This window comes from Natator depressus, chromosome 2 (genome assembly GCF_965152275.1).
Source record: "Natator depressus isolate rNatDep1 chromosome 2, rNatDep2.hap1, whole genome shotgun sequence".
NCBI classification, from domain to species: domain Eukaryota; kingdom Metazoa; phylum Chordata; order Testudines; family Cheloniidae; genus Natator; species Natator depressus.
The window spans coordinates 261,622,673-261,896,766 of NC_134235.1; the positions used below are offsets into that span (position 1 = coordinate 261,622,673).

The window sequence follows — 274,094 nt, forward strand, 5'->3', positions numbered from 1 at the left end:
TGGTTACTCAGAAGTCCCAACAACACAGTTCCCTTAAAGTGATCCAGCCTCAGGCCTCCTTCCAGGTATCTAAGTCAAATTTTCCAGGTATCTAAGTCAAATGTGATGAAGATTCCTGAAAATCTTACATCATCTTACTTCATCATATAAAAGGATCAGACACATTACCTCCCAGGTTATTGAATATTCCAGATCTTACCCAAATACACGAGACAGCCAATTCTTATAGACTAAACTAAAATGTATTAAAAAACAAAAGAGAGAGAGAGAGTATGGTTAAAAGACCAATATACATACAGACATGAGTTCAAACCATTGAGGTTCAGATTCATAGCAGAGATGACAGGTTTCAGAGTAACAGCCATGTTAGTCTGTATTCGCAAAAAGAAAAGGAGGACTTGTGGCACCTTAGAGACTAAATAAATTGATTAGTCTCTAAGGTGCCACAAGTACTCCTTTTCTTATAGCAGAGATGGAGAGCTTTGTAGTTGCAAAGAGTTCTTTCAGAGATAGTTCATAGGTTATAGTCCAATGTCCAAATCTCATACTCAGGGCATAACTGGGACCTCAGTCTTGCGACTTAAACTTCCCCTGATGAAGCCTAAGCAGATCTGAGATGACAGAATCAGGACCCAAGGATCTTTTATATAATTTCATGTCTTTTGACAAGTTGGGAATTAGGATGACTTTGAAGGAGGTCCATCACCAGCACTTAGCTATATGAATTAACATAAGGCCATTTACTCGTTCCTGCCCCATTCACAGTACATTTCAAAGAGAGATGAATACCGAGATATCCTGTGTTTACAATTCATTTACATGATAGGATGTTCTTTTCATTTCTGAATTATCAGAATTCAGCATAGACAGGGACTGCTGATTACATTGTTCACCCTACTCATACATATGTAAATACACAAAAACACAAACATTATCTCCCCACATGTCTTTTGAGGTTTATTTATTTTTCAGGATGTTTAACCCTTTCTGGCAATGCGTCACAGTCCCTCACACCGAGCAAGTGTGTTTAAGATTATCCTTCTCTGGATGGGTCCTCCGGGGAAAGAGGGAAAAAGAAAGGAGCATAAATGGAGGTTGCAGCGGCCAAGAATCAAAGGGAACTCTCCTGAATTTAACAAACATGACCACAGTTCCTGGGATGTCTGTAGTTAATGGGAAGCTGGGGCAAAGTGAAGAGAGAGGGGGAAAGCTTAGCATGCGAGCAGACCCACCAATGAGACTGGAGTAGCCTCAGTGTGAGAGTCATTTGCTGGCCCTAGTCACCTGACTGGGTCAGGGTTATAAAAGTTACACCTGTCAGATGAGAAGGTCTGTGTGCATTGACTTCTGTGCTAGTTGTTACCTCTTCCTAAACTTTAGAAAAATCAAATGCAACTAAAACATGTTATTGACCAAACGAATGCAGCCAGTTACTAAACCCATACATGGAGATATGGGAGATTACCTGGACGCCCGAGCCATCCCAAACAATTCTTCTCCACCCTTGGAGCGTCAGCCCTTCAGATGCTAGTAGGTAGCTATCATCTTTCAGGTGCGAGGAAGGAGGTTTGCAGCTAATACACCGGATGGGGACTCAGGGGATCTGGGGCCAGTGCCAGTTCTGCCACAGATTTCCCATGTGACTTAGGGTCAGATTCTGGACCGCTTTATGATGCTCCAGTGGTGTAGAGAGGGCAGGGCGCTCCTAGGGGAGAGTAGGGCAGGCATTCATTGGCCCCTCTCCCATCCCCCTCTGTGCTCTGCCAGTTCTCGGCTGTGGAGCAGCACATTGGCAGCAGTTGGGAAGCTGCTGTAAGTGAGAGTAGGCCCTAAATTAATTGGGGGCCACCCCCACCAACACCCCTTCAACCCAGAGCAGCCCAGAATCTAGGAAGGAACAAAGGTGGCATAGAGACATCCTTGTCCACCCCCATCACGCTGCACCTTCTGTTCTGCACAGTGCAGAATCTGGCCTTTCAAGGCCCTGTGCCTCAGTTTCCCCATCTGTAAAAATTGGCCTAATAAAGGTCCCCTATACCACAGAGGTTTTGAGAGGATACGGTCATCAGTGTTTGTGAGTTTCTCAGACTCTATCGTGATGGGTTAACGTGGGAGAGGTGACAGTGCTGGTGACAGACTGAACTGAGGCAGGGTAACAGAAGATGTATAACTCTCTCCGTCCAGTGGTTACTGTCACTCTCAGGATTAAGGAAAAGGTGGAAAATTAAAATAGCCTCCATTCGGCAGAATCCCACAACAAATTATATATCAGGGAATCACTTTATTACTAAAATGCAGTCACCTCTGGGGTGGAGCATGGCAGACAGCTGATGTGTGATGTCACCTCACTGCCAAGTAGGGGCAGGGAAATTCTTCTGATTCCCCAGCTATTACAATATGCATTATTAATGGCAAAAACCGTTGTGAACGCAGAGTTAAGGTGGCCTGGTGACAGCTCCGGCCCTTCCAGAATGTGGAGTTCAGTGAAACTCAACTTCTGAAAAGCTGGCAGTACAGAGTTCAGGTAAATGCCCATACAGCCTTGAAACTGGGTGACTTCTGGGTCAGTGCCAGGAGCGAGGTGGGACAGGAGAGCAGTCTGTGGATTCAGCAATGCGGAGGGGATAGTACAGGGTTAGGTGGTATCCTGTGTACAGGTATGACAGGGCTGTAAAAGGGTCCGACGGGGTAGTTAAATCTCCCAAATGTGGCCTTCTGTGGGGGAAGCAGAGTCACTGTCTGAGCACACAGCAAATGCAGGCAGGGCCCTGTCCAGCACAGGGAAAAGGCAGAGTGGGACAGTCCGCGTTATGGGCAGCGCTAAAAGAGGGCAGAGTTAAGGTTATGTTGGCGTGTACCTTACCACAGCGTGTTCTGGTTTGCAGACATTTGCGGTTTGCCGAGCTCAGCGTTCTCGAAGGGCGCAAGCTGTAAAATCACAGAATGGGGCGGGGCGGGGCTGGAAGGGATGTGGGAGGGAGGAGGGTCACCACGTCCAGCCCCCCCTGTGCTGAGGCAGGACTGAGTAAACCTAGCCCAACCCTGACGGGGGTTTGTGCAGCCTGTTCTTAAACACCTCCAGTGACATGCACCCAGGGCCCCCCTCGGAAGCCTTAAGGACCCTGCGATTTAGTGGTTTCCCTAACATGATCTCCCCGACTCCCCCTCGCTTAACGAAGCGCCAGCGTGCCAGGGACGCTGCTCTCCCTATTTTAAAGAAGGGGAAACTGAGGCAGCGGGTTCCGGCAGCAGCGCTGGGATTGAATCCGGACTCCCAGGCGGCCCCGCCAAGCGGCGCAGAGCGGACCCGCGGAGCTGCGAGGAGACGCCGGCCCTGGGCCGAGAGCCGGGCTGGGCACGGGCGCTGCTCCGTCGCGGGAGCCGCAGGCGTCTCGCAGGCAAGCCGGCCGGGACCAGGGGGAGGAGGCAGCCTGGGCCAAGCGGCTGCCGCTGCCTTCAGCTGGGACCGGCCGCCCGCGGGCCCCTCCGCTGCGCCCCGGGCGGAGCCCGCTGGCCATGGCTGCGGCTCGGGTAGGGGCTGGAATGCGCCGGGGCCCTGGCTAGTGGGCTGGCCCCGCCGGGGGGCTGCGACTGCTGGGGGGGCCCGGCACGCGATGGCCCAGGCCGAGCCCCCTGGGGGGGCAGCCCCCCTGCAGCCCGGGGGGGGGGAGAGGGGGCTGCAGCCCCGGCTGGGTGAGCCCCGTGGTGTCAGCACAGCTGCGCGCACCTCCCCGCCGGGGGCTGGCCGCGGCCGGGGCTCCCCACCCCGGGGAGGAGGTTCACAGCCACCGCGGGCCGGGCAGGCTGGCTCCGCAGGGGAGAGGCGCTTTGGCAGGGGCGCCTGCAGCGGGGGAGATCCCCGAGCTTTAGACCTCATCAAAACCAAAATGCAGCTGTCCGGCTCTCGCCCTCTGTGCGCTCCCCAGGGCTGCCCCTGCCCAAGGGGCCCCAGGGCTGGCCCCGCGGGCTCTTTAAGCACCGGTATAACCCTAATAATAATAGGAGCGGTTTGGCCTTGGCACAGAATCACCCTGGAGGAAGGCTAGACATTAGGGCTGGAACAGCCTCCCCCCCCCCCCATTCTTGGGGGTGTTTTAAACAGAAGGAATGGGAGAGGGAGCATGGCCCAGGCCTGAGCACAGTCGTGGGAGTCAGGAATGCCCCCTTCTAACCTTGTCTCTGGGCCCTCTTGAGTACTTCACCTCTTTGTGCACTGCGTCTGCTTTCCCCACTGGCGACTGTGGGGTGGTGGCACTGATGGGATCACCCCGGGGGTTGGGAGGGAGAGCTGGTGGTCCTAGCGCAGTGTGAAGCGTTCTGAGGTGTGCACGTTACTCTTCCTTTGCAGCGTGCGAAAACACTTGGTTTCCATGCACACAATTATGTTCATCCTTGCCAGAGCCAGGACTGGAATTGCTGGGGGTTGGGAGCGTGCTGAGCTGGGGCCTTTTGCTTCCTAAGGGTAACCCCGCGAGCTGGCAGGGGCCAGCTGTAGGCATCTACTAGCCTGCAGGCATATCACAACCCCCTGCTGCCCATCTATCCCTCGGAAGAGTTGTTAGGGGGACTAGAAGGAGTTCTGTGCTGTGGGGGAGGAGAGACAGGCCTCAGTTGTACTGAGTGTAAAGGAGATTCCCTACAGAGGCTGCTGGATGCAGACAGACCCTGTAGTTCCCTAGCTCCCCTGCTCCGTAAACACAACCTCTGCTGCTTCGAGAACTTGCCTGTGAGCCTTGAGGTGCTGGGAACAGCCAGAGTGCTGGGTACTCTGCCCGTGCCTCCGATCTGCCTCTGAACTGGGAGCAGGGCAGGCCTAGAGCCCCTACACCTACACTGGCTGGTGCGGGACAGTCTCAGGGGCTGTCTCCTCCGCTTTCAGGCACCTCCGTGCTGCCAGAGGGGCGTAAAGAGGCCTCGGTGTAACTGAGAACCCGGCTCTCAGTTGCGTAGCTCTGGGAGACATGAAGGAGGAGTTGAACCAGCCTGTAGCTGCCCGGGCCACGGAAACAGAAATGGACGGTGACCTCCCCCACTGTGGGCAAACCAAAGGGGCTTGGTTCAGATGTGTGGTACGGGAACGAGGCACAGCTTGGGCAGTGATTTCAGGGCTGTCCAAGTTTTCCGACTCAGAGAGTTGAAATGACCCCATCCCTGTGCTATTAGTTTTTGACCTGGCTTTGCCACATGCTGCCAGAGTGATCTTGGACAAGTCCCTTAACCTCTCTCTGCCTTGGTTTCCCCGCTTGCAGAATGGGGATAACTCTCTTTTCCCACTTGACAGGAGGGCGGTGAGACTGACCGGGTGCTCTGGGTTCCCCAGATGGAAGATGCCATAAAAATGCAAAAAGAAAAGGAGGACTTATGGCACCTTAGAGACTAACCAATTTATTTGAGCATAAGCTTTCGTGAGCTACAGCTCACTTCATCGGATGCTGTAGCTCACGAAAGCTTATGCTCAAATAAATTGGTTAGTCTCTAAGGTGCCACAAGTCCTCCTGTTCTTTTTGCGAATACAGACTAACACGGCTGTTACTCTGAAATCTGTCATAAAAATGCAGAGAACTGTATCCAAAATATTTGTATCCATGTAGCCCTAAGAGCTGTGGAGCCCCTCCTGTAAATGGGCTTCTGCCCTGCTCTTCTGACCCTCAGCCTGAAATTCCTGCCTGGAGGCGGTACCATGAAAAGAACCATCACCTCTACCCCCAGGATGGCACAGAGTCTAGCTCCAGGGACTGCAGTGATCAGATTCCCTGTGTATCGGAAGGCTCTGGCTGTATATTACTTTAGCACCAGTCAGGATCAGGCCCCATTGCATGAGGTGCTGTACACACACACGCAGACACAGTAAATGATTGGCCCTTCCCTGCAGAGATTAGGGTAGGACGTGTCCTCGGAAACTCAGGAAGGAAAACTCGCCAGTCTTGTCAGAGTTGGCAGGCCATGGTAGCAGACAGGGCTGAGTAACTGCTTGTGATTTCAGGTGCAACTGACCTTTGAAGATGTCTTTTTCTCCCAAGAGGAGTGGGAGGTTTTATCAGAGTGGCAGAAGGAGCTGTATCGAGAGGTGATGAAGGAGAATTACGCCAGTCTGATCTCACTGGGTAAAGATCGGTGGGTTTTTTTTGGCATGGAGCTGTGGGATCTTTGGAGGGTTTTTTTAAAGGCTTTGGATTCAGGGCTAATCTCCAGACTCATGGATTCCTGATGGAGCCCAGCTATGCCCACTCTGAACAAGAGTGGAGCAATCTCGCTTACTTCCGTTCATCCACGTGGAATGGGGCACGTTGGAATCCCAGAGCACAAACAGACGGAAATAGGATTTACATTTCTGTTCTGGTTTAATATTAATATTTCTTTGCAACTGACATTTCGGGGTCTGATCCTGCTAGGTGCTGAGCATCCTCAACTCCTGCAGGTGGTGAACAAGAGCTTGTGGGACTGGGCCAGCTTCTACCGGTGGCTCCGTAATCCCTTTGTCTGTGTTCACAGGGTATTAATTTGGGAGACCTGCCATTTTATCGCAGATTGGCCCAGAGGAAGAGCCGGGCCTCTCGGATCAGCTGGAACTGAAAGGAAAAGAATCACCTGCACGTGAGTGGCAACATTTGAATGGTCAGTAGGCCTGCGTCTGCATTCCTTGTGCATTCAGACACCCAGGGGCAGATCTGCTCCCGGCGTGGGGGGAAGCTGATGGAGTGTACATTGAAGTTGATGGAGCTATGGCAATTCCCACAAGCTGTGGATCCACCTTGCAGTGAAGTGTGGGGGACTCGGGCACATCAGGAATGCAGAATCAGGCGGTATGTTTGATCAGATATTCCCCCAAAGGGCTGGCCCTTTGCACCGTGTTGAATTGCACCAGCTAAGTGCTGCTCCAATTCAAATTGCAGTGGGGGAGGTTTAGGTTGGATATTAGGAAAAACTATTTCACTAGGAGGGTGGTGAAACACTGGAATGCGTTACCTAGGGAGGTGGTGGAATCTCCTTCCTTAGAGGTTTTTAAGGTCAGGCTTGACAAAGCCCTGGCTGGGATGATTTAGTTGGGGATTGGGCCTGCTTTGAGCAGGGGGTTGGACTAGATGACCTCCTGAGGTCCCTTCCAACCCTGATCTTCTATGATTCCAGTGCTTGGTGCTATGACCACCTTTCTCGCCAGGGAAGAATGCTCAGTGTCAGGCCACTGGAGCAGATGTGAGGGGGTTTGTATCGCCGCAGAAAACAGCAAATATGTTTTATTCTTGGCACCAGAGTGTGACGCTTTTCAGAACTAACCTAGATGCGCGGGGTGAATCACTATCACCTGCTAACGGCATGAGGGAGTCTTGTCTGCGCCCACCAGGGGAAATTCTCCTGAAGCTACCGGCTGCTGGCTACACACATTCCACACCAGGCTACCCCAAGCCCTGCTCTTTCCCACTGCAGGTTAGCAGTTTAGTGCATCCGAGCGCCTCGTCCCCTGTCTTCAGGACACCCACAACGCGCGCTGGTCTGTTGCCTCCCTGGAAGCAGCGTGCTCCGGTTTACTGGCCTCAGTTCAGCATTCTCTTTGGCACAAGGCGCTGAGATGTGTCTACAGTAAAACCAAATGGAAGTTTATTCAGCAAAGCTTGAGTAAAAGTTTCAAATAAAAGTAAGTGAAAGGATTTGGAAACATAAGGATACAGGTAAAATGCAAACTAAAGCCTGTACTATTTAGACTGGAAAGGCACCTGTTAATAAGGTATTTCTCACGCGATGGTCAGTCAGTCCGGCCAGCCAGCGCTTGTCCAGCCCAGAGAGCTGGGATTCCTTCTCATGAGACACTCCCACTGCCAGAGCGGCACCTCTGGATGGATAACATCCTGTGCCCTTTCTTCAGCCCTTATACAGTCCCAGACATTTTATCTGGTTTCATAATTGGGGCATCGCATTCACTTCAGCTCAGCCCTCAGGGCCCCCTATTCAGAGTTGTCTCTTGGGGGTCTGTCAAGGTTCCTTCCCCACTCTGAACGCTAGGGTACAGATGTGGGGACCTGCATGAAAACCTCCTAAGCTTATCTTTACCAGCTTAGGTCAAAAACTTCCCCAAGGTACAAAATATTCCACCCTTTGTCCTTGGATTGGCCGCTACCACCACCAAACAAATACTGGTTACTGGGGAAGAGCTGTTTGGAAACGTCTTTCCCCCCAAATACTTCCCAAAACCTTGCACCCCGCTTCCTGGACAAGGTTTGGTAAAAAGCCTCACCAATTTGCCTAGGTGACTACAGACCCAGACCCTTGGATCTTAAGAACAATGAACAATCCTCCCAACACTTGCACCCCCCCCCCTTTCCTAGGAAATGTTGGATAAAAAGCCTCACCAATTTGCATAGGTGACCACAGACCCAAACTCTTGGATCTAAGAACAATGAAAAAGCATTCAGTTTTCTTACAAGAAGACTTTTAATAGAAATAGAAGTAAATAGAAGTAAAGAAATCCCCTCTGTAAAATCAGGATGGTAGACACCTTACAGGGTAATTAGATTCAAAACATAGAGAATCCCTCTAGGCAAAACCTTAAGTTACAAAAAAGATACACCGACAGAAATAGTTATTCTATTCAGCACAATTCTTTTCTCAGCCATTTAAAGAAATCATAATCTAACACATACCTAGCTAGATTACTTACTAAAAGTTCTAAGACTTCATTCCTGGTCTATCCCCGACAAAAGCAGCATACAGACAGACAGAGACCCTTTGTTTCTCTCCTTCCTCCCAGCTTTTGAAAGTATCTTGTCTCCTCATTGGTCATTTTGGTCAGGTGCCAGCGAGGTTACCTTTAGCTTCTTAACCCTTTACAGGTGAGAGGAGTTTTCCTCTGGCCAGGAGGGATTTTAAAGGGGTTTACCCTTCCCTTTTTATTTATGACAGGGTCCCTTTGTCTTTGTCAGTGCTCAGGCCTGCAGGTGGTCAGACGATGGGCTGGGATGCGTTCCCACTCTTGATTGAGTTAGTTCTGAGCCCCGCCCCCCACCTCCAACAAGTAACATCCTACACTTTCCATAGCTCTTAAAATATTTCCCGTACAAACCTCTCATATTATCCCTGATGATCAGCGAGTTCTGAGCTTTCGGCAGAGACCACACACTATCCCGCCCTTAGGTGAAGTATCAAGAGGGTGATTGGACATGCAGGAGATCTAATGCCTGCCTGGGTTGGTCTGGGCATGCCTACATCACAGCCCCTCTTGGATCATACCAATGTTCCCTTGCTTTTTTTTTCCTTCTTGTCTCCCTTTATCAATGGGAAGTTTACAGTGGGTTGTGTGGTGTCTGGCCGGGTAGGGATTCCCTTCCTGTGCTCCATGCTGCTCAGAAAAGGTGTCTACAGTGATCTCTGTTAATATGGAATTCCTGCCCTGTATTTTGGGCAACTCGGTGCAGTTTTTGCACGTATATTCCTCCAGCCAGTAACAGGGAAGGGGGTTCAGCTGCATTGGAATGACCAACCTTGCAACCCCCAGTAATGGTAGGAGTCAGGGCAATTAGAAATGTAACCAGTTCTCTCCCTCTGCCAAAACCAAAATCCTGCTGGTCTGTTGTTCCTGATGAAATGGCTTCTGCTCTACCCGCACTTAGCAGGGAAAGTGATGTGGGTCAGATCCAGGCCCAAAACCTCAGGGGGAGTTGTATTCATTTCACTGTGGAATTCACATCTTGGTATAGATGGTGGTGGGGGATCTTTTTTACAATTCAGGTCTAGAGCACAGTGTCTGGATAACAAATTATCTGCCAAAACATGCCGGTGGGTTTGCAGAGTCAATTTTGTCCAGCTTAGGCCATGTCTACACAGCTGTGCCACTGTAAGATCTCTGTGTAGACGCTCTGTGCCAGCGGGAGAGAACTAAACCACCGCCAACGAGCGGAGGGAGCTATGTCAGCAGGAGGTCTCCCACCGACATAGAACTGTGCACACCAGCACCTTTGTTGGTGAAGCAAAGCCTGAGAAGAGCCCTTGTGTTCTGGTCTAAGAGCCTGAGGCTACACGTTGCAGAGTTCCTCTTGCCAAGTGGATTTGTGAGTCCCGAGCTGGCCCCCTTGCAGGGCCATACTAAGTTTCTAAAAGGCTCTGTGTCTTGGAATCCCCCCCGTGAAACAAAATCTATTGTCATGTCAGGGTGCTTTGTCGCTGACCATTGTCCAGCCATTGATTCTAATCCTGCAGATGCTCTCAGGGTCCAGCTCAAGGTGGAGAGGCATGACGAAGCGTATGATGTAAACCTGCGACAAGTCAGTCTATTACCCCCGGGACTCTAGGGAGCATGCCTTGCAGGCTTCCGTCAAGGAAGAAGCCTGCCCGAGTGAGAGCAACGTCTCCAAGCAGAACTGGAGGCTGCCCGTGACGTTAGATCTGTCCGGCCTGAGCGACAAGCGGTCAGCTACAATCCCAGATCCCTTGGAGCAGGACAAGAAGAAAAGGAGCCCATGTGAGAAGCACTTCTCAAATCATGCAGCTCTGGACCGTCACCAGTTCGCTCGTGCAGAGAGGACCCACGTGTGTGCTGAATATGGGAAATGCTTTGCTCAAAAGCGAGACCCGGCAATGCGCCTGAGAGTCCACGCAGGGGAGAAGCGGTTTAAATGCACCAGGTGTGAGAAGTGCTTCATTCAGAAGCGACAGCTGCTCAGGCACCAGGAGACCCACATAACCAAGCCACCTGCCTGTGCAGAGAGTGCGGGAGATGTTTTCAAGCCATTCATGATCTTCGGTGTCACCAGGTCACTCATGCAAGAGAAACGCCGGTCTTGGTGATCACGGTTCCAAAGTTCACTTTTCCTGTTGTGCGTTACAATAAAACAAGCCATGGGGCTTAATCCACTGGGCCGCAAGTTGCACAGAAAGAACAAAAATGCGACATCTTGTTGCACGTGGGGAAAACTTGCCCTGACAAATGGAAACACATTATGTGCCCAAGGTAGGAACAGCATCCAAAAAGTGTAAGAAATATTCCCCCACCCATCTGATGGGATGGACACTTTAAAGCTCATTGTTCAATTCACCCTTAATAAAACCACCGTATATCAGCACATAGGACTTGAGTGGAACTATTTAAAGGGTGGTTTTACTCTGAAAAGTAAAAATGGCACGTTCTTGCTCAACACGTCTGCTGGCTGTGTGTTTTCTATGTTCAGTAGTTTTGCCCCTGTGAAAATGTCTTGAACTTAAACAATTCTGTTGATTCCTAGATTCCAAGGCCAGAAGGGACCATTGCAACCATCTAGTCTGACCTCCTGGGTAACACAGGCCAGAGGAAATCCCCACAATAATTCCCACTGATGTCCAAGAAGGTTCGGAATCCAGCTCTCTTCCCCCTTAGCTGGTCTAGCTCTGGAGAACTACAAGGAGTCCAAGTAGTAGACAGCTTTATCGTTAAAGTCACGCACACGCAGATCTGTCACTTAGGAAAGTCTCCAGGAATTGCTTTGTGACCTTTAGGGCGGCTCAGTGCTTCAGCTGTTTTCTGGTAGGTGTGAGGTCACATAACGTGCTGAGGTGTTAGAGCTCATGGTGCCACCAGACTTTGCAGGATCTACACAGGCGATTTTTAGAAAAGTCGAGAACTGAATAGCAATTCCTAATGAGAGGGAGAGCTTTCTACTGCTGGGTTACCAGTTTAAATCTCACTGGGGTTGATATTGATGGAAAGTGGCCCATGGGAAATGAGTATGCCGGGTCTCAGCCATTTTACCAGTGGACAGATGTCCATGTACCCTTCCCAAATTAGCCCCCTTCGTGGTGTTCCCAGCAGAGTGGCTGAGGTTTGAATGAGTTGTGCCGAATTAACGGTCCTGCCTGCCAGAACTGGACTTCCCCAGATCAAGAGCATGGTTTGGGTTGCTTGCGCCACGCTGTCTGTGTACATGCTCTGGGGGTAGAGGAAGCCTGTCTCCTGGGCTGTCACCTTTCTCCAGCACCACGCTGACACACACAAAAATTTGGACGCTTTTTAAAAAAATCTAGTGTGAAGTTTGTGTGCCCGGTGCTTCTCTGAGCCAGGCTAGGGCTTGATCTTGCTGTCTTTGCACCTCCTCCTCTGTGGGAGCTTGGAAGGCACAAGAACGGCTGGCATCAGCGGAGGCATTGGGCGCGTGCTGCAGACGTCACTCGGAACACACAGTAATTGTTCGCTGCTGTGAGTAGCAATGGCAGAAACCAACGTCTCTCTCGAGGGGTGAGAGAAGGGGTTTATTGCAGTGTTGTCGCGTGTGGTAGAACCGTGCAGCAGTTAGGGATGTCAAATGTTACATGGTTAACCGATCAGTGTTAGTCTTACCAGTAATATATTCCAGTTAACGTTTAAAACAAGTTGGTAAAATAATTTGTGACACTGTAATACCTAATGCGCACATCAAAAATGTCACAGCAATACCTGGAGAGCGCGGGAGCTTGCAACGCTTTCGTGCCCAGCAGAGAGGGCACCGTTGGGGGCAGCCCCCCCAGCTCTGCTTCTCTTGCAACTGGCTGCAGCGGTGGATCTGGCTGGGAACCACTGGATCTGCTGGAACGCTTGGCTCTGCCCTGGCACCGCTGCTCACCCGGCAGCAATCTGCCGAACTAGCCGCACTAGGCAGTGGCTAGAAACTGGGAGAGCGAGGGGTGGCAGTGCCCAGCCATGCACACGCAAATGATCCCCCAGCCCACTGCACTCCAGAGACAGCAGGGTGGGTAGCCCCACGCCAGGGGTAGATGGTTAACGATTAAACAGTTAACAATATAATTTTAATAGTTTAAACGGGTACTTCTTTAAACGATAGTTACATCCCTAACAGCAATACCTGTGAATCCTGTGTAATCTCATGTACTGTGTGCAGGGGTTTGGAGCAATAAAAATAGTTCATTACAAACAGAGGTCTTTCTGCAGATCTAGTTAACTCGAGGGCACGACCACCCCCTTCCCGGCTCTGACACTGCGGAGCCTTTACCCCGCGTCCCCCTTCCCGGCTCCGATGCCACAGAGCCTTTACCCCGTGTCCCCATTCCCCTTTAGCAGGCATAATTATACCTGCAATGCATGCCCTTACAATTTATGGTCGTGTCCCATTTTGGGGGGCCGTGAGTCTGGGGTCTTCGTCCCACCTCTATTGTACCCCATGGGAGGGGTAAGGAGCGAGGTTGTGCTATGGTCAGGACAGGCATTTCTTTGGCCTTTTCATGTTTTATACCTTCCCCCAATCCTCCTTGCCCCTCCCGATTGGTTGCTTGACCTTGCCTTGAGATAGGAGCTGAGGCAATCTTCACGTGTGTGCTTGTCTGTTACACGCCCGCCTGCCATGCCCAGTAACACTGTAACTGCTCTTATCTGTTCCCGTTACACCAACAAACCCACCTGGCCAGGCAGAAGCCACATTTTTGCCCTTTGTTTACACATTTCAGTAAGGATCCCTTTGTTCACACATATTCGTAAGAATATAAGTGTATCAAGAATCAAACAGGCAAACGGCCCAAAATTCTGTCTCAGGCGGAAATACAGGCCTGAATCCTACATTTTGACTAGCACTCCTAACCCCGCTGAGCGCAGAGCTCTCGGATTCGCTGCTCCCAAAGGAGCAGAACACGCCCGCTCAGGGTCCCCGCTCTGCGTCACGGGGCAGCTCCGGTAGACATAGAGCGACAAGGAGGAGACGTTTATAATCAGAGAACTGAGATTCAAGCGAGGGGCAGAAAGAATGTTGGAAACATAGAATATCAGGGTTGGAAGGGACCTCAGGAGGTCATCTAGTCCAACCCCCTGCTCAAAGCAGGACCAATCCCCAATTTTTGCCCCAGATCCCCAATGGCCCCCTCAAGGATTGAACTCACAAGCCTGGGTTTAGCAGGCCAATGCTCAAATCACTGAGCTATCCCTCCCCCCAAACACATGGTTACGTATGAGACAAAATCAGAACACGCTCCCTAGCCCCTAAACAGGACTCCCAAGGCCTGGCCCTGGCTCCTGCGAGGAGCTGACTCCCCCCACCCCCCTCGTCCTTTCCCCAGCCTTTTGAACCGGTTTGGCTGAGACCCCTTCCCACAAGATCAAACCCGCTGGTGGTTTGTTCACATAGATGGAAGGAGAACTGGGGGTTTATCTGCACCCCAGATCTAGTCTCAAGAGTTCATTGTCTTACTGTAAACAGGAGAACCCCGGCTGTTCTTGTTTTGTCCAGCAACCTCCACAACCTAGTGACTAGCATTTTGCTCAGACCGTAAATGGCTGTCCATTGTGAGTCGTACAGTACTTAACTTGCACGTGACCAGCCAGAGTGAGATAAATGTCTCTTCCCCCCGCTTGACAGGAGTTTGTGGATCACCCGTCAGTCACTTGCCTTAACTCACCGCCCTAGAGAGCAGAGTTTTTAGCATAAAACACAACTCTTCACCTATTTTCCCTACATCTCGCAATGATTTTGATAACCCGTGTGACACAGGCTTTCATTGGAGACCCTACATACCATTAATGGGCAGGCTACCACAAACAAACCAGACCCAGAGGATACTTGCAACCCATATGTACCCCTGTGCCAAGAGGGCCTTGGGTCACGGAGCTGGCTGTTCCTTCATGAAGCAGTTCTCCTGGAGTTCTCCTACAGTCGGATGCAGGCGGAAGAAGTGAGAAGGGATCAATCATTCCAGAGACTCCAGTGAAATTTTGCTCTTGCTTTGACACCACTATAAATCCGGAGTGACTCCCCTGGGAGCCGAGCAGAATATAGGCAGCGCCGCACGTTACACACGAGGTATCAGAGTTTTGTGCCATGTTAACAAAGTCCAGGGCTGAAAAAGCTCTTCGCCCGTCCTGATTAGCATCATCACCGTACACAAGGGAAACTGCCGCCGCTGACCGACCCCCAAACCAGCTCTGCGGGAAAGGAAGCGCTGACGCTTCCAGTGGCCACCTCCACCCCTCGCCCCGGGCTGGGGCAAGCCGCTCACGGGAGGAACCAGCCCCCGGCCCCTCACATGCTTTAGGCGCGGGTGGTTTTTGGACCCAGAACCAACTCTTATTAATGGCTCCGTACCCCCGGCCGGCCCAAGCCCGGGCCCGAACCCCGCCCGCTCGAGGGGGCCTGAAAGCGGCGGCTGCAGGTAGGGGCGGGCTCTCCCGGCGCAGCCGGCCGGTGGTGACACACACGGGGCGCTAGGGGGTGCCCGCGAGCCCCGCAGGCGGCATCGCCCCGGCGAAGCGGGAGCGTGCGGGGAGCCCGGGGCTCCCAGGAGCCGGGCTCGGGAGCGGGGCGCCCGCTCGGCTGCAGCAGCGCCCGGGCGATGGCTGACGGGGCCCGCCCTCGGGTAGGAGCCGGGGGATGCTGCGGGTGCGTCCCAGCAGGGCGAGGGAGGGTCCCGGGGAAAGGGGCTGGGCCGGCAGCTGCCCGAGGCAGGTCCCCCCCGCGGTTCATCGGGATCGGGGCGGAGTTTGCACGGCCCCGGCGGCCTCCTCTGGGGCTGGGGGGGGGAGCAGCTTCCCCGGCTGCCGGGAACACGTGCCCCGCTGCCGCTCCCTCCTCTCCCTCGGGCGCTGGGGGGCGGCCCCCGGGCACGGGGCTGTGAACGGGGGATTCCGAGGGCTGCCCTCCGCTGGTCCCAGGCAGAGGCGCCCCCCCACCGCGGCAGGGCAGGGGGTGGGTTCCCCCGGCCCCACTCCCGCAGGCTCTGAACGCCCCGCGCCGCCCGGATCCTGCAATCAGGGGGGCCTCGCCCAGCACAGGGGCCCGCCCACGGGGCAGGATCGGGGCCCGAGATCGGAGCCAAGAGCCCGCCTAGGGCGCTCGTTCCATGCAGCGTGTCCCCGGGCCCCTGCAGGGGTAACGCTCAAACCTTCTGCGCTTCCCCCTCTGTTGTCTCTCTGGCCAGACAAGGTGGGTGAGGGCGTCTCCCCTACTGCAGCCGCTGGGCTCTCTCTCCAACAGAAGCGGCTCCAGTTAAAGATCTGACCTACCCCACCTTGTCTCCCTAATCTTCTGGCACCGACAGGGCAGACATGCCAAACCCGTGAAAAAAACACAGATATTTGTTTTTGGCTTAATTGGCTTGTGAGTTGCGTGTTGGCTAGTTTTTTGCTTGTTTGGCTTGTAGCTAGTTGCGTCATTGTTTTGGATCGTTCCCGGCAAGCGGGGAGAGAGTCAGGGGCGCGCAGCGGGCCCAGCACGGACCCAGACTGCAGGCCGGGGGGATCCAGTCACATAGCGTGTTGGGGTTCTTAGGGATTGGCTTGTTCTGGCCTTGTTCTGAAGTGGGATTAGCTTGATTTTTTTGGCTTATTGTGAAAGTCGGGGTGCTTATTTACCGCGTGAAAATTGGCAACTGTGCAACGGGGCTACAGCACTTCATAGCCTGCAGCCGGCTGCTCGTGTTCTAAAATGCAGGGACGCTGGTGCTGTAAACACTGGGCCTCCCTCATCCACCCCTTAAAAGACAAAAATAAACGTCAGTATCACCCCAACATGTTCCAGAAAAAGGATCGAGTTCAGGGCTGCGAAGAGCAGGGAAAAGATGCAAGGGTCTCGGGCTGCATTGAAAGCCCACTGGAGTCCTAGAAAGACTTGCATTGACTTCAGTAGGCTTTGGACCAGCCCGCTGTGAGACAGAACATGCAGACGTGTTTCAGCGAGAAGCCGTAATCTCCGATTAGGTGTGGAGATTCTATATGTGCAGTTTATAGAGGAGATGGATTCAATGCACTGTAAGGAGTAACCCGCTAATTGGGGCTCCGAAGGGCTGGGTGCAGAACTATCTACTCAACAGACAAAACCTCTGGATAGTAAAGTGCCTCCAACCAATCAGGACTTTACTTTTCTCTCATGCAAGCTCCTATGTCGCTGACCGGACGTTGCTCTGGAGGTTCTGATTGGTCAGAAGGGGCCTGTAGCAAGTGATTGGCCAATGTACTGTGTGAGACTAAGAGCTCCAGATGTCCAGGAAGAGTGGAGGAGAGGCCTGTGTGTGTATAGATGGAGCAATGAGGAATCCATGGAGCAGCAGTAAAGTTCAGAGTACAACTTCTAAGCTCCTTTGGGGCTTTTTATCTCTTTGTTGAGGTGCTCAGATGCCACCGGATAAATTAGAGAGCACTGACTCTGTACAAAACCCAGTTCCTATTCCTGGGAGTTTACAAGTGTCCAGAAATGAGACTGCACGTATGAACCATCCAGAGCAGAATATGAACACGCTCTACAAACACTTCCCTCTGCCTGGCTGAGTCTCAGGGCATCAGCAGTAGGTGCTGAGCGTATGTTCCTCTAGATTTCAGGTGCCTGTGATATTTGAGGACGTCACTGTCTATTTGACCCTTGAGGAGTGGGAGGAATTGACAGAATGGCAGAAGGCGCTGTACAGGGAGATGATGAGGGAGAATTACGATCATCTGATTTCACTAGGTAAAGATCAGTTTTCATTGTTTTTGACTGCGTGTTGGAGCTTTGACATTCCTGGGTGGGATCAGAGATTGAGGCGAATATCCGAGCCCCAGCTTTCCCGGTACATAAAAAGCCATAGAGCTTTTGCAAATGAACATTGAAGTGCTGAGTCCTGGCCCCACTACGAGTGACACTGCTCAGATGCGGGTGTGGATTGCTAACGCTGTGGAGAGCCTCTTGCTCCAGGGGTGGGAAATGGGGGAGTAGAGCACAGGTTGGAAGGAGAACCTTGCAGACTGGTGTGTCATCCTGTCTTTGTGAACAGGGTATCCAGTTCCCAGATCTGCTCTTGTGTCCCTGAACAATCCGGAGGAAGGGCCATCGCTCTGGGAGCATCAGGATTTGGAAGAAATAGAATTACCTGTGAGGGAGTAGGAACTTTAATAGCTTCCCGGCCATAGAAACAGTGAACAGATTGCTACCACCGGAGACAACAGCAGCCATCAGAGAGGAGTGCTTGTGCTGGTCTACATTCGGAAAGTGATCCAGGCTGTTATCAATCCCAGGGGCCCAGGGGAGAGTTTACTGTCTAGTGACAAGAATGAATTTTTGTTTCGGGGAAATTAACTGGAGGATGAGATCCAATGGATTGTGGAGCTGGAGTAGAGGATTCAAGGAATTTTAGAGCAAATGCAGACTGGGCTGAGATCAGAGTATCCAGGAAAACTCACTGAGGGGTCCATGCTGTGAAACCTGTTATCTGAACAGGACTCACTCCTGCAAGTGTTCTCCTGAAGCCTGCTTCAGAGAAGCCCTCAGCTACATGGACCTTCAAACTTAATTCAATACCACACACTGTTTGGAAAATTGTTCGAACATACAGCCACATTTGTCACCCTATCTCACCTTACTCCAAAGATTGCTCCCCAGGAAGCCAGGCAGGACTTGGGGCAGTCTCCTTTCTGTGAGCAGCCTGTCTGCAGGACACACAGCTCACACAGCTTCCACCTTCCTGGGTCGGACCTCGGAGCATTCAGCATCCTCTGCCCCTCCGTGCGCTTCCCACAGCCAGTCCGCCCAGGCGGGGTCTTGGGGGGGCCAGAGGGTCCTGCCCCCCAACTCCGCAGTCAGACGTGACTCTCAGCCAGGCGGGAACACAGAAGGTTTATTAGACGACAGGAACATGGTCTAACACAGAGCTTGTAGGTGCAGAGAACAGGACCCCTCAGCTGGGTCCATTTTGGGGGGGCAGTGAGCCAGACAACCACGTCTGCACTTCACTCCATGTCCCCAGCCTGCCCCAAACTGAAACTCTCTCCAGCCCCCCCCTCCTCTGGGCTTTGTCCCTTTCCCGGGCCAGGAGGGGCACCTGATCCCTTTGTTCTCCAACCCTTTAGCTCTCACCTTGCAGGGGGGAAGGGCCCAGGCCATCAGTTGCCAGGAAACAGGGTGTCGGCCATTCTCTGTGTCCAGACCCCTGCACACCCCTGCCCTCTAGGGCTCTGCAACGATCATTCACCCTTATCCCACCACCTAGATACTTAAGAGCTGCCTAGGGGAAACTGAGGCACCCCCACAATATTCAGAGGAAACATTAAGAACAGTCCCGCTTCGTCACATCTCTCCCCCCTTCGAGACCGAACTGAGTGAGGTCACTTTAGCCAGTGACCTGGGGAAGTTCAAACCCACCAACGTTCCTATGGATGCCCCAGCATCTCTCCCATTCCTTGGTGGGAGTTACACCAGGCCCTTCCAGTTTTACGCCCTTCCAGTTTCATGCCCTCCCTTAGGTCGGGGGTGGTCAATAGCACTCGCATGCCGCATGTGGGAAGGTTTATGCGGCCCGTGCCCTTTTGCCACCCCAAAACCCCCGGGGGTCAAACTGGGATCGGGTCTTCTCCCAGCGCTCCAGTCTGGAGGGCTGCAATTTGGGCTCTCTGGGTTAAGAGCCCCCATCTTGACCTGGGCCACATAGTCCCACTGGTTTCAGTGGGAGTGCTTAATGCAAGAGTGGCAGAATCAGCCCCATAATTGGGCCAGGCTCACACTTGCTACCCACGGTATATTGAGCCGCAGGCGTAGGAGACCTGCGTGGCAAGGGCTGAAATGTCTTGGGAGCAAGTGTTAGGTGGTAACAAATTTGGTCTTTGCAACCAACACATGTGGATGCCCAGAATACTTTTTTCTTTTTCATTCCAGCAGCTGATTTCAGGCTCCTAAAGAAGGAGGACGAGGATGATAGGGAAAATGCTGAGAACCTGGGACAACGCGAGACACCACTCAGAGACTTTGAAAAGGAATATCATTCGCTTTTTTCTATCCAGGGAGTAAACCGCACTGGTCAGGGCAGCCTTGCTGTGGGGAGGAGAAACAAACTAGATCAAGCCCACCTGAAAGGAAAGCATTTTGAAACCGCAAATCCACAGCAGCTCAGCCCAGATGAGAAACCTCACAAATGTAGCGAATGTGGGAAAAGCTTCCAGAAGCGTGGGAATCTGAAACGCCACTTTCAGACGCACACCGGGGAGAGACCCTACCCCTGACCGGTGTGTGGAAAGAGCTTCCGCCAAAAGCACCATCTGGTAGCGCACCAGAGAACCCATTCAGGGGTGGCGCCGTATAACCGCCCCCAGTGTGGGAGGAGCTTCAGCTCGTCTGCCCGCTTTAAAACACACCAGAGCACCCACGATCATACTTTATACGTATCCCCAAAATTTTATATCTTTTTTCCTAAATTCCACAAACCTGCATGGCCCTCCTCACAGGGGCACCACTTCAGATTTTGCGGGGCGGGGGGGGGGGGGGGGTCTCACAACTTTAACCATGATTCCAAGGGCTACTTAGGCACCTGAAAACTGTAGGTTTTTTTGCAGATCATAATTAGAAATTAGCAGACAGGAGCCCTGCATCTAATTCCTATATAAAGAAAGAAAATATATATACAAACACCAATTAAAGCCACATTTTAAGTTTATATGTAAGTTTAAAACAATCAGGAGATAATAGAGCAAGATATTCCCAATCGCAAACCTTGAGGTATCAATTTTGGAGCCTTAACACAGGTCTCAGAAACACACGTTTGATACTTTGTACACTATCGATAGTAGAGATAAATAAAAATAAATAAAATTTGCTTAAAATCTGCTTACTTTCTCTAACAGACTCACTCTGTGTTACTGCCATTATCTCCTCTATTTTAGTCAATTGTTTCTCACTCCACTATAAACATATTTACATAATTTTAACATGTGGTTAAGTTTCTCTTTTATTAACAGGAATTTATTTTTTGGATAAATTCAGCATTTACATTTACCGAGCACAATCATGTACGTGACTCACTAACATTTGACTCTGTCCTTACTATTAGTAGCAGACTTGGTACTGCATTTATTTTCATACGTATTAAATTATTTTACAGATATAATTAAAAATACAGTTTGAAAATAAGTGACCTTCATCTGCCCAGTGTCTGAAATTCTGTGTTCAGCTTTTTTTTTAAACTGGCATTGCTAAGGTGAGTACAAGCTAAATTTACATTCTCAATGGATACTGTTATTTGACTGTACCACTTCAAATAATAAATGACAAAGCACAATATGTAACCATGATAATTACTCCAGCCAGGACAAGCTAGGCATTTTAGCACTCACTACTCAAAGAATTAAACTTAAGCATAAGAGAGAAATAAAATTAGGAAATGCACAGACCAGTCCAAAAACTAAAATAACAGCACTGTGATCCTTAACGAACTCTGAAAGATAGAAGGACAGAGAATATATGTGCCTTGCGCATTTCGACAGGAAGTACCAAGAAGTAACAACAATACAAGGGTGTGAGGGCGAGAGAAACTGTGTGTGTTGCAGGGAGTGTGTGTATGTGTGTGAGAGAGAGAGAGAGAGAGGGAGGGAGAAAGTGTGTGTGTTGGGGGAGTGCGTGAGGGAGACTGTCTGAGAGGGAGACTGTGTGTGGTGTGAGTGTGTCTTTAAATCAAGCCCTCAGGAGCCCGAGTGCTTGTTCAGTACAGAAGCAGCTGCAGCTCCCACTCCTGAGCCAGAGGCCCCCTTCAGCCCCCCCGGGCACGCCCACTTCTAGCATTGGGCAAGCTCCCCCAGTGCCACGCTAGCCATGGATCAGCTTCTCACAGAAGGGGAGACTGCCCTGGCAGCGGGAGCTGGGTGGCCAGAGATGGTGGCAGCTGCTGGCTGGGCGCCCAGCTCTGGGAGGGGTGGCTCTGGGAGGGCTAAGGCAAATTTTGGGTTGGCACTAGCCCCCCCAGCGCTGTCCCTGTATATAGAACAGAACTGCCTTGATGGCAGGGTTGTTGTAGCCGTGTTGGTCCCAGGAGATTAGAGAGACAAGGTGGGGAGGTAAGATCTTTTGTTGGACCAGCTGCTATTGGGCAGACAAGCTTTCCAGCCACGCACGGCTCTTCAATTCTTAGCTGTCTGGCAGGTGCTTTTGGAGGGTGGCGGGAGCTAATTTTGACCTACCAACTGCAGGCACATTTTGATCCTCAAAGGGAACTGCATTTCGAGGCTTTCCACTCAGCAACGTCAGGCTACAGCCTCGTGGTGGAACAAAACCAAACGCCCAGCAAAGAAAGCGAGAGAAGCTTAACAGTAGTAAATATTTAGCTCCTCTACAGCTGCCTGGTCCAAGTTCACGTTCATCCTCTTGCCTCCGGTTAGAACAGCTGCACTTGTTTCATTGTCAGAGCTCTTTAACGCTTGACCTCTTCCCGGGCATCGGACAAACTTTATCCCCCACAGAAGCCTCCGCGCTAAGTCAGCGCGAGAGTCCCTATTTCAGAGGTGAAACGGAGCGAGAAGGGAAATGACTTGCCCAGTCACAGAGGGACACAGCAGCAGAGCTGCAGAAACAGCCTTTTCCAGGCGAGCTTTATACCCGGACCTGGCTCCCCTTCATTGTGAGACACCCGGATATCAGTCATAGCATTGCTGTATCTAATGAGCAGCCACTGAGCAGATCAGTAGAACACACTGTAACCCTTGGAAACGAGGCTGGCACCAGGGAAATGGTTAATATTGGTGGATGAGTTGACAAAGTTGACCAAATGAAATTAATAGGCAGCAGGTTTAAAACAAATAAAAGGAAGTATTTCTTCACACAACCTGTGGAACTCCTTGCTAGAGGATGTTGTGATGTCCAAGACCATAAGAGGGTTCAAAAAAGAACTAGATAAATTCATGGAGGATAGGTCCATCAATGGCTAGGATGGGCAGGATGGTGTCGCTAGCTTCTGTTTCCAGAAACTGGAAATGGGTGATGGGATGGATCACTTGATGATTACCTGTTCTGTTCATTCCCTCTGGGGCACCTGGCACTGGCCGCCGTCAGAGACAGGATACTGGGCTAGATGGACCTTTGGTCTGACCCAGTATGGCCGTTCTTATGTTAAAGGCTGGGACTGCCATGCTGGAGCAGGGAGTGGGAGGATTCCTGGCTGCTGGGAAATGCGGGTGGGAGTCTCAGCAAAACCTCCCTCCCTAGTAGGATTCCACCCTCCTGCCTTGCCCTGTACCACCGCCCTGCCGCCCGATCCTGAGCGTGCCTTCAGGCTGGGACCCAGCAGGAGGTGGCTCCCTTGGGCCGGCCAGGAAGCAATTGGCTTTGCATGGAGAGATTCCGTGTAGGGAGATGGGGTCAGCAAGGTGTTTGGGTGCTAGGGGGAGTCGGGGTGATTTTTCTCAGCTGGGGAAGAGAGGCACCAAGTGTACTCATCTCCTGTGCCTCCCTGCAGAACACAGAGGAGCGGCCCCCACAGCCATAGGTAAGTTACACTGCTCAATACAAGAAGGGCCAAGTGTCTGCATCTTCAGGAGCTTGTGGGCATGGATGCCCCCAGCATCTCTACGATCTTTACTAGTCAACATGGTACCCTACAAAATAATAACACAATCCCTCTCACTCTGCAGGGTTTAAAAAAGAACTAGATAAATTCCTGGAGGATAGGTCCATCAATGGCTATTAGCCAGGATGGGCAGGGATGGTGTCCCTAGCCTCTGTTTGCCAGAAGCTGGGAATGGGCAACAAGGAATGGATCACTTGGTGATTATCTGTTCTGTTCATTCCCTCTGGGGCACCTGACACTGGCCACTGTCAGAAGACAGGATACTGGGCTAGATGGATACTTTCGTCTGACTCAGTGTGTCCGTTCTTATGCACATCGGTGGTCTGCTCTCACTTCCCCTGAGCTGTTGCTGGGAGCAACTCTTTGTCTCTGTAGCTCTCCCATTTCGCTCTAGGACATTTTGTTTTACAGCCAGAGACCAGAGCATCCCTAGGACCCCAGCCAGCTGAATATTACAGACCTAGCTGTTTTCCATGCAACTGCTTAGCACACAGCTTGTTCCGAGAGCAGGTTCTCAACAGCTGCAGTTGCCAACCCCGTTGTGCTCTGCGGTTTGATTTTTCCTCCCCACTCTCCGTTCCAGCTGCTGACACACTCAGTTACTGATATTCAGCATCCCCGGCTTCTACCTGCAATCTGGGGAGCTCCCTGGCCCGACGCTCTGACTTTGCATCCAGTGCAGTGTTAGGCCTTGATTCGGTAGCCCTGCTATATGAGGTTTGGCAGGTGGAAGCTGCCTGTCCCACCCACTGCAAGGCCTGGCACTGTGGCTGTTGCAGGGGTCTGTGTGCTACAGACAGTTACTCAGGGTTCTCCTCCTTCTGCACAAACCACACAGCTAAAGGTATAGTCGTGGATTTTAAGGCCACAAGGAACCCTTGTGATCATCTAGTCTGGCCTCCTGCACAGCCAGGCCACAGAATCCCACCCCGTAATTCCTGCACCAAGCCTGTATTTTGTGGTTGAACCAGAGCATGTTTATTACAAAGCAGCCATTTCTTGTGGGAATTTTCAGGGGCTGCGCAAGATTTGACTTCGGAGGGAAACTTTCCCCACCTGGTTCCATATGTATCTTTCCAAGCAATCCAAGTTACAGCACTCAGAAGAGCCAACATTTAAAGAGAAAGGACTTCTCCGCCTTAACTTTAGCAGAGCCACAGGAGGCCAGAGCTGGGGCACGGCTACCATACAGTTACCCCGCTAAACCAAACAAGGAGCCATGGCCCCCTTTAAAACAAAACACCTTTCCCTTACCCCAATCTGCGGTTCAGGGCTTTTCATTCCCCGATCTTTCTGGAATTAGGACAGTCCCCCTTGAGGTAGGGGATGTCCCACAGTCATTTCAAATCCCAAACATTTACATGCTCAGTTGCACCAGTTTAACAGAAGGTCTGATATTGATCCTCTTTAATTAAAAGGTCTAAAAAACCACGTGAACACTTTTCTCTCTCTTTAAACCAGGTTTACTTCATTTATGTTAAATTGGCCATGAACAGATTTAATCTATGCTCAAATAAACCGAAGTAAGAGTGTCCACACAGGGGTTTGTACTGACTTACCTAAATTGGTGCAAACTTGTGTGTAGACAACCCCTAAATCAAAAGTTCTATCTCTGTAAAATGAGCAAACCAAACCAAACGATAGATAAGCTGCCCCTTCTTCTCAGAGACCCCTCCTGGCTCCCTCTGAGTCTCTCCTGCATTTGAGGGAAGGTAGATTCTTATATACCCCAACCCAGCCCTTTCTCAACAGGCCTATTACAGTCCTGGCCTCTCTGGAGCCTACAATTCCTGGACTGCCTTGCTCTGTGGGTCTGGTGAAAGAAGGTTTTCCAGCCCTGCCTGCACCTTGGAATCCCGGCTCAGGCCCTGAACAGGGACAGCAGTAGGGAGATACTTCCCTGACCACACCCTGCCCTCGCAAGACCATTCCCTCTCCCTCCCATTCCTAACTCACAGATACGTCTCCTCGAGACACTCCTGGAATGGGGCAGTGCTGGGCCTGGAGGGCTGGTACGTGTCTGGTGTGGTGCTCTCCACACCCAGCTTCCATAAGTCCGAGGTTATGGCTTCATCCCCACATGGCTTTTCAGGTGCTTGGCCAGTTCGTTCTTCCGATGGTAGCGCCTCTGGCACTGGGGACACTGGTATGGCTTCTCTCCAGTGTGGACCCTCTGGTGCGTGGCGAGCTCCTTCTCACTCCGGAACCTTTTCCCACACTCGGCACATTCCGGTCGCTTTTTCGTGTGGATTCTCTGGTGTTTCCGGCGCTGCGAGACCCGGTTGAAGCTTTTCCCGCAGTGGCTGCAGTTGTAGGGTCTCTCCCCGGTGTGGGTCCTCTGATGATCGGTGAGTGTGCTCCTCGTGCTGAAGCTCTTCCCGCACTGCGCGCACGGGTAGGGTCGCTCCCCCGTGTGGATCCTCTGGTGCTTGACAAGCCCGTTCCGGCGGCGGAAGCTGCTCCCACACTTGGTGCATTTGTAAGGCCTCTCGCCGGTGTGGATGCCCTGGTGGGAGGCCAGAGCCGACTTGTGCCGGAAGCGTTTGTCACAGTCGCTGCACTGATAAGGCCTCTCTCCCGAATGGATCCGCTGATGATATTTCAGGCGGGAATTGGTGGCGAAACCTTTCCCGCACAGGGCGCAGGGGTACGGCCGCTCCCCGGTGTGGATTCTCTGGTGATACCTCAGTCCTGGCCGTGTGGTGAAGCATTTCCCACAGTCGGCACATAGGTACGGCCCTCCCTCCCCGGCATGACTTTTCAGGTGCGTCAGGAGCACCTTCCTCTGGATGAAACTCTTCCCGCACTCCATGCATTTATGCGGCTTCTCTCCCGTGTGGGTTTTCTGGTGCTGGGTCAGGTAGACTCTCTGGCTGAACCTTTTCCCACATTCCGTGCATTTAAAGGGCCTCTCCCCGGTGTGGATGGTCTGGTGCGTGAGAAGGTTGGACTTCTGGCTGAAGCTCTTCCCGCACTCGGTGCACTGGTATGGTCGCTCTCCTGTGTGGATTCGCTGGTGTGACACGAGGTGTTGCATGCGGCTGAACCTCTTCCCACATTCGCTGCACTCGTAAGGTCTCTCTCCAGTGTGGATTCTCTTGTGCGTGCTCAGATTCTGCCTCCTGGTGAAGCTTTTCCCACACTCCGTACATTTCAGCAGCTTCTCTTTTGTGCCGCAGCTCTGGAGATCAGGGTCACCGGTGAGTTTGCTGGATCTTCTGGTTTGTTTGCACAAAACTTTCTCTTTGAACTTTTCTGATGAGGTCCCTTGAGCATCTGGATTTCCATGACATTCTTCCAGGTCCGATTGCCTTTTAGTTTTCTTCCTGGACCAATTTGCTGATGGAAAATTACAGAGAAATTCTGCACAGATGATAGGCTTCATATTAGAAATCTGTATCATGATGAGGTGGGAATTAACTGTCTAACCACTGTGAAAGGTCAAGTTACAGACACTCTCAAGGTAAAATTCATACATATTCCATGCAGAACAACTGCATTAAAGGAACGTTATTTAGGTGGCAAAGCCAAGCATCAGAATGTTGGAAAATTCAGATTGACAGATGTCCTGTGCACTGAATGAGGCCAGGGTCCTGTGCAAAACCAATATGTGATCATGTAATTAAAGATCTTAATGATACAAAAGGGGCTGAATTTAAGTTGCATGGGTAAACATAAATTTGGCATTTCCTAGCTTTGGAGTGTCTGACTCTGCAACCCAAATAATGCTATTTTAACATGGATTTTGTAATGAAATTTCCTAGTTATTTCTTAAATGGCAACAGGGAAAAAAACCAAAGATATTCTGTTCAACTGCAGCAACCCCACCCACTCTATTATGCATCTTCAGTCAGGTGTGAACCCCGAGCTGTTAGCACTGCTACCTAACGCCTCCCACCCGAGCTACTGGACGAACCACGTTAGCGGGCAGTAGGAAAAGACGGTTACCCCAGCCAGTCACCGTGGTGTTTAGGTACCAAGGTCCCACAAGGGGCAGAGGTTCATTTATAGAATGCTGCTTTTACTGCGCTAATCTGGATGAAAACTCCCAGTTTATAACGGGCTGCGCTCTGGATTCACTTCTCAGGTTCTGGTCTGTCTCAACGCAGGCAAACCTTGCATTAACTTCAACAGCCCAAATCCTGATACTGTAGCTCAGGGAATGTACCAGGCGGAGCTGGCAGAGCTGGGTCTAAGCAGTCATTGGGAATACTCACCCCTGGAAGCACTTGGAAGAATTTCTCTCCCCTCCGGGGCCTGCTGGTCCCCGACACACAGCTCTTCCCCTCGTTCAAACTTGGTTATCATCTCAGGTTTGGCATCTGCATGGCCTGTTTATTTAGAGAGAAAATCGCATTAGGTTTGGACAGAGCCAGTCCCTGGCACCTGCAGAGCTCACTTGTCTGCCTGATTTTAGGGCTCTAAATGTGAAGCTGGTTTTAACTTTCACTGAAGGGAAACATCAGTTTCTACTCTTGTACTGCAGAGACGGCTTCAAAAGTCTCACTGATCATCAGGGTTGGAAGTGCATCGCTGATTACTGATGGTGCCCCCTACAAAGGGTTAATGTACAGGGAGGGGAAAATCAGACTTGGGATCTGTGAAACATCTGTGGATCCCTGCATATTTGGAGGTCACCAAACCAATCGGCAGCAAAGTGAGCGCTAGCCAGGCTAGCTTGGTTGGGGCTAGGGCTCTCTCCTGGCTGCTGGCCAGCTCCCTGCAGCAGAACTGATTCCTGCATTGGCAAGCAGGGTGGCTGCTTGGCTAACACCTGAGTGAGTGTTACAAAGGGCACAGGTTATTTCAGGCCATCCCAGGATATTTCAAATGCTTATTGAAGGGATTCTGAATGCATCTGAAGCAGTGACCATGCCTCCAAAATCCCGTGTCCTCCAGCCCAAGTCACTTGTTACCTAGAAGAAACAGATTCTCATAGTTCTCCAGCATCACGGCCCGGTACAGCTCCTTCTGCCACTCTGCCAGCATCTCCCACTCCTCCCGGGAAAACCAGACGGCCACCTCCTCAAACATCACCCGGCCCTGCAGTGACAAGCATTCTACGCTCAGCCCCTGCTGCTTCCATCTCCTGCTGCCCCAGATTCAGCCCAGCAGGAGGGTCACACCTGTGGGCACCTGCCTGACAGCAGACACCTGTCCTGAGGGCAGCCCACCTCACATGGGTGTAACGTCAAGGTCCTGGAAGGGAACAGGAGGCACCCTTTGCTTTCTCAGGGCTCACTGGGCTGACGGACACTATCCGAGGCCTGATCAGAGCTCTCTCATGTCTCATTCGGATGGTGCATATGCTATCCTGGGCTATTAACAGGGAAGCCACGCCTGAGTCCAGCCTCCACTCAGACATGCTGCTCAGGCCCTGCACCCGGGGCTTTTATTATCTAATTCGTGCATTTCAGTAGTGCCCAGAGGCCCCAGTCAAGCTCAGAGCCCCACTGCACTGGGAGCTTCACACACACAGACTAGGGAACAGTCCCGGCCCCAAGGAGCTGACAACGTAAGCGGGCAAGACAAACATGAACAGGGAAAGGAGCGCACAATAAGAGAATCATAGCAGTGCAGGGCTGGATGCAACCTCGAGAAGTCATCAAGTCCAGCCCCCTGTACTGAGGCAGGACCAAATAAAGCTAGACCATCCCTGACAGGTGTTTGTAGCCACATCTCTCCTGAAGTGTGGTGCCCAGAACTGGACACAGTACTTCAGCTGAGGCCTCACCAGTGCTGAATGCAGCAAGACAGTGACCTCCTGCGTCTTACGTACGACACTCCTGTTAATACACCCAGAATGTTCTCAGCCTTTTTCACAACTCCATCCCATTGCTGACCCATATTCAGTGTGTGCCCCACTCTAACCCCCGGCTCCTTTTCAGCTGCCACCAAGCCAGTTACTTCCATGTACAAGCAGAGCAAACCATGAAAGTGTCAGGTACCTTCCACAATATTTTTTGTTTAGATCTGTAATTTGGGGATAGGGTTTTCTTACATTATTATTAGGGCCCTACCAAATTCAAGGTCCATTTTGGTCAATTTCACGGTCATAGGATTTTAAACATTGTAAATTTCATGATTTCAGCTATTTAAATCTGAAATTTCACGGTGTTGTTATTGTAGGCGTCCTGACCCAAAAAGGAGTTGGGCGGGGGGGGGGTGTTTCAGTACTGCGACGCTTACTTCTGCACTGCGGCTGGCGGCGGCTCTGCCTTCAGAGCTGGGCAGCTGGAGAGCAGCGGCTGCTGGCCGGAAGCCCAGCTCTGAAGGCAGAGCCACCGCCAGCCGCAGCGCAGAAGTAAGGGTGGCAATCCCGCAATACCTCTAAAATAACCTTGTGACCCCCCGCAACTCCCTTTTGGGTCAGGACCCCCAGTTTGAGAAGCGCTGGTCTCCCCCGTGAAATCTCTATAATATAGGGTAAAAGCACACAAAAGACCAGATTTCACAGGGGGAGACCAGATTTCACGGTCCGTGACGCGTTTCTCATGGCTGTGGTAATTTGGTAGGGCCCTAATTATTATACATCGTCACATACGACAGGGCAGGAGTGGGAGGGAAGGGAACACAGGAACTGATTAGCTCAAAGGAAGATGCAGGAGAGGAGGTCGGGGACTGAGAGAGGCAAGGGCAGGGAGAGGATGAGAGTGGGGGCAGCTGAAGTGAACAAATTGGAGGGGGGGGCGCAGGAGGTCTGGAGCAAGCAGCCAATCAGCAGAAAAGAAAGAACATTCTGAGTTTATAAGGGCTGGTTGGCAGCTGCCCCTCACGTTCCAGTGGGCGGGACAGCCTGCATATCACAGGTGGTGGGGTCTAATCTCAGTTGGAGACTAGCTGGAGCAGCCAGGAGGGCATTAAACTAACAATAAAGGGGGAGGGTGCTAAGGAGGCAAAGGCGATAGAAGGTCAGACTCCGTGTCTCACAAACAATCTGAATGAATGTGACAGAGAGGAAGGGAAGAAATGTTTCCATTGCTTCTATACCAATGTAGGAGTCTGGGTAACAAGCAGACGGAACTGGAAGTTCACACTGATGAGAAGGGATGTGATATAACGGGCATCACAGTTTTCAAGTATATAAAAGGTTGTTACACGGAGGAGGGAGAAAAATAGTTCTTCTTGACCTCTGAGGAGAGACAAGAAGCAATGGGCTTAAATTGCAGCAAGGACGGTTTAGGTTGGACGCTAGGAAAAACTTGCTAACTGTCAGGGTGGTTCGGCACTGGAATAAATTGCCTAGGGAGGTTGTGGAATCTCCGTCATTGGGGATTTTTAAGAGCAGGTTGGACAAACCCCCATCAGGGATGGTCTAGATAATACTTAGTCCTGCCTTGAGTACAGGGGACTGGACTAGATGACTTCTCAAGGTCCCTTCCAGCCCTACAATTCTATAATTACTAAAGCCTGGTGGGACAATTTGCAAGACTGGCATGTTAAAATGAATGATTATAACCTGTTTAGGATGAACATCGGGGCTAAAAGAACGGGGGGAGGGGGATTTCTACACCTGTTTTAGAGTTTTTGATAACTCAGAACCTCAGGATCTTGAACGCATATGGATCAATGTGCTAATTACAAAGCACAGGGAGAGGTCTGGTACATGCCACCTTATCAAGTCAAGGAAGAGAGGGAGTTTCTCCATAGGCACCTGAATGTAATGTGGGGAAAGAAAAATTGGGCAGGTCTGGGGGACTTCCGCTTGGAATGATGTGCTGGGGCCTCATGCAGCCAATAATAAAACACCACTAGGAGTTTCTAAAGATGCGGAACCATTTTTTTGTTCTGTGTTTGTACGACGAACGGCATCTGGTCTGACAAGCGCTTCTCGACACTACAGAAATGCCATTGTTACTTTTCTAACCCAAAAGGTATTGCCCCCAACACGAGGTAACTATTCTGGACCTCATTCTGGCTGGCAAAGGTCAATTAACCGCTAGCCTGGAAGCTGTGGTTGCCTCAGGACCAGTGATCGTGACCTGATTACATTCAATATAGGCAAACGGAGGACAGTCCCAACCAGTAATACATATACATGGTGCTTCAAAAGGGCTAATTTCCCAAAGCTGAGGAAAATTTTCAGTGAATTTGACTGGGAGGAAAAACACAGACAGAAAAATGTGTCTGAAAATGGGGAGTTCTTTAACAAGAGTTGATTAGAGGGCCAAAAAGCTGCAATTCCACAATGAAGAAAGAGAAATCCTACAAATGGACCCCCCACAACCCACCCCAGGGACCTTCTACATGCTTCCAAAGCCACACAAACAGGGGACTCCAGGCAGACCCATCATATCTGGCCACGGCACTCCTACTGAAGGAATATCAGGACTCACAGAAACCATCCTCAAACCGCACACCACACAAAGGACCAGCTTCTTCTAGGATGCTACGAGCTTCCTCCACAAACGCCGCAACATTAATAACCTCCCTAACACCAACGTCCCTCACAATGACAGTATCACTGCCTACCTCAAATATCTTCACGACAATGGACAACCCTCAGAGATCCACCCCAAACACATCGCCAAACTCATCTAATTCATCCTCACCCCTAACAACTTTACATTCAACAAACACTTAGTCCAAAGCATGGGAACAGCCCTGGGTGCTAGGATGGCTCCCCAATGTGCCACCCTATTTATACATAAAAGAATTTCTAGACAAGTGCACCCCAAAACCAATGATATATTTGAGAGACACCAATGATATTTTCATCCTCTGGACAGACGACTAACTCCCTCAGATTTCCACCACAACTTCTACAACCACCACCCGCCCACTAAACTCTCTCTGGAACCCTCCCACACCAGCTTCAACTTCCTGGTCACCTCGACCACCTTCAGCAATGGAACCCTACAGATAATTCCATACAAGAAACCCACGGATCACCACACCTATCCTGACAGATCCAGTCACCACCCAAAACACACCAAGAAATCTGTTGTCTACAGCTCAGCACTCAGATACCACAGACTACGCTTGGAGGTGAAAATCCAGAACTCACACCTTAACACACTCAAAACCGCCTTTACCACACACGGACACTCCACCAGAGAAGTAGATTGTATCCTGGAACGGGCCACCCACATACCCTGAGAGAGCCTGCTTCCATACAGAAATAAAGCCCCCTGACTATACACCCCTAGTTGTCACCTATCACCCCACACTGGAACCCATATGGGGAATCATCAAACAACCCATCCTCAATGGAGACCCCATCCTGAAAGAAATCTGTCCTGAACCCCCACTTCTGGCCACCAAACAGCCCCCCACAACTCCAGGCTCATCATCAGAAGCAAGCTCCCCACAGACCTGGTCACACCAACACAAAGCAGCACCAGATCCTGCCAAAACAGATGCAAAACCTGCAGACATATCTCCACTGCTACAATGCTCAACACCGCCGACAACACACCTTTCAAGATCCATGGATCCTACACGTGCCCATCACAACATGTGGTGTGCCTCATCCAGTGTATTAAATGCCCCGATAGCAACCATGTGGGTCACACCAGATGGTCACGACACTCTTGAATGACCTCGCACAGGCAAATGATAAAAGTCAAAAACACCCTATCAGCTATGGGTGGGTGAGCACGTCTCACAAAGCGATCACTCTACATCTGACCTCTCAGTCCGCGTCCTCAAAGGCAACCTGCACAACACTTTCAAAAGAGGAGCCTGGGAGATTAAATTCATAACCCTGCTAGGTACTAAAAATCATGGACCGAACAGAGACCCAACAACCTGTAAACCTTTTTGTCCTCTGACTGCAGATGTGTTAACGAGCCACTCCACCTTGAATGGTCCCAACTAATTACTCTAAACAATCTCTTCCACCTTGTATTTAGCTGCGAGGCTCCAGTACTTTTCCCAGACCTGAAGAAGAGCTCTGTACAGCTCCTCTCTCCCCCCACAGAAGCTGGTCCAGTCAAAGATAGGACCTCACCCCCCCTTGTATCGCTAATCAAGAGGGCAGCTTTGGCTAACAGCCCATTCCGGTTCAAAGGTGAAGGCAACAATTAGATGTAAAAATCAACAGAAAAGTGAAAAGAAGGGAAGCTAGACAGCAATCAACAGACATTAGCAGATAAGAAATGCAGAAAAAAGACAGGAGCCAACCTCCCGTCCCGCCCTGGGGGCAGGACCGCACACGCTCCCCACCCTAGGGCCTCCCACCAACCCACATAGACTGGGGGTAGGCAGGACTCGCCCTGCCCCCCTAAAATGGATAAAACAACCTAACAAATTCCACCACATAAAAGGAACCATGATCAGAAAACACCGGGACATGCTGGGGCTGGATCGGTCCCTGCTGGCCCAAGGCTCTGGGACGTTAATGGGGAGGGGTAATGAACCCCCGGGGGGCGGGCGGACTCTCCATCCCCGGCCAGGTTTCAGTCCAGCCGGGCTGGTTTCCGAAGAGCTCTGCGCTGGGGTCGCCTGCAGCCGGGTCTCCGGCCGGGGTGACCCAGGGGCCAGCCCCGCCCAGCCCATCACTGGGACTCCGCGGACACACCCGCAGCGCGCCCGGCCCTGGACCGGGCACGCGGGGCGGTGCGTCCCGCCGGCTGCCAGGCGGCTCGGCTCTCCCCAGCCCGGCGGGCTGGAGCTGCCGGCTGCCCCTTCCCCCGGCCGCGGGCTCCCCCCACGCCGCCCCCCGGAGCCAGGGGCTGGAGCGGGGAGGGGAAGGCGGCCGCCCCCCGGAGCCAGGGGCAGGAGCGGACGCGCCGCAGCCCGGCGCAGGCTCCAGGCCCCGCTGTGCCAGGGGCCGCTCCCCACTCGCACGCCCCGCAGCCGGGCCCTGAGCCCCGGCCTACCTGAGCCGGGGGCGCCCCGGCCCGCGGCCTCTTCCTCCCCATGGCGCTGGGCTGCCGGCCGCGCCCCGGGAGGACGGGAAGCGAGCTCCGGAGCAGGGAGCGGTGGGGCGGGCGAGACGGGCCAAGAGTCCTGCCACAGGGACGCCTGGCGGCCCCGCTCGGCATAGCCCCAGCCTGCCGGGAGCGGGTCCCTCCGCCCGCCCGCCAGTCTCCTCCCCTTCCCGGCGCGTCCTGCCCCGCGCCCCCGGGGCCGCGCCGCCCGCAGCGGGGCTTCGCGGTGTCCTGCAGCTCTGCGCCCCTTCCCCCGCCCTCCGCGGCTGTGGCTGCTGGCCAGTCCGCGGGGAGGCGCTAACCCGTGCCCAGCCTGGGCAGGGGAACCCTTAAAAACGGGGAGCCTGCGGACACTGGTACTGGCAACCCCCAACCCGGGCTCTGGTTAACGGCCTGACAAGCTGTGATAGTCTATTTCAAGAGGCCCGAGCCTGGGGTCTATGCCACATGAGAGCAGGAACACAGGAACTGCCCCACTGGGTCAGACCAGGATCTAGTACCGTCTCTGACAGTGGGCAGCTTCAGAGAAACCGCACAGTAGATGTGGGATAATCTGCCCCATGAGGAGTTTTATCCTCTTCTCCGATCATTAGAGATTGTTTTAAACCAGTGGCTCTCAACTACCGGACCCATTTCAGGAGTCGGATTTGTCTTGTGTACCCCAAGTTTCACCTCACTTAAAAACTACTTGCTTAAAAAATCAGACATAAAAATACAAAAGTGTCCCAGTGCATTATTACGGAAACAGTGCTGACTGTCTCATTTTGTCTGTATGAAATTTTAGTTTGCACTGCACTGACTTTGCTGGTGCTTTTTATGTAGCTGGTTGTAAAACTAGGCAAATCTCTAGATGAGTTGATGAACCCCAGGAAGACCTCTGCGTACCCCTGGTTGAGAACCAGTGCTTTAAACTATGAAGTACAAGGTTTAGCTCCCTTCCCTTTTGGTTAGCATTAACTATCGAAACTCTGACTGTCCTTGTTAGCCATATAAGCATCACATCCCTCTTTGAATTTCACTGCATTCGTGGACTTCATGTGGCAGTTCCACAGTTTAAGTGTGCATTGTGTGAAAAATATTTCCTGCTATCAATTTTAAATCTCCTCACCTCCCTTTCAGTTTCATTGATATAATGTACCTGCCCCAGGGCTGGGGCTTTGCAATGGGTATGTGTCTCCTTCCCCTTCTCCCATACAAGCTTCTGTATGGTGTTTGATCCCTGTCAAGGTTCCTCCCCCACTCTGAACGCTAGGGTACAGATGTGGGGACCTGCATGAAAACCTCCTAAGCTTATCTTTACCAGCTTAGGTCAAAAACTTCCCCAAGGTACAAAATATTCCACCCTTTGTCCTTGGATTGGCTGCTATCACCACCAAACAAATACTGGTTACTGGGAAAGAGCTGTTTGGAAACATCTTTCCCCCCAAAATACTTACCAAAACCTTGCACCCCACTTCCTGAACAAGGTTTGGTAAAAAGCCTCACCAATTTGCCTAGGTGACTACAGACCCAGACCCTTGGATCTTAAGAACACTGAACAATCCTCTCAACACTTGCACCCCCCCCCCTTTCCTGGGAAATGTTGGATAAAAAGCCTCACCAATTTGCATAGGTGACCACAGACCCAAACCCTTGGATCTGAGAACAATGAAAAAGCATTCGGTTTTCTTACAAGAAGACTTTTAATAGAAATAGGAGTAAATAGAAGTAAAGAAATCCCCTCTGTAAAATCAGGATGGTAGATAACCTTACAGGGTAATTAGATTCAAAACATAGAGAATCCCTCTAGGCAAAACCTTAAGTTACAAAAAAGATACACAGACAGAAATACAGGTTTCAGAGTAACAGCCGTGTTAGTCTGTATTCGCAAAAAGAAAAGGAGTACTTGTGGCACCTTAGAGACTAACCAATTTATTTGAGCATGAGCTTTCGTGAGCTACAGCTCACTTCATCGGATGCATACTGTGGAAATTGCAGAAGACATTATATACACACAGAGACCATGAAACAATACCCACCCCACTCTCCTGCTGGTAATAGCTTATCTAAAGTGATCATCAAGTTGGGCCATTTCCAGCACAAATCCAGGTTTTCTCACCCTCCGCCCCCCCCCCCACAAACTCACTCTCCTGCTGGTAATAGCCCATCCAAAGTGACCACTCTCTTCACAATGTGTATGATAATCAAGGTGGGCCATTTCCTGCACAAATCCAGGTTCTCTACAAGCCGTCAAGAACACTATCCCCGATAATGTCACGGCTAACCTGGTGGCTGAACTTTGTGACTTTGTCCTTACCCATAACTATTTTACATTTGGGGACAATGTATACCTTCAGATCAGCGGCACTGCTATGGGTACCCGCATGGCCCCACAGTATGCCAACATTTTTATGGCTGACTTAGAACAACGCTTCCTCAGCTCTCGTCCCCTAACGCCCCTACTCTACTTGCGCTATATTGATGACATCTTCATCATCCGGACCCATGGAAAAGAAGCCCTTGAGGAATTCCACCATGATTTCAACAATTTCCATCCCACCATCAACCTCAGCCTGGTCCAGTCCACACAAGAGATCCACTTTCTGGACACTACAGTGCTAATAAACGATGGTCACATAAACACCACCCTATACCGGAAACCTACTGACCGCTATTCCTACCTACATGCCTCCAGCTTTCACCCTGACCGCACCACACGATCCATCGTCTACAGCCAAGCTCTGCGATACAACCGCATTTGCTCCAACCCCTCAGATAGAGACAAACACCTACAAGATCTCTATCAAGCATTCTTACAACTACAATACCCACCTGCGGAAGTGAAGAAACAGATTGATAGAGCCAGAAGAGTTCCCAGAAGTCACCTACTACAGGACAGGCCTAACAAAGAAAATAACAGAACGCCACTAGCCGTCACCTTCAGCCCCCAACTAAAACCCCTCCAACGCATTATTAAGGATCTACAACCTATCCTGAAGGATGACCCAACACTCTCACAAATCTTGGGAGACAGGCCAGTCCTTGCCTACAGACAGCCCCCCAACCTGAAGCAAATACTCACCAACAACCACATACCACACAACAGAACCACTAACCCAGGAACCTATCCTTGCAACAAAGCCTGTTGCCAACTGTGCCCACATATCTATTCAGGGGACACCATCACAGGGCCTAATAACATCAGCCACACTATCAGAGGCTCGTTCACCTGCACATCCACCAATGTGATATATGCCATCATGTGCCAGCAATGCCCCTCTGCCATGTACATTGGTCAAACTGGACAGTCTCTACATAAAAGAATAAATGGACACAAATCAGATGTCAAGAATTATAACACTCATAAACCAGTCGGAGAACACTTCAATCTCTCTGGTCACGCAATCACAGACATGAAGGTCGCTATCTTACAACAAAAAAACTTCAAATCCAGACTCCAGCGAGAAACTGCTGAATTGGAATTCATTTGCAAATTGGATACTATTAATTTAGGCTTGAATAGAGACTGGGAGTGGCTAAGTCATTATGCAAGGTAGCCTATTTCCCCTTGTTTTTTCCTACCCCCCCCCCCGAGACGTTCTGGTTAAACTTGGATTTGTGCTGGAAATGGCCCACCTTGATTGTCATGCACATTGTGGGGAGAGTGGTTACTTTGGATGAGCTATTACCAGCAGGAGAGTGAGTTTGTGTGTGTATGGGGGTAGGGGGGGTGAGAAAACCTGGATTTGTGCTGGAAATGGCCCACCTTGATTATCATGCACATTGTAGGGAGAGTGGTCACTTTGGATAATCTATTACCAGCAGGAGAGTGAGTTTGTGTGTGTGTGTTTTTTGGAAAAAAAAAAAAAAGGGGGGGGGGTGACAAAACCTGTATTTGTGCTGGAAATGTCCCACCTTGATTTTCATGCACGTTGTAAGGAGAGTGGTCACTTTGGATAGGCTATTACCAGCAGGAGAGTGAGTTTGTGTGTGTGGTTTTTGGAGGGGGGTGAGGGGGTGAGAGAACCTGGATTTGTGCAGGAAATGGCCCACCTTGATTATCATACACATTGTGAAGAGAGTGGTCACTTTGGATGGGCTATTACCAACAGGAGAGTGAGTTTGGGGGGTGGGGGGGTGGAGGGTGAGAAAACCTGGATTTGTGCTGGAAATGGCCCAACTTGATGATCACTTTAGATAAGCTATTACCAGCAGGAGAGTGGGGTGGGAGGAGGTATTGTTTCATGGTCTCTGTGTGTATATAATGTCTTCTGCAGCTTCCACAGTATGCATCCGATGAAGTGAGCTGTAGCTCACGAAAGCTCATGCTCAAATAAATTGGTTAGTCTCTAAGGTGCCACAAGTACTCCTTTTCTTTTTACAGACAGAAATAGTTATTCTATTCAGCACAATTCTTTTCTCAACCATTTAAAGAAATCTAACACATACCTAGCTAGATTACTTACTAAAAGTTCTAAGACTCCATTCCTGGTCTATCCCCGGCAAAAGCAGTATATAGATAGACAGAGACCCTTTGTTTCTCTCCCTCCTCCCAGCTTTTGAAAGTATCTTGTCTCCTCATTGGTCATTTTGGTCAGGTGCCAGCAAGGTTACCTTTAGCTTCTTAACCCTTTACAGGTGAGAGGAGTTTTCCTCTGGCCAGGAGGGATTTTAAAGGGGTTTACCCTTCCCTTTATATTTATGACAATCCCAAATACAGTCAGGTTTATTTTTAGGCTCTCCTGGGGTGCTCAGCATAGAGGGAGCAGAGCAGTTCACAAACAGGAGTGATTTTATCCTTATAACAGCCCCCCATTGGGAATGTCGGTGCTAGTATCTCCATTCAAAAAAAGAACTAGCTAAGTTCATGGAGGATAGGACCATCAGTGGCTATTAGCCAGGCTGGGCAGGGATGGTGTCCCTAGCCTCTGTTGGCCAGAAGCTGGGAATGGGCGACGGGGGGGCGCTGATCTGTGGGGCTTGCTGGCAGGCGGGAGGTGCTGGGGGGTGGATGGGAGCTGATGGGGGGTTGCCGGTGCAGCCCCGGAGCACCCACGGAGTTGGTGCCTATGCCTCTGGGGCACCTGGCACTGGCCACTGTCGGATACTGGGCTGGAGATTAAACAATGATTAAGCAATGGACGCAAGGCCCCAGAGGAAATGTATGTGATAGTCGGTAACTAAAACCAGGTCTCCTGAATGCTGGCCCTGTGCCTTAATGACCAAACCACCCTTCCTCCCACGTGTCTTTTCATCTTGGGCTTTGTGATGGAGTCACAGGCCCTGTGCTCTGGAACTGCTCTGTATGAAGCCAGCCAGGACTCTGGGTAACGTGACTCCCCTCAGGGCACGCTGTTCAGGGCAAAAAGCCTCCTTAGCTATTGCCTTCCCAGTCTGACCTCAGAGCATTCAGACCCGCTGTTCACACCGCACACTTCCCCTTGGTGGGTCCACATGGACGGGACCCCTGAGGAAGCCAGAGGGCCCTGCACCCCAACTCTGCAGCCAGCCGTGACTCTCAGCCAGTGTATAACACAGAAGGTTTATTAGTCAAAAGGAACACCATGTAGAACAGAGCTTGTTAGCACAGAAATCAGTGAGTTTCAGCAAAGTCCATCTTGGAGAATCCTGGGCCAGACTCCAAGTCCCAAACAGGAGATTGCCCAGCTTCCAGCAACCTAACCTCCGACACACTCGTTGCCCCTTCTCTTGGTCTTTTTCTCGCTTCCAGGGCAAAGTGTCACCTGGTCGCATCCCCCTCCTGCTTACGGAAGGCATTGGCCATCGCCTATGTGCAGGCAGCTGGAGCTGCCTCACCTGCCCCCGAGGGTCTTGGCAAAAGTCACACACCCTTATCCCCACCACCCAGGCATTGGTGCAATACACAGGGAAACTGAGGCACACACAGTAATCGTGTAAAAGGGTAAGATTCACATAGGCTTGCATACAACATAATAAGGAGGAAAAATCCACTTGGTCACAGGCTTCGTAGTAGGTTTAATGCCCTGTGCTTACCTGAATTTTGATTCTTCTTGAACTTCATTGTGGCGGGAACTTTAAAGTGGCACCGTCTTGCTCCTTACTCCCTCTGCACAGGCAGCGTCTGAGCTGCTACGTTTTAGCGACACAAAGTTTTTACTGGTTTTTACTTCTGTCAGCCCTGCAGTGGCGGAGAGTGGGTGAGTGAGCTGGATTTTAGTCCACCTCAGGCATCACCAGCAGCATGTTAACCATGTTCTAATTGTGCAGTCTTCATGAGTGGTGGGTGACCCACCAGCTTGCGGAGACTAGCCCCTGGCCGGCCCTGCCCCTCTCACCAGAGCCCAGAGCCCCCACCCCCACAGTCGCCAGCCCCCCCACACCCCCCCCGGAGCACCTGGCAGGCAGCACACGGCCCCCCCCAGGCCTCAAGCAGGTGGGTGCCCCCTGAGTGCCAAGCAGGGCAGGCGGCATGCAGCCCCCCCAGGCGGGCAGCACGCAATCCCCCCTGAGCGCCAGGCAGCGCCCCCAGCACCCAGGGACTCCCCAGCGCTGGGAGGCCCCAGCCACCCCAAGTCCCCTAGCCCCAGCCCTAGCTCCAGCACACTTCCCTGAAGAGGGGCAGCCAGCCTGCCTGGGCTGGGGGGCTGAGGGGGAAGGGCAAGCAGCAGGGGGCCTTCCTGGCAGAGCATGGGCGGGGCCATGCTGGGCTATTTGGGGTGGCAGCCCATGGCAGTCTTTATTGCTGGTGATGTATGAGCACAGGCTCTGACTTGTACTTTTCCCGGTGGGTGCGCCATCCCCGCCCCGTCCCCAGGCCCCGCCCACGCTCCGCCTCTTCCTGCTCTCACTCCACTTCTTCCTGCCCCTGCTCAGCCCCTCCCCTGAGGCCCCGCCCTTGCTCCGCCTCTTCCCACTCACGGTATGCCCCCTCCCCCGAGCGCCTCCCGCCAGCCGCCAAACGTCAGCCTCGCTGGGCGGCTGTGGCTAGTGGGTGCTGAACATCCCCTATTTTTCCCCCATGGGTGCTTGAGCCCCGGTGCACCCATGGGGTGGGCACCTACGGTTCATGGGCCAGCACTGAGGCATCTTGGTATGGGGAAATATAGGCTGTTTTGACCCTCAAGCTTTGCACCTTTTTGCTCAGGATCCAGAGCTGTCAATCTGGCACGTTGCACCTGGTACAAAGGTGTTTCCGGGGCATGTTTCTGAAGGCTGGGAGGAGGGCATCTTCCATCCACCCAGGGAGGATGGGCAAGGTCGTGTGTGGTGACCAGAGTGACTCTGTAGATGGTGGATGAAGCAGATGGGGTTTCTTAGCTTGGAGGGGAATGGCAGGTATGGAGCACGTCAGTTCCATGCTTCAAAGGTCTGTGAGGTGCGTGAGTTTCAGTAGGATCTCATAAACACCGAGCAGGAAGAGGAATTGTTTAGGGTGTTATAAAGAGAGAACTAGCAGTAATGGGACGGATTAAGAAAGGGCAGATATATGATGAATATCCGGAAAGCTTACTGACAGCAAGTAATCTCCATCTGTCTATTTAGGTTCTTATCTTGGTGCCAATCACCGCAGTATCTGAGTGCCTTCATTATACTGAAGTATGAGGGTGTGGAAGAGTTTCCGAAGGGAAGTAGTGGGAAAAGACTGGAGAAGGGCTAGATATGACCTGACTAGATGTGAAACAGTGTGGTCTAAGGATTAGAATAGGGGACTGGATTCTGCCACACTGTGAGTGTAGTCACTTATCCTGCGTGATACTTACCCACCTTTGTAAAGTGCTGTGGATGGCAGGGCTCCGTCCTTTGGGAGTGTTTACTACTCGGTCTTGTCCATCTCCAACTTGTGTAGCTCAGTGACGAGGAGACCATCAGCTAGGAGTGCGCAGGGAAGAACCCATGCTGGTTCATGTTTGAGAAGGAAGTATTTGGGCAAGACATTAGGGGAAGACAACATCTTCCCTCCCCTCTGCACATGATGTGTGTAAACGTGATGAGTTAAAGGAATTATCCTGTAAATTAAGATCATATTACACAAGAGCTTGTCTAAAAAGACCTATGCTCGTCTTCACCTCTCCCTTGAAACTGCAAAGGTCAACAGGCTGTTAATGAAAATGACATCATAAAGAGAGGAAATATCCCCATTGGCTAATAAAGGATCTTGCTTCCCATTGGTTCATACCCAACGAATCAAAATGTAAGGTTGCCATCCTTCCTCCCTCCCTTCCCCCCACCGCCATAGTGTTGAATCCTCAATCCGAGCCTCTTTCGCTCCTGTTGCTGTTTACTGCAGGGAGTGCCACTGAGCCGCAGGAATTTGCAATCATGTCTGGGCTGGGGAAGACCAGGGAGGCACCTCAGGCAAACTCCAAGTCCCAGTCTTCTCGGGAGAAGTTTCAGTTCCCTGTGGACCATATAGAGAAGATGCTGCGTAAGGGACACTGCATCAAGCGGATCAAAGGAGGAGCACTGGTTTACCTGGCTGCCGTGATTGAGTACCTGACCACTGAGCTCTTGGCACAGGCTGGGAACGCCACCCGGGACGACCCGAGGAGATGTATCACGCCGCGGCACCTGCGGCTTGCCATCCGCCGTAACAAGGACCTCCACAAACTACTGCTGGGCAGCGATGCTGTCTTCCAGGGGGGGATCCTACCCAACAGCCAGGCCATGCTGCTGAAGACCAAGAGCAGCAAATCCTCCAGGAGCAAGAGTCTTCATCTGCCGGGGGAGAACACCCTCCAGGAGAAATAGGAGTGACTTGGCCCTTCCCTTTCACAGCCACCCACGTGCTCTATTAAAAGATACAAACCCAGCACTGCTTTTCATTGCCAGGGATGGATTAATAAACGTGTATATGGAGAAGAGAAAGGGGGCGCCGCGTGGGATGTATCTGAGCCCGGGAGGTGTGATGTCCTGAGTTTTCATCCCAGCTTTGCAGTTGGGCCTTGGGCAAGTCCCCTAATCTCTGTGTCTTTCAGCTTCCCTATCTGTAAAAGGAGGAAATCAATTTTTACCTACCGTGGACTAGTCAATATCTCCACAGTGCTTTGCACAGGAAGGGCCAGACCCCTGTCTCGTTGAAGCCAATGGGAATTTTGCCATTGGCTTCGACAGACCAGAATTTGGACCGTAAAGTCTTAGGTGCTGTATGGATAAGTGGCTTAAAGAACCATGGCTGTCGGCAGCACATTTTGCTCTCTGTCTTTTGTGATAGGCTGGAAGCCTGATCTTTCCTCCCATGAGAGCAGCTGAATTTGCACTAAGGTGCTGGAAGGTAAAAGGCAGGAAAACAAACTTATCCTGGGACATGAAAGGCCTGGCAGGGGAGGAGAGATGCAACAATATTAGATTTGTTGGTTTGAAACCCATCTTAAAATGTCGAATTAATCATGTAGGGCCAGATCCTCGGCTGCTGTTGATCAGCATAGCTCCAAGTCTTCAATGAATGAGCTCTGCTGATTGACACCAGCTGAGATTCTGGCCCTTAGTACTTTTCATGCTGCTGTGTTATTCGGTTGCTCTGCCAGGCCTCCACTCTCTATCTAACAGGCCTCCACTGCTTTCAAAACTTTCCTCAGAGCTTCACTTCTCCACGCTGGCTGTCTGTCCCAAATCTTCCCTGGTGGAGCCAACGGCATCAGCCCAGGGATGTTCTTTGGACCCCTAATCCTAGTCTTCCTGCAGGGGCGCCATTTTGAGGGGGCTCCTTCTCCCCCTCCCCCCGAGTTTTGAACCAGAGGTCTGCTCACAGCACATGCCCTAGCCCCAGACAGAGCTTGAGTGTGGAATGTGATGAGTTCTGTGCTGCTCTCAGCTTTCCCCTTGGGGCAGGGAGTTTGTTATAAACAGAGGCTGGTTGATTAAGATAACAAAGGGCTTGCATTAAATTAAATTAAGGATTATTAGATGATCCTGAAAGCACTGCCAGGCAGTCCAGTTAAAAGATAGGAAACAAAGGGTAGGAATAAATGGTCAGTATTTTGTAGGGGATTGAGGTAAATAGTGGCGTCCCCCAGGGGTCTGTACTAGGACCAGGGCTGTTCAACTTATTCATACATGATCTGGAAAAAGGGGATAACAGTGAGGTGGCAAAATTTGCAGATGATACAAAATTATTCAAGATAGTTAAGTCCAAAGCTGTCTGTGAAGAGTTACAAGGGATCTCACAAAACTGGGTGACTGGGCAACAAAATGGCCGATGAAATTTAGTGTTGATAAATACAAAGTAATGCACATGGCAAATATAATCCCAACTTTACATACAAAATGCTGGAGTCTAAATTAGCTGTTACTTGTCAAGAAAGAGATCTTGGACTCATTGTGGATAGTTCTCTGCAAACACCCACTCAAGGTGCAGCGGCAGTCAAAAAAGCAAACAGACTGTTGGGAATCATTAAGAAAGGGATAATAAGGGAGAGATAATAAGACAGAAAATATCATATTGCCTCTATATAAATCCATGGTTCGCCCACATCTTGAATACTGTGTGCAGATGTGGTCGCCCCCTCTCAAAAAAGATATACTGGAATTGGAAAAGGTTCAGAAAAGGGCAACAAAAATGATTAGGGGTATGGAACGGCTTCCGTATGAGGAGAGATTAATAAGACTGGGACTTTTCAGCTTGGAAAAGAGAGGAGTAAGAGAGGATATGATAGAGTCTATAAAATCCTGACTGGTGTGGAGAAAGTAAAGAAGGAAGTGTTATTTACTCCTTCACATAACACAAGAACTAGGGGCCACCAAATGACATTAATAGGCAGCAGATTTAAAACAAACAAAAGGAAGTATTTCTTCACAGTCCGACCCTTTGCCAGAGGATGTTGTGAAGGCCAAAACTAGAACAGGATTCAAAAAAGAACTAGATAAGTTCATGGAGGACAGGTCCATCAATGGCTATTAGCCAGGCTGGGCGGGGACGGTGTCCCTAGCCTCTGTTTGTCAGAAGCTGGGAATGGGCGACAGGGGATGGATCACTTGATGATTCCCTGTTCTGTTCATTCCCTCTGGGGCACCTGGCACTGGCCACTGTCAGAAGACAGGATACTGGGCTAGATAGACCAATGGTCTTATCCAGTATGGCCGTTCTGATGTTCTTATATAGAACCCAGATGTATCTGCCCTGTGCTGTAACCCACTAGACCCCACTCCCTTCCAGAGCTGGGCTAGGGCATGCACTGTGAGCAGATCTCTGGTTCAAAACTCGATGTGGGGACAGGAGCCCACCCATCTCCTCCTAAATGGCGCCCCTGCACTAGACCCCACTCCCCTCCCAGAGCTGGGGTAGAACCCAGGAGTCCTGATGGGGTCTCTCTCTCTCTGCAGAGTTAGTAACAAAGTAAGAATATACATTAACATTTTAAACCTAATTGGTGTCCCTTAAGTGACTTGCCACAACAAGAACATGTTATATTAGAGCTGAGTGGGTCTAATATTTATTTAAATGTTTTTTCTTTTATATAGGAATTAGATACATGGCTCCTGTCAGCTAATTGTTAAGTTATCTGCCTCCCTTAGAGTTTTCAGGTGCCTACGTAACCCCTGGAATCACAGTTAAAGTTGCCTCCCCCCCTTCACCAAAATCTGAAATGGTGCCCTTGATTTTCCTCCTCCTCTCCCCTGAATTCACCAGAGGAAGCTTGGAGTTCCCAGCTGGGAAGTGGCAAAGCAGCCAGCGTAATGGACACGCCGGGCTGAGCCAGGTCCTTCTCTCTCCTGGCCTAAGGGCCTTTGCAGAGACGGTGCCAGGAACTCAGGGGTGAGTGGAGAAGAGGAGCAGCGGGGCAGGCGGGATCTGGGGCTGGATGGTGGTGGGTAGGTCTGGAGGCAGAGATGTCGGGTTGTCTCTATGGGGGAGCGACGGGCAGAGGAGACCCTGCAGCTCTGCCCTCGGTGCACAGAGCCCCGTCCCTGCAGGGCCCACCCAGCGCCCCTGGCTGGGCACCTTGGGCAATAACAATAAGAGGACGCCAGCCTCCTTCAGCAGCCCCAGCTCGGTTAACTGGCATCTGCTGGACGTGAACCTGCCCGCTTGGTGCTTGCTGGCCAGGCTGCTATTTCTACCTCCCCTCCATTGGCTTGGGAGCGCTGCTCCCATAGGCACCCGGGCCAGGGAGGGGGTGAAAAGAAGAGGCAGAAATAAAAGGCACCCACAGCACTTCGGCCTGAGACGGGCCTTGGCTGCCAGCAGCACCTCCAGCTTCTGGGAGCGCGGGGCGAGCTGGCCCTGCTGGGGACAGGCCTCCGAGCGCTCGACTCAAAGGAGACGGAGGGGATGGAATAACCTGCGCCAGGCACGGGACCGGGGACCAAGGGGCGCTCCCTTCCCCCATCCCTCGATGCATTGCCAGCACAGCCAAGCACCACTGCCGTCCGTGTTCCCCATTCCTTGGCCTGCGGGACCCCACTTTTAGGGGCGCTGTGCAGGGGCCTCGCTCCGGGAAGGAGCCGTGGTGGTGATAGTGCCCAGCTCTGCAGGACCAGGAGTGGGAGAGGCTGGCAGAGGGACTCTCCCGGACTCACCAGCCCTTGAGGAAGCTGCGGGCACGCAGGCCATTCTGGGAGGTGAGATTCCTCCACCAGTTGCCCCACTGGACTGTATGCGAAGGGAGAGGCCTGGCGTCACAGGCTGGCTGGCCCGTTAGGGAGAGTTGGGTCCAGTCTGTGACAGATCACCTCCCCCAGCTGATCCCGATTGGCTAGGGAGCAGGCGGCCCTGGTCAGTTACTAAACCCGGCTGGGAAGGGGTCCTGCAATGCCAACAAAGGGCGAGCAAGCTGTTAGGGCAAGGCGCTGCGGAAGGGTGGAAGGCTCTGGAGACCGGCCCCGGAAGAGGGGAGGCTCCCGGAGGAAGCCCTGAGAGAGGAGCAGAAAGAACAGGGTGCTGAGTCCACGAGGGGCCAAGGCCCTTCTGTTCATGCTGCCCCTGGGACTGTTGTCTAAGGTTGTGTCCGGCACAGAGAGAGATCAGTGCCTGGGAGTCTCCCCGGAGGAAAGGCAGGCCTAAGGCAGGGAGCGCTGGTGAGGGGTAACTAGCTAAACCCGAGTAGAAGGATGGGGTCCCGCCCAAGGCTGGGACAGAGCATCTTCTGTTGATTTTGTTATATTTGTTTGGGAACATTGGTTTCCTGGGAGGGGAACTTTGGGTGAGGGATAAGTTGCCGCAGCATCAGACCACGTGGGAGGCAGCGGCCAACCACGGACTGAGGGAAACTGAGGCAGGGTGAGTAATATCCCAGTGGGCAACAAGAAGGTGCTGCAGAGGCTGACTCTGCCACATCTGGCCCGTGCATGTGTCTGGTTCCGGGAGGAGGAGCAGAGATGGAAGAGGCAGCTCCCTCTAGCTTTCGCTGTACAATGCATGGCTCTGCTGCAGCACGGTGTGTGTGAGAGAGAGAGTGGGCACGGGGCGGGGGAGGCCCGGGGCTGGAGAAACAATCATTGTCATGAGACTCTTGGCAAAATCATGAGAGTTGGCAACCCTGTGGGCACCTGGGACAGCACTGGGCAGGGAACCCAGCACGGAGTGCCAGTTAACAGTCCATGGATAGGATCAAGAGCAGCTCACACCTTTCAGAGCTAAAGGTTCAGGCTCTTTGTCTGCAGCTAGCAATGAATTGTGTCACATTAGGAAGGTTTTCTTCACAAGCAGAGGGTCAGAAGCTATTTTGTTTTAATGCTGCAGAGCAGGACACCAAGAGAGATGTAATCATAGAAATGTCGGGCTGGGAGGGACCTCGACAGGTCAACTAGTGCAGCCCCCTGTGCTGAGGCAGGACCAAGGAAACCCAGACCATCCCTGACAGCTGTTTCTCTAACCCAGGGATTGGCAACCTTTGGCACACGGCCCCCTGGCGGGCCGGGCCAGTTTGTTTACCTGCCGCGTCCGCAGGTTCGGCCGATCGCAGCTCCCACTGGCCGCGGTTCACCGTTTCAGGCCAATGGGGGCTGCGGGAAGCGGCGCGGGCTGAGGGATGTGCTGGCCGCCGCTTCCCGTAGCCCCATTGGCCTGGAGCGGCGAACCGCGGCCAGTGGGAGCTGCGATCGGCCGAACCTGCGGACATGGCAGGTAAACAAACCGGCCCGGCCCGCCAGGGGCCTTCCCCTGGCAGGCCGCAGGCCAAAGGTTGCCAATCCCTGCTCTAACCTGTTCTTAAAAACCTCCAGTGATGGGGTTCCCCAGCCTCCCTTGGAGCCTGTTCCAACTGATCACTGTCTTTTTTGAAGACTGTTACCCGGTCCCCCCTCAGTCTTCTTTTCTCAAGACTAAACTTGCCCAGTTTTTTAGAACTTCCCTTACAGGTCAGGTTTTCTCAACCTTTTATCACTTCTGCTGCTGTCCTCTGGACTCTCTCCTACTTGTCCACATTTTTCCTAAAGTGTGGTACCCGGAATTGCACACAGAACTCCAGCAGGGGCCTCACCAGTGCTGAGTAGAGTGGGACAATGACCTCCCGTGTTTTACAGAAACAGGAGGTGGGTCCCAGGAAGAAATAAACATCTTCTTCATCTGTTTAGAGTGGAGACTGCAGCTTAGTGCCGTCTTGTGGACACTGCCTGTATCCAGCAGGAGGTGCGAAGGCGAGAGGACACCGGCTAGGGTGACACAAGGAGATGCCAGACTTTGGAGTCGCTGAGTGAGCTATTTCATCCACTATGTTCTTGGTGTAATAACTGAATACAAGCAATTCACTTGGGACTTGCTGCTTCCTCATGAATAGCCGAGGGACCACCCACATACTGGATCCTGATGCAACAAAATACTGGACTGAATTCCAGTCCATCTACACCAGTGGTTCTCCATCTGGTTGGGCTCAGGACCCATTTGTAACCTTGACGGCCCGTCATGACCCAGTAAATAGCTTTAATGCAAAAAACATCTGGTTTACTACACATTTCGTATCCACAATATACACATTAATGTAACAAGTATTAACTAGGTACACCCTGCATACCATGGTGGTGTCTCCTGCGGTTCCTGTCCCATGGGGCTGGCTGGGCTCGGCTGGGTCCCCTCTCCCGGTGTTGTGACCTTCAGGGGGTGCAGTGCTGCTCAGGTTTGGCCCTTGCTGACGGGTGGCCAGCCAGGCCACATTTGCATGACTGGTGTTGTGACCCGGCGCATGGGTGACACTGCTGCGCCTTCAGATTTGGCCTGGCTGCACCCTGTCACCTGACAGAGGGGTAGCTGGGCCAAACCTGAGTGGCACCACAACCTTGTGCACCAGCTCAGAGCGCCCGGAGCAGGGGCCTGAGCCCAGCCAGCCCTACAGGAGCGGAGCTGCAGGAGCTGCCGCTGTGGGGTGGTGCAGGGCAGGTTCTGCATCCTCCCCCCGCCACGCCAGGGTCTCCCTGCCAAGAAGCAGGAGCTGACCCCCTCCCCAATACCCAGGCCTCCTACGTGACCCTTTGACACATTCTGGTGACACAATTTTAGGTCATGACCCACAGGTTGACCCCCTGAGCTAAATTACACCAAGGATGAATTTTCCGCATTGTTATTTACTTCTCTGAAAGGAAGAAGCAATGAGGTGTGAGAGGAGACAAGAATGAACGGCAGCCAATATATCTCTGCATATGCTCATTTAATTAGAATCTGAATATTACATAGTACTGGATATAGTTGTTTGATGTATTTAAGAATATAACATAAGAACGGCCATACTGGATTAAACCAATGGTCCCTCTAGCCCAGTGTCCTGTCTTCCGACAGTGGCTAATGCCAGGTGCCCCAGAGGGAATGAACAGAACAGGTCACCATCAAGTGATCCATCCCATTCCCAGCTTCTGGCAAACAGAGGGCTAGAGACACCATCCCTGCCCATCCTGGCTAATAGCCCTTGCTCGACCTGTCCTCCATTTGATTTGGAATCATGTAGGCAGCCATGTAGAAATAACAATACAGTGCACTACTACGACCCTGCCCCTCTGGGATCTCGATAAACACAGTGGGGATCTCGACACCACGTCTGAGCCAGCACATCTCATGGGTTTTAATAAAAACCCTAATTAGGAAAATAAAGAGTTCAGCCCTATGAAGGGCCAAATCTTTAGCGGTGTAAAGTCAGTGCAGTGACAGGATTTACACCAGCTGAGGATCTGGGCCCTGATATCTCAGGAAGCAGCCATGTTATTCTGCAAGCCCTCAGTACATGGAATGTCTCCCATTGACTAAGTAAGGGGCTGGCAAGATTGAGCTTTTAAAGAATGAAGCCCCCCCTGTGCAACGAATGCAATCCCCCATTGACACCTGAGGAACCTATAGCACAGAGAGGGGAAGTGTCTTGCTCAGGGGCAGAGAGAGGACCAGACCCCAGAAGACGTGACTCTCAGTCCTTAACCACTAGACTTTATGCCCTGCTGGGTGGCTGATGTGACACACGGAGCTGCCACTCCCCAGTTTAAAGCTCCCAGGAGTGAGTTAGGGCAGGTCTACACTACAGTTACATCGGCGCAGCTCCACCGCTGTAGCGCATCTGGTGAAGACGCTCTAAGCCGATGGGAGAGGCTGCAGCTATGCCGGCCCCAGAAGCTCTCCCACCAAGATAGCGCTGTCTACATGGGGGTGGGGGGGTGAAGATCGGCATAGATACATCACTCTGGGGTGTGGATTTTTCATGCCTCTGAGCGACATAGTTAGACTGAAGTAGGTACGTCGTGTAGATCAGGCCTCAGTCAATCGCAGAAGGGGAGACCAAATTACCGTATCTGCATGTTGCTCTTTAAATGTAATAAGTTAACCCTTTTCTAACCGAGCTGTTGAGATGTAATGAACCCCTGCCTCATAGGTCTTCAGCAGGGTTTCCATCCCAAACCTTCAGCTCTACTGAACCAACCTCTACCACTTGAGTTAAAGGAGTAACTTCAACAGCAACAGCAGTACTAGGCCGTTATCCTTATAGGGGCCAGCCAGTTGAGGGGGACATGACACATGCTTTGCCAGTGGATTGCATAGGCATCTCTACATGGCTGAAATTTTTATTTTCCAGCTTGGATCTACTGATGTTGCAAACGTTTTGGATTTTTTTCCCTTTACAGACATGGTTCAAGGATGAACTTATCTAGAAGCTCAGTGATGGAGCAGTCTGCTTAGACATTTAATAAAAGTATAACCCCAGTAAGAGTTGGAAGTTCAAACCAGACACGTTACCCATTAGGCTACACAGTCCTTTGGTACAACTGACCCATAGTTACAGGCCCGAAAGGGAAGGTGCCCTGAATGCAACAGAAACATATTGAGACAATTCCACATTGAAAAATCCAAACCAAAGAGCAGGGCTACAAAGTAATTTCCCTGGGTCACGCTGAGACCTATGTCCATGCACAAGCCCCTGCAAAGAAACCAGCCCTCACTGTGCGCTTTTGCTTCTGCAACACAAAAGCTTTTTTAAACATCTGCAATAAATAGGAAGGGCCAGGTCTTGGCACAGCAGCTGGGGCTCAGCTCTGAGCCAGGGGCTATGGGAGACCTAGGAATCTTCCACATGCCGCTCAAGCCCTAGGGCGTGGATTTCACCCGGCACAAGTGATACAGCAGAGCACTGAGGGATGCAAGAGTCCAAAGGGAAGAAATGTTCCTCTCAGGGCCTTTCTTCCCCCAGGCTATGCCCCCTTGGCTAGCGTGTCTGTAATGCCGAGGTATTAGTCTGCGATACAAACACAGGGCCTGAGCCTGCAATCCGTCCCAATGGGAGTGCTCCCTGCTCAAGATGGCTGTAAGCAGAGGTCTACACTGACCCTTCAGAGACCTGAGTTCTAGGCCCACCTCTGCCACTGACCTGCTGTGTGATCTCGGCCAAGTCGCTGCACCACTTTGTGCCTTTGTCGCCTTGCAGCCCTTCAGCTGTCTTGGCTAGACTGCCAGGTCTCTGGGCAGCAAATCTCTCTCACTGTGTGTTTGTGCAGCACTCGGTATGAGGGGCCTCCAGAGGCTAATATAATGCAAATAATAATAATGAAAAACGTCACCCCATTGACTTTAAGGGCCTGAATTCTGATCTGGCTCATGCAAGTGTCAGTCAGCAGGAGTATTTCCACCGGGATCAGGAGGGGCACTGGTTTCAGTGGGACAGCTGGCTTGAGCAAGGGTCATGGCAGCTGGATCAGGCTGCTTATTTTAAAAATCAAACCTAAAAAATAGTGCTTGATTCTTACAATGATCACCAGGGATCCTAGGAATCCACTTGCCGTGGAAAAATGCGGGATTTGCGTTGTTACAGAGAATCTTGTTTTTTACATTTTGTGAAAAAATTAAAACATATATTAACTATTAACTACATTTTACTGAAAGTATCAGTGTCACGTATTCAGTGCGCGCAGCCTCCCTCTCTTGTGGTTGATTTTTGAATGTGCTTTAAATGTACATAGCTAAACACACTCCAATAAACTGCTTCTGGTGTATAGAGCTTCATGTTTAAATGCATCTCAAATTTCACTTCAGCCTCCAGCCGTGACTAATTAAAGTTATGAAAAGAGGCCACAAACCTGAAAACCACCCCTAACCCCGTGTCCCTGAGTTTGGCAAGGACAAATGTCACGTGGATGGCACTGTGCTGTGTGGTACTGTACACAGCAAGGCTGTAGACTACGTGAGAAGGCAGACAGTTGTAGACACACGGAAAGCGCTAAACATAACCTGAATTTTAATCGTGGGAAAACACGGATTTTTTTTTATTGGAGAATTTTGGAGTTTGTTTATCACTGACAACTAGGATCCCTGATGATCACCAATGAAAGGCAAGCTGCTACCAACTTTGGCCTATCAGAGACATGCTTAGCATAGGAAATCACTGTGACATCATCTCTAGGGTGATGATAAATGTTGGCTGTATAATGGTGTAGTGGAGCGGTCACCCCGCTCCGGTTTGGAAGGGGTTAAAAACAGCCCTGGGAGAGGGCTGCCCCAGGGAGCCAATCATGAGCGGGTTGGAGGCAGCCAATCAGGGCCCGTCTGGGCCAGTATAAGAAGGGCTCCTGGGGAGAAGGAGGTGAAGGCCCTAGTTGCTGGGTAGAGACAGGGGTACCTTGGACAGAGCAGTGCTGGGGAAGGGCAGGCTGAGCTGGGGAGCTCTGGCCTGGCGACCTCCCAGTCTGAGGCCTTGCAGCAAAGGCCTGAGGACGTACTAGGGCTGCAGGAAGGCAGCCAGGGCAAGAAAAAGCAGCAGGTCCAACCACCCCCTTGCCAGTGATGAGTGGCCATTTCGGACTTCAGTGTGCCCCTGAGAGAAGGGGCTAGATGATGATTGGCAGTAGTCACTGAGATGAGGTGGGCTCAGGAGAGTGGGTTTCCCTAGGTGAGGGGCAGCACCCCAAGGTAAGGGGCACCGTGGTCCAGGATGGACATGGTGCCTACATATGGTGGAGATAAAGGGACTGCAGAGAGGCAGGTAAGGGCAGGGAAATCAGCCAGAAGAGGGCGCTCCTGAGCTGGATGAGCTAATTCCCGGACTGACCCGCAGGAGGCACTGCGTCGGTGAGTGCCCCGACCTGTTACAAATGGCAACCACTCTATGGAATACAGCACCTGCCAGTTTCAAAGTGTTTTATGGCCAATAACTAAACAATGCGTAGGAATAGATTTGCAAAGTCCTCTCTCCACCAGTCAGATCCTCAGCTGTTGAAGTCAGTAGAGCTAATCTGATGGACACCAGCAAGGATCTTCAGACCACGACCTGCATGCATGTAACATTTAATGTACAGTGTTGGTACTACATAAATAATACAATCAAATAACAATAATTAATAACCAAGCAAACCATCTATGATGTACTGTATGATTTGTTACTTCACTGAGAAACAAACTATTTAAAAAAGAAAAGGAGTACTTGTGGCACCTTAGAGACTCACCAATTTATTTGAGCATAAGCTTTCGTGAGCTATAGCTCACTTCATCGGATGCATACTGTGGAAAATACAGAAGATGTTTTTATACACCCAAACCATGAAAAAATGGTTGTTTATCACTACAAAAGGTTTTCTCTCCCCCCACCCCACTCTCCTGCTGGTAATAGCTTATGTAAAGTGATCACTCTCCTTACAATGTGTATGATAATCAAGGTGGGCCATTGCAGCACAAATTCAGGTTTTCTCCCCACGCCCCCCCACACACATACACACAAACCCACTCTCCTGTTGGTGTCCCCTGAATAGATATGTGGGCACAGTTGGCAACCATCACAGGGCCTAATCACATCAGCCACACTATCAGAGGCTCGTTCACCTGCACATCCACCAATGTGATATATGCCATCATGTGCCAGCAATGCCCCTCTGCCATGTACATTGGTCAAACTGGACAGTCTCTACGTAAAAGAATAAATGGACACAAATCAGATGTCAAGAATTATAACATTCATAAACCAGTCGGAGAACACTTCAATCTCTCTGGTCACGTGATTACAGACATAAAAGTTGCGATATTACAACAGAAAAACTTCAAAACCAGACTCCAGCGAGAGACTGCTGAATTGCAATTAATTTGCAAATTGGATACAATTAACTTAGGCTTGAATAGAGACTGGGAGTGGCTAAGTCATTATGCAAGGTAACCTATTTCCCCTTTTTTTTTCTTCTACTCCCCCCCCCCCCCCACTGTTCCTCAGACGTTCTTGTTAAACCCTGGATTTGTGCTGGAAGTGGCCCACCTTGGTTATCGTGCACATTGTAAGGATCCGATGAAGTGAGCTGTAGCTCACGAAAGCTTATGCTCAAATAAATTGGTTAGTCTCTAAGGTGCCACAAGTACTCCTTTTCTTTTTGCCAATTGTAAGGAGAGTGATCGCTTTGGATAAGCTATTACCAACAGGAGAGTGGGTTTCTGTGTGTGGGGGGGGGGAGGGGGGCGTGGGGAGAAAACCTGGATTTGTGCTGCAATGGCCCACCTTGATTATCATACACATTGTAAGGAGAGTGATCACTTTACATAAGCTATTACCAGCAGGAGAGTGGGGTGGGGGGAGAGAAAACCTTTTGTAGTGATAAACACCCATTTTTTCATGGTTTGGGTGTATAAAAACATCTTCTGTATTTTCCACAGTATGCATCCGATGAAGTGAGCTATAGCTCACGAAAGCTTATGCTCAAATAAATTGGTTAGTCTCTAAGGTGCCACAAGTACTCCTTTTCTTTTTGCAAATACAGACTAACACGGCTGTTACTTTGAAAACTATTTAAATACTTTCATTGAACAAAAAGCAAGACTCTGATCCCATAAATATTCACGAGCAGGAGGAGAACTGCCTACATGATAGAAAGCATCACTCCAGATACTAAGTGTTTGACGGATAAAGTCACATTTTTGGTTGATGATGATAATTAAGTAGTGAAAACATAACAGTTGATCTGATGCCAAGACAAGAAAGTATCCTCAAGTAACAGGATTTGAATTCACTACCTTTGCAAGCCCCGAAGTCTAGTCCCACTCTGGTGTGAGTGGTGGCAACTTCCAGCAATTTCAATGGGAGTTTTGTCTGCTTATGTCCAGGAAGAATTTGATCCAGAGACCTTGTCCACTCAGCTACACAGCCTGTTCTTGCCCTGTATCTGAACTGACATGGTGAAGTTAGCGACAAGGAGGCTTTGGCATTGTTCCCTGAATGCACTATTTGATTTCATTTATCCGTAGGTATTGCTGTCTCACTCATCGCCAGGGGCGGAGTGACTCAGGGTATTGAGCCTTCATTTTACATGTAGGAGGTAAAACTCTGAACCTTTCTCCCTTTAATCTGTTTTCTGACACTGGTAGCTGATGATGTGTGAGAACGGCGTCGTTACAACCTGGTTGCATGGGGAAATGCTAGTTTAAGCAGGTGTCTTCTTACAGCATCCTTTCGAGGTAGTGAGATGTGCGTATCGAGCTGATGTGCTGGGGAAGTGGTTGTCACAAGCCTGGGCTTTTCACCAAGAACCTTGTTCTTCTGCTGCCACAAGATGAAATCTGGGCTCTGTCACCCTCAGCATCCCCTCTGAGTGTAGGAAGGATAGCGGGGAATGGAGAAGACAGGTGGTCCCAGAGGTCTCTGGACTCTAGCCCATTCAGGGCAAGCACCTAGAAATGGACCCATTGTTTGACTGATGCCAGACAGTTTTGCTTAGAAGATGCAGCTCCTTGGTAAGCCCAGATAGAGAAGGTTGCAACACATTCTTGGGTCTCTGTTGCTGGGTCCACATCAGAAAGGAATGAGCATAATTGTTTGGCTAATGGGAAGTAGCAGCTGGCTTTTCTGATGGCCGCAGCTAGCTGAAACTCAAGAGCAGTGAGTAACCAAGCAGGATTCTGCTGTGAGTGGCAGGGTAAACGTACTCTCAGTGAAGGGCAAGGTCACCTTTGCAAACAGTTCCTCAAAACACTTCCCCTGTCCACTTGCATCACCTCTGTGCCTTGTCTGGATTGAGCGTTAGCCGGCTGCTCCTTGCCCAGCTCTCCATTCCGGCGTAATGGAAGTCACAGCATTCCCGTCAGATGAGAAGGTGACGTAGAGGTGGGAGCCATCCATGGCTAAGATGAATTGAAACACCAGGCCCCAGGCCCATGAGCATTCCAATCACAGAACTGTCTTCGGAGTCAACCAGACTCCTGGGCACGGAGCACTTACAGAATCATACCCAAATTATAACCCAACCCCTGGGCAATAAGGACGGCAGAGTTCAAACCAAGCCAGCTCCCTGCTCCACACCAAGGCCTCCGGGCAGGCAGCAAGGCATGCAAGTTACACTACAGGAAGCAAAACATAAAGCAGACCAAAAAAAGCCAATGAGTCAAAGACCAAGAAGAATTTTCCTACCTTTGAACTACACATTGTGCTTTAAAAAGGCACCTATTAACATGGGGAAGGCTTTTTCATATGGTACATAATGGAAAGAATTAGATCAGTGCATAAATAAAAAGGAAACAGCATTCATTAAAGAGGTGAGTCAGGTCACGTGTGAGGAGCGCGGAGAGGAATACCAGCCTGAGAGGCAGTTTTACAAGTTTGAGGCCACTGTGTTAAGTTTATCCAGACAGATCAGAAGAAAATATAACTTCCTCTTTGGGCTAAAGAAGACACCAATTTAAATCCAGTTGATACTGTTAATTTAAAACAATGGTTCTGAAAAGAGTCTCTCAGTTAATGGGTTACGTGTGGGGACCACACTGGAGCGAAGGCTATCAGAACACATGGTTTCATGATCTTAGCCATGTCATAGCATGTATATTTCCAAATAATCAGGGCAGTGTCCTCCTTTACTGATGTTTTTGAAAGAACGGGTTCATATATATGAAGTAGTTAGGATAAGTTTAATCAATTCAGCATCCAGAAAATAACTATTATTGGGATAGTTTTGACATTATTTCTTACTCACCACTGAAAGAGCATCAGGAATAATGGCTTTTGATCGCCCACGCACCAGGATGCGTTTAAACCTGCCACACAGAAATAGAACTGCCTCTGGGAGAAGAACAGGGAAAGGGCTCAGCATTACGCACTGGCCTTGGCTGTTATTGGTCAACAGCAAGGCTGGCCCACAATATTTTGGCACCTGAGGTGGGGAGCTCAAAATGACGCCCCCATGCCCCCTCGCTTGGGCCAAAACTTTGAAACTCTGGGTCCTAGTGGCGCCGCCCCGCCCCGAGTCTGGCACCTGAGGTGGCTGCTTCAGTTTGCCTCCTGGTATGGCCAGCCCTGGTCAACAGCCAGATTTACAAAAGCATTTCAGTGTCTAGAGATGCAGCTAAGCGCATACAAGAATTTTCAAAAGCTCCTAAGCAGGTTAGGCGCCTCCAGCCAGATCCTCCAAGTATAACTCCCACTGGGAGTTAGGTGCATAACTACCTTGGAGGACCTGGGCCAGAGATACCACTGAGAGTCAAGGGGAGTGGGGTGCCTGACTCACTAGGTGCTGTTGTCAATCTCACTAGCACCTATCAGCATCTTTACGCACCTAAACACCTTTGTGAACCTGGCCCCAAATAATTTCTTTGAGGAACAGTTTTCAACAGCTGAATGAATGGTTCAAAAAGTTACTTCTTTGATTCATTGCTCAACAAGAACCAGATCATATATTTGCTGAATATTATTTGACCAGCTGTTCTTCATACCCCATTAATCATTCTCCACCCCTTCCAGCCCTCCATGTTCCCATTGGCTAGTTGAGGGTACTGATGAGGGGTCTACCATTCCATACTCCCATCTTACAGTCTTCCTGAGGGTCAGTCAAGCTCAGAATGTTCATCATCAGACATTTGGAAAACCCAAGGTTTGAATCAGCCCTGCGTCTTCCAAATCTGCCCCCTCTTCTCCTGGGGGAACACTCTGCTATCAACATGGTTCCTGCTTTGCCAGATGTTTCCTGGACTTCTCAACAATTACATGGTGTTTCCCAATCTGCTGAGCCTTAGTGAGTCTGACATGGTCTCTGTGTTAACCGGAAGACAGCTTTGAAATATCCACCCTCTCCTAACAAGGGAGATTCAAGGAGCCATTTAAAATCTTTCTCGATGTGTTTGGAAATCTCAAGCTGTCCCCACTTGAAAGCCCCAATTCCTCCCTTGTTTGCTCCCTGGTAGGCAAGAAGATATTTACTGATGGATCCATACCCAGAGCCACGCACCACCCTTGATCTGCACGTCAGCCCCCCATTGGCATCAGCTGGAATGCCAGACAGAGCTGGATGGGAGGGCATCGCCCTGGGCACATTCACTCAGTCGCTGACCCATGTGGATCCTCTGATGAGCGATCAGACTCGTCTTCTGGCTGAAGCTCTTCCCGCAGTGGGTGCACTGGAATGGCCGCTCCCCAGTGTGGATCCGCTCGTGCGACACGAGCTCGCACTTTTGGCTGAAGCTCTTCCCGCAGTGGGCGCACTGGAATGGCCGCTCCCCGGTGTGGATCCGCTGGTGTTTCACCAGGTTGGCGCGTTGGCTGAAGCTCTTCCCGCACTGGGTGCAGGGGAAGGGACTCTCGCCGGTGTGGATGCGCTCGTGCTTCACGAGGTTTGACTTCTGGCTGAAGATCTTCCCGCATTGGGCACAGGTATAGGGGCTCTCCCCAGTGTGGGTGATCTGGTGAGCCACCAGCTCATACCTCTGGGAGAAGCTCCTCTCGCACTGGCCGCACTGGTAGGGCCGCTCCCCCGTGTGCGCGCGCTGGTGCTTCACCAGGTTAGATTTGCGCACAAAGCTCTTGTCACAGTCGGCGCACGGGTAGGGCCGCTCCCCTGTGTGCAGGCGCTGGTGGGAGACGAGCTCATAGGTGCGGGAGAACCGCTTGCCGCACTGGGAGCATTGGTGAGGCCGCTCGCCCGTGTGGGTGCTCTGGTGTGAGGCCACGCCGGACTTATGCCGGAACCTCTTCCCGCACTGGGCACACTGGTGGGGCCGCTCGCCCGTGTGGGTCTTCCGGTGCGAGAGCAGGCCCGACTTGTGGCCGAAGCGTTTCCCACACGCCTCGCACTGGTGCGGCCGCTCCCCTGTGTGGGTCCTGTGGTGCGACACCAGGCCGGACTTGTGCACGAAGCTCTTCCCACACTGGGCGCACTGGAAGGGCTTCTCGCCCGTGTGGATCTTCTGGTGCTTGGCCAGGTTGGATTTGCGGATGAAGTTTTTCCCGCACTCACTGCACTGGTACGGGCGCTCCCCAGTGTGGATTCTCTGATGGAGGGTCAGGTTGATATGCTGGGTAAAGCCCCTCCCACACTCACTGCACTGGTAGGGCCGCTCGCCGGTGTGGATACGCTGGTGGATGGTCAGGTTGACGTGCTGACTGAAGCCCTTCCCGCACTCAGCACACTTATACGGCCGCTCCCCAGTGTGAGTCCTGAGGTGCTGAACCAGCTCCGATCTCCAGGTGAAGCTTTTCCAGCACTCATCGCACTTGTGTGGTCTCGCCCTTTTCTTGGGTCCCTGATTCCCACTGGGCTGCATGCAGTGGCTGTTCCCTCTTCCACCTTCAACAAGCTGCCCCAGGCAGCCGCCTTCCTCGCTGCTTGGCTCTGGGACACGGGCGCTCCAAGTGCTGCAGATCTTTGCCTTCTCTGAGCCGTTGGCCAAGCCGATTCCAGTTGGAAGCTCAGGGGCTTCCAACTTTTCAGCACATTCCTCCTCATTTTTCTTCTTGCTTCTCTGCCTGGGCCAGTCCCCTGCTGGACGGAGAAAAGAGTCCAGGCATTATTTATGGATGGGATGGTGGTAACGAGTCATAGATTTTAAGGCCAGAAGGAACCATTCCGATCTTTCAGTCTGACCTCCTACAGAACACAAGCCAGAGAATTTCACCCAGTGATTTCTACATCCAGACCAAAACTTCTGGGCCAGCTAACGCATGCTTTTTAGCATGACATCCAGTCTTGATTTAAAGCCTTCAGGTGATGGTGAAGTGAGCACATCCCTAGGTCAGTTATTCCAATAGCTAATTACCCTGCCTGTTACAAAATGTGTGACCTATTTATAACCTGAATTTCCCTTGCTTCACCTACCATTCGGCCTTTGTCTGCTAGGTTAAAGAGGCATCTACTATCAAAAATCTCCTCTCCATGGAGGTACTCAGAGATTGTGATCTAGGCATCTCTTAACCGTCTCTTGGATAAACTGAAGGAAAATCCTAGACTCACATGTATCCTTGGAGTAGCTCCACTGACTTCCCTGAACATCAGGAATGAGTCTGGCCCACAATGTTTTGAGAGTAATAAGAACATAAGAACGGCCACACTGGGTCAGACCAAAGGCCCATCTAACCCAGTATCCTGTCTTCTGACAGTGGCCAATGCCAGGTGCCCCAGAGGGAATGCACAGAACAGGTAATCATCAAGTGATCCATCCCCTGTTGCTCATTCCCAGCTTCCGGCAAACAGAGGCCAGGGACACCATCCCCGTCCATCCTGGCTATTAGCCATTGATGGATCTGTCCTTCATGAACTTATCTAGTTCTTTTTTGAATCCTGTGGTAGTCTTGGCCTTCACAACATCCTCTAGCAATGAATTCCACAGACTGACTGTGCGTTGTGTGAAAAAATACTTCCTTTTGTTTGTTTCAAAACTGCTGCCTATGAATTTCATTTGGTGGCCCCTAGTTCTTGTGTTATGGGAAGGAGTAAATAACACTTCCTTATTTACTTTCTCCACACCAGTCAGGATTTTATAGAACTCTGTCATATCCCCCCTTAGTTGTCTCTTTTCCAAGCTGAAAAGTCCCAGTCTTATTACTCTCTCCTCATACGGAAGCCATTCCATACTCCTAATCATTTTTGTTGCCCTTTTCTGAACTTTTTCCAATTCCAATATAACTTTTTTGAGATGGGGCGACCACATCTGCATGCAGTATTCCAGATGTGGGCGTACCATGGATATATATAGAGGCAATATGATATTTTCTGTCTTATTAACTATCCCTTATTATCCCTTCCTAATGATTCCCAACATTCTGTTCACTTTGACTGCCGCTGCACATTGAGTGGATGTTTACAGAGAACTATCCACAATGACTCTAAGATCTCTTTCTTGAGTGGTAACAGCTAATTTAGACCCCATCATTTTATATGTAGAGTTGGGATTATGTTGTGCAATGTGCATTACTTTGCATTTATCAACATTGAATTTCATCTGCCATTTTGTTGCCCAGGCCCCCAGTTCTGAGAGATCGTTTTGTAGCTCTTTGCAGTCTACCTGGGACTTAACTATCTTGAGTAGTTTTGTATCATATGCAAATTTTTCCACCTCACTGTTTACCCCTTTTGCAAGATCATTTATGAATATGTTGAACAGGACTGGGCCTAGTACAGATCCCCGGGGGTGGGGGGGGCACCACTATTTACCTTTCTCAATTCTGAAAACTGACCATTTATTCCTACCCTTTGTTTCCTGTCTTTTAACCAGTTACCGATCCATGAGAGAACCTTCCCTCTTATCCCATGACTCCTTACTTTGCTTAAGAGCCTTTGTCAAAGAGGGACCTTGTCAAAGGCTTTCTGGAAATCTAAGTACATTGTATCCACTGGATCCCGCTTGTCCACGTGCTTGTTGACCCTCTCAAAGTCGTGCATAGTAACAGCAGAAGGTGGATTTTTTAGCAACAATCTTAAAGCGATTCCGAAATGGTGAAATTTACCCTGTGCAGGGGGCCAGCATGTGGCTGAGGCACAACATGAGTCCCACTCAAGCCAGCATACGCTTTCCCAAATCCTAGAGATGTCAGGCTGGAAGGGACCTCGAGAAGTCATCTAGTCCAGTCCCCACGCTGAGGCAGAACCAAGTAGACCCAGACTATCCCTGACAGATGTTTGTCCAACCTGATCTTAAAAACCTCCAATGATGGGGATTCTACAACCTCCCGAGGTCACCTGTTCCAGGGCTGAGCCATCCTCAGAAAGATTTTCCTAATATCTAATCTAAATCTCCCTGGCTACAAATGCAGCCTATTACCACTTGTCCTACCCTCAATGGACGAAGAGAACCACTGATCACGGTTCTCTTTATAACAACTTTTTACATACGTGAAGACTGTTATCAGGTCCATCCCCCTTTCCCTGCCCCCATCTTCTCAGGACTAAACACGTCAATTTTTTCAACCTTTCCCCGTAGGTCAGGTTTTCTAAACCTTTCATCATTTTGTCGCTCTCCTGGACCCACTCCAGTTTTCCCACATCTTTCTTAAATTGTGGTGCCCAAAACTGGACACAGAACTCCAGCTGGGGCCTCACCAGTGCTGAGCAAAGTGGGATGTGGTGTAGCCATGTTGGTCCCAGGATATTAGAGAGACAAGGTGGGTGAGATAATATCTTTTACTGGACCAACTTCTTGTCTCTGTCACCAACAGAAGTTAGTCCAATAAAATATATTACCTCACCCACCTTGTGTCTCTCATATTCTATTCAGTTTGATCCAGTACAACCTCCAGATCCTTTTCAGCAATACTACTGCCTAGCCAGTTATTCCCCGTGTTGTAGCTGTGCATTTGATTTTTCCTTCCTAAGTGTAGTACTTGGCACTTGTCTTTACTGAATTTCATCTTGTTGATTTCAGCCAATTCTCCGATTTGTCAAGGTTGTTTTGATTTCTAATCCTGTCCTCCAAAGTGCTTGCAACCCCTCCCAGCTTGGTGTCATCTGTACATTTCACACTCTACACTCCATTATCCAGTCATTAATGAAAATACTGACTAGTACCAGATCCAGGACGGACACGTGCAGGACCCCACTAGAGACACCCTCCCAGTTTGATAGCGAACCATTGATAACTACTCTGAGTACGGTCTTTCAACCAGTTGTGCACCCACCTTATAGTAATTTCATCTAGACCACATTTCCCTAGTTTGCTAATGAAAATGTCACATGGGATGTCCCAAAAGCCTTTATAAAGTCAAGATATATCACATCTACTGCTTCCCCCCATCTACTAAGCAGATTTCCCTATCAAAGAAGGAAATTAGATTGGTTTGGCATGATATGTTCTTGCCTAATCCATGTTGGCTATTATTTATCATCTTCACCACCTCTAGAGGCTTACAGATTGATGGTTTAATAATTTATTCCGGTATCTTTCCAGGTATCGAAATTAGTCTGACTGGTCTATAATTCCTTGGATCCTCCTTTTTCCCCATTTTAAATATCGGCTATATGTTCACCCTTCTCCCGTCCTCTAGGACCCCACCCGTCCTCCCTGAGTCCTCAAAAATAATCACCAATGGTTCAGAGATTGCTTCAGCTACTTTCTTAAGTACCCTGGGGTGAATTTCATCAAGCTCAGATGACTGGAATACATCTCACTTATCTAAATATTCTTTAACCTGTTCTTTCCCTCTTCCTGCTTGTGTTCCTGTCCCCTGTTGTTAATATTAATTGTGTTAAACATCTGGTCATTATTAACCTTTTCGGTGAAGACTGAAGCAAAACCTTCCCCATTAAGTACTGGACCCACACTCTCCTTTGTGTTCTGTGACTGCTGATGTATTTATAGAATGTCTTCCTAATGCCTTCATGTCCCTTGCTAGTTAGAACTCATTTTGTTCCTTAGCCTTTCTGGTTTTGTCCCTACATGCGGGTGCTGTCTTTTTAGAGTCATCCTCAGCAATTTGTCCATGTTTCCTCTTCCTGTGCAAGTCCTGTTTGATTTTCAGGTCATTAAAAATCTCCTGAGGCAGCTATATTGGACTCTGAGCACCGATTTGAGAACTTTGAAACATCCCATTCAAGTGATTTATGTGTCAGGATTATTACTGCTTTTCAAAAAACATTTAACGGAAAAACTGCTCACAGCCCTGACACAGCAAGCTGATACACCAAAGAGACTGAGTGCGCATATGTGACGTCACAGAACAGCACGACCCGGGAGTGTGATTCTTGGCCCTGACTTGGGCTGGTGTACTGCACCGGCTTCGGAGTGAGGGAAATAAACACGGATAGGAAAGAGAAACTCAAACAATTGAGCAATGAGCAATTTCCCAAAATGAGCAATTTCCCAAATAGGCTACTCTTAGTAAACTGACAAGAGATGTAGTGTTTTCCTGCAAACTCCCACAGTCTGTTTTTTTGCCCACCCCATCCCACCCGCAACGAAGTACGTTTTACCCCCTCCTTCTGTTATGGCAGGGTGTTCTGTGGCAGGCCTGGATTTAGGGGCAGGTGACCCAGGCGACAGCCTGGAGTGCTAGGCCTGGGCGGCGCTGGGCTCGGGGTGCTGTTTTTGTTGTTAGCCTCTTATATGACAGGGAGAAATCATGCGTACAAATCGTGCATCAAATCTAAAATGGCAGCCCCCTAGTTACTTCCTCCACTTTCAGAAACAAAAAGTTCTCCCCAGCACATTCCAAGCTGTTAGGAGAGTCTGTGCCCTGCCATATTGCCTTGCCAACAGCTGTCTGGGGAGTTAAAGTCCCCCGTTACCACTGGGATTTGTCCTTTGGATGCTTTTGCTATTTGTTCTAAAAATACCTCCTCCTCCTGATTTGCTGGTCTATAGCAGTCCACTCCCCTACCATGAGCGGGACACGTCTGGTGCTTTAGCCATGTGCTGGGCGAATTTCTCTCCCTCCATTCGGGGAAACTGAGAAATGACCTGCTTCTGCTTGTGACTCATTCCACTGATAACAGAGCAGCACTGAGGGCCGAATGCGCCTGTCTGCTTTCCAGTGTCCTGCTTTGCTGCGGAGCGGTTCCAAGAACGATGCTTCCTGTTTTACCAAGTGGGGCTCAGACAGGAAGCCTCTGTGGGGGTTGGGTAGGTGCCGGAGGCTCACATCAGTGACAGCAGCATTAGAAAGGCTTGTGCTTCCCACATGCAAGAGGTTAGAGGGTCAAGGCTGGAGCAGCATGGAGTGCAGCGTCACTCGGGGGTGGTCGTCTGTTACTGACCCTCAGGAGCACACTGTCTTTCCCCAGGGATGTCACGTCAGGGGTCGGAACCATAGCTGGGGTGAATCAGTATAGCTCTATTGACTTCAATGGAACTACGGACCTTTGCATCAGCTGATGATCTGGGCCATTGCATGCTTAGTAGGCAAGACTTATCCTAGGACTGGGAGCTCCCTGGAGCACGGACTAGCTTTTTAAAGCCAATGTGTACAGCACCTGGCACGGTGGGGCTCTGATCCTGGATTGGTTGCCCCTAGGGGTTACTGTAAAACAAATAATGAATAATAACAGACTAAAGACAGCCCAGGGATTTCAATGATCCTGCTGCACCCAGTAAAACAACGAAGGCTGATCCTTACCCAGAGAAATCAGATTTGCATAATTCTCCCTCATCACCTCCTGGTACAGCTCCTTCTGCCACTCTGCCAGCATCTCCCACTCCTCCCGGGAGAAATAGATGGCGACATCATCGAACGTCACCGGCACCTGCAATAACAAGCACCAAACGCTCAGCACCTGCTGCTTCAGTCACCACCTGTCCCGGGCAGTTGTGGAGTTCCAGCCCAGCCTACCGACCTCTCTAGGCCCCTTCATATCCTCCTCTGTCCTCCCTGGCGTTGAAAAGGCTTCCCCATTGCAGTGCCATTGGTGCATGCGATTTGTGGGCCTCTCCCCTCTTTTTCCAGATCATGAAACACACCGTAACTAAAACCCAGCCTAAAATCAAGCCCAGCAAAACCCTCCTGAGTATCTCTCTCCAGCTCCACCCGGCGTTGTTACTCAGTCCCCTTAATTTCCGTTTATAACCCCACCCCACTGCACCCCCTATTTCCAAGTCATACCTCCGTGGCCAAACCAGTTCCAATTAGCGGTAAACTTAAATTTTCGTGACACCCTGCACTTAGGCTCCCTTAGCGTCTAATTTCACTGCTGCCAGTGAGCTCCTGACAGCCGCTACTTTTGTGAATTCATCCAAATAAAAGCAATAACATTTGGCTGGCGTGACTGGTTCTTTATTAGCCCTCGCTGCCTATTGCTCATGGTTCCACCAGCCTCCAGTTGCTTACAGGGTTTTTAACCCTTAATATTCCTTCCATTGAGGAAAGGTAGTGTCATCCAGTGGAGAGAGAACTGGACTGAAACAAAGGAGATTTGGGGTCTATTCCTGGCAACACGCTGCGTGACCTTGGGCAAAACACCTCCTGTCTGTTTCCCCTCCCCAGCATTGTCTATTTAGACTGTAACCTCTGGTGCAGGGGACCATCTCTTACCACATGTCTTTACAGTGCCTAGCGTAATGGGGCTCAGATCTTGACGTCAGTCTCTAGGCTACCATCAATATCTATCCATATAGCAGTAGACATTGCTAGAGATTAAAGTGTGACAAACCACACAGCGATTGCTAGGCTTTCTCTCTTTTTCAATGCACCAAGATCTACCTTCTTCCTGTCTGCTCAGGCCTCTAGGGTCATTAGCGAATTCCTTTCAAGCCTTACAATGCATGTTATCTGGATGAGCTGCTTTGTATATATTCTGGTTCTCTGTATGTATCCCGTCTCCTGCTGTCCATCGACAGCTCCAGCCTCGGTGACCACACCTCCTCTTTGGTAATTTTCTGACTGATGGCCAGATTTAAGCACCACATTATTAGGCGAGCCATTGTGGAGCCCTCATTGATTTCATCCCCTGCATTCACGCCCGGCCTTACCTTTTCCGACAGCATTTTTTTGTTACCCCAAATCACCATAATTTTCAAAGTCCTTCTTCTTCCTCTGAGCTGCTGTGATGAGGTGTCCTACTCAGATGGGTCCAGGCCATTCCGAAGTGCAGGATGGCTTGGAAGTCCCCCCTCTGCTTGGCACGAGAGGTGCTGGGAGACAACTAGATGCAGGCAACATATTTTTGGCAAATAGTGAATTTTCTGGAAAAGGCATTTTTCCAGGGCACCGAAATGATTCGTGGATGTGGGTCGAATTCAATTAATAGTTTTGGGCAAAAACCCAAAACGAACAAACATTTCAGAAACGGCGGAACATTTTGAAGCGTTTGGCGAGTTCGTTCTGAAATGACTATTTCCAAACCAAATCTTGTTTCCAATCGACATTTGAAATCTTTAGTTGGACCCAGATGAAATTTTTGTGTTTTTCATTTTGCTGAGAAATTTTTTTTAAAATTCAGCTTTGGTGTGAAGCCCACGAGATTTTTTTCTGGCTGTTTCGGTTTGGGCACCGACCCAAAAACCCAGTTATTAACTCAGCTCCAGAGAAAAACCCCAGGCAGCTGCCGCAAGGTCATCCTTTCTCCTGCCCTTATCTTTTGATTTCACAGACGGATTATTCCTATCTGGTCCCTTTTCTGTTTCCAGTCTTTTCGGTTCACATGGACCCAGTGAACTGTGATTCTCCCAGGTGCAATGCACACTTACTGTCCACTCCCTCCCCAGTGTCTCGCAAATTCTTCTGATATTCTCTCTTGCACTGAGTATGCACCAATCTTCTGCCTCGGTGCACTGTGCCCCCCCCCGATGCAAAACTCATACCACATCCTAATGCAATATGCTTACGAAGTGTGGTGCCCTCCTGCCAGTGGCTGATTTGCATAGAGGATAATAGCCTTCCACCGCGACCATGGAATAGTGCTGCCCCTTCCACTCAAGTGGTGGCCTCTCCTATTTTGGTTCTGAAGCACCTAGGTTCAAATCCTGCTGGTAGCTTTACAACTGTTCCATTATTGGTCCCTTAAGGAGTTTTTCACATAAACAAACATATCCCCCCCCGCCCCCCCCCCAATTAAATAAATCGAGTTCTTTCCCCCCCTATAGGCTAGGGAGGAAGACATTGTTCCTGTTACTTGTTTGGTTAAAACCCTTGGGAGAGGGCTCAGATGCCGTGGACAGGAGCCCTATCTGTAGCTAGCCGGCCAGTCTGCGTGTGCCTCAGGGTCCGACGCTCCGGGCACTCCGGACCTGTCCGCACGCATCCCTGGTGCACCTGGTGCAGAGGGGAACGGCCCCGGCTGCCAGTAAGCGCTGCGCATCGCCCCCCACCCGCCTCCGCGGCCACACCGGGGAAGTTGATTGTAAAATGCCCTACCTGAGCCGAGGCCCCTCCGGGCATTGTCCTGGTGCCCCGCGGGCGGGCCGCGGGCGGCGAAAGGCTTGGCTGGCAGACGGCAAAGCGGCCAGGGCTGCTCAGCCGCAGACAGCCGCGCACCGGCTCCAGCGGGGGGTTTCCACCTTCCTCCGCCCCGCTCGGCGGCTCCGCTCCCCAGGGCAGCCGCAGCCGGGCTCAGGCGCGCACCGGCTGGAACTGGAGCAGGGGGCGGGGGCGAGAGGCGGGTGCGGACGGAGACAAAGGCTGGCGAGCGGGGAGAGGACGGAGCCGGAGCCGGAGCCGGGCGATGTGCGGAGCGCGGAACCCGGGATGTCTCCGGATCTGCCCGCACCAGCCGCGCACAGGTCTGGACACAAAGCGGCGCGGCGGGGCGAGCTCCGGGCATGCGGCCATGGCACAGAGCCCGGGTCACTGCAATGCCTCGGCCGGGGGGGGGGGGCGCCGGATCATCGAGCCCAAGAGCGCCAGGCGGCCCCAGCCTGCTAAACCGGATCGCCAGGCGGCCCCAGCCGTGCTAAACCGGATCCTCGGGGATCCGGATCTTCCGTGATAAACCCCTCAAATTCACCCCTAAAAATCCGTGTTTTTCCAGGTTTAAAGTGAACGTGAGTTTCCCTAGCCACAGATGTCCATATCCAGGTATCCCTGCTGGACACAATGTGTTCCTGATGCCCAGGAGAACCCCACTGATGGGAGCCTCCGGTATCCGGCTCCTGTATGACCCGAACCACCGGCCTCCTTGGGCTGACAGCGACTGGGCCGGAGCGGTCAGAATCTGAGGACAAAGGATGGAAAGCTCTCTGCCGGTTCTCCCGGTTCTCCCGGGTTTTGGTTATCCATCCGGGCCCAGGTCCAGCAGATAAACGGGGCTCCGCTGTACATTCAAAGCACCTTCAAAAATCGACCCCAGGAGGGGGAGGTTGCACTCACAAGGGGACACTGGTGCTGTCAGTAAAAAATAGTGACTCGTTAACACGGGCTTTTATTTTTTCACACAATGTAAAAACTCAAGATTCTCTGTAAAAATGCAAATTCCACCTTTTTCCCCATGGCAAACGGATTTCTAGGCTCCCCGATGAGCACCCTGTTTACCCTCTTCTGGGGTAGCCTGGATCTTCGGCCTGCCGCACCAGGACAGCGATGAAGCTGGGCTCCTGCCAACAGACTTCTGGGCCCCACACTACTCTCAGGTAAACCCCAAAGCGTTCCCAGGCCCTGGCACCCCTCCATTAAGCCAAGCCAGGCCTCTCTCTCCTGGTAGGACTGAGGGCTGGGGCTCTCAAGCTCAGTAGGAGGCATGAGCCCCAAAGCCCTGTGTGCATGCAATGGGAACGTCAGGCCTCCCCAGCTGCAGCAGAAAGCAGCCCCTGGGCCCCAAAATGGTCTGTGTGTGTCAGTAGCTGGAGTTCAGTGTCATGTCGTTGGGGTGTCCGTCAGAGAGAGGTGTGTCCTGAGCATGGGGCTAGGAGCTAAGCCAGCTCCTGGTCCTGGCTCTGCAACACAATGCTCTGCGGCCTTGGGCACATCACTTAAGCTCTGTGTGCCTCACTTCCTCCCCCTGAGAAACGGAACTAATTCCGCCTGCCTCTCAGCTCAGGGGGATGCCAGGAGGGTTAACTATGGCTTGTGAAGCCCAGTATAAGGCTGTGTAGGGGAGTATCTTGGGGGGCATAGAGCCACCATAATATTTCTTACATGCCCCCATCTTAGCAGAGAACATAGCCAAGAAAACAGGGGGTGGCACAGGCATCCCTATGTTATGCTGATCCCTGGCTACTGGAAAGGCCCCTTGGGGCCATGGCTAGCTGATATAAAACAGCCCCAGGAGCAAGCGTCCAAAGCACAGCTCAGGATCCGGGTCATTAATATTTATTTATAGGCATATCCATGGCATTCATCTCTGTAGTATCTGAGCGGTTACTGTTGGCAAAACACTTTGAGAATAAAGTGCTAAATATTATATCAGTGACATCAGCTTATATGGACTGTACAACATCAGCTTATATGGACCATGTGGCATCAGTTTGGACGAACTGTGTGATAAGCATTGGCGAAGCTGTGTTTCTCTCCCCAGGAAATAGCAAGCCGGGCTTCATTCGTCACAAGATGGGAACCACAAGATGATTTTAAAGACCTCACACGCTTATTTGTGATTGGAGAGGAAGCCTGGTCCAGTGGTTAGTGCTCTGCCATGGGTTCAGTGCCCTACACTGCCATGGACAGCCTGCACATCTTGAACAAGTTATTTGGGGTCTGCCCCAAAGCCCTTTAAAGTTAATCAGAAGATTCCCACTGACTTCACTGGGCTTTGGATACGGCCCTGGCCCGCTTGTCGACATAGGATTGGGAGGAGTTAAACCGGTTTGAAAATACTTGCGTACACACGATGCAATTCATTATAGTCCACTAACTCTGGATTTATCAAGGACACAGGAGCCCTCTTTCAAAGAGAACTACGTTTGCTGCAAATTGAGTTAGTTTAGGCAATTGCTCACGTGCATGCAATGTTGCAGCGTATTACTTTGGCAGTCCTCCAACTACTATCCCACACTGCTTTGCAGGCAACCATTAATGACCTGTCTGTTTACCTGTGTGCCCTCCGCTGCTCTGGGGTCACATTGACCAGATGTCCTGTCCCCCATTTAAAATCTGGCGTGGGGCCAGACTTTGCCCCCTTGGTCCTGGGTTTGAGTATATCCGCCTTGCTGTGATGTTACTCCAGAAGCCTCTACAGCATGCCTTGAGCAGCTGCTTGGAACCATGCTGAGACCCTGAATCTCATCACATCTGTGGAGAGGCGTCGGTACAGGAAGCTCTTTTTGTGGCCATTGCTAAGCAGATGACTGTGAGGGGCCAGAACCAGGACACCAATCAGTGCCGGATAAAAAGCAAACAGTTCATTCGGACTTACATTAAAACCAGGGGTGCTGGTCGTAGTAATGTGACCTGTCCATTTTTTGAGGAGCTGGAGAAGATTTTCATAGAATCATAGAAATGCTGGGCTGGAAGGGACCTTGAGAAGTCATCAAGTCCAGCCCCTTGTGCAGAGGCAGAACCAAATAAACCCCTAGACCATCCCTGACAGGTGTTTGTCCAACCTGTTCTTAAAAACCTCCTGTGATGGGGATTCCACAACCTCCCTTGGAGCCAAGATCTCTTTGGGACTCAGGACCCTGACACCGGCCACAGAGAAGGTGAGCCCGATTCCTGCCATGAGACTGATTCCTGCCAGCAACTAAGCCCCGTTCCTGGACAGAAACCCAACCCCTGCAGGCAGGCCTGAGTTCCTCATCTGTACAATTCTAATAGCCCGTCCTGACCTTCCCAGGGGCTGTGAGGATAAATACATTACAGAGCTTGAGGTGTTCAGGTGTTGGGGCCAGGTGAGTACCCGGAGAGAGCATGTGATTCAGAAGTGTCGGCCGCAGAGCCCTCAGCAGTGGGAGAGGCTAGTGAGATTGTCCAGCAACAGAAGAACACAGTGTGCGGTCTTCAGACACAACGTCTGTCTGAAGGGGCCAGGGAGGAGGGTGTTGGTGGTGAAATCCAAAGCTGGGAATCAGGAGAGCTTGGCTTCATTCCTAGCTCTGTAATTGACTCACTGTCTGACCTTGGGCAGATGAGCTAGGCCAAACCTTTCAAACCTGGGTGCTGAATGGTATGGAACTGGATTATATTTTATTGATTTCAGGGGGAGTTGCTGGGTACTCGGCCTGTCTGCAAATGAGGCTACTTATTTAAGTGCTTTAATATGGATACAGGGGTCTACTTTAGCTACCCAAGTCAGAATATTTTGGCCTTAGTTGCTTGGTGCCTCAGTTTCCCTTTCTGTAAAATGGTATGCTACTTCCTCTACTATATCATACCTCTTCCTCTACTTGAGCCAGCATGCTAACAAGAGCCATGTGTCTACTACTGCATAGGCGGCAGCTCAGACTAGCCACTGGTGTCCGAGACCCCCGGGGTCCGAGCCTGGGTGGCCGCCATCCATGCCGCCAAGTCCACACTGCTCTTTTCAGCACACTACACTGAGCAGAGCCCCCATGAGTCTGTCTCTCCAGGCCGGGAGGCACGCTCCCAGCTGCAGTATAGACATACCCAGTCTGAGCGGGTGCGACTAGAGGGGCCCTCTGATGCTTTCATGGACACCTGGGCCTTTTACAAGGACTGAGAGGGCTCAGGCTAGGAGAGGAATCACAGGAAGGGGGCTGGCTGCCCGACCCCTCCTGTAGAAGGCCTGGAGCCAGCGTCCGCAGACAGGATACCAGTGGAGCTAGCCTGGGGGCTGAGCGCTCTATACTGGGGCAGGGAGAAGACTCAAAGGTAGCCCAGAAAGGGATTAAGAACAGGGCCCAGAGGGCAGACTGAAGAAAAGCCCATGAAGGGCAGAAGAACCCTTTGTGTGCTGGGACTTTTCAGTTGGACGTGTTTGTTTGTGGCTTGGCCAGAAGGCTAAGCCACATCTCCAGCACTGACCCCGTGTGTGGAGTTTGAGGGCCTGAGGAAGATGGCAACTGAGGCACGGTGCCCCAGAGCGGCCAGTGGCCACAAGGGGGTGCACAGGAGGCGGCCCCAACCTGTTACAGAGCAGGAGACATTCCAAGCAGTTTGTTTCCCAGGCCAACATAATTTCCCCATGACACTTGTGTCCTCGTGCCATAATAAAGCACGGCACGATGTCCCGCTGGGATGGAGAAATGCAAAGGGGCAACTGCCCTGCGACCTCAGGGGACCAACCAACACGTTTTAAGGTGGATGGTAACGTGCATTTTGCCCGAACAAAGGCTGTGGTAGCAAGGATCTCCCTTAAATGCAGAGCGCCGAGGGACCCAGTTAGCTAATGGCGGGGTTTTGTGATGTGGAGATTTGGTAACTGGACTGCAGCTTAACTCACATAGGCCACTGCTCCCCTGAGGGCGCCTCTCCGCCTATCCCTCCTCGCCTCGGACAGGTACAGAGCAGTAGGGGATGCGCTTCGCAGCAGGGTGAGCAGCTCCCCCACCACAAAGCACCTCCCTTTTCCCGTTGGGGGGCTGAGATGGGCCTTAAGTTAGCCCCACCCCCTCGCCACAGAGCCCTGCCCCCTGCTCCTCCTCTTCTCCCCAAGGCCCCACCCCCTGGCCAGGGTGCTCAAGAGCAGCCCCTGGCCCATGTTCCTATCCCTCCTGGCATGCCGTCCAGGGCAGATGGAGAGTCCAGGGCTCCCCACAGCAGTCCAGGGCTCCTTACCATGGCCCGGCTCCGGCTTCCAGCCTAGCCAGGGGGAGGATCCTTGGGGAGAAGAAGAGGAGCAGAGAGCCTGGCAACAGTTCCGGCACTGGTGCCCCCACTCTTCTACACAGGTTCCAAAGCTCCCGCAGTTAATCTGCCACCGCCTCCTACAACTTCCTCCATTGTCAGGACGCCCGGCCATGATGTTTAAATGTTACCCCATGGACTCCAAACCTGCCTTGTCCTCTGGGGGTGCAAGGTCCTGGGGCTAGAATGACCCTTGAGGATCAGAGAATTGGCAGTGCAGACATCCTGGGGGAATTAAAAACTTGGGGCACTGCTCCAGTACTGACTGATACAAGAGGGGCACCCCTGCCTCAGGAATACCGTTCTCTGCAGTATCTGGCTTCTCCCTGGGGGTCTCCCAGCCAAGCGCTGACCTAACCTAGATGGCAAAATCACACCAGGTCACAGTTCACGCTGGTGTGGTTTAATGAAACGTTCCAGCTGCCCGGTTTACCGCAATCCCCGTGCCTTCCCACAGCAGTTTGTTAACAGGGAGCCACATTGCAGCCACAGAACTGATCAGGCCCCAAGGGAAGGCAGGGGTTGCTTGCTGTCTTGGTGGTGAAGCACCTGGACCTCTATGATGTGGCTGTTACACTGAGAAACCCCATCATATTTCTCAGACATCCCTAAAATTGCTTTTAAGCATGAAACGCCTCTCCTCCGGCTAAATTAAATAGAGCTGTCAATATATTGTTTCAGAAGGGTGGAGGATGTACCCCGGGGGGCACTATTTTAGATTTGATTCTGACTCACAGGGAGGAACCAGTTGGGAATCTGAAGGCGGAAGGCAGCTTGGGTGAAAGTGGCCACGAAATAACAGAGTTCGTTATTCTAATGGCAGGAAGGGAGTGAGAACAGCAGAACAAAGGCACTGGGCTTCAGAAAAGCGGACTTCAGTAAACTCAGGGAATTGGTAGGTAAGGAGGTCCCATAGGAAGAAAATCTAAGGGGAAAAGGAGTTCAGGAGAGCTGGCAGTTTGTAAAAGAGACAATATTAAAGGCACAATGGCAAACTATCCTGATGTGAAGGAAAGACAGGAAGAATAATACGAGACCAATATGGCTACCACAGGAGATCTTTAATAACCTGAAAATCAAACAGGAATTGTACAAAAAGAGGAAACATGGACAAATTGCTAAGAATGACTACAAACAGACAGCACACGCATGCTGGGACAAAATCAGAACAGATAAGGCACAAAATGAGTTACAACTAGCAAGGGACATAAAAGGCAGGACAAAGAGGTTCTATAAATAGATTAGAAGTAAGACAAGGACAAAGGAACGTACAAGTCCATTACTTAATGGGGAAGAAGAGCTAATGACACAGAAGGAGAGTTTATCAGATGGCACAGAAGGCTGAAGGGTTTAATACCTTTTTGCTTCGGTCTTCACTAAAAAGGGTAATTGTGACCAGATGTTTAACACGATTAATATTAATAATCGGGGGAAGGAAAATAGGCCAGAATAGGAAAAAACAGGTTAAAGAATATTTAAATAAGTGCGATTTATTCAAGTTGGCAGAGCTTGATTCAATGCACCCTAGGGTACTTAAGGAACTAGGTGAAGCCATCTCTGAACCATTGGTGATTGTCTCTAAGAACTCCTGGGGGATGGGTGAGGTTCAGAGGACTGGAGAAGGGCAAACAGAGTACCTATGTTTAAAGAGGGGGAAAAGGAGGATCGGGGAATTATAGACAGTCAGCCTTACTTTGATCTCTGGCAAGATACTGGAACAAACGATTAAACAATTTGTAAGCACCTAGAGGAAAATAAGGTGAGATCCAATCTAATTTTTTCTTGGTTCATCTTCCTTTCATCAGTTAAAGGTTCTCCTCCCTAACCCTTTCCTGTGCTTCCTTAATATGGATGCATGGGCCAGATCCTCAACTGGTGTAAATTGTCAGAGTCCTATTGACTACAATGGAGCTACACTGGTTTTCAGCAGCTGAGGATCTGCCCCCAGATATTGGTGGATGATTATCATGTCCCCCTTTGTCATCCCCTAGATTTAGTTCTTGAGGGCATTTGTTCCCTCCCATCTACTTTGGAGTGTGGACCAGGCCTTAGCCTCATGAAATCTATCACTTTGTGAGCACCTTCACCCAAGTTGCCTTCCACCTTCAGATTTGCAAGCAGTTCCTTCCTGCTAGTCAGCATCAAGTTTAAAATGGCTGCCCCACCACCACCTCCGGTTACTGTCTCCACCGTCTGAAAGAAGAAGTTGTTCCCAACACATTCCAAGAACTTACTGGAGATATTGTGTTTTGCTGTTTTGCCTTTCCAACAGACGTCTGGGTAGTTAAAGTCCCCCATCACTCCAAGGTCTTTCTTGTGTTTTGGGTATTTCTGTTATTAGTTCTGGAAATCCACCTCCTCCTCTTGATTTGGTGATCAGTAGTAGACCCCTACCAGGCCACTGCCCCTGTTAACATTTTCCCTTTTAATTGTGATGCGAAAGCAGCCACTCAAAATGTTTCTGAATACCCCCTGCTAGATGGTAGATATTTCTGAGAGTGACTAAAGCCACACTAAAAAGGGAATGCTACTATCCTGCCCACAAAGAAATCCGACCTGGACAAAACACGCTGCTGGAGTTGTTGGGACAAAGCTATTGCAGCACCAGAGTCCACAATTTAATCAGATGCAGTGGATAACTGTCTGAACTACGTTCTCCATGGTCCAGTGAGCCTACTGAGAGAGTCACAGTGGAGATTCCAGCACAAACCTTCCCTCTGCTCTTGTATCCCCACTCAGTACTTCTGAAAATTCAGGCCTGTAGTTTCTCTGAGACTCACTTTTCCCATATGTAAAATGATTTTTACCCATTCGTGTGCTAAGACTCTACAGGGCTAGAAACAACTGGTTCCCGAGCAACTGCTGCAGACATGCCACCACCAACAGCTCTGCTATGACAGAGGAATATTTGCTCCTTTGCCTTCCTGGCTTCTGGCTCTGACCCGTGGCTCTGGTTCCTGGCTTCTGATTCCAGCTCTGACCCTTGACTCTGGCCCTAACCACTGGGCCTGACTGTGGCTCCATCCCCTAGGCCTGACTGCCCACTCCCTGGCCTAATGCAGACCTGCTGCTGTTACAAAGAGCTACATGCCATCCTCGACAGAGACCCCAGCACCATCCCCAAGAGCACCGTGGATACTTCAGAGGAGCCTGAGTCACAGGCCCCTGCCTCGAACAGTGAGGAGGAGAAGGTGGGAGCAAGAAGAGGAGTATGGGGGACAGGCAACTGGGGGATCCAGCTCTGCAGCAAGCCAGGACCTGTTTTTTACTCCACCGCAGTCCACCCAGTCCCATCAGTCGAGCACAGGCAAACCTGATGCAGGGGAAGGAACCTTGGGTACATGTGCACTTTACTTTGAAATTACAAGGCTGGCCCCCCAGAGTAGCAGCACTCATATTTTGATTTATTCATTTTTACTCTAGAGTTAGTGGGGGCCATGCGGAGCAGTTTGTGTATGTGCACTAAGATGTCCCATGAACCCTCTGTAGAGATCTAAGTGACTCTTCCATGGAGGTACTCTGCAATCCTCTGCAGAAGGTTTCTGGGGAGGGCTGCCTTATTTCTTCTGCTGCAGCAGGACACTGTCCCATACCACTCAGCGATTATTCCAGCAGGCAATATTGCAGCACTCAGACTAGCAGTATATGGGCCCAGGCGGCATGGGGATGCCAGCAGCCACTGAGCTCTGTCTGCCTCTTACCCTCAGGAGTGAGATATCAGCTAAAATTACTGTGGAAAACAGTGCCAGTATTCAGTGCTGCTGCCCTATACAACTAGAACCATGCAACCAAGCTGTTCCCACCTCATTTCCCCAACCCCGACAGACCATATTCACCATGGTTGTGACTGGTGCTGTGCACAAGCAATCCCAAGCAGAAGTGAGAATGTGCTTACAACTTTTGGAGAGCAAGGGGAATGAGTTCCGCCTCTTAAGTTTTGATTTCCATTGTGAATATAATGACCACGGTATCTCTGTGTGTTTTCTCTACAGCTGCTACCACTGCAGCCTTCAGGGTCTCTTCCTACTCACCCATGAATGTCTACGCCAGATAAGGAGGAGAAAGAAGAGGGCTCAGGATGACAAGTTGCAAGAGATCCAGCAAGCCAGTGCTGCATAAGAGAACAAACACAGGGCCTGGAGGGTCACTCTTGCAGACAGCCTGGAGAAGGATAGAGGGGAGAGGGAAAAAGTGCAGGAGAAGGAGAGGGACGTGCAGTAGGACATGCCTGCGTTTCTCAGACAGCAAACAGAGATGCTGCAGACTCTCGTGGACTTGCAGGTTCAACAATCCCACCTTCCTCTGCAGCTCACCTTCCTCTGCAGCCCACAGAGAATTCAATATCGGGACCTCCCTTGGCCTGCCCCTGAACATTCCACATGGCATCAGGGGTCAGTGCTTAGACAAGACAATCACAGCTTCACATACACTGACCTGCGAAAGCCACAGTTGGTGTATGTGTACCTGAAATGGAAATGACTGTTCTTTCCCCTTCATAAGTTCTGTTTGCTAAATTTATTAAGGTTTATAAAATTTGAAATGGTTTTCTTTTGAATGTTACAGAATAACATTTTATATTTTTGAACATAATTGATCTTTATTGGTTCACAACATATGCTGGCTGATACAGATCAGTTCTGAAAGTGACCAATTCCCAGTTACTGCACTGTGTCACACAACTCATAACATCATTCACAAACAAAATTAATAGGTTCATTGATAATGCAATATTCCTACATATACAGCAATCAGCACAAGATTCAGACTAGGCTGCAAAAGAGCAAGGCCAGGTAAAGCACACTGCAGCAACACACATTACTCTGGCTTGCTATTAAAATGGTCTTTCAAAGCCTCCCTGAGATGTATAGCTCCACGTTGAGCTCTTCTAATAGCCCTTGTATCTGATTGTTCAAATTCAGCAGACAGCCGCTCCACCTTTACCATCCACCTGGTGGAAACTTTCCCCCCTTTGCTTCACACATATTATGCAGGACACCGTGGGCAGCTATAACCATTGGGATATTTTTCTCCCTGAGGTCCAATCTGGTAAATAAACTACTCCAGCGACCCTTCAAATGACCAAAGGCTCATTCTACTGTCATTCCACCAAAGCCATCAAGCATTGCAAAATCTTTCAAAAAGACCCTGTGCTGGATGGTGGCGAGTTCTCCAGTGAGATACCTACCCATGGTGCACTTCACTCTGCATCAGTACAAGTGCTCTTGGTGACTGCAAGCACCGCCAGCGCTGGCCTTAGGCATGGGTGAATGGGGTGCAAGCCCGGGCACTGTTACAAATGGGGCGCCTCCGGAGCAGGGGTGCCCCTCCCCCTGCTGGCATCTGCAACCCCATGGCTCCTGCCCCCTGTCTTGGAGCTGCCCGTGGCCAGCTGCTCCCAGGAGCTTCCTGTCTGCTGTAAAGGGGCGGGGAGGGGCTCTGATGTCAGGCTGCCTCCGCCCCCCCCAACCCATGTACTCTGTCTCCACAGAGCGGGGGCGGGTGTGTGTGTGAGGACAGGGCTCACCAAGAGGGGGACGGAGCTGCTGGGGACTATTGCTGTACCTGAAGGAGCTTTCCTTCAGACTCCTGAGTGCAGCTCTCTTCAAGGGGCAGCACGCGGTCTCTCACACACTCCCCCAGCTCACACATGCCGGCAGCTCACAAACACTGTCTCTTTCACACTCATCGCCCCCCAACACATACTTATATTGTTGTTGGTACTTGTTGGTACTTCCTGCAATACACATGTAGTCTCTACAATTTTATTCTTTCAAAGTGCTGTTATTTTAGTTTTTTGACTGGTCTGTGCATTTCATAATTTTATTTCTCTCTTATGCTTGCATTGAATTCTTTGAGTAGTGAGTTCTAAAATGCCTAACCTGTCCTCGTTGGAGTAATTATAATTATTACTGTTATTATCATTTTGTGCTTTGTCATTCATTATTTAAAGTGGTACAAGCAAATAATAGTATCCTCCTAGAATGCACCTTTAGCTTGTACTCATTTAGTAATGCCAGTTTAAAAAACATTAGCTAAACACATAACTTTAGACACTGGGCAGATGAAGGTGGCTTATGTTCAAATTATATTTTTAGTTATATCTGTAAAATAACTTAAAATTTGCATGAAAATAAATGCAGTTCCAGCTCTGATACCAATAGCAATGATGGAGTCCAATGTTAGTGAGTCACATACATGATTGTGATCAGTAAACATAGATGCCGAAATAATTAGAAAAATTAATTCCCTTTCTTAATAAAAGAGAAAAAAACCCTTACTGACACATGTTGAAATTATGTTTTAAGTGAACAACAATTGACTAGAACAGAGGAGATAATGGCAGTAACACAGTGTTTCTGTTAGAGAAGGTAAGCAGATTTTATTTATTTTTATTTATCTCCACTAAAGATAGTGAACTGACACCTCAAGGCTTGGGATGGGGAATATCTTGCTGTATTATCTCCTGATTGTTCTAAATTTACATATAAACTTTAAACGTGGCTTTAATTGGCATTTGTACTGTATATATTTTTTCTTTCTTTATATAACAATTAGAGAAAGTGCTCCTGTCAGCTAATCCCTAAATTATTATCTGAAAAAACCCTAGAGTTTTCAGGTGCCTAAGTAGTCCCTGGAATCATGAATAAAGATTCCTCCCACCCCCCAAAATCTGAACCAGTGCCCTGGGTGAGCCAGGAGTGGCCAGAGGGCTGCAGGAGGACCGTGGGCTCTGACAAGATGCAGTCACCGTGCGACAGTGCGAAGCCTGCCTTGAGCCACATGCCCGATCATCAGGCACCACAAGCCAAGGTGCAGAAGGGTGGCAATACACCATGTGCCAGGCCACCCTTACTTCTGCACTGCTGCTGGCAGTGGAGTTGCCTTCAGAGCTGGGTGCCCGGCCAGCACCCGCCAGTATCAGGCCGCCCTGCCAGTGCTTAATTTGAGCCACGGCTCAGCTCTGGCATCTCTTTCAATACAAATTAAACAATGCGGGAGGCAGCAGGGCCCAGTGATGGGGGGGAGGGAAGCCCAGGGAGCCCGTGGGGGCCAGGAGTGATGGGGGGATGCCAATATACAAGTTTGCCCAGGGTGCCATTTTCCCTAAGGCCGGCCCTGAGCACTGCCAACACAAGCAGCCAGGTATGCACACGCACAAGCGATGTACTAACTGCTGTGGCCATATGCCGACGTAACATAGGGCGACGTAACTCTAGGGTAGACATGTCCGAAGTGGCTGAAGGGTCAATGATCAGAGGCAAGAACTAGATTATGGAAAACAGCTTCTGCACAGTGATGTGTCAAAGCCCGTCAGAGGGTGGCTCAAGGGGTGGCTAGAGTGGGGAAAGGGAACATGCGTCACTTCAGAGAACACAGCATTGCGACCAAAGCAACTGATTGCACCTGCTAATGAAATGCCACTGTTAGATAAGCCTAATGTTCTGACATAAACCAAGCTGAAGCAATGGCCTTCCTAGTCTGTCCCCTCTGGGCCCCAGATGGGAGGTGGGCTGACTCTTGCCAAATACTCTTTACACGCTATTGTTCTTTTGGGCTATACTCATCTTGAGAGAAGGAGCAGGTGCATCCAAGTGAGTGTCTGAGTTTTTTAATAAAGAGCATAAGGAAACTGTGAGGATTTAGATGAAACCGATTAGACTCTGAAGTTCTTACAAAGCAGAAGAAGGGGAGGAGCTGCATCACCATTGCTCTAGTTTTTTGGCAAGAGACAGATGTCTGAAAGGAACAGGTGCATGTGACTGATACGGAGGCAGCTTCATAACAGAGGCAGCTTTCTCTAGTGGTCATAGGAAATGACTGTGAGTCGGGGACCTGGGTTCTAGTCCCAGTTCTGTCACTGGCTCCCTGTGGAAGGCAGGGAGTTAGTGGGGGAGCCAGGAGTATGTCCAAGAGTACCTGACCCCTTGGTCTGTTCCAACCACTTGACACCTCTCATGGGTGGCCTTACTCTGAAGGAATCTCTGTCCCTGTTGTTCTCCCTTGTGCCCTGAGATGCAGTTGTGTGCTAATTCTCGATCTCCTAGGTAAGTGATTTACCAAAAACTTAACCTTTTACATTTGCTTTAAAGACTCTTAACTACCATCAATTTCAGACTCTTGATGTAGTTAACAGATTAGACTCACTTTAGCCAGCATATTCATAAGATTATGCTAGCTCCCGTGCTGGAGGTCAACCAACTCTATGGCTATTATTACTGAGTATAATTAGGCCTTCCTCATAAGAGACTTTGGAAATAGATCCTCGCTTTATTCCAGCAGATGGGGAAACCATGATCAAAGCTGAGAAGCAGCCTAAAAGCCTACCACCACCAGGGGGACGCTCAGAAGAGGAGTGTGATCCACATCCTATATTCTTCATCGAGCTATTGTTATGATATGAATATGGCATAACTAAGGTATGTTTTATGCAAGATGAGTCATGTGAGGTATCATTGGAAAGGTTATGATGTACTGACTATGATTATCCTATTTGTAGACATGTATCATTTCTGTATCTGAAGTTAGGAATATTGACAAAGTAACAATTACAACTGTGTTTACACCTGGGCAATGCCCACCAGACAGTATGCAATCAGCTTGAATGGGCCATTAGAGAGAACAATAGGACTTTGAAGATGCTAATCTCCTACCTTCCTGAGTAGCCTCCTGGGATGCTGCTTTGACACTGCAGGGTCATGTGATCATGTCACCTGCTACTGGACACCATCTTGGGCTGCTAGTATTTTGCCACTACTAGGGGGTGGGGTTCAAACTGGGAAACAAAGGATTCCTGCCATATGTAAATCCTATTTAAGGCTGGGGTGTGAGTTAATCAGAGTTGGTTCTTCATTGAATCCCGGCCCAAGATGACTGCTAAAAACACCTAAAACTGAACACCAGGAGACCCACGTGGCAAAGGAACCATGTAGCTGTGTGGAAAGCTCTAGCTAAGAGCAGGGTCTCGGAAGGCCTGGAGGGAGTCCGTATCAGTGCTCTAAGTGCCTGAAAAGTGTTAGATTTAGATCGTATCTCCCCATTCACAAATGGACCCACCCGGGGAGAGGCCCGTCTGCTGCACTCTGTGTGGGAAAGGCTTCATTGAGAAACACCTGCTCACCGGACGCTCCAAAACCCACGCAGACAGACTGTACCGCTGCCCATGGCAAGAGAGGAGCTTCGCTGAGAACACACCAGCCTTCACACAGCAGAGAGGCCGTGCCACTGCACTCACAGAAAGAAGGATTTCAGGGCTAAGCGCTTTCTCACCAAACACTCCATAGTCAGTGATCGAGAATCCACTACAACCCTTTTGGTTAATTAGTCTCACCATTAAAAAAATTACGCCTTATTTCCAATCTGAATTTGTCTAGCTTCAACTTCCAGCCATTGGCTCATGTTATACCTTTGTCTGCTAGATTGATGAGCCCATTATTAAATATTTGTTCCCCGTGTAGCTACTTATAGACTGTGATCAAGTCGCCCCTTAACCTTCTCTTTGTTGAGTTAAATAGATAGACTCAAAGAGCTCAATCACTAGAAGGCAGGTTTTCTAATCCTTTAATTATTGTCATGGCTCTTCTCTGAATCCTCTCCAATTTACCAGCACTCTTCTTGAATTGTGGGCACCAGAAATGGACCCAGGATTCCAGCAGCAGTCACACCAGAGCCAGATACAGAGATACAGATACAGAGATACGACCTCTCTGCTGCTGCTCAAGAGTCCTGTGTTTACACATCCCAGGACTGCATTAGTCCTTTTGGCCACAGCAGGGCACTGGGAGCTCAGCTGATTATCCACCAGGACCACCAAATCTTTTCCAGAGTCACTGATCTCCAGGATAGAGTCTCCCATCCCGTAAGTATGGCTGACATTCTTTGTTCCTAGATGTACATGTTGACACTGAGTCATATTAAAATACATATTTGTTTGCACCCAGTTTACCATGAGATCCAGAACGCTCTGAATCAGTGACCTGCTCTCTTCATAATTTACCACTCCCCCAATTTCTGGGTCATCTACAAACTTTATCAGTGACAATTTTATGTTTTCTTCCAGGAAATTGATAAAAATGTTAAATAGTGTAGGGCCAAGAACTAATCCCTGCAGGATCCTACTGGAAACACTCCCGCTTGATGACAATTCCCCATTTACAATTATGTTTTGAGACTTGACAGTTAGCCAGTTTTGAATCCATTTAATGTGTGACATGTTAATTTTATATCATTCTAGTCTTTTAGTCAAATTGTTGTGCAGTACCAAGTCAAATGCCTTACAGAAGTCTAAGTATATTATGCCATTGCTACTACTGTTATCAACCAAACTTGTAACCTCATAAAAAAAATCAAGTTTGTTTGACAGGATCTGTTTTCCATAAACCCATGGTGATTTGCATTAGTTACATTATCCTCCTTTAATTCTTTAGTAATCAGGTCCTGTATCAGCCACTACATTATCTTGCCCCAGACTGATGTCAGGCCTATAAATATCCTTTTAAAAAATTGGCACATGAGATTTCTTCCAGTCTTCTAGAACTTCCCCAGTGTTCCAAGACTTATTGAAAATCAACATTAATGGTCCAGCCGGCTCCTGGGCACTGTGCTTACAACCTAAATAAAGACAAACGGTCGGAGGGGAAACAGGCATGGAGTGGCGACTCGTGCAAGAGATCTCCCAGCAGGTTGGTGGCAGATAGAGACTAGAATCATGGTGTCCTGATTGCTTTTTCCATAGATTTAGCAGAATTTGATTTTTTTAAAAATAATTTTATAATATCAATGTTCATTTTAAAGCCCCCCTCCCAATACTTATTGATTTTAATGTTTCACAGTTGTGAAAAGTTACGAGTAGTATCAGAGGGGTAGCCGCGTTAGTCTGGATCTGTAAAAGCAGCAAAGAGTCCCGTGGCACCTTATAGACTAACAGACCTATTGGAGCATAAGCTTTCGTGGGTGAATACCCACGTCGTCAGATGCATGTAGTGGAAATTTCCAGAGGCAGGTAGTAAGTGTTTTCAAATCAATGTAAATGTTCACAGTTGCGGGATATTGGGAAGGGGGAGGTCAGCCAATAATGATTCTACAACAGTCTAATTTGGGAGTCAAAAAGATAATGCTTTATCACCGTTAAAACACCAACTGTCAACAAGTCCAAATATACGAATACGAACACCCCTTCATTCAAAACCAAACTCGAATAAGTTCTCCGGCAGCATTTGTCTCCTTTTGCCTGTCCGTGCACGTCCAGTCCTGTAGATCGGAACATGGCCCGGAGGTTTCTGTGTACGGTGAACTTGACCTGTCCCAACAAACATCGAACCCTTCCAAGCCGAAGAAGGGTCGCACTGGGCCAGGGCAATGGTCCACCCACCCCAGTGGCCTGCCCTCGGCCAGGGGCCCGGGCCAGGGGCTTCAAAGGGAACGAACACAACAGGCGACCAGCCGTCCCGCCACCCAGCCGCCCGCCTGCCCCGGCTCGGCAGCCAGCGGCGGAGGGCCACCCCGGGGTGCGGCTCAGCACCGCGGCTAACAGGCCGCAGCAGCAGGTCCCCGGTCCCCGGGCGAGGCCGGCTGCGAGACGCCGGAACCCCCGAGTCCCAGCGCCGCCGCCCCCCGCCGGGCTCCGGTCACACCCCACCCGCCGCCAGGGGCCGCTGCCGCCCCGCCGCTCCCGGCCCCTCCCGGCAGCCAGGCCGCGGCTCCCTCCCTCCCTGCGGGCCGCGCTCGCTCTGCTCCGCCCGGCAGCGGGGCCGGCCCGTGGCGAGGCGGCGCCGGGACTCTGCCCAGCCCGCAGCGGGAGCAGGGCTCGGCCGGGCCGGGCCCGCGGGAGCAGCCCCGCCCGGGGGGGCCATGGCCGAGCGGGCCGCTGCCCAGGTAAGGGCCCGGCGGGCGGGGGAGCCTCGGGCCCCGGGAGCGTCTCCCCGCCCGTCCCGGGCTGCCCGGGAGCGCGGTGCTGGCCGGGGCTGAGCCCCGGGGCGGCGAGCAGGGACCCGCCCCCGCTCCCACCAGCCCCGCTGGCTCGGGGCCCCCACGAGACATTGGCCGCTGGAGGGCTCGGGTTTGCCCAGGCTCTGGTCGGCCTGGGTCTTTGTCCCGCCCCGGGGAAGCCGGGAAGCGGCTGGGAGCCGAGCTGGAGCCGAAGGATTCAGGCTGCCGGGGGATGAGGGATCGGAGGCCCCGTCTACACTACAACCACCCCAGTGGTTTTGTCCCCGTTTGTGACCCGGGTCTGAGCCAGCTGCGGCAAACACCCCTCAGCCGTGTCTCTGCCGCCCCTTTTCCACCCCACGGCCGTTGTCCATCCTCCCTAGGGAGCTTGTTTCCCTGCCGTCCGGGCTCCCCCAGGCACCTCCTCGGGTGGCCGCGGGCTGTCGTGTCCCCAAAAACCCACAGCCGCAGAGCAGCGCGTGGGGGCCGTGCGCTCTGGGGCGTCCTGGCAGCAGCAGCGTCAACCTGGTTGTGCAGGCCTGGCTGCCCGGTGTCGTGCCAGGGCTGTGGTGCTGGCCCATGCCACCCTCACCCCTGCTCACAGAGTCTCTCGCCCTCAGCAGGGACCGAGCAGGGTTTTCTCACGGGGGGCTGCTGCTGCAGCCCCAGCACTGAGCGCTCGGACGGGGCCTGTCTCTTCCTGCTCTCAGTTTTTCCCTAGCTCGGCTGGCGTGTGCTTGTCAGGAGCAGGGAAGAGGAGTAGGAGGAGATAGATATTGGCAGCACCAGAGCCTCCAGGCTTATGTTACCCCCTGACTGGCCTTCCCCAGGCTCTACCACTCCTTCTACTTGAACAAAGGCTGGCCTGGGCCCTCTCCAGTACACCCATCTCGCTGGTTTTTCCAGGCTCCCTTCCACTCTGCTCCTCCCTCCCCTGCGCACCTGTCATACTGCTCACGGTCAGGCTGTGCGGGAGATCATAGAATCATAGAATATCAGAGTTGGAAGGGACCTCAGGAGGTCATCTAGTCCAACCCCCTGCTCAAAGCAGGACCGATCCCCAATTAAATCATCCCAGCCAGGGCTTTGTCAAGCCTGACCTTAAAAACTTCTAAGGAAGGAGATTCTACCACCTCCCTAGGTAACGCATGGTTGGCTCTTTCCAGCGGTGAAAAATGTCACGCATGGAGCGCCACTCAGCTGAGTGGTAAGAGTCTCTGGTGTGGGATAGGCCTGGCATGTGTTCCCCAAGAACCTTCTCCACGTCTGTTTTGAAATGGCAGCGGAATTAGGTCACCTGGTGGAAGAAGCGTTCAGATCAGCGGGTGTAGCGAGTACGTCGGTGACGAGCCTGAGACGTTTATATCGTTAGAGTCCCAAACCCACCAACGTGAGGCTGACAGAGAAGGGTCTGTTGTCATTTTTGTTGTTGCATCTGGAAGGCAGCCGTAAAAGACTAACTCTCGGGCCCAGAGAGCATGGAACAGCCTGGAACACGTGAGCGGGCCTTACGCCCTTTCTCTTTGTGGCCGATCTCTTCTTTTCTCCTTGCAAGCAGGCTCCACAATGGGATGTCACAGCCGAGCAGCCAGTGCCTTTAACCCCCCCGACTGCCCCTGAGCATACTTCTGAGGCAGGAATGCAGCTGCCGCTGGAACAGACTGCCATGTGGCCAGAGGTGACTGTGGAGACGACCGTGGAGTCGCATGCCACGCGACTGTTGACGCTAGAGGGAAGAATGGGGATGGCGGAGAACAAACTAGTTGGCTGCGAGAGGACAGTGGTGGAGTTTGGGAACCAGCTGGAGAGTAAGTGGGCCGTGCTGGGAACTCTGATCCAGGAGTATGGGCTGCTGCAGAGGAGGCTGGAGAACATGGAGAACATGCTGAAGAAAAAAGATGTCTGGATCCTAAAACTTCCCCCAGGCACCCAGGGAGAAGTCCCCAAGGTAACAATATCCCAGCTAGCACTGAGGGGCAGAAGTAAAGCTGTCCCCTCTATTAGATGTCCACGGGGTGTGTAGCCCAGTGATATTCAGGTCTGTTACAAAATTGCTTGGATAGATTGGGTGTACTGGTGCATAACGAAGCACTGATTGGGGCTCCTTAGCTCCGTTCTCCTCCTCCCCATCTACAGACCCATCTAAAAGGGGGAGAACTACAAGACACTCTGTCTTAAGCTAAGATGCTGTGACAGGCTCTCAGATCCGGAGAGAGTACAGGGAGCCATGGAATGAGAACAGGAAATTAGCAAATGTAGTCTAGAGCTATCAATTTTAACGGTGGTCATCAAGTCTTAAGCTGCAGGTTCAGTACTACAGGTTTTCGTAGTATGCAACTGGTCAATGATCAGCTGAAGTGTCAGTCTTTGGTTTTATTACATCAATCGAACTATTGCAGGCTAAGGCATGAAGAGGGGGGTAAAGTCATGCTCAATCAGCAGTGGAAGGCTAGATGAAAGTAGTGGGTCCTGAGAAGGCAGGAGGGAGAATGCTTGGCATATGCACTGCTGGAAGCTTTCTAGATGTAAGGGCAGCATGAGAAGAGGCATAAAGGCAGAACCTGGAGAAGCTGACAGAGTGTTAAGAGGGAACTGGGCAGAGTACGGCCATGGGAGGGAGCGTTGGGGGCGCTGTGAGAGGCAGGGGTGAGCTGCGTCACGCTCTGAAGGTGATGATGATGGAGGTTTGTGAGACGCTGTGCTGGGGAGGTGCTGAATACTCTCCCCAGTGGGGGCAGGAGGTGCTGAGGCTGTGACGCTTCTGATTTCAGGTCCCTGTGAAGTTCGATGAGGTCTCGGGCTGTTTCTCCAGGCAGGAGTGGGGGGTTTTAGAGCAACGGCGGGAGGAGCTTCACAAGAACACAATGAGGAACAACTATGAGACATTGATCTCGCTGGGTAAAGATGAGTTGAAAATTCCTTTAGTATCAGTCAGATCTCGGAAGTGCCAGATGCTGCTCAGTATATTGCTCAGGCTGTAGGCACCTGCTAGCCCTGCCTCTGGAAGACTCTGGTCTTACCCACAAGGAGGTAGGGAACCCCTCTTCCTGATCTCTCTCCCCATGCATGATGGGGGGTACCTAAAGCGTCTCCTGCAGGGCCCGTTTTGCTCCGCACTACTTGGCTGATCAGATTCGGGGAGCACTCCTGTGATCTGCTTACTGTTCCTGAGCCCAGACAAAGCGAGCCAGTCCCACGTCAGACCTGTCGTTAAGAAAAGAGCAGCCACTCTATCATTTACTTCCAGTGGTGCTGCCCATGGCCTCTGGTGATGGAAGGGGGTGGGTTTAAACTAGTTAAAGATTCTGTGGATTTGTAGTTGTGAACTCAGTGAAATATTAACCAAACCCTAATCCCCTTAATATCCTTTTCTGTGGACAGACAATGCTGCTTCCATGCCTGATGCTCAGGCCCGGATTGAACCCGGGGTAGAGCCTCGTGTCCAGGAACAGCAGGAATGTCAAAAAAGAGAAACCCCGCCGGATCCCAGCACAGGTGAGGAGGAACTGACCAGAGCAACTTGGAAGCAGCAAGAAGTCGTCGAGGGCAGGAAATTAACATGATTTTCCTGTGCTCTTGTAGTTGTTATATCTCTTCTGATGAGTTCGATCAACATGTTCCTTCTCTGTGGGAGTTTTCGCCTTTCACACCTAGTGCTGGCGCCAGTCAGATGTTGCCATCTGCCCTGAAATCCTCCCTAAAGGGTTCAGCGGGTGTGAGAGAAACCTAATGTCATTCTCCTTCCCGTGAACAGGATCTCCCATTTCTACTCCCAGCGATAGCTCATGGATTAAACAAGAGGAAACGCCATGTGCTGAGAGTCAGGGGGGCTTGGTGGAGAGAGAAATCCCTACAGATCCCATCAAGGGTGAGTTTACGTACACAGGAAATGCTTTGCCCGCAGAGGCAGAGAAGAGGGATGTTACTGGGCAGTGGAAGTAGATCACAGACTGGAGGAAAAGAATGGGGGGGTGGGAAGGTGATAAATATGTAAGGACAAGGTAGCTATGGTGAAGCAGAAGGGGGGGGGGGTATGATTATTTATTTGTATGGCTCCAGCAGTGTGCTAGGCACTCTGCAGACAGGCACCCTCTCCGCTCTCAACTTCCTGGGTTTTCCTGGTGAATGAGGGACGTCCTGGGATGAGGTTGCTGTTAAATCCTCTCTGGATTCCCTTTTATATTCCAGCAGATGAGTGGTGTCTTGAGGACAGTGCTGCCATCCCGGAACTTCCCAGGGGGGCGCAAGGAAGCTCAGAGGAGGATTTCCAGACACCTGCTGAGAGATGGAGCCACGGAAGTCAGTGCAGCTCACTGACACAGCAGGGAAACCCTGCAGGAAGCAGCCTGGGCCAGCCCACTCCGTGTGGAGGAGACTTCAGCGGCCTTGCACCAGCCACTGATCAGGAGGAAAGTCACCCAGGAGAGGGACCGTATATATGCAATGAATGTGGGGAAAGCTTTGTCTGTAAGCAATTGTTCGCAGTGCACCAGGGAGTCCACACACCAGGGGAAGTCTCCATTTCTCCAGCATGTGGAGAAGGCCTCACTCAGAAATCCAATCTCCTACATCCCCAGAGAAGCCAGGTCCTGGCAGGTGCAAAGCCCTACAAATGCTCTGAGGGCGAGATAAACTTTAGCCTCAAATCCAGCCTTCTCAAGCACCAGGTCAGTCACATGGGGTACACGTGCGCTAAGTGCAGGAAGAGCTTCAGGCTGAAGATAAGCCTCCTCGTCCACCAGCGACTCCACGCCGGGAAGGGTGAGGGCTCACTGCTCTGTACGGACTGCGGGAAGAACTTCAGCCACCCCTCGCAGCTGGTCCGGCACCAGCGGATCCACACTGGGGAGCGGCCCTACCAGTGCACCGACTGCGAGAAGAGCTTCACGGAGAAGTCCAAGCTGACCAACCACTACCGCACACACACCGGCGAGCGGCCCTACGCCTGCGCCCAGTGCGGGAAGCGCTTCATCCGCAAGCACCACCTGCTGAAACACCAGCGCGTGCACACGGGCGAGCGGCCCTACCAGTGCCCCGAGTGCGAGAAGAGCTTCACCCAGAAGTACTACCTGGTCGATCACCGGCGGCTGCACACGGGCGAGCGGCCCTTCCAGTGCCCCACCTGCCAGAAGAGCTTCACCGAGAAGTCCAAGCTCACCAGCCACTTCCGCATCCACACGGGAGAGCGGCCCTACCACTGCGGGGAGTGCGGGAAGCGCTTCACAGAGAAATCCCAGCTCACCAACCACTTCCGCATCCACACCGGGGAGCGGCCCTACGCGTGCGCCCAGTGCGACAAGTGCTTCATCCGCAAGCACCACTTGCTGAAACACCAGCGCGTGCACACGGGCGAGAGACTCCACCGCTGCCCCCAGTGCGAGAAGAGCTTCCGCTACAAACAGTCGCTGAACTGCCACCTGAAAATCCACCTGGGGAACCACTGCCCCGTGGGCAGCGCCCTGGCCCCCGAGCAACAAACCCCGGCTAGACCTCGTTGTTTATGAGAGAGACGGGGCAGGAGTCCCCGGGCTGGGAGCGCCTTGCAGGTTCTGACGTCATGTGACGTACAGGGAGGCTGGGATTCCCAATTCGACCTACAGGAGTGTGCAGTGTTGTCACAGCTGTGTTGGTCCCAGGATATGAGGGAGACAAGGTGGGTGAGGGAATCTCCTTTTATTGGACCAACTTCTCTTGGTGAAGGAGACAAGCTTTCGTGCCCCACAGAGTTCTTCTTCAGATCAAGCTGGAAAGCTTGTCTCTTTCACCAAGAGGAGTTGGTCCGATAAGATATTTCCTCATCCACCGTGTCTCCCTACAGGAGTTAGACATCCCACTCCGGGGCATCACGTTCCCTGAGGCTGCTTGGAAAATCGCAGCCTAAAACAACCCACTAAATTCCTTAAACATCCAGCCTACAGCCGGCGCTGGATAACTGTTTTATAACTGCTGGCAGTTTCATGCCGCCATCCTGTAAGGGGTTTTTAATAAAACTACCTAGTTCTCACCTAGCACTTTTCATCAGTAGAGCCCAAAGTGCTTTCCAAATTTAAAATTATTTTAACACGTTCTAAATTTTGGGAGCCCAGCTGGAGAAGCCTTAAAGGAGCCTGATTTTCAGAAGGTGTCTGCTTGGCACTTGCTTAAAATCAGACCTCTTGAAGGCCCAATTGAAAACTGAGGGGGCCCCCCCAAATCATTTGTCACTGCTGAAGGACACAGGCCATGATGTGCAACTGACTCCTGTTTAAAGTCTCTTTGGTAATAGATATGAACTTTTTCCCGGGGGGGGGGGGGGGGGCTCTCAGGTTGGGAGGTGTTGCCAGCTATTCATTGGCTTGTGGATATTTGGAAGGGGTACAGGTTCCTCTGTCACTGTTGTTCCATCTCCTTTTGCTGCCGCTCTGAGCCAGGAGAGTGAAGCACTAGACTAAAAACCCCAGTGGTGTTGAAACACAGTGATCAGCACTCCTACCTACGGGCCAGGGGTGGAACGGGGACTTCCTCCCCTCCCTGTTTGGAAGGGAAGGATTTTGCTGGGTGGAATGAAGCAGGCAGATGCACAGTCTAAGCCTGATGTGACAAGGTACTGAATGGTCTCCGGTCCTGTTGACTGCAATGGGAGTTGGTGGCGCAGCTCAGCACTTTGTAGGATTAGGCCCACAGAGTGGAGAGCTTAAAAGTGAGAGGGACCAAGGGCCTGCATCGAGCAGCTGGATGGAGTAAAGAAAGCATGGAAGGGGCAGCCCTGTGGGCGGGGGGGATGGGGAGGAAGGTGGCAGTGAGTAGGAGAATGGAGCAAAGGGGACAGGGAGGAGGGATGGTGGGGGTGGGGGGAGAAAAGAGAGGTGATCCTCCCAGGAAGAGGGCAAAGCTAAAGAGCAGAGTCCCACAGCTCTTAGCTCAGTCTCTGATGAGGTAGAGCTTGATAGCAGCAGGCTCAGGCTTGTTTGGTTTGGGGCCAGTGGAAAGGTGGCCACAATCCATTCGGATTCATAAATGAAGGGAGTGTCACTCTGGGTTGGTCAAGTAGATCATGGGTTCTGAGTACACTTCCCAGTAAACATCCTAAAGAGCTGCTGGGTTGGTGACGGTAAAACCTGGCAGGGTGTCTCCTGAATGATCCAAGCCATGCGGACAAGGAGGGTTTTCAAATGCTTTTGTAAATATCAGTTTAATGAACATGGTGCCTCTAACTAAACGTCTTTCCCTTGGTTTCAAGTCAGGTGCAAGTCTGTGTTTTGTACCATATCCCTTTCTGCTGAGCTTCCCAGTGTTTCCATTTGGCCACCTGTGTAACTTGCTTAATGAGCGCCACTAACCCAGCCCACCTCCGGTTTTTCCACTGGTCTATCTTCCACTCCCCCTGGCTGCCGCCACTCTAACCTCCTCCTGCTACAAGCTGAGTTTCACTAGCACTTTCCCAATGCTTGTCAGGTGAAAGACCCATTTTCAGGGTCAGGCCTATTAATTAACACACCCAGCATTGTGAGGTCAGTAAATACGCCCACTGGACAGATGGGGAAACTGAGGCAGTGAGCGCTGAAGGTACTAGTCCAGGGCTGTCGTTATCAGTACTCCTCTTAGAGGTTTCAGAGGAGCAGCCGTGTTAGTCTGTATCCGCAAAAAGAAAAGGAGGACTTGTGGCACCTTAGATAAATAACCAATTTATTTGAGCATAAGCTTTCGTGAGCTACAGCTCACTTCATCGGATACATTCAGAGTGTATGAAATGCTAAGTGAATCTTGTGCGTTAACCTGAAGTTTAAGACTTAGTGTGCATGGAACCACCAGTGTGTGCTCCTGAAAAGCTTGTGGTTCTGTATGGCCACTGTGCTGGCTGCCCCCTGCCAGGTTTGTGCCCAGGTTGGCCTGCACGCCCTGTTCTCCCTCTGTTCCAGTCTAGGGGGCCCATCTCCTAGGAATGGCCGAGGGGTGCTAGGTGGCCGGTCCCAGTCCCCGCATCTGGTTCTGGGGAGGTGTCTGGTGTTGGGCTGCTGTGGCCGAGCCCTGAAAGATCTTCCAGGGCGGAGGGTAGGACGCAGCCTGCCCCCCCCCCCCCGGCCTGGGGCTGAGGGACTAGCAAACAGCCCTGGCCTCTCGCTGTCAGCACTGAGACGGGGTGAGATCTCAGTGGCTGGCACCAGGGGAGGGTGACAGCAGGGAACCCCCCCATTGCCCAGCGCCCGCTTGCCAGGGGTCCGGGACATCAGGGCCCTGCTCTCCTGGGGGCGCGTTTGTAACGGGGTGGGGAGGTCTAGCCAGACCCTTCAGGGACGGCGAGGGGCGCCCCCTGCCCTACCCCATAGCTAAGGCGGGGGGGGGGGTGTCCCGCAGGGTCTGTGACCTGCGCCCTCTCCTGGGCGGCTGTTCCACCCGGGGGCGGGGCCGCGCGGGGCGGGGCGGGGCCGGGCTGCAGCCCCTCCCCCCGGACCTTTCCCCACGGCACGCAGAGACCGGCTCCGGCTGGCGCCCCCTGCAGTTCCTCCGTCGAGCCGCCGGGGGCGCTGCCGCACGGCGTTCACCTCGCGGCGGGCGGCGATGTCCTGCCGGGGTCGCTGAGTTGCCGGGGGGGGGGGGTGCGGGGGCGGGGAAGCGAGGGCCGGGCCGCCGCCGGTCTGGAACCCCCTTCTCCGCTCCCGGGATCCCGCCCTCCCTCCCGCCTGCTCCCCTCAGTGCTCCCCTGCCCCGATCCCCCGCTGCCCCAGGGACCCCCCCTAGGCTGCTCCCCTGCCCCAGGGAGCCCCGCCCGCTGCCCCGATCCCCCGCTGCCCCAGGGACCCCCCCCCAGGCTGCTCCCCTGCCCCAGGGACCCCCGCCCGCTGCCCCGATCCCCCCTGCTCCAGGGACCCCCCCCCAGGCTGCTCCCCTGCCCCAGGGAGCCCCGCCCGCTGCCCCGATCCCCCGCTGCCCCAGGGACCCCCCCTAGGCTGCTCCCCTGCCCCAGGGAGCCCCGCCCGCTGCCCCGATCCCCCGCTGCCCCAGGGACCCCCCCTAGGCTGCTCCCCTGCCCCAGGGAGCCCCGCCCGCTGCCCCGATCCCCCGCTGCCCCAGGGACCCCCCCCCCAGGCTGCTCCCCTGCCCCAGGGACCCCCGCCCGCTGCCCCGATCCCCCCTGCTCCAGGGACCCCCCCCCAGGCTGCTCCCCTGCCCCAGGGAGCCCCGCCCGCTGCCCCGATCCCCCGCTGCCCCAGGGACCCCCCCTAGGCTGCTCCCCTGCCCCAGGGAGCCCCGCCCGCTGCCCCGATCCCCCGCTGCCCCAGGGACCCCCCCTAGGCTGCTCCCCTGCCCCAGGGAGCCCCGCCCGCTGCCCCGATCCCCCGCTGCCCCAGGGACCCCCCCCCCAGGCTGCTCCCCTGCCCCAGGGACCCCCGCCCGCTGCCCCGATCCCCCCTGCTCCAGGGACCCCCCCCCAGGCTGCTCCCCTGCCCCAGGGACCCCCCCAGGCTGCTCCCCTGCCCCGATCCCCCGCTGCTCCAGGGACCCCCCCTAGGCTGTTCCCCTGCCCCAGGGACCCCCGCCCGCTGCCCCGATCCCCCGCTGCCCCAGGGACCCCCCCCCACCAGGCTGCTCCCCTGCCCCAGGGACCCGCGCCCGCTGCCCCGATCCCCCGCTGTTCCAGGGACCCCCCCTAGGCTGCTCCCCTGCCCCAGGGACCCCCGCCCGCTGCCCCGATCCCCCACTGCTCCAGGGACCCCCCCTAGGCTGCTCCCCTGCCCCAGGGACCCCTGCCCGCTGCCCCGATCCCCCGCTACCCCAGGGACCCCCCCCGGCTGTTCCCCTGCCCCAGGGACCCCCGCCCGCTGCCCCGATCCCCCGCTGTTCCAGGGACCCCCCCTAGGCTGCTCCCCTGCCCCAGGGACCCCCGCCCGCTGCCCCGATCCCCCGCTGTTCCAGGGACCCCCCCCAGGCTGCTCCCCTGCCCCAGGGACCCCCGCCCGCTGCCCCGATCCCCCGCTGCCCCAGGGACCCCCCCCAGGCTGCTCCCCTGCCCCAGGGACCCCCGCCCGCTGCCCCGATCCCCCCTGCTCCAGGGACCCCCCCCAGGCTGCTCCCCTGCCCCAGGGACCCCCCCAGGCTGCTCCCCTGCCCCGATCCCCCGCTGCTCCAGGGACCCCCCCTAGGCTGTTCCCCTGCCCCAGGGACCCCCGCCCGCTGCCCCGATCCCCCGCTGCTCCAGGGACCCCCCCTAGGCTGTTCCCCTGCCCCAGGACCCCCGCCCGCTGCCCCGATCCCCCGCTGCTCCAGGGACCCCCCCTAGGCTGCTCCCCTGCCCCAGGGACCCCCCCAGGCTGCTCCCCTGCCCCGATCCCCCGCTGCTCCAGGGACCCCCCCTAGGCTGTTCCCCTGCCCCAGGGACCCCCGCCCGCTGCCCTGATCCCCCGCTGCTCCAGGGACCCCCCCCAGGCTGTTCCCCTGCCCCAGGGACCCCTGCCCGCTGCCCCGATCCCCCGCTGTTCCAGGGACCCCCCTCAGGCTGTTCCCCTGCCCCAGGGACCCCCGCCCGCTGCCCCGATCCCCCACTGCTCCAGGGACCCCCCCCCAGGCTGCTCCCCTGCCCCAGGGACCCCCGCCCACTGCCCCGATCCCCCGCTGCTCCAGGGACCCCCCCCAGGCTGTTCCCCTGCCCCAGGGACCCCCGCCCACTGCCCCAATCCCCCCTGCTCCAGGGACCCCCCCCCAGGCTGCTCCCTTGACCCAGGAACCTCCGCCCAGTGCCCTGATCCCCCGCTGCTCCAGGGACCCCCCCCCCAGGCTGCTCCCCTGCCCCTGATACTCCTTTGCCCGCTGCTCTAGGGAAACTGCAGCTTGCTCCCCCATTGACCCCCGTACCCCTTCCTCCCAGCCAGTTCCACCCACCGCTCCCTGGTGCCCACTATCCCCCCAGGGATACTTTCCCTCTCTCCCTGCCAGCCAGTTTATAGATTCATAGACTTTAAGGTCAGAAGGGACCATTATGATCGTCTAGTCTGACCTCCTGCACAACACAGGCCACGGAATCTCACCCAACCATTCCTGTAACAAACCCCTGACCTATGTCTGAGCTGTTGAAGTCCTCAACTCGTGGTTTAAAGACTTCAAGGTGCAGAGAATCCTCCAGCAAGTGACCCGTGCCCCATGCTACAGAAGAAGGTGAAAAAGCCCTGGGGCCTCTGCCAATCTGCCCTGGAGGAAGATTCCCTCCTGACCCCAAATATGGCAATCAGCTAAACCCAGAGCATGTGGGCAAGACTCACCAGCCAGACACCCAGGAAAGAATTCTCTATAGTAAGTCAAATCCCACCCCATCTAACGTCCCATCACAGGCCATTGGGCATATTTACAGCTAATAGTCAAAGATCAATTAATTGCCAAAATTAGGCTATCCCATCATACCATCCCCTCCATAAACTTATCAAGCTTAGTCTTGAAGCCAGATATGTCTTTTTCCCCCACTGCTCCCCTTGGAAGGCTGTCCCAGAACTTCACTCTGATCGTTAGAAACCTTAATCTAATTTCAAGTCTAAACTTCCCATTGGCCAGTTTATATCCATTTGTTCTTGTGTCCACATTGATACTGAGCTTAAATAATTCCTCTCCCTCCCTGGTATTTATCCCTCTGATATATTTATAGAGAGTAATCATATCTCCCCTCAGCCTTTTGGTTAGGTTAAACAAGCCAAGTTCCTTGAGTCTCCTTCATAAGACAGGTTTTCCATTCCTCAGCTTATCCTAGTAGCCCTTCTCTGTACCTGTTCCAGTTTGAATTCATCCTTCTTAAACATGGCATCCCTCCAAGCTAGCTCCTGCCCCCCAGCAGTTGCCCAAGAAACACCCCCTGGGGTGCCCCTCACTCCTCCCAGGTAGCTATCCTTTCACCCGAACTGCTCCAGGTATCCCAGACTTCAATCATGCAGCACCCCCATCTACCGACCTGCACCTCATTTCCAGCTGCCCCAGGCACCCCCAACCTTGAACTCCCAGGTACCCCCTGGCGCCTGCCAGCCCCCAGCCATCAGCTTCCCCAGTTGAACACCTCTCACTATTAAGACCGTCTGGAGCCCCTATCCTTCCCCCACTGCCAAACTCCCACCCACCAGCTGCTTCACACTCTTCCACCCTCAGCAATAGTGTGGCAGGCTGGGCTCTTTCACCACACCCCTGACTTTCTCTCCTCTGAGAAATGTCACACACCAAGCTAGGCAAATGTGGCCGTGATGTGTGTCCAAAAACCAGTCCCCCGCCACTGGCCTGAAAGGAGACTCCCCGTTAGCTGTTCGCAGTACTGAGTCAATGACACACAGCTGAACGGACGGATGCCATCCTTGGGCAGACACCAGCCAGCGTGTTAAATACTGACGCTGCCGTAGCACGACGCTAAGGTTGCAAGGATGCAACTGTTTCGGAGCTGGGCAACGCAAAAGTTAATGCAAATGCAATCGACGGGGGCACCCTGCCGATGCCACAGTGCACCCCCCGCTGCTAAGCGCCTGCCGGCCGCAGCCAGGCTGTGCACGGGGCCAGCACCCACAGAGGTGACGCGACCCCGGGTTTCTATGTGGGCTTGACACCCTCCCTCCCAGCAGGAGAGTGGGGGCTTTGCAAACCCTAGGTGCCGTTTGCCCCTCCCCCCTGCAGGGGGCGCTGCTGGCGCTCGGGCCCCGCGGCCGGCGAGCCGGACTCCCAGAATGCACTGCTCCCCCAGCATGGCCGCCGTGCCCAGCCCCTATTGAGGAGGTGCTGGGACTCTGCCCAGCCCAGAGCCGTCGCTGCGCTCGGCCCCGCTCCCCGGCAGGCTCCGGCTCGACGCTCCCAACCCAGGGCCATGGCTGAGTGGGCGCCCGAGCAGGTAAGGGACCGGCGGGGGCCGGCACCGCCCTGGGGGGCGGCATCCTCCCCCTGGGCCCGGGGAGCCGGGAGCCGGCCCCAGGGGAGCCCTGGGTTTCCCTGCCCAGGCCCAGGGGGCTGCGGGGGGGGGGGTCCCTGGTTCAGGGAGCGGGGAATGGAGCTTTGCCGCTTCTCAAGCTGCAAGAGCCGGTCCCCCCCCCCCCCCCCCGGTGTGTTTCTATGGCAGCAAATGCTGTGACTAGAGCTGCTCCCACCGCCTCTGTAGCCCAGAGAGACTTGCTGTGGCGGAGAAACCTCTAGGCAGAAGGCTCCAAAGGGCTCCATCAACGGAAAGAGCCATCTGCCTGAAAAGCTCTTACCGGCTGTTGTTACATGTGATGCCAAATGTTCTTACAAGTCACTGATTAGAGAAGGGGAAATTGGGTGGTGGGTTTTTTTTTTTCCCCAGTTATTTGCCTTGTGCATTTGACAGCCCTTTGTGTATACTCAGTTTCGCTGTTTTCTCTGGGTGGGTGGTCTGTTTCCCCTATTGCTGGGGATGGGGAGGCTTTCACACAGCACCAGGGAGGGGAGAGAGAGAAAATCAAAAATACAACTGGAAAAACACAAACATTGGTGGGGTTGCAGGGACAGAGAGAGGAGCTGAAATTACTCGTAATGCATGCTTGGTTGGATTTCAAGTTTCACATTCTCATTGTGACCCTGTAGTAGTAAAGATCCAGACTCGGGAAGCTCTCAGCTGGCTGTGGCATGTGGCTCTTTTGTTGTTTCTCTCTTTGACTGACTCTGCTATGTGAGAATGTGACCCCTCCTTTCCAATATCTGTCATTGCAAACAGGCTCTTGAATGGGACATGGAGTCCCAGGACCTGTCACTTGAACAGCCTCTTGCTGTCCCCGAAACAACTTCTATGGAAGAAACAGATCTTCAGACGGCAGAGATTTCCCTTACCGTCGTGGCTGAAATCCAAGCTGTGGACAGGAAGGTTGAGGTTCAGGCAGCACAACTGATGAATCTGGAGGGAAGAATGAGGATGGCAGAAACGAAACTGGTCGGTTGTGAGAAGACAGCAGTGGAGTTCGGGAATCAGCTGGAGAGTAAGTGGACTGCGCTGGGAACTCTGATCCAGGAGTATGGGCAACTGCAGAGGAGGCTGGAGAACATGGAGAACCTGCTGAAGAACAGGAACTTCTGGATCCTGCGACTCCCCCCTGGTGCTAATGGAGAAGTCCCCAAGGTAACAAAGTCCCAGCTAGTGCTGAGGGGATGTAAAGCCAGACCCTCTACCAGACACTGAAGGGGCTTTTCATACACTCAGAATGTTCTGCACAAGTAGATTTGTTTTAAAGGGAGTCGTACTATGGGTGTTCCCATCCCCATTCTTGCTGCTCGCCTGCTCTGCAGCTTCCCTTTGTCCCATTGTTTCCAAGGTATATGGATTCTGCTTCTAACATTGCTTCCTTTGGAAATTTGACCCCTTAGCTCAGGCTAAGGTGAAGGGGGGAGGCTTTCACTAATCGCGTGACAAACAATTTGAGAAAGGGAACAGGCTAACTAACCAACCACTGAGATAAAATCAGCAGTGTTTCTTCTGTGCCCATCTCACTCATATATTTAGTTGTTTGGAGAATTCTAATGTAAATGTAACGGTGTGGCTGGCAATGGCAGAGCTGTGTTTAATGGGAGATTTAAATGCAGGGTGTGACATCCCCAGAGAAGCCAACTCAGCCAATTGGAACAGGGTTTTGCAACTAAACCATCTTTTTTTGGATATTGATTGGTCAAAGTGCCCAAGGCAGCTCAGCCTACATAGTGTTTGGTGTACGCGGGGCATTTGATAACGCATAGGTAAGGCGTGCTGCTGCTCTGAGCGACTTACAGTCTGAGTCACCGATCCTGCAGTCAGAGACGTGTGGGCTGACCGTTTGCTCCTGCAGAGTCTCGTGCAGTTTGTGGGGCTCTGCATGAGTACCAGGGTCTGCTCATGTCCCTCCCTTTGCAGGATCAAGGGTCAATTGCAGTAGACACAACTAAAGGATGAAGCATGCAGCAGGCTGTCCAAAGGGTCTGCGATGGAAATCATACAGAAGGCTTTGGCTGTAGGAAAAGGCAAGGACTAGATGAGGTGAAATCCTGGCCCCAGTGAAGTCAATGGGAGTTTTGTCACAGACTTCAGCGGGGAATGGATTTCAGCTGTGTACAGCTGATGGGAGCCAAGCCCAATCTTGGGGAGCAGCAGGTGGGAATGGGGAGGAACAACAAAATCCAGAAGAGAATACGGTGACAGAGGGAGCACTGGGAGGGAGAAGACAGGGCAGAATGGGGTGTTGTAGGAAACAAGGGGTGGTATGTAGACAGGGAGCAGAAGGTGCTGAGTGTATCATCCTTATAATTGCAGGTCCCAGTGACTTTCAACAACAACTCGTTTAATTTCTCTGAGCAGGAGTGGAAGAGCTTGGACGAATGGCAGAAGGAGCTTTACAGGCACATCATGAAGGGCAACTACGAGGCTGTGATCTCGCTGGGTAAAGACTGGCTGGGCTTTTGTTCCTCTCTTCGAAGCTGTGTGGTCTCTGAAGTGCCAGATTTCCCCAGGGTCTGACTTATGCAAGCTCCATTGCACCCTGGTGGATCAGGGGTCTGGATGTCTTGGAGGGGGTCTGATAATGGGATATGGAGACTTTGACGCAATAGCGGGGTGTTCAGTTAATTATCTAGGCTGCACTATCAGTACCTATTGATAGTCAGTGGATGGGTGTGTCCATCACAAGAGAACCCACACAATTAGCGCACCTTGCTCAGGGCTTGTGTACACGACAAAATTAGGTCCACTTAAGTTAGGTCGATTTACAGCCACCGCAGTAATGAAATCAGCTGTTGCTGTCCACACTGCCCTCCTTCTACTGGTGGTGCGTGTCCTCGCCAGGAACGTTGCACTGACTGAAGTGGTGCATTGTGGGGCACTGACAGCCATGCAGGGCTCATAGCTAGAGCTCCCCCACCCAGGCCTGACACTGGGCTCAGTTTCATAGCAGGGAGCCTACCAGCAGTGAAATTGATATTCATGTCAGTTTCACAGCTGCTGCTGTGTCACATTTCCTCTCTGGCTCAGGCTGTCAGCCCACAGCAGGACTCACAGCTAGAGACCCCCAGCTCTGGGGCTGACAGCCAGAGCCCGGACAAAATGTGAAATAATAGCGGCCATGAAACTGACAAGAATGTCAATTTCATGCTGGTAGGCTCCCACCTGTGAGATGGAGCCCACTGCTGGGCTCCCAGCTCAGACTTTCAGCCCCAGGGTGGGGTGGGGCTCCCACTTTGAGCCCCGTTGCCAGGACTGACAGCCAGGAACCCTGCTGCCGCCTCCCAGTGAGGGATTGGGTTGTGGGCGAGGAGAGCCCAATCCCAGCCACCTCCCAGTCAGGGATTGGGGGGGGGGGGGTGGAGGAGAGCCTGAGCCTGGGTGGCAGCTGGGTACAGGCTGTCTTCCCCTCGCCCCCCCCCAATCCCTCCCCGGGAGGTAGCAGGGAGACTCTGGGCTGTCAACCAACAGGCGATGTAAGTAACACAGACACTGTGTCGCCTGAACTACGTTGACCTAAGTGCTACGCCTCTCGCAGAGGTGGAGTTTTTAGGTGGATGTCGTGGGCGACTTACATTGGTGGGAGCACCATTCTAGTGTAGACACTTATATAGTTAGGTTGACGTAAGGTAGCTTACATCAACCTAACTCTGTAGTGTAGACCAGGCCTCAGCTTGACAGGCAGTCCAGAACTTGGTGTGAACCCTGGATACTGGAGTGGAGACGGACAACAGTTATCACAGAGCTGGGGCACAGGTAGAAGAGGGGTGCGCCGAATGGAGAGAGGGGAATTTACCTGTCTTCGTGCTAAGGTCCAAATCCATTAAAATGGGTACTTCAGTCTGCTTGCCTCTTGGAGTCAGAACTAGCCTGTCAGTCACTGGCAATAATTCTCTGTAGGTCCCTCCAGTTTTCTGCCTCCCCAGCAGCCTGGCATCCCCCAGCCGTCCCTGCTGGACAGCATTGCTGAGGGAACTCCAGACTTCATTTCAAATGTTCAGCCTCACAGCTGGGCTCCGTATTTTGTCTGCTTCCCAGGGCAGCATTGGATTTTGAAGGAGTTGGTTCCCTCAGCTCTGCTTCCCATTTGGAGGCATTTGCAGTGGCTGCTGTCCCTCCAGGCTTCAGGGACGGAGCTAGGCTGGGAACAGCCAGAGGCAAAAGGAAAGGTCTGTCTCCTGCTTCACTCCATTACTGAGCGTCTTGCTGGGTGCTTGGCTGGTGCTGTGTGCGGAGTGCAGTTTGCTCACAGCCCAGTCTGGGTGGGGTCACCTTGGGCCTAGCTTCCGCAGACAGGAGAGGTGGCAGGTAGGATTGGAAAGAGCTGGCCCTTGGGCAAGCAGGCACCCCATTTATGTGAAGAGGATGGAGCTAGAAGGGCAGTGAACCAGCATGGAGATCATGTCGCCATCATCCCCACAACCTGCACCAGCAGCCATGCCTCTGGTTGCGCCATCTCCCGCTCCACTTCCTCACGGGTTGTGCATGGAGGGAACTGACACAGCACAGATGCTGCCAACGCCAGAGAGTGCAGGAAAGGGGCTCCCGGCCCAGCTTTCCCCCTGTTGTCATCTCTATAAAGCCCCTCCTCCTCCCCCGCCTGGAGCCTTACTTATATCCCAGGCTGACATTTCCAAAGTAAACCGAGACCTAACTTGCCCTTGTGGATCCCATGCTACAGAGAGCAGTAGAACTTCTGGGAAGCCCATCCTTGAGCCCCAGGCCAGTACCTTCCTTGAGAGACTCAAGAGACATGTGGGGAAGGGGAGATAAAGAAGACCAGCCTCTGTGGACAGGGAGATCACCGGTCACTGGCAATATTTTCAGAGCAATCTGAGCCCAGTTGTATGCCTCCCTCTGAAGCGGCCCTATGGGGACCTATTTCCGAAGGGGAAAATGAATAAATAAAATGAGCGCTGTTTTCCACACTCACCTTCCCAGCATGCAGCAGGGCACAGCGATGCAGAAACCATCAGGCTGTGGAAATATACTGTTTCCTCTAGGTGCAGTGCGCACATGCTCCCCTACAAAGGGAATTCTCCCTGCTTAGGAGAGGAAGGCCAGCAGCCTAAAGCAGAGGAAAGAATCAGATAGTAAAAAACAAAACCGGATAGACTCTTCCTGGCCGGACTGAATGGAGTATTGTGGAGTTTTGCAGACTGGGTCTGCAGCTTCCCCAGACAAACTATAGCTGTATATAGCCTAATGCACCTTGGGAAGGTGTAATGGAGGACAGGGATTTCCTGCCTCTCCTGAAAGACTGAGAAAGCATTGGGCTGTCGTCCCCAACTGCTGCTGACATCTTGGGTATTGTTTCCAGCTTGTGTTGCTGGTCCCATGCTTCACCACCTCCCTGCTGCTCCCCAGAAGATGGTTATGGAGTGAGGAGAGGGACAGCAGCCCGGTTGTGGAAGAATCAGGAGGCAGGAACGTGCCTCTTGGCCCATCATTTCTTGGTTTCTACCTTCCCTCAGCCTCCATTTTCTAAGGCCATAAGTTTCCTTATTGTGCACAAGTCAATTTCTCCTGGTATCGCTACGAGGACAAGTGTGGTTATTTCCCCTGGTGGTAGGCGATGCAGTGTTTCTCACCAGGGGAGATTTTTACCTGGAAGAATGGACTTCTCACTCTCCAGGCCCTTTCCAGGCAGCCAAGATAAGGCAGGGGTCATTTCAGCCCCTGCTTGGGCATGAAAGCTCTCAGGTGACATCAGCCAACCAAAATAAACAAATATGAACTGCCATCTGACGCTCAAAGTGCCCCCCATGCTTTCACAAGCAGTGCTGACGTGGGTGAACAGTATTGCAAGTATGGTCCTTTTCAGTTTACACATTACATGGCCTAAGGACTCCCCCCTGGGTGGGGAATAGTGACAGTCACATCTTTCACGTAGGTTTCCTGGGATGCATAAGCTGGGGAATCTTGAGTTATTTCCTTCTTGGTTTGGCACTGGTGCAATGCTGCTGGAATCCTGGGTCCAGTTCTGATGTCCGCTGTTCAAGAGGGATGTTGATAAATTGGAGAGGGGTCAGAGAAGAGCCACGAGAACAATTAAAGGATTAGAAAACCTGCCTGAGAGTGGTAGACTCAAGGAACTCATATCTATTTAGCTTAAGAAAGAAAAGGATAAGGGGTGACTTGGTTACAGTCTAAGTATCTACATGGGGAAAAAATTATCTACATGGGGGACAATATTTAATAATGGACAAATTATTAAATATTGTTGTTAATTAATCACTGGAACAATTTACCAAGGGTCATGGTGGATTCTCCATCACTGGCAATTTTTAAATTGGGTTTGGATATTTTCTAAAAGCTCTGCTCTCGGGATTATTTAGGGGAAGCTCTCTGGCCTGTGTTATCCAGGGGGGTCAGACTGGATGATCAATGTGGTCCTTTCTGGCCTTGAAAGGAAACTCATAGATTGAGCGATTCTTTGAGTAATGAGGTCCACAGATCCTCCCCCACCCCCGGAGACAAATGCATCCTCCAGAATAGAGCTGGAAATTGACCTCCAGGGATTCGCGTTTGTTGTTAGGTGGAATTTACCATGTTCTGCAGTAGGAGAAATCATTGTGCCTTTTCCCCAAAGTATAATTAACACAGTCTGTAATTTAGGAAAATAGAATGAAATTATCCTGGCTGTGGAAGTTACCTCAACTGGAGAGAATTTCATGGTGCAGGGCGTTCTCCTGCCGTCAGTGTCTGACCAGGCTGGTTCTGCCCCCAAGCTGCAAGCAGGCTCTAGTACTTGTTGTAATGAATCTGGTAACCTTGTTACTCTAAGAAAGGAAATGTTCAGATAAGCACAGATAAAATCTTCCTACTCTCCTCCCCATGCTGCAGGGCGTGTTCCTTGGGAGCGCTCCTGGGAACACTCCTGGTGCCTGAGCCAGGCAGAGCGAGCCGTGTGCAGTTGAGTGTGATTGCTCAGACTGTGGGTGTGAGAGCATCTTCTTTAGCCTCTGTTCCCGTCACCCGTAGCAGTGAAATGGGGGTAGCCGGCAGTGATTTTAAGGGTCTGTGTGTATTCTGACCTGCACTGCGTGAGTATGAATAAAAGTTTCTGCCCCCAATATCCATTTCCACATACAGATGCTGCCATTTCCAAACCCGACCTTTTGTCCCGGATTGAACGAGGGGAGGAACCCAGTGTGGGAGATCAGAGTGACTCTGAGGAAAGACAAATCCCTGCAGATCCTGGCCTGGGTGAGTAATAGATTAAAACTCTTCATAAACCGTATGAGAGAGATGCTGAAACCTGGGGCAGTCTGCCTGAGTCTTTCATGCATATCTCTGCTGCTGAGTTTTGTCAGTGTTTTTCTTATCATAGAATATCAGGGTTGGAAGGGACCTCAGGAGGTCATCTAGTCCAACCCCCTGCTCAAAGGGGGACCAATCCCCAACTAAATTATCCAATTTCCCCTATCCCATCTCATCCCTAAATGGCCCCCTCAAGGATTGAACTCACAACCCTGGGTTTAGCAGGCCAATGCTCAAACCACTGAGCTATCCCTCCCCCCTATCAAGCCTTTTCTAGCTACCTCTGGTTCTAATCTGATGTTGACCTCTCTCCTGAAATCATCTCTGTAGCATCTAATGGATGTTAGTAAAACAACACGTAATTCTCTCTCCTGTGAACAGGATCTCCCGTTTCTGCTCCCAGTGAGAGCTTGTGGACTAAATATGAGGAGCCGCCTGTCACGAATCAGGGAGTCTCTGAAGAGGGAGGGATCCCTACGGACCTTGGCACATGTGAGTTTTAGACACAGAGCATCACAGAGCTCTACGTAGTCAGAGGTGGAACAGAGATGGTGCTCTGTAGATCTAGGCTCTGAGTCTGCACCCAGACAAAGAAGGAAAGTGGGGAAGCTGAGAGTGGTTGATTGCAGTTAGGGAGGGGGCAATAACAGAGAGGCCATGGGCTCTGAGCTTTGGACGGATCATAGCCTCCGTGGAAAAGAGATGGGCAAGAGAGAGGGAAAGGGGAGGAGTTTCACGTGGATGGAGTCGGCACACGGAGTGATAGGCAGACACAAGGTCAGAGTGTTAGGGAAGAAAGAGTCTGCTGAGGGATCCGAGGAAATGTAGGAAACCAGCGAATGAGGGGGCGGGGTGATACTAGAACTGCAAGAGTTGCTTGGTTTAAAGGCTGCCTGATCCCTGAAGTTTGGGGAGTAGAGATTTAGAAGAGTAGAGTAGCACTGCAGGGTAAAAGATAAGCAGTGAGGCTCCTAGCCTTGAGAAGAAAGCTATGGAGAGCCGTAATGGAACTGGGGAGAGGGGACTTCAGCCTATGGTAGTGTGTAGTGGGTGTAGCCAGGACTACAAGCAGGAACAGTGTATGTCTTCTCTGATGTGTGAGGGTGGAGAATCCAGCCTAGAGAGACAAGGACACATAAAATAGTATTTAAAAGTATCTAGAGTCCAGCTGAGCACTACCTTGTGTCATACTTGGGTTCTGCTGATGGGATCCCAGGGAAGTGAAGGAGGGTGGAATTCACACTTTTGCGGGGGTTTCCTGCAAAGCCTGTTTAAAGGGACGTTGGACCTGTAATGGGACGCACACAAACCGTGTTAGAAGTACATTAAGGTTGCAAGTGAAGCACTCATGGGTTAGGAAGCGCTAGGGTTATGGTTGCTTGTGCACTGCTCAGTCGCGCTATGGGGATGGCGCTTGCACAGTCCAGCACACACAAGCTAGGAGGGTCTGGAGCATGCGGAGCACGGACAGATTCCTTGACTAACTGACCAGTGAAGCTGTGAGAAATCTAGTGAGCATGTGCAAATGTAGAATTTTCAGAGGGTTCTAACTTGGCCAGATTTGGGTGATTTTCACAGGAACATCAAAAAGCACATCCCTGGCTCAAAGGACCCACCTCTTGCTGCCAAATTTCCAGTCCCTGCCCCAAAGCACAGGAGTGCCAGAGCTTCTCAAAAAGAGAGGTTGCTAGGATTTTAACACTGAAAACCAAAATATTTTCCCCAGCCTTGTTCTCATAAATGGCTGTACTGTTTTGACTGAAAATTTACCCACACACAAAATTCAGCCTGAGGCAGATACGCAGCATGGAACATTTCAGCTAGAACCATTAAGATTTGGCAAAGTTCTAAACAACTGAAAAGAGGGTGTTCTACTGGAAAGGGTTGGGCAACTTTAATAATAGGTGATGCTGGCAGCCCAGCCCCACCTGTGGCTACTTTTAAAATCAAAGCTTAAATTCTGCAGAAATCAGGGATGTGTTCAGCTCTCACCTAAAATGGCTGAGTCTGCAATAGTCCTGTCTCTATGTTTCTTTCCAGTGTCTTTGATAACTGCCAAACATTGAAGCGGAGCAGGACCCCATTGTGCTAGGTGCTGTTCTAACATAGAACAAAGATGGGGCCTTGCCCCAAGAATATTTTGTATCTTTTCCAGTGTAAACGCCATGTTCTCCGAGATTTATTGTGCTTCATCTCCTGAGAAACCCGCCATCTCCATCTAGCTGGGCCTCGTCGCCATAGATTCAGGCTTCGGTTGTGAATCAGAAATGTTTTGGTCTATTTGCATGCCAGTAAGGTCTGTAGGCCCCAGCTGGGGGTCATGGCCCCATTGTGCTAGGCACGTGCACACACCTAACAGGACAGTCTGTGCCCCAGCGAGTTTACAGTGCATATAATGAGGCTTTTGTTAGGCCACTGGATGAAGTGAATGTCTCTGTTCTCTCTGTTCTGGCAGACGAGCAGCAGTGTGGTGAGGAAGGTCCTGCAAACCTAGATCTTCCTAGCCTGTTACCAGGAGACTGGGAAGAGCTTTTCTGCAGTCCTGAGGAGGAATTGACGAAGGAGAGCCAGTCCAGCTCAGCGATGCTGCAGAGGAGCCCTCCTGGGACTGGGCTGAGGCGATCTGCTCGCCGTGGAAGAGATTTAATGAAAAATGTTTCTGAGGAAGCACACGGAGCAGAGGGGCCGTACATATGCTGCGAGTGTGGGGAAAGCTTCCTAGACAAACAGCTTTTTGCCACACATCAGAGAATCCATGCATCAGGGGGAGCCTGCACTTCTCTGGAGCATGGAGAAAACATTAGACAGAAACCCAAAATCACAACTCCTCCAAAAACCCAGGCACCCGTCCGTTCAAAACCCCCTAAGCGCCCTGAGCCAGAGAAAAGCTCCAATCTCAAATACGGCTTCGTAAAACACCAGGCAAACCACATGGTGGAGAGGCCCTATACGTGCACTCAGTGCAGGGAGAGCTTTAGTCTGGAGGTGAGTCTTATCTTACACCAGAAGCTTCACACGGGGAAGGGCGATGGGCCCCTGACGTGTACGTATTGCGGCAAGGACTTCCGGGACCTCTCCAAAGCGATCCGACATCAGCGGATCCACACGGGAGAGCGACCATATCAGTGCACGGAGTGTGGGAAAAGCTTCATCCGCAGGGATCATCTCCTGAAGCACTGGCGGGTCCACACGGGGGAGACGCCGTACCAATGCCCCGTCTGTGGGAAGAACTTCCGCTACAAGGAGTCGCTGAACTGCCACCAGAAAATTCACACGCGGAACCCCCAGCCCCTGGAGGGCTCACAGCAGCTGGAGACGGGAACCCAGACCACCCTCCTCGGTGTGAAAAAAGAAAATAAACAGTAGCTCCACCCTGGGTGGGGACTGAGGGGCTGTTGCATTTAAAATGAAAGAAAGCATGGGAGGTGCATCACAACGGCGAATGAACGGAAGCCACGGCCCGTCCTTGTAGCCATGCTACAAAGCTTTGCTTCACTGACGTTTAAATGGAGTTCCTCTTCCTAACTACTGGGGTGAAATCCACCCCATGCAGGGGGCCAGCATGAGGCCTGTGCACCACTTAAACCCTGTGTGGGTTGCATGGGACTTAATAGGCCTTGTGGACTTCACCCCTGGAGAATAAATGAGCTATTCCCCGGGTTGCCAGCAGGAGGCAGCATTTCGTAGGTGTTTCCCCACCTACCCTGTTTCTGGTGCATATTTATAGGAGTGATACCAATTTTCATGGTCATTGTTTTCCACCGGCTTTCATTGCAATGCTGGAAGCATGGAGGGGGCACCATTCCCGCCAGCGGGCCAGTCAATCTAGCGGAAGAGAAGAACTTGGCTGGGGAGGTGATGCAGGGGTGGGGAAAGGGACAGAAAAACCCCAAGCTGGAAGAAGTGGACGCAGGAATGGTCCTGGAATGGGAAGATAGAGGGGATTGGAGCAGAGGGGACCGGGAGGGAGGCAGATGAACATGGATGAAGGCTGTTGGGTGGGAGAGTAACTCCAGGGGAGGATGTGACTGTGGAGATACTCTTCTCATTCCACCCCTGAGAGGGTGAAATTATGCACCAAACGGGCTCTAGACTCTCTTTTGGACTTGCCCCAATGGAAAGGTGCCTATGATTCGTTCATATGAACTGCCACTGAAGGTGATTTTACTGGTCACAAGGGTAAGTGACACAGGTGAGAGCAACTTATGCTAAATCCTGGGAGGGGTGGTTTTAGTTAATGCTATATCAGAACTAGGATATTATTCTAAGATACAATAAAACATGTGGCACTATATTTCACAGTTGATCTAAGCTATTTAAATGTATGAAATAACTGACCCAAGGTTTTCAGACTTTTGTAAATATTGGTTGAATTACATAAGAAATAAGTGGTGTTAAGGAGTGACTGTAACTAGATGTCTCTTTCTCTGTGGAATGTCAGCTGCTGGTCCTGGTTGTGTTTTTGTAATACCTTGTTTGCAAAATCTGTCAATACAGTGTTTCCATTCTGAAGCCCTTGTCCGGCGAATCAGTGGCTGGAGCTCTGTCCTACCTCCCCGCCAGTCTCATCCTCTCCCTGCTGTATAGTTTGTTCTCCCTTTTCCCCTGCTCCCCTGGCTGAAGCACGCTTGGCTGTACCTGTTAAGAGTTGCAAGTTTTCCTAGCACTTTCCTAGCAACCTAATTAGTTTGTCAATTGCATGGTCTGAACTAGCTCCCCCTTGTAGTCAATGAAAACAATATTGTCAATGGCCAAGCATTGAAAAATCATGTCATGCCCCCCACCTCCCCCAAATCATGAGGTTGGTTTCAGCCTCACGAGGTGTTAAAAGTAATAAATGATGGAGATGTGTGTGTGTGTTTTCTCAAAGCTCTTCCTGACAATTAGAACCTTTCCTTTACTAGTAAGTGAAAGTGGTGACTGTCAGGTCAGCCCAGGCCTCAGAAAGTGGGTGTTAAGGAAAACACCAGCAATTGTGAGATGACGGCCACAAGAAGCGTCCACTGCTGCTAGTCAGTGTCCCCTGAAGGTGAAGCTGAGACAATCCCATGTCATCTAGAGTCGCAGGCCAGTAAGAAAGGGAACCCCCCTGTGATTCCCATGGCAATGGTGCTGGGGCGGCTCTGGGATCTCCCCCTGCATGCAGCACTGCACCCATCTGGCTCTGTGTGGCGTTAAGGGGAGGCTCGGGCCAGTGCTGTGTAGGGGGTGCTCCCCGCAGGGTGAGGGGTTGACAGCCGCTCCTGGCCCGGGGGGAGGCTGGTAGCTCTGAAGGGCTGGGAGACATTTGACTGGGAGCCTGAGCGGCCCTGGGTGTCAGGCAGGAGCCGGGATTGGCATCCAAGCGAACCTGCCGGCCCGGGGAGCGAACTCCGCGAGGGGCCCGTCGGCTGGGGCCCCCGCCCCGGCTTTCCACCCCCTCTGGGGGCTACTCCGCCCCGCGGCCCGGCCTTGCACCATAGGGAGCTGACGGCGGGAGCGGCCTTGCAGCGGGCCCGGGGCGCTGCAGGGACCCGCCCCAGCCCGAGCTCCAGGCGGCTGAACCGGGTGCGGCCCGAGCGCCGCGTTTCCGTGGGGACTGGACCGACCCGAGCCCGCAGAGCGTCCGACAAGGCCCCGGGGCGCCCGGCGCCGCGATCCCCCCGCCGCCAGGGGCCGCTGCCGCCCCGCTCCCCGCCGGCCCCGCCCCGCCGCTCCCGGCCCCTCCCGGTAGGCAGGCCGCGGCTCCCTCCCTCCGTGCGGGCCGCGCTCGCTCTGCTCCGCCCGGCAGCGGGGCCGGCCCGTGGCGAGGCGGCGCCGGGACTCTGCCCAGCCCGCAGCGGGAGCGGGGCTCGGGCTCGGATCCGGATCCAGCCGCCCGGCTCGTTCCCTGCGGAGCAGCCTCGCCCGGTGCCCCCAGCCCGGCCAGCGGGAGCTCCCGGGGCCGCCCCCGGGCCGCGGTGAGGGGCGCGCCCGGGCCGGGACAAAGGGCCATGGCTGAGCGGGCCGCTGCCCAGGTAAGGGCCCGGGGGAGCAGGAAACCCCCTGTCGGGGGGGACCCCCGGGAGCTTCTCCCGGGCCCGCGGGGAGCCGGGACCGGGGCTTTGCTGCCCGGCAGCCGCGGTGTTGGTCTCGGCTGAGCTTCGGGCGATGTGGGCAGGGCCCCGCACCCGGTTCCTGCCGCCGGGACTCGGCTCCGCCCGGGGCCGCAAGCTCTGGGGAGGGCCCCGGGGCCGGGTGGTGCCTGCCGGGCTCGGGCGCACGTCGGGGCGGGGAGCAGCGGGCAGGCGGGCGGCCAGTGACACCGAGACCGGGCCCGGTGGCAAGTTAACCTGGGGCATCTGCTCCGCCTGCCCGCCCAGGGGCTTTGCTCTTTGTCCCTGCGGGGAGCCTGCGGGGCGGTTTTCCTGGAGCCCCCCCCGGGGGAAGGGGATAGTTCTGATCCTGGGCGCCCAGACCGCGGGTTTCTAACGGCACGGGAACAAGGGCAGCGCTTCCTGCACCCTTGGGGCTGGGCTGGGCTCTGGGACATAGACAGGATTTTCAGACCCTTCAAAACACAAACCTCCCCTTATGCCCTCACACGTGTGTGGGGATAGGACTCGATACCGCCCGCCCCCCGGCTGCCCAAGGAGGCGTCGCTGCAGCTCAGGGGGGGCTTTGCTACCCCGTCCCCCCAATGCTTTTATAAAAGGCAGCCTGACCAGAGATTCTCCTTTGCTTCTCTGAGCAACTTATTTATTTGTATTTGGCCCGCTGACGAATTCTGATTGGTTACAGCTGGCTGAAAACTTCCCAGATCCTCCAGGGCTGCCCCAATGGTTGGCTCTGAATAGAAAAGCCCTGGAACGATGCTGGATCTGCTGGGCCTCGAGAGCACGGAAATGTTCCAGTTCTTACTTTGCTGGGTCTGTCGGGTGGTTACAGATACGCAGCTGGTCTCTCAAGTAGGCGGCAGGGGCACTTTAGACAGGGGGTCTGAAACTTTTCCATGGTGTAGCCCACATCTTTAATAACGTGTGTGTCTTGCGGACACCCCCGTCCTCCCACTGGCTGTCACCCAGCCCAGTGCCCGCTGGTTTGCACAACTTCCCTGCGGCAACAACAGGTTTCAAAGCAGAAATGTGCCTGATAGTTGATCTTTCAGCCTTAGCTTCTGGAATCTCGTACTTTTGAGTGCTTAATTTCTCCACCTGACCTCTGCATAACATCATGCTAATTCTCCAGGAGGTTTTATGTGTGCATTCAATAAAAATAAAAATGGGGTCTGAGAAAGCATCCAGCAGCTTGTAGCATGCGAGCGGCTGTTGCTCTCTGGAGCTGCTGTTGACAAATGGGACTATGCTCCCAACTCCATTTTCCATGTCCCCACACAGGCTCCTGAATGGGACGTGGAATCCCAGCACTCACCTCTTTCGCAGCCCCACGCTGTGCCCAGACGGATCTCTGTGAGGGAAGCCCCGCTGCAAACTGCGGAGATCTCCCTGACTCTAGTGGCTGCAATTCAAGCCGTGGAGAGAAAAGTGGACGCTCACGCCGTCCGGTTGCTGAACCTGGAAGGGCGAACAGGGACGGCTGAGAAGAAATTGATAGGTTGTGAGAAGACCGTGGTGGAGTTTGGGAACCAGCTGGAGAGTAAGTGGGCCGTGCTGGGAACTCTGATCCAGGAGTATGGGCTGCTGCAGAGGAGGCTGGAGAACATGGAGAACCTGCTGAAGAACAGGAACTTCTGGATCCTGAGACTCCCCCCAGGCACTAAGGGGGAGGTGCCCAAGGTAATTATCCCAGCTGGCTAGATCATACTGATTAAAGATGGAGGGAAATTATGAGGTAACTGAGTCAATTTCTCCTCCACACATGCCAGGGCCAGATGTAACACCCCACTCAGCCCCATGCAGGATGTGCAGGTATTACACTGATCGGTTGTTTTTTGGCTAAGAAGCAGCATCTGCTTCTAGTTACCTTGTGATTCCATCCATCAGCCCCCGCTCCTCCTCCCACTGGGTTCTACACACGCCAGTCACGGCTCCCCCCGGAGGGTCAGTGAGCTCTCTGGAGCAGAGAATCACTTCTGTGGGATGTTTGTGTGGTGCCAGCTCTATAATCTCCACTCCTGTCTGGGACCACTAGGGCGATCACGATACAAATAACTAGGATAGAATCAATGGCTAGAAACGACTTGAAAGTGGCTTCAGGTCGTCCTCCGCCCCTTGATCCCCCGGCCAATTCATGAGGGTTTGAAAATCGCTCCTTCCTTTTAAGCCGTGGCGGTGCGGGAGACCCACACAAACAACAGGGAAACTGGCCGGCTTTGCGAGGGAGATGACAGAAGTGCAGCTCACACAAAGGTGCTGTCGTGCACAAAGCAAACAGGCTGAAAAAAGAGAGAGGAAAAGCCCCACCTCATCTCTTTCGGTTCTGGGCTCCGTAAGAGTTGCATATTAAGAAGGAAGTGTATGGGGTTTTTTTTTTTAAATTGAGGGCACCCCTTTAAAAATAGGGAATGATCCTGAACCATATCAGAGCATGCACTGGACTGGGAATCCAGAGAGTTGGGGTCTGTTCCTAGGTCTGCCACCCACCTGGTCTGTGACCTGGAGCAAATCCCTTCCCTTGGAGCCTTTTTCCCCTCCAACCCTATGACTGCCTTGTGAGCTCTGTGGGGAGGAGGCTCTCTTCCTGTGTGTGTATACAGCACTCAGCACAATGGGACTCTGAGCGCAGCTGGGGCTTCCAGTAATGGAAGGGGAGTTATACCCAGGTGATCTATAGATCTGATATAAACCAGTCTATGAGGGCACTGCAAAGCCCTGGTCAGAGCTGATTAACCCCATTCTGCTCCTTCCTACCCTCCAGCCAATGAAAGGAGAGGGATAAAGTGTGAAAGCCTCTGGAAGGGCTGTACCGCTGTATGTTCTTCACTGTCACTTACCATGTGACAAGGATCCTACTGCTGGGGTTGCTTCCTAGGGTGATTTCACCTCTTCGTGTAGGGCCAAGTGGGAGGACGAGCATTGACAGATCCGGGAGGGGACAGGGAATTCTGGAGAGGAAACAGGCCCAGATTGTCACACCCTTCCTCACATCGAGTAGCACCTGAGTGCATACCCTATTCACCAGGAATAAGGGTATCAGAATCGAGCCCTGGGTGACAAAAAGGGATGAAATGTGATGATGTTTATTTCCTCCTCCCTGTGCGAGTTGTTCTGAGCAGTTTGTCCAGTAATGTGCTAAGAAGAAAAGTTGTGAAGCGTTTCCATGGCGCGTGTGTTAAATATTCTCCCCTGGTCTCGTGTGTAGCGTCACGTGACCGCGCCTGCTGCTGCCATTACGATTTGACAGCCGCTGCTGAGCGTGCAATGCTTGTGGTTGCAGGTCCCAGTGACATTTGATGACGTCTCCGTCTATTTCTCCGAGCAGGAGTGGGAGAACTTAGACGAATGGCAGAAGGAGCTTTACAAGAACGTGATGAAGGGGAATTACGAGACCCTGATCTCGCTGGGTAAGGATCCTCTCATAAAACCTGTGACCTTTGCTCTGGGGGAGGGATATTTTCAGGTCTCTGCCTTCGAGAGGCTGTTGAGGGACTGTAAGAGTCAAGTGAATTTAACGTCCTTTATGCAGCACGGTGTCCTTCACCGGCAGGTTTGACGTGCTACAGGGTCGATTGAATTAAATGCTGGTGTCAGTCCAGGAGGGTTCCCGCCTCTCAAGCCGCAGCCTTCACAACTGACACGCCGCTTGGCCACTTCATCAGAGGTGCTTAGGGGAGAACGGGCCCCATCCAGAGAACATTACACACATGTGGGGCATGGGCCTGGCCCAGCTGCTGATCCGGAGGGTCCTGAGCATACACATGGTGCTCTCCTCTGTCTGTTCCTTCCCTGCAGTGGGGCTAGGGGATCCGTGTGCCATTCCCTCCCTGCGTGGAGGTGAGTCCTGGCAGCTGTCCCATCAGCTAGCCCTTTCTGCTTTTTGCCCGGCTGGGGAGCAGTCGTGTGATCTGAGCCCAGATGGAGCAAGCAGGGCTCCACTCCCTGCGGTTCCTCACGGACCCATCGGGGTGGGGAGAGCAGCTTTGCTGGTGTCGTGTTTGCCTCCATTCATCTTCCCCATCCCATCGCCATCAGCGACCAGAGGGAGCTGGTTTGAAATCCGTTCCCGCTCCATGTACCGGGTAGCCGGTGAGTGTCGATATCTCTTTCCACGAACAGACTACGCCATCTCCAAACCCGACATCCTGTCCCAGATAGACCGGGGGGAGGAGCCGTGTGTCAGGGATCGGGAGGACTCCGAGAGGAGAGAGATCCCTCTGGAGCCCTGCTCGGGTGAGTTATAGACAGCCTCACAAAATGCTTTCTGGCCAGAGGTAGGAGAGAGAGAAGGTGCTGGACTGAGCTGGGGGTGGGGAGGGGAAACTGTGTGCAGAGCAGATGGGCTGGGAAAGCCATGAGTGAACGTTCTTGACGACCAGTGGCAGAGAGGGGAGACTGGAGGGAGGCGGGAGGAGAGAGGGACAGGAGAGGGGGGCGTAGAGGGACTAGGGTGACCAGATGTCCCGATTTTATAGGGACAGTCCCTGTATTTGAGGTTTTTTCTTATATAGAAGCCTATTACCCCCCACCCCGTCCCGATTTTTCACACTTGCTGTCAGGTCACCCTAAGAGGGACTAACAGGGAACACACTCTCGCAGGCCTCAGGAGTGAGAGCTGGGCAGACCGGCAAGGGAGCCACTGTGCAGAGCTGAAGGAGGTGATTGAAAGCAGAGCAGAGTTAGCATGTGGGTAAAGAGCCCATCACAGTGGGGCAGACAGGCAATATTTCAAGCCCCTGGCCCACACAGGAGGGTGGTAATGGCTTCGTTCGACCCCTGACGTTGACCTCCGGTTGCGAGGGAGAGCAGTTCACCTCCTGGGATCCAGTGGGAGAGGCCGCTGGAGGGGAGTTAAGAAGCGGGCTGGATCCAATGGCTGGAAGTTGAAGCTACACAAGTTCAGACTGGAAACAAGGTGTCCATTTTTGCTGGTGACAGTAATGATCCACTGGAAGGCGTTACCAGCAGTCAGGGTGGGGTCTCCACCCACTGACCATTTTAAACCAAGGTTGGGTGATTTTCTAAAAGATCGGCTGTAGGAATTATTCTGGGGCCGTTCTCTGGCCTGTGTGATACACAAGGTCCAACTGGGTGATTCCAATGGTCCCTTCTGGTCTTGGGATCTATGAAAGGGGCCTGGCTTCGTTTCCCAGCTGTCAGTGACCTGCAGTGGTACGAGTAACAGCGTACGGCCCTTTGCTGCGGCCGCGTGGTCTGCCAGGCGGGGCTCTCCAGCCTTCTGCGTGCTGGCTGCATCCTAACGGCGGGGGGAGAAAGCCCCTTGTTCCCAGCACAGCCGACGTTCTGCAGAGCGCAGCGGATGGTGGACCCCTACCCTGGGGTACGCAGTCAGCGATTTCCCTGCACCTGTGCGCCCCCCCCCCCCCCCCCGCCGTGCGCACGCTGACAGTGGAGGGAGATCTCCCCTCCCAAGGGGCGCTGGGACAAACCGCCGCTCGCCACCTGCCCTGGGAGGAGTGACAGGGTGGCTGAGATGCTGCTGGCGCCGAAAGGCGGATGGCACCAGTGGCGCTGAACCGGGGCAGTGGGAGACTTGCCTGTAGCTCTGTGCAGACAAGGCCTTAGATCAGCAGAACACTTATAACTGCCCCCCTTTACCGGGGTTTTAGCTCCCTGGCCGTGGTCAGTCCCAGTCCGGCCCTGGGCTTGCACTGGGAATCCAGGACACCATAGTTTCAGGAGGTTGCCTCCATCCCCCGCCTATGCAGTGACTACAGCCTGGTTTCTCTTTGTGTTGCAGCAGATGGCGGGGTGGTGGTCAAAGTGGAGGAGGAGAACCCTGAGGAGGAGCCGGAGAACTTGGAGCTACAAAGGACTTCGCCGGAAACGGAGGTTTTCCAGTGTCCGGAGCAGGGAACAACCCCTGAGGAGAGTCTGTGCAGCCCCGAGAGGGAGCCAGTGGACCTGTCCGGAAACGGCCTGGAGGAGCCGTCTCTGTGCGGGACAGACCCCCAGGAGCTCGAGCCCTTGCTTGTTCACCTGGAGAGCCCCGCAGCAGCAAGGCTGTTCGTATGCGCCGAGTGCGGGAAGAGCTTCCGCAGCCGGCAGCATCTCACCCTGCATCAGAGGGACCACGCAGGAGCAGGGGCCTTCCTGTCACAGCCTGGGGAGAGCTTCACCCTGAAACATGGCCCCAGACCCCACCCCGGGGCCCAGGCGGGAGGCAAACCCTACAAGTGCTCCGAGTGCGAGCGCAGCTTCTGCCACAAGTCCAGCCTGCGGAAGCACCACCTGGCGCACACCGGGGAGCGGCCCTACACCTGCGCCGAGTGCCGGAAGAGCTTCAAGCAGAGGGTGAGCCTGGTGCTGCACCAGCGGATCCACTCGGGGAAGAGCGAAGGCTCCTTCATCTGCACACAGTGCGGTAGGTACTTCAGCCACCACTCCAACCTGACGCGGCACCTGCGCATCCACACGGGGGAGCGGCCCTACAAATGCACCGAGTGCGAGAAAAGCTTCACGCGCAACCAGTACCTGGTAGAGCACCAGCGCATGCACGCAGGCGAGCGCCCCTATCACTGCCCTGAGTGCGGCAAGAGCTTCCGCTACAAGCGATCGCTCTATTACCACCAGAACATCCACACCGGGAAGGGCTTCCCCCTGCAGGGCGTGCTGGACCCCGGGCCGGGCCACGTGGGGTAGACCAACCGCAGGGCCAGAATCCACGCTCCGTGGGGCTTACAGGGGGCTGCCTGCCTCCGAGAGCAACGCCCGGGAGCTCCAGCTATGGCACCGCAGCGACTTGATTGTTACAGGAACTAAGCTATATTTCGAATGCAACCTTTTGTTAAGAGAAGTAGGAGTGTCAGCCTGGAGGAGGCGGAGGGTCCCTGTTCTGGTCTCAGGGCCGGCAGAGCCTAGCTGGGAGGGAAGGGTGAGGTGATGGGGGGTAGCTTGAAGGGGACATGGGGCCTTCCTAGCCCCACCTCCACCGAGTTGTTCATGTGGGGCTGGGCACTGATTTCTCTGCAGTGTCCCAGCCTCTGTGTCCTGCTGTGACTGAGTGGTAAAGGGCCCCGGCAGCAGGGAAAGGGGCATCCCTGCCACAGGCCCTGGGCCTCCTGCAGCCCAGGGAGAAGAGCTGGCAGTAATGGTTCTGACCCACCATGTGGGACCATGGCCTATGGCCTGGGTTAGGGAACGCCACACCAGGCAGGGCTGCACCCAGCTCGGTTTCAGTGGGTGTTGCCTGGGGATCCCCTGGCTCATGAATGTTCAGATATTCCGCTCCCACACTTTGCTGCCCCATTGGAGCTTGGGAATCTGTGCGGGATCTGTGTGTTCTCACAGCAGGGGCCGTGGACGACCCAGCCATGATCCTCTGGGAATCTTGCTCGGGATTCCTTCCTTCCCTGGGCTCCTCCAGTTCGTTCCTGTGGTGATCCTTCTTGCAGTTAATTTTCCCACCTGCCTGCTGTTTGGCTGGAGCGCCCTGTGGTGCTTCCCTGGGGTACCTTGTTACCCCCTGCCCTCAGCGTGGGGAAGCTTGGTCTGTGCCTGCCAGGGGTCAGCTTCCCAACTCCAGCGGGCAACACAAGCCGTCCCAGCTAGGCCTCACAGGGCCCTTTCCTCTCTGCTGGTTACCGATAGGCCCCCTCGAGCCTGCAGCATCTCCCTGGCGCGTCCAGCCCCTGGACTGCCGTTCACTTGCAGGATTCACAGATTTGCTGCTTCCCAAGAAACAGCCCACCCCCCCACTGCCCCTCAGTTTGCCGCTCCGCTTCCCACCCAGCACTTAGATTGGTACATCGTGAAATCAAGGATAAGGTTATTTAATGAAGCCCAGAGCATCAAGCGATAGCAGATGGTTCCAGCCAAAATAAAATCATAACCAGTGTTGTAGGACCTTGCCTTTTCATTCCCGAGAGCCCCCACGGCTGGGAGAATATTGCTCACACCCCAATCCTGGCAGCATTTTACAGCCTCACTAGGTGCTTGCCTCCGAGGTGAGGGATTCCAGGTGTTTCCTTGCCCCCCAACCTCTACCAGTCCCATCCTTTGTCTTTATTCATAACAGGCCGTCAGCTGCTGTTTGTGTCAGCGTGTGCAATCTGCGAGAGAGGATGTTCACAATCTCCCCTTTTGCCTGTGGCTCGGTGTACAGCCGGCCCGTGGTGTGAGCTGCCCAGTCACACATGGCTGGGGGGAAGAGCGGGGTCTGCTACCTCCTGCCTGCAATGAGCATTTCCAAGGTGTGTCGCCTCCTGGGGACCTGCCTTGTTCCCTCCAAAACCCTAAGAAGGTCATTTTCAGTCCAGAGCCAGCTCTCTTTAACCATTCTCCATACATACGTCATGCAATGATTCTGATGACTGGTAGGCTACTGGCTCTGTGTAGAGACCTTCCATGAACTCTGATGCATACATCCGACTTAGGGGATCCCTGCAAAACCCTGTGCCCTCTGCCAGGTGGCACCAAGGAGTCTGCGAGTCACAAGCCCATATACGTTGTAACCTTCCCCCACCCGCTCTCTAAGGCCATTTCAGTGAGATGGGGCAGGGCGCTTCGCCTGTTGCAGCTCAGGGGCACGGATCCCCCCCCCCGTGTGCTTCAGTGTCACTGAGCAGGGCATGGCTCCCACGCTGCCTGAAGCCCACGAGAGCAGAGCGCCCCTGGGGGACATGGCCTGAGAAGGACCAAGGTGGGTGGGATGAATCAGAGAGAGGAGGGGAAACAGGGGCAGAAAGCCAGGAGGGAGGAACTTGGTGGGTTGAAAGGTCCATGGGATGAGGTTCTCACAACAGCCTTGGAGGTAGGGCAGGGCTATTACCCCCACTCTACAGCTGGGGAAACTGCGGCACAGGCTAAGTGATTCACCCGAGTTCACTCAGGAAGTCAGTGGCGTAGCAGGGAACTGAACTGAGGTCACTGAAGTCTAGGACTGGTGCCCTAGCCACTGGGCCATCCTGCCTCTCATTGCCATTTGGAGGAGGGGGGCAGGTTGGTAGCAGCAAGCGTCTGGTCTGGGCTTGATTTGTTTTTGGCCACACGGGATGGTAAAAATCCGCCTCATGACTGAATCCAGTGTGACTTGCCCCTAGCCCACTGCAGTAGTCCGGCTCGCAGTCTCCACGGACGGACGCCAAGGGCTGGTTGGTCACTGAAGGATTTCTGTGCTGGGGGCAGCCCATTGGCGTGCTGCTGGTTAGCATCTGCCCGAAACTAAAGTGAAGACAGCTTTGAAGTGACCCCACCAACCAGGCTCTCCAAAGCGTGCCAGGAGATGGAGGGAAGCTATGAACCAGCTGTGACGGGGTAGGTTCCCTCTGGGACCGGGTCCTGTCGGGTGCTAGTCTGTCTCTTTTACCTTTCTGCAGTTTTCTCCACTCTGACCCCCTGGTTTCCTTGAGAGCCTCCACCCCGTACCCCTCCGCCACTGCTTATCTGCTACCCCCCACACTTACTCCACCTTTACCCTCCTCCCCCATGACCAGTGTAAGCTGTGGATGTGGCTAGCTGTGTTTGTGTTGGCTGTTTAGACTGTAAGCTCTTCGGGGGCAGGGACCGCGTCTTCTGTGTCCTGGCAGCTAATAAATGATGATTATTCCCCCTACGGTGTAACTAGCTTGTCTGTTCTGACATTGTAACAATAACACACCTAAACCCTAGTTAGGCTGAGCAGATCTCCTGAGCTGGAGAGAGCTCTGAGGTCTGGGCTTCTTCCAGGGGAAGTGAGGAGCAGGGTTGGCAATGGGCTGGGGGGTTAGATGGGAGGGCTGAAGAACTGCAGGACAGGGGAGAAAGGAGGGGGCAAACTTTGGAGAACAGGGAGGGGGATCCAGACTTTGGAAACCCTTAAGCCCACACAGGGTTGGGAGGAGATGGAGAAGGTGAGAAAAGAAGAACATGCAGGGGAAGGAGAAAAGGGGTGGCATATGGCGGGAGAGGGGAGAACAGACCATGTCTGTCGGGGGAGCCCTGGAATAATGTTCTCTGAAGCTTGGTGGGGAAAACCTGACAGGTAGCTCAGAGTTTTGGCCACCCACAGCGATAACGCATCCTGCAGCGGGGTGCATTTAGATGGGTCCTTGTGCCTGTGTGGATCCCCCTGCTGCAAGAGCAAGGCCTTGGTTTTAATTCAATACAAAACATGACAGAGAAGCTGCCTCCATCTCTGGCGGAAGAGCTGGTGAAACCCACCACCAGCCAGCAGGTGTAAGGATGGCGCATGGTCATTTTTCAGACCAAACAACCTTATCTGTGCCCTTGTTGTGGTGTGGCCAGTTTTCTCATTGGCCTGTGCTAGCCCTAACAGGCCCCTTGCAAGGCGTCGTCATCACAGGGGTCTTAGCTGCCAGGTTGTCTCAGGTCGATGCCATAGAACTCGTCCTTTTCCCCAGGGGGGAATATCTGGGAGAACTGTTCAAGTAAAATCGTCTCTGCCAGATGGGCTCCCGTTTTCATCTCCGGTCTGAGCCACCCCCAACAGGAATCTCAGGGTGATCAGACAGGGCCGACCTCCCGAAGGATCCCACTCCTCCTGGAAACATAGCGCAGGACCTTACGTGACATACTCTCAGCCTTTAAATCCTGGCTAAATACATATTGGTGTGTGCTCCTAGCTACTTTATCATCAGTGAGATCTGTGTATGTGAATGTCTTTTCCTTTTATGTTAATAGCGAGTGTTAAATCCAATGTCCAGTCCTTTAAATGTAAATTTTTCCTTGGAGTTAAACTTCCATTTCACACAACTGCAACTTGGTCATTTCCTGATCTTCAAGTGTTTCACATTGCATCCTTCACATTTTTAATGCCATTTTTGGTATTTAATTTCCTAGATTTAAAATAAAAACAACAATTACCTCCCACCCCTGTACAGCACAAGTGCAAGCCCTGTACAGCTTCACTCAGGGTCTCTGCACCAGACCCACACAGGCAAGGGTGGAAGGCGAAGACGGGGGAAGGCTAGGGCTGGGGGAGGGGGAGGAGCCAGGTTTATGCAAACCCTGTGTTGCATGCTAGGGGTGCAGAGTGACTGCAAAATACCAAGCCCCCAAAATAAACCACTGTAGCTAAAACTAATAATAAATCTGTGGCCTCAATTTTCATCAATAATGGGGGATTTTGGGTGCCCTGATTTCCAAGTGCCCAATGTGAGCCATCTGAAAGAGTCCTGATTTTCAGAGGGAGGTTGCTCAGCACTTAAAAAACCTTGGGCCCCATTCACATATTTCAATTTGGACACCCAAACATGTCACCTCATTGTGACATACTATACCTTGGGGGGAGCGTCTTGTAACCCCCATATTCCTCATCTGTATATAATTGTGATCTTGCATATAAAGCAGACCGTGTGAGGTATCAGGAGAAAGTTATGATCTGCTGAAAGTCATTTCTCTATCCATATATGTATATCATTAATGCACAGGAAGTTATGAGAATTGTGTAGTATGGTTGTCACTAAAACATGCTGTAAATCGGGGAATCTGCCAGATACTAGCTCCCCAGAGGCAACAGCAAGGAAAGTATTAAGTGCCCAGGCGGGGTGTCAAACAACCCATCAACTGCCATTGTCCAGCAAGGGAGCTACAATTCAATGACTCACCTGCATGAGGCCACACCAAGGGAATTGCTCATCCTTGCCTGGAGACTCAGCAATGCACCCAGACAAGCCTGGACTTGTGCTCCCCAAGCACATGGGACTGAGGGTATAAAACAGAACACAGTAGGCCCACGCTTCATCTTTCTCCTGCCCTCACTGATGCTGCAAGGAATGACACTGAGAAGACTTAAGACTCCAACAGAGGAGACTGGCCTACGTTTCAAGGGTGAAATCTGTGTACTATGAACTGCAGTATCCAGTGGGGTGAGAAAAACTGCTTAATCTAGATGTTGCCTAGTCTAATAGGGTTGAGACTTTAGACTGCGTGCTTATATTTTATTTTCTGTTGGTAACTAACACTGACTTTTTGCCTATCACTTATAGTCACTTAAAATCTATCTGTTGTAGTCAATAAATTTGTTTTACTGTTTATCTTTACCAGTGAGTTTGTATGAAGTGTTTGGTAAATCTGCTCAGGCTCTGCAAAGGCTGGTGTATGTCCACTTTCCATTGATGAAGTGGTGAACCAATTAATAAATCTGCATTGCTCGTCTTGAGCAGTGCAAGACATTATATTTCTGGGGTACAGTGCTAGGAGCTGGGGGGATCTGGCTGGTGTTCTTATGTTGGTGCCTTTCCCTGTGTGATTCATGAGTGGCTCTGGGAGCATTCATGCCATCTAGCTGGGTGTGGGGGCTCCACATGTGGTTGTGCTGAGCGATCACAGCGCCTGGAGGGGTTTGCTGCTGGTCACTAGCAAGGCATTGTGAGAGACAGCCCAGGCTGGAGAGAGTTCAGGGGGGCACAGCAGGCCACAGTCCCAAGCTGCACCCTGGGTATCCCATCACATTCATATCACTAGTTGCTTTTGAAACATTCAGCCTGTGCCAATCTCATAAGAACATAATGTAAGAGCGGCCAGACTGGGTCAGACCAAAGGACCATCTAGCCCAGTATCCTGTCTTCTGACAGTGGCCAATGCCAGGTGCCCCAGAGGGAATGAACAGAACAGGGCAACTATCAAGTGATCCATCTCCTGTCGCCCATACCCAGCTTCTGGCAGTTGGAGGTTTAGGGACACCTAGAGGACGGCCATCCTGGCTAATAGCCATTGATGAACCTATCCACCATGAACATATCGAATTATTTTTTGAACCCAGTTATACTTTTGGCCTTCACAATGATTTTCACAGGTTGACTGTGCATTGGGTAAAGAAGTACTTCCTGAAGTTTGTTTTAAACCTGCTGCCTGTTATTTTAATTGGGTGACCCTTTTGTGATGCTGTATGGAGTCTGGGGGACACTTTAGGATATTATGAATACCAATATTGTAAAATTGCAATGAATTGTGCCAGGTATGCCATGTAAGGTATCTGTACAAATGTTATATTGTAATTTGCCAAGTATGATAATCTTTTTAATATATGCTTGTATCACCTTTGTATTGTAAGTTATAGATATGCATGGTATATCTGTATTTCCAAACTTGTGCTCTGCATCTGGGTGACACTCCCAGACAGATTGGCAGCAGCCTGCTTGATGGCCCATCAAGGGATATCAGCTGTACAATGAACCCATTGAAAGGTTCAGGGGTACATCTTATGATTCAGCAAGGCAGGCAGGGACATGCCTATGGACAGAACTCTAAGGTTTCCATGCCACGTGCTGGGCAGCTTGTGTTTGAAACAAAGGAAGCACAAGCTGCATGGCAAAAGACTATAAAAAGACAGCTGCATCCTCTCCATTTTGTCTTCATTCCTGCCTCTTACCTCTGGAGGAACTTTGCTACAAACTGAAGCTCTGAACAAAGGACTGAATGACCCATCCCAGCTGTGGATGTGTTCCAGAGGGACTTTCAAGCCTGCAAACTCACCAATACTGCTAAGAACCTGATCTATGGACTTTGAAGTCTTTGTATGTATGTGACTGTTTTACCATTTAACAACTCTCTTCTTGTTCTTTCTTTTTTTCTTGATAATAAACCTTTAGTTTCAGACTCTAAAGGATTGGCTGGCGGTGTGGGATTTAAGATCCAAACTAGTACTAACCTGGCAATGTGGCTGGCCCTTTGAGGGTCAGAAGAACATGTTGTATAGTGAGCAGAGTTTTAAATTACTCCTCCCCTTACTGAACCTAGACACTGATTGGGAGCCAGAGACTGGAGTGCAATGAGAGGACTGTGTGATTCCTTTTTTATGCTTTGTGATAACCAGTGTGAAGGATCAGAAGTGCAGTTTGTGACTGGTTGGGGAGTTTAACTTCAGAGTTAACCACCAGTTTTGGGAGTATCTGCTCTCGCTTTTGCAGCCTGCCCTGACCTTGGCATTTCCAGTGAGGGTTACCCTAGGCACACTGGGTCACGCCCTAGTTCTTGTGTGAGGTGAAGGGGTAAGTAACCCTTCCCTATTCACTTTCTCCACAGCCAGTCATGATTTTACAGATCTCTATCATATTCCCCCCCCCCCCCCGAGTCGTCTCTATTCCAAGCTGTACAGTCCCAGTCTTATTAATCTCTCCTTGTCTGGAAGCTGTTCCATAACTCTAACCATGTTTGTTGCCCTTCTCTGTACCTTTTCCAATTCTAATACATCTTTTTTGGGATGAGGTGACCAGAACTACACTCAGCATTCAGACTGTGGCATACCATGGCTGTATATAGAGGCATTATGATATTTTCTGTCTTATTATCTATATTCCTTTCCTAACGGTTCCTAACAGTCTGTTGGCTTTTTTGGCGGCTGCTGCTCGTTGAGCAGATGGCCTACTAAAGCCTCCTTTCATCTGCAGGCCTCAGACCAACCGGAAGACGTACTAGCTCTGCTTTAGGGTTGGATCCACTGCGGCCATGGGACCTTATGGCATTTACAAGGGTCAGACCCCACTAGCTGAAAGGCTGCCTGTTTAGACACCAGTGTCTCGTTCCAGTGCATCACACAGCAAACGAGGCAAGTCATGCCCATCTTCTGGGGCTTGTTTCCTGTCTATGAAATCTGACCGGCAGCACTGGGTGCCTCTGTAGACCCCAACGCGCTTTGGAAAGGAGGGTTGGGGGGACGAATGCGTAGACCCATTGCGGGGGTGACCTGCCCAGAAAGCAGACTGGCCCGAGTTCACAGGCACATCCCTTGCCTAGCGGGGTTGCACAGTTTGGTTCAATGGCTCTCCGCACCCGCTCTATAAAAATTGCTCCAGCGCCTGCGAGGGTGAGCTCACATCAGTTATTGGGCCAACCTCTGTGGGCGAGGGAGACCAGCTTCCCAGCTGCTTCTCCCGGCTCCCGCCCCCCGCCTGCTGGATGGCACCGACCAGCCGGGGCCATGGGCAATGCGCGTCAGCGCTCCCGGTGACCCCGGGCGGGTGTGATCCGCGGGCGGAGCGGCTCGCAACGGGCACGGCTGCGGGGGTGGCCCACGGAGACCTCGATAACCGGGGGAAGGAAGCAGCAGCGCGACAGGCCCCGGGCCCCCATCGCTGCGGGGCGCAACGCTGCCGCGGAGCCAGGGCCCGCTGCGAGCGCGGGCCGAGCCCAGGCTCGCCCTAGAGCCCGTCGGGGCTGCGCGCCGGTCCAGGGGGGCCCCGCCCCGGAGCGCGCCCGCCGCCGCGATCCCCGCCGCCAGGGGCCGCTGCCGCCCCGCTCCCCGCCGGCCCCGCCCCGCCGCTCCCGGCCCCTCCCGGCAGCCAGGCCGCGGCTCCCTCCCTCTGGGCCGCGCTCGCTCTGCTCCGCCCGGCAGCGGGGCCGGCCCGTGGCGAGGCGGCGCCGGGACTCTGCCCAGCCCGCAGCGGGAGCGGGGCTCGGCCGGGCCGGGCCCGCGGGAGCAGCCCCGCCCGGGGGGGCCATGGCCGAGCGGGCCGCTGCCCAGGTAAGGGCCCGGTGGGCGGGGGAGCCTCGGGCCCCGGGAGCTTCTCCCCGCCCGGCCCGGGCCCGGGAGCGCGGTGCTGCCCGGCCGGGCTGCGGCCGGCGCAGGGGCGAGCAGCGCTGGGCGCCGAGCGGGGCCGGCGAGCCAGGGCCAGGAAGGGGGCCAGGCTGCCTGGCGCGGCAAACGCCCCGGTCTTTGTGCCTTAGAGATGCCGAGCACGGGGCTGGTCACCTGGGCCTCGCTCTCCTCTCGCCCCAAAAGGCCTTCTACACCTGTCCGGAGCCTTCCCTGCCTGCTCTGGTTTTGGGGGTTTTAAAACCGGGGCACCCAAGTGCCGGAGCCAAAATGTGAGCCCCGACTTTGCAAATCTTCGCCTTCCTGCGCTGCAGGCAAACGTGACAGCGCTGCTGTCTTCGGGCTACTTTGCCATGCAAACAGCGGCTGCCTTTTCCTCCAGGGCGCTCCGTGTGGGATGGCCGGTGGGAAGCGCGATGATGCGCAGGGCCGCGGTCCACGTTCTGCAAACTTCTGAGAACCCCCTGGGACGGATCCGTGTGTTTCCCATCCTGCTAGTGCTCCATGTTACCGCCCCCTGTGGAGGGGGGGGGGATGCTATCTTAGCGGGTTTAGGACAGTGTCCACAAAAAAGATTTACTAAAATTAAAATGAACAGCTGTAAAAACATGCCCGGGATTAGGTAGATGGGCAATTATTTCTCTGGCTTCAACATAGAAAATAGCAGGCAAACCAGCAGGCTGGACGTTGAAATCTCAGATGCTCACGCTATGGTCTAAGAAATCTACCCCCGCCCTTTGTCTGTCAGTAAGGAACTGACTTAAGCTACATGGATATAGGGCACTTTTACATTGAAGTCAAAGTGCCCTCACATGGGGGCTGTAGTTTCTTAACTGATTTAGTTAAATTGGTACAATGATCTCATGGAGACAAGGGCTGGAGGAGACTCTCCTAGGTTGGACCGAGACCTCAATTCTCTCAATTTCTGTCCTTGCACCCAGGCTCGGGAATGGGACATGGAGTCCCTGCACTCGGCTCCTCTGCAACCCCACGTTGTCCCCAAGCAAACTGCTGTGGGAGAAACCCAGCTGCAAACTGCAGAGATCTCCCTGTGGACTGTAGTGGCTGCTATTCAAGCCTTGGAGAGGAAGGTGGATTCCCATGCCTCACAGTTACTGAGTCTGGAGGGCAGAACAGGGACAGCTGAGAAGAAAATATGTGGCACAGAAAAAGGAATGATGGAGTTTAGTAACCAACTAGCCATGCTGGGATCTCTGATCCAGGAATATGGACTGATGCAGAGGAGGCTGGAGAACATGGAGAACCTGCTGAAGAACAGGAACTTCTGGATCCTGAGGCTTCCCCCAGGCACTAAGGGAGAAGTCCCCAAGGTAACGATATCCCAGCTGGTGCTGAGCGGGAGCTATAAAGTTTTGAAGTTGGATTAGATATTGAAAGGGGAATTGAAGAGAAATGATCCTCTTTTGTATCTTATGTGCTCTTTTATTTTACTATAATATGTAGTGTGTGGTTTTCCTCCTTCACTCTCTGGCTGCTTCCATCGTTGCTTACCAAGTTATTTGGATTCTGCTCCATCCCTGCTTCTGTAGGCAGTCTGATTTCTGTGGAGCTAAGAGGAATAAGAAGGCCTTTTGCAAACTTATCCGAGGAGAAAAAAATTGATAAATGATCAGGAGTCTAAAATGGCAGAAGTGCTGAATTGCTCGTTTAAATTTGTCTTTAATGAGAAAAATAAAACAAGGTGTTTGAGCAGTGAAGAGGCAAGGAAGGCCTTGATGGTGTAGCTGCTGATGTATATTAAAACAAATTTCAGGTAAAGAGGCTATATTCTATATCTGAGCAGGTCAAGGTAACATGAATCCTAGGGGCCAAGAGGAACAGAAGCAATAAGCACTGAAACTTAACAAAGGACATATTTTGCCACATAGATTTGCTCTTTTTTTTTTAGATTGACTTGCAAGATTCTCATCTGATTTAGCACACCAAGTCAGGGTGTGTAGCCCCACTGAAGTCACATGAGTAAAGACTTTCTGCGTGATTGAGGGTTTGGAGGACAGGGCCCCTTATGCACTGTCTGAACACAAATAAAGCATTTAATTTAGTGTCTTGTATTCATACTACAAGCATTAATCTAGATTGACTGGATACTGGCATTGTTACAGAAAACTGAGGGAAGGCCCATAAACAAAGGGCAAACCCTAAGTTAAGTGGATATTGTCATGTTAACATCATGTTTTGTTTTTAATTCTTTACCTATATTACCCCTGTGATTTCAGGTGCCAGTGACATTCGATGATGTTTCCGTCTATTTCTCCAAGCAGGAGTGGGGGAAACTGGACGATTGGCAGAAAGACCTTTACAAGAATGTGATGAAAGGCAACTATGAATCATTGATCTCGCTGGGTAAGGATCAGTTTTCTTTCACTCACCTGTTAGAATGTCCGTGATCGCTGACGGAAACCCGAGAGATGGTCCTCCTAGGAGTGGGAGAGGAGAGCAAGTGTGCAGTGCTGTTGCTCGTGCCCCATCCATTGTGTAGGGATGAAGGTGCAACAGGCACCTTTCACCAGCAATGATGGTTCCAGTGAAGCAGCGCTTGTAGCCTTCAGTTTGTGCTTCGTTCGTTCCTTCCATTCCGCAGAGAATGAGAGATCTGCAGCGACTGCTCATCTGCAGCTTTCCAGCCCTGAATAACAGGTCCATATCATTGCACATGTTCAGCCGACACAGCTGGAATATCCCAGGCCTGCTCTGTGCATTGTGAATGTGCCCTGACATTACTGCTAGACGGAGGGCGGTGACTCGTGGTGCTGGTGCTCTTGCCCAGCGTGGTGAGTGACGACTCGGTTGCTCACTGTCGTTACTTTGCTGTGCTGGGTGTTCACTCTCTCCCTTGTCTCCCAGTTTCTGGTATCACCAACCTCAAGAGCTAAAAACTCAGCAGAAGGAAAGATGCAATAGTCAGGAAACTGATACACAGCAAATCTTATAAATCTTATAGTTTTATTCTGTTGTGCCTTTGGATGTCTGAATTTTGGGGGGGGGAAGCAACCCACCAGCCCCTCTCTCCTAGCAGCCAGCTCTCTCCCTGCTTGTGTGAGGGCGCTGTGGTTTGAAATAGGCACACAGGAAAGTGTGGGTCTGGGCTTCTCAGCGTGCTGCTTGCCTGCAGGAATGGAGGGCTCCTCTCTGTGCCTGAACCGGGAGGGCAGATTGGTTTAAAATCACCCTTGCTTGTCCGTAAATAATACTCAGTACCAATGACTAACCCTCCCACCCCTTCCTGTCCTCTCACATGAACAGACTACGCCATCTCCAAACCTGACCTTCTGTCCAGGATTGAACGGGGGGAGGAGCCGTGTGAGGGGGCTCAGGAAGACTCTGAGGAGAGAGTGATCCCGATGGAGCCTAGCACAGGTGAGTTATCTGGAGCGTCATAAGGTGCTTTGCTGCCAGATGTAGGAGAGGAAGGATGGCTCAGTGGTCAGAGCACTAGCCTGGGAGTTGGGAGACCTAGGTTCAATTCCTTCTCTGTGACAGACGTTCTTTGCGACCTTGTTGTCTATCTGCCCTATCTGTCCTACCTCACAGAGGTGTTCTGAGGATAAATACTTGGTGTGAGGACTCTCAGATTATAGCAATGGAGGCTTTGTAAGCAGGATAGGTAGGTAAAATAGTGCTGTACAGAGTTGGAAGCACAGATCAAGAAGGAGGGGCACTGCAAGAAGAGGTGTTCCCTCCAGCTGTGGAGTGTGAGGTGGTTCTTTATTCATCGGGTACGCCGGATGGCACAGAGAGAGCTCTGAGTGAAGCCACAGAGCTGGCTGGTTTGGAAGCAGTTTGCTCTAACTTCAGCCAGCCAAGGTGGAGAGAGCCATGGAGGGGTTCAGAGATGGAAAAGAAGCCAGGAAAGCTTATGTGCCTTCTCTGGAGCAGAGAGCCAGGAATTAAGAAATGCAACACAGAGGGTTTGTACTAGGTGCGTGATTAAGGTAGGAACCATATTTCAGCAGAGACAGAGGAAGGTAAGGACTGCTGCTTTTCATACTCCCTGTGCCCACTGGCCAAGCTTTTCCAAAGGGACTAGTGACCCTGAGTGCCATAATGTTCGGGTGCAAGTGCAAAGAGCCATGAAATCCAGCCTGGTTCGCTACTATACACACCAAACTTCTCTATTGACATAAAAATCAGGAACCAACACAAGCTGCATCTTCACTGCCTTATTCTGCGCAAACCTCTCGCTTGCTCTCATCTCTCCCTGCATTGTGTTGTACCTAGCCCAGACTGTAGGCACCTTTCAGCGTGGGTTGTTTTTCTGTTCTCTCTGTATAGCACCTGGGTGCTCTTGTGTAAATGTTAGCTAATAGAAACATGGGAATGGGTGGATGTTAGCTAATCACAATGTAATTTCTCTCCTCTCGCAAACAGAATCACTGAGCCTTACTCACGATACTGTGTCGTGGGTAAAACAAGAAGACCTGTACATCAGGGATCAGTGGGACTCGGAAGAGAGAGAGATCTCTACAGAGCCCAGCACAGGTGAGTGAGCGATTGGAATGACTCAAACAGTGAGTGCAACAGGAATCTGTCAATCAAGGGAGACCTTTGTCAGCTCTTAGCGTCCCGTCTTGTCAGATAGTCCTCTCTCTCTCAAACTGCATTTCTCAGATCACTTTTGCAGGGCTCAGTCACAGCTACCCACCAGGCCTGACTGATTTCCATTCAGCCATCTCTTTTTGGGCTCTTTGGAAGGTGGGTTGGAACGGAATTGGTTCTTCTCCTTTTTATGCCAAAGGGACATTCTCCTCTAAGTCTCTTAGCCTGGAGTGCCTTTTCCTTGGCTGGCACTGAGGTACTGTGATTGCACCATAAGTCCCCGCTCGCTGTCTGCCTGTGTAGGAGTTTTAGAGCGGGGCAGTAAGTTGGTGACACAGGTTTCTCAGGCAGATGGTGCCTGGAAGCAGAAAGATGGCAGGGTGCAAGAGAGGCAGGTGGTGGATGGACAAGGAACAGAAAACTAATAACTCTTGGTTTCTCCTCTGAGTCCAGCAGACAACGAGGTTGTAGTCAAAGCTGAGGAGGGAATCCCAGTGAGCTTGGAGCTGTACAGCACATTGGCTGGACCACCAGAAGAGACTGTTTTCCAGTACCCTGAGCAGGAACCGATCTGTGACGATCAGGGCAACGTCAGCATCCAGGGGGAATACCCTGACGGGAACAGTCTGGAGGACTCTGCTGCGGGCGAGAGAGACTTCAGTAACTTCACCACGATCATTGTCCAAGAGGAGAGCCTCCCAGGAGAGGCACCGTATGTCTGTTCTGAATGTGGGAAAAGCTTCCTCTATGAGCAGCAGTGTGTATTGCACCAGAGGATCCATGGCGGAGCCCACATGCCTCCTGAGCGCAGGGAGAGCTTCAAGCAAAACCACTGTCTCAAATCCTGCCCAGAGATTCAGCCGGGGGAGAGACTCTATAGCTGCCCTGAGTGCGAGCGGAGCTTCCCTCACAAGTCGAGCCTCAGCAAACATCAGCTCTCCCACACGGGGGACCGGCCGCACACCTGTGCTGAGTGCAAGAAGAGCTTCCGGCTGAAGATCAACCTCATGATACACGAGAGGAGTCACGCGGGGAAGAGCAGGGGCTCGTATATCTGCAACGAATGTGGGAGGGGCTTTAACCACCATTCGAACTTCATTAGGCACCAGATGATCCACACTGGGGAGAGACCGTATGGCTGTACCGAGTGTGGGAAAACCTTCATGCGGAAGGAGCACCTCCTGACCCACCAGCGCCTGCACACGGGAGAGCGGCCCTACCAGTGCCCCGAGTGCCGGAAGAGCTTCACCCGGAAGCAGCACCTGGTGGGACACCAACGCATCCACACGGGGGAGAAACTCTGGGGGACCCTGGCAGCACAGAGACGCTTGCACGACCTGCCAGGCAAAACGCACAGGGGAGAGCCTGCATCGCTGCCCTTGATGCACAAGGACTTCCCCCCGTAGATGCTGTGTTAAGTGCTACCAGGGGACTCTGGCTGGGGACAATCATGATGGCATCTGACCAAAGGAGAGAGACCATGGCTCTGGGTGTTGAACAGGGAACTAAATGTCAGCGGGATGATCCGTGGAGAGGTCTAGGCTGCTGGTTTATTAGCAGTTGAGTCCATTCCCACTAGGGCAAAAAACAGCTAAGCAGGCTCAGTGCTCCCTGGGAAGCTTGTCGTTCTTTTCCTGTGTTTCTCTCTTGCTAATTCATCACACTAAAGGTAGCTGCATCTTCCTTAAGCCAACGAGAGCTACTTTTCAGTGTTCATAGGTGTTTGACCTGTCAATCAGGATTCCCAGCTGGTGGTATGCAGGTAAGGTGCCCATTGGAAAGGGGAAGCCATCTCTGTCAGTTAACGGAACACGTTCACTTTCTTCTACAATGTTTAGTCACTGTCACTAGCTTATGTTCAGTGTTCTTGACGGGAGTGGACATCTTTCCCTTGGGGCTGTGTCTCGGGCACCATTCAAATGATGGATTCTGTGCTTGAGACATCACAGGGCTGCTATTAACCTGTGAGCATCATGAAATCTGGTTAACTGTCCATGAGCCCATTGACGTAACAGACTGCTTGGGGGACATTTTCCGCAGTACCTGAGTGACTCAGTCCCAATGACTTTCCAGAAGGGGGTGGAGCGGGGACTCTTCCACCTGGGCCCATCCCCCAAGGGAAGTAGCTGGTTAATATTTACGTTCCTCTGTTCCAGTAGTTCTAAACCCGTGGCCGGCATGTGGCCCAATTAACACACAGCTGCAGTCCAGCTGTGCGCTAAAGGCGGGGGTCCAGGGCCTGGCCCCACACAGTAGAGGGCGGGGGTCCAGGGCTGCCGCCTGGCCCCAAAAAGTCTGGGGTCCAGGGTTGGGGCTGCTATCCAGCCCCGCGGGGTTGGGGGTCCAGGGCTGCTGGCTGGCTCTGCACAGCAAGGGTCCATTGCTGCCCACCGGCTCCTCACGATAGAGTCCAGGGTTGGCATTGGGGCTGCTGGCCGGCCCCGCAGGATTGGCGTCAGGCCTGCCACCCAGCTGCCCTGCCACCTGGCCCCACGTGGTCAGGTCCAGGATCAGGGCTGCTGCCCGACCGCACACCGTGGGGTCCAGGGTCCCTGTCACCTGGTCCCTCGCCTGGAGCTCTGCTCCTGGCCCCACTCTATGGAGGGGTCTCTGAGTGGGAGATGCTGGGCTTAGGGGTCTGTGGGGGGAAATTCGGGGGAGGGGGGCGTGTGCTGTGGTTCTCAACCTCTGGCCCCGGTAACACATTGTGGGCCGCATATACGGCCCACAGTGATAAACAGGTTGAGAACCACTGCTCTGTTCGTATCCACGGGGGTAGAGCTGTTGCCCTGAGAGTCGTTCACATGTACGTTCTCTCAAATCCTCTTTTCAAAATGCACAATAATAAAATGTACAATCAAGAGCAAAACACAGGTACCGTCAGAAACTGACCGTCTGCCAATGCAGCTCAGCCTGCCGTGCAGCAGCAGTATGTTCCGTTGCACGAATCCGTCCGGTCTGAAGTACCACGGTGCATGGGGAGCGATTCAGAAAGAATTCTTACCTGACGAGTTTGAGATAATTACAAAAAAAAAGCTTATTGAAAAAACTGTCAGATGATTAAGATCCTAGGAGGGCTGGTACCCTCCATATCTGCCTGATTGTGAATCCCATACCCCCATAGCGGAGCAGTTACTGGCCCCATTGATTTCCAGGGGACTGAGCATAGGATAAGTGCTCACCAGTGAGAGAGAGGGGTTCAGAATGTAGTCCGGAGGGTGTGGGCCCAGCCTACACAAGCTGGGAGGGAACGGTGGGGCTGAGAACAGCTGGTTGTGCATGTAGAGTTCTTTGAGACTCACCTACGCCATGTTGTTCACGCAGATGTAGAGCCAGAAGCTGGTTTCCGTGAGCAGTGTCCTGGCCCCAAGCTCCTTTATTGTTAAATTATAACATTGATATTGTGATAGCACCTCCAGGCCCCACCTAGGTCAGGGCCCCATTCTGCTGTTCACTGTACAGACGTAATACAGGACAGTCCCTGCCCCAAAGAGCCTACAGTCTGCAAGACAAGATGCATCAGGTAGATGAGACAGATGAGTGGGGGAGACTATCTAAATTCTTAGCCGGATGCTCTCCACCTGCCCCGCCATTATCAGGTTGCAGTTTCTCATGTGCATTTTGGAAGACTCGAGTTTTGAGGAGGGATTTAAAGGACAAGGTGTAGTGGCTTTATGGATTTTGACTGGGAGCTTTCCCCACATGTAAGTGGTGTTGTGGGAGAAGTGGAGAATCAGCAATGGAAGCCGGCACCATTGGTGGAGCAAAGGCAGAGTCAACGTTGTGCTGAGGTAAGAGGTCCAATAGGATAGCACTACACTGTGGAGGACTTCTTGTTCGATGCGACTGAAGAGGAGGGGCCAGTAGAGGGAAAGAGAGGATGACAGTGATGAGCCAGGAAAAGGACTTTAGCAACACCGTTTTGAATGTGTGTGAGGGCTGCGAGATTGCTGACATTGAGGCCAGAGAGGAAGGGAGAGTCGAGATGTGAGATGATCAAGACTTGGACAAGAATTCTGGCTACATGGGCAGAGATGAAAGGTCAGATACTAGAGATGTGGTGCAGTAAGAAGTGGCAAGATATAGATATGGCCTGGATGTCTGATTTAAAGGAGAGAGACGAGTCAAAAATGTCACAAGGGGCGAGAGGAGAGCTTTGCGGGAAAGATCAGGAGCTCTATTTTGGCCATGTTAAGTCTTAGTTGACCACTAGACCTCCAAACGAGATTTCAGAAAGACAGGTTGTGTTCTGTTGTGGCCATGAGTGAAGAAAGGCCCCCAGCAGAACAGAGTGGGGGTATCCATGTCTCAGTAGCTGCTTTTTGAGGGAGGCGGGCTGAGCTTCCTGCACCCCAGAGAGAGGGGGTGGAAATAATTTTTCTGATCCATCACATGGGTCTGCAACCTGTGAGTGGGTTTAGGAAATACCCTGGCCAGGCAGGGCTGCACCAAAGTTGGTATTTAGCAGGTGTTTCCCAGGCATCAATTGGCTCAAGAAGGTTCGGATATTCAGCTTCTTCGTTTTATTGCCAGGTTGAAGCCACTGAGGGTATGTCTACACTGCAGTTAGATGCCCGTGGCAGCCGGCCCTAGGCTAATTGCGGTGTAGACATTCAAGCTTGGGTTGGAGTCTGGCCTCTACGACCCTGAGAGGTGAATGTCTACACACAGCAATTAAACAGCCCCTTAGCCGAGTCAGCTGGCACGAGCCAGTAGTGGGTGTCTAATTGCAGCATAGACATTCCCAGTTTCACCCATGGAGTGAGAGAGACCTGTATGTTCTCATACCACGGGCTGTAATAATCCAGCTTGGATCCCTCTAGAGCAGTGGTTCTCAACCAGGGGTCTGCATACTGCTGGGGGTACGCAGAGGTCTTCCAGGGGGTATGTCAACTCATCTAGAGATTTGCCTAGTTTTACAATAGGCTACATAAAAAACACTAGTGAAGTCAGTACAAACTAAAATTTCATACAGACAATGACTTGTTTATACTGCTCTGTATACTATACACTGAAATGGAAATATAATATTCCAACTTATTTATTTTATAAATGCTGTGACATTTTTATATCTGATTTTGTAGGCAAGTATTTTTAGGTGAGGTAAAAGCTGGGGTACACAAGACAAATCAGACTCCTAAAAAGGGTACAGTAGTTTGGAAAGGTTGAGAGCCACTGCTCTAGAGGATTTTCCTTTCCTCCAGGGCTATTTACTACGGGTTGCTGTGGTTTAAGCCTGCTATGTCTGTGCAAAGCCTTGTGTCTAGATCCATGCCTGCTGAGTGTAACAGCTGTGCCAACAAAGCTAGCTTGTCTCTGATGGAAACAGTGCAACAGTCTGCACCACTTTAGGTCCACACTTTGGAGAGACAGGCATCGCTTCAAGCTGAAATGGTGAAGCTAAGTGTTGCCAGAATCAATGCAACAGTTCAGTGTGTCCATATCACTCACCAGTGTTAGCTGTGCCGTTGTGTGCCGGACGTTCATGCTGCCCCCAGCCATTTCTGTACCACTGCACTGTGGTACCTATCCCATACATGTTTAGCACAACTCCCCAGAGTGGGAGGAGGGGTTGGTGTGGGAAGCACTTGATGTGGTGGAGCAAGTGCCCACCTCAGCCAAGAAGGGGTTAATAAACACCTGTAAGCACAATCAGCTCCCACACTGGCACATCTGTGAAACCTGCTCCCTAAAAGAGAGGCACCAAGCCCTGTAAGGGTGGCACTCAGAGGGAAGGAGAGCCAGGGCCCGGAGCTTCCTGAATCCACAGAACCAGCTAACTAGGAAGGCTGCTGAAGATCCTCTGCTGCCCAAGTCCTCTGGATAAATTGTTCTAGTTTCTTAGAGCTGAGGACGCTCAGCCTGGGCCTCTCAGACTGACCAGGGGTTAAAGAAACCCAGCTTTGACTCAGAGACTCTGACTTGTTTGCCTTGCAAGACAAATTAGAGGATTGGGTCAAAAGAAATCTGATGAGGTTCAACAAGGACAAGTGCAGAGTCCTGCACTGATGACAGAAGAATCCCATGCACTGTTACAGGCTGGGGACCGACGGGCTAAGCAGCAGTTCTGCAGAAAAGGACCTGGGGATTACAGTGGATGAAAAGCTGGATAGGAGTCAGCAGTGTGCCCTTGTTGCCAAGAAGGCCAACGGCATATTGGGCTGCATTAGTAGGAGCATTGCCAGCAGATCGAGGGAAGTGATTATTCCCCTCTATTTGGCACTGATGAGGCCAACCTGGAGTATTGCATCCAGTTTTGGTCCCCCCACTACAGAAGGGATGTGGACAACTTGGAGAGAGTCCAGTGGAGGGCAACAAAAATTATTAGGGGGCTGGGGCACATGACTTATGAGGAGAGGCTGAGGGAGTTGGGCTTATTTAGTCTGCAGAAGAGAAGAGTGAGGGGGGATTTGATAGCAGCCTTCAACTACCTGAAAGGGGGTTCCAAAGAGGATGGAGCTAGGCTGTTCTCAGTGGTGGCAGATGACAGAACAAGGAGCAATGGTCTCAAGTTGCAGTGGGGGAGGTCTAGGTTGGATATTAGGAAACACTATTTCACTAGGAGGGTGGTGAAGCACTGGAATGGGTTACCTAGGGAGGTGGTGGAATCTCCATCCGTAGAGGTTTTTAAGGCCCAGCTTGACAAAGCCCTGGCTGGGATGATTTAGTTGGTGTTGGCCCTGCTTTGAGCAGGGGATTGGATGAGATGACCTCCTGAGGTCTCTTCCAAGCCTAATCTTCTATGATCCACACTGCATTGGGGTTGCAGGACTGTTCTACTTTGCCCTTTTTGTTGAACTACTGCGGGGGGAGGGCAGAACTACTCCCCTGATACTTGTATCTGGAAACACACAGCTCCTCTTCTGATCAACTCTGTAACAACTGCAGCACCCAAAGGAAGGCAGTGGGAACAAAGGGAGGTGCCCCTACCCACTCCCCAAAGGGGGCACTCTAGAGGTAAATCCTGTGACACCTGCCACGCTGTGTGTGGCCGGAAGGCTATTCTTGGATTTTGTAATGAGCATCCTGGAACGCCCTGGGAACTGCTGGCGTTTCCTATATTCATCTCAACATGGAGGAGAGATGGGGTTCATTCCGTCAGAAATTCTAATTTGATTAATTGAAATCTTGCTGAATTGGAGGCCAGGACTGGAGACTGTGGTGAGCAGAATTCCAGCAGAGTCCATGCATTGGGGATGAGGATATTGCTGATATCCTAGAATCCATCCTGGAACTGCAGGCCCTGCCCCAGAAAAGGGGAAGTGAGGACTCAGGCTGCTGACCCAGACGTTTTGTTCTATCCCACTGGAGGGAGCTGCTGTCTAAGGCTTGTCACGGAGATGAATGCCACTTTGGGTTCAGGACCCCACCTAGTGCTAGAAACAACTGTGGTGGGAATCTGGCATGAGGACTGTGGCTGCAGAGCTTCTGAATGGGCAATGAGACTGACTGTCGGTCATCTCTAGGGGGAGCTTGTCATGACTGTGGGACTCCAAGTGAAGTTATAGATTAAAGGGTTATGGATTCTGACGTACTGTGTAGCTGCCCAGAGCCCGTCATTCTGGGTGGTACTGAGAGTCCTAGCTGGGCTGGGCAGTGGGCAAATGCTCTGCAGATCTAAACTGCCCATTTGGCACTCCCATAATACAGTGAGAGGCACTATAGGAAAAACCTAGTGTTGCTGAGCAACATTGGGTATTGCTTAAAAGGAGAGGACTAGGGAGTAGGGCAGCTAACTGAGGGGTGTATTTCTGAGTTGCTGGGTGCTCCTGGGCCGGTTTCAGTGCCTCTTCCTCTCCCTGTCTTGGATTGTGAAGCCCTGGGGACAGAGACCCTCTCTCACGCGGTGACTGTGCCGCGCCCAGGTCCCAGTCTCTCTTGGGGCTTCCAGGGGTGCTGCCCGAAATACTACGCGAAGGTGGGTGAGGTCTTATCTTTTCTCTGGTGGGAAAAGAAACTAGCCACTGTCAGAAGACAGGATACCGGGCCGGATGGACCTTTGGTGTGACCCAATATGGCCCTTCTTCTGTCCTTTCAAGCTCCAGGGCCCTTCTTCTGTCCTTTCAAGCTCCAGGGCCCTTCCACAGGGCTGGGGATCCTCGGTCTCAGCCAAGCGAAAGAGTCAAGGGTCTACGCAGCCCGCCGGCCCTGGGGGCAAGGGGCTTTCCAAGGCAGGCCCAGCTCAGCTGGCTGCGGTGTTAACCAGAAGTGAGGACTGGGGCGGCGGATCTTACTGCAGGGGCGTGCCCCTGGGCCCCCTGTTCCGCGGCAGCCCTCAGGGTTACCAGCCTCACCCGGGTTAATGGGTGCGAGGAGGAAGGGAGCCAGGCTTGTTGCTGGGCGGGTGGGGGGTGGGGGAAGGCTGCAGGGTGCTCACCTGGCCAAGGGCGTTGGAGCCTTGTGATTGGGTGAACCCTGGGGGATGGAGGGCTGCCTAAGCCAATCGGAGGGGGGAGGAGAGGAGGCCAGCTGTGCCAGAGGGGCGCGAGATCCCCCCCCCCGGCATGAGGGGAATGCCGCGGCGGGCCAATTCCCCCCTCCCCCCGCTGTCCGTCCCCTGCCCGAGGGGGGCACTCGCCACCCCCGTGACTGTCTCTCTCCCCTGCCCGAGGGGAGCACGGCCCATCCCCAGACTCTCTCCCCGCCTGAGAAGGGCATGGGCGGTTCCCCCCCCACCCCCGCCTATGCTGGAGGAGAAGGCTGGTGACCCCCCCCCAGCCTGCCTTCCCCCGCTGCCAGGATGGAGGGGGGATGCAGGCAGCCCCCCCTCCTGCAATTGCCTTCCCCCCGCCCGAGGGGAGCGTGGGCGACCACCCCCAACTGCCTCCCCCTCCCGTCTGCCGAAGGGGGTGGGGATGCCCCTCCCGCTGCGTGCCGCGGGGGGGCACAGGCGATGCCCCGGAGGAGACGCACGGGTGACCCCCAGGACCTCTCCCCTGCCCGTTGCCGATTTTGCCCCGACAGGGGTTTGCTGAGCTACTCTGGGGGACAGCACCTGGTCGCTGAAGCCCCCTGCGCCCACCGGAGTCAGGCCGCTGGCGGCCGCAGAGAGCGGGGCGCCCCGCCATCGGCCCCTCCGCACCGCCTCGGGCCTGCGCTGCCTCCGCCAGGTCCGTGGGCCCCCGCACGCTGCAGAGCCCGGGGGTGCGGAGGGACCGGGACTGGGGAGCCCAGCGTGCGGGGGGGGGGGAGGGTGTTACTGGCGGGTTGGATGGTGTCCCTGACCGACCCGCTGCTAGCCCACCTGCCGCGGGTCAGCGCGGGGCAACGGGGCAGCGATCGCTGCTCCGCCCGCACCGGGTCTGGGGCGTGTAGGAGGGATCAGACTGGTCCCGGAGTGAGCCCCGAAGCCCCCTAGGGAGGTCCCGCCGGGTTCCCGACTCCCCGAGGCAGCCCGTGGCGGCACCGCTGGCGGGTAGCCGCCCGGGGGGAGACAGCGCCTGGTACAGCCCCTTGGCCGAAGCAGCACGTTGTTAATGGAGGCTGAGCTCCGCCCGCGATCCCCTGACTCCGGGAGCCGGGGCTCGCAGTGCCCCCCCCCCCCCCGCCCGGCTGCGGGGGAAGGGGCGGGGCTCGGCAGCCGCCTGCCCCGCGGGGGGCCCCTGCGCCGGGCAGACGTGGGGAGGCGATTCCCCGCCCGGCCGGGGCCGTGCGCCCCACCCGCCGCCAGGGGCCGCTGCCGGCCCCGCTGCCCGGCCCGCTCCGCCCCGCACGCAGCTCGCGGACCCTGCCAGCGAGGCCGCGGCTCCCGGCTGCGCTCGCTCTGCTCCGCCCGGCAGCGGGGCCGGCCCGTGGCGAGGAGGCGCCGGGACTCTGCCCAGCCCGCAGCGGCAGCGGAGCTCGGGCTCGGCCGGGCCGGGCCGGGCCCCGTTGGGATCCAGCCGCGCGGCTCGTCCCCTCAGCGGGGCGGCGGGCGAGTCTCGGCGTGACTCCCCCGGGTCCCTGCGGAGCAGCCGCGCCCGGCCCTGCCCGCCCCCAGCCCGGCCCGCCGGCGGCGGCAGAGCTCCGCGGGCCCCGAGCGCCGCCCCCGGCGGGCGGGCGGGGAAACGCTCATGTCCGCCCCCGGGCCGCGGTGAGGGGCGAGCTCCCGATCCCCCCGCCCGGCCGAGCTCCGGCGGCGCCTGGGCCGGGAACAAAGGGCCATGGCCGAGCGGGCCGCTGCCCAGGTAAGGGCCTGGCGGGGGCCCCCGAGCGGGGCGGGAAATCGCCTGGCGGGGGGAGCCTGGACAGCGGGCCCTCGCGAGCTTCTCCCGGGCCTGGACCCCGGGAGCCGGCCCCGCGGGGAGCGCGGCGCTGCCCGCTGGCTCCTGGGCAGGGCACGGCCCGGGCTGGACGCTGAAGGGGCAGGAGGGTCCTGATCCCCCGGGCGGGAGGCGGGAGCAACAGTGATCTAGCTGGTGTTTCCCAGACACGGGGGGCAGCTCCGCTCCTGCGGGGCCATTTGCGGCTGGTCCGGGGAGCAGGGAGCGGGGCTTTGCTTTGCTTTGCTTTGCTCGCCCCGCTGCAGGGGACCGACCTCCCAGCCGGGCCCGCCCTGCCAGCAGCCAGCGCTCCCGCCTGGCTAGGACCGCAGGGTCGGGCTTCTGCTGCGGGGCTGGAGGAGAGCAGTTCCTACCCATTTGTTGTTGAACCATAACTCAGGGTATTGTGTTGCGCACACACACACAGTAGCATCGCAGCCGCCTTCCAGAGGTGGCAGAAATGAGCTTTATGGGACCTTGTGACTATTGGAGAGCCCCTCTCTCAAAGGGGAAAGTGTTTATGCTTAGTGATGATGGTTAATAATACATTCTCTTTTATTTCACAACACTTCAGGTGTTGAGCTTTTTTTTTGTTTGTTTGTTTCTCTCATAGTCTGGACTGGAGGGTTGAAATCCTAAAGTGTCTGTTGACTTGAAGCATAACTCCACAACCCCATTTCTGTGACTTATTTTTCACATCATAACAGATCTTAGGGGCTCTGTTTTGTTAGTAATGGCGGCTTTGTTTCTCTAGTTTAATTACTTGGATTTTATTGTTCTTTGTATAGCTACTTTAATCCCCCAGAGTTCAAAAGCTTTTCATAAAAACTAGACATATCTACTGGGATCCCTAAACAGAGAGACCTCTAGGTGGAATGTGCCTTCTTTACCAGTGTGTGCAAAATGTGTACACGAAGTCGAGGACAGGATATCAAAAATGACTGTATTAAACTAATTCTGTGGGTGAACTCTACGAAGGAGGAAAGTCCAGAATTCTCTTATTCATACCATGACTCTTATGGAAAGTATTAAGGAATGTTAAATGACTATAAAGAGTCAGGTCTCTTTTTTTCTCTCTCATCTGAAGGTATGTCTACGTTGCACACCACTGGCCATGGCTTGTAGGGTATGCGTAGCTGCACGCTGCAGTGAAAGGTAGGCTGCAACCACCCTGCAGTATGTAGCTACACCCAGCAGTGAAAGGCTTTAGCAGCGGGGAAAGGCTTCTGCAGTGAGGAGGTGCTGGAACCTTTCCTCGTGCCTCTTCCCTGCCAGAGCCTTTCCCTGTAGCTGGAGTCTTTCACTGTAGCGGGGAAAAACTCCGGCAGTTCCCTGCTGCCAGAGACTTTCCCCACTGTCTTCCCCCTGCCAGAGCCTTTTGTCACTGCAGAGATCTGCTGGAGCCTTTCCCCACTGTCTTCCCTCCTCCAGAGCCTTTCCTTGTGGTGGGGAACACTCCAGCAGCAAGGAGACCGTGGGACACTACACTGCTAAATAATAGCAGTATATACAAGGAGGGCACAGCTTGGCCTTGTGGAGAGCTGTGTAGGGTACAGCCATGTTTTTACTCTTCTAAGCAGTGCCTCACCATCTGCACTGCTGTTTTTAACTGTGCTGGGGGACATGTATTGTATGTATTCTATGCACTGCCATAGGGAGGGTGCAGTGTAGACATACCTTGAAAGATGGCACCTCAGTAGCACAGTGCCTCTTGAATTTCTGATGAATCTTTGCTTAGACATCAGTACAGAACCAAATCGCCAAAACCATTTCCAGTGGCAGCCAGGATCTCCCTTCCAGGTTTTCCTCCTGAGAACTGACAAGACACATCCCTTATTTTGTGTATTCCAGTGAGAATGTAACCTAAGGATGGTATAGGAGTGAGCTTCTTAATGGCTTCAAATCCATACTGTGACTCTCAACAATCTAAATACTACTTAAGAGTCTGGCACACATAGGGAAAAGGGACTACAGACATATAAGAGAGTGAAGTTCATTTCCCCTTTTCTAATCAAGTAAAAGATTGAAAAATAACTCTTCCTTTAGCTGAAGTCTGTGGGTCCCTTAGATATGAGCTGTAACTGGACATGTGCACTGACTGCTTATGGAAACCCATGGGAATGTCCCCATAAGACTTAAGATCCAATAGCAGGTATTGCTAAGAGCAGGAGACTCTTGCCCTGTTTCACTCTGTAGCCGACCATGTGACCACAACTCCATGTCTAATGTCTGTCTTTGCAAACAGGGTCCAGAACTGGATGCAGTGACACAGTGCCCATCTCCTTTGCTGCCTCCCCTTGTCCCGGAACGAACTTCCGAAAGAGAAACTCAGACTGCAGAGATTTCCCTGACTGTTGTGGCAGCAATTCAAGCCGTGGAGAGGAAGGTGGATTCTCATGCCACGCGGTTGTTGGATCTGGAGGGGAGAACGGGGATGGCTGAGAAGAAATTAATAGACTGTGAGAAAACAGCAGTGGAACTTGGCAACCAGCTGGAGAGTAAATGTGCCGCGCTGGGAACTCTGATCCAGGAGTATGGGCTGCTGCAGAGGAGGCTGGAGAACATGGAGAACCTGCTGAAGAACAGGAACTTCTGGATCCTGAGGCTCCCCCCAGGCACTAATGGAGAAGTCCCCAAGGTAACAATATCTCAGCTAGTGCTGGCAGGGAAGACTAAATGTTCAAACCAGTCTCTAGAGCTTTGCATGCAAGCTCAAGCCTGCAGTTTGGGTGCAGAATTAGAGGCACATTTTACAAGTGCCTACTGCCGACTAGAGAACAGTAGAGCATATACTGTGGCTGGAGTCAGGCGTTCAGGGGAGCTGGGAAGAAGTGAGCCCTGGTGAGAGTTAATTGAACTAGGAGCTCAAAGCAATTCAGAAATAAAACTGCCCCTTAATATTTTCATGCCTCTTTTCCCTCTTTGGAGCTGTTTGTGGGAAGTGGATCAGAGGAGAATGTCCCTGTTATGAACAAAAATATTAACATAAGAACAGCCAAACTGGGTCAGACCAGTGGTCCATCTAGCCCAGTATCCTGTCTTCTGACAGTGGCCAGTGCCAGGAACTTCAGAGGGAATGAACAGAACAGGGCAATCAAGTGATCCATCCCGTCATCCGCTCCCAGCTTCTGGCAAACAGAATAGCCATTGATGGACCTATCCTCCATGAATTTATCTAATTCTTTTTTGAACCTTGTTCTAGTCTTGACCTTCACAACATCCCCTGGCAAAGAGTTCGGCAGGTTGACTGTACGTTGTGTGAAGAAGTACTTCCTTTTGTTTGTTTTAAACCTGCGGCCTATTAATTTCATTGAGCGACCCCTAGTTCTTGTGTTATAGGAAGGAGTAAATAACATTTCCTTATTCACTTTTTCCACACCGGTCAAAATTTTATAGACCTTCTATTATATCCCCTCTTCGTCATCTCTTTTCCAAGGTCTTGGAAATCTCCCCTCATATGGAAGCTGTTCTATACCCCAATCATTTTTGTTGCCCTTTTCTGTGCCTTTTCCAATTCCATTATATTTTTTTTTAGATGGGGTGACCAGAACTGCATGGAGTATTCAAGATGTGTGTACACCTTGGATTTATATAGAGGCATTATGATATTTTCTGTCTTATCTATCAGAGGGGTAGCCGTGTTAGTCTGTATCCACAAAAACAATGAGGAGTCAGGTGGCACCTTAAAGACTAACAGATTTATTTGGGCATAAGCTTTCATGGATAAAAAACCCACTTCTTCAGATTAAGCTTTTGTGGGTAAAAAACCCACTTCTTCAGATGCCTCATCTGAAGAAGTGGGTTTTTTACTCACGAAAGCTTATGCCCAAATAAATCTGTTAGTCTTTAAGGTGCCACCAGACTCCTCGTTGTTTTTGTCCTATGTATCCCGTCCTAATGTTTCCCAACATTCTGTTAGCTTTTTTGACTGCCGCTGTACATTGAATGGATGTTTCCAGAGACCTGTCCACTGACTCCAGGATATATTTCGTGAGTGGTCACAGCTAATCTAGACCCCCATCATTTTGTATGTATAGTTGGGATTATGTTTTCCAATGCTCATTACTTTGCAGTCTGCTTCACTATCTTGAGTAATTTTTTATCATCTGCCAGTTGGGCTACCTCACTGTTCACCCCTTTTCCCAGATCATTTATGAATGTGTAGATCAGCACTGGTCCCAGTACAGGCCCCTGGGGGACACCACTATTGACCGCTCTCCATTCTGAAAACCGACCATTTATTCCTACTCTGTTTCCTGTCTTTTTAAACCAGTTACTGATCCATGAGAGGACCGTCCCTCTTATCCCATGACTGCTTGTTTTACTTGAGATTCTTTGTTGAGGGACCTTGTCAAAGGCTTTCTGAAAGTCTGAGTATACTGTATCCAGTGGATCACTCTTGTCCACTTGTTTGTTTGACTCCCTCAAAGAATTCTAATAGATTGGTGAGGCATGATTTCCCTTTTCAAAAGCTGTGTTGACTCTTCCCCAACAAAACATGTTCATCTATGTTTGATAATTCTGTTCTGTACTATAGTTTCAATCAATTTGCCTGGTACTGAAGTTAGGTTTGCTGGCCTGTAATTGCCGGGATCACCTCTGGAGCCTTTTTTGAAAATTGGTGTCACATTAGCTATTGTCCAGTCATCTGGTACAGAAGCTGATTTAAGTGATAGGTTACATACCCACAGTTAGTAGTTCTGCAATTTCATATTTGAGTTCCTTCAGAACTCTTGGATGAGTAGCATCGGGTCCTGATGACTTATTACTGTTTAATTTATCAATTTGTTCCCTAAGCTTCCTCAGATTTGTCATTTAAAAAGAATGGCTCAGGTGTGGGAATCTCTCTCACATCCTGTGCACTGAAGACTGATATAAATAATTCGTTTAGTTTCTCTGCAATGGCCCTATCTTTGACTGCTCCGTTAGCACCTTGATTGTCCAGTGATCCCACTGATTGTTTAGCCAGCTTCCTGCTTCTGATGTACTAAATATTTTTTTGCTGTAGGGATTTTTTTAAAGTAGGGATTTCTCAGATCCAGATAATTAGGATTTGGGGGTAATGGTTCATGGCTGGCAGTCTTCTTCCAGTAGCCAGACTTCTTCTTAGTGTATACACAACGTGCCTCAGGTGGCACGTGACCAGGATTCGTCATTGTATTTGGTCCACTGGCTGGATCATTAGCTTCCACGGCCAAGGCCGGGTACTGATGGGCAGTGTGACGTGAACGCTGATCCATGCCAGACTGATTCCTTGATATTACAAGTTCCTATTAGTGAGACAACCAAGCAACAGAAGAGAGCAGGTAAGGGGTGTCTGAGGCTAGGAAAGGGTGGCAGGAAGCAACAGGTAGGTGTTCTCTGGTGCCAGGCAAAAGGGCATAGCTGGGACTCAGGAGAAAGGGGACAGGCTTGATGTACTTAAAAATTGGTACTAGGTGAACAATGCAACCAAAGAAAAATAAAAGTTCCTTTAATGTTCATTCATATTTGCATTGACAGCTTTTGTACTTCACAGATATTTTAGCAAGTATGTTTACTGGTGGAAATGTCATTGAAAATGGTATTTTTTTAAAATAAACGTTGTTGCATATTCACAAAGACTATCAAATTTATAAGTGTCGGTACTTGACTGGAAACTTCATTCTGAATCATAGTCATTCAATCGGAACTGAAACAAAGGGCTGTGTGTCCAATCCAAACTGCTCCGTTCAAATACTCATAACAAAGTGCTTGCAAATTAGCTACAGCTTGGAATTATCTGCAGAAATAATTAGTTGGCAAATAACCTCGAAAACTGCAATCTGTTTGATGATTTTATCAGGTGGAATTCACCATATGAATGAATTATTATGAAATATTTGCCCAGCTCTGCAGAAAAGAGCTGCCTTTGTGTGTATCTGAAAACTGTAAACATTTCTGAATCAGATTTGTATAATAACTAGTGACAGTCCAAAACTGTGAACCTCAGGTCTGGAACAGAATTTCTCCAGAGTTCTGGAGCAATTGAACAGGGGGGTTTGAGGTCATCTCCTTCACAGAAATGAGGATCAACCATGATGCCTGATTCTGATCTCATTTAACAATTTGACGCACATTATAACTTGAATAATTTCAGTGGCCTTGGTCCCAGTTTATATTGATGTGAGATCAGAATCAGATCTGTGGGGTTTGGATAAATTCTGATCTGGATTTGAAGCCGACAGTGTTCAGAGCCAGGGTTTCAATTGAGGTACATTATATTGTGGAAATAGGAATCTGAGAATTGTTTCCAGATACACATGAGAATAGATTTCTGTGTTGTGGATTCTTCACCTCACTGAATTAGCTTTGACATCTGAGTGGGATGGAGAGAGGATTTATTCCCCTTTCACTGAAGTTAAGGAATCAGATGCCAAGATAAAAGTGTTGCAGAAGGTGCTAAGTGTGTAACATTTGTGATTCCAGGTGCCTGTGACATTTGATGACGTCTCAGTCTATTTCAATGAGAAGGAGTGGGAGAAACTAGACGAATGGCAGAAGGAACTGTACAAAAATGTGATGAAGGGCAATTATGAATCTTTGGTCTCTTTAGGTAAAGATCAGTTTTCACCTGTTATAAACGAACTTCAGAGATTTTACAGGCTGGTGGGTCAGCACATAGCGTCCTCAGTGCCTTTATGATTGAAGGTCAGCTCCGTTTTAAAAGTAGACTTAAAAATACTCCTCCTTTCATTGCTTTCTAGCTTTGGGTAGTGACTGGACATGTGTGTGTTCATCCCTTATAAATAAGGCTATGATTTTTTTCATGGAGATCATGGTAGTCACAGAATCCGTGACTTCCAGCGACCTCCGTGACTTTAGCTCCGGGGGGGGAGGTGTGTGCGGAGCACCGAGTGGCCCTACCCCCTGGAGCTCTGAGTGGGTGGCGAGGGGGGCCCCCGGAGCTCCGAGCACCCCCTGGAGCGCCAAATAGGACCCCACGCTGCCTAACCATTGCCCGACAGTGTGGGGACCCTGCAGCTGAGCTTCCCATTTTGTCATGGATATTTTTAGTAAAAGTCACGGGCTTCTGTGAATTTTTCTTTATTGCCCATGACCTGTCCATGACTTTTACTGAAAATATCCATAACAAAATCTTAGTCTTTCTTATAAACACTGTTAGGCGATCCTCACGTCAGGGCTGAGACATGCTGGCAGAGCAGCAAGGGAAAAGCCTGCATTGTTTGCTTATGCTGCCCCTATTTTCTGGATAAACACGGGACACGGGTCTCCAAAACTCTTAATCCAGTGCCTTTAAGGAATGCGGAGTTCACTTTAAAATGGTGCTTTGAATATAAAACCTGCTGTGGACATGCCTTATAGACACGTGCATTAATAATTAGAGGCTGACATTCAGCACTGACCTAGTGCTGTTCCCATTTAAGTTGGGCCACTGCTGAACTCCTCTGAAATGTCCCCCCCAGAAATCTCCTTTGCTAAAGGGTAGTTGCTGGTCATCGCTTCTGGAATATGGTGCTGGGGGAGAAGTGACTTTTATGGAAAATGGCGAGCAACTGTTCCTGTATGCAGATGCTTTTCAGATCATTATGATAAAGAGCAAGTGCCCTAAAGGGACACTGTCCAGCTGATTTCAGAGTCTGAGTTAAATGTAATTTCAGGTCTTATGTAGGAAAGGTAAGGGGAAATGTTGTTAAAGCTTATGGCACAATAATCTCTTTCTCACTGAATAGACTCTGCAATTTCCAAACCTGGTGTTTTGTCACATATCGAACAAGGAGTAGAGTCACGGGTCAGAGGGCAGCAGGACGCGGATGAGGAGAGAGAAATCCTTACTGACCCCAGTGCAGGTGAGTAGCAGATTAACGCAATGCTGAGTAAATGTATTAATTGTAGCATCTGAGAAGTAGAATAATGATATGGTGCAGTGCACATCGGAGGGGCACTGGTTCTGGGCAGAATGCAGAGTTCTACCAGAGATGGAGTAGAGAGAGAGAACAAGGGCAGGAGTACTCCCTTGCTGGGTTGCTACAGTGAGGGAAGAACACAGAGACAGTAAGGGGAGAGGGAAAGCACAGTTGGGGTTAAAGACAGTCTTAGATTCAAGGGAGCAAGGTTTGGACATGTAATTACTCAGTATCCAGATATAGGTCAGCCTGCAGAACAGTGACCCTCCAGGCTGTGGAGAGTCATGGGAACAGGGCACTGTAAGTGGTGGAATGACTCAGCAGGGAAAACAGTACAGCTGCAGTCAGCAAGGTATCTTCCTTGCAGGGTTAGTGCTTATAACAAGGAAAGAGAATCAGCTAATATAAGCAGGGAAATGGAAATGCTGGGGGTTCAGCCCAATCTTTCCAAAGGCCGCCCTTCTCCCCTGCCTCCCAAGCAGCCGCTCTTATAGCCCTTCTTTCTATCTATCTGCCTCTCCTCACTGTAGCATCTAAGCACCTCACAGTCACTGATGGATTTGTCTTCAGAGTATCTCTTTGAGGTAAGGTGTGCTAGTCCATGTTTTATAGATCAGGAAACTGAGGCACAGGATAGATTAAGTGACTTGTCCAGGTTAACACAGGCAGTCTGGCTGCCGGAGACATTGACCCCAAGTATCCTGAGTCCCAGTCCAGGGCCCTATCCATTAACCCATCCTTCCTAGCACGCCTCTCTGAGTGCACCTTTCCAGACTGAGGGGAAGCTAAGATGGGGTGAACATCCTGTTCACTGGGGACCAGGTGGTGTCTCTGCACCTTGTCCCATTAGGAGAGGTGAGGATTAGGGCAACCAGAATGAGCAACTGGAGGATCAGAGAGCGAGGGTGGAATGAGCTCACTGCATGGCCAAGAGGCTGGATATGGAGCTGCATAGAAAGGTGATGGAGGGTTGGGGTGAGATGGTCTTGGAGAAAGAGTTTATACTGGCTACCGGATTCTGGGCCCCCTGAAGCTTGCAGCGTTGGGATTTAGGAAGATCATTAACCCTGGGAATGTTTGAGGTGACTGAGGCACTACTAAAGACTTCTGCAGTAGTGGTTTGAGGTCAGGGCAAATCACCTTCTGCAGGAAAACGCAAAAATGGCAAATCAGCCCTAAAATTGTGGTGTCTGCAGTTCCACAACTCTTTCCGTGATGTGAATGCACTGTGAATCAGAAAAGGATTATTGCTAATGGTTTCTTATATCCCAACTCAGTGGAATGAATCATATCTGGGTTCTCTCTTTATTGCAGCAGGTATAAGGGTTGTGATCAAAACAGAGGAGATTCATCCTGAGGACTGCCCTGAAAACCTGGAGCTGCACAGAATGTTGGAACGATCAGAAGGAAGTTTCCAGAATCCAGACCAGGAAGCAACCCATGGTAGTCCGTATGGCTCAGTAACACCTCCGAGAAACCCCTCAGGGAACTGTCTGGACGAGTCCACCGAATATAAAACAGATTTCAGTGAAATCAGAAGAGTCATTGTTCAGCAGGGTAACTGCACAGGTGAGAGGCTGTATGTGCTGAATGTGAGAAAAGCTTTAGGCCAAGGAGAAGCCTTGTATTACATCAGAGGAGCAGAGCAAAAGCAGGACTGTATGAATGTACAGAGTGAGGAAAAGCTCCAGGGTACAGCAGTGATGTACAGTGCAGCAGAGAATCCATACGGGAGGGAGGCCCAGAGTCTGCCTGGGGGGAGGAGAGAAACTTTTAAGCAAAAGAACAGTCTTAAATCCCACCAGAAACCCATGCAGGAGGAAAACCTGTGGAAGTCGTGACCATGAGAGCAGCGGAAGTCACACATGAAGTCAGGGGACTCCAGAGTAAGGCACACCAGACACATATAGTAAATGTCAGAAACGTCTCTCTGAAGACCAGTCCTACTGCACAGCAGAGACTTCATTCATTAGGCTGTAACAGGTGACTAGCATGTTCCTGGTGGGGTGAAGGCTTCAGCCACATTTTGTGTCCTATTAGACATCAGAGACTCGAGAGTGAGACACCTTGCCAATGCATTGAGTATGAGAGGAACTCTGTTATATTGCAAAATCTTGTAAAATGCCAGCGAGCCCACACTACAGATACTCACTACATGGAATGGAGGAAAGCATTAGCCAACCATATCCGCTTCTCCATCACCAGCTAGTCTGCTCAGAAACTGGATCAAAACACTGAAGAAACTTAAGTGCTTCAGAGATAAACTCGGCTATCCCCAAACAATGCTTTTCCTGAGGATTTACCACACCCTAGCAGCCCCCTCTGGGTAGAAGAAAACTGCTGTATAAATACTATGAGCTAAAATAGGATTAAGGTAGAATTGGAAGTGTGTTCGGATGACTGTTACGTAGGAACTAGAGTTAAATCTTGTAACCTGTCAAAGGTCTTATTCCTAGAAGGCAAGGAATTGGGTATAAAGTTATTGGTGAGCTCTGCTAGGGGAGAGCAGACACCCAGACTATCTACCGGACCTATATGTATACCTTGGATGTTCTGTGCCATGTAGCGTGACTGGGAACTAATCAAATACCACGCCCAGTGGAAAGCAGAGGCTACCTCATACTTACCCAGAGGGGCCTGATCACCATGCCAAGTTTTCCAGGGAGACCCAGAGTGATGATTAACTGGGTCCTGTGATTAGTGCAAATATTTTCCATTCTGCTAAGTCTGTCTTGCTAATGTGGCCAAAAAGGAAAAGCCAGCCTCGTCATAGTTCAGTGTGGTCAGAGTGATTTCATCCCGTTTTGCCTAACACATCCTTTTCCTACAAGTGGGGAATGCAGAGGGAGAATCCTAAAACAAACCTAAAATGGATCAAATTGTTTTAGCCAAATTAACGTTACTGGAGTGCTCTGTCTCATCCAGGACTTTACCATCCAAAGTAAAACTTGGATGAAAGTCGTTGTGTCCCCCCCCATGCCTTGTAGCTCAGTGTTATGTGCTGCTTTATGGTATTTTGTGTTGCCAAGATCTCTCTGGCTTTTGTGAAGATCAGTAAACAACCCTCTCCCCCCCCCCCACACCCCTTTTTTTTTTTTTTTTTTTTTTTTTAAGAAACCTTTTCTTGTTTCTCTCAGTAGCTGGCAGCCAACTATTTATCTGGGTTATATGTGCATTCCTCTGTTTTCTTACCTATCCCCTACCGACACAAAGTGAATTGGAACAATTTTTGACCCTACTTTTAGTTAGCTTATTTCATAGATATATTCAGCTCCATCCTAGGTGATCCTTGATGCACGTGATGATAATTTGCTGCTGTGGTGGTGGTGGTGTAGTGCTGTCCTGTAGGAACTGAGCCGTGTCTCACTTACAAACCCTGACTTTCTAAAGTGTAAAAGCTAATAATAGCTTTGTTTATATACAAATGGCAAGACTGAGCCAGACTCCTGCTGCAGGACTTAAGGCTGGCAAACAAGCACTCTTCTCAGGTTGGGGTCTGCACAGTGTCATTGAGGATGCTTCTGATCTTGCTGAGAATGATCTATACTCAGCCAATATTTTATTAACAAGGGGATACCACAAACTGGTGTCCCTGAACTGTATGCCAGGCCACATTTGTTTCAGGACAAAGTGGGCGAGGGGATTGCTGAATAGATTACCAGATATACTCGTTCGTAAGCCAAATATTTTTGGTAAAATAGTGACGCATCAAAGAGGGGGGGTCGGCTTATAAACGGGTTTTCAGCAAAATTTGATGATTTTAAACTCTATGAAATCATTAAATTGACTATCTAATACATTGTCATTTTATTTACCTGGAGCATCTGCAGGCATGGAGCCCCTCAGTTCCCTTTGGCCGCGGTTTGCCGTTCCCAGCCAATGGGAGCTGCGGGAAGTGGCGCCATTGAGAGCTGAGGGGCTCCGTGCCTGCGAACACTCCAGGTAAACAAAACATCCCGACCCGCCAGCGGTTTACCCTGATGGGCCAGGAGCCAAAGTTTGCCAACCCCTGAAATGTAGGGTCGGCTTATGAAAGGGTCATACAGTTTTTACCATTTTTACTTATCCATCCTGGGGTGGTCGGTTTATAAACGAACCGTCTTATGATCGAGTATATACAGTAAATTTGTTTTCCCATTTAAACAAATATACCTCCTCATACCCAAGTGGGGAACTAGATAAGTTCATGGAGGATAGGTCCATCAATGGCTATTAGCCAGGATGGGCATGGATGGTGTCCCTAGCCTCTGTTTGCCAGAAGCTGGGAATGAGCAACAAGGGATGGATCACTTGATGATTACCTGTTCTGTTCATTCCCTCTGGGGCACCTGGCATTGGCCACTGTTGGAAGACAGGATTCTGGGCTAGATGATTTAGTTGGGGATTGGTCCTGCTTTGAGCAGGGGGTTGGACTAGATGACCTCCAGAGGTCCCTTCCAACCCTGATATTCTATGGACCTTTGGTCTGACCCAGCATGTCACTTGCTCCTAAAAACTTTTCAGGCAGTTTCCATTGTGTATCAAGAATGTCTTAATCATAAGAGGCTTCCTTTATTCTAAGCAGATGAAATTAATGATGTCTTGGTTCTCTTTTCAATTTTCCCAGATGACGGGATTGTGATCAAAACTGAGGAGGAGGATGATCCTGACACCCTGGAGCCATATGCCATGTTCTCAGGCAGAGCAGAGCAGCAGATTTTCCAGAATCATGAGCAGGGGACAACCTGTGAAGCTCAGTGCAGTTCCAAAATGCAACAGAGAAACCCAATCGGAAACAGGCCGGGGCAATCTACTCCCTGTGAAAGAGACTCCAGTGAAACGAAGACGGTCATCGTCCACCAGAGAAACCGCACCAGGGAAAGACCTTATATCTGTCCTGAGTGTGGGAAAAGCTTCATGCTGAAGATCAACTTTATAATCCACCAGAGGAACCATCTCAAAGAGGGGCCCTATGAATGTAATGAGTGCGACTTAAGCTTCAGGATCAAGCAGCAGTTTATCCTGCACCAGCGCAGCCACACACGACGGGGAGTCGGCCCGGCCCGACGTGTGGAGAACTTCAGAGACAAGCACAGCCTCAAGCCAGAGCCGAGAACGCCACCGGCAGGGAAACCCTATAAATGCACTGAGTGTGAGAGCAGCTTCAGCCACAAGTCGAGCCTCAGCAAACACCAGATCACGCACGTGGGGGAGCGGCCGTACACATGCAGTGAGTGCAGGAAGAGCTTCCGGCTGCAGATCAGCCTGATAATGCACCAGAGGATCCACACTGGGAAGAGCGAGATGTCCTTCATATGCCCTCAGTGTGGGAAAAACTTTAGTCGTCCCTCCCATCTCCTCAGGCACCAGAGGACTCACACGGGGGAGCGGCCCTATAAATGCACCCAGTGCGAGAAAACCTTCAGTGAGAAGTCCAAGCTTACCAACCACTACCGCATCCACACGCGGGAGCGGCCGCATGCCTGCACTGAGTGCGGCAAAGGCTTTATCCGCAAGCACCACCTGCTGGAGCACCAGCGCATCCACACTGGGGAGCGACCCTACCACTGCACTGAGTGCGGCAAGAACTTCACTCAGAAGCACCACCTGCTGGAGCACCAGCGGGCTCACACCGGCGAGAGGCCCTACCCCTGCACTGAGTGCACGAAGTGCTTCCGATATAAACAGTCCCTTAAGTACCACTTGAGGACGCACACAGGGGAGTAGGAGCCAATGGGAGCTGCCTCCAACCTGGGCATTTGAGTCCGGAGTCTTTGTGAAAGGAAGCAGTGGTGCAACAGTGTGTAGGGACCGATAATTTGATGTAAAACAAATGAAGCAAATAACATGCAGCAAAATTTAAAAAGAACAGAAAAAGCTAATTTAGGGTAAATATTCATCATAATGTACAGGATATTTTGCTGAAGTAGGACTAACTGCTTTTTAAATCTATTCCTTTTGATAATAAATGTGAAGTAACTTTTATTTGATACGCAAATTTAAGATTTCAGTTTTTTAAAATATATAATTTTGCACTGTACATCGTACCTTTTAATCTGGAAAATCCCAAAGTGGTTTACATGCCTTATACAGGGATTGTGTCACCTGCTGCCGAGATGCAGCTGCCCCAGGGTGGAACATGGCATCTCTTTAACAGTGCACAGGAATAGTACGTGCTCCAATCCCAGTCGAGATGATTAGTATATCCACACAGAAACTACAAAAAGGAATTTTGTATGGATTATTTAGATATAAAATGATAAAGGATGGCTTGCCCTAACAATGATTAATTATACAATACCGTGGAATCCCAGTCACGTTAAAATGGTCATGCCACCTGGAAGCCAGCTAGCCACCTACCTCTTTATTGTTCTGGGAAGATAGACAGTGTAAAGTGGAAATTTGTCTAGCTGACTGATGTAAAGACCCCTGCTCTTGTGATGAAAAGAATCTACTCAGTTATCCAGTCTGTCTCCCTGCCAACACATGATGTTCCCAAATGTGTTGGTCATTCTAATTTCAAAGGACCCAAGTGGTAAAGTTTCCACTGCATCCCTTGGCCAACTGTTCTCAGCTGCCCCATCTCAGCATTAGAAAGTTTGCAGATATACGTTAGCTCTCTAATGGGCTTTATTAGAGCATAAGTGGTCAAGGCCTTGGTGTTCTGTTTTACCTGAAAGAGCACTGCCCTCTTGAACACTGCACTGGGGCATTGGCTCAGTGCATGTTCATTCACTAAGGTCTGGGAGGGGAGGGCGGGGCTGGGAGATCCTCGGAGGAGCCCTCTCAGCGCTAGTTTCAGCACAGTGTTCAGAGTGATGTGGAGCCAGGTGCTGGTTACCCAGCACAGTATCCCTGTCGCGTGTGTCCTGCTGTGAATGGGAAAAACCAGCGCAGCACAGAGTGGGGTGGTTGTGTCGCAGGTGCTCTTCTGGGTGTGTTTGGCGTGGCTCTGAATCTCCTGCAGCCCAGGGTGGAAACAGGAATAAAGCCTTGGGTTGGGTTTAGGAAACACCGGTTTCTAGATCTGGTTGTGTTTCCCAGGGATCCACTGAATGGTGAATATTCAGGTATTGAATTTCATGTTATTGTCACACTGGAGTCAGTGCAGAGTGAGGGACCAATAGCTCTTCATACTGGGCTATAAACAATCCAGCTTTGTGCTACTGGATTGCTCCTTCCTTCCAGTGCCTTTTTCTGAAATTCTTACAGCTCTGTGATTATTCCAGTTCTGTCATCTCATGATTCTTGCAGTTCACGTGATTAGTGGCACCACATTTAATTTTATTGGCTTTGGTCACAGATTAAATCTAGAGAAATTTGAGCTGAAAAGTCGTATTAGTCTGTACAGTCCACTCCTGGGTGCCAACGTAGAATCCTTTCCTGTTGGACGAAATTCTCCCTTGTGCAGATGGCCAGCAACTGGGTGAATTAAGTAGGATTTAAGTGGTGCCAGTGCCTTATTCTGGCCTGACCACAGATAAATTGCACCCACTTGGACAATATGGCCAGTAAACCATGGCGTTTATTTCTTTTTAAAGCTGTTAATGTGGTTTTCAGACTAAATTGTGTGCTACGTAAAAATAAGCATCTCATTAGAGGTATCAATGTATGTTCTGTTTATATAAAATGTAATGTATTAGCTAGCTATGCACTGACTCTAAAGTGCTTATGTGGCCCCAATTATCATAGTATCTAAGTACTTCACAACCTGTAATGTGTTTATCCCGTCACACCCTGTAAGGAATTGAACTCAGGTCCTATATGTGCTAAGCAACAGCCCTAATCACTGGACTGGCCTTGCTTCGTGGGCCCTTACAACTTGATTTTGCAATAGAGCATTGTATTGGAAATTGCAGTGGTACCTCCCTCCTGCAAATTATAATACCACATATTTCCTCTGGCTATTTTAATTGCGTGGCTCTAATGCTTGGAATTCTCTTCTTCCAGATAAAATACAAGCATTCTGGATTGAGAGAATTTAAAAAGTAACAAGATCCGCTACAAAGATATTGGGAACCAGTATAAACCCGGTCAGGGATATAGCAGTCAGGGACTGTCTCGGCATTTGAACTATGGACTCTGCTGGGTGTCCATACTGTTTGGCGACTGGCCTGTTCTGTGAGCTCTTCCCCTGTGCAGGGGGTGCTGCTCATGCCCAGAGCTGAGGAAGAATCTTCTCTGGGTTTTGCTTTAAATGGCTACCGGCTGGGTCCCAGGCTGTACTCTGTCTCTTCAGCATAGCCCATCGCCTAGCGAGGAGAAACGGGGACTGCCCAGCCCAGCATGGGAGAGGGAGTGGGGAAACACTAATGTCCACCCTTGTGCAGAGATGAGGGGGTGAGATCTGGAGTCCTCCTGCCCCACTGAGTTCCATCTGCATCTGGGATTGGGAAGGTGGATCCTGGCTGAACGCGGGCTCCAGCTCAGGTGAGCGATTTAACCTGGGCTCTGAAAGCAGAAAGCTGTATTGTCTCAGAGGCTGTAGCAAACACAGACTTGTGTGTTGTCCAGCTAGTAGAAAGGGACAGCGCTGGCCTGTGAGTATTGGCTGTACGTGCAACACAACTCCACTCACTGCTGGGGAAAGACAATTGTGTTGTACATTCCAGGCTGCTTCCAGGCTGCATACATATTCTGTTTTAATGTCACGCTTGGAAGGAGGTTTCCTTTTTCCAGACTGGTAATGCTTTGAATTAGGCCAGCCAACCCAGGGGATGTCGTCGTTTCACTCTCTGTATTTAAGTTTAAATTAAACCCATAGCATCAAGTTCGGCTCTCATTTTCATCCAGGCACTGAATGCAGCCGTTAGAAAAATTTGGCCCTATTTTCTCAGTATGTTTTTAAATTAAAATTCCTTTCTCAATGTTAGATTTAAGAATGTTTCTCTTATTGTTATGACCCATGGGCTGTGGGTCCCTCTGAGATGAGTATTTGTCAGCTGAATTGGTTTATTCTCAAGTTGTAGGTGCATGAGTGAAGGAGTTTGTAGGCTTGTGCAGAAGCTGCTCTGCAAACCAATGTCAACTGAACAGACTGAACCAAATGACAGAAATCACCAGTGCAGACAAGACACCAAGCATCTTAAATAGGTTTTTTTCTTAAATGAGCCTCTGATCTTGCAATCAGATCAGTGTGGGTGCAGGGGCACTGGTTTGTGTGCCTAGCATGTGTCTGTATAGTGCCTTGGTCAATGGAGTCCCATCTCAGCTGGGGCCTCTTGGTGCTGCTGTGATACATCATATGGTCTGCCCATGTGGATCTGATTACAGGATGAGGGCCAGAGTCTGCCTTACAAACATAAGGTCCAAAAGGATCAGAGGCTAATCTGGGACTGCTCTGGAGACAGAAAATATCTGAAAGCTGATGTAAAGAATTTAGGGGGCAGGGTATGAAACAGCCCTACTTTGGTGTCTGATGTGCATGTCAAGTTTCAGCCCAAAGCAATTTAAGCTGTCGAGATTTAACTCCTCAATCAGCTTCATAATTAACACGTCAATAAACCATAAAGTATCTTCACTGGAATGTGACTCCGTAAGAACAAAGATCCAAGCTCAGGAAGCACCGAGGGGCCAATGGCAAGTGAGAGCTCTTGAGTTGTGTCTCGGAGCTGATTCTGCCAGATGAGAATATGACCTTGCATTCCTCTAATTTTCTGTCCTTGGAAACAGGTTCTGGGATGGGTTGTGGAGTCATGGCATCCAATGCATTTACAACCCCCTGTGGCCTCTGAATAAACTTCATTGCAAACTGCAGACATTTCCCTATCCGATGAAGTGAGCTGTAGCTCACAAAAGCTCATGCTCAAATAAATTGGTTAGTCTCTAAGGTGCCACAAGTCCTCCTTTTCTTCCTGTGGACAATAATGGCTGCAATTCAAGCTAGGGAGAGGAAGGTGGATTCTCACGTCACGCGATTACTGAGTCAGGAGGGGAGAATGGGAACAGCTGAAAAGAAATTAATAGACTGTGAGAGGACAGTGATGGAGTTTGATAACCAGCTGGGGAGTAAGTGGGCTGTGGTGGAAACTCTGATCCAGGAGTACAATCTATTGCAGAGAACGTGGAGAACCTGCTGAAGAACAAGAACTTCTGGATTCTGAGACTTCCCCAGGCACTAATGGTGAAGTTCTCAAGTTAACAATATCTCAGCTAGTAGCAGGAGCAAAGCCTGACTCTGAGTCAGACATTAAAGAGGTGTTTAGCATGGGCGGAAAGAACTTTTTGTGATTAACACACACAACTGAGAGTCATAAGATCTGGGTTCTATTTCTGCTTCTGCCAGAGACTTCCGGTGAAACCTTGTGCAAGTCATTTATGTTACCATAGTGCCTAGGAACCCCAGTCTAGGATCAGGCCCCATTGTGCTAGCTGCTGTACAGAGAAGTAACAAAGAAAACAGTCCCTGCCTTAGAGGGGTCGCAGTCTAGGTGAGGGACAGGATGCAACAGGTGGGCGGAACAGACAGCTGGGGGGATGAATGGATGATAAAGCACAGTTTAGCCAAATCTAGGACAAAAGTGAGGATCACATTTTTAAAATCCGTCTCTTCTTAGGGATCCCTCCGTTCCCGGTTGCCCATCTTCAGACGTGTAGGGCTGGCCTGGCTGTTTCCGCCTCTGAGATTCTGGCTTCCGATATATAATGTGAGATACCCAGGAATGGAGGGCCACTGAAGCTACTACTGATAACTTGGAGTTTTGCCTGTCTGGGTCTAAGATCCCTGTTTTAGTAGGGAGGGGAAATAGTACTGGCCTGCTTCTCTGGAGTGTTGTGAGGATGCATTCACTGATACTTGTGAGGCACTCCTGTGAGCCCCAACACCGGATCATCTGGGCATTTCAAATATGTTTGTATTTCAAGATACAGGGCTATTCAGCTAATACCTTTTATTCAGCAGTTCAACTGAACTGCTGTATTCAAGTTTAATGAAATGTTGAGTGTCTCAGTAATGAATTGAGGATGCAAAGGAATGTGAATTGCAAAACAGAAATATGGTGGCAGTAATTTGCACAACAATGATACTAGGGGAATGTGAGGAATGTTTATATGAGGACTTTTATATTCTCCTACTCCTTTTCCTATTTAATAATAATCCAGTTGAATAAGGAAGTGTGGCATGTGAATGCTCATGATTTCAAGTCCTGGTGATGTTTGATGACATCTTGTTCTATTCCTCCTGGGAGACGTGGGATAATTCAGGAGCTTCACAAGAATGTGATGGCGAACTATGAATCTTTGACCCCTTTGGGTGAAGAGAATGTTCCACTCCCTTATTAGAAGCTTGGTGATCAGTGACGTTCCACTTCCAGCGTTTTTTCTCTACTTGCTGTGGGTTCTGGAGGGTCAAGGCTGAGAGGTGTCTGAAATCACCATTGTTCTGAATGCGCTGTTGGGAGCAAGACCTACCTCCTATCAGACTTTTTACTTTTCTGCAGATTCCTAAGTAGTTTCTTTGCTTTGGATCACCCTTCACCTCCAGTTTCACAAGCAGATTGCTCAATAATCATTTATAATTCCTTCCAGCTAACGTTTAAATGAATTGTATATTTTTCCATAAACAGATTCTACTATTTTTGACCCCTGCCTAGTAGCCTACAGTGAGCAAGACGGGGGAGCCATGTGTCAAGGATCAGGGGGACTCTGAGGAGTGAGAGATTCCTGTACAGGTGAGTTACACAAAATACTGCAGAGAGAGGCTGGAGAAGAAAGGAAAACTCTGTAGGGAGAGGGCGTTGAGAGAAAGGTGAAGGGCTGGAAAGGAAAAAAGTAGCAAGCTCTCAGAAGTTCTCTTGCAAATTAGTTACTGAGAACAGAGGATGGAAAGAGCGACAGAGATTTTGGAAAAGGTGATAAGGTTCAGAGCAGATCTTAATCTAAAGGGAATAGAGAACAGGAAGTGACTCAGGGTCTTGGAGAGGCAAAGCGTTCCATATAGATAAGGTACCATAGTGTCTGTACCATCACATTCAGTACAACCATGGGGAGGAGGTACACAGGCTGGGGATGCACAATGAGTAGAGGGCAGTGTGGGTGGCTGTGCAGTTGCAGAGCTGGTGGAATGAGTTTGAGGAGAGCTTTGCAATGAGGAGGACAATCTTGAATTAATGTCAGAGATTGTAGTAGGAAGCCATTGAACATGACAAAGGATTAGACTGATACAGTATCTAATATCAGCCATGTCACAACCTAGCCTTCATTCTAATGGGAACAATATTGTGCCTGAAAATCATTGTGTTTGCACTGTTCTGTCTGCAATGAATTGTGGTGCAAATATGAGTAGTTAGGCATGGCACTATCTGATCTGTTTGTGGCTAGACCTCTGACTACTTTGATTTAGAGAGAAATCTATAAAACTCTGGTCCATGGTCATATTTCACAATCACAGCTAATATAAGAGACTAGCTCCAGAATTCAGGACCTCCCACAGATCAGAGTGGAGGGATTTTGGAAGATCATGAAACAGGGAAGTGCAGTATTATAAACCAGGTGTGACTAGGAGATAAGTAAAGACTTTATCAAACTCTGTTGTAAGATTTGGGAAGGAATTTGGTAACATTGCATTGGTTCCTGTGTGATAGCAGGATCTATGATGCTCCTCATTTATGCTTTTTAATTTCAAAACCTTTTGTTCATGTTAATCCTCACAAGATTCTCTGAACTGTTTCATTTTACAGATTGGGAAACTTAGGCAGGCTGGTTAAGTAATTTAGTCATGGCAGCAGAAGGCGGAGGTATCTGAGCAGCAGTTAGAATTCAGTCATCCTTTGTAGGTCACACAGCTCATTTCAAAAGGAAAGGCTCGTGTCATGATCCAGTCAGTGTGGGATGCAAATCCAGACCAGTGAGAGGTTGCATCACTGCCTGCTGTATAACCTTGGGCGCCTCACAATGCTTTGCTGCTGTTGCTTCCAACCTGGGCCACTCCCAATCAGCCTACCAGCATGCAGGTCACATCCTGAGTGTCTGTGTGGTGGACAGTCCTGGTTCAGCAGCCCTGACCCCAGCAGTATAGTACAGCCTCATTCAGACTTCCATCCGCCTGGGTTACTACTTGCACCCTGAGACACTCCCAGTTCCACATTTTCCCAAAACCATGAGCTCTGCAATGTCCTGGACTGTTCCGAGAAATAATACAGTTAATTTGTTCCTCTAAAGACACAAAAACACATCACAGCTTATTAGCTTAACTGCAGTGAATATATCCTTCCCTTCAAACACATCACTGAATTGGTTTATAGTAAAATAAAACAAACTGATTAATAACAGGACATAGGTTAGATGATGCTAAGTAAAAGGCAAAAAAATTAGAAAGGGTTATAAGCAAAAGTGAAAACACATCTAAAAGTCTAAAACTTAATTTAGCAAGATACAGACTTTGTTCAAGATACTCTCTCACCAGTCATTATTCTTCCCAGCCAGGGCTGACTTTCTCTCAGGACTTTTCACAAAAGCACAAGGGGCTGGTTTCCTTTGTCTTCCCAGGTGAAAGATCTTTGCCTAAGCAGGTTTCTCATCTAAATTCAGTTTCAGAGACTTCAGCTCTCCCGGTTGAAGGACCTGTCTTTCTAAGCTTGCAAGAGCTCTGGCCTTTTGTGTCTGTCTAGTGATGGATGCCTGAAATGGCTTATTATCTGTCCTTGCTTATATCTCCCGAAGATCAATAATCTTGCTTCAGGAGGCAGGAAGCCCTCCTGTGTACTCAGGCTGATCTGTCCACCAGGCGCTGAGCTCCTGTGAGCTTCCCATCCCCCTGTACGTAAATAGGGCTTCCATTGTTTTGATTCTACCATGCTTAATTTACACAAGAGACAGGAAAATAGCTGCCCTCCCTCTGCTGTCTGCACGGGAACTATTCCTGCCTTTGTTGGACCACTACACAATAAATAAGTATTCATAACTCCTCCCATAGCATTAATACATTTTACAGTATAAATCACCAGCGTGTTACAGGCATTCATAAAAGACCTTCCATGACACACGACTATTGCATTCAATCAGTTGATTCAGTTGCTCATTATCTGAGGTTTAGAAGCCTTCCCCCCCCCATCCCGGTCTTTATAGCTCAGATAAAGTTTCTCTTCCCAACTGAGGTGTAGCCAGGCTGTCTCTTTCCCCAATTTGTTCCCCATTGTTTATCTGGTATGTAAATGCAACTCTTATTTAATTTATCCCTACTGAAAGCATTAAAAATAAATGAATAAAACATAGATGTTATGTCTTTCCCTAATTTTAAGAGGAAAACATGCTTCTTATGCAGTTAGTACATTTATAAATAAAATCTGGTAAACAAGTGTGCAAAGCCTGAATGACACAAGAATAAAGGAGAAGTGTTAACATTCATTTTTAGAAATTTTTTTTATGGAGTTAGTACTTTGCTAAATGAAGCTCTTGCACAATTATGTAATGACTTTATGACAGAGAGAGGAGAAGTGTTAATACAGCTATACATGTATAACCACATGCAATTTTCTCAGTTTTAGAGAAAAACAGGTTTAGGTTTAAGTCTAGGCTTCCTTGGTCCTGCCTCAGTGAAGGGGGCTGGACTGGATGACCTCTCGAGGTTCCTTTCCAGCCCTACATTTCTATGATTCTATAATTTTAATGAAGTTTTTTAATGCACTTCAAAATAAAATAATTAAATAATTTACAAAAACCTTAGTAATTACAGAAGACAGATTTAATGCATATATATTAACACTATTTTACAAAAAAATCTTTATATGCAGTTAGTGCATTTCTAAATAAAACTTTAATGTCAGAGCAATACAGAAACGTTAATACATCATATATAGAATTATGCATTTTTAGAGAGAATTTTTATGCATTTAGTGCATTTTTAAATAAGGTAATTAAATAATTGTATCTAGTCTTAAAGATGGTAATAAAGAAGTGGTGGTACATACATATATATGTATAATACATAGACAAATACATACGTATATGCACGAAATGTATATAGGCAAATATTTTTATGCATTAAGTACATTTCTAAATACTCATTAAATAATTGTACAAAGCCTCAATGATAGAGGAATAAAGGAGTTATATAAAATTGTGCATTTCTAGAGGAAAATGTTTTTTATGCAGTTAGTACAATTCTAAATAAACAGTAAACAGCTGTACAAAGTCTTAATGAGAGAAGAATAAAGGAGAAGTGTTAAGATGCATTCTTAGAGAAAAATATTTTTTTCTGGAATTAGTATTTTTCTAAATAAAATCTATTAAATAATTGTAGAAAAGGTTACTAAGAAGAATAAAGCAGAAGTGTTACTTAATACATATATATATATATATAATGCATTTTGAGAGGAAAATATTTGTATATGCAGTTAGTACATTTCCAAAGAAAGTCATTAAACAATCGTGTGAAGGCTTAATGACGGAGAAAGGAGACCTTAAGACACATACATGCATTTTTCTCATTTTTAGAAAAAAATACCTTTATATGCATTTAGCGCAGTTCTAAACAAAGCCTTAAAGTCAGAGGAGTAAAGAAGTATTAGTACTGACATATAATCATGCATTTTTAGAGGAAAAGCTTTCATGTGCTGATAGTAGTGTTCCAAATACAGTTCATTAAACAACTACACAAAGGTTGCAAAGTATTAATGACAAAGAGAAAATATAACTTCTCTGTGTGTGTGTAGAGTTATATTTTCTCTTTGTCATTAATTATTTATATAGATATATACTCATATATAACTAGAGAATTAATTATGTCATACAGGATACAGTTGTTCTCCAGCCTCCCTTCAGAGATGACCAAGGAAGTTTTAAAATAACACAAAAAGGAAAAAGGACGAGAGAAGAGAAAAACTTCCCCCACCTCCAGACTGGCAGGAGACAAATGGCAGAAACCCCTGTTCTGGGACCTTGGGACAAAACACACTTCATTGGCTGAGCCTTTCAGCAGGTATCCTTTAACTATGGGACCTTTGCAAAATCACACCTCCTCGAATATTCAATTGCATCACATTTTCCTGAGCCAGTTTGTAGGTTTATTCTAGTCTCATGGCCTTCTATGGGATTATTCTCTGTATCATATTTATTAAAGTGTAATTAATCCCAACAAAATAAGTACGCATATACACGTATCCAACTTTGTACAACACCTATGTAAATTTAAGGGTGGGGGATGAGAAGAGTGTCCATTTAATGCTCTTGACAGGTCTTCTGTTGTGTGTTGCATTACCCAGTTGATGGTAATGTTGAAGAGGGTTGCAGACATGACACACCCCTGACATACTCCAGTTTTGACTTCAAAACTGATCTCACTGTGATCAGCTCTGCACGTAAAGTTGAAATAGAAGCTTTTGATGACATTGATTATACGGAAAGGAATCCCTTGAAGACCTGGACTTCGCAGATGATGTCGCTCTCCTATCACATACCCAACACCATATACAAGAAAAAGCAACTCGACTCAACACATTCAGCCAGCTAATTGGACTGAAAATCAACCGCAATAAGACCGATATCACGACCTTTAATATTGCCTCACCATCACCAGTATGGATAGAGGATTATAATTCTCACCAATGTAGAAACATTCACATACCTGGGCAGCACCATCAGGCAGGACGGTGGAACAAAATCAATAAAGCCAGGAACACCTTCAGGAGCTTAAATACAGTCTGGAAATCATCAAAATACAACACCAAAACCAAACTCAAGATTAATCAGAGCTGCGTAGTGTCAACACTACTTTAGAGTGCAGAATGCTGGGGAATGAGAAAGTATAACATGTCCAAACTGTCTTCATTCCATACAACCTGCCTCAGAAAAATCCTTCGTACCTTTTGGCCCAGAACAATCTCAAACCAAGATCTATTGACACAGTGCAGCCAAGAGGATCTGAGCACCATCATTGCCAGGAGGCGTTGGAGATGGATCGGTCATGTGCTTCGGATGGAAACTTGATTCCATCACCAGAGTAGCAATAAGATGGACACCTGAAGGAAGTGAAAATGAGGCTGCCCGAAAACAACCTTGTGAAGAAGAAAACGTGGCCAAGAGCTGTAGAAGCTGAGCTGAAAACCCTGGGGCACCTCTAGGGAACCACTGAAAGACTCACCAGAAAGAGACAGGAGTGGAGGAGCATCGTCACTGCCCTAAACACCAGAGGCGTAATGCGAACTTGATGATGATGTAAACTTAGCAATTAGCCATATTTGTTTTTTAATTGTGGCCAAGGAATAAACTTTCCTCTTTTTACACATTTCCTTTAGCAAATGTCTTTAAAAATTGCTAGAGAGACCACACTGGAATTACATGGCTAAACTTTATTCCAATTCCCCTTATTCCATTTACTCAAAGTAATGTATTTTTTCAAAAATATAAAAGGTTATTAGAAATTAGCACCTATTGGCTTAGATGGTATTAGAGGACTCTTAATTTTTAGTAAAGCTTTTGAAAGGCCCATAAACTTCTTATTCTTTTTTTAGCAAAACATACAACATGCAAACACACACACAAAGTACCACTGATACCCCCTCCCTGCCCTACTTCCAAAGACAAGTATACATTTAAGCCAACCTGTATACTATTTTATAAATGACTGTAAGCATATATTCAAACTAGTTTTATAATTAATTATAGGTAAGACCCACTCACACACATCTTCACACTTATTTTTCTGCATTATTTTATACAAAATACACACACAGCCTAACTTAAAAGAAATCTGGTGGTGTAAAATTGTTTAATACACCCCAAGCAGGCAAAATGCAGACCTAGTTTAAACTATTTTATGTAAAAGTTTTACACTTTTTACCAGAGATAATAATACTGACCCCTCCCTGCACTCACAAACACACATACATACACACAGCACCAACAGCCGCCCCTCCCTCTTCCTTCCCAGAGCAATTAAACATACATTCAAACCAAACTGTATATTATTTTATAAACTACCTGAAGCATAAATTCAAATTAGTTTTATTTTATAGACGTCTCTCTCTCATTCTCTCTCTCATGTGCGCGTGCGCGCGCACACACTTATTTTTCAGTATTATTTGATAGAAAACCCACACACAACCTAACTTCAAGGAACTCTATTGCTGTAAAATTGGTTAATACACCCCTGTATAAGACAAAATGCAAGTCCAATTTAAACTACTTACTGTATAAAGTAACATTGTAAATGTTTAATGTAAAAAGAGTTGGTAACGCTTTTAACCTCTATTTTCCACAAACTATTCCCTCTTTGTTATGGTAACCCAAGAACTCTTTCAGAATTTAAGGTACAGAATGTACATTTAATTAACATTATTAACATGGATTTAATAAATAAAATAAAAACAGCAATGGAATATTAGGGAAACCTATATTTGGTATTTAAGAGGCAGTAGATACAAATGTTCTTAACATTCAATCTAAAATACTTTAGCAGTAACTATTTAGCACTATTAACTTATTAGACACATTTAGCAAAATACAAAAAAGAAATTAAAAATCATTGAACACTTAGACACACTAACCCAGACTTTTAAAGATAACACACAAAAACAGAGCTGGAGGATGAGAGTTGGTCTGGATTCTTGGGAGTGTTGCAGGGTCATTTTAGTAAATGTTGAAAATCTTTATTTTGTTAAACACTTTTATACCTGTTCTTTGTAGCTGCCATGCTTTAGCCTGGGGGAACCACATGTCATACAAAAATTCTCCCCAGCCTCATGACACATTAGATTATGCCTTTGGTTTTTCCAGCTTTTCTAATCATTTTTCACAGGGGGCCAGAAATCACATTTACAAAGGCCTCAGGAGTTATGAGAGTACATCCTGGGGCAAAACTGCAAGACTGGTCATTTCTGCAGAATCCCCCCCCCCCCCCCCCCCGTACCGTAATAACCCAATTCCTTGTCTTTGCAGCCTGAGTGATATTTTATAGAATTACCTGAAAAGCAAAAAGACCTTTTGTTCATCCGTACCCCAAGACACACACTAGACCCTCAACGAAGAGCAGTGACTAGACATGAACCCTAAAGGAATGAGGAGGGAACAAACCTACTGGCTGCACTGGTGCAAAACTTCAAGCTCAAACATATTTTTCCCACTGTTACAAAGCCCTGCATTGTAATCAAAACGCACCAATAGCTTTACTTCTGGAGCAATATTTTAGAGAGCTAGCTGCAGAACAATTGCTTTCCCCCCATTTTATTTGTCATCACATTGAAGTGGTCCCAAAGAATTCATTTCCCTGCCCTTTTGTAAAACTCTTCACTGCATAGCGCCTTTAAACCTGTAAGCTGCCGCACGCCCTCCTCCCCCACCGCTCATAAATAAGACATTTTGATTTTGCCTTAACCAAAGAGGAAGAAATAAAAATTCCATTATATTTAAAAGAGACACTGTCCCACCTTTAAAATCTAGTGTTACCTTGTTTTGAAAGTTTTGTGTACACCCTATTGCCCAGCATACAAAAACCCCCAACCAAATAAAAACTTCCCTACAGGCAGTTTACAAAGATGGGTATAGGCCTCTTAATAGGCTCATTGCTTGTAGAATGCACCCTCCTGCGGTATGCCAAATTTCAAAGCAATCCAACAAAGCATGTTGATTTTAGAGCACTTAGAATGGTGTACCTTTAAACAAATGTCTTGTCACAACCTATAATACAAGGGATCTTGTGGCTGAGGAGCAGCTGTCCAGCCCTCCACATAACGAGGGAAGGCAGTGTCTCAGTGGGATTCCAAGGACCTGGGTTCTACTCCTGCCTCAGCTACTGGCTTGGAGAGTTACTGTGGCCAAGTCACTTAATTGTTTGTGCCTCAGTTTCTCCTCCCCTTCTGCAAATTACTCTGTCCAGTACAGCTTTGTTGTTATTTAAACAGCACAAAGGTGTACTAGACACTTCACAGAAGGAATGTAGACAAGGCTTCTGCCCTGAAGAGTTTACAGTCTAATTTTAGATGTGATGCAATGACTCAGAATAACAAACAATGGGGTGGGGGATGCCCTTCCAACAAGTATGGCAACCAATGGCAGCAGAGAGCTATGATGCTAGGTTGCTATTTATATGCTTCAAAAAAGCAGCCTTTAACAAACTCCGAGAACTGGGAGGTGAGTTCTCAGGGGAAGAAAATCGAAGGGAAAAAAGAGTTCAGGAGAGCTGGCAGTTCCTCGAGGAGACAATATTAAAGGCAAACTGAAAACTATTCTGATGCAAAGGGAAGACAGGAAGAGTAGTAAAAGTAAGGAGCTCTTTAAGGACCTGAAAATCAAAAAGGAATCCTACAAAAAGTGGAAACATGGTTAAATTGATAAGGAAGAGTACAAAACAGCACAGGTCTGTAGGGGCAAAATCAGAAAGGCAAAGGCACAAAATGAGTTACACCTGGCAAGGGACATAAAAGGCAATAAAAAGTGGTTCTTTAAATACATTGGGAGCAAGAGAAAGAGGAAGGAAAGTGTAGGTCCTCTATTTATTTAGCAGGGAAGGAGAGCTAATAAATAACTGATGAAATCAAGAAAGCTGAGGCGCTTAATGGCTATTGTGCTTCAGTTTTCACTAAAAAGGCTAATGATGACCAGATTTAAAATTTTTAAAGCTAATGTTAAAAAAATGATATAATACATAGGTTGGGGAAAGAGAGTCTGTACATCTGGGTATAGCGCTTAGATTATCCACAAATACAAAGTTTGTTTTTAAAAGACACATGATACACAGAGTACATAATCAGCAATAACCCAAATTTATGTGAATAGATTTAACAATACAGTTTAGAAATTAGAATCTGAATACTCGGGTACATCACTCATGAAAAGTTGTACAGGGATTTGGTTGTGGAAAGCAAAATATATCAATGAGTGAGATTGTCCCTCAGTAAACACAATGAATATTAACAACCAGGGGGAAGGAATACAAGCCAGAATAGGGAAAGAAAGGTTAACGAATATTTAGATAAGTTAGATGTATTCAAATCAGCAGGGCCTGATGAAATTCCTCCTAGGGTACTTAAGAAACTAGCTGAAGCAATCTTGGAACCGTTAGCAATTATCTTTGAGAACTGGAGGACGGGAAAGATCCAAAAAACTGGAGAAGGGCAGACGTAGTATCTCTCTCTTTACAAAGGGGAACAAGGAGGACCCAGGGAATTATAGACCAGTCAGCCGAACTTCAGTACCTGAAAAGATACTTGAGCAAATGGTTAAACAATTAATTTAGAAGCATCCAGAAGACAATAGGGTTATAAGGAATAGTTAGCATAGCTTTGTCATGAACAAATCATGCCAAACCAACTTAACCAACAAACCAACTTCTTTGACAGGGTAACTGATCTAGTGGAGGGGAGAAGCAGTGGATATGATATACCTTGATTTCCGTAAGGCTTTTGACACAGTCCTACATGACATTCTCATACGCAAACTAGGGAAATATGGTCTAGAATGATGAAATGACTATAAGGGTGTGTGTGTGCACAGTTGGTTGAAATTCTGTACTCAAAGAGCACTTATCAATGGTTTTCTGTCATATTGGGCGGGTGTATCTAGTGGACTGGGTCCAGTACTATTCAATATTGTCATTACTTGGATAGTAGAATGGAGAGTATGCTTATAAAATTTGAGAAGCCACTGAGCTGGAAAAGGATGCAAGCACCTTGGAGGGCAGGTTTAACATTCAAAATGACCTTGACAAATTGGAGAACTGGTCTGAATTCAACAAGATGAAATTCAATAAAGACAAGTGTAAAGTTCTACACTTAGGAAGGAAAAATCAAATGCACAACCACAAAATGGGGAATAACTGACTGGGCAGTAGTGCTGCCGAAAAAGATCTAGGGGTTATGGTGGATCACAAACTGAGTATGACTCGTCAATGTGATGCTGCTGTAAAAAAGGCTAATATGATTCTGGGGTGTATTAACAGGAGTGTCATGTATCAGAAACAGGAGGTAATTGTCCTGCTCTACGCGGCACAGGGGAGGCCCCAGTAGGAGTACTGTGTCCAGTTCTGGGTGCAACAATTTAGGAAAGAGGTGGGCAAATTGGAAAGGGTCCAGAGGAAAGCAACCAAAATGATAAAAAGAAAAGGAGTACTTGTGACACCTTAGAGACTAACCAATTTATTTGAGCATAAGCTTTCATGAGCTACAGCTCACTTCATCGGATATGAAGTGAGCTGTAGCTCACGAAAGCTTATGCTCAAATAAATTGGTTAGTCTCTAAGGTGCCACAAGTACTCCTTTTCTTTTTGCGAATACAGACCAACACGGCTGTTACTCTGAAACCTGTCAAAATGATAAAAGGTTTAGAAAATCTGACCTATGAGGAAAGGGCATGTTTAGTCTTGAGAAAAGAAGACAGAGGGCAGACCTGGTAACTGTCGTCCATTACATTAAGGACTGTTAGATAAGAGGATGGGGATCAATTGTTCTCCCTGTCCACTGAAGGTAGGACAAGACGTAATGGGCTTAATCTTCAGCAAGGTAGATTTAGGGTAGGTTTTCAGGAAAAGCTTTCTAGGGATAAGGGTAGTTAAGCTGGGGAATAGGCTCACAAGGGAGTTTGTGGAGTCCCGATCATTGGACGCTTTTAGAAACAAGTTGGACAAACACCTGACAGGGATGGTCTAGGTCAGCAGTTCTCAAACTGTGGGTCAGGACTCCAATTTAATGGGGGTCACCAGGGCTGGTGTTTAGACATGTGGGGGGGCCCAGGGCCAAAGCCCGATTCCTGCTGCCTGGTGACCGTCCTGGGGTCGTGCAGTAATTTTGGTTGTCAGAAGGGGGTCGCGGCGTAATGAAGTTTGAGAGCGCCTGGTCTAGGTTTACTTGGTCCTGCCACAGCAAAGGGGGCTGGACTTGATGACTTCTGGCGGGGCCCTCTGGCCCCACACTTCTGTGATGCGATGCTCATGATGCTCATGCGATGCCCTGCAATGCAGCTGTGGCCGGCTGTTGCCCCCGGAGCCTCTGAGATGGGCCTGGCAGGGGGCAGAGGCACACGGGGGGTGGGGTGTGTGTGGGGGGGAGTAATTCCCTGGGAAGGACCCCGGAAAGGGGGAGAGCAGGGACGGGGGGATCCCAGCTGTGCAGCCCCCTCCTCTGCCGCCAGCAGAAAGCCCAGCCCTGTTGCCCCCCTTCCCAAAAGGTGAGGGGGGGGGGGACGCGGGCAGGAGGTGGGGTGGTCCCTGCAGAGGAGGGGGCAGGGGCTAGGCCGGCTGGGAAAGGCGGGGGGCCCGGTCGCGGGTGGGGGGGATGAGGCCGAGGGGCGGGAGCCCGCCCCGGCCCAGGGGGACCAGCCGCGGGGCCTGGCGGCGGGAGGCGAGAGGCGGGTGAGCCGGGGCAGGAGGGGGGCCGGGGGGGGGTCCTGGGGCCGCAGTCTGGGAGACCCGCCCCGGCGCCGCGATCCCCCCGCCGCCAGGGGCCGCTGCGACCCGCTCCCCGCCGGCCCCGCCCCGCCGCTCCCGGCCCCTCCCGGCAGGCAGGCCGCGGCTCCCTCCCTCCGTGCGGGCCGCGCTCGCTCTGCTCCGCCCGGCAGCGGGGCCGGCCCGTGGCGAGGCGGCGCCGGGACTCTGCCCAGCCCGCAGCGGGAGCGGGGCTCGGGCTCGGATCCGGATCCAGCCGCCCGGCTCGTTCCCTGCGGAGCAGCCTCGCCCGGTGCCCCCAGCCCGGCCAGCGGGAGCTCCCGGGGCCGCCCCCGGGCCGCGGTGAGGGGCGCGCCCGGGCCGGGACAAAGGGCCATGGCCGAGCGGGCCGCTGCCCAGGTAAGGGCTCGGGGGGGCAGGAAACCCCCTGTCGGGGGGCGAGAGGGGGTGAGTCTGTGGGGTGTGTGTGTGGGTCGGTGGGGGGGGTCTGGGGTGTGTGTGTGTGTGTGTGTGTGTGTGGGTCGGTGGGGGGGGGTCTGGGGTGTGTGTGGGTCGGTGGGGGGGGGTCTGGGTGTGTGTGTGTGTCGGGGTCTGTGGGGGTGTGTGTGTGTGTGTGGGTCTGTGTGTGGGGGGGGGTAGAGGGGGTATGATGATTTTCATCGATACTGGCGCAGAGATAAATGGGGGGGGTGCCACGGACCAGACCAGGAAGCTAGAGAGGCTCCGGCTCATCCCAGCGTGGGGGGATCAGCAAGTATAAAATCCTCCTGTCCTGGCCCTGCCGGAGTGTGGGGCTGGGGCCCTCAGCGGCTGTGCAGCAACCCCACAGCCCGGCTCTTGTTCAACTTTCACCTTCCTCATCCCTGACCATGTCACTCTTCATCCGGACATGCTGCCTACGTTATTATTGTCACTAGATTTGTTGGGTTACATCAGGCCTTTTAAGAGTCTTTTTCATAGTTTCATAGTTTTCCGGGTGGGTTTTCTTCATAACTCAAAGTTCCCCCTTGGGGTTCATTTGAGATGGTTTTTGTTTTCAGCCCTGATCCTCTGTGGGTGCCTGTGCAGAGCCCCACTGCAGTAAGCGTGCATGGGTCTGACACACAGAGCCCCATTGAATTCATGTGGAGCATCACACAGGTACATGCAGATGCAGAATTGGGGCCGTGAACTATTATTGGTTGGGTGTTCTGTGCCAGGAGGTATTCAGCCATTGGTTTCCGTTAAGCATCTATAACCGCTTTTGAAATTACATGTCAATTTAAAAGAAAAAAGCACAAGTCTGACATAAGTGGTTGGAAATTGTAGAGGAAAAATAAACCACCAGACAAATCTGGATCATGTAACTAAGAAATGGGAAAGAACAATAAAATCATCTTGTCCATTCCCATACCCAGGCCTTTGTTCAGTCTTGGCTTAAGTCTCCCAAGCAACAGCACTCCCACCCCTTTTCCTGGGAGACTATTTCACAGATGAACAGACTGTTGTTTTCTGTGAATGCAATAAAGCCACTCCATATTAAGAGAGACATTTTTTTGTGTTATATAGAATTTTAAAGAATTGTTTCCATGTGTACCAGAGAGGGATGCATAGCCCTCTGGGGGAGAGGTACAAACTAATGCCATGTAAATGCTGTTTGGTATTGTGATTACATTTTGATTCTCTGTCTAAACCTCGCTTTTTGTTAATCTTATTAAACTCAATGCGTGCTAGATCGTGTATCCCTTACATGAGAAATCCTAACGCCTCATCCCATTGTCAGTGGGAGCAGTCACATGTGGAAGGGGTTTGTGTTTGTCAGGCAAAGAGAATTGAGTTGAACATGCACCAGGATTGTTTTTAAAAGTAAAACCACATCTCCAGCAAGGGGACAAGTAGTAAGAGTTGCTGAGCACGTGCTGCTCCCCTTGAAGCTCATGATTTGGCCTTAAATTTATTCTTGGTTCCTTTGAAGTATAAAACAGGCAACATTTGTGAGAATTTACAAGTGCTATTTTGACCCCCAAAATAATTCCATATTGTTCCACAAATTCAACAGAAACCTACTACAGAAGAATGGCTATCGTGGGTCAAGTATCAGAGGGGTAGCTGTGTTAGGCTGTATCCCCAAAAACAATGAGGAGTCTGGTGGCACCTTAAAGAATAACAGATTTATTTGGGCATAAGCTTTGCATCTGAAGAAGTGGGTTTTTTACCCATGAAAGCTTATGCCCAAATAAATCTGTTAGTCTTTAAGGTGCCACCGGACTCCTTGTTGTCATAGTGGGTCAGACCAATGAACGAACTTAGCCCAGTATCCTGTCTTCCAACAGTGGCACTGGTGCCAGATGCTTCAGAGGGAAAGAACAGAACAGGTAATCATCTAGTGATCCATCTGCTGTTGTCTAGTCCCAGCTTTTGGCAGTCAGAGATGTAGGGACACCTAGAACATGGGGTTGTCTCCCTGACCATCTTGACTAAAAGCCATTGATGGCCCTATCCTTCATGAACTTATCTAACCCTTTTTTGAATCCAGTTCTACTTTTGACCTTCACAACATCCCCTGGCAGTGAGTTCCACAGGTTGACTGTGTGTTGTGTGAAGAAATACTTCCTTTTGTTTGTTTTAAACCTGCTGCCTGTTAATTCAATTGTATGGCGTCTGGTTTTTGTTTTACATGAAGGGGTCAGTAACACTTCTTTATTCACTTTCTCCACACCAGGCATGATTTTATTGACATCTATCATATCCCCCCTTCGTCGTCTTGTTTCTAAACTGAACAGCCCCAGTCTTTTTAATCTCTCCTCATATGGAAGCTTTTCCATACCCCTGTTCGTTTTTGTTTCCCTTCTCTATACCTTTTACAATTCCAATATATCTTTTTTGAGATGGAGTGACCAGAACTGCATGCTGTATTCAGGATGTGGGTGTAATGGAGTTATATAATGGCATTATGATATTTTCTGTTTTATTGTCTATCCCTTTCCGAATGGTTCCTAACGTTCTGTTTGCTTTTTTGGCTGACACTGCACTTTGAGCAGATGTTTCTGAGAACTATCCACGGTGCTCCAAGATCTCTCTCTTGAGTGATTTCAGCTAATTTAGACCCCATCATTTTATACGTAGAGTTGGGATTATGTTTTCCAATGTGCATTACTTTGCATTTATCAACCTTGAATTTCATCTGCCATTCTGTTGCCCAGTCACCCAGTTTTGTGAGATCCCTTTGTAACTCTTCACAGTCAGTTTTGGACTTCACTCTCTTGAGTAGTTTTGTATTATCTGCAAACTTTGCGACCTCACTGTTTACCCCTTTTTCCAAATCATTAATGAATATGTTGAACAGCCCTGGTCCCAGTACAGATCCTTGGGGGACCCTGCTATTTACTTTTATTCACTGTGAAAACTGACCATTTATTCCTACCCTTTGTTTCCTATCTTTTAACCTGTTACTGATCCATGAGAGGACCTACCCTCTAATCCCATGACTGCCTATTTTGCATAAGAACTTTTGGTGAGTGACCTCCTCAAAGGCTTTCTGAAATTCCAAGTACACTATATCCAGTAGAAAGAAAAGGAGTACTTGTGGCACCTTAGAGACTAACAAATTTATTAGAGCATAAGCTTTCGTGAGCTACAGGTCACTGCATGGGATGCAAACAGTGGAAAATATAGTGGGGAGATTTTATATGCACAGAGAACATGAAACAATGGGTGTTACCATACAGACTGTAACAAGAGTGATCAGGAAAGGTGAGCTATTACCAGCAGGAGGGCGGGAGACGGGGACAACCTTTTGTAGTGATAATCAAGGTGGGCCATTTCCAGCACTTTACAAGAACAGTAGGAGGGGAAATAAACAAGGGGAAATAGTTTTACTTTGTGTAATGACCCATCCACTCCCGTAATCGAGTGACCAAAGAGATTACTGGACCTAAAAGTGGCAATTCTTCAACAAAAAAAACTTCAAAAACAGACTCCAACGAGAGACTGCTGAATGGGAATTAATTTGCAAACTGGATACAGTTAATTTAGGCTTGAATAAAGACTCGGAGTGGATGGGTCATTACACAAAGTAAAACTATTTTCCCTTGTTTATTTCCCCTCCTACAGTTCTTGTAAAGTGCTGGAAATGGCCCACCTTGATTATCACTACAAAAGGTTTCAGAGTAACAGCCGTGTTAGTCTGTATTCGCAAAAAGAAAAGGAGTACTTGTGGCACCTTAGAGACTAACCAATTTATTTGAGCATAAGCTTTCGTGAGCTACAGCTCACTTCATCGGATGCATACTGTGGAAAGTGTAGAAGATCTTTTTATATACACACAAAGCATGAAAAAATACCTCCTCCCACCCCACTCCCCTGCTGGTAATAGCAGTCGGAGAACACTTCAGTCTCTCTGGTCACGCGATTACAGACATGAAAGTTGCTATATTACAACAAAAAAACTTCAAATCCAGACTCCAGTGAGAAACTGTTGAATTGGAATTCATTTGCAAATTGGATACAATTAACTTAGGCTTGAATAGAGACTGGGAGTGGCTAAGTAATTATGCAAGGTAACCTATTTCCCCTTGTTTTTTCCTACCCCCGCCCCCAGACGTTCTTGTTAAACCCTGGATTTGTGCTGGAAATGGCCCACCTTGATTATCATACACATTGTAAGGAGAGTGGTCACTTTAGATAAGCTATTACCAGCAGGAGAGTGGGGTGGGAGGAGGTATTTTTTCATGCTTTGTGTGTATATAAAAAGATCTTCTACACTTTCCACAGTATGCATCCGATGAAGTGAGCTGTAGCTCATGAAAGCTTATGCTCAAATAAATTGGTTAGTCTCTAAGGTGCCACAAGTACTCCTTTTCTTTTCACTACAAAAGGTTCCCCCTCCCCTGCCCCCACTCTCCTGCTGGTAATAGCTCACCTTTCCTGATCAGTCTTGTTACAGTGTGTATGGTAACACCCATTGTTTCATGTTCTCGGTGTATATAAAATCTCCTCACTGTATTTTCCACTGTATGCATCCAGTGAAGTGAGCTGTAGCTCACGAAAGCTTATGCTCTAATAAATTTGTTAGTCTCTTAGTCTCTAAGGTGCCACAAGTACTCCTTTTCTTTTTGCGGATACAGACTAACACGGCTGCTACTCTGAAATATATCCAGTAGATCACCCTTGTCCACGTGTCTGTTGACCCCCCTCAAAGAATTCTAATAGATTGGTGAGTCATGATTTCCTCTTACAAAAGCTGTGTTGACTCTTCCCCAACAATTCACACTATAGTTTCAACCAGTCTGCCTGATACTGAAGTTAGGCTTATTGGTCTGTAATTGCCAGGATCGCCACTGGAGCCTTTTAAAAAATTGGCATCACATTAGCTATCCTCCAGTCATCTGGTACAGAAGCTGATTTAAGCAATAGGTTACATATCACAGTTAATAATTCTGTAATTTCATATTTGATGTCCTTCAAAACTCTCAGGTGAATACCATCTGGTCCTGGTGACTTATTACTGTTTAACTTATCAGTTTTGTTCCAAAATCTCCTCTAATGGCAGCTCAGATTTGTCACCTCAAAAGAGTGGCTCAGGTGTGGGAATCTCCCTCACATCCTCTGCAGTGAAGACTGATGCAAAGAATTCATTTAGCCTCTCTGCAACAGCCTTGTTTTCCTTGAGTGCTCCTCCTCAATCGTTTAGTTGGCCCCACTGATTGTTTGGCAGGCTTCCTGCTTCTGATGTACTTTTAAAAAAAAGAAAAAAAAAGAGCTTATGAGTGAACATTCCTTTAAAGGAAAAGACTTATGGGGCAATAGAATTAAACACATGCTCATAGCTAATACCGTGCTATGTCTGTATACCGTACAAATGTTTGTGAAAAGCAGGCTGAATTTACTTTAATTTTGTTTTCTTACCAAAAGAAATTGAGCAGAACAGTAATTTTCTAGGATGGCTATAGATTTCTCCCATTTTTTATTAAAATTAGTTTGGGGGTATGTGATGTTAGGGCATGTCTAAACTACAAAGTTTAGTCAGGTTACGTTGACCTATGTAAGCGTACATGCTATAGTTCTCCTCCCGTGGCTGTAACTCGCTCGCTGCTCCGACCTAGTAAATCCACCTGAATGAGAGGCATAAGGTTTAGGTCGACATAGTCTGGGGGACGCAATGTCTTTATAGACACTGCCTTACTTGCATCGCCTGTTGGCTGTCAGGGTGGCTGACCGCTGGAGCTGTGAAATTGACAAGAATGGCATTTTCACTGCTGGTATAGTCCCTGTTTTGAAATTGAGCTGGAGGGGGTCGGGGGAAGAGTTTTTTTTCCAGCTGTGAGCCCCAGAAGTGCTGACAGCTGGAGCCTCACTGTCCTGCACTGAGAGACCGGGCTGTGGGCTCCTCACAGAACTCCCAGCTGTAACCCAGGCTCTCTGATCCCACTACGCACAGAGCTCCCAGCTGGAGCCTGGCTGCCGCCTGGGGTCTCGGCTCCCCACTCTGCATGGAGCTCCCGCCGCTGAGAGCCTGGGTGACAGCTGGGCTCCGGCTGAGAGCCCGGGCTCTCAGCCCCCGAGACCGTGCCCCTCTTAAGTCAGTGCAAGCGCTCCTGGTGAAGACGTGCACCACTGACCGAAGGAGGGTAGCGAGGACATGAAAAACGGCAGTAATTACTGCGGTAGCTGTAAGTCTAAGGGCTTGTTTTCACTACGGGGGTAAGCTGACCTAAGTTACGCTACACCAGCTATGCGAATAACGTAGCTGGAATCGACGTAGCTTAGGTCAGCTTACCCTGGTGTCTTCACTGTGCTGTGTCGACGGGAGACGTTCTCCAGTCAACTTCCTTTACTCTTCTCAGAGAGCTGGAGTACCACGGTTGACCGAAGAGCGCTCTGCCATTGATTTAGCAGGTCTTCACTCGACCCGCTAAATCGATCTCTGAACGTTGATCTCCCTGGTAGTGGAGACCAGCCGTAACTTAGGTCAACTTAATTGTGTAGTGTAGACATGGCCTGGAAAAGGAGATAAGTTCCAGTGCTCAGTATTGTCACTAACACCAAGCATCGTCCTTCAAACAGGAGGATAATTTCTTTTCATTTATCCTGGTGGAAATCCAGAGTAACTCCATTGACTTCTGTGGAGTTACTCTACTTTCATATTGGTGTAACTGAGAGCAGAATTTATCTGCTAACTGCAGTGCTTACTCTGCATTTTGTCTCCAAATTACTACAGTGGTTGAATAGCCTGAAAAGTGCTTTGAGGTCTGATTCTTCCGATGAAAGACACTGCGGATATGTCAGAATTTAATACCGGGGGTTTCTTTTTTCAATATGAATACACACACAAATAACTCTCCCTTTCACTGGTGTGACATTAGGCCTGAGTTATGAGACAGTATCAGTGGTAACATTTTGTAGTTGCATGTTGACTCTTGCATCTAGTTGCATGTTGATAGAGAAAGAGTTGCTGGATATGTGCGTTAGGTGCATTACAAACCAACATAAACTGAATATCTTGAAATATAAAGCGCAAGTCACCAGCATAGGAAGAATACTGTTTCTGAGAAATGGGTTAGGAAAAGAAGCAGGTACCAAGGCAAAGGAGGGGGGGAAAAAGAGTGCCTGAAACTACTTAAGAGTCATTTTGGAAGTGAAAATTGTGCAAAGCTGATTAAAAAACCCTGATCCTCGTTAACACGTGAGGTCCCTTTATGCTTCCCTAGTGGTGTAACGGGACATTACTGAAAACGAGGATCAGGTCCAAAAGTTAGTAAAACATGGTGATTGTCTGTGCAATGCAGCTATCAAGCTTCAGCCCAATGCAGTCTAACTGTCAGTTATAAAACTAGCAAATTAGTTGGATAATAGTGTTAACATGCTTTTTATGGTCACATCTGGAGTGTGACCCTATAAAAATAAACATCCATCCATGGAAAGTGCTGAGCAACCTGTGGTGAGCAGTTCTTGCACTTTGTAGCTGGGTGTGACAGATGGTGATGGGACCCCAGCTTCATCTGTTTCTCTTCTTGTGGACAGGATCAGGAGTGGGACATGGAGCCCCAGCAATGGTCACCTTTCCAACCCTCTGCTGTTCCTCAACAAACTTCTGCTAAAGAGACAAAGCCAAACTCTGTAGAGATTTCGCTTTGGACTGTTCTAGCTGCAATTCAAGCGGTGGAAAAGAAGGTTGATTCTCATGCCACGCGGTTATTGAACCTGGAGCGTAGAACAGTGACAACAGAAAAGAAATATTTTGACTGTGAGAAAACAGTAGTGGATTTTGGTAATCAAATGGAGAGTAAGTGGGCCGCGCTGGGAACTCTGATCCAGGAGTATGGGCTGCTGCAAAGGAGGCTGGAGAACATGGAGAACCTGCTGAAGAACAGGAACTTCTGGATCCTGAGGCTCCCCCCAGGCACTAAGGGGGAAGTTCCCAAGGTAATGATGTAGCTAATAATATTCAAGAACTGTAGTAAAACAGGTTTCATTATATCTCTGATTACTACCACTCTGACTCTAACATTCCCAAACGCCTTTATGCCTGAAATTTTGTATGTGTGTCCCCTTTTGGCAGCAGAGGGGTTTTCTGGGACAGTCTGGTGTTAAATGGGCCCATTGTTTTTGAGAGAGGAACGTTTTCAAAAGATTTCACTCTTCAAAGAGTCTTTATTTTTGTAAGTTGATCTCTCACACAACTTGGTGCAGAAACTCCATATCTGTTCGTTTTCCTCTGTGAGATCTAGCGCAATATGTTATATAATGTTAGAAACTAGAGTGACTCTGAAAGCACCATGTTGTGTCCGTGGACTTTATAATCTTTTTGATCGTGCCATGTTTATAGACGCTACAGCAGTAGCCAGTGGAATTTTGTAAATACGACAAACCAAATACATTTGAGGTAAGTTGGTTAGAGCTCTGCAAGTGTGGCCGGAGCAATCTGTGCAGTCGATAGGCCAGACAGTTTGCTTCAAGGAATTTGGAAGCTTTATTCAATTTATAAATTGTTCTTTAGGTTTGTGCTCATTCGCAGTTGTCAGCCTTTCTCCACTTCTCTTTAAATATTGAATAGGACTTTGCAGGGGTAACTCTGATTGCTGCCTTTTCATTACTCTGTACAAAATCTTGACTGATGTGAAGTGTCATAAATAAAACTGAATTCATCGGGTGAATGAATATCGTATTGTGTCTGATCACAGGGGAGCAGAGGCACAAACCATTACTCACTCTGAGCAGTATCTTCATCCACCAGTAGTCCCGCTGAAGTCACTGGAGCTACTCTTGTCTGCATGGGGAAGTTACTGCAAAATAGCTGTGGTGTGTATTTATTTGGTGTGTGCAATCTAGTCAAGCCAAGCCACAGTGTCCTTATCGATGTTCAAGGCACGAAAACCACCAGGAAGTTGAGTCATTTTGCTGTCCTCAACAATGTGTGTCATGGTTTGTGGCTGCCCACATCAACCTAGTGGACTGTCTCTAAAACGCCACCGAAATTCCGCTGCAGCACAAATTCCCTGTCCGGTACGAAACCGGTTCAGAAGGCCCCGTTGCCTTTGCGGTCAGTCCAACCCGGGGTGATGTTGAGTGGGGTCCGAGACAAGATAATAATTTGTCACTTTCTCTGCGGATCATGAAGCTCACCACGCGTCCTCTACCATAAATCCCGCACCTGGTAAACTTATCCACAAAGGGCGCCATGAGGGCAGATGACTATGTGGTGGATTAAACAAGGCTTTAATTAACGGTATATGTGGCATATCACATAATTTTATCACGAGCTTTGCTATGCTTACCTCTCTGTGAACGCTGGGTGGAGCAATATTGCAGAGAGCCAGTAACCATGGTAGAGGAGTAGATTTAAGGCTGCATGAAATAAAACGCATGGCAGAATTATGTTGTATGTCGATCATCTTTGTGTGAGATGAGCGAGCCCAGACTGGAGCACGGCACTCCACTGCTGAGTAACAGAGTGCCAAGGCTGAAGTGTGTAACGTTTGGGCGTTGGCGCCCCATGTCGTCCCGGCCAGGTTGTTGCGTGTTTTGACCTTAGTTGCTGTCTCTGTAAGATGGTCATGAAACGTGAGAGTTCTCTCCAACGTGACGCCTGGAAGGACCCGGGTGTGAATCGTGTTCTGTTCGCTGACCACTGAGAACTACGTTCAGCTCTCTGCCCAGTTGTGCATGATGTAAGTGGAAGGCGCTTGCCACAGTCTTTCTTCCACTTGTTATCAGGCACCTCGGACTACGATACTCGGCCATACGTGTATAAGAAGCACAGTACCCCATGTGGATGCTCTTCCTCAGCACCTCCAAAATGGATTAACCTACACTACACGAAGGCACTCTTAGTGTGGAATAGCTGTTCTGCACTAGCTCTTCTGGGCTTCTTCCCCATGTAGACGAGCTCTAAGATACTGCTCAATGGGAATGAAGGTACCAGTGCTTTGGCATTCACAATGGGCTTCCCAATATGTAGCACAAATGGTGCTCTTCTAGAGAGCAGAGTCGTTCCCCTCCCTTTTGTTCCTTTCCTCATATGTTTCCTTATGTTTGTGTCTGAATTCTAGGCATTCGGAGGGGAAGCATTGTGGGTTTCTGTACAGTACCTGGAACTCTTACAGAAGCTGTAAAAATAAATTATAATAATGAGAAATGTTCTTGTGTGTCTTCGTCCCATTCTCCCCCCCCCCCCCCCGTCTTTTAAATGCTAAAGAAGATGTAAGTGGCAGTTGACTTTAAGGCACTGGGGTGCCGTACAAGGTGCTGAACCTGTAACCTCTGTCATTACAGGTCCCATTGGCATTTGAAAATGATGCCGTTTACTTCTCTGAGCAAGAATGGCAGAACTTAGAGGAATGGCAGAAAGAGCTCTACAAGAACGTGATGAAGGGGAACTATGAATCTCTGATCTCGCTGGGTAAATATTGGTTCTCACTCGTTTAGTAGATGTTCTGCGATCTCAGATATTCATGGGCCAGCTCCAGCGCTGGGCTAATGGATTTGCACTTGACATAGAATCTTTGTGATGGGTCAGCACGTTTTACACTGTTGTTGATGCCAGTCTAGAATGAAAGGTATGCAGGGGTGACCTGGTCCCTCCATCTCCAGTGCCTTCTGGCTGTGGATAATGGTTGCAGTTACTTGGAAGTACGCATCCCGAAACCTGCTATGGCCCATGTGTGGTGCTGATGTAAAATCTCCTACAGAACAGGGTAACAGAGGAAGAGCACACAGGCAGAGAATTGTTCGGTGGGAAATGCACAGAGGCATCATTGTAGCTAGAGGGAGGCATGTGCTGATGGTATAGTACACGAGCACCGTTGACTGTGGAGGCCTGTCGCTGAACTATGTGTTGGAGACACCTGGGCTGCTGGAAACCTCACAAGGGTTGATGGGCACAGGCTGGATTCAAGGCAGTGGACAGGAGAGACAAGGGGGCCAGGTGGAGAAAAACTGAACAAAGGGGAGGGATCGATGGACAATCGGCTTGTGGTGGGATCTGGTGCTTGTAATCCACCCTTTAGGTCTAATGTAGGAAACTAATAAACCACGTGGGTTCTCATTCTGGTCTCAGGAACTGTGGATACAAAATAACCATCGCTTGCCCCAGGGGTGGCCAGCCTGGGGCTCCGGAGCCACATGCAGCTCTTCAGACGTTAATATGCGGCTCCTTGTCTAGACACCGGCTCTGGGGCTGAAGCTACAGGTGTCAACTTTCCAATGTGCTGGGGGGTGCTCACTGCTCAACCCCTGGCTCTGCCACAGGCTCTGCCCCCACTCCACCCCTTCCCACACCCTCCTCTGAGCCTGCCGTGCCCTCGCTCCTCCCCCTTCCCCCCCAGAGCCTCCTGCATGCCATGAAACAGCTGATCGGGAGGTGCGGGGTGGGACAGGGAGGCGCTAATCGGCAGGGCTGCCGGTGGGTGGGAGGCACTGGGAGAAGAGCTGATGGGGGGCTGCTCACGTATTACTGTGGCTCTTTGGCAATGTACATTGGTAAATTTTGGCTCCTTCTAAGGCTCAGGTTGGCCACTGCTGGCTTACCTCCTAGACAGGCTCTGGCCTGGATGGGTCTCTGGCCTGTCTGCAGGTTAATAACTAGGGAAGTAGCTTAATATTTAGTGCCTGAAAGATAACGATCTCCCACTGCATGGAGAGTCCTGAACCTCTGGCAGGCAGCCCAGATCCTCCCTCACCAGGCATTTGTTTCTCTAGGAGCTTCGTTCCCATTATGCACCACTTTGAACAGTGATGCGGTGCCTAAACTCTCTTCATAGAATCATAGAATATCAGGGTTGGAAGGGACCTCAGGAGGTCATCTAATCCAACCCCCTGCTCAAAGCAGGACCAATCCCCAATCAAATCATCCCAGCCAGGGCTTTGTCAAGCCTGACCTTAAAAACTTCTAAGGAAGGAGATTCTACCACCTCCCTAGGTAACGCATTCCAGTGTTTCACCACCCTCCTAGTGAAAAGTTTTTCCTAATATCCAACCTAAACCTCCCCCACTGCAACTCAGGACAAGGAGTAATGGTCTCATCATCTTCTACCACTGAGAATAGTCTAGAACCATCCTCTTTGGAACCACCTCTCAGGTAGTTGAAAGCAGCTATCAAATCCCCCCTCATTCTTCTCTTCTGCAGACTAAACAATCCCAGTTCCCTCAGCCTCTCCTCATAAGTCATGTGTTCCAGACCCCTAATCATTTTTGTTGCCCTTCGCTGGACTCTCTCCAATTTTTCCACATCCTTCTTGTCGTGTGGGGCCCAAAACTGGACACAGTACTCCAGATGAGGCCTCACCAATGTCGAATACGGGGGAACGATCACGTCCCTCGATCTGCTGACTATGCCCCTACTTATACATCCCAAAATGCCATTGGCCTTCTTGGCAACAAGGGCACACTGCTGACTCATATCCAGCTTCTCGTCCACTGTAACCCCTTCTCCGCAGAACTGCTGCCTAGCCATTCGGTCCCTAGTCTGTAGCGGTGCATTGGGTTCTTCTGTCCTAAGTGCAGGACCCTGCACTTATCCTTGTTGAACCTCATCAGATTTCTTTTGGCCCAATCCTCCAATTTGTCTAGGTCCCTCTGTATCCTATCCCTACCTGCCACCGTATCTACCACTCCTCCTAGTTTAGTATCATCTGCAAATTTGCTGAGAGTACAATCCACACCATCCTCCAGATCATTTATGAAGATATTGAACAAAACCGGCCCCAGGACCGACCCTTGGGGCACTCCACTTGATACTGGCTGCCAACTAGACATGGTGCCATTGATCACTACCCGTTGAGCCTGACAATCTAGCCAACTTTCTACCCACCTTATAGTGCATTCATCCCATACTTGCATGCAGCCCATACTTCTTTAACTTGCTGACAAGAATACTGTGGGAGACCGTTTCAAAAGCTTTGCTAAAGTCAAGAAACAGTACATCCACTGCTTTCCCTTCATCCACAGAACCAGTAATCTCATCATAGAAGGTGATTAGATTAGTCAGGCATGACCTTCCCTTGGTGAATCCATGCTGACTGTTCCTGATGACTTTCCTCTCGTGTAAGTGCTTCAGGATTGATTCCTTGAGGACTTGCTCCATGATTTTTCCAGGGACTGAGGTGAGGCTGACTGGCCGGTAGTTCCCAGGATCCTCCTTCTTCCCTTTTTTAAAGATGGGCACTACATTAGCCTTTTTCCAGTCGTCCGGGACTTTCCCCGATCGCCATGAGTTTTCAAAGATAATGGCCAATGGCTCTGCAATCACAGCCGCCAACTCCTTTAGCACTCTTGGATGCAACTCGTCCGGCCCCATGGACTTGTGCACATCCAGCTTTTCTAAATAGTCCCTAACCACTTCTTTCTCCACAGAGGGCTGGTCACCTCCTTCCCATGCTGTGCTGCCTGTTAGGGGGCTTATTCCTTCACCCACTCACTTCCCTGGTCCTTCTCGCATGAACAGAGAGCAACAATACCCGAAGTCCAAAGGTGCAAACAATTCGATGTTTATTGGGGTGAACTTCCAGCAAGCATGATTCCAATTTCCTTCCTTAGTATCCTCCTTCCCAGCTCTGACACCACAGAGCCTTACACCTGTGTCCCTGTTCCCATTCCTGCCCTTAGCCAAACATTATTCCAATTTCCTTACTCCCATTCCCTGTTCCCATTTTCCCCTTTAGCAAAACATGGTTCCAATTTCTCCACCCCCATACCCTGTTCCCATCTCTCCCTCACACACACCCACCCCCTCCCACCAAGGCCCACTCACTTCCTCATTGACTACAGATTATATAGTTAAACTTCAGTTCTGCTTAGCTATACCTTAACCAATCATTTTCCTGAAATTTAACTAACCAATCCTAACATATTGTAACATGATTATGTAACCAATTATATCCCACCACCTTAATTAGTTTACACCCAGCAAAATTAATTATACAGCAGACAGGAACAATCACAGAACCAGACAGAGATTATACAGACAAACAATAGCAAAGTGGGAACTATAATGACAAAACAATACAGAAGTGAGGATTTCACATCCCAGTATTGATAAGTGAGTTCTTGCCAGACAGGATGCTGTTTCCTTTTACATTTTCTAGGCACTTCCCTTTCTCTGGAGGTGATAGGCATTATCAGGACAGGATTGTATTCAGGACAGGATTGTATTCCTAACAGCCCAATAGCACCTTATTTCAATGTGACTAGTTTGGAATGTGAGGATGTGACCTGTCGCTTCCTAGCTTATGGCTGCCTCTGCTGCTTAGCCAAAGGCCTTAGCCTAAGAACAGGGCCTCAGACTGTTACAGTAAGAGAAGGCCCTTACACCAGCAGACAGTGATTTTGATTCTTTCTTTTATACTTCTAGAACTAGCCAAGTGATAAGAATACCCCTAAATTCTTAAAGTACAGGCCTTTACAGACAGGCCTGAATATCTATATCCTAACACTGCCCAGCGCAGCAGTCTGGGAGCTGACCTTGTTCGTGAAGACAGAGGCAAAAAAAGCATTGAGTACATTAGCTTTTTCCACATCCTCTGTCACTAGGTTGCCTCCCTCATTCAGTAAGGGGCCCACACTTTCCTTGACTTTCTTCTTGTTGCCAACATACCTGAAGAAACCCTTCTTGTTACTCTTAACATCTCTTGCTAGCTGCAACTCCAGGTGCGATTTGGCCCTCCTGATTTCATTCCTACATGCCCGAGCAATATTTTTATACTCTTCCCTGGTCATTTGTCCAATCTTCCACTTCTTGTAAGCTTCTTTTTTATTTTTAAGATCCGCAAGGATTTCACTGTTAAGCCAAGCTGGTCGCCTGCCATATTTACTATTCTTTCAACTCATCGGGATGGTTTGTCCCTGTAACCTCAATAGGGATTCTTTGAAATACAGCCAGCTCTCCTGGACTCCTTTCCCCCTCATGTTATTCCCCCAGGGGATCCTACTCATCAGTTCCCTGAGGGAGTCGAAGTCTGCTTTCCTGAAGTCCAGGGTCCGTATTCTGCTGCTTACCTTTCTTCCCTGTGTCAGGATCCTGAACTCGACCAATTCATGGTCACTGCCTCCCAGATTCCCATCCACTTTTGCTTCCCCTACTAATTCTTCCTGGTTTGTGAGCAGCAGGTCAAGAAAAGCTCTCCCCCTAGTTGGCTCCTCCAGCACTTGCACCAGGAAATTGTCCCCTACGTTTTCCAAAAACTTCCTGGATTGTCTGTGCACTGCTGTATTGCTCTCCCAGCAGATATCAGGATGATTAAAGTCGCCCATGAGAACCAAGGCGTGCGATCTAGTAGCTTCTGCGGGCTGCCGGAAGAAAGCCTCATCCACCTCATCCCCCTGGTCCGGTGGTCTATAGCAGACTCCCACCACTACATCACTCTTGTTGCTCACACTTCTAAACTTAATCCAGAGACACTCAGGTTTTTCTGCAGTTTCATACCGGAGCTCTGAGCAGTCATACTGCTCCTTTACATACAGTGCTACTCCCCCACCTTTTCTGCCCTGCCTGTCCTTCCTGAACAGTTTATAACCATCCATGACAGTACTCCAGTCATGTGAGTTATCCCACCAAGTCTGTTATTCCAATCACATCATAATTCCTTGCCTTCACCAGGACCTCCAGTTCTCCCTGCTTGTTTCCAAGGCTTTGTGCATTTGTATATAGGCACTTGAGATAACCTGCTGATCGCCTCTCATTCTCAGTATGAGGTAGGAGCCCTCCCCTCACAGACGTTCCTGCCTGTGCTTCCTCCCGGTATTCCGCTTGCCCACTTACCTCAGGGCTTTGGTCTCCTTCCCCCGGTGAACCTAGTTTAAAGCCCTCCTCACTAGGTTAGCCAGCCTGCTCGCAAAGATGCTCTTCCCTCTCTTCGTTAGGTGGAGCCCGTCTCTGCCCAGCACTCCTCCTTCATGGAACATCATCCCATGGTCAAAGAATCCAAAGCCTTCTCTCCGACACCACCTGCGTAGCCATTCGTTGACTTCCACGATTTGACGGTCCCTACCCCGGCCTTTTCCTTCCACGGGGAGGATGGACGAGAACACCACTTGCGCCTCAAACTCCTTTATCCTTCTTCCCAGAGCCATGTAGTCCGCAGTGATCCACTCAAGGTCATTCTTGGCAGTATCATTTGTGCCCATGTGGAGAAGCAGGAAGGGGTAGCGATCCGAGGGCTTGATGAGTCTCGGCAGTCTCTCCGTCACATCACGAATCTTAGCCCCTGGCAAGCAGCAGGCTTCTCTGTTTTCCCGGTCTGGGCGGCAGATAGATGACTCAGTCCCCTTGAGGAGAGAGTCCCCAACCACCACCACCCACCTCCTTCTCTTGGGAGTGGTGGTCGTGGAACCCCCAACCTCAGGACAGCGCATCTCATGCCTTCCAACCAGCGGAGTCTCCTTCTGCTTTCTCCCCCAGATGTATCATCTGGTCCACTCTCTGCAATGGTACCTGTGGAGAGAACACAATAACGGTTACTTACCTGTGTCTGCGTTGCTGGTACCTGGACATTCCCCCTTCTTCTTCTGGAGGTCACATGTTGCCAAGCTTCTTCACTGGCCTCTTGGCTCCGCTGTGCAACCTGCTCTAAATCTTTAGAGCTTTGTGCCCATAGAAGCATATCCTGACTTTTGTCCAGGAAATCCTCAGATTCTCATATGCAACGCAGGGTTGATATCTATTGCTTCAGACGTTCAATCTTCTCTTCCAATATGGAGACCAGCTTGCACTTTGTACAGACAAAGTCGCTTCTGTCCTGTGGAAGAAAGACAAACATGGCACATCCAGTGCAGGTCACAATAGCTGAACCCCCACGTTCCATATCACCTTCCTACTATGAGCTTCCTCAGAGAAGCTGGCAAGATGTAAGCCTCACTGGGCTCACCCCAGGCAAACTCCTGCTGTGTGCTGCTCTGCTGTTCCCCGCTGCTCAGCTGGTTCGCGGAGCTCTGGCTATTTTTAAACAGCCAGGCTTCCCTGAAACAAACTTTCTTACTGCTCAATGCTGCACGGAGCCAGGGAACGCTGACCTGTTTTTCCATCCATAGACTATGCACTCTCCAAACCTGACCTTCTGGCGCGGATTGAACGAGGGGAAGCGCCTTGCGAGGGGGAGGAGGGAGATGCAGAGGAAAGAGGAATCCCTGCAGAGCCCAGCACAGGTAAACTCATGCTCTCTTCTTTATTTTAGGGCTTTCTGTGGTGTCTTCTCTGTGGGATCTAAGCAGGAAACAAAGGTGTTTGTGAACTGCCAGTGACACCGCTTTCGGCTCCGGTTCAATGACTTGTTAGCAGCTACAGCATAGAGCTGTTAGAGCAGCATAATGGGATTTATCTTTCCCATGCACAGAATCGCTGGTGTATACGCTTGACGCGACCTGCCAGAGTGAAGGCGAGGAAGAGCCGTGCATCAAGGGACAGGAGAACTCGGTGGAAAGCGAGATCCCGGCTGAACCCCCAATCGGTGAGTGCTGTGCTGAAACAGCAGTGTTTTTGTAGCTATCTTGTCACAGAATGCATGGAGTGAGGTAAGAGAGGCCCCTGCTTTAGAGAGCTCGGGAAAGCTCTTATGAAAAGGGGCAGAGGGAGCAGAAGACGCGGGAAGAGAAGTCCTGTGTAAAAGCCATGCAGCTGGCTGTTGCAAGGGGAGGACAGAAGGATGCTGTGATGGGGGCAAAGGGGATTCACAAATGAAAGTCAACTTGCCGCCTATTTTCTCTTTCCATGAATAGAGCATGCATTTTCCCAGCCAAGCTGTGTGTCCCGGATAAAGCGAGAGGAGGAGCTGTGCATCGAGGAGCAGGGGGCCTCGGAGGAGGGGGAGATATTCTCAGGGCCCAGCACTGGTGAGTTATCAGCAGTCTCACAGAATGCTATGCAGCCGGAGGTGGAGTGGAGGGCCAGCGTCGTACAGGGACTTCCCCGGGGGGAGGAAGCGGGGTGGGAGTGTTCTTGCAGGCTCGTGAGGGGGAAGTGGCCGTGACAGGAGAGAGGGGGACAAGGGTCCAGAGCCAGTCTGAGGACAAGGGGAGGGGGAAGGAAGGGTTTAAGGCCAGAGGTGAGCACAGCATTTCCCCCTAACAGAGGGAAAGCACCAGAAACATGGCAGTTTATGCAATGGAGTAACCCGCCCCCAAAATAAAACCCACCCGGGGGCAGCAGATGCTATGGCAGTGACCACCATGTGGGAAAGACCAAGGACAACCAGGGAGGGTCCCGAAGATGAAATAAGACAAGGCCAGTACATTGGCTGGGAGGGGCAGCTCTCTGATCACTTTGTGGGGACGCTGGGCCCCATGGTCAGCTCCTAGCTGACGGTTCCGTCCTGGGCCTGCCAACCAGGAGTATGACCCATTCAGTCTGTCGGGCCAACTGTGAGGAGCCTGCCCCTTGCATGAGCTCTCATGAGCCCTGCCCATGCTCACTGCCTCCCTGCCATCGTCCCTAGGCACCCAGATGGAGCGGAGTCGCTGACTGCAGCTCTGAGCAGGGGTCAGGTGCCCCTCTTGAGGAGGGGATGGGGAATCCCACAGGCGTGGTTGGGGCTCAGGTGCTCTGCACAGCTCCAGAGGGCTCCATACCCCAGATGCCAGGCCTGAGGACCTGACCATGAAAGCTTTCAGTCTTTGCTCATAAATCAGCCCCAACACACCGGATCACTTTGGTTGCTCTTCCCATAATTCCTCCCACCCTCTCACTAATCCTGGCACCGATTTGTTCAGAAATGAAAGCCGGATTCCAGGTACAGTCTGGGGTTGCCAGGCGTTCAGTTTTTGACCAGAACGCCCCATCGAAAAGGGTTCCTGGCAGCTCCAGTCAGCACCGCTGATGGGGATGTTAAAAGTCTGGTTGGCGGCGCAGCAGGGCTAAGGCGGCAGGCTCCCTGTGCCCTAGCTCCACACAGCTCCCGGGAGTGGCCGGCATGTCTCTGCAGCCCCTAGGTGGAGGGGCAATCTGGGAAGCTCTGCACGCTGTCTCTGCCCCCAGCGCTGGCTCCGCAGCTCCCATTGGCCGGGAACCGTGGCCAATGGGAGTTGTGAGGACAGTGCTTGCCAGCGTGGGTGGTGTGCAGAGCCCCCATGGTCCCTCCGCCGAGGGGCCGGGCATGCCAGCCACTTCCAGGAACTGAATGGAGCCAGGGCAGGCAGGGAGCCTGCCTTAGCCCCACTGCACTGCAGATTGGGAACTGCCTGAGGTAAGCGCTGCCCAGCTGGAGCCCATGCCCCAATCCCCCTCCTGCACCCCAGCCCTGCACCCTAACTCCTCCCAGAGCCCGCACTCCAGCCCTTAGCCCCCTCCCAGAGCTTGCACCCCACAACCCTCCTGCACCAGTTTTCCTAGTGGCTGTGTGTAGAGGTTGAATAGTATCAGAGACACTAAGGAAGTAATCCTGAATGCAGTGGTGGTGTTGTCATGTTGGTCCCAGGATATTAGAGAGACAAGGTGGGTGAGGTAATATCTTTTATTGGACACCCTTCTGCACCCCAACCCACTGCCCCAGCCTGGAGCCCCCTTCTGCATGCCTCATTTCTGGCCCCAGCCGGAGCCCTCACCCACTCCTGCACCCCAGCCCCCTACTCCAGCCCTGATTCTGCTCCCACACTCCAAACCTCTCAGCCCCAGCCTGGAGCCCCCTCCTGCACCCTGAACGCCTCATTTCTGGCCCCACCCCAGAGCCTGCACCTCCAGCCAGAGCCCCCGCCCCTTCCTGTACCCCAACCCCCTACTCCAGCCCACAACCCCCTCCTACTCCCCCAAACCCATCATTCCCAGCCCCACCCAGGAGCCTGCACCCCCAGCCAGAGCCACCACCCCCTCCCACACCCCAACTCCCTGCTCCAGCCCAGAGCCTCCTCTTGCACCCCAAACCCCTCATCCCTGTCCCCACCCTGGAGCCTGCACCCCTACCCCCAGCCCAGTGAAAGTGAGTGAGGGTGAGGGAGACCGAGCGACGGCGGGAGGGGGGATGGAGTGAGTGGGGGCAGGGTCTCTTAGAAGGGGTGGGGCAGGGATGGGGGCTTGGAGAAGGGGCGGGCAGGGGTGTTCGGTTTTGTGTGATTAGAAAGTTGGCAATCCTAGTACAGTCTCACAACAGCAGTCTGGAGAGGGACGATGTCTCTGTATGTGCTGCCCCAAACTGCACTGGCTCTTTTCGCCGCCAACGTTGTCGTAAAAGCTCTTAACTAATTAACAATCTGTTCCCACCCCATGGGTCACTTCCTGCTTTTGAGGTTCCTCCTGCTCTCTGAGTACGGGTGTCCCAGGTTGTTTCTCCCTCTATGTGCTAATTGTGTTTTCCAGGTTGAATTTCCTTTTGTTATCTCTTACCTAACTTATCTTCTCCTGGTCATTCCTCTTGATGTTTGTAACCTGGCCAGTTTAATAACCTTTGTCAATCTCATTAATACACTATTTACTCCTCCTTCCAGTCATTAGTAAAGACCTGAAATAAGCCTGATCCCTGCCTTGCCCTGTTGGACTCCTCCCCCTGACTTGATAGCTGTTATTTATCGATGCTCTGTGTGCACTGCCCTTTGGCTGGGTTTTGGTCCATATCCCAGTGCTCATAGCCAAGCCCATTGGAATGAAATGCTCGGATTGGAATGGCCAGATGGCGTGCCCTGGTCTCCTGGAGCAAGTCACGGGCAGGAGTAGCCTGTCAGCGTTCTGGGAAGATTGTGAAGCCAGCTTTGAGGTGAGAGGTGACTGGAGAACTGTGGCAAATGTCCTGATGACGAAACCTTCTGCGTGGTCTGCCCCATCGTGACGGGATCCTTGTGCACAGACAGTGGTCATCCTGTCCAGGAATGGGAAACAATTAGCCTGCTCGTGTTCCTTCTTCTTCTAAGAAGGACGTCTGCGCAGATACTCCCAAGGGAGCAAAGGGGAAGGTGCGTGCCCAGGATCCAAAGAGCCGTTGGAAGAATGAGCGCTGCTGACCCACTTGTACGGCGAAGGAAGCAGCAGTGCAGACGGTTTGAGCAAAGGAAGTGTGCTGTGCTGTGGTGATGGCGGTGGGTCGGTGGAGAACGGCTCATGTTCACGAGGTCTGAACACCGACAGGCACCCAAACCGAGGATTCTGAAGGGGGGTTGCCTGGCTCCCTGCCAGGGGGTTGGGAGGCTGGACAGAGGGACTCCTCCGGGCAGCACTGGACCTGAGGGAGAGAACAGAGGCAAGGGGCATGTTTTTGAGAGCCCGCTGGACAGACAGTGGCTGTAAGGACAAGCAGTGCTGACTGACAAGGCTCTGAGAGAGCTTCATCAGGGAAGGCCACAGCTACCGATTCCTCCCCTTTTCTGTTGAAACCTCCGAGCCCGCTCTAGTGCGTCTAGCCACGGTCGCTGCTAGATGAGGCGAAGTTTAAATGCTTCTCTCTGTTTCTGCTTCTCTCCGGTTTGTATGCAGTCTCTTGTTGAGATGCTGCTGCGGGGCGACAGCTGCTGCCTGCCTGTCCCCGAGGCGGAGGAAGAGAGGTTGGACTCTCTGGCCCCAAGGCCCTAGAAAGAGCTTTTGGCGGAGCTGTGGTCTGGCCTTGCCATGAAAAGGCACCACAGGCAGAGCCCTCTGCCATGGACAGGAGCCAGGGAGCAGGAGCTTTGGCTGCAGGCAGGAGTGAGGAGTTCAGCAATAGCTGGGACAATGTTAGGAGGATATTTTAAAGAAACTGGTTTCAATCTATATCCAGCAGAGCCCTTGACAACCCTTCCCAAAGGGTGAAATTCACCCAGTGCAGGAGGTCTCCCCAGGGCTCCCAGCATCTCTTAACGCACAGTCCTACTCTGCAGCTGTGTGCGAACATGACCCCATCTTACTCAGCAGGCTCTTAGGTTTACTCATTCACGCCTGCTGGCACGAGAGGCTAAAATAAGCTCTTACGACTAAACGCCAGAACCGCTGAAAGGGAGTGAGCTGGATTCCTCGTGCGTCATCAGCAGAATTGTTCGTTCGGTTCCAGGGACAGGGACAATCCATTACGCCTGTGCACACCCACTGAAGACAAGGGGGGTTGTAAAGGCGTCCCTAAAGACCTGAGCCAGCCTGCAGAGTCTTTGGGATTCATGGTGATGTGCCATAAGGAAGACCCCATCTTACCTCTCAGATGCCAGGCTGAGTTTGCAGAGCTTGTAGCCAGAGGACTCACGGTTTGATTTGTAAACGAAGCACAGCTGATGCAGAGCAGCTGAGAGTCAGTGAAGATGGAAACTCCTGCTGCCATTTGTATTGTGGCTTTACAATGTGTAAGTGCAGTGTGAAGGCTTTCAGTGCGTTGGGCGAGTCTTCTGCACGGGGGGGGGGACTTACAGCCAGTGAAATGCATTTTGTCTCTTTAGGCATGAAAGCTTAGATTGTGAGGGGGAAAGCAGCTGCTTCGCCCCTGGTTCTCCGGGGCCTTGGTAACAGTCGGGTGTTTCCAAGCACTGAAACAGGAAAACAAGAGGTGGTTGAGCTCATTGTCTCCAAGGGGAGCCGGATGCTCAGCACTGCTGGAATCTGTCTTTTCACCCTGTCCTCCTCTAAACACAAAATATTGCCCAGGACTGTTCTAGCTCATTTGCTTGGGAGAAACCTAACGTAATGGGCTTTTGTAATGAAGTGGGAATGATTAGCAGGTTTCCTTTATCCCAGGCGGACACAATAAAATTCTCTGTATTTTATTTTTGTTTTATTCCAGCAGATAATGGAATCATGTTCAAAACTGAGCTGCTGGAGCATGGGGAACGTCTCAAAAACTTGCAGCTGCAAAGGACATTATCTGGAATGTCTGAAGAAATTGTGGTCCAGACTCCCAAGGAGGGAAGGCCTTTGGATCATCCAGACAGCTCAATAATGCAGCAAAGGAACCATGACAAGAACAGGCTGGTAGAGTCAGTCCCTGGGGAGGAAAGCTTCAGGGAAAGCAACGCTGTACCTTTTTGCCGGCGCAGCTGCCCAGGTGAGAGATCACATGTGTGTGCTGAGTGTGGGAAAGGCTTTCGGCTGAAGAAGAGCCTCACAATGCACCAGAGAAGCCACGCAAAGCTGGGGTGTTATGAACCTGCAGAGTGTGAGAAAAGCTTTGTGTACAAGCAGCACTTGACGATGCACCCGAGACTCCACGCTGGAGGGGCCACTTACAGCTCTGTGGAGTGTGAGGAAAGCTTCAAACAGAATCACCACCTGAAATCCCACCCCAGAATCCAGACAGCGGACAAGCCTTACAGTGCCACTAAATGCACGAAAAGCTTCAATGTCAAATCACCGTACAGGCAGCACCAGAAAAGCCATGTGCGAGAGAGACCCTATAAGTGTAATAAGTGCCAGGAGTGCTTCTCTCAGAAGAAAGGCCTCATCACACATCAGAGAATGCACACGGGAAGGAGTGGAGGGTCGCTAATGTGCACGTACTGTGGGAAGAACTTCAGTCACCCCTCGGACCTGATTAGACACCAGAGGATCCACACGGGGGAGAGACCCTACCAGTGCACTGAGTGCACAAAAAGCTTTACGCAAAAGCAGCATCTGCTCCAACACCAGAAAATCCACACCCGTGAGAGGAACCGTATAAACGTGCAGAACATGAGAGAGGCTTTGCTGGACAACATCTTCTTCTAGCTCACACAGGGCCCCCTCAGTGCGATGGTCCTGTCCTGTCGCCATGAGCTTGTTGCTGTAGACACTCAAAAGAAACAATTTACCGCCAAAGGATGCACACTGTAGAGTAGGGCCACACAAACTTCTTGCTGGAGTGGTGGTGTGTTGCGGTATCTCGTAGCTCACTTGAAAAATACTTTTAATGTGAAATGCTCCAAGTTTAAAAAAAAAAAAAAAGTAAACTGAATCACTTAATTGAAGTGATAACGAAATATGTTTCTCGGGAATGTCTGCTATTTGTCTGGAATTGGCAATATGTAAGCTACTCCCCTCGATGATATCCTGCAGCAGTCAGTTCCATAAGTTAGTCACATGTCGTACATGCCCCAAACAGTCTACAGGTTACTAAAAGTATACACACACAGGGCATTAAGTGACACCCTTGCTGACAGCAGAGCTTTGGAGCGGAGCCCGGAGCTGGAGTCCGGAGCAGCTCCAGAGCAGTGGAGCTGCAGGTTTTTGCCTGGAGCTGGAGCGGAGCCGGAGCACAGCTCCAAAGCCCTGGCTGACAGTCTCTGTGCAGATCCCAGGGAATGGGAGTTGGTTGCTAGGGGTAGGGCAGTGATGAGGCATATGGACAGGGCAGACAGAGGAAGTTTGCTCTGCAGCTGCCAAGTTCCCTAGAACTATCCATCCAGCTCCTCAAGCGCTGAAACTGACTTCTCATGTACTGTCAGTTGGGCCAAATTCTTTCTAAATGACACTGTAAATCTGGGGAAACCCACTGAAGACTCTGGAGTAATTCCAGCCTTATGCTGCAGTAGCTGTGATCAGAATTTGGTCCCAGACTCATCGCACATGAGTACATCTGCAGGCGATATCGCATTCGCAAGGTTTCCTTTTATACCTCTGTTTAAGACACAAACAATGCAATTGAATAGAAAAACAATTTGTTAGCAGGAGACAGTACTTTCACTACACTCCAACGCGTACTGAATTTCATATTGCAGTGAATTACTGTCTTGATTGCCCTCTTTTTCCTGGTAGTTGTAGCATAATATTTCTGTTTATTTATTATCTGGTCGGTATTTTTCCTGTCTGTACAGTATTTTGTTTGTTTCCTTTCTGTGCAGCTCATGGTGTGTCTGCTTCTCTTATTCTCCACTCAGTTCTTTTACTCTCATTTTTAGGAATCAGGTCTTGCCATACTCGGGGACTGTTAAATATATGTTACCAAGCTGTGAGAGTCTATTTGGTACATTGTCTAAATGTTTAGATCCCAGCTACACTGGGGCTAAAACTGTTACCTGAAATGTTTTAAACATGTTTTAATTGGTCACTAGGCAGGCCCACATCATATTAATCCTGGGTTAGAAACTATATTGTCCTCTCCTGGGTTCCAGTTTGGGCCTGTAACTGGTGTCGAGTTGTTAGGACTGTGACCCCTCGTGGAGGGGCAGAGCTGTTCCACTGATTCAGTCTGGCAGCCAGACCTGGGTGGGTCTCATAAGCTCCATTTGGGAACATCAAAGGCTGTGGGCCTTTAAGGAAGAGAGAGGTAAAGGGGGACCTGCAGGGAGAAACTTCAATATAGTTTTTCAGGAGAGAGATTGGCTGGTGATTAACTTAGTTTCAGTACAGTCCTGCCATAAGGTCTTGTTCGGTCATTTAAATAAAGGCAAACTCCAGAAGGGCACTGAATTTGGACAGTAACCATTATGGGAGCATGGAGTGGGGACTCTAGCCATTTACAGGGCCTTTCCCCACTCCCTACTTAACCGAATTTGGGCCCATCCGCACTCCTGAGCCAATCTGGGTTTAAACCCAATGAACCTGAGTAGTTTTTAAAAAAAAACAAACAGTTCATGACTGTTTTAGCCCTTGTGCAGCTGGGAGTTCATATTTAATATACTGTGTTGGATTTTTAGTTGAGAAGTTTATTTTTCCCAGCATTGGTGAGTTCTTTGATTTACCAGTGGCTCTGAGGGTTGTGATCAGGTCTCTTGTTTGTCTCTGTATTCATTTTTCAAAGTGTACTAATCTATGAGCACGTCAGGCTTCACCTGTGCCACAATGCTGCACACCCTGAACCACCCGAGGGCAGCAGGGTTAGAACCCAGGTCTTCCAGAAACACAGGGCCCTGCCACATGTGCAAAAGGAGAATCTCTCTTAGCATTTAGCAACATAGGGCCTGTGGTAGGTGGAGGAACACTTCTGATTTTGTCCAGTACACACATACTAGCCAGTTCTTCAGTGTCTGTTTTTTTAATTACTTCACTTAACCCCCTTATTTCCCTTTTAAACTTGTACTGTTTAGACTGTGAGTCCTCCAGGGCAGGGAACCTGTCTGTCTCTGTCTCTGTAAAGTGCCGGGTAAATTGACGGCAGTAGATGCTTGATTATTAATAATAATAAAATTAAGCTTGAACAAACTACTGAAGCTGCAAAGTTCTGAATGTTTCTTTTCTGTGATGCCCATCCCGTTGTGGGTTCTGGACAAAGTCCGAGCTGTGAAAGCAGCTCTGCGTGGTCCTGGGGTGTGGGCTAAGGAGGAGCTTCACACTGCAGCACCACTGAGCTGCCAAGGAATATATGATGTGTCTTTGGACTTTTTTCTCAATTGGGAGGCCCCCATGTGCCTCGTCTAAACAATTGAATTCTGCAGCTAAGAGCAAAACCTAAAGCCAGGGGACATTCTTGTGATGCTTCATTCTCTCAATGGAGAAGGGGTCATAGGTGAGTGAAACTCCACCTCACACCAGGAAGACTTGATTTAAAAAAACTCAGCAGTGGAATTTGAGTGTGTGTGCGCGCGTAGCCAGTACTGTACCAGCTGTGAACAGGACAGTGCCCACGCAAATGCCAGACAGCAGAGAGAACCACCTAAACTTGTCTTGTAAACAAGGAGCCACTAAATAACTAGGGATCCAGTGCTGCTTTTTCAGACTGACCAGGCAGTCCAAGCAAACGTCCTCCTGGCAGTAAAATGAACCTTCCGCCACTAGAGCTTGCATACTGCATTACTGATTCCAGCACGGCCCATGACTTGATTGCAAGGAATTCACAGACCTTCCAAGATAAAGATGCAAAAGAAACTGCTGGATAAGACAAAGGATGCAGAGACTCTCGGTTACCACTCAAACTGCAGCCCCCTAAGTTCAGATGTTTGATTTCCTCAGAACTGGAATGTGCCCTCCTGCAGTAATCCTCTCCCTAGTTTGAGATTATTTCTGTAGCCTGCACAAATTATAATTTCATTTACAAATATGGTAATCGCCACAGGTGACTTCTAGGCTATTTCGGTATCTCCTACAAAAAGATCACAAGCACAGCAGTAAAGTCCTTGAACTTTTTTATCTCTACTGAGTCTTTATGAGCCTACCCATTGAGGCCGGTGCAGAATTGTTCTTTCTAGTATATTTTCTAGTGTTGATCTTTTAATTCTTCACTATTATAAAACATATTTCAGTGCATTAGTGAGAGAGAGAAGTTAATTGGTTGCTGATATGGTGTCTACTTTGTGTCTTTATACTCCTAAATATTTCGCAGACACTAGGCACCTCAGAAATGGGTGGGTAAAAGAAAGCAGATGGACAGTAACTACATTTTGATTAGGAGTTTTTTAATTAAAATGATTTCTGTTTAAGCCTCCTAAAAAAGTCAGTAGATGCATTGGATGTAAAAAAAAAACAAGGACGACTTGTGGCACCCTAGAGACTAACAAATTTATTTGAGCATAAGCTTTCGTGGGCTAAAACCCGCTTCATCGGATGCATGCAGTGGAAAATACTGGATGTAAAGTCTCCATTCCCTAATACTGCCGTAGATATTAAAGGTGGACTGCTGTTTGATACCGGGTGAGAAGTACTTCACTTCCCTAAGTCCTGTTACTCTACAAAGTTTAGAAGCTAAGAAATCTAGATTTTAAATATTCTGGGCACTCTTGAGATTCATGCCTCAGAACTGATCTGAGCCAGGAGCCGGGAAGAAATATCCCTTCGCGATACAATATTGCCCAGCTGACCAAGTAGCATCTAGATTCAAAGACTCTTGTCTGAGGCAGACACCAGGTAAAATGGGATTAGTGGCCAGTTCCCGTAGGGTGATTCCAGGCTTCCTGTTTAGAAGCCAGTTCAAAAAGGGCCAATTTCTATTCCTTCCCTGTGCTCTCTGGCAGATGGGGAAGGAGGGGGGACAGGAGCAACAATAGGACGTGGGTCAGAAGAACTGTTCTTTCAACATTATTAAATACCCTAGAAACCCACCTGAAAATGTTTTCCTTCAGCGGGTGGCCTCCCCTCCGGCTCTCTTGGTGGCTGGTTGTCAGCGGTGTCACCTGCAGGCCCTACCCCTTCTCTCTCTCAGGAAGTGACAAACCAAAAGTGTCTTTCATCTGAAGGAGACTCAGCGTTGTAACGGCTGGCTCAGATGTTGTGGCCAACCCTTCAGTCAGAGGCTCCTGGGTGCCCACCTGGTGAGGAACAGCTGAAATGCCCGTGTTCCAGTTCGGGGAGCTGCCCGGCCCTGACGGCTGCAGTTACTGTGCCTGGGGGGCTGGGATGCTGCCGCGTCTTCTGTAGTCCTGCCTGGGGCCTCTCATGGGATCCCCACATCCTCCCGTTGGACAGGAACCGTTCCGATACTAAATCTCCCATTCCTTCTAAGTATCTCTGTCCGTCCTGCCATGCTGCCCATCTTCCTTTGGCCCCCGGCTGCCGTGGCATAGAAGGGTGGGGTGAAGAAGGTGGCACATTGACTCTGGAGCTCGGCATCCAGGGCACATGGACTTTCTTAAAGCAACCAGCCTTGATTTCCTTCCTGGAGCCGATCGTTTCTCAAAACATGTCCTGGGGCTTTCAGCAGGTTTGGAAACAGGGAAGCCGCCCAGGGAAGCTCTGCCTTACGAAGCTTTGTCGGTATAGCTGTGTCGGTCACGGATGTGAACCCCTCCTCCCGCAGCTGACACAGCTCTGCTGGCACGGCCTCCAGTGTAGGTGATCGGCACAGTGATGTCATTTGGGGAGGCGACGTTACTGTACCGACGGAAAAACTCCTTCTGTTGGGATAAGCTGCCTCTACGCTAGGAGGCCACCGCTATTCTGACCAGGAATTTGTAGCGGAGAGAAGGCCTTAATGCTTGTTTTGTATAGGAGCCATCCAGTCCCCTCGTGTCCTGGGACCCCTGACTGGCTTGCATGGGACAAACCCATCTCCTCCCCGCTGTTTTATTCTCCTCTGGCCAAAACCATTTGGTTTGAGACGTCAGCTCCGTCAGTGTCAATAAAACATAACAGCCCCCAATGTCTCTTTCCATAGATTATGCAGTTTCCCAAGCTGACATTTTATCCTGGATTGTACAAGAGGAAAAGCCGAGTGTCAGGAATCCAGGAGCCTTGGAGGAGCGAGAAATGCCTACGGACCCCCGCCCAGGTGAGTTATGCGTGCCAGTGAGTGAATGGAAAGGCAGCGCCCTACAGAGCTGGGGGCAGAGTCTTGCCCAAGCAGAGAATTTACAGCACAGGACATTATGGGAGAATGGGGGCACAGGGGGCAGGCTCATGTGTTGGAGGGGCAGAGAGGCAAGTGAGTCATCTTGCAGACGTGATGTCCAGAGGACAGGATGGAAGGAGGCTGTAGTCTGCAGAGTTTAAAGCCAGAAGGGACCAGTTTGACCTCCTCATAACACAGGCCACTGAATCCCACCCAGCGACTCCTGCATCGAGTCCAATCACGTGTGTGTGTGGGGGGGTGAATTGGGGTTACAGCTGACTGTAGACCCATGATAATAGGCTGACGTCCTAAGGTGAGGTTAGACGAAAAAGAAGAGGGAAAGAAAAGTTGTTGCAGGTAGATGAGGCAGTACAAGCAAATGACTGACCTCCCTCCGCCCAAAGCAAGGGAGAGGCCTGGCTGTGGGAAGGAGAGGAGGCCACGGCTCGAGGCGCAGATGGCTCCGAAATGAGGACGGGAGGGAGGGAAGTGGTCAGTGGGAAGTTTGGAAGCCAGGAGGTGCTCCCCTTGTTCCCTTCCCCATTGTCTTCTGATCATTCCAGCTTCTCTCCTCCTTTGTCTCTCTACATCGCCTCAGAAATCCCTCCCTCCTTCGCTCCCCCTGCAGCTGGAACCTTTATTCCCACCTTGATCACCTCCTGCTTTGACTGCTGCAACCTCTTCTCTGGCTGGGCTTTCCCATGAGCTGAGCGCCATGAGCAGGGCCTGCGTGTGCTCAACGGCTCTCAAAATTGGGCCTCTTTTAGGTAGAGGATTTAGGTCTGTGAGTTTAGGCCCCCAGTTTTGAAAACTTTAGTGCATGCAGGGAAGGGAGCTAACAAATAATAGACATGAATAAGAAGGCTGAAATAAAAGCTCTCTCTCCTGTCCAGCAGATTATGGGATCCTGATCAAAACCGAGCAAGAGGAATGCCCTGCCATCCTGGAAGCACTTGGAACGTTGACAGGAACGTCCCAGGAGGACGTTGGGCAGAGTCCTGAGGAGGGTTGGTGCAGTGCAGTATCCCCACTGAAGAACCACCCAGGAAGGAGGGGACCAGCTCAGCTTGAAAGATGTTTTGGCAACAACAAGCCAGTCGCCATTCACCAGAGAAAGTCTGCCAAAGACAGGCCTAATAAGTGTGCCGAGTGCGGGAAAGGCTTTAGGCTAAAGAAAAGCCTTATCATTCACCAGAGGAGTCACACCAGAGCAGGACCCTATGACTATCCGAAATGTGCAAAGGGCCTCTGTCACCTGCTGCACCAGAGTGTCCATGCAGGAGAGGGAGCCAGCAGCTTGCCAGACCATCAGCAAAGCACGGCCCAGATGCTCAGTCTCCAACCTGACCCGGCAAGAGGCAGATGCTGTCCAAGCACGGAATGCGACAGCAGCTTCAGTCCGAACTCCAGCCTAAGCAATCCTCATCTCCTGCAGGCAGGAGAGCGGCTGTACGTGTGCACAGAGTGCAAGAAAAGTTTTCGGCTGCACATCAACCTCCTCATACACCAGAGAACCCACACAGAGAAGGGCCAAGGGCCTCTTATCTGTCCATACTGTGAGAAATGCTTCAGCCGCTCTTCCCATCTCATCCGACACCAGATGAGCCACACGGGGGAGAGACCCTATAAATGCCCAGCCTGCGAGAAGAGCTTCACGGATAAATCCAAGCTCACCAACCACTACAGGATCCACACCGGGGAGCGGCCCTACCACTGCCACGAGTGCGGCAAGAGCTTCAGCCGCACGCACCATCTCCTGAAGCACCAGCAGATCCACACGGGCGAGAAGCCATATCACTGCACCCAGTGCCCAAAACGCTTCTCCCAGAAGCACCATCTCCTGGGGCACCAGCGTGTTCACACTGGGGAGCGCCCCTACCAGTGCACAGAGTGCGTCAAAAACTTCACACGGAAGCAGCACCTCCGCGAGCATTGGCGGGTCCACTTGAGAGAGACCCTGAGTGCTCCAAACACTTTAGACACCAGTGGACTCTGAAATGTCACTTGGGAGAACAGGATCAGCTGAGGGCCCGAGTATTAACAGCAGGCTAGTCCGCGGAGAATGTGTTGGCAGTGGGGGAGACTTATAGGCTGGTATCTCTTCACAATGAAAGCGTCACGAACACAGAAAAAGGAACCCATGAAAGCAGGTACTGCATCCATCTTGCCTTCAGTGAGCTGTGTGCCGGGGCTAGCGCTATTGGACCCTTAACCTGCAGTGAAATGTTTGTTAGTGTGCTGTAACGTTTATAAAGCAGTCCTTGTGAACCACTCGATATTGTTATGACAAAGGAATTCCGTGTATTTGGTGTTCACTTGGTGATTTCAGATTGACGTGTAAAGGTTCCCTGTATGTTTTACAGTGCATGTCTAGGAGTCATTTAATACTCTATGAAAATGCTGTCAGCCCTGAGGTGGAGCATGGTGCCCATCTTGCCTCACCATCATTACAAAAACTAAAGACAAAGCCCAAGGCTCCAGCATGAACTCCCACCACAGCTAAGGCCTGTCACAGACCTCACCACCCTGCGCTCTCAAGGCTTGTCTGCACCGCCCTGCAGTTTGGATGACGGGTGTAAACTGTAGTGACGCACTGTGCTTATCCTACGCGTGTGAACGGAAAGTGACCTAGTTCACAGTAGTGTAGTCCACCTCTGGTCACGTGAACTAAAGACGGTTTTAGTTTGCACTGGCCGGGTCCACACAGGGCGGGTGCAGTGCAGTGTTGTACTGCCCCCTGCAGCTCACACCCCGGGCGTCTGACCTGCGGGGCCATGCAGACATGTCCTATGTGCAAGGTGCAGTGCGTAGACCTTGCCTTCTCTGACATAGCCACGCAGCTGTGTGTGTATCCAGCCTGGACCCTCCACTGCAAACACTGCTCCACCTGGGGCGAGAACAAATGCCCCAGCGGTTAGTCACTGTGTTTGATGCGCTGCCAGGAGGTGCTCCAATGCTCTGGGGAGACGTGTGGGGCGAGAACCTGTCTAGAATAGAATACAGCCCCCAAGGTAACACTACCCGCGCTACTGCTGTAATGCCGGCAGCCTCCTGCCTGTTCTTGGAGGTCTGGTCTTCCATCCAGACCTCCAGGTGCAACTGACCAGCTGCAATTTTACTTAGCTGGTACCAGTCCCAGCCACAAAGGAGGCATGTTTGTGTGCCACATGTTGATGGATGCACTCAGTGTGAGAGCAGGAGTGTAACAGCTGGGAGGGGCAAGTGAAGGCTGGACAATAGCCTGCTGGGGATGTGAAGCCCTCTCAGCCCTTCCTCCACCTCCTTAGCTGAGGAAGAGCCAGGAGCTGGCTTCCTTGTGCAGCACCCCAGCCTGTGTGTGTCCTGCCATGGGTGTGATGGGCAAAGGCTGGGGGCCCTGAGTCTCATGCAGCCTGGGGCGTGGGGGTGGCAGGAGTGCTTCTCCCCGGAGCATGGCTGTGACTGGCTGGGCTTAGGGACGCCCCTCACCCCACAGGCCTGCGCTGGCCTTAGCCTTTAGCAGGTGGGCTGGAGGGAGCCGCTAGGTCGTGAATATTCAGACAGTCATTTCCCTTCGTTTATTGCCATGTTGGGGCCGAAGAGCCTTATTCTTGACGAAGTATTATCCTCGCTGTTCCTTTCCCTTCCCCGGCAGGGCCAGCCCCTGCTCCCGCTCCAGTCCCGTCCCAGAAGCACGGGGTAGCCACAGAGCAGCTTCTTTTCCAGGCCCGCTCAGGGGCCGCGCAGTGGATGTGGGGACCGTCCCCTGCTCTAGCAGGGAGCGGATCCGGCGCAAGCGGCGGGTGCTTTGGTTTCTCTGCAGCTCACGGCTGCGGCCCGGCCCGGAGACCTTCGCCTGGCCTCGGCCCGCTGCGGGGAGCGGCCCGGCGGCTTCAGGGTCGCACGGGGACCCCGCGGGAGGGCGGTTGCGGTTAAAGGCAAACGCAGAGCCCGGGTTCCCTCCTGTTTCTCCAGCGGCAGAAACCCCCGCTCCGCCCCCGGCAGCCGCTCCCGCTCCCCCGGGGACGCTGGGCCAGGGGCGCGCAGGCGGGCCGGGCTCCGGCCACACGTGGCAGAGGCGGAGCCTGGAAGCGGCGTCCCGGGCCGCGCGGAAACTGGACCCGCTCCCGGCAGCCAGGCCGCGGCTCCCTCCCTCCCTCCCTCCCTGCGGGCCGCGCTCGCTCTGCTCCGCCCGGCAGCGGGGCCGGCCCGTGGCGAGGCGGCGCCGGGACTCTGCCCAGCCCGCAGCGGGAGCGGGGCTCGGCCGGGCCGGGCCCGCGGGAGCAGCCCCGCCCGGGGGGCCATGGCCGAGCGGGCCGCTGCCCAGGTAAGGGCCCGGCGGGCGGGGGAGCTTCGGGCCCCGGGAGCTTCTCCCCGCCCGGCTGGGGCGGCTCCGGGGCGGTCGGGTGCAGCCCCCTGGGCCAGCCCTGACTGGGGTCCGTCCCACTGGTTTTTAAACGTTTCCAGGGAGGGGGGCTCCACAGCCCCCCGGGGAGCCCGGTGCAGAGCAGAGGTGGCCTCAGAGGTCAAAAGCGTCTCTTCAAGAGCCCCCCCGGCTGCAGAGAAGCCCGTTCGCTCTTGTCCGCCCGCGGAGAACCATTAATTGCTGACCAGCTTTTTCTGACAGCCGCTCACGCGTCGGGAGACGCGGCAGGTCCCGCCTCGGTGCTCGCTTCTTGACACTAAACCTGCCCCGTGTTTTCAGCCCTTCCTCGCAGGTCAGGTTTGCCAGCCTTGTGATCAGGTCTGTCGCTTTCCTCTGGACTCTTTCCAGCGTGCCCACCTCCTTCCTCAATGGTGGTGCCCGGACTTGGGCCCAGAGCTCCCCCTGGCTGGGGCTCCCCAGTGTCCAGCACTCCTGTTACCACACCCCAGAATCAGGTCGGCCTTTTTGCCGCTGCATCACATTGACGATTCCTGTTCAGTCTGTGGATTTAGGGAGAGTCCAGCCAGATCTATCAGGGTCCCCCGTCCACCCACTTAGATCCCCCAGCCCCATTCACCCTGTTCTTTCCTTCTCCCCCGCTGGAAATCCCCACTCTCTCCATATGCCATCAGATATGGGGCGGGGGGTGGAGGTGGAAGGACAGCCCTGCCTTTCCAAGCCCTCGTCCCCCCCTACAAAAAAGCCTCCTACACTTCATGTATTAAACCCTGTGGAAATTCCACAAACCAAACCTTTGTCTAATAGGGTCTGGCTGGGTAGGTGTGACCCCCTCCCCCAAGGGAAATCAAAAGGAGCAAGGAAATGACACTGTCTGAGGCTCCCCTTCGCTGTACCCCACACTGCAGCTTTCCATACACATAAAAACGGCCACACTGGGTCAGACCAAAGGTCCATCCAGCCCAGTATCCTGCCTACCGACAGTGGCCAATGCCAGGTGCCCCAGAGGGAGTGAACCTAACAGGTAAAGATCTAGTGATCTCTCTCCTGCCATCCATCTCCACCCTCTAACAAACAGACTAGGGACACCATTCCTTACCCATCCTGGCTAATAGCCATTAATGGGCTTAACCTCCATGAATTTATCCAGTTCTCTTTTAAACCCTGTTATAGTCCTAGCCTTCACAACCTCCTCAGGCAAGGAGTTCCACAGGTTGACTGTGCGCTGTGTGAAGAAGAACTTCCTTTTATTTGTTTTAAACCCGCTGCCCATTAATTTCATTGGGTGGCCCCCAGTTCTTATATTACGGGAACAAGTCAATAACTTTTCCTTATTCACTTTCTCCACACCACTCATGATTTTATAAGTGAGAGACTCGGCATCATGCCAAGGAACTTGCTGCTCCCGCCAGTGACCCGGAAATGCTCTTTGTGCACCCCATTCCTAGCACGTCCTTAACGGCAACCTTGTGCGTCCCCCATAGAGACAGGACACCCCCTCCCTGCTGGTCCTGTGTGCACATGTCACAGTATCGGTGGAGGTGGCGGGGAAGGGTTTTGCGTTGTACTGGGGGAGGAATGTGCTGTGCGTCTCCACGAGGGAATGCCGTCCACTGACGCAGGGCTGGGCGCTTAGAGGAAGTGCACTGTGTGGACGGCAGATTCAGAGGAGGCCGTTGGCCTTTCCTGGCTTTTCAGGGCTGGCTCTCTGGGGCATCTCACACTTGCTCAGCCTCAGTCCCTTTTAAGTGGAGTTTCGTTTGTGGAATAACGAGTCCCCCAGCTCCACTTACATTTCTGTCCTTGCAAACAGGCTCCAGAGTGGGACCCGGAGTCAAAGCGCCCAATGGCTTTACAGTCCCGCTCTGACCCCAGACAGACTTCCGAGAGGGAGAGCCAGCTGCAGCCGGCAAAGCTTTCCATGTGGCCTGCAGTAGCTGCAATCCAAGCTGTGGACAGGACGGTGGATTCCCATGCCACGCGGTTGCTGACTCTGGAGAGGAGAATGGGAACAGCTGAGAAGAAATTAGTCGATTGTGAGAAAACGGTGATGCAATTTGAGAGCCAGCTGGAGAGTAAGTGGGCTGTGCTAGGAACTCTGATCCAGGGGTATGGACGGCTGCAGAGGAGGCTGGAGAACATGGAGAACCTGCTGAAGAACAGGAACTTCTGGATCCTGAGACTCCCCCCAGGCACTAGGGGGGAGGTCCCCAAGGTAACGATACCCCAGCTGGCGCCGAGGGGCAGAACTAAATCATGGGCAGAGATTTTCAAGTGTCGGTGCCTAAAGCTGGGTTCCTACCTTCATATTTAGGCAATGAATAAGTGGCCTGATTCTCCCAAGTGCTGTGCGTCCTGCCGCTCCCATTGGAGTCCGCGGGTGTTGCCGTGTGCTCAGCACTCTGGAAAATTGGAGTATTTATTCATTGCCTAAATACTGCCCCTTTATGACCTGCGTGGCTAGTCAAAGTGAAGGGCCCTGGGGATGTTCCTGCTGGAATTTTATATTGATGGTATTTTCTGTGATGTAATGCTGTTTATTTACAAGGAAGGTACAAAGTTCTGCTTCTCCCAACACAGGAGAGGAACCAAAAGCTAAAAGAGTGTCTTAGCTTATAGCTCCAAGCCTTTGTAGCCAGCACCAGAGCCAAAATCTCTGCCTAGGCTTTTCTAGGGTCCAACACCAACCCATGTTCCCGACCACCAGGCTGCTGCTCGCTGGCTTTCTCCCTCCTCAGTGTTGTCAGTTCTGTGTGTTACACGCTTGCGTGTGCCCCTTCTCCCACAGGTTCGTAACCCCTTTTGTCTTCGGTGGAGATTTTGGGATTAATTTCCCCTGATCGTTCTGTTAATTTAAAGAAGTGTTTACATCCAGTGTCAGAAGTTGGTGACCTCTGCAGTCACCGTACCTGTAGGCATCACAGGGGGAATGTCTGAGCTGAGGGGTCTGTGTATACTGGAACTGTTACAGACGCTCGTTACTGCGACGGAAGGGGTTCGTCCATCCCTGTCGTGTAATCACCTCTCCAAGAGGCGGTGGCTAAGTCGACAGAAGAATTCTGGGGTTTAGAGGTCGGTGTGAATTTTTCATAGCCCTGAGTGACGAAATTAGGTCAAGCTAAGTTTTAGGTGTAGACCAGGCCTTGCTTTAGACATCCACTTTTGAAACTCGTGGCCTCTTTCCCAGGTCAGTCTATTGAAAGATTTCTTTTCCCGTTGACATTCCATCTCCGCAGCAAGATTTCCCCAGTCAGGGCTGCGCGCTGGAGCGTGATTCCTCGTCTCTCTTCTGGAAGGACCCCAGAGTATGTTCTAACCAAGTTACAGAAACGTGCTACAATAGCGCCCAGGCGAATTGTGTTGACATGCTGCTCTGACGCTGTGTTGGCTGTTCCTTATTCACTGGCCTAAAATGGTTTGGATGAAGGGAGTGATGTGATCTGGCTGCCAACCTGTGTGACGGTGCCTAAAATCACACTGGTTAGGAACACCGTGGCTGCGCTGGGCCCATTCCCTCCCCACTGCAACTCCGTGGTGTCAGCACACAGCTATCAGCGCTCAGGCTCCGTATCAGAGTACAGGGTTCAAATGTCTGCAGGGGAGGAAGGACGGCCGCGGGCATCGGGCACTGAGCTGGGACTCAGGAGACCTGGGCTCAGTCCCAGGCTTCTTATGTGTCCTGGGGCAAGTCACTTAGCCTGTGTGTGCCTCAGTTCCCCATCTGTACGATGGGCATAACAGCACTGGCCTGCCTCACAGGCCTATTGTGAGGCTACACACATCCGACTGTGGAGTGTGGAGATACAATGGTGACAGGGGCCATATAGGTACTTTGGTTAGGTTCAAATGTTGCTCCATATTTGCAGCCTCTGAGAAAAAATTCTGTAGGCAAAACCTGAACAAAGAGTCACTCCACAGGGACCTCCTGGCTCAGTTAATCGCTGGGGCCAGATGATCCTTTGGATCAGTACTCCAAGAGTACTGCTTCTGCAATAGCATCTTCCCAGTTCCTGAAACCGGCTGAGGACCCGGGAAGGGCCCCCCACCCGTGAAAGGGGGATCTGGGAGCAGCTGCAGATGTGGAGTCCGTAGCAGCATTTGAGCTGTACTGCCTGGTACGTGGAGAGTGGGATGGAAGCTCCAGCACTGATCCTGGGGGAGAGCCGCACGTGGCATGGATGGCGAGGGGGAAGCAGTCTCTGCCCTACCCCTACGCATGACCAAACATTCAGATTTTCCTTTCCAGCTCTGCCGGTGCGGGGGTGGGGGCAGCATAGCCTCCTGCAGCTCTAGCTGTGATGTCTGGGGTGTTTTTACATGAAACCCATTTCTAATCATTTCCCCAATAATAGCCAGGGGAAATTGCTCCTCCCCATCTCTCCTGATTCATACGACAGGTGGGATTGACCCAGGAGGTACTGAGTGTGCAATGCTTGTGATTCCAGGTGCCGGTGACGTTCGATGATGTCTCCGTCTATTTCAACGAGCCAGAGTGGGGGAGCTTAGAGGAATGGCAGAAGGAGCTTTACAAGAACATGATGAAGGGGAATTATGAGGCCCTGATCTCCCTGGGTAATTCTTTTTTCTTCACTCTCTTAAGAGAAGCCGTGAGATCGCTGAAGGCAGAGTTGGCTCCAGCTCAAGTTTACTCTCCAATTCCTTTCATTCCTGGTGGATCAGTAGGTAAAATCCTTGTAGTGCGGGTCTTTGATTGACGGTGCATTTTAAAAAGAAATTAAAATACACAGTGTTGTTCCTTATTGCTCCACCTCCAGTGCTTTCTACCTGTGGCCTAGATGGTGGGCGTATTCAGTTGTGTATATTCTACACATGCACAGAGACTCTGGCTCTGTTGCATTAATGTCAGATCTCCTGACTGAAGACAGAAGTTGTGTCTGAGCTAATGGAAACCTTTGCAGTCCCCAATGAACACAGTGACATGGTGTAGCTGGTAGCACTGAAGGTCTCGCCATTTCATATATGAGCTTCGCTCCCACTCACTCCTTGGCCTCTCAGCTTGAATGGCCAGTTACTCGTTCTAACTGAGAAGATGGGTTCTGTGATTGGGCTGCATGGAGACCCCAAGTCGTATTACGCAGGTAGTTCCCAACCAGCTGCCCAAGGGCAATGGCTTGTGTTCCCCACTGACCTGAGCTGGATTTGAACCAGTCACCTAGAAGAGAGATTCCATGTCCTATCACTAATTGTGTGGACCATCCAGTTCCAACTCTAGATACTGGACAAAATTCAATGCTGGTGTGTGTGGGTACCTGTAACAGGGTGGACTAGATCTGGAGGAGGCCTCACAGCCCTGCCTCACCCCTCCCTGGAAAAGAGAAGAAGAGACATCCTCCAGGTAGCCTAGAGTGGCTGCAAGGGAAGCAGCCAATCAGAGGGGCTGCTGGAGCAGCCAATCAAGGCCAGAAGGGCCATATAAAAGGGAGCAGCAGAGGACGAGCAGTCAGTTGCTGCCTGGAGCTGGAGGAGGGAATATTGGGTTCCTGGCTGGCTGGAAGAGCAGCAGGACATGGACAGCTCACTGCAGGCAGGACTGAGCCCAGGGAAGTCTGCTTGCAGGGACCAGGGGAACAAGAGGTGCTCCTGGCTGGCTGCAGGGGCTGTAAGGGCTAAGACAGGTAGTTGCTGGCAGGGATTGTGGAAGCGAGGGAATCGCTGCTGACTGGCTACCAGGACTCAATTAAGACAGGCTACGGAGAGGTGGCCCAGGGAAACGCAGGTCGTTAAAGGGATGTGGCATGTGGCTGATACTTAGAGGGTCACTGGGTTAGGACCTGGAGGGCTGCAGGACATTTGGACTAATACCCCAGAAAGGTCCGTTTGCACCTGGACTGTGTGAGACTCGGGCAGAGGACTGAGTTCTGAACACCTGCCTGACAAGCGCAGCAGCCAATGGGGACACAGTGAGCTGAGGAAAAACTGCAGCCATGCACACACTCAGTCAGTGGGTGTTCACAAGACAAGGGTGCCACCCCATTACAGTGCCACTCCCCTTTGTCCCAGTGGGTTCTGAGTGGCCAGCTGCATTGAGACAGATGCAAATGGTGTCTGAAGTTAACCGTTAACCCTGGCGGCTCTGCGTCGGGCCAGCCAGGCTGGGCTGTGCCTAGCCAGCTGGCGGGCTCCCTGGCCCTGGCCGTGCTGCACCGCGTCTAGCTGGCTAGCCGGACCCCTGGCCATGCCGTACCCAAGGCCCGGCCTGATTTGCCCCAGTCCCTGCCGTGCCAGGCCTGCCCAGCTACCTTAGTTAATCACTTAAAATAATTTTAATCGTATAACTGGTTAACTTTTTTAACCGATATTTGCATCCCTAATACACATCATGTAATTAGTAGGAAGGAAAGGAATAATCCAGGGGGTTGGCAGTGGACAGCAAATTCAATACCCCAAATGCACTGCCCAGTTTGCCCCAAGTTTTCCTTGGCTAAGATCCTGCACCTGAAATGTCAGGACGTAACTGTACTTTGTGTGTCAGAGAACAGCCCCGGCGTCCCCAGGCTCCCTGGCGCCGTTGTATTGTAGAATAAATAGTGTCCAAATTAACCCGTCTGCCCCTCTGCAGGTGGCTCCCTGCGCGGCTTCTTGGTGCTTAATAAATAGGCACGTGGATTAATACTTCCTGTGCCCATGGCAGCCCCTTCCCTTAGGAGGAATCAGAGAGCCCCACCCATCAGAGGAACAGCTCCCTCCCTGGTGCAGCTTCTCTTCACATCACCTGTCGCCCCCAGCACTCGGGGGTTGGGTATTTCAAACCGTTGATAATGATCCGGAATGAGTATCCTACTGTGTGAATCAAATCCCGGAGCGTCTCTCTCCATCTGCAGACTACGCCATCTCCAAACCTGACCTTCTATCCCGGATTGAACGAGGGGAGGAGCCATGTGTCGGGGATCAGGGACGTTCAGAGGAGAGCGAGATCCCTGCAGACCCCAGCCCAGGTACCCTGAAACAGCTCAGAAATGAGCCCTGAGGTCTCTCGCTTCAGCTGGGCTCCCAGGGGTCCCGTTCCACTTACTGCCGTGGCATTGCCAGAGCTGAAGGTGTGACTGCCTGGCGAACGTGCACAAGGAGTGATGTCAAATGGCTCGGTCCAGTGAGAGCTTCACGAGCTCTTTCATTCCCTCTGTTTCAATGGGCACTTTTCTGACACTTGTGCCAGGGCCAGGAGAGAAGAGAGAAGACCTCTCTGGAAGGAGCACGTGGGAAAAGGGCTCCTTTGAGAACCCAAAGCCCGGAACAACCCAGGGGCAGTTACACAATGTAACCCTGGCAGCCTGCGTGCTGCAGAACGTCCCGTGTCCTGAACGGGCTCTGAGACGGGACAGGCTCGTCCAGCCCCCGGGGGAACCACTAGAACGAAGGGAAGCTGAAATTCTCGCAAGCTCTCAGGACGTGCAGCTCTTCCCCATAGGTGGATTTCTGTTGTCCTTGTCCCTAGCAAGTGCCATCTGCAGCCCTCCCCTCATCCCACCTCGGCCCCCTGCCCCCTTCCTGACCATTCTGGCATCGACCCCACCTGCAGCCCTCCATTTCCCCTCCCACCGGAGCTGCACTAGTGTCTGTTCAGAGCAGCCCCCTCTGAAAACCGATGCTGGGCAGGGATGGGTTTCATAGAATCATAGAATATCATGGTTGGAAGGGACCTCAGGAGGTCATCTAGTCCAACCCCCTGCTCAAAGCAGGACCAATTCCCAATTTTAGCCCCACATCCCTAAATGGCCCCCTCAAGGATTGAACTCTCAACCCTGGGTTTAGCAGGCCAATGCTCAAACCACTGGTTTGAACCTCCTTGGCCCAGCTCTCAGTGGGGAGGAGAAACACGCAGGGTGTGTCTGCGTTCAGGCTGGAAGTGGGAAGTGCCAGCCAAGGAGACGTACCTGCGCGAGTTCTGATCAAACAGAAGTGTAGCCGTGGGGGTGCGCAGCGGGAGGGACTAGCTGCCCCGCGTACAATCTCATCTGAGCCATTACGGACGTACTTGGGGCAGCCAGCCCCTCCCACCACCACAGCTACACGTCCAGCTCGAAAGTTGACGTACCCTTAATACCCTTAGCTGGGATTTGGTAAACAGCCTACTGACTTCGGGCTCCCACCTACAGTTCATGGGAACTGGGTGCCCAACTCCCTTAGGCTCCTTTGAAAATCTGAGCCCTTCTCTTTCCTGTGAACAGAACCCCCTGTTTCTGCATCAGACATTTCATTGTGGATTAACCAGGAGGAGGAGGATCCGGGCTGCGGGGACCAAGGGGGCTCTGGGGAAAATGAAATCAGTGGAAGCCCCTGCTCGGGTGAGTAATGGATTTCACCATCTCAGAGCTGCTGAGCGCAGTAATCACCCCGGAGCTCTTATCTCTGCGCCCAGCCATCTCCAGGGACCAGCAGCCGTTTCCTCACCCTCTGGGCAGACTGTCACTGACGTCTGCATTGCTGTACCCGACTTCTGCTGGCTTGTCCCCCTGCCTTTCAATAGCACACAGCCTGCCTCCGCCTCGCCCCGTGTGGGGCTGGCAGTGCCCTGCGAGTGCTGGCAGGGAGCAGCCCCTCTGCTCAGGAGCTGGGACGGGACCTGCCCTGATTGCACAGGATGCTGTCTCACTCCCTTGCCTCCAGCGTGGGAGCCTGACCCGTCTGGCCGTTAGTGCCCGTGCTCTGCGTTCGTTAAGCCCAGCGGGGCGGGGGTGTCCCTTAGTGTTCTGGCCGTTCAGCAAATCCCCTCCTTTGGAGCCGCCCAAACTTGTCTTTGGGCGGAGGAGGGGTCCAAAGCGAAGGTGGTCGGGCCTGAGCTTGGTGTTTGGATCCAGCCGAGAGCGGGGGAACGTGGTGTAATCCTCTTTGCCCTGAACAGAGTTTCAGATTGTCCCCCCGGATGCCGTGTCCTGGGTTAAACGAGAAGAGGAGCCGTGTGCGCAGGATCGGCCGGTCTCTGGAGAAAGCAGAACCCCTGCAGGCCCCAGCCCTGGTGAGTAGCAGCCAAGACCACTGGGCACAGGGCGTAAGGGGACGAGCGGGGAATCCAGCCGGACCGTTTTACAATTTCTGCTCATCTGTCTCAACTTCTAACATGTTGTTAGTTTACAGGCTGCAAGCCAGCCGCTCGCACCCCCTCCTGGCCCTGCCACCACCCAGTCCCATCACTGAGCCTCTCCTCCTTTCCCTCTTTGGACAGTCTGACCACTGGTCTTAGCCCCTCATTTTCTGCTGCCTCTTGATCCTCACAAACACCTTTTGTATCCATTAAAAAGAGGTGTCTTCTCTCCTCCAGCAAAGAGCCAGTGCTGGCTTTAAACCCCTAACTCAGGGTTTAAGTGGGAGTAGAAACCAAACTGGAACGTAATCCCACAGGAGTGGAAGGGACCCCTGGGACCTGGAGTCCAGTCCCTGCTATCGCCGGCCACCCCAGCATGGAACTCGTTGCTGGAAGTTTGTTTATATCCCTGTTTTTTCAGGGTGGCACCAGATACAAGCATTTATGGCTAAATTAGTATTAAATCCAAGCGGAACTTGTACGGTTGCTCCAAACATGCCTAAAAGCCCCACTAGTCGGGAGTTGCTACCTCCGAACAGTGATGAACCTTGATAAGCCTGTACAGATGTTGATCAAGGATATGCACAAAAAGGAGTCGGCCCAGGGGTGCTCAAACCCACGCTGGCTGGCTCCTGCGTGGACAGGCAGACACGCTAATGAACGAAGCTCACCCCTTTATACCCTTTCACAAACAAGTGATGTCCGATCACCTGCCGTTGTCTTCTCTAACGGCCAGGGATTAGGCAGTGTGGAGTTGTCCTTTCTCTGGCTTTGGCTAAAAAATGCTGGAGCAGTTGGACAAGGAATTTTCCTTCCGACTTCATCAGCTCCGGTTCCGGTTTAATATTTCCCGCAGAGTGTACCCTGGTGCAGGCACGGCTGCTTCAACCCTCCTGTCGCGCCTTCCCACAGCTGGGAAGTGCCTACCCTGTACGGAGCCTGCAAAACCAGATTCTCTGTAGTCAAGTGCATCTAACCCTGGATAGACTAACCCGACCTGTTCAGAAACCTACAAGCTCCACCTTCAAACCCCTTTTTCTTGCCTCCACTTCTGTCGGGAGCCCCCTCCGGGATGTCTGTCCCCTGATGGTTAGAACCCATCTGCTAATTCCCAGCCTGCTCTTCCCTGTGAACAGAATCTCCTGCTCCAGCGCCTGGCCTTTCCCCCTGGGTTAAACCGGAGCCGGAGCCGTGTGTGGGGACTCAGCCAGCTTTGGAGCAAAGGGGGCTCCCTGCAGAGCCCAGCGCAGGTGCGTGTTGGAGAGAAACCGCTCGGAACCAGTCAGTGCCGACAGGAGCTGGTCAGATCCAACTTCCAGTGCATTGCGACTGCAAACGGGCCGCCGGGATCATCAGGCCCCTCCCATCCCCTCCAGCACGGCCCCTCTGCCGGAGGGAGGGGGGTGGCATAGGCCTGGCCATTCCAGCGTCACTCCACCTGGGGAATTCCCAGCAGGCCACGTAAGGCTGCTGTGCAAGCCCAGAGTCGCTCAAAGCAGCCTCATCCTTGGTGATCTCAAGGCCCAGGGCCAACCCCAGCACCTCAGGGAGACGGGGAAAACTTCCCCTCTGCCCTTCTCTAGGGGGAACAAAGGATTTATCGACCCCGAAGCGAGGCGGAGCCCGGTCCGGTAAACCAGCACCTTGATGAGTGTCCCCGCTCACTCCCCACGGCCAACTTCCTGGGACTTGACTCCAAAGCTGGAGCCCCTGAATCGCAGAATTCCCTCCCTCCCCGGCAGGTGACGTGAATAACGGCTGCTTTCTTCTGCCCCTGCAGGTGACGAGATCCCGCTCCAACTTGCAGAGGAGCCTCGTGCCGAGGAGGGGGGCGAGGGCCCAGGTCCCCCTGGGGCGGTTTGCACAACGTCCAAAGGGACCAGGGTCCAGAGCCCCGGGGAGGGCCCTGCGGCTCGGCAGAGAAGAGTCCTAGGGAAGTCGGCTCAGGGCAAGAGGGGCACTGGGGAGCTCAGAGCGGCCGGGGGCCAGCAGAGAGCCGTGGGGGGCGAGCGGCCCGGCCCGTGGCCCGAGCGTGGGAAGTGCTTGGGGCAGAAGCCGTCGCTGCTGAGCCCCAAGAGGAGCCAGGTGGCGGAGACGCCCGCCAAGTGCAGGGAGTGCGGCGAGAGCGTCGGCCGGGTTCAGTGCTGCCTCCAGGACCAGCACATGCCCCCGGGCAAGCTGCCCTTCACCTGCGCCGAGTGCCGGAAGCGCTTCCGCAAGAAGCGGCCCCTGCTCTTCCCCCCCGGGCCGCACCCGGCCGAGCAGCCCTTCTCCTGCCCCGCCTGCGGCAAGGCCTTCAGCCGGCGGGATGCGCTCCTGGCTCACCAGAAGACCCACCTCTGAGAGCACGAGTCCGTTGCACTGCCTGTGGGCAGGGCTTTGTCGCCGAGGGGCACACACAGCACCAGTGGGCGCCCGCCATGGGGGGCTGGCCCCACTGGTGCGAGGAGCTTCGCCCACCTGTGCCTCCTGGCCAAGCACCAGCGGGTCCCTCCAAGGGCACTCAGCGTGGACGGGGCTTTGCCCGCCAGGACAGCCTGGCACAGCACCAGAGGACTCGTCTCCTGCATGAGCCTGCCGAGGCCACTGCGGGGCTGGCAGCGGGGAGCCAGGGCCTCTCGGGCTGCACCGGCCCCTGAGCTGGGCTTGGCAACCCAACCCCCAGCTGTGCCCACGTGACACGTGTTACATCCCACCCGTGCCAGGCGAGGCAGAGACCCTCCAGGAATAGAGTCCTGGGGAGGGTTTGCGCCAGCTGGGCTGTGGCTGCCCACCCGAGCTCTGCAGAGAAACCATCTGTGCGGGGACAGGGCTTCCCACAGCTCCGTGGTGGGGAACGTGTCGGGTCGGAGCACTGACAGGTCCAGCACCCGCTGGGAGGAGCAGCCGCACCGCTCCTGAGCACAGGGAAGGTTAAACAGGGACACTGAGAATCCAGGCAGGAGCGTCACTCGCTGTGGGAACATCCTTGGTCATACACCACGAGCCAGCTGGGCTGGTGCATTCGGGTCCCTTTGCGCACCCCTGTGTTCGGGCGGCACAAAGGGGCCGGAAAGCAGCTAGGTTGGGCCAGCTGAGAATCCCCGTGCACGGGGGAGCTCTCAGCTCGTGCACCTGACTCCCGTGCCACAATGGCCCAGCCAGCCCTGTACTGGGGGCTCAGCCAAAGCGCCCAGTGCCCCAGCTCTCCCCAGTTTGCCCTGAGCGCCGTGAGCCCTCCACACCTCTGACTATCCCCCGGGCAGGGCCTTCCGTTCTGGGGTGGATGGGCCGTTCCTAACCGCGGAGACTCCAGTGGGGGTCTGGCTCGCACGCTCTTGCCTGTTATTAACTGGACAGTCTGACCAACGGGCTCGGGCAGGTCATCAAACGATGTCTGATGGTAACTTGATTGGTACTGACCTGGGACCAGGTCACAGGAGTAAAGCGCCATCCCTTGTGACCAGTCTTCCCTGCTCCCAGCCACTTGGCTGCTCCGAAGTCATTGAGGCACGAGATCACGCACAGTGGAGAGTAACCGCGTGCGTGCACCGAGTGTGGGAAAAGCTCCTGGTATGAGCATCTCCTGGTTACCTGCCAAGAGTCACAGCAGGACGAGCTCCTCCTCAGGGACGGGCCCTGGGCCTGCAGCAGGGCATCAAACCTGGGCCCCTCTGTTCCAAAGCAGAACAGGGCTGGTCGCTCAGCCGTTCTGGTTTGACAGTAGAAATATCGCAGCTGTTACCGGCTCAGAAACAGCTCAGGAATTTAACTCTCGGCACTGGGAGAACCCCCTGCCCTGCACCCTCTGCAGTCTTTTCCCCCGTGCAAAGTGCGTGCAGAACGCTTCCGGATCAGCTTGCTGCAGCCTCTCCCCCTGGGCCAGTGTCAATGAGAGCAGAGGGTGCAAGGCAGTGGGGGGACAGGCCCTGAGTTGCAGTCATGGATGGTTCTCCAGTGAGGACAGCTAGGTTGGGATTTTCATAACAGCCTTTGGGAATTAGGTGCTTAAATTCCATTCAGAGTCAATGGGAGCTGGACACCAAGCTCCCTGAAGGGGCCCGAGGCTTGGAGCTTAACTTGTTTCTACAACAGGGGTCAGCAACCTGCAGCATGCATGCCAAAGGCTGCACGCGAGCTGATTTTTACTGGCACACTGCTGCCAGCCAGGGTCCCTGGGTGAACGGAACCCCAGGCCGGCAGTGGGCTGAGCGGGGCCGGCTGCCGGGACCCCGGCTGGCAGGAGCCGGCAGAGCCCTAGACTGGCAATGGGTGAGCCACTGCCGGTCTGGGGTTCTGTCCGCCACCCCACTCAGCCCACTGATGGTCTGGGGTTCTGGCTGCTACCCAGCTCAGTCCGCTGGCGGTCTGGGGTTCTGGCCGCCGGCCCCTTGCTAGCCGGGGTCCCAGCCATCGGTCCTGCTCAGCCTGCTGCCAGCCTGGGATACCAGCCGTCCGCCCCGCTCACCTCGCTGCTGGTCTGGGGTTCCAGCTGCCCGGTCCCCTGCCAGCCGGGGTCCTGGCCGCCAGGCCCACTCAGTCCGCTGCCAGTCTGGGGTTCCATCGGTGGGGGCCCTGTAAATGTAAAATTTATTACTGGCACACAAAACCTTAAATTAATGAAGACTTGGCACGCCACTTCTCAAAGGTTGCCGACCCCTGTTCTAGAACGTTAGGTTTGGATTGAAACATAAATCCTTGATGCTGCTGGTTCTACTCCACATCCCTACCTGCTTAAGGGAAGTGGCAGCATATACAGTGAAATGTCAGAATAAGCTGGGTTTTTTAAATTACTTTCAAAATGCTGCTTTTGGCTGCCTGCCTTCTCTGACCTCCCCAGCTCAGCCTGTTACCAGCCTGGTGTGGGCTTCTCCTCTTCTGCCTTGGTTCACATGTCGAGGTATTTATTCCGCATCACAGATGCGGGCTGCTGAGGTTTTTCCTTAGTTTCATTTGAGAGGCTTTGGGCGCGTTTCGGAACTGATGCTCTGACACCCAACATACACTGGGGTTTCCTTTTCAGGAGGAGTCAGGGGAAGAGAATCCCCTTCCCATGATTTCCAGGATCAAAAGGCTGCTGGAAACCTGTCTGCTCCAGAAACATGTAAAGAGCAGCTTGGGAGAAATGGGGGTTTTCTAAAGTCTGTAAATAAAATAGCACAAGCTAATTCCATGGGCCTTGGCTCCTTTCTGTCCTCCTGCAGCAGAGGGAAGAAGAGTGTTGTGGTCTCTAAATAAGAGGGAGCGGGGAGTGTACGGTTTGCTACAGACAAACTCCAGCCCTGCCCTATGCAGGTGGAACCCTGCTGAATTCTGTGGCCCACTCTGGACAGCTGAAAGAGGCAGGTAGCGATGGCCCCTGTCCATGCCAGGACAGGAGTGGGAGCTGGATCCACTTTGCACCCAGAAAAATGGACGTTGGGTGGGTTTAAGGCCTTCTTGTAACACGAGCCCTAGCCAAGAGGAGGGCTGGGCCTGCCCCACGCATCCACGAGCCTGGGTGCAGCCCCCAGGAGGGAAAGCGGGAACATAGGAGGAAAGGGCAGAGTCTGATCATCTGCCCGAGAGGATGTGAGCGTGGTAGCCTGCGGGTCAGCTTGACTTGCATGAGCCTGAGCTGGGCTTCTCCTTCTGAACGACGGGCAGGCCCCAGGCGGCCACGGGGGGGTAGTGGTGGGGGGAGTGCTTCCAAGGAGAACCTGTTTCCCTGCCCTGCCGTGGTCACCTGCTCCTGTTCGTGTGCGGTAACATGCTCTGGCGTGGGCCACTGGATCTCAGCCCGGCCTGGTTTAGATGCTGCGTTTCAGAGGGCAGGAAACACACCACCGCTAGCCGGCTGTGTTACAGTGCGGCACTGTCACGGTGTGGCTCAGCAGCGTGTCTAGCACAGAGCAGTGTGTTTTGTCTTGTTACTGCACTGCTATGCAGCACCACAGTCTAGGCTCTTGCAGGCAGCCGGAAACCTGCGCATTGTTTTAGTGTCCACAAGTGAGCAAGGCACTTCCCCGGATAGACAGGTGTCTGCCTCCCAGGAGCGTACAGTGGCGGACTTGGTAGACAAGGGAGGCTCTAACATACACCAGGGAGGGGAACATCCCAAGGGAGGGATTCAAGTCACGGAGAGGAGACGAAGCGGTTACTTGGATCAGGCAAGCGGGTGGAATTCTCCCCTGTGCAGAAGGCCAGCCAGGCCATCGGCATCTTACATCCTGCTTCAGCCCTATAGCACCAAAGTGTTGCGTGGACCCCGTACTGGCCCCTCTGCATGCTCCAGGCGAATTCACTGGAGTGTTGGAGGGTTCCAATGATTTGAGGAGGTGGCGTTTATTTGATGTGCGGATACATGTGGTTTGAATTCAGCGAGGACGGAAGGCTGGCGGGTTTTGGAAGAGCATTGCAGTTCACTGGGTTGGTCTGATGATTTGTAACACCTAGGAGCCCTAGTCAAGGACCGGGACCCTGCTGCGCTAGGCACTGAAGGAACAAACAGAACAGAAAGACAGCCCCCGCCCCACAGAGCTGACAATCTAAGTAAACATAGCTGAGAAAACTTCTCCGGCAGAGGGGGTCCATTGTCAGGACACTTTTGTAAGGCTGCCTAGAATATCCTTCACCCTTGGCTTGCTGAATGTTGGATTCCCCAGGGAACTTGGAACAGGTAGAGGTAACTACATCACACTTTCATGTTTAAGCAAAGGAAATGCATGCTGGTGAGCTCCTGGGGCAGGGACTGTCCCTGGCTGTTTGTGTTCCACCCAGCACAACGGGGTCTTGATCTGATGGGGTCTTTTAGGTACTGTTGCAATATAAATAACCCTTATTAATACACTGGTCACTTTGCCACCTAAGAAAGCTAACCCTTGGAGTCTGAAGGACTCAGGTATTGCAGCATTGGTTATGCCTCTGATTTCCGGTTTCAGCACTTGTTTTGCAGGCCCAAGGCTCTTAAGCAAAGTAGGATAAGAGAGACGGTCCTCTCATGGATCAAGAAATGGTTAACAGATGGGAAACAAAGGGTAGGAATAAGTTGTCAGTTTTCACAATGGAAAGTGGCAAACAGCACTGGCCCCCAGGGATCTGTACTGGGACCAGGGCTGTTCAACTTATTCATAAATGATCTGGAAAAAGGGGTAAACAGTGAGGTGGTAAAGTTTGCCGATGATACAAAATCACTCGAGACCAGTCCAAAGCAAACTGGGCAGAGTTACAAAGGGCCCTCACAAAACGGCGGATGAAACTGAATGCTGATTAATGCACATTGGAAAAAACAATCCCCACTCTGCACAGAAAATGATGGGGTCGAGAACAGAGAGACAGGATGCGGGAGGTAATATCTTTTATTGGACCAACTTCTGGTGGGAGAGAGAGGCAAACTTTTGAGCTTAGAGCTCTTCTTCATGTCTGAAAGATACCACCCTGCCACTCTTATATCCTGGGACCACCACAGCTACAAGAACAGAATGTACAACACTGGGGCCTAGATTAGCTGTTACCACTCCAGAGAGGCCTTGGCGTCATGGTGGACGGCTCTCTGAGAACAGCCGCTCAATGGGCTGTCAGTCAAAAAAGCGAACAGACCGTAGGAGCCGTTAGAAAAGAGATAAGACACAAATTATCATAATGCCACTAGACAAATCCATGGAACGCCCACCCCTTGAATACTGCGGGCCGCTCTGGTCGCCACATTTCAAAAAAGCTCTGTTAGAATTGGAAAAGGTTCAGAGAAGGGCAGCAAAAACCATGAGAGTCTGGAACAGCTTCCATGCGAGAGGTTAAAAATATGGGGACTTTCAGCTTGGAGAAGAGACGATGAAGGGGGGCTACAACTGAGGTCTATAAAACCATGATAACTGCTCTGGAAAAAGTCAACAAGGAAGTGTTATTTACTCCCTCACATAACACAAGAACTAGGGGTCACCCAGAGGTGAAAGTAAGCCGGTACGCCCCGGTATGGTGTACCAGCAAGAGCCGGTGCACTGTACCGGGACCGGCTTTCCCAGACGGCAATTTAAAGCCCTGAGGTAGCGGCGGTGGGGCTGTGGCGGGGATTTAAAGGGCCGAGACGGTAGCGACAGCTGGAGCCCTGGGGCCCTTTAAATCCCCGACAGAGCTTGGCTGCCGCTACCCCAGGGCTCGGGCAGCAGGGCTCCAACAGGGATTTAAAGGGCTCAGGGCTCCAGCAGCTGCTACCACAGGGGAGCCCCAGGCCCTTTAAAGCTCTGCCAGAGCCCCGAGCCCCAGGGTAGTGGTGGCAGCCGGGAGCCTCCAGGGCTCCGCTGCGGTGGCAGCAGCTGGAGCCCTGGGCCCTTTGAATCGCTCCCGAGCCCTGGGGCTCCCAGCCGCCTCTGCAGCTGGTAGCTCGGGGGTGATTTAAAGGGCCCTGGGCTCCCAGCCGCCACTACCGCAGCTGGAGCCCTGGCCCTGCCTCTTCTGGTTGAGGCCACGCCCCCTGCTCAGGACTCCCACTTACTGTTAAATCCTCTAACTTACTTTCACCCCTGGGGTCACCCAATGAAATGAACAGGCAGCAGGTTTAAAACACAAGAGGAAGTAGTCACACAGCGCACAGTCAACCTGTGGAACTCCTTGCCAGAGGATGTTGTGAAGGCCAAGACTAGAACAGGGTTCAAAAAAGAACTAGATAAATTCACGGAGGACAGGTCCATCAGTGGCTATCGGCAGGGATGGAACCGCGTGTTTTGGGTGTCCCTAAACCTCTGAGTGCCAGAAGCTGGGAGTGGATGACAGGGGCGGGATCCCTGGATAATTGCCCCGGTCTGTTCATTCCCTCTGGGGCACCTGGCCCCAGTCAGAGACAGGGCACTGGGCACCATGGGTCTGCCCCAGTCCGGCCCTTCAGGTGAGGTGTGGGGTTCCGGGTTCCCAGCTCGCTGTGCTGAAGGGGCAGCCTGAGCCCAGGAGCGGGGCTGCCCCGCAGGGGTCCCCCAGCCCCGGGTGTTTCTGCTGCAGCCCCGCGGGGTCCGCACCCCCCTTCGCTGCGGGCGGGCTCGCACCCGGGGCCGGGCCAGGGCGCAGCCTGAACCTAGCGGCTCCCAGCCCCCGACCCCCGCCGCGGGCTTTGTCACAGCCGAGACCGAGCCGCGCTCGGGGCGGAGATTGGCCCCGGCGGCCCCGCACAGGCCGGCCCCGGCCTCCCGGCCCAGCCCCGCCTGCCGCCGGCAGGGGCCGCTGCCGCCCCGCCCGCCCCGCCGCTCCCGGCCCCGGCAGCCAGGCCGCGGCTCCCTCCCTCCCTGCGGGCCGCGCTCGCTCTGCTCCGCCCGGCAGCGGGGCCGGCCCGTGGCGAGGCGGCGCCGGGACTCTGCCCAGCCCGCAGCGGGAGCGGGGCTCGGCCGGGCCGGGCCCGCGGGAGCAGCCCCGCTCGGGGGGGCCATGGCCGAGCGGGCCGCTGCCCAGGTGAGGGCCCGGCGGGCGGGGGAGCCTCGGGCCCCGGGAGCTTCTCCGCGCCCGGCCCGGGGAGCGCGGTGCTGCCCGGCCGGGCTGAGCCCCGGGGAGGGTCCGTTTCCCCCCCGCCCGGCCAGGGCTGCCCGCGGGCGGGGCGGTCCCGGCCCCCCGCACGCTGCGGGCACCTTCCGGGTTAGCGGGGAAATTAACCCGAGCGCGCCGGGGCAGGACCGTGGGGACCCGGCCCGTGTCCGAGCAGAGACCGTGGCCTAGCGCTGCTCCGTTGTCACCGGTCCTGGTGCCAGCGTGCCCGGCCCTGGGCGGGTCCCAGAGCCACCCCTCCGAGATCTAAACGCCAAACGCTGCGGTGGGCACCGCCGGCTGTCCTAGGGCTCCCGGGGGCTAGCCAGACCAGCTGGGGAGGTCAGACCTGGCACTGGGCCAACGTCTGTTGGGGGGCGAGACTCTCTCCTGGCACCACTGGGCATCCTGCATGGGTAGCAGGAGGCGGGTTGTGCCGACAGGAGTTGGAAGGTGGGTTCTGAATCTCCTTGAACCCTGGCAAATTGCGGCCAATGATGGGATCTAAAAATGAGGCCACCCACTTAATAGAATTGCCGGTAATGGGGCCACAGTAAACCCCTTGAGTCTTGTTGTCAGACCCCGCCCTGTGTCGCTGGTCTGCGATCCCACCTGACGCGTGTGATGAAAATATCAGTAGGTCTGTGACTGCCGCACCTGGGCAGTGCTGAGCAGCATGGAGCCTGGGAGCAGCTCTGTATTGTGCCTCGGGTGACCAGATAGAAAGTGTGAAAAATCGGGACAGGCGGTGGGAGGTAACAGGCGCCTATAGAAGAAAAGGTCCCGAATATCAGGACTGTCCCTATAAAATCGGGACATCTGGTCACCCTAATTTTGCCTCTGTAGCTAGATTAGGGTATGACCTCTGGCTCAGTTTTCATTTGTTGTCCTTGCAAACAGGTTCTGGAACTGGGCTCGGAGCAACAGGGTGTGATGCCTTTACAACCCCTTGCCGTCCCGGAACAAACTGTGAGAGAAACCCAGCTGGGCACAGCAGCGATTTCCCTGGCTGTAATGACTTCAATCCAAGCCGTGGAGAGGAAGGTGGAGGCTCACACCACACGGTGGCTGAACCTGGAGGGGAGAACGGGGACGACTGAGAAGAAACTAATAGACTGTGAGAGGACGGTGGTGGAGTTTGAGAACCAGCTGGAGAGTAAATGGGCCGTGCTGGAGACTCTGGTCCAGGAGAATAATCTGCTGCAGAGGAGGCTGGAGAATGTGGAGAACCTGCTGAAAAACAGGAACTTCTGGATCCTGAGACTCCCCCCAGGCACTAAGGGGCAGGTTCCCCAGGTAACAGGGATGCGAGCAAAATAGAATATAGAATTATCAGATGGTCTTGTTCATTCACCATGCTGTGAATTCTTGGGACCACTTTGGGATGCTCCATGAGCTACGGCACTGTAGTTGCAAATTCAATAATGAAGTGGCTGGTGGAGGGATGGGTGATGTATGTGGGCCCAGCACATACATAGTGAGGCTTGTCAGCAGCCTGCAGAGGGATGAAGGTTTAAGCAACAGCAGTCCCCTGGAGGTGGGGAGGTCCTGAAGTCCTTTTAAGGTACGGGGAAGGAAGAAAGGCTGCCTTGCCTTGTCCAGAGGGATAGTGATGGCCTGTGGTGACAGTGGGGCTGGGGGTTGTTTGTGCTCATTGTCTCATAACTAATAAAAGATGTGAGGGGCTGTTAACAGGAAGGTATAAAAGCAGCAGGCGCTGAGCGTACAAATGCGTGTGATTCCAGGTGCCGGTGACGTTCAACGACGTCTCCGTCTATTTCAACGAGCAGGAGTGGGAGAGCTTGGATGAATGGCAGAAGGAGCTTTACAAGAACGTGATGAAGGGGAACTATGAGACTTTGATCTCGCTGGGTAAGGATCCGTTCTCCCTCCTTCGTTAGAAGCGGTAAGTTGTGCGCAGTTCCTGGGCTGGAATCCAGCTCGGACTTACCCTCCACTCACGTTGCATTTTGCTAGGTCGGCGCTTGTAGCTCTCGAAGATTTGCTGAAAGATCAACTCCGTGCACCCTCCCATAGGAACAGAGAGAAAGTTACCCAGTGGTGGCTTGAGCTCTCCATGTCCTGTGCTTTCTCCCGTTGGATAACTGCATTTATCTGCTCCGGCCTGAGTCCTCTTTACAGAAATCTGGTGATGTCCACTCCTGACTTATCTTGGTTCTTATACATGCTCCATCACTGGAGGTAGCACCCCCGTGCCTTATCCTCACAAACCCCCGTAAGGTAGGGCAGTAGCATCACCATGTTGTGGATGGGGAATTGAGGCCCAGAGCGATTAAGAGCTACATTTTCAAAGGCTTATAGACAGTCCCCACCACCGGGGCCAGATTTTCAGAAGAGCCGTGCTCCCACCATTCTGTGCTCTTTTGAAAATCTGCCCGGGATTGCATGTGGAGTCTGTGGCAGAGCTGGGTTTCGAGCCAGGTCTTGGGAGCTTTCCCCGCGAGACCACCCTTCCTTGGAGTGTTGATGCAAAACTGCCTTCACCCATGAGCGATTTGGGAAGAAATTAGTCTTCTAAATATAATGTTTTCCTGCCTTCATTTTAAATGGTAATTTTCTCCCCAAAAGAATATCGCATATTTAGAACCATCCTCTGGAAAGTCGCCGCCCTGCGCCAGCTCCTTCCAGCACAAAGAAGTAACAGAGACTGTGTCAGGAGCTCTTTGCCCTGCCCTCCAAGGCCGCTACACCAGGCACTTGACACGTACTGGAACCCAGATATAGACTGGGAGGAGCAGGAGGCAGGACCTCCTCAACAGTGGGCCCCAGACTGGCGCATCCTCCCAGAGGAGGTCGGGGACACTCTTACCCCTGCCATCTTCAGGTCACAGTGGAGCACTCAAAGGTAGCAACAACAAATGAAACCTAGAGAGGGGTCACAGAACCAGCATCCCTTCATAGCAAGGGCCCTGGTTACACCACGAGCAGGTCAGAGACTGGCTGCCCCAGGAAGATCTGACTGTGCCTTTTATCCTTGTCCAGCACATGGTTCCCCTGGCAAACCATTCAAGAGCCTTAACATTCTTCCTGGGAGAAATCCCCATGTGCATCTGCAGGGTGAATTCCACTGGCTAATACTGAGTTCCTGTGTCAAAGACCCTCCCTTCCTGCTGGACAGCTGAGATCTGAAGGCTCTGTAAAGGCCTGTGGATGGAATGGAGAGAACAGGATTTACTCGGCTGTCAGTATTGTGTGTTTTTGGTAGTCTCTCCCCCTCACCCTGGGGCTCCCTACCTGGCTGGTCTCTGTAGCTGGTGCCTCACACTGATGCAGCAAATGCTGGTAAATCTAAGTTAGAAGTTGAGCTGCTCAGGGAACTGTTCCTTTATTTGTCCTCCAAGCACCAAGCACAGTCAAATTCTTTGTAACGTCGTGCCCCCTGCTGTCATTCTTTCCTTTGAAATAGATTATGCCATTTCCAAGCCTGACATCTTAGCCCGTATTGAGCAAGGGGAAGAACCATGTGTCCGGGATCAGCAGGACTCGGAGAAGGCAGAAATCCCTGTGGAGCCTTGCACAGGTGAGTGATGCTGCTTCTTCAGGTAGCGTCCCTGTGGGTGCTCCACTGGAGGTGTATCTGCGCCTCTCGTAAGAGAATGTAGGTAGCAGGTCTTTCGGGCCCGCACTCGCGCCCTCTCCCCGTTGTGGTCTACCTCGAGGCTATCTAGCACGGCCCAGGCAGACCGCCCTCTGCTCCTTCTCAATCGCCCTTAGCCCAGAAGCAGAGCACGACGTTTTCAGTCCTTAGCATTCCCGTTAGCTTTTATCGTGCCCAGAGAGCCACAGGGCATTTTATTTCTTTGATTCTTAAAAAAAATTAATCCTCTGTCGACCCGTTTCCCCAGGGGTGCTCAAACCCTGCTCTGCCCCAGGCCCCGCCCCCACTCCATCCCTTCCCCTCAAACCGAGCTCTTGACCAGCCAAAGGGGATCCCCGGTGTGTTTGGTCACCTTGGCACCGATGACTCCGAAGCATGGCACCAAGAGCTCGCCTAGGGACCCACGGGGCACAGGCTGGGGAACGGGCACCACTGTCAGTAGCGTCTCTACAAAATTGGCGCCAACAAAAAGATCCTTGGCACGGAGCACTTCAAAGCAGCTCCTGTTGGAACGAGCCACACATAAAAGGCCGTCGGTACTGACCAGTCAGCATCGACCACAGTGATACCACCAGAGTTCTGCTTCTCTAGGGACCTTCTGGTTATGGAGGAACCAGAGTCCCCACTACTCGGTACCCAGGCTCCAGCACCGAGCCCATCTTGGTCCCCAGAACCACCATTGGCACCGGGGCATTCACCTCCAGCGCCCTTATCAGCCCCACCCCACTGCAGTGGGGACTCAGACAGTGACCAGGAGGTAACCACTTTTCTCTGGTCTTACATCACAACCCTCCGTTACAGCATCTGAGACCTACGCAGCTGCACCCATGCTCAGATCTCCAGTCTTCCTGGTATGGTCCCCCGTGGGCAGTGCCACCCATGCCCTTTCTCCCTCAGTGGCCTTACTGGGATCCATGGGCAGCCCACAGGCCCCACACCTCTCGAGGATCTAGAATCTCCCACAGAGAGTCCACCAGACAATCCCCTCTGGCCTCTGTATCCAGAGGCTTGGGAAGAAACTTTCAAGCAACAGGAGGCCAGACTAGAGGTGAAAACTACGCCACTGATGAACATCTCCTCCTCCTCAACTGATCAGGTGGTGATGCCCCCTTCTTCATCATTAGCTGATGATTTTAAGCTTTTCCAGGATCTTACTAAGAGGATGGGTGAGGCTCTGCAAATTCCCTTCGAGGCAGTGAAAGACTCACACCACAAATTTGGACATACTGCACACCTCTTCTTCTTCCAGAATTGCCCTCCCAGTCAATGAGGTGCTTTTAGACCCTGCCAAGGCCATCTGGCAGACACCGGCCTCTATTGCAAGAGGGCAGACAAAAAATATTACGTGTCCCTCAAGGAGGCAGATTGGTCTTTTCATTCACCGTGAGCCCAACTCTTTCATCCTGGATGCTGTTAACATGCAAGGAAAGCGACATCACACCAGATCCACCCCCAGTGACAGAGACTGGAAGAGGCTCGACCAATCGGGGAGGAAGGCATACTCTTCGTGACTTTACAATTCAGGGTTTTGACTATCAAGCCCTAATGGCCCAATACGACTACATGAACTATGCAAAACCCAACGTCTTCATTGACCACTTGCCAGAAGTGCAAAAGGAACAATTTCAAGCCATCGTGCAAGAGGGCCCAGTTCAGTCTCGACAGCAGAGGTGATGAGGCGGCGTCCTGGTTACACCTCTCGGGGGTGCCGGAGGAAGTGCAGACAGCAGCTGAGGACCTCCCATTCGAAGGGCCCAAACTCTTGGCTAACAAAACAGAGGCATCACTCCACACCTTAAAGGACTCGAGAGCCACACTACGCGCTCTAGGAATCTAAACCCTGGGATGGAAAAGGAAATTCAGTTCACAGCCACCTCACAGATCCCAGCCACCTCAGTTCTCCCCAACACAATGGTATTATGAGCTACAGTGTAAGAGGCCCAGGATGTAAAAAGCGCAAGCAGTCAGCCTCCCGATCCTCACCACTCAACCCTCGTCCTCAAAACACCAAATTATGAGGTCGAGGGCCCGAGCATCCACTCCTTGCAACAGCTGCTGCGACGTACGGACCTGTCACATCCCTTCGGAAGTCGCTTGAGTCTTCCTCAGGAGCTGGGAGATCATCACCTCTGACAAATGGGCCTTAGAGGCTGTTTCAAAGGGTTACTCCATCCACCTCATGTCCCTTCTCCCCTTTCCCCTGGTCCCTCTTCAGGGACCCTTCTCATGAGAGACTATTATGCCAGGAAATAGACCACCTGTTTATGACTAGGACCCATAGAACCAGTCCCTACTCACCTCTGAGGCAAAGGTTTTATTCCAGATATTTCCTGATCCCCAAGAAAAGGGAGGTTGGAGACTCATATTGGATCAAAGGGCGCTAAACAGATACGTGAAGGTGCAAAGGTTCAAGGTGGTCACACTAGCAGCCATTATTCTGTAACTGGAACCAGGAGCTTGATTCTTGGCCCTCGACCTACAAGACGCCGATTCCCACATCTCAATCCGACTGTGGCACAGGAGAGTCCTGCGATTTACCTTTGGGCAGGGCTATCAGCAGTACAGAGCGCTCCCATTCAGCCTCTCGTCCGCGCCCATTGTGTTCTCCCATATCCTCTCCGTCACAGTGGCGTGCCTACGAACATTAGGTATTGTCATTTACCCACACCTCGATGACTGCCTTCTCAAGGCTCATTCCTTCGAAGACGCCCTGCAGGCCACCCAGAAGACTATGCACATGGTTGCACAATTGGGGCTCCAGCTCAATACCCAGAAATCGACCCTGACCCCAGTTCAATAGCAGGAGTTTATTGGTGCCAAGCTCGACGCAGGGCACCGAGTGCGTTCCTCTCACTGCACAGAATCTCATAAGGACAGGCCAGGCCAGCCCACAAACCCCAGCCAGGAAGTGCCTCCAGGTTCTCAGGCATGTGGCAGCATGCACATTTGACTCCACACACTCGACTGTACATGAGAAACTCGCCTGTTTTCCAAAACCACCCTTTGACAGAGAGAGGCAATACTGCATATGCTGGCTGTTAGGAGAGCCCTAGCATTTTATTTGGACAGGACTAAGGACTTCAGGAAGTCTCCTAAACTCTTCCTTTCATTCGCAGAAAGATCCAGAGGCTCCACAATATCAGCTCAAAGGCTCTCGAAATGGGTCTCCGGTTGCCCTAACCACTGTTACATGCGTGTAACCTCCTGCCCCCATCAGGAATCCTAAGCACTCCACGAGAGCCGTTTCCCCCTTGGTCGTGTTTCTTAAAGACGTCCCCGTCTCAGCGATTCCTCGGGACTCGGCCTCTCGCGCCATCTTCGGCTCCTCAGCACTATCGTCAGTGACAGACCCCACCCCGAGGCCCCAGCCCGCCACGGGGGATACCGCTGGGAAGTCGCTGTGGTGGAGCACCCATAGGGACAGCACTCAAAGAAGAGGACGTTACTCACCTTGTGCCGTAACGATGGTTTTTCGAGACGCGTGACCCTGTGGGTGCTCCTGCCCCCCGACTTTGGAGTTCTCGGCAAGGGGCTCTGCGGTAGAGAAGAAATGGAGGCTGGTTCACCCGCGCAGCGCTAGATGGCCTCCAGGCAGGCCACGAGGGAGGGAGAGCGCATGTGCGGGCCGACCGAACGCTGCTACCTAGATTCTTTGATTAGAGGCGCGGGCGCCCAGGTACACCTACCGTGACGCACCCATAGGCATACTACTCGGAGAACCATTGTTATTGCACAAAGTGAGTAACCTCCTCTTTAATCTGAAGCTCTGAGTCCTTCGAAATCTGCCATTCTTTCTATACCAGGATCCCTCCTGCCGCCTAGCTGGGGCCCCTCCCCCATTTAACAATAAAGGAAGGAGTGACTGCGATCAGTTCGTGAGCCTGGGGCTGAGAACCCAGGTCCTTAGTCTCAGGGATTGAGGTCTGTCACACGGCGAGGTTGTGTTGATGGGATTGGATTTTCACTGCTGTGGGATGACCTAGTGAAAACGACACTCGTGCTTTTCACTAGGCTGTGACACCACCCATAACTGATGGAGTATATCCCCCAGTGACTAACTACTGACTTGTTTTCCAAAACCATCTTCCCCTGGAGCTCAAAGTGCTTTGCAAATGTTAGTGAGGATGAAATCCCCGTGCCCAAAATGCTGCTTTTAAATAGGTGGCTATCGGTAAAATGACGTAATTCTCTTTCTCAGGGCCGGAATCCCCCATGTTGACAAGTGACGCTCTGTCACAGATCAAACAAGAGGAGGAACCCCATATGCAGGATCAAGGGGCCTTGGAGGAAAGTAAAATCCCAACAGACCCACCACACCGCAGCCCAGGTGAGTAACAGACTAACCCAACCAGAAACAGCAAGAGCAATAAATCCTGTCTTTACAAGTGCCTTCTTGCTGTATATAATCCAGTGGTAACCAGCACTTGTCATCTCTTCACGGCAGATGTTCCTCACGGCTTCCTACCAGTCCTCACCAACTGCAGGCAGTTAATGCCTCCTATCACCCGTCCTTCCTCTGAGTGTTCGGAGGAGTCAGTGAAGCAGAGCTGGTCCCCTCCTCTTCCCTCTGACGAAGGTATTTGGAGAAAGCAACGTTTGTGTTTTGTTGCAACTCTTAAGTCACCTCATCAGATGCCTCAGCCCAGACAGCACTAAGCTGCTCAGGGGACGGCCTGATGTTCAGATGCCTGTCTCTGCCTGACAGTTTCAGGACAGGCTTTTGAGATGCAGATGGTCCCAGGGAGGAGAGAAATGACTGTAAATCCCACTGTCCACCGGAAAGGGTTGTAAAGAGTAAGAAATGCCATGGTGTATGCTATCACTGGCCTTTTCTGCTTCAGAGAAGGAACAGCTGGTATGTTAATTATATTCCCTCCACAGCTGCTCTGATCACACAGGACTGAATGGAGTGCATTCGATGGTCCGATTCCTCCCTCCTGTAACTCCAGCGATCGTGTCTGATGGTAGGGGGGCTGGCCTACTCCTTCAGCCCAGCTTTGAGGTTGTTCAGAACCAAAACTGACTGAAATCAGCTAATGAGCAGAGCTGTTAAAAACACACCGCTGCTATTCTGATGCTGCACTAAAACGTGTCCATTGTTTCCTCTTCAGTTCTCTGGGTGCAGCCAGGGTCAGAGTCTGCCGGCAGTGTTGTTCCATGTCTGGAATTAGAGCTTCGGGACGTGGCTCTTACAGTTCATCCTCTCAGTTCTCAGCCAGAGGGGAACTGCCAAGTGACTTTGTTAAATCACTGAGCAGTCAAACCCAGCCTCCATGTCTCGTGCTGTTAACGTCAGGCTGTCCATGACAAAACCTCAGACGCATAACGGGATCACTCAAGGGTGACTCTAAAGCCTGTCTCCTCGGAGAAAAGCCTGAGGCCACTTGGGAAGCAGGTTACCCAACAGGGAAGTCTCCTGGTGCGACTCACCCTGTGCAGTGAGGCCGTGAGAGGCCTGTGTGTCACTGAAAGCCCAGATCAGGCCCAGAGGTCAGTTTTACTCTGTTAATAGTAGGTCATTTCCTAACCTCTGTGAACACGGAGATGGGAAATGTCTGCCTCTTTCTAAAGAGCCAGTGCCTCGCATTATGCCAGCGTGACAGGACCCAGCCCCTGAGATTAGGAATCAGGAAAGTCCGAACCTTTAGGTTTCCTTCATATCAAACCGATGGAGTGAATAATTTCTGGATTCTGTTTAATTTCCAGCTGATGAGGGGATTGTGATCAAAACCGAGGTGCAGCAAGTGGAGGAAGTGCCAGGGACGTTGCTGGAAAGAGCAAAAGAGGAAGCTGCCTTGGGCCCTTGGGAGCATGACCAGGGCCCTGGGGAGGAACTTCCTGAAAACCTGGAGGTGCCGGGGATGTTATTGGGAAGATTTGAAGAGGAGGATTTCCAGGATCCTGGGGAGGTAACAGCCCGGGAGGTTGCATGCAGCTCAGTAACACAGCAGAGAAACCATGCAGAGAGCAGGACAGTGAACTCCGCTCACTGGGGTGGGGCCCTGATCCACCACCAGAGAAAGAGCACTCGAGAGAGACTGTTTGTGTGCACAGTGTGCGGGAAGAGCTTTCGGCTGAAGATAAATCTCATCATCCACCAGAAGGGCCACGCAAACGAGCTGCTGTACGAGTGCCCAAACTGTGGGGAAAGTTTCAGAGCCAAGCAGAAATTTCTGCTGCATCTGCGACACCAGACAGCTGCGGGGGCCTGCGGGTTCCCGGCTCCTCAGGAACGTTCCAGCCAAGCGGCTCCCCCTGAGTCCCAGCCCCGAAGCCAGACTGAAGACGGTTCCAGCGGGATCACCAAACGGGTCAAGAGGCTGGCTCACAAATCGAGTCTGAGCAAATACCAGCCGCCTCGTGTGCAAAGGACGTACACGTGCAGGGAGTGCATGGAGCACTTCTCCAAGAGGAGGTGTCTCGTCCTGCACAAAAGGGTGCATGCCGACCGCAGCAAGGGATCGCTCATCCTGTGTCCGTACTGCAGCAAGAGCTTCACCCGTCCCTCCGACCTTATCCGGCACCAGAGGATCCACACCGGGGAGCGGCCCTACCAGTGTGCCCAGTGTCACAAAACCTTCAACCGGCACCACCACCTCGTGGACCACCAGAAAATCCACACGGAGCGAGAGAGGCCCTACCAGTGCGGCGAGTGCGGGAAGGCCTACATCCGCCGGCAGCACCTCCTCAAACACAAACACAGCCACAGGAAGAAACCGTAACCGGCCAGCGAGCCGGGCTGCAGAAACCCTGCGGGGTCAGCGCGGCAGTCTCCAGGAGGGAGACGCTGAATGGCTCAAAGGCTTCCAGGCTGAGTAGCCGCCCCCGGTCTGCCCTTGTTCACAGCCATCCAAGCTGGGGGGCTGTGTGGGTGTAGCCAAGGGGAGGATTGGTCTTTGGTTTTTAATGAGCTACAGCCAATTCACCTGGGAGACGAGGGTGTCGTGTTGATTTCACCTTATCCGGCTAAGGTAACGAAGGCCAAGCCATGGGGCGTCCGTGCAGCTGGCAGACACAGGCATGGCGACCCAGGCAGGCTTGTTCCGGGATAAGAGGTTACAAGAAAGCAACTGCACTAGAGCAGGGTGTCACGATCGCAGGAAAACGAACTGGCAGCAAATTCATATTTAAGTGGAAAACTCTGGTTTTTATGGGACGATACACAGGGATGGAGGGCGGAAACGGGCGGCTCGCGGGAGCGGGTAAGTGACTCCTGTGTCCAGCATTTCATACGTGTCAGTATTTAAACAGATTCCAAAGCTGGACGGGCACATTGGGGTCCTCTGGTCCGACCACCTGTATGACACACCCCATGTGACTTGCACAAAAGAATTCCTGGATGAAATAGAGCATCTCTTTTTTTTTTTTTTTGTTACAAAAAACCCCCAGTCTTGATTTAAAATTGTGACTAGCCTGGGAACCTGGGGCTCCACTTTCTGGGGCGGGGCAGGGCTGAGAGGGGAGGGCCCTGCTCTCACTGTGTTGCTCGCGCGGCTGTGAAGCCAGGTGCTAGTTTGCGGGTGCAGGGTCCGGGCCCATGCATGCTGCCAGGGCTGTGTGTGGGAAAAGCCCCCAGCGGCCCCTGTGCGGGAGGGGGTGTCGGTGCTTGATCCTGCACTCGGTTCATTCCAAACGCCCACTGACCCTGGTGCCTGGGGAGCGTAGAGCCCTGCAGCCGGTTCCCCTGCTCCGCCTGATGACCTCATGGGCGGGCGAGAAGTGGGCCCAGAGGGCTGCTGAAAAATCCCGGTGGCCCTGTGCAGTGAGAGTGTGGGGGAGAGGAAGGAGCCCTCCCCTCTACCTCTGCAGGGGTGCGAAAGGAGATGAGGAGGGGGCTGCAGATGAGGGCTGGAAACAGCTTGAGAGGCCAATGGGCATGGGGGAGAATAGGCCGGTGGGGGAGGAGGGGAAGACAGGATGACAGAGAAAAGGAAAAACTGGCGGGGAGAGGGAGGTAAGAAGAGATGATGTAGCAGGTCAAGAACTCACTGCTGCGGCGCCTCCTGCTGGTTGCTTCAGGAATTAGCTCAATTCCAGCTCTCGGAGCGCCCTCACCTGGCCGGTGTCTCACCTGCCTCAAGCCCCTGTGTCCCTCCCGGACCCTATGCCTTTACCGGGGGGGGGGGGGGTTCTGCCCCAGCAGTACCCCCACTCTCTGGGTCTCCCCTCCCAGGGGAACCCCCAACCCTCTATACCCACCTTGCCTCAGTGGCTACTGCCAGTCATCGTCTAGCCCCCGCTCCCTGGGGCAGACTGCAGTCTGTAATGGCCACTCATCACTGGCAAGGGGTGGGACCTGCTGCCTCTGCCTGTTCCCGGGCTGCCCCTCTGTAGCCCCAGTACCTTTGACAGGCCTTACCCAAGGCCTCAGCCTGGGGAGTTGCCAGGCTGGAGCTCCCCAGCTCCTCTTGCCTTTCCCCAGTGCTGCTCTGCGTCAGGTGCCCTCTGTTCCCAGGCAGCCAGGGCCTTCCCACTCCAGGCTGGAGTGAGACTGAGCCAGCTCCTCCCTTAGCCCTTATATCGGGGCCAGCTGTGGCCTGATTGGGTGTGGCCACCGCTGTGGCTGCTTCCCCCGTCAGCCTCCCTTTTCTCCCAGGAGCGGGGTATCTGCCCCGCCACAGCTGGGGACGGAGCAAGAGGAAAGGAGAGGCGTCGAGGGCCGAAGGTGACCGATGATAGCAAAGAACCGAAGGTGTATTAAGAGCAGGGCTGTGCAGAGATGAGACAAAAGGGGCCAGGCTGGAGGTTTATAAAACAAGGAAGGGGCAGGACCGGGTGCCCTGGGTGCACCTGTTCACCCTGACGAACGAAGAGGGAGCTGCTAAGGGAAAGGCAAAGGCAGCCCCTGGGAAAGGGAAATGTTCCTTTACAAAACCATCAGCCTGTGGGACTCAGCACCACAAGAGCTCCCTTGTGGGGAGGAGGCATTAGGATGTGGTGCGGCAGGCAGCCTGTCTCTCCTTTCTCGTCCCCCAGCCAAGGGGGGAGTCCCAAGGAGGTGGCATCGGCTGGTGAGGGCGGGAGTAGATTTGGGGAGACAGAATGAGGGAGCTGCCCTGGCCCCAGCTACAGCCCAGCAGCCCCTGGCTCCCTTTGCTGCCCTGGTGCTGACTGGATCCCCCCGCCCCTGAAGGTGCCAGGACCCAGCTCCACCCCTGCTGCGCCCCCACCCGCCATGCCTGTAGTGTAGGAAACTGCTCCCTGTAGGACTGGGCTACCTGTAGCCATGGCTGATGTGTAGTGGATTGTAAGAATCTGCTATTGTAAAACAACTGCCGTCTGATGTAGCAAATTCCTACAGACAGCAGTTTGTCCCCTGCACTCTTGTGTTGTCCCCTGCGCTCATGGCAGGACAAAGTATTATCTAGACCAGGGGTCTCAAGCACGTGGCCCGCAGAGTTATTTCCTGCGGCTCGCCATAGGCGCCGATTCCGTGGGTGCTCCGGGGCTGGAGCACCCACGGGGGAAAATTGGTGGGTACTCTGCACCCACTGGCAGCCAAGCTCCCCCCACCCCTTCCTCCTCCTCCCCCCTGAGCGCGCCACGTCACCGCCGCTCCTCCACCTACCTCCCAGCGCGTCCCGCCCAGCTGCCGCCAAACAGCTGTTTGCACACACCGGGAGGGAGGGCGGCGGGAGCAGGAACGTGGTGCGCAGGGGCGGCTCTACCAATTTTGCCGCCCCAAGCAGTCGCCGCTGAATTGCCGCCACGCCCGGAAGAGCGGCGGAGCTGCCGCTGAATTTGCCGCTGTGGGACACGGACTGCCGCCCCATTCTGAATGCCGCCCCAGGCGCCTGCTTGGAAAGCTGGTGCCTTGAGCCGGTCCTGGTGGCGCACTCAGAGGAGGAGGTGGGGCCGGGGCAGGGACTTTGGGGAAGGGGTTGGAATGGGGGCGGGGAAGGGATGGGAAGAGGTGGGGCAGGGGCAGGGCCTCACGAAAGGGCTGGAGGTTTCAGTGATGCGGCCCTCGTGGTGATCTGAGTTTGAGATCTCTGATCCAGACCATTCCTGACACTTGTTTGTCCAACCCACTCTTAAAAATCTCCACTGATAGAGATTCCCTTCTCTGGGCAATTTATTCCAATACTTAACCACTCTGACAGTTGGGAAGTTTTTCCTAATGTCCATCCTAAACCTCCCTGGCTGCAATTTAAGCCCATTGCTTTTTGTCCTATCCTCAGAGGTTAAGGAGAACAATTCTTCTCCCTCCTCCTTGTAACAACCTTTTACGTACTTGAAAATGGTTACCATGTTTCAGTCTTCCCTCATAGGTCATGTTTTCTAGACCGTTAATCATTTTTGTTGCTCTTCTCTGGACTTCCACCAATTTGTCCACATCTTTCCTGCAATGTGGTGCCCAGAACTGGACACAATACTCCAGCTGAGGCCTAATCAGCATGGAGCAGAGCGGAAGAATTACTTCTCCTGTCTTGCTTACAACACTCCTGCTAATACATCCCAGAATTATGTTCTCTTTTTTTGCAACAGCATTACACTGTTGACTTCTATTTAGCTTGTGGTTCACTATGACCCCCAGATCCCTTTCCGCAGGACTCCTTCCTAGGCCGTTGGTTCCCATTGTGTATTTTGTAAGCCGTCTCGTTAGCGCAGTAGGTAGCGCGTCAGTCTTATAATCTGAAGGTTGCAAGTTCATTCCTCACATGGGGCAGCAGTTGTTTTTGGTGGGGAGGGATAGCTCAGTGGTTTGAGCATTGGCCTGCTAAACCCAGGGTTGTGTGTTCAGTCCCTGAGGGGACTATTTAGGGATCTGGGGCAAAAATTGGGGATTGGCCCAGCTTTGAGCAGGGGGTTGGACTAGATGACCTCCTGAGGTCCCTCCCAACCCTGATATTCTATGTGCACCTGATTGTTCCTTCCTAAATGGAGGACTTTGCACTTGTCCTTATTGAATTTCATCCTATTTACTTCCAATTGTTTGTCCAGATCATTTTAAATTTTAACCCTATCCTCCAAAGCATGTGCAACCCTTCTCAGCTTGGTATTGTCCGCAAACTTTATAAGTGTACTCTCTATGCCATTGTCTAAATCATTGATGAAGATATTGAACAGAAACGTACCCAGAACTGATCCCTGCGGGACCCCACTCGTTATGCCCTTCCAGCATGACTGTGAACCACTGATTAATACTCTCTGGGAATGGTTTTCCAATCAGTTTTGCACCCACCTTATTGTAGCTCCATCTAGGTTGTATTTCCCTTATTTGTTTACGAGAAGGTCATCTAGACAGTAATAAAAGCCTTACTAAAGTCTAGATATACCATGTCTACCACTTCCCCCCTATCCACAAGGCTTATTACCCTGTCAAAGAAAGCTATCAAGTTGGTTTGACACAATTTGTTCTTGACAAATCCATGCTGACTGTTACTTATCACCTTATTTTCTTCTAGATGTTTGCAAATTGATTGCTTAATTATTTGCTCCATTATCTTTCCGGGTACAGAAGTTAAGCTGACTGGTCTGTAATTCCCTGGGTTTTCCTTATTTCCCTTTTTATAGATGGGCACTGTAATTGCCCTTTTCCAGTCTTTTGGAATCTCTCCCGTCTTCCATGACATCTCAAAGATAATTGCTAATGGCTCAGATATCTCCTCAGTCAGCTCCTTGAGTATTCTAGGATGCATTTTATCAGGCCCTGGTAACTTGAAGACATCTAACTTGTCTAAGTAATTTTTAACTTGTTCTTTTCCTATTTTTGCTTCTAATCCTACCTCATTTTCATTGGCATTCACTATGTTAGATGTCCAATCACCGTCAAACTTCTTGGTGAAAACTGAAACAAAGAAGTCATTAAGCACCTCTTCCATTTCCACATTTTCTGTTAGTGTTTTCAACCCCTTGTTGAGTAATGGGCCTACCTGGTCCTTGGTCTTCCTCTTGCTTCTAATGTATTTGTAGAATGTTTTCTTGTTAGCCTTTATGTCTCTAGCTAGTTTGATCTCATTTTGTGCCTTGGCCTTTCTGATTTTGTGGAGAGAGGTAAATAGTGGTGTCCCCCAGGGGTCTGTTCTGGGCCCAGTGCTAGTCAACATATTCATAAATGATCTGGAAAAAGGGGTAAACAGTGAGGTGGCAACATTTGCAGATGATAGAAAATTACTAAAGATAGTTAAGACCCAGGCAGACTGTAAAGAGCTACAAAAGGATCTCTCAAAACTGGGTGACTGGGCAACCAAATGACAGAAGAAATTCAATGTTGATAAATGCAAAGTAATGCACATTGGAAAGCATAATCCCAACTGTACATATAAAATGATGGGCTCTAAATTAGCTGTTACCACTCAAGAAAGAGATCTTGGAGTCACTGTGGATAGTTCTCTGAAATCATCCACTCAATGTGCAGCGACGGTCAAAAAAGTGAACAGAATGCTGGGAATCATTAAGAAAGGGATAGATAATAGGACAGAAAATATCATGTTGCCTCTATATAAATCCATGGTACGCCCACATCTGGAATACTGCATGCAGATGTGGTCACCCCATCTCAAAAAAGATATATTGGAATTAGAAAAGGTTTAGAAAAGGGCAACAAAAATTATTAGGGGTATGGAATGGCTTCCGTATGAGGAGAGATTAATAAGACTGGGACTTTTCAGCTTGGAAAAGAGACGGCTAAGGGAAGCTATGATTGAGGTCTATAAAATCATGACTGGTGTAGAGAAAGTAGATAAGGAAGTGTTGTTTACTACTTCTCATAACACAAGAACGAGGGGTCACCAAATGAAATTAATAGGCAGCAGGTTTAAGGAAATATTTCTTTACACAACGTACTGTCAACCTGTGGAACTCCTTGCCAGAGGACGTTGTGAAGGCCAAGACCATAACAGGATTCAAAAAAGAACTAGATAAATTCATGGAGGATAGGTCCATCAATGGCTATTAGCCAGGATGGGCAGGAACGGTGTCTCTAACCTCTGTTTGCCAGAAGCTGGGAATGAGCGACGGGATGGATCACTTGATGATTACCTGACCTGTTCATTCCCTCTGGGGCGCCTGGCACTGGCCACTGCTGGAAGACAGGATACTGGGCTAGATGGACCTTTGGTCTGACTCAGCAGGGCCATTCTTATGTCCCTACACACTTGTGTTATTTGTTTATATTCATTCTTTGTAATTTGACCTACTTTCCTCTTTCTGTAGGACTCTTTCTTGGTTTTTAGATCATTGACGATCTCCTGGTTAAGCTTGGGTGGTGTCTTGCCATATTTCCTATCTTTCCTATGCAGTGGGGTAGTTTGCTCTTACTCCCTTAATAATGTCTCTCTGAAAAAGTACCAGCTGTCTTCTATTTTTTGCCCCTTAGACTTGCTTCCCATGAAATCTTACTTTCCAACTCCCTGAGTTTTCTAAAGTCTGCCTCCTTGAAATCCATTGTCTTTATTTTGCTGTTCTCCCTCCTACCATTCCTTAGAACCATGAACTCTATCACTTCATGATCACTTTCACCCAAGCTGCCTTCCACTTTCAAATTCTCAACCAGTTCCTCCCTATTTGTCAAAATCAAATTGAGAACAGCCTCTCCCCTGGTAGCTTTCTCTTCCTGCGGCTCCGATTGGCTGGGAACGGCAAACCGCGGCCACTGGGAGCTGCGAGTGGCCATGCAAATGTAAACAAACGGTCTGGCGGCCTGCCAGCGGATTACCCTGATGGGCCGCGTGCGGCCTGCAGGCTGCCCACGACTGCCGTAGGGTATGTGAAACTGCAATCTGTAGGAATTCGCTCCCTATAGCAGCGACAGGTCCTACTTTCTTAGAAACTGCTATCTGATGTAGCTAATTCCTGCAGATAGCAGCTTTGCACACTCTAGGGCGGGGGCGGGCAAACTTTTTTTGGCCTGAGGGCCTCATTGGGTTTCGGAAATTGTATGGAGGGCTGGTTAGGGGAGGCTGTGCCTCCCCAAACAGCCAGGCGTGGCCCGGCCCCCGCTCCCTATCCCCCACCCCGCTTCTCGCCCCGACAACCCCCCCCCGCTCCCTGTCCCCTGACCCCCCCTGGAATCCCCACCCCTGTCTGCCCCCCGCTGCCCCATCCAACCCCTCCTCTCATTCCTGACTTTCCCCCTGGGACCCCTACCCCATCCAACCACCCCTTCTCCCTGACTGCCCCCAGAACCCCTGCACCTGACTGCCCCCCGCTGCCCCATCCAACCCCCCCTCCTTCCTAACTGCCCCCCCAGGACCCCTGCCCCCATTCAACCCCCCGTCCCCCACCCTGACCCCTATCCACACCCCCGCCCCCTCACCACCACCCCCGAACTCCCCTGCCCTCTATCCAACCCCTCCTGCTCCATCCCCCCTTACCACGCTGCCTGGAGCACCGGTGGCTGGCAGCACTGCAGCCGCACTGCCCGGCCGGAGCCAGCCACGCACCGCGCAGCACCGAGCACCGGGTCAGGCCAGGCTCTGCAGCTGTGCCGCCCGGCAGGAGCTCGCAGCCCCGCCGCCCAGAGCATCGCGCAGGCGGGCACAGTGAGCTGAGGCTGCAGGGCAAGGGGAACAGCGGGGGAGGGGCCGGGGGCGAGCCTCCTGGTCCAGGGCCGGGCAGGAAGGTCCCGCGGGCCGTAGTTTGCCCACCTCTGCTCTAGGGTATGTGAAACTGCTATCTGTAGGAATCTGCTAGGTTATCAACAAGGAGTACTTGTGGCACCTTAGAGACGAACACATTTATTTGGGCAGAAGCTTTCGTGCTGATACAGACTAACACGGCTATCGCTCTGAAACCTGATAAACTGAGTTGTGTCTCCAGCATTCTTAACAGCCTCGTTAAGTACTTCTGAAATTGGCTTTGACCATGACGGGCTTATAAGGCTTTCTGCATGTCGGTGCGATCCAGAGGCTTGGTGTTTTGCAGCCTTTTCACATAGTTTGTCCGCATTGGCTTTGCTGATCGGTCTGGCAAACCAAGCTCCTCCACTTCTACTATATAAATCCATGGTATGCTCACATCTTGAAATACTGCGTGCAGTCCTGTTCGCCCCATCTCAAAAAAGTTAAATTGGAGTTGGAAAAGGTACGGAGAAGGGCAACTAAAATGATTAGGTGTATGGAATAGCTTCCGTATGAGGGGAGATTAAAAAGACTGTGGGACTTTCCGGCTTGGACAAGAGACTAGTAAGTGGGGGATATGTTAGAGGTCTATAAAATCTTGACTGGTGTGGAGAAAATGAAAAGCTCCCTCACATAACACAAGAACTAGGGGTCACCCAATGACATTAATAGGCAGCAGGTTTAACACGAACAAAAGGAAGTACTTCTTCACACAATGCACAGTCAACCTGTGGAACTCCTTGCCAGAGGCTGGTGTGAAGGCCGAAACTAGAACAGGATTCAAAAAAAGAACTAGATAAGTTCATGGAGGATCGGTCCATCAATGGCTATTAGCCAGGATGGGCAGGGATGCAACACCATGCTCTGAGAGCCTCTGTTTGCCCGAAGCTGGGAGTGGATGACAGGGGATGGATCACTCAATAATTGCCCTGTTCTGTTCATTCCCTTTGAAGCACCTGGCATTGGCCACTGTCAGAAGACAGGAGACTGGGCTAGATGGACCATTTGTCTGACCCAATATGGCCGTTCTTATGTAAAAATTAATTATAATAAAAATGTTTAGTACAGAAACTCCGAACATCAGCCAAAATTGATCCCTTGGGCAATGCAGCTCTGTCTGCTGGATACCTCGGCAGCGTTGGTGGGTTCATTCAATACAGTCTGGTCCTGAAGCCTTCCCCCCACCCCGGCTCATCACGAGCTGCCAGGGCAGAGCTCAGTCAGACCTGGCCTATGAATCACACATTTAAATGATAAGGTTGGCCAACGTTGCCAACACCAATGCGCAGACATCGTCAGCAAAAACAACAGCTGTGGGAGGGGGGCAGGCTTTGTTCAGACGTTTCAAACCCACTGTCCTTTCTCAGGTACACGTGTTTTACCCCTTGCACTGTATCTGCTTTGACAGTGTGTCTTAATGTTCCCATTTCCATTCAAATTTCCAGCCAACCAGTAAATTGGCAACACTGCATGGAACTAGCTGACCACTTGGGGGGGGGGGAGGGGGTGCACAGCCCCCTGGGGGGCGGGGGGGGTTGGGGAAACGCGGGGGGGTGCACAGCCCCCTGGGGGGCGGGGGGGGGTTGGGGAAACGCGGGGGGGTGCACAGCCCCCTGGGGGGGCGGGGGGGTTGGGGAAACGCGGGGGGGTGCACAGCCCCCTGGGGGGCGGGGGGGGGTTGGGGAAACGCGGGGGGGTGCACAGCCCCCTGGGGGGCGGGGGGGGGGTTCGGGAAACGCGGGGGGGTGCACAGCCCCCTGGGGGGCGGGGGGGGGTTGGGGAAATGCAGGGGGGGTGCACAGCCCCCTGGGGGGCGGGTGGGTTGGGGAAATGCGGGGGGGTGCACAGCCCCCTGGGGGGCGGGGGGGTTAGGGAGGCCCCGGTTTCACCCAGTTCTCCCCCCGGCGGCAGCCCTCGGCCCCGCACACCGAGGAGGCGCTGCAGGGACGGGGCGGCCCATGCCGGGCGCTGCTGTCTGGGGGAGGGGAAATACACAAGCCCCTTTGCTCCCCCCCTCATTGCTGCAAACAAGGGGGCGCAGCCCCCCCCCCCCCCCGGGGTCACTGTCTCCCCCCCCCCGTGCCCCTGCCTCGCCCCTGGGTTAACCCCGCTCCCCCCCATCCCTCAGCCCCTCCCCTAACCCTGCCGCCGGTTCCGGGACCCCCCCAGTCAACTTCCGGCCCCCCCGTACCGAGCAGAAGAACCCCCGGGCTAGGACGGGCAGGGAGAAGGGCAGCGGCTTCAGCAGGTGTTACTGAGCATGCGCCGTTCGCCTGCGCATGCCCAGTGCGCCCCCAGGGCTCCCCCCTGGCGTTTCGCTAGCGCCCCCTGGCGCCCAGCCGGTCCGCAACCCCGCGCCCGGCAGCTGCTCCCCCGTCTCGGCTTCTCTCCGCGCCCTCCCTTCCCCGGCCCCGGGAGCCGCGGTTCCTCCGGCGCTTGGTGCCCCCAGGTTCCCCGCGCTCTTGGCCCAGGGATCGGGCTTTTCCCCGAGGCCCGGGAAAGAACTGATCCGGCTGGTGGGCACTGACAGGCAGCCACCTCTGGGGCTTTTCAGGGCACGTCTATTCCTAAAAGCCCCCAGTGTCTTGCCCCGTGGGCGTGGGAGGTGCTATTTAAAGGTCAGGGGTTGCCCTGCTTCAAAGTAACATTACCCTAAAACTCTCTGTATTGTGATGCTGCTGAGCCAGGCTTTCCAGGTGGTCAGAGGGCCTCGCAACTGCTCCTAACACTGATATCACTCGATGTAAATCAAGAACTGAAACCATTTAATAGACGTGGAGAGACAAGGGACCGAGGCTACAACTAGGCCCATAAACCCTGACCGTGGGGATATTTCAGGACTATGTCAGTGATCCCTATTAATATGAGACGTCCCATTCTTGAATACCTGATGCATCTCTATATCTCCATATATTCCATGAAAGTGTTTATAAAATTCATAATACACAATACCAAAAGATTCACAGAAGCCTTCACCCAGCTGCCCCACATCCATAAACAGCACAATCTCAAATAACATTTATTTCCCCCTTCTGCATGGGACTGTGCATGTGGGTCCAGCACCAGTCACGGCAGATGCGCTGTCTGGTGGTGTGGGCCGGTTCAGATATCCTACTCCTGGCAAGAAAGGTTCCCCCTTCTCCTTGCAAACACAGCAGGCCACAGTAATGTGGACCATAGGGTTTTGAAGGCAGTGCCAATGGGATTTCAATCTGCCAAAAGCACATTCCACCATTATCCTACAGCTACGGAGTGTGTGGTTGAACCCTCCTTTGCCAGGTCCTCTGAAATCAGGCTAAGGTTTCATAAGCCCTGGCAACAGGGGGTAAAGCAGGGTCCCCTAGAATAACTGTGAGGACAGTGTATTACAATGTCATGCAGTGGGACTAATGATGGGAAAGTCCGGATCTCTGGAACACCCTAGAATCATGCATCCTGCCAGTGCATCCCACAGTCGCGTCCATGAATCTGCCCGTGTGGTCGACCAGGGCCTGCGTAATGGTGGAGCGTATGTACTCGAGTGCTCCCTGCAGCGGGCAAGCAACAGGTGCATGCGTTCCATCGGTGGCCCTGGCACAATTTGGAAAGCCTGTTCTCTGAAAGGCGATAATTATGACAGGAACGTTTGCAATGCTCACTAACTTTGGGTGCATCACAGTCCTGGGCACCTCACAGACCTCTGCCGCAGCCACCCCCGTAGTTGGTCTGCCAGCCTCAAACTGGTTAGCCACATTGCTGTAGCAGTCTGGGGTAGCCAGCTTCCTGAAGCCTATCGTGACCTGTTTCTGCGCTGGCGTGGCCCCCCTTCTGCATGTGTCCTGACACTAGAGTGGGGGGCAAGCTGATCACAAACCTTCAGGGACGCCTGCTTCTTCCTGCTGACGTTCCGGACCCGTTGTTGGTCGTTCCTGGTCTGCATGATGATGTGATCTCGGGGCCAAGAAGCACAGCTGGTGAGGATTTGTTGTGTAGCCTTTGGCAGCTCAAGTCAGAGAGCACATTTGTACGTGCTAGTCTAGACCCTGTGTAAATGGGTGTGGAGCAGAGCTTTGTGGTGTGTATTGTCTTAGCGTTCACAGACCACACCCAGGGTGGGGCTCCGTTGTACTAGGCACAGCACAGACGTAGTAAAAGCCAAACGCTGTCTTGCACACCTTCATCTTTCATTCAGGACGGTTATTTGTAATTGCAGCAGAAAGCGCTGAGCGTGCAATGCATGTGATTCCAGGTGCCGGTGACGTTCGACGACGTCTCCGTCTAGTTCAACGAGCAGGAGTGGGCGAACTTAGACGAGTGGCAGAAGGAGCTTTACAAGAACGTGATGAAAGAGAATTATGAGACCCTGATCTCCCTGGGTAGGGCTCGGGTTTTACCTGTATATTTCCAGCTCTGCCAGGTACCAGCTTGGCTGCCCCTCAGGCAAATCCCCATGTTCCTTTGGTTTCCAGGTACCAGCACTGGCAGCCAACAGAACCATTCTCAGGTATCCGATCCACACACACCCCCATTTATAAGGAGAGCATGAGCTACACAATGATGATTCTGATCTCTAGATCTCAGGTGCTTTCCAGTGTTACATACACAGACTTTCAGGGCAGAAGGGATCGTTGTGATCATCTGGTCTGACCTCTTTTAACACAATTGAGGAATTGCTGGGTGAAGTTCCATGGCTTAAGCCTGATAATTTGTGTATGAACCAGATCCCATCTTTTAGAACAACATCCAGTCCTGATATAAAAGGTGTTAATGATGGAGAATCTCCTACATCACTTGGTAAAACATTTATTTATTCATGTCCGGTCCCTATAAAGAAACCTGCTAGGTTCCTTGTGTGGTTTGCGATGTAAAATCACCTTTGTCAAAATCCGTCTCTCCGGCAACAACAGTAACTTTACAGTCTGTTCAGAGGGGACGATCTACACTTCTGAAGAACGGTCTGTAGAGACTGAAAGAGCATGTTCTCCTGCTGATTCCCCAGACAGATCCATGTCGCAGTAGTTTCTGTGTCCCTTCCCCAGACAGGCACATGCAGCTGATAATACGTGGGTCAGAAGAACTGCTCTTTAAATGATTATTAAAGTTGAAACAAAATGTTTCCTATTAAAAAAGCCAGTCCCCTTTTGTAAGATCTCATGTCATGATCTGGACGTGGGCTGGCTGCAGGCTTGAAAATAAGCAAGAGGTTTGACTTGTACTGCTCATGAGGCATCAAGGCCCTTTGCACATGTGAATCCTTGAATTCCCCTCTTCGAGGAACAAAATCCATCTTACTTGTGTCGCATTTGTGTGGGAATCCTAATAAAACGTTTGCCTCCATCCAGCTTGCCCATCACTTCCAGTGATTTCAGGAACTGGCTTAAAATCTTTTACAGTTCTGTGTAAAAAGAGCTCAACCAGTTATGAATGAAACATGCGATTTCTTCATGTCCTCTCCCGTGAACAGATTATGCTGTTTCCAAACCTGACATCCTGTCTCAGATTGAGCGAGGGGAAGAACCCTACCTAAGGGATCAGCCAGGATCCCAGGGTAGATCAGGAGAAAAAGATCAGAGTGAAGAGGGATCAGAGAAGAATGAAGTTCCTATAGATGCCTGCCCAGGTGAGTTAGACGGAGCGTCACAGCATGCTTCACTACGGCTGTCCCTCCCCCATTCTTTTTCAGGAAATCTAGCCGGGCAGTACCACCATTGGTAGCAATGTTGGGAGCGCTACGGTGGACAGGGCATGGGTGTTTAGACCACTGTGTCATTTAGGCCTGCTCTGGTTTTTTTTAGACAAAGGAAATGCAGTAGATCTAATCTACCTGGGTTTCAGGAAGGCATTTGATACAGTTCACATGGGAGATTACTAGTTAAATTGGAGAAGATGGGGATTAATATGAGAATTGAAAGGTGGATAAGGAACTGGTTAAAGGGGAGACTACCACGGGTCATGATGAAAGGGGAACTGTCAGGCTGGAGAGAGGTTACTAGTGAACTTCCTCAGGGATCGGTCTTGGGACCAATCTTATTTAACGTTTTCATTCATGTCCCTGGCACAATAAGTGGGAGTGTGCTAATAAAATTTGCAGATGATGCAAAGTTGGGGGTATTGCCAGCACAGAGGAGGACCGGAATATCATACGGGAAGATCTGGAGGACCTTGAAAACTGGAGTAATAGAAACGGGATGAAATGTAATAGTGCAAAGTGCAAGCTCATCCATTTACAGACTAACAACATTTTTTGCTATAATCTGGGGATCTATCTGTTGGAAGCGACAGAGGAGAAAGGCCTGGGTGTATTGGTTGATCACAGGATGACTGTTAGCCAGCAATCTGATGCAGCCATGAAAAAAGCTAATGCGGTCTTAGGATGCATCAGGCAAGGTATTTCCAGTAGAAATAGGGAAGTGTTGTTGCCATTATACCAGGCATTAGTGAGACTTCGTCTGGAATACTGTGTGCGGTTCTGGTCTCCCATGTTTGAGAGATGAATTCAAACTGGAACAGGTGCAGAGAAGGGCTACTAGGATGATCCGAGGAATGGAAAACCTGCTTTATGAGGGGAGACTCAAAGAGCTTGGCTTGTTTAGCCTAACCAAATGAAGGCTGAGGGGAGATAGGATTGCTCTCTATAAATGCATCAGAGGGATAAATACCAGGGAGAGGGAGTAGTTATTTAGCTTAAGTGCCAATGTTGGCACAAGAATAAATGGATTGGCACAAGAACTAACTAGCCATCAACAAGTTTAGGCTTGAAATTAGATGAAGGTTTCTAACCATCAGAGGAGTGATGGTCTGGAATTGCCTTCCAAGGGGAGCACTGGGGCAAAAAAACTAAATGGTTTCAAGACGGAGCTTGGTAAGTGTATGGAGGGGATGGTATGATAGGGCTGCCTATAATGACATATAGCCAATCTGCGACTGCTAGTTGCAAAAATCCCCAATAGCCGGAGATGGGGCACTAGATGGGGAGAGCTCTGAGTTACTACAGAGAATTCTTTCCCAGGTGTCTGGCTGGTGGGCCTTGCTCACATGCTCAGGGTCTAACTGATCGCCATATTTGGGGGCAGGAAGGAATTTTCCCCTGGGTCAGATTGTGGGGAGCACTGGGGAGATGGGCTGAGAGAACAGGGAAATGAGGACCTTTGCAGTAACAGGGGTAATGGGAACATGAGACTGGGGTGGCTTCAGGGTTATGGTGAGCACAGGTAAATCACGTTAGCTGGGTTGGAGAGAGCAGTGTGATTAGGGCAAAGGTGTGACCCTGCCCTCCAGAGGGTGGAAGAGTAGATAGGATTGCTAGAGAGGGGTGACCGGGAAGAGGATGGAAGATGGTCTGAAGGGTCATGAACTTGGATGCTGATCCTATGGCAAGAGGAGAAGAAACTGATGGAGTGAGATGCCCCCGTTTCATGCCAGAGAGTGGTGGAAGAGGGGCTAAAGGAGAGTCCCAAGAAGCTCGCTGGGCAGTAGCTGCCAGAGCTTTGCAGGCAGAGGGTATTTCAGAACGTTGTTAGTTAGGGCGTGTCCCTGAGGAAAAACGATGGGGCTCAAGTGCCAAGTCTTGATGATGTGAAGGCTGGGTTTTTTGAATGGAGGGATTTCAAATGCAGGGTCAAACGGGAAGGTGGGTGAGGGGGATAGTGGGGGCTGAGAGTAGCGGTGGTGAAGAAGGTTAATAAGAGCTGAAGATGTAGGGGGAAGGGCAGCAGCTGAAGCTGAGAAAGTAGAATTTGGAGTTCCAGAATCCAGTGAGACTTCGGTGACCCTCCCTTATGGACATCTGGGTGTTTGCTGGTCGTTTTCCTCCACGTCTTTGCTCCAGTCCCAGCTAGTTCTTACTTGACCCATTCCCTTTCAGAGCATTTCATGGCTGCTTAACTTTCAGCTTCCCCTGGAGCTTCAGGAAGATGTTTGCATCCATTCAGAGCAAGTCTCCTTCTGCCAAGAAATAGCAGAGAGCAGAGATAAGGGGCCAGACCCTTCAGAAGCTGTGTGTGTGTCCATCATGTAATGAATGTTGCTCTTTTTCCAACAGACAGAATCTCCGGTTTCTACCATGGATATTTTATCGTGGGTTATACAAGAGGAGGAACCCTCTGAGAACAATCAGCCGGGTCTGGAAGGGAGACCGAGCCCTACAGACCACAGCACTGGTGAGAAACAGAGTAACCCAACGGAACCCTTTGATTTCCTATGGTTCTACCTCTTTTCTGCATATGGGACGTTACATGGTCCCATGCATTCTATTCTTAGCTCTGCTACTGGCTTTTCTGGGGCCTTGGGCAGCTTCTTTACCTTTCAACATGGAAAAGAGAGAACACGAGAACAGCCACACTGGGTCGGACCAATGATCCATCTAGCCCAGTGTCCTGCCTTCTGATGGTGGCCAGTGCCAGATGCTTCAGAGGGAATGAACAGAACAAGGCAATTTTGAGTGAACTGTCTGCTGTTGTCCACTCCCAGCTTCTGGCAGCTGGAGGTTTAGGAATACCCAGAGCATGGGGTTGTGTCTCTGACCATCTTGTCAAATAGCCATTGATGGACCTGTCCTCCATAAATGTATCTAATACCTTTTTGAACCCCGTTATACTTTTGGCCTTCACAACATCCCATGGCAAAGAGCTCCACAGGTTGGGTGTGGATTGCATGAAGAAATATTTTCTTTGGTTTGTTTTAAATCTGTTGCATATTAATTTCATCAGGTGACCCCTAGTTTTTGTGTTACCTTAAGGGGTAAATAACACTTCCCTAGCCACTGTCTCCACCCCATTCCTAGTTTTACAGGCCTCGGTCAGACCCCCCCTTCGTCGTCTCTTTTCTAAGATGAACAGTCCCAGTCTTTTTAATCTCTTACACGGGAGCTGTTCCAGACTCTCATCATTTTTGTTGCCCTTTTCTGAACCTTTTCCAATTCCAATAGAGCTTTTTTGGAGATGGGGCAACCAGAACTGCCCGCAGTATTCAAGGTGTGGGCGTGCCATGGATTTATAAAGCTGCTTTATGATATCTTCTGTCTTATTATCTATCACTGTCCTAATGGTTCCTAACATTCTGTTCGCTTTTTGGACTGACGCTGCACATTGAGGGATGTTTTCAGAGAACTATCCACCATCACTCCCAGATCTTTCTTGAGTGGTAACAGCTCATTCAGACCTCATTCTGTATGTATAGTTGAGATTATTTTTTCCAATGTGCATTAAGAACATAAGAAAGGCCATACTGGGTCAGACCAATGGCCCATCTAGCCCAGTATCCTGTCTTCTGACAGTGGCCAATGCCAGGTGCCCCAGAGGGAATGAACAGAACAGGGAATCACCAAGTGATCTATCCCCTGTCGGTCAGTCCCAGCTTCTGGCAAACAGAGGCTAGGGACATCATCCCTGCCCATCTTGGCTAATAGCCATTAATAGACCTATCCTCCATTACTTTACACTGAATTTCATCTGCCATTTTGACCCAGTTTTTTAAGATCCCTTTGAAACGCTTTGCAGTCATCTTTGGACTTAACTATCTTGAGTAATTTTCTATCATCTGAAAAACTTGCCACCTCACTGTTTACCTCCTTTTCCAGATCATTTATGAATATGTTGAACAGCCTTGGTCCCAGTACAGATCCCGGGGGGATCCTGATATTTACCTTTCTCCATTGTGAAAACTGACCGTTTATTCTTACTGTTCGTTTTCTATCTTTTATCCAGTTACTGATCCATGAGAGGGCCTTCTTTCTTATCCCATCACTGCTTAGTTTGCTCACGAGCCTTTAATGAGGGACCTTGTCAAAGGCTTTCTGAATGTCCAAATACACTACATCCACTGGATCTCCCTTGTCCTCAGAGAGTTCTAATAGACTGGTGAGCCATGATTTCCCAACATATATTCATCTATGTGTTATTTACGATAGTTTCCACCAATTTGCCTGGTGCTGAAGTTAGGCTTACCGGCCGGTAATTGCCGGGATCGCCTCTGGAGCCTTTTTAACAAATTAACAGTATATTAGCTACCCTCCAGTTGTCTGGTATATCGAGGCTGATTTAAGCGATACGTTAAGTACCCCAGTTAGTAGTTCTGCAATTTCACGTTTGAGTTCCTTCAGAATTCTTGAGTAAAGGTAGAGGGCAAAGGAAGTTTACCTGGCAAGTGTGCTGGGTTCCCTTCCAACCCTGCTGTGGCGTAGGTGGAACTGGCAGTGCTGATATGGTTCAGGGAGGTTGACTGATACTTTCTGTTAGAAGATGCTGTTTTCAGTTGCTGGAGCGGAGGGGGCAGGTGTAGGAGCCAGGGAGGGGAGCATAACGCACGTGCACAAGAAGGCTGAATGAAAGATTGCACGGGCAACGTCACTTCTGGCATCTCTAATTTACAAGCGGTTGACTTTGCAGCCTTTGCACTCTGTTAATGTAGTGGGGCTTTTTGTATCGAGCTTCATTTCTACAGGGTGAAATTCATCCCTTGTGCAGAGGGCCAGCACAGGACCTACCCACAGCTCCTCCTGCACTGCCCATGTACGCATCCTCTGGGAATGTCGCCCTCAGAGCTTTGCACAGCTGCTACAAAGACACAGTCCCTGCTCTAGAGAGCCATTTATAATCTCGTTGCAGACGTTGCATAGACAAGAAGACAACTGGGGTGGGAGTGAGGGAGGACAAGGGTTACCGGAGTCAGATCACATGGCTGCTCTCTGAGGGTTTGTACGGAGCTTGCTGGGTCTGTTAGAATTACACATTTTTAATGGGAAACTAGTTTGCCTGCAATATTCAGCACTTAATGCTCATGTTAACGTCCGAATGGCAGGTGCAAGGTAATTGCAGAATCTGCAAACTCCACTTTCTTCTGCACACTCTATACTTTCAGCAGGATCTGAAAACATAAGATGTATGTCCTCTGTGTGCATGTGTATTTTATATAGCTACATATATCTTACCTTTTTTGATTCTACAGAAAGTGTAGAGGCTGCGGAAAAGAGTGTAGTTTGCAAGCCCTGCATTTACCTTGCTTCTGCAAGATTTTTCAGTGTGTCTGGTAAAGGGTCTCTTTTTCTACATGCTGAAATAGGCTAAAATATGCTGCCCCTCCCCTTCTCTGAAGTGCATGTTCCCAGACTCCTTGACACTCCCTTTCTGCAAAGAAAACCACCCTGCTGGGACCCGAGTGTGGCTCGGGATTGTCCTGAGTCTTCAAAGGACTCTTGTGTCCCAAGATAATGAAACGAATTAACCTTTGTGTTGCTGGTTCATTTCAGGAGATGGCCAGGTAATGACAGAAGAAACCAGGTTTGATGGGGATTGTGAACCTGAAAATCTGGAGGCAGAGGGGGAATTACCAGGAAGACCCAGAGAGAAGGTCCTCCAGACCTTGGCTGAGGCCCAGCTGTGGTCTGATATGCAGCAGCCAAACCCTGAGAAGAAAAGGTTATGTGACTCTGCCGAAGATGAGAGTGGTGTAAAGACTCTGAGTGTCTGCCCGCAAAGCCGCCCGAGGGACAAACTACACCCATGCACAGAGTGCGGGAAGAGCTTTCAGCTGACGATAAACCTTATCATTCACCAGAGGAGCCACGCAAATGAGGGGCCGTACGAGTGTCCTGAGTGTCCAGCTTCACTTCCAAGCAGCATCTTGCTCTGCACCAGAGGATCCACAAAGGAGAGAGAGCTCCAGCACCTGGACTTGGGGAAAGCAGCGATCTGGAGCTGAGACTCTGCCCAGGAACGGAGTCCAAGGGAACCACTTACAGAAGCACGAGAAGCAAATCTGGCATCGGGGAGCACAGGCCGAGCCACACCGACGAGAGGCTGTACGTGTGCCAACAGTGTAAGCAATACTTCTCCCAGGAGGTAGATCTAACGAGGCACCAGAAGACTCACAGCAAGATCTTCCCAACATGCACCGTGTGCTGGAAGACGTTCACCTGCTCCTACAGCCTCCGCAGGCACCAGATGGTCCCTTGGGGAGAGAGGCCGTATCACTGCCCTGGCTGTGAGAAACGCTTCACTCGCAAGGTGACCCTCTTGTGGCACCAGAGGGTCCATGCCAGGGAGAAGATCGTGAGGATGCGCCGAATGCACCGACAGATTGCCCGGCATCCGCCGCCCTCTGAAGCACCAGGGCAGCCACTGCAGGGAGAAGCTGCCAGCTGCCAGTCCACAGAAGCCTTCACTGGTCACCAGACAACGCACCCAGGAGAGACGTGATCACTGCACCCACTGCAACAAAAGCTTCCACTGTGACCAGTCTCTCAATTACCAGTACAGATCTCACACTGGGGGAAGGGAAGGGCTTCCCAGCTCCCAGCACACAGGGGGCAGCCCAGCCCCACTGGGTGTAAGAACAGGAAATAAGGCAGTGGCTGGCGAGGACTGATAAATTACCACCTGGGAAAGGATGCAGGAAGCGCTGGGTGATGTTCTTTGGCCTGAGTCGTGCAGGAGTTCAAAGTAGATTATCATAATGGTCCCTTCGGGCCTTATCTAGGAAGTGATACCCAGGTGAGTATTGTCCGGCTGCCTCTGAAATGTTAGGGTGGCTGGAGTCTCAGAGAAACCGTGTTAGTGTCTAGGTGGATCTTGGAGCTGAGGGGGCCCACCTGAACTGTAGAGAGTCCACAGGTCAGGTAACTGGGGCTTTCCCCTGCAAGGGAACGGAGCAGGAGGGAGTGCTTGGATGCCATGGTGGGGATGGTCCTGTGGAGGCCCACACAGATCAATATGCTTTGCAGTTCCTTATGTTCTCAGCAGGGCTTTCTAGTTCTCTGCCTCTGCCCTACTTGCTAATGCATTAACTGATTCCCACGTCGCTTTCCCATGAATTGGAGACTCTGCTTGTCAGTTAGACTTTTGTTTCATTCAGCACTGATTGTGTTAAGGTTTTAAGAGGCCGGGTGGTTGTGAGCCCCAAGCACACGCGGGGGGAAGGGTAGGAGTGGGGAGTAACTTGATGTGGGTTTGGATCCCTCCCAGCTCCACCGTCATCACGTTAGGCCACCAGCACTTTTCCCTTCGTAGTAGACACCTTCCGGCCACTCAGCGTCATCTCCTCCCTGGGCTGTAAACTGACAAACCTTTAATTCTCTGGAATAAAAGGGCTTTAGAGAATTAATATGGTACACCTTCGGCTTTCGGTTGGAGGTGGGAAGGCTATGAGATAATTAACAGCTCCCAGGCGCTCCTGGACCGTGAATGGCTCTTCCCACGATGCTTCCATTTTATGGGCCTGGAGCGCCTTTAAGACCATGACCTGGTCCCCTACTTTGAAGGAACGCTCTCTGGCATGTTTATCATACCAGGCTTTTTGCTCTTTTTGAGCATCCTGTAAGTTTTCTTTAGCAAGGGCTAAAGAGGTTCGGAGGGTGTTTTGTAGGTAGGTTACAAAGTCCAGAATGTTAGTTCCTGGAGAAGGTGTAAATCCCTCCCATTGCTGCTTCACCAACTGTAATGGCCCCTTAACCTCACGGCCATATAAAAGTTCAAATGGTGAAAACCCTAAACTGGGATGTGGTACAGCTCTGTAGGCAAAGAGCAACTGCTGCAACACTAGGTTCCAATCATTGGAGTGCTCATTTACGAATTTATGTATCATGGCCCCCAAAGTTCCATTAAACTTCTTCACCAGGCCATTTGTTTGATGATGGTAAGGGGTGGCAACCAAGTGATTTACCCCATGAGCTTCCCAAAGGCTTTCCATAGTTCCTGCCAGGAAATTAGTTCATAGATTAATCATAGAATCATAGATTATCAGGGTTGGAAGGGACCTCAGGAGGTCATCTAGTCCAACCCCCTGCTCAAAGCAGGACCAATCCCCAATCAAATCATCCCAGCCAGGGCTTTGTCAAGCCTGACCTTAAAAACTTCCAAGGAAGGAGATTCTACCACCTCCCTAGGTAACGCATTCCAGTGTTTCACCACCCTCCTAGTGAAAAAGTTTTTCCTAATATCCAACCTAAACCTCCCCCACTGCAACTTGAGACCATTACTCCTTGTCCTGTCCTTCAAGATTCATCTTCTACCACTGAGAATAGTCTAGAACCATCCTCTCTGGAACCACCTCTCAGGTAGTTGAAAGCAGCTATCAAATCCCCCCTCATTCTTCTCTTCTGCAGACTAAACAATCCCAGTTCCCTCAGCCTCTCCTCATAAGTCATGTGTTCCAGACCCCTAATCATTTTTGTTGCCCTTCGCTGGACTCTCTCCAATTTATCCACGTCCTTCTTGTAGTGTGGGGCCCAAAACTGGACACAGTACTCCAGATGAGGCCTCACCAATGTCATAGATTCATAGATATTTAGGTCAGAAGGGACCATTATGATCATCTAGTCTGACCTCCTGCACAACGCAGGCCACAGAATTTCACCCACCACTCTTACAAAAAAACCTCACACCTATATCTGTGCTATTGAAGTCCTCAAATCGTAGTTTAAAGACTTCAAGGAGCAGAGAATCCTCCAGCAAGTGACCCGTGCCCCATGCTACAGAGGAAGGCGAAAAACCTCCAGGGCCTTCCAATCTTCCCTGGAGGAAAATTCCTTCCCGACCCCAAATATGGCGATCAGCTAAACCCTGAGCATATGGGCAAGATTCATCAGCCAGATACTACAGAAAATTCTTTCCCAGGTAACTCGGATCTTACCCCATCTAATAACCCATCACAGGCCATTGGGCCTATTTACCATGAATATTTAATTACCAAAACCATGTTATCCCATCATACCATCTCCTCCATAAACTTATCGAGTTTAATCTTAAAGAAAGATAGATCTTTTGCCTCCACTGCTTCCCTCGGAAGGCTATTCCAAAACTTCACTCCTCTGATGGTTAGAAACCTTCATCTAATTTCTAATCTAAATTTCCTAGTGGCCAGTTTATATCCATTTGTTCTTGTGTCCACATTGGTACTGAATTTAAATAATTCCTCTCCCTCTCTGGTATTTATACCTCTGGTATATTTATAGAGAGCAATCATATCTCCCCTCAACCTTCTTTTAGTTAGGCTAAACAAGCCAAGCTCCCTGAGTCTCCTTTCATAAGACAAGTTTTCCATTCCTCGGATCATCCTTGTAGCCCTTCTCTGTACCTGGTTCCAGTTTGAATTCATCCTTCTTAAACATGGGAGACCAGAACTGCACACAGTATTCCAGGTGAGGTCTCACCAGTGCCTTGTATAACGGTACTAAAACCTCCTTATCCCTACTGGAAATACCTCTCCTGATGCATCCCAAGACCACATTAGCTTTTTTCACAGCCATATCACATTGGCAGCTCATAGTCATCCTGTGATCAACCAATACTCCAAGGTCCTTTTCCTCCTCCATTACTTCTAATTGATGCCTCCCTAGCTTATAACTAAAATTCTTGTTATTAATCCCTAAATGCATGACCTTACACTTCTCACTATTAAATTTCATCCTATTCCTATTACTCCAGTTTACAAGGTCATCCAGATCCTCCTGTAGGGTATCCCTGTCCTTCTCTAAATTAGCAATACCTCCCAGTTTTGTATCATCTGCAAACTTTATTAGCACACTCCCACTTTTTGTGCCCAGGTCAGTAATAAAAAGATTAAATAAGATTGGTCCCAAAACTGATCCTTGAGGAACTCCACTGGTAACCTCCCTCCAGCCTGACAGTTCACCTTTCAGTAGGACCCGTTGTAGTCTCCCCTTTAACCAATTCCCTATCCACCTTTGAATTTTCCTATTGATGCCCATCTTATCCAATTTAACTAATAATTCCCCATGTGGCACGGTATCAAACGCCTTACTAAAATCTAGGTAAATTAGATCCACTGCGTTTCCTTTGTCTAAAAAATCTGTTACTTTCTCAAAGAAGGAGATCAGGTTGGTTTGGCACGATCTACCTTTTGTAAAACCATGTTGTATTTTGTCCCATTTACCATTGACTTCAATGTCCTTAACTACTTTCTCCTTCAAAATTTTTTCCAAGACCTTGCATACTACAGATGTCAAACTAACAGGCCTATAATTACTCGGATCACTTTTTTTCCCTTTCTTAAAAATAGGAACTATGTTAGCAATTCTCCAATCATACGGTACAACCCCTGAGTTTACAGATTCATTAAAAATTCTTGCTAATGGGCTTGCAATTTCTTGTGCCAATTCTTTTAATATTCTTGGATGAAGATTATCTGGGCCCCCCGATTTAGTCCCATTAAGCTGTTTGAGTTTCGCTTCTACCTCAAATATGGTAATGCCTACCTCCATATCCTCATTCCCATTTGTCATGCTACCATTATCCCTAAGATCCTCTTTAGTCTTATTAAAGACTGAGGCAAAGTATTTGTTTAGATATTGGGCCATGCCTAGATTATCCTTGACCTCCACTCCATCCTCAGTTTTTAGCGGTCCCACTTCTTCTTTCTTTGTTTTCTTCCTATTTCTATGGCTATAGAACCTTTTACTATTGGTTTTAATTCCCTTTGCAAGGTCCAACTCTACTTGACTTTTAGCCTGTCTCACTTTATCCCTACATGTTCTGACCTCAATAAGGTAGCTTTCCTTGCTGATCCCTCCCTTCTTCCACTCCCTATATGCTTTCTGCTTTTTCTTAATTACCTCTCTAAGATGCTTGCTCATCCAGCTTGGTCTACAACTCCTGCCTATGAATTTTTTCCCCTTTCTTGGGATGCAGGCTTCCGATAGCTTCTGCAGCTTTGATTTAAAATAATCCCAGGCCTCCTCTACCTTTAGATCCATAAATTCTTCAGTCCAATCCACTTCCCTAACTAATTTTCTTAATTTTTGAAAGTCAGCCCTTTTAAAATCAAAAACCCTAGCTGCAGATTTATTTTTATTAATCCTTCCGTTCAGTTTGAACTGAATTAGCTCATGATCACTTGAGCCAAGATTATCCCCTACAACCATTTCTTCTATGAGGTCCTCACTACTCACCAAAACCAAATCTAAAATGGCATCCCCTCTAGTCGGTTCAGCAACTACTTGCTGAAGGAATCCATCAGCTGTCGCATCTAGGAAAATCTGAGCCCTATTATTATTACTAGCACTCGTCCTCCAGTCTATATCTGGGAAGTTAAAGTCTCCCATGATCACACAGTTTCCATTAGTATTTACTTTATTAAAAACATTAAAAAGGGCTCTATCCATATCCAAATTAGATCCTGGTGGTCTATAGCACACCCCAAGCACTATCCCAGGGGAGGCTCTAATAGTTTTCTTCCCCAATTTAATTTTTGCCCAGACAGACTCAGTCATATCCATTTCATCACTTCTTATTTCTTTACATTCTATCTCATCATCGATATACAATGCTACTCCACCACCTTTACCTTTATTTCGGTCTTTCCTAAACAGCACATACCCTTCAATACCTGTAGCCCAGTCATGACTACTATTCCACCAGGTTTCTGTTATACCTATAATATCTGGTTTCACTTCCTGCACCAGTAACTCTAGTTCCTCCATTTTGTTACCTAGGCTCCTCGCATTAGTGTCCAAATATCTTAATTTTTGCTGTTTGGCCTCACTCACATTCTGTACCCTATTAGGCACGGTCATTTTACTACCAGTATAACCTATTAGACTGGTATCTACACTGCCCTTCCTCCTACCTACGGCTGTATCCACTCTTACTTCATTTTCTTTCCACTCAATGCTAAATTCTGGCGTGGAGATTACCTGGACATCTCCCAACCATCTCCCCCAAATTCCTAGTTTAAAGCTCTCTTAATCAGTTGTGCCAGCCTCCATCCTAGAAGTCTATTTCCTTCCCTACTCAGATGAAGTCCATCCCGAGAGAACTGTCCTCTATCCATGAACGCCTCCCAGTGGCCATACATCCCAAAGCCCTCCTTATAGCACCACTGCCTGAGCCATCTGTTGATAGTCATAATCTTGTCACACCTTTGTTGCCCTTCTCTAGGAACAGGCAGAATCCCACTAAAGATCACCTGAGCCTCAATTTCCTTAAGTGTCCTCCCCAGCCTAACATAGTCTCCCTTAATACTTTCCAGCGAGAATCTAGCCGTATCATTTGTTCCCACATGACGGATAATTAGGGGATTCTTTTCCCGCTCCCTTTAGAATCCTTTTCAACCTCAGGTCTACATCCCGTATCTTAGCACCTGGAAGACAGCACACCCTCCTATTTTCTGGATCAGCTCTGGTTACAGGCCTATCTATTCTTCTCAGTAAAGAGTCCCCAATCACATAGACCTGCCTTTTCCTAGTGACGGTGCTATTCTCCAGTCTATCCCCTGTTCCCTCTGGCTGCAAGTTCTTTCCATTCCCATTCTCCCTTGTAATCCTTTTTAACCCATCCTGTATCCTCCTGGGGCTCATATTTGGTGTAATCTCCATTAACTCTTCCCCTTTTCCTATAGGACTAGCCGCTCTTCTCTTCTTCCTTGCCCTTCCACCTTCAGTGACTACCTGCTGAGCCCCTTCTTCATTTTCCAACTCTGCAAACCTGTTCCTAAGCTCTATTTCTCCTTCACGAGCCCATCTTTTCCTCTGCCTGGTTCTTTTAGTCACATGCTTCCACTGACCACTTTCCTCACCCAGTCTCCCCTCAGAATTCCCCAGTCCTGCTTCCATCTGCAAGTCTGAGCTTTTCCCTTCAGATACCTCATGTCTTTGCTCCATAATCTGCTCAAACCCCTTCCTAAACTCTACCAGACTTTCCACCTGCATCTCCAAACCTCGGATCTTTTCCTCCATCAGCTCTATCAGACGGCACTTCATGCAGACAAAACTCTTACCAGGTGCCCCCTCCAGGATCATGTACATACCACAGCTTCCACATCCAGTCATCTTCATTGTGTCTTCCGCTACATGGGTCACTCCCACTGCCACCTCTGTATCTGTCATAGCCTTCCCACCTAAATCCTGTTAATCTGGGAAACACAAACCACACCAAAACACCACCACCCACAGCAAAACCAAACCCCACACAAGCACCACAAGACAAACTCCCACTCAAACTCCCCTGTTTACAGCTCTGTTTGCTAGCTCCTGTGCCGCTGCAGCTGTCTGTGCCACTGCCTGACTGGCTGCTACCTTTATAGGACCCCTAGTCAGTGAAGCCCCGCCCCCTAATCAGGGCTCAGCTTCTCTCCCAGCACAAAGCCAATATGTCGAATAGAGGGGAACGATCACGTCCCTCGATCTGCTCGCTATGCCCCTACTTATACATCCCAAAATGCCATTGGTCTTCTTGGCAACAAGGGCACACTGTTGACTCATATTCAGCTTCTCGTCCACTGTAACCCCTAGGTCCTTTTCCGCAGAACTGCTGCCGAGCCTTTCGATCCCTAGTCTGCATCTGTGAGGATGTCGGAGGGCCAACGTACCCTGACAAAAATGTCTGTTAGTGCCAGGCACACACTTTTAGCCCTGGTGTTGCTTAGAGCTACTGCTTCTGGCCATCAGGTGGCAAAATCCATGAAAGTCAGTATGTACTGCTTTCCTCTGGGTGTCTTTTTCGGAAAAGGACCTAGAATATCCACAGCTACTCGCTGAAATGGAACCTCAATGATGGGGAGTGGCTGGAGAGGGGCTTTGACCTGGTCTTGGGGTTTTCCCACTCTTTGGCATACCTCACAAGACTGGACATAGGTAGAAACATCTTTGCCCATTCCCTCCCAGTGGAATGACCTTCCCAAATGGTCTTTGGTCCTGTTCACCCCAGCATGGCCGCTAGGATGATTGTGGGCTAAGCTCAAGAGCTTGACCCGATACTTAGTTGGAACTACCAACTGTCTCTGAGGATGCCAGTCTTCCTGGTGTCCACCAGAAAGAGTTTCCTTGTATAAAAGTCCTCTTTCTACAACAAACCTGGATCGATTAGAAGAGCTGAGAGGCGGTGGGTTGCTCCGTGCCACCATCCAAGCTCTCTGGAGGCTTTCATCTGCTTCCTGTTTGGTCTGGAACTGTTCCCTTGACGCTGGAGACATCAGTTCCTCATTGGATTGTGGACCTATGCTTGGTCCCTCTGGAAGCAATGTAGGGGATGGGGCTGCTTCTGTTGACTGTGAACCGCTCTCCGCTGGTGCACTATGTTGGGGTTCAGGCTCCGGCTGAGCCTGTTGTGTAGGTTTATCGGCTGCTGCCGGTTCAGGTTCGGTGGGGCCCTTGGTGTTGGGGTTGCAAGTACTGGATTCAGTGCTGGCAATGGGTCTGGTGCTGGTTGTTCTGCCGGATCCAGTTCTGGGACTGGCTCTGTCTGGGTCTCTGGGACTGGATCCACTACTGCTGTTGCAGACATTGGCCTGGGGTCCTGGTCCATCACCTCTGACCGGGTCCTGGTAGAAGTTTCCTGAACAGAGCTAGGCATGACGGCTGGTTTAGCCTGGCTGTGGGTGACCATTCCCACCCTCCTGGCCCGCTTCACATGATTGGCCAAGTCTTCCCCCAACAGCATGGGTATGGGATAATCATCATAGACTGCAAAAGTCCATGTTCCTGACCAGCCCTGGTACTGGACAGGCAACTTGACTGTAGGCAAACTGAAAGAGTTTGACTTGAAGGGTTGAATCGTCACTTGGATCTCTGGGTTGATTAAATTGGGGTCCACTAAGGAAGCATGGATAGCTGACACTTGTGCTCCGGTGTCCCTCCATGCGGTGACCTTCTTCCCACCCACATTCACAGTTTCCCTCCGCTCTGAGGGTATCTGGGAGGTATCTGGGCCTGAGGACCTCTGGTGTGATTCCTGTGCAATGAACTGTAATCTGTTGGGGTTCTTGGGGCAGTTGGCCTTTACATGCCCTGGCTCATTACATTTAAAACATCGTCCAGCTGACAGGTCACTGGGGCAAGGTGGGCTGCTGGAGAACGGTGTGGCGGGACGATAACGTGTGTGGAGTGTTCCTTGGGAGGTAGTTGGGGCCTTGGGCTGCCCCCGGTAGTAGGGTGTGGTCTGAGGTTGTCCCTTCTGGTATCCGCTCCAACTGCGACCAGTTTTTTTCTTTTCTGCCACCTCCACCCATTTGGTTCCAATCTCCCCCACCTCGATTACAGTTGTGGGCTTCCCATCTAGGATGTATCTTTCTATTTCCTCAGGAACACCCTCTAAGAACTGCTCCATTTGCATTAGGAAGGGCAACTCTTCTGGAGATTTAACACTTGCTCCTGATATCCAGGCATCCCAATGTTTCACAATGTGGTAGGCATGTCGGGTAAATGACACGTCTGGTTTCCACCTTAGGGCTCTGAACCGCCGACGGGAATGCTCGGGTGTTAGCCCCATTCTGACTCTCGCCTTGGTTTTAAACAGTTCATACTTGTTCATGTGTTCCTTAGGCATTTCAGCCGTCACCTCTGCTAAGGGTCCACTGAGCTGCGGCCTCAGCTCTACCATGTATTGGTCGGTAGAGATGCTGTACCCAAGGCAGGCCCTTTCGAAGTTTTCTAAGAAGGCCTTGGTATCATCGCCTGCCTTGTAGGTGGGGAACTTTCTGGGATGGGAAGTGGTACCTGGAGAAGGATTGCTAGGGTTTGTTGGTATATTCTGCTGAGCCTTTGCCTTCTCCATCTCCAGTGCATGCTTCCTCTCTTTTTCCCTCTCCTCCAGTTCTTTTCCCCTTGCCTCCATAGCTCTCTTGTGGGCAGCCTCTTGTTTTTTTTCTGCCTCTTTCGCTGCCTCCATTTCTTTGTCCTTTTAAAATCTGTGCTTCTGGTTCAAAAAAATCTCAACTTGATCTCAAAATGATTTCAAGTTAATCCCACCGCTCTGCCACCACGTCAAGGTTTCTTCCCCACTCTGAACTCTAGGGTACAGATGTGGGGACCTGCATGAAAACCCCCTAATCTTATTTTTACCAGCTTAGATTAAAACTTCCCCAAGGTACAAACTATTTTCCTTTTTCCCCTAGATTTTATTGCTGCCACCACCAAGCGTCTAACAGATATATAAACCGGGAAAGAGCCCGCTTGGAAACTTCTTTCCCCCCAAAATCCTCCCCAAACCCTACACCCCTTTTCCTGGGGAAGGCTTGATAAAAATCCTCACCAATTTGCATAGGTGAACACAGACCCAAACCCTTGGAACTTAAGAACAATGAAAAAGCAATCAGGTTCTTAAAAGAAGAATTTTAATTGAAGAAAAAAAGTAAAAGAATCACCTCTGTAAAATCAGGATGGTAGATACCTCACAGGGTAATCAGATTCGAAACATAGAGAATCCCTCAAGGCAAAACCTTAAGTTACAAAAAGACACAAAAACAGGAATATCCATTCCATTCAGCACAGCTATTTTATCAGCCATTTAAACAAAACAGACTCTAACGCATAGCTAGCTAGATTACTTACTAAGTTCTAAGACTCCATTCCTGTTCTGTTCCCGGCAAAAGCATCACACAGACAGAGAGACCCTTTGTTTCTCTCCCACTCCAGCTTTGAAAATATCTTGTCTCCTCATTGGTCATTTTGGTCAGGTGCCAGCGAGGTTATCCTAGCTTCTTAACCCTTTATAGGTGAAAGGGCTTTTCCTCTGGCCAGGAGGGATTTTAAAAGTGTTTAGCCTTTCCTTTATATTTATGACACCCCCAGTAGGAGATGTGACACATGAGTGATGCTAGACATAGGGCCAAACTCTTTGCACTCTTGCTCTGTCTGCTGTTGTGTTTCAGTGGGATTGTTTATCTGCTTAGTGGATTCGTTAATAAAGGGACTCATGATGAATTGCAGTTGTTTCTCGTGTGCTCCTAGAGTCTCTTATTCTAATGATATTGATGATAATATTCCTGATGCTGTCGTCCTCAGGAGACCGAACCTTTGTTGACCACAGCAATCTAAGAGATTAATCAATACAACTATCAATTAATTATGCAACTTGAACCTGATTCTCCCACATCCCAAGGGAGTGCCTGACCCAATGAGCTATTGGCTATTCTGGGATGTCTCATTCTCTCTTGTTTTGACCAGAAATTCCAGCCTGCAGCTGAGAAAGTTGAGTTGAAACTGATAAGTTCCCACGAAAATTTTTTGATGAATCTGCATGTGACGATGTGACGCAGCAGGGAGGGGGGAGTGTTGACCTGGGAATGTGCCCTGGGGACGGGAGACCTGAGAGCCTGTCACCTGAGCCAGGAGGGGGAGGGGGAGGTGACACCTCTGCCCAGGAATGTGGATGGAGGCTGCAGCAGGGAACCTGCTGGGTGGGTTTAGTTTCAGTTTGGGGCTGGGTGGAGGAACACAGGGAACCCCAGGGCTGGGGTCTAAGCTCCCTGCTCCCCCAGAAGGACTTCACTGAGGGGTCCTGGGTGTACCCACAAGCTCTGTTTTGGACTGTGTTCCTGTTGTCCAATAAACCTTCTGTTTTACTGGCTGGCTGAGAGTCTCAGTGAATCCCAGGAAGAGGGGTGCAGGGCCTGGACTCCCCCACACTCCGTGACACTGCATTTCCCGATGGAAAAACGTTTTGGTAGGTGGCTGTTAGAAGAGATGACATCAAAGCAATGACAGGGTGAGTCAGGTGAGAGACATCAGGTAGTATGCCCTGTCTGCAGCTGGCTACTAAGGGCCAGTTTAAATGCGTAGGTTCCCAGGTTTGCTTTCTGTTGTGGCTTAAAACCCAGCGTGTGATGTAACTGTTTGACGTTAACAAGTCTGGCCCCTTTCCGAGCAAGCCGTAAGGTGTGTTGGTTTGGTTAGCATGTTGTTTCTTTATTTCCTGGCCATCAGAGCACCACTGGCCATTGTCTGGTGGCTGGTGTGGGTAGCATTGTATCACTTCTGTGTTTGTAATGATTAGTACTGTGGGGCTTGGGTATAGAGGCAACTGCCATCAGATGTCACTAAAATGGGTGAGAGGTTGCACACACAGTTTTCATAGATTCAGAAGCCAGAAGGGACCATGGTGATCATCTAGTCTGTCCTCCTGTGTAACACAGACTAGAGAACTTCCCCAAAATAATCCCTAGAGCAGAGCTTTTGGAAAACATCCCATCTTGATTTAAAAATTGTCAGGAATGGAGAATCCACCATGACCCTGGGTAAGTTGTTCCAGTGATTAATTACCCTCACTGTTAAAAATGTACATGTTACTTCCAGTCTGGATTTGTCCAGCCATTCCAACTTTTCCTGCTAAGTTGAAGAGTCCATCATTAAATATTGGTTCCCCATGTAGGTACTTGTAGACTGTAATCAAGTCACTCCTTAACTTTCTCTGTTAGACTGTTTATCTTATCACTATAAGGGGCATGTTTTCTAATTTTTTCATTATTCTCGTGGCTTTTCTCTGACCCCTCTCCAATTGATTAACCTCCTTCTTGAACTGTGGGCACCAGAACCGAACACAGGATTCCAGCAGTGGCTGCATCAGTGCCAAATACAAGGTAAAATACACTGTACTCTCAAGATTCCCATTAGAATCGCATTAGCTCTTTTGACCACAGTGTCACACTGGGAGTTCATGTTCAGCTGATTGTCCACCAAGCCCACCATGTATTTTTCAGAGTCGTGGTTCCCAGCATAGAGTGTCGTGTGGTGTAGTGATGACTCTCCCATTACAGGGAGTGGTGAGGCTCTGGATGCATACACATCGTGCTGGTTAATTTGTTGGGGGGGTTGGGCTTTTACAAGAACCAACAAGGAACGAACCCATGGAATGCACAGCTCATCTCATTGCAACACGTACTTCCCCTGCTCCTGCCTGTTATCCCTGGTTCTCATGTAGATGCTGATCCTGCAAACACTTGAGACCTAATCTAGCTCCCATTGAAGTGAATGGAAAAACTGCCATTGACTTTATTGGATGTCAGATCAGGCCCTCAATGCTGAGTAGAGAACGTTGATTCATTGGTTTATGTGGGATCGTTCAAGTGGAGGGCTCACTACTTTGATGGTAAGTGTTTGCAGGACTGAGCCCCTGAACCCCAGTGCTAGTCAAGCCATCGCGGGGGTTGAATTTGCCCATGTGGCTCTGACTACAACCTCATGGCTCTAGATCGTTCAGTCTCTATGATTAAGACTTCTCATTTTGTATTAATTCCACGCGTGCCTCTTTAGTGGTACAGAACTAGTAATGAATCTGTATATACGTTCTCCTGCATCTTTTGGCTTTGCTTTACTTGTTTGTTATTAATTTGTATTACCATCCACCTAAGAGCCCTAGTCAATGGATGCAGGGAGATGGCCTTTTGTTAACTTTTTGTATATTTTACAGATTAAAAAAATAAATTGAAAAGAATCACAATAAAATGTGCTATTTGAGTCCAGCGTAATATTTGATGGTTTTGGCTCAGAAAATGCCCATTCAGATTTTTTCATATATACACACACACGCACGCACACAATGATCAATATTAATCATTCGTTAATCACCTGTCACAACAAATCCTGCATCTTGGCAGGGGGTTAGACTATATGATCCTTACGTTCTCTGATTCTGTCTTGTAATAAGTTATAACTAGGCTTGGAAAGACCAGATTTTTATCAGAAAATGTCAATTTCACCATACACACAAACCCATGAAAAAATATTTCCATCAATAATAATCGATGTTTACCCATAGGAAAAGGAAGAAAAATGCTGCTTGAGAACTTACTAGAGTTTGATTTCAGGATATTTGCTTTGTATTTTTGACATAGGAGGTCGACTATTTGTTTTAACGGTTATAAAGCGTTAACTTTTTGAATCTGTGTCTGCCATTAAATATTGTCTAATCTCCCCCCCCAATTTCCTACAACTGTGAAAATTTAAATCAATAAAAATAAAATGCTTAAACCCATAATTTTGTGCAACTGTGAAAATTTAAATTGATAAAAATTGAAAAAAAATACTTAAATAAACATTATCCATTGAAATGATAAAAAAGATGGAATTCTGCCAAGCTTGCTGTAAGTCAGCGGTTCTCAAACTGTGGGTCGGGAGCCCAAAGTGTGTTGCAACCCCACTTTAACTGGGTCGCCAAGGCCAGCATTAGACTTCCTGGAACGCATGGCTGAAGCTGAAGCTGAAGCCTGAGCTCCACCCCCACCCGGGGTGGCGAGGCTTGGGCTCTGCCCCCTTCTCCTCTCCCTCCCCCACATCCCCCCCACCCACTCATGCAATAACTTGTCTGAAGGGTTCCTGGTGCAATGAAGGTTGAGAACCCCTGCTATAAGTAGACTGTGCAATATAACAGAGACTTGAATGACAGACACCGATTTATTCTGATCACTGGGGTTTCAGGGATCTACTTTAAGGCTGTGAGGTTTTAGCTTTGTACTTGGAAGAATTAATGACTCAATTTAAACCCTGTAAAATCCGCTGATACCACCGTGATGGGCACTGTAAAATGGAGAAATTATTTGACTGAAAAAAATCAGAGCCTGTCAACTGGTGGGTTCTCATGCCAGCTCAGGGTGGATTGACGCCATGCCAGAGTCTGTTCCAGGCCCTTGCCACAGAGCACCATTTATTGGTTCAACAGAAACTTAGACAAAATGTCAAGATGAAGTCATTCCTCTGCCCATTTCCCTCACCTCTCTGAGCCTCTCCAGGTCCTTGCCCTGACCCAGGGACTCCTGTAGGAACCTGACTGCTCCCTGCAATTCTCTAGCCCAGATGATCTTGCTGGCCAGGACAAGATCCACAAAGGGACTTAGGTGCCACTGAGATCCTCAAAACACATGCTGCACTCCCCCTCAACCTGCAGGCAACTATGTTTCTGCCAGGAGGTGTGCACAAAACTGCCTACGTTCTGGTGCCCTGGAGCTACTCAGCACCATACCTTACTCCCAAATCCTGGGGCAATTCTTAAGGGAGGTTTTTGCTCCCCCTCTCTTGCTTGCAGGGCCCAAATGGATAGGTGTTCTCAGAGCACCTATCAAATCGGGCCTTGCGCAGAAGACAGCTGGGGAAGACCAGATTGATGTGTGTGTGTCTGTCTCTCTGTCCCAGAGTACCCAATAGCCCAGTGCTTAGGGCACTCACCTGAGAAGCGGCAGACTTGTTTGCAGATCACAGCTCTGTCTGATTTGGAGCAGCAACATGAAGTCAGATCTCCCACATCCCAGCTGAGTGCCCTAATTCTGGGGTGGGACTCTCTCAGTCCCTCCTCCTGAAGCTGTTCCAATGTGTATAATACTGAAGTATTTACTCCTGGGGGAATTCTGTGCCAAAAATTTTAAAATTCTGCGCAGTGTATTTTAAAATTCTGCATATTTTATTTGTCAAAATAATGCAATATAATCACTCTAGTTTCAATTATTTTGGTAATTTACTTAAACTACAATACAATGGATGGAGAATGGGAGTGGGGAGCATTGGAGGAAATCCCCAAACCCCCTTGCCTAACAGTAATGTAACTAGGTTTGACCCTTTATTTCTAGTTATTAGTCAACAAATATATGCATCCATATGCTCAGTGTTACATCATAGACAACTGAAGAGCTAGTGAGGGCTGGGGAATCAAACTCACAATTTATATTGGCTACTGTCCATCTCCAGAAAGGTCAGTAGCAAACAGTTAATGGAGCACATTCTGATAGGAAATTTTTTCAGTCCAAAAATTTAGACCAGTTCTAATCACTAAAGCACCATAAGCATTTATAAGGCCATACTGTCCTTTACACCACTCTGGCAATGTAAAGGAGCCTTAAAATGTTTACCCCTGTTCTATATTCCTGGGGGAATTCTCAAAGAGAGTGGGAACAATTCACTAAGCAGGCAGGCTGCTACATTCTGCTCTGCCAGAGGGGACAGAGCCTGCCCCATGCCTACCTCCTCAGAAACACCCTGAAGCCTTGCCCCTCCATGCCAAGCATGCTGCAACAGTGAGCGAGAGGGAGAGAGTCTCTCTCTCTCTTGCATGACTGTCCAGCCCCGCCCCCCCCAGTGGTGATTTATGTCTCTACTGGCTGCTTTGGGCACCCGAGCCAACCTGCCAGTGCTGCTGGAGAGGGGTGCATGACCACTCTTGCAGCTTCCCTTTGCTTTCCCGTCAGAAGTCATTTTTCTGCGGGGAAGCAAAGAAATCTGCGGGGGACATGAATTCGGTGCATGCGCAGTGATGCAGTTCCCCCAGGAGAATACAGTATTAACTGGAACAGGGGCTGGACCCTGGGTCTTCCAGGTGAGTGCCCTGATCCCCAGGCTGTACAATCACTCTCACACTCTGGCCCAATGATGATTTAAGTATTTATACAAAGTGGAACAACTTCAGCGAGAGAGACCCATCTTGGAATACCCTACAGCTGCCACCACTTCCTCCTCCTGGCTTCTTCTTGAGAAAGGGCTGACCTGGCCTGGGCACCTAACTGCAGCAGCAGGCTCACAGCTGAGACTCCCTGCGTGGAGATAAAATCCGCTTTCCTACCGGAGAAGGGATTGTGCCAGCCCTTTCCAAGACATAGCACATGCTCCCCCCACTCCTTTAGCTAGTGCATGGTGGGGACGGAGCCATGGGGGGCTGGTACAGTGCCGGGAGCGCTGGGAATCATGGGAGGGAGGGAAAAGGTGACAAAGCTCCTGTGTCCCCGCATTGTTCCCTGCTATGCTGAGCACTCCTCTTGTATCTTGGAGGGTGGGTTATCTGATCTCCCCTGTATTAAGGGGCGAGATGGACAGAAGTCTGACCAGAGGCCGAATTAAATATTACTGTAGGTTGGCCAAAAGGTTATCTCTGCAGGGTGATTTGTACAAAACGTGACACATTACAGGCAAAGCTGACAGCTACGCGTATATTTAAGGTGGCCAAACACCCTCCATTAAAAGAGCCTGTTTTCTGCGTATGGAGTAGACCTTGTACCTGAGTGTGCCATATGCACAACTGACCTGTGAGCAGCTTCTCCATTGCTGCCTACCTCTTTCCTCTTCTGGCCTTCATTTTCTAATCCGGCCTCCTCCTGGCAAGCAGGGTTTCTTCTGACATAGCAGATGGCGTCTGTCTTCAGGGCTCAGATGTGCCCCGGAATCCTTCCCAAGCTCCACACCAGCTGCTGTCATGGCTCAGCAGGCAACTGCAGACCTGCGCGGGTTCCTTCAGTGCCGGACCTGCGAGGGGCAGGGGGCAGTTGGCCACATTTGTGGGGGGGGGGGCGGGAAGTAAGGCAGTTATTTCAGTTACAGAGTTGCAGCTTGGTCCCTTGTGCTGGGTCATTGTAAGGTGTAGGAAAGGTGTGAAATACACAAGAAACAGCCCTTGCTGGATTTAAATCTAACATACTTGGTATAGTGCATCGAAGTACCCTACGTGCAGGGTACTCCTTGTGAACAGCTTCTCATTGGCCACCTGAGACTAAGTGTTGGCTTTGAAATGCCCCTTAGGGGTTGTTCTACAACGTGAGTGTATGTGTAAATACTTCTCGCCTCTCTGATAAACCTGGCCCTCCAGGACTGACAGATGCTGACACCACAAGGAGCAGCAGGGGCAAAATGCCGAGCGGAAATCCTCTGTCAGCGTTGATTACTCAGGGTCCCAGACGCTCCCATGCTACGCCACCATCTCGACACGGAAGTGCATGCTGTGGGAAACGGAGCTGTGTATTCTAATGTGTTCTGGCTGGAGACCAAGTCTGCCTCTTAATCATTCTTGGGCCAAAGCCTACTCAGTGTAATCCTGATTAGCCTCGTCCTTCTCTGTGGGAGGGCTCACAAGGGTAAGGGCAGTGGGATTGGGAATCTTATCTCGTATCTTGAGACCACCTGGTTTTATAGAAACTCAAGAGCTGGGTCAGCTCCGGGCATGTATGCATGTTTACGGAAAGGAGACTCAGGATAAGGTCCAGGCCTGGGACAGCCTGTGGGGCTCACAGGATCAGCCCCCTAGAGCTGGTATCTCATTCAACGGTGCACGAAGGCCAGAAGTTTCCAAACCAGTGCCGGTGAAATTGGGCAGCTCAGAGCCTCCCTGGCCACACGACATTTTCAACAGTGTTAATCTTGCTCAATACCCCAGTGGACCCCGGGGGCCGGTGTTCCCAAGGGCTGTACTGGGGCACAGCTTGATTGCTCTTGGAGGTCTGGTGAAAGTACCCCGGGAACTCCACACGTGCACCAAAGAGCCCCTGAGCCAGGCGTGCTCACTGCCCCCTCCCGCAAATTCAGACAGGCCACATGTGGCCTCAACCCAGCTCCCCCACCTCCCCCCCACTCCTCCAAGCATCCACGCAGGACAATGGGGCAAGAGGAACAATTACTGACTGAAAAGTGGGCGGAGAGGG

General features: G+C 51.1%; 9 protein-coding genes and 1 long non-coding RNA gene across 24 annotated transcripts; 9 read left to right on the forward strand and 1 right to left on the reverse strand.

The window, feature by feature from the left end:
* Positions 1 to 3,448: 3,448 nt before the first annotated feature.
* LOC141983427 (KRAB domain-containing protein 4-like) lies at positions 3,449 to 11,153 on the forward strand. The gene is made up of 5 exons (XM_074946557.1): positions 3,449 to 3,531; positions 5,984 to 6,114; positions 6,493 to 6,594; positions 7,426 to 7,633; positions 10,189 to 11,153. Exons 1-4 carry the CDS (start codon positions 3,517 to 3,519, stop codon positions 7,436 to 7,438), a joined length of 261 nt encoding a protein of 86 aa, XP_074802658.1. The 5' UTR covers positions 3,449 to 3,516; the 3' UTR covers positions 7,439 to 7,633; positions 10,189 to 11,153.
* Positions 11,154 to 15,163: 4,010 nt separating this feature from the next.
* On the forward strand, positions 15,164 to 20,141 carry LOC141983426 (zinc finger protein 42 homolog). The gene is made up of 3 exons (XM_074946556.1): positions 15,164 to 15,294; positions 17,245 to 17,378; positions 19,557 to 20,141. Exons 2-3 carry the CDS (start codon positions 17,342 to 17,344, stop codon positions 19,898 to 19,900), a joined length of 381 nt encoding a protein of 126 aa, XP_074802657.1. The 5' UTR covers positions 15,164 to 15,294; positions 17,245 to 17,341; the 3' UTR covers positions 19,901 to 20,141.
* A 4,385-nt stretch (positions 20,142 to 24,526) lies between these two features.
* On the reverse strand, positions 24,527 to 68,863 carry LOC141983413 (uncharacterized). 9 transcript variants are annotated; one of them, XM_074946536.1, is made up of 4 exons: positions 67,087 to 67,488; positions 65,738 to 65,864; positions 58,717 to 60,176; positions 24,527 to 26,371 (listed from the first exon to the last, which is right to left on the reverse strand). In XM_074946536.1, exons 1-4 carry the CDS (start codon positions 67,123 to 67,125, stop codon positions 25,292 to 25,294), a joined length of 2,706 nt encoding a protein of 901 aa, XP_074802637.1. In that variant the 5' UTR covers positions 67,126 to 67,488; the 3' UTR covers positions 24,527 to 25,291. The 9 variants fall into 9 exon arrangements, with proteins under 9 accessions (XP_074802637.1, XP_074802632.1, XP_074802628.1 ...); XM_074946531.1 differs by lacking the exons at positions 58,717 to 60,176; positions 65,738 to 65,864; positions 67,087 to 67,488 and adding exons at positions 27,447 to 27,560; positions 28,146 to 28,272; positions 40,098 to 40,115 and having other exon boundaries at positions 24,527 to 26,592; XM_074946527.1 differs by lacking the exons at positions 58,717 to 60,176; positions 65,738 to 65,864; positions 67,087 to 67,488 and adding exons at positions 27,447 to 27,560; positions 28,146 to 28,272; positions 34,053 to 34,240 and having other exon boundaries at positions 24,527 to 26,592.
* Positions 42,307 to 42,842, forward strand: LOC141983425 (histone H2A-like). Its single transcript, XM_074946554.1, has one exon. It carries the CDS (start codon positions 42,384 to 42,386, stop codon positions 42,810 to 42,812), a length of 429 nt encoding a protein of 142 aa, XP_074802655.1. The 5' UTR covers positions 42,307 to 42,383; the 3' UTR covers positions 42,813 to 42,842.
* Positions 68,463 to 80,201, forward strand: LOC141983428 (uncharacterized). 2 transcript variants are annotated; one of them, XR_012638367.1, is made up of 3 exons: positions 68,463 to 68,835; positions 69,084 to 69,681; positions 77,782 to 80,201. It is a non-coding gene; the product is annotated as an uncharacterized LOC141983428 (long non-coding RNA). The 2 variants fall into 2 exon arrangements; XR_012638366.1 differs by having other exon boundaries at positions 68,553 to 68,835; positions 69,559 to 69,681; positions 77,782 to 80,194.
* Positions 80,202 to 83,444: 3,243 nt separating this feature from the next.
* Positions 83,445 to 92,007, forward strand: LOC141983408 (zinc finger protein 783-like). Of its 3 annotated transcripts, none has more exons than XM_074946519.1 (6): positions 83,445 to 83,645; positions 87,273 to 87,662; positions 88,486 to 88,612; positions 89,096 to 89,209; positions 89,469 to 89,582; positions 89,903 to 92,007. In XM_074946519.1, the coding sequence occupies exons 2-6, from the start codon at positions 87,354 to 87,356 to the stop codon at positions 91,216 to 91,218; spliced, it is 1,980 nt and encodes a 659-aa protein (XP_074802620.1). In that variant the 5' UTR covers positions 83,445 to 83,645; positions 87,273 to 87,353; the 3' UTR covers positions 91,219 to 92,007. The 3 variants fall into 3 exon arrangements, with proteins under 3 accessions (XP_074802620.1, XP_074802618.1, XP_074802619.1); XM_074946517.1 differs by lacking the exon at positions 83,445 to 83,645 and adding an exon at positions 85,593 to 85,660; XM_074946518.1 differs by lacking the exon at positions 83,445 to 83,645 and adding an exon at positions 85,593 to 85,660 and having other exon boundaries at positions 89,906 to 92,007.
* Positions 92,008 to 98,337: 6,330 nt separating this feature from the next.
* LOC141981942 (uncharacterized) lies at positions 98,338 to 120,139 on the forward strand. Its single transcript, XM_074943558.1, has 11 exons — positions 98,338 to 98,540; positions 99,378 to 99,776; positions 100,938 to 101,064; positions 105,717 to 105,830; positions 106,266 to 106,376; positions 108,340 to 109,249; positions 111,655 to 111,880; positions 113,240 to 113,638; positions 115,239 to 115,365; positions 116,078 to 116,191; positions 117,720 to 120,139. The coding sequence occupies exons 1-11, from the start codon at positions 98,517 to 98,519 to the stop codon at positions 118,619 to 118,621; spliced, it is 3,453 nt and encodes a 1,150-aa protein (XP_074799659.1). The 5' UTR covers positions 98,338 to 98,516; the 3' UTR covers positions 118,622 to 120,139.
* A 7,171-nt stretch (positions 120,140 to 127,310) lies between these two features.
* Positions 127,311 to 165,957, forward strand: LOC141981943 (uncharacterized). Its single transcript, XM_074943560.1, has 14 exons — positions 127,311 to 127,382; positions 128,396 to 128,785; positions 129,692 to 129,818; positions 130,719 to 130,832; positions 131,844 to 131,954; positions 132,465 to 133,414; positions 142,121 to 142,177; positions 144,498 to 144,890; positions 148,700 to 148,826; positions 149,965 to 150,081; positions 151,453 to 151,707; positions 154,745 to 156,005; positions 161,682 to 161,786; positions 165,848 to 165,957. Exons 1-12 carry the CDS (start codon positions 127,359 to 127,361, stop codon positions 155,842 to 155,844), a joined length of 3,765 nt encoding a protein of 1,254 aa, XP_074799661.1. The 5' UTR covers positions 127,311 to 127,358; the 3' UTR covers positions 155,845 to 156,005; positions 161,682 to 161,786; positions 165,848 to 165,957.
* A 7,822-nt stretch (positions 165,958 to 173,779) lies between these two features.
* LOC141983407 (zinc finger protein 783-like) lies at positions 173,780 to 205,086 on the forward strand. 4 transcript variants are annotated; one of them, XM_074946513.1, is made up of 8 exons: positions 173,780 to 173,827; positions 181,430 to 181,831; positions 184,181 to 184,307; positions 190,931 to 191,044; positions 191,233 to 191,346; positions 191,615 to 191,728; positions 202,774 to 202,887; positions 203,841 to 205,086. In XM_074946513.1, the coding sequence occupies exons 1-8, from the start codon at positions 173,804 to 173,806 to the stop codon at positions 204,941 to 204,943; spliced, it is 2,112 nt and encodes a 703-aa protein (XP_074802614.1). In that variant the 5' UTR covers positions 173,780 to 173,803; the 3' UTR covers positions 204,944 to 205,086. The 4 variants fall into 4 exon arrangements, with proteins under 4 accessions (XP_074802614.1, XP_074802615.1, XP_074802616.1 ...); XM_074946514.1 differs by having other exon boundaries at positions 203,844 to 205,086; XM_074946515.1 differs by lacking the exons at positions 202,774 to 202,887; positions 203,841 to 205,086 and adding an exon at positions 196,558 to 199,840.
* Positions 205,087 to 207,211: 2,125 nt separating this feature from the next.
* On the forward strand, positions 207,212 to 237,251 carry LOC141981944 (uncharacterized). Its single transcript, XM_074943561.1, is given in 16 exon segments — positions 207,212 to 207,253; positions 209,124 to 209,525; positions 211,756 to 211,882; positions 214,153 to 214,266; positions 215,500 to 215,616; positions 216,174 to 216,287; positions 217,490 to 217,603; positions 218,134 to 218,695; positions 225,421 to 225,687; positions 225,689 to 225,746; positions 226,716 to 227,111; positions 227,561 to 227,687; positions 229,243 to 229,356; positions 233,633 to 233,761; positions 233,879 to 234,010; positions 235,141 to 237,251. Coding segments are annotated over 16 exon segments (3,813 nt in total). The 5' UTR covers positions 207,212 to 207,229; the 3' UTR covers positions 236,157 to 237,251.
* Positions 237,252 to 274,094: the final 36,843 nt, after the last annotated feature.

Coding starts and splice junctions, on each gene's coding strand:
- LOC141983427 (XM_074946557.1), top strand. Junction 6,115..6,492: donor ATCTCACTGGGTAAAGATCG/GTGGGTTTTTTT, acceptor CTGTGTTCACAG/GGTATTAATTTGGGAGACCT.
- LOC141983426 (XM_074946556.1), top strand. CDS start 17,342: ATGATGAGGGAGAATTACGATCATCTGATTTCACTAG. Junction 17,379..19,556: donor CGATCATCTGATTTCACTAG/GTAAAGATCAGT, acceptor TTTTCATTCCAG/CAGCTGATTTCAGGCTCCTA.
- LOC141983425 (XM_074946554.1), top strand. CDS start 42,384: ATGTCTGGGCTGGGGAAGACCAGGGAGGCACCTCAGGCAAACTCCAAG.
- LOC141983413 (XM_074946536.1), bottom strand. CDS start 67,125: ATGGTGATTTGGGGTAACAAAAAAATGCTGTCGGAAAAG. Junction 65,865..67,086: donor AAAAAATGCTGTCGGAAAAG/GTAAGGCCGGGC, acceptor TTGTTATTGCAG/GTGCCGGTGACGTTCGATGA. Junction 26,372..58,716: donor GTGAATGTGCCCAGGGCGAT/GCCCTCCCATCC, acceptor AAATGTACGGAG/TGTGGGAAAAGCTTCACCAG.
- LOC141983408 (XM_074946517.1), top strand. CDS start 85,637: ATGGCCGAGCGGGCCGCTGCCCAG. Junction 88,613..89,095: donor TGAGACATTGATCTCGCTGG/GTAAAGATGAGT, acceptor TTCTGTGGACAG/ACAATGCTGCTTCCATGCCT. Junction 89,583..89,902: donor CCCTACAGATCCCATCAAGG/GTGAGTTTACGT, acceptor TTTATATTCCAG/CAGATGAGTGGTGTCTTGAG.
- LOC141981942 (XM_074943558.1), top strand. CDS start 98,517: ATGGCTGAGTGGGCGCCCGAGCAG. Junction 99,777..100,937: donor CTAATGGAGAAGTCCCCAAG/GTAACAAAGTCC, acceptor TTATAATTGCAG/GTCCCAGTGACTTTCAACAA. Junction 111,881..113,239: donor CTGAGCGGGCCGCTGCCCAG/GTAAGGGCCCGG, acceptor GTCCCCACACAG/GCTCCTGAATGGGACGTGGA.
- LOC141981943 (XM_074943560.1), top strand. CDS start 127,359: ATGGCCGAGCGGGCCGCTGCCCAG. Junction 127,383..128,395: donor CCGAGCGGGCCGCTGCCCAG/GTAAGGGCCCGG, acceptor CCTTGCACCCAG/GCTCGGGAATGGGACATGGA. Junction 131,955..132,464: donor CTCTACAGAGCCCAGCACAG/GTGAGTGAGCGA, acceptor CTCTGAGTCCAG/CAGACAACGAGGTTGTAGTC.
- LOC141983407 (XM_074946513.1), top strand. CDS start 173,804: ATGGCCGAGCGGGCCGCTGCCCAG. Junction 173,828..181,429: donor CCGAGCGGGCCGCTGCCCAG/GTAAGGGCTCGG, acceptor TCTTGTGGACAG/GATCAGGAGTGGGACATGGA. Junction 202,888..203,840: donor GCCTACGGACCCCCGCCCAG/GTGAGTTATGCG, acceptor TCTCCTGTCCAG/CAGATTATGGGATCCTGATC.